The 266943-nt window shown below is 43.1% G+C and overlaps 4 protein-coding genes across 10 annotated transcripts; all 4 read right to left on the reverse strand.

Annotated features, from left to right (window-relative positions):
* Positions 1 to 1115: 1115 nt before the first annotated feature.
* Positions 1116 to 137523, reverse strand: LOC106610613 (serine/threonine-protein kinase WNK4). Its single transcript, XM_082970807.1, has 19 exons — positions 136293 to 137523; positions 135364 to 136043; positions 85355 to 85527; positions 84831 to 85051; positions 84039 to 84196; positions 54799 to 54887; positions 53071 to 53290; positions 47366 to 47780; positions 46697 to 46898; positions 38146 to 38281; positions 37572 to 37688; positions 33421 to 33594; positions 21268 to 21322; positions 20929 to 21072; positions 17053 to 18104; positions 16602 to 16698; positions 9474 to 10158; positions 8986 to 9289; positions 1116 to 8450 (listed from the first exon to the last, which is right to left on the reverse strand). Exons 1-19 carry the CDS (start codon positions 136492 to 136494, stop codon positions 8448 to 8450), a joined length of 5127 nt encoding a protein of 1708 aa, XP_082826933.1. The 5' UTR covers positions 136495 to 137523; the 3' UTR covers positions 1116 to 8447.
* Positions 137524 to 142005: 4482 nt separating this feature from the next.
* LOC106610650 (vacuolar protein-sorting-associated protein 25) lies at positions 142006 to 147907 on the reverse strand. The gene is made up of 6 exons (XM_014210092.3): positions 147774 to 147907; positions 147099 to 147244; positions 146808 to 146861; positions 146637 to 146725; positions 146315 to 146390; positions 142006 to 142537 (listed from the first exon to the last, which is right to left on the reverse strand). The coding sequence occupies exons 1-6, from the start codon at positions 147818 to 147820 to the stop codon at positions 142425 to 142427; spliced, it is 525 nt and encodes a 174-aa protein (XP_014065567.1). The 5' UTR covers positions 147821 to 147907; the 3' UTR covers positions 142006 to 142424.
* Positions 147908 to 150622: 2715 nt separating this feature from the next.
* LOC106610657 (rho GTPase-activating protein 27) lies at positions 150623 to 183938 on the reverse strand. Of its 6 annotated transcripts, none has more exons than XM_014210125.3 (19): positions 183652 to 183938; positions 181679 to 181824; positions 180660 to 181473; positions 159599 to 160057; positions 158547 to 158792; positions 158185 to 158265; positions 157177 to 157254; positions 155525 to 155592; positions 155256 to 155343; positions 154704 to 154805; positions 154413 to 154511; positions 154144 to 154243; positions 153876 to 154004; positions 153476 to 153574; positions 153234 to 153311; positions 152899 to 153030; positions 152148 to 152253; positions 151656 to 151840; positions 150623 to 151435 (listed from the first exon to the last, which is right to left on the reverse strand). In XM_014210125.3, the coding sequence occupies exons 2-18, from the start codon at positions 181774 to 181776 to the stop codon at positions 151663 to 151665; spliced, it is 2955 nt and encodes a 984-aa protein (XP_014065600.2). In that variant the 5' UTR covers positions 181777 to 181824; positions 183652 to 183938; the 3' UTR covers positions 150623 to 151435; positions 151656 to 151662. The 6 variants fall into 6 exon arrangements, with proteins under 6 accessions (XP_014065600.2, XP_014065592.2, XP_014065576.2 ...); XM_014210117.3 differs by having other exon boundaries at positions 150623 to 151538; XM_014210101.3 differs by having other exon boundaries at positions 150623 to 151840.
* Positions 183939 to 190983: 7045 nt separating this feature from the next.
* Positions 190984 to 196824, reverse strand: LOC106610676 (protein phosphatase 1G). 2 transcript variants are annotated; one of them, XM_014210139.3, is made up of 11 exons: positions 196741 to 196824; positions 196202 to 196344; positions 194890 to 194959; positions 194668 to 194753; positions 193549 to 193678; positions 192938 to 193371; positions 192513 to 192620; positions 192045 to 192279; positions 191763 to 191892; positions 191540 to 191639; positions 190984 to 191443 (listed from the first exon to the last, which is right to left on the reverse strand). In XM_014210139.3, the coding sequence occupies exons 2-11, from the start codon at positions 196310 to 196312 to the stop codon at positions 191255 to 191257; spliced, it is 1593 nt and encodes a 530-aa protein (XP_014065614.1). In that variant the 5' UTR covers positions 196313 to 196344; positions 196741 to 196824; the 3' UTR covers positions 190984 to 191254. The 2 variants fall into 2 exon arrangements, with proteins under 2 accessions (XP_014065614.1, XP_014065622.1); XM_014210147.3 differs by lacking the exon at positions 196741 to 196824 and adding an exon at positions 196556 to 196736.
* Positions 196825 to 266943: the final 70119 nt, after the last annotated feature.

The raw sequence follows: 266943 nt of genomic DNA on the forward strand, positions 1-266943 counted from the left end.
TAGGTCCTTGAAGCTGCAAGTCATTGTAGAAATGAAATGACATGCACGTTGAAACGGTGAAGCGCACCATGAAGTGTTTGCATTGTACTGTAGCAAGTGAGTTAGTTAATTGGCCTTAAAACCAGAATTTGGGTTTACAGGAGTCGTTGAATATAGCGATTTTCCTTTCAAATCGAATCGCCATATTAAGCTTCTCCTGAATGCCCAGTTTCTGGTTTACTAATTGGCTAACTAGATACCTAAATAGGTCTCTCAGCTTGTCACTTTATTGTAGGCTGCTACAGTGAAAGCTGGTGATGAGTGTAAAACGTGTCTGCCATAAATGTATGTTGATGTTAAAAACATTCATCTTTGTGTGTATGTACAGTAACTAAGGTCGACTGTAGATCGCTTTTCAGTCAGCACATCCCTTGCCTCAATCTGCACATTTGCCTTAACTTTGCTTCTCCTAGATGCCTACACGTTTTACTCAGTGAAACAGGAGAAGATCATGGATGAGCTGGATGAGGAGGCCAAGATGAGAGGGGCAAAGACAGGCACCAACTGACATGGCAATCAGAACTTAGCTCAGATGGACTGTGTGGTGTGCCACGTATCCTATCTACTGCACTGGAAGGGACGAAAATACTAATGCTGACGCTACACCTTATTCCACTGCTAGCCATTGTCAACTTTCAAAGAGGCAGCATCGGACATGTTTTGCCCAGGATCTGTAGGTTATGTAAAATTGCTGCTGAGTTAAGCGTTTTCATTGTGATTAAACATGCTTGTCAATAGGAGGAAAGATCTACTGCTCCCGATTGCCCTACCAATTCAGGATACCTGGGTGGTGTTTACTAAATGGAAGAAAATGGACTACTTGTAGTTGTTGTAGACTTTTGTAAGAAACGGTCACTTAAAAAAAAAACATGAACAGGACCCTATTCTTCCTTTTCTCCCAATAAGTAGTCAGTCACTTGTATAGAATTATTGGTACTGCCCCATTCAGCGCCATATGTCTCCCAAAACTGTCTATAGAACTAATTCAACCTCCAATCAATAATGTTAATTCTACAGTGGCCTTGAAATGTGTGGGATTTGAATTGGAACTACTGAACTGAGACAAAGAAACACAATCAGATTGAAATATATTTATGTTGATAAAGGACGGAGTTGTAAAAATTGTATTATGTCGTTTTTTTACAACACAAATTACATCTTCATGTAAGGTCAGTGGAATGTTTCATAGGCTAAATGTCAGACATACAGTTGAAGTCGGAGGTTTACATACACCTTAGCCAAATACATTTAAACTCAGTTTGTCACAATTCCTGACATTTAATCCTAGACAAAATGTCCTATCTTAGGTCAGTTAGGATCACCACTTTATTTTAAGAATGTGAAATGTCAGAATAATAGTAGAAAGAATGATTTATTTCAGCTTTTATATCTTTCATCACATTCCCAGTGGGTCAGAAGTTTACATACACTCAATTAGTATTTGGTAGCATTGCCTTTAAATTGTTTAACTTGGGTCAAACGTTTCGGGTAGCCTTCCACAAGCTTCCCAGAATAAGTTGGGTGAATTTTGGCCCATTCCTCCTGACAGAGCTGGTGTAACAGTCAGGTTTATAGGCCTCCTTGCTAGCACACTTTCAGTTCTGCCCACAAATGTTCTATAGGATTGAGGTCAGGGCTTTGTGATGGCCACTCCAATACCTTGACTGTGTTGTCCTTAAGCCATTTTGCCACAACTTTGGCAGTATGTTTGGGGTCATTGTCCATTTGGAAGACCCATTTGCGACCACGCTTTAACTTCCTGACTGACGTATTGAGATGTTGCTTCAATATATCCACATAATGTTCCTTCCTCATGAAGCCATCTATTTTGTGAAGTGCACCAGTCCCTCCTGCAGCAAAGCACCCCCACAACATGATGCTGCCACCCCTGTGCTTCACGGTTGGGCTGGTGTTCTTCGGCTTGCAAGCCTCCCCCTTTTTCTTCCAAACATAACAATGTTCATTATGGCCAAACGGTTCTATTTTTGTTTCATCAGACCAGAGGACATTTCTACAAAAAGTACAATCTTTGTCCCCATGTACAGTTACAAACCGTAGTCTGGCTTTTTTATGCCGGTTTTTGAGCAGTGGCTTCTTCCTTGCTGAGCGGCCTTTCAGGTTATGTCGATATAGGACTCGCTTTACTGTGGATATAGATATTTTTGTACCTGTTTCCTCCAGCATCTTCACAAGGTCATTTGCTGTTCTGTGATTGATTTGCACTTTTCGCACCAAAGTACGTTCATCTCTAGGAGACAGAACGCGTCTCCTTCCTGGGCGGTATGACGGCTGTGTGGTCCCATGGTGTTTATACTTGCATACTATTGTTTGTACAGATGAACGTGGTACCTTCAGGCGCTTGGAAATTGCTCCCAAGGATGAACCAGACTTGTGGAGGTCTACAATTTTTTTTCTGAGGTCTTGGCTGATTTCTTTTGATTTTTCCCATGATGTCAAGCAAAGAGGCACTGAGTTTGAAGGTAGGCCTTGAAATACATCCACAGGTACACCTCCAATTGACTCAAATTATGTCAATTAGCCTGTCAGAACCTTCTAATGCCATGACATCATCTTCTGGAATTTTCCAAGCTGTTTAAAGGCACAGTCAACTTAGTGTATTTTATCTTCTGACCCACTGGAATTGTGATATAGTGAATTATAAGTGAAATAATCTGTCTGTAAACAATTGTTGGAAAAATTACTTGTGTCATACACAAAGTAGATGTCCTAACCCACTTGCCAAAACTAGTTTGCTAACAAGAAATGTGTAGAGTGGTTGAAAAACGAGTTTTAATGACTCCAACCTAAGTGTATGTAAACTTCCGACTTTAATTGTACACTAATATTGGCACAATAGTACTGAAGCAGAGAGGAACGCTATCATAATTCCAACTATTATGTCAAAATATGATTTACAGAGTATGCTGTAGCCACCAAACCTACAGAGTAAAAATATTAAATAAGACATTGCAAGGGGAAGGCACAGATTTGAGCATGGCAGGACAGCAGCTTTGCATATCAAAGCAATACAATCATACACATTTATTAAAATATTAGCATTGTAATCACATTTTCTTTAAATATATACATTTGTGGAAATCTTAGGTGAGTATCATCCTGAGTGGCGCAGCGGTCTAAGGCAGTGCATCTGGGCTAGAGGTGTCACTACAGACCCTGGTTCAATTCCAGACTGTATCACAACCGGCCGTGATTGGGAGTCCCATGGGGTGGCACACAATTGGCCCAGTGTCATCCGGGTTAGGGTTTGGCCGGGGTTGGTCGTCATTGTAAATAAGAATTTGTTCTTAACTGACTTGCCTAGTTAAATAAAATAAAAATAGAATTCAGTGTGCGTATTTAAGGCAATGGCTAAGGGCTCACAGTTCGATCCATTTGTTATGCAGTCATTTTCTCCCCTCCCTACCTGTGCATATAAATAAGCTACTTCATTTACAAAAAGTATGAAATTAGTGACTACTAAAGTAGAAGTTACTAAAGTGCAGAGTTGTTTTATTGTTTATTACACATTGCAGCAATGTTTTATCATTGTTCAATGTTGTGTACAAAACATTAGGAACACCTTTAGGACTGAGCCCATTTAGTCTACTGGTCGATTGTTTGGTCCATAGGCTGTTGGTTGGCCAAGATGATTATTTCTTGTCTGATTTGCGCATGTCTCAGTGGACTAATTCATTGAGGAGGCTGTGGTCCAAGAAGGAGCGTGTGGCTAAGATGCAGAAGGCACGTCTCTCATTGTTTCATAACTTCATTGTGTCAACTGTTTGCCCTTTGATTGTTAGTGTCTATGATCAGTTCCCTGTTACATACACTACCGGTCAAAAGTTTTAGAACACCTACTCATTCAAGGGTTTTTCTTTATTTTTACTATTTCCTACATTGTAGAATAATAGTGAAGACATCAAAACTATGAAATAACACATGGAATCATGTAGTAACCAAAACAAGTGTTAAACAAATGAAAATATATTTTATATTTGAGATTCTTCAAATAGCCACCCTTTGCCTTGATGACAACTTTGCACACTCTTAGCATTCTCTCAAACAGATTCATGAGGTAATCACCTGGGTAATCACCTAATCATCATGTTTAAATGAACAGGTGTGCCTTGATAAAAGTTCATTTGTGGAATGTCTTTCCTTCTTAATGCGTTTGAGCCAATCAGTTGTGTTGTGACAAGGTAGGGGTGGTATACAGAAGATAGCCCTATTTGGTAAAATACAATGTCCATATTATGGCAAGATAAGCAAAGAGAAACAACAGTCAAATAAGCAAAGAGAAACAACAGTCCATCATTACTTGAAGACATGAAGGTCAGTCAATACAGAACATTTCAAGAACTTTGAAAGTTTCCTCATGTGCAATCGCAAAAACCATCAAGCGCTATGATGAAAATGGCTCTCATGAGGACCGCCACAGGAATGGAAGACCCAGAGTTACCTCTGCTGAAGAGGATTAGTTCATTAGAGTTACCAGCTTTAGAAATTGCAGCCCAAATTCAATGCTTCACAGAGTTCAAGTAAGACACATCTTAACATCAACTGTTCAGAGGAGACTGAATCAGGCCTTCATGGTCGAATTGCTGCAAAATAAACACTACTAAAGGACACCAATAATAAGAAAAGACTTGCATGGGCCAAGAAACACAAGCATGGGACATTAGACCGGTGGAAATTAGTCCTTTGGTCTGGAGTCCAAATTGGAGATTTTTGGTTCCAACCGCCGTGTCTTTGTGAGATGCAATGTGGGTGAACGGATGATCTCAGCATATGTATTTCCCACCGTAAAGCATAGAGGAGGAGGTGGTGTTATGTTGTGGGGGTGCTTTGCTGGTGACACTGTCTGTGATTTATTTAGAATTCAAGGCACGCTTAACCAGCATGGCTACCACAGCATTCTGCAGCGATTATGCCATCCCATCTGGTTTGAGCTTAGTGGGACTATCATTTTGTTTTTCAACAGGACAATGACCCAACACACCTCCAGGCTGTGTAAGGGCTGTTTGACCAAGAAGGAGAGGGCTGGAGTACTGCATTAGATGACCTGGCCTCCACAATCCCCCGACCTCAACCAAATTGAGATGGTTTGAGATGAGTCGGACCGCAGAGTGAAGGAAAAGCAGCCAACAAGTGCTCAGCATATGTGGGAACTCCTTCAAGACTGTTGGGAAAGCATTCCAGGTGAAGCTGGTTGAGAGAATGCCGAGAGTGTGCAAATCTGTCATCAAGGCAAAGGGTGGCTATTTTGATGTTTCACACTTTTTTTGGTTAATACATGATTCCATATGTGTTATTTCATAGTTTTGCTGTCTTCACTATTATTCAACAATGTAGAACATAGTACAAATAAATAAAAACCCTTGAATGAGTAGGTGTTCTAAAACTTTTGACCGGTAGTGTATATCACCAGTAATAGGCTATATTTACCATTAATCCCCATCATTTCTAATCTACAATGTTTGTTTGGTTAGGGTCATTTCTGTTAATGCAGTCATTATATTATTATACCAGTATTTTGCTGTTCTCATTGTCGGAGTGGACATGTTGTGTGCAGAGCTCACAACCTATGCTACACTTGTGAGGAACAAGTTTTGGTTTATTTCAATCAATTTACGAGTTTTGTCATTGTATTAATTGTCTTTTCTTTGGAGCGCTCCTGTCAATGTTGAGTAAGGACGTGCACCTAATTACGCATATAGGCCTAGAAGTATATAGGCCTAGGCTACCTGGCCTGCGTGCAAATGCAGGCCAATAAATGTGCCCATTTGGGGGATGTCTGATAGTATTTCTAATTGTCTTAAGTAATGAGCTCTGGAGCTGAGCAAGTCTCTTTTCAGAACGTCAATGTATTTGAAAAATATCTCCAGTGCTTTCCTTTTCGATATCCACTTGGCATGAAAGGGAAACATGTCATGCTCTGATCCAGTGGAAACGTCACAAAATAGATGATTACACTGGTGTGGGGAACTCTGAGGCCCCAGAATGTTTTATACCATGTTGCAAGTTTGCTAGCTCAAGCTTCAGGCTGTACCCAAGTTAATAGTTGATACAATGTTTCAAGTTCCTTGCAGACAGGCCATGGGTAGCCAATGTGATTTAAAGGATGTTTTTTTTATCAGGATAGATTCTACCTGCAGGCTGCAATGTTTTTATTTGTTGGTTTATGAAGGCTATTTTTACATAGTTGCCAATGGCAATAGAAGTTACTTTTAGATGTGTATCATTTTCATTCATATGTAGATATAATTTAGATTAACCACATGACAATTATTTTGAGATACAAAGACTATTATAAATTAAATTAAACTGTTCCACTAAAATGTGCATATGAAAATCATAACTGACACCCAGATCGGTAGAAATGGTAAGATAAATTGACACTGCAAATATAAAAGGTTGCCGGCCCATGGTGTAGCCTATTACCGGCAACTTTAGGAGGATAACGGAAGAATCAGCGAAGGCCAGCATCAGCGGGAGAAAGAGGGTCGGGAACAGGTATTTTTCTTCTGGTTAGGATATATTGATCTCTGGCTCATTCTTGAGTCATTTGTGTATATTCATTGTTTAATTAAACTAAGTACTTACTGCATCAGATAAGCTCAGTCTGTATGGAAAAATACACGTTTTAACATTTTGTCTAATTGGTCAAAAGAAAAAAGGACCCAGTCGACCAAGATTTAGTTTTTTTTGTCGGAGACAGCCCTAAACCTTCCTATTATTGAGTTTCACCACCTTTGCCCTCAGAACAGCTTCAATTAGTTGGGGCATGGACTTTACAAGGTGTCGAAATCGTTCCACAGGGATGCTGGCCCAAGTTGACTCCAATGCTTCCCACAGTTGTGTCAAGTTGGCTGGATGTCCTTTGGGTGGTGGATAATTCTTGATACACACAGGAAACTGTTGAGTGTGAAAATCCCAGCAGAGTTGCAGTTCTTGACACACTCAAACCGGTGTGCCTAGAACCGGTGTGCCTAGAATACATTTTTATATATAAGAAAGTAAAAAATATATTACATTATTTGGAAATAAATTGTGAATTCACCTGGTCAGTCTAATGGAAAGAGCAGGTGTTCATAATGTTTTATACACTCCGTGTATGTGCAAGAAATGTAGGTTGCCAAAATGTCTTTGGTTCATTTGCAAACGTAATTTATAAATGCATTATTTCATATTTACAATCATGGTGAGACCCATTAGTCTACACCTATATCTGTATATTGGATTCTTTTTGTAGAAAATATAATCTCAGTGAAAAAGTCAAGAGAGATTCGTAACAATCATCAACCATAACTAGTTTACATTTTTTATCAACGTGGCTGATTTGGCAATACTTTCACTGGACTTTTTTTTTTTTTTAAAGGAGTAAGTAGTTAGTTTGTCTTGGGTATTCCTCATGTATAGAGCTGTGTTGTCTAGCTTCCTACGGAAAGACTGACACCGCAATCTCAGTGTTATAGTGCTACCACTAGGTTGTATTCAGCAATAGAAAACTACTGGTCTATAGTGTTGAATTGTATTGATAAATGCTCACTATCATGTATATAAGATACTGCCTAACGTTAGAAAACAATGTTCACATCCTTCTACATGTCGACAACAGTTGTCCTTCATAATGCTGTTGCACATTAGAAAACCAGCAGAAGTACAACAACATATCTGGATTTCCATAGTCACTCTAGAGGGCAGTAGTGCGCTTACAGTCAGCATCAACATCAACAGATTGCAAACAGACAGTCAAATGTGCAAATAAAAATGTGAATAATCTGAAACAGTCCCAATAAAAACTGTCTGCGACAGTCAGATAAGCAGGAAAATATTGATCCACTGCCCCGGACTTGATCCCATGATCCCAATATTGTTGCTCGAACAACCCTTACTGCTTTGTGTCTACAAGGCAGGATTATAGCTGATCACTAAGGCTCTACTGTATGTACAACTATCACACATGTTCAGCATAGCATAGTATGAGGAAGGATATAGCACTACTTGGGCTGGTACTGTTGTGAGCCGTTTACACTCATTTTATACTCACACTGTTCTGGTGGCATCCTACTGAACCATTGTACTGGCAGGGCTTCTCTCTGGGGTGACTGACAGCAGATGACAGAGGTTCCGTTGTCCCTTCATAGCAGAGGGCTCAGTGACCTATGATGAACCCTGTGATCTCTGATGAACCCGTGACCTTTGATTAACCCTGTGACCATTGGCTCAGCAGAGAAGCTTCCTGGTTTCTGGGGGGCCTAGGTTACTCTCTCCTCCAGTGGGGGGCCAGATAAAGGGTTTAGACGTGATGTCACTTCCTTCCTCCAGCAAGATGGATATGATCACTGCAGTCACTCTTCAGATGAGGTAGTCCGGACTTATTCTACAGCAAGCATGGCTTGAGATTCTTACTGGTGAGAGAGGAGACAAGGAGATGCAATGATTAGATGTGTAGAGTATTCAGATATAGTGGAGAATTGTTCACCTCCTGTCTTCTAGATAAACTCAGATTTTGGACAGCAGGATGAATACAACACATACTCAATACAGTAGCCGTGTCTGAAATCTGGCTTGCCTACTACTTACTAAAACTGCATACTGTGTACTAATCACATATACTATTTAGAATGTAGTATTTAATAAAAACATATGCAGTAAGCAACAAATGTCAACATACCGAGAGTGTGTCAGCTAATGCGCAATTGCGTTGTTTCCCGCCATTTGTTCATTTTGGTATAGCTTCTCCCCTTATCTGATTATCAGCTGTTGTCAAACACACGCTGGTCTGAAAAGATGATTCTATTCCTCAGTAGCTGGCAGCGATTCTTTTTTTTCTTCCCACACACTATAAAACGTTTTATTTTCGCATTCCCAATCATCCTACTATTTAGAACGCAAGTAGAAGTATTCAGACCCGGCCCCTGTAAGGACAATGTGTAAACCCACCATTCTACTGACGTCAGATGCAAAAGTCACCCCTTTAGAGGGCTTCTCCAGAGAGCTGCTACTGCTGCTGCCACCCAGAGAGTTCCTCCTAATGATACCTTGGAGGGGGAGCATGTCCAGGCGCTGCAGACTGTTTCTGCGGGAGGAGAGGTAACTCCTTTCCTTAGAGAGGCGGCGCTGGCGACTTGACAGCATGGCGGCAGGAGAGACAATCCCCGCAGGGGGAACCTTCCCCATCCTCTCATACAGCTCTTCAATCTCCCTCTTCTGGGTGGCCTGGAGACTCTGCACCTCTGCCAAGTGTCTGACAGGAGGGAGAGAGAGAGAATGAGAGAGCGGGATAAAGATAAACAGTTTAGGACTCTGAGGAGGATATGTGTAAGTGCTTTGGAATAGTTGAGAGTCAAGTTGAGTTCAAAGTAATCAAACTTCGATTAAAACCCAAAATGGGTGAATGACTGAAGAGATGCTGAAGGTGAAACACTCACTTCTCCCTCATCTCCTGCAGCTCCTCCCACATGTCCTCACTCTCTGAGTCGTCACTGCTCAGGTATCTGAAGTTACGGCTGTAGCTCAGCCACATGTGGTTTAGGGCGGAGTTGTAGGTGGGGCTCCCTGCCCCTCCCTCCCACAGGCCACGACCCTCTGAGTCCACCGCTATAACGGAAAGGCCGCTGTCTGCAGACATACCCATCAGACTGAGGCTGCACATTCTCCTCCTCCTCCTCCTCCTCACTGTCTGCTGCTCTTCCTTTTCCTCCTGCTCCTCATCTTCTTCCTTCTCCCCCTCCTGCTCCTCATCTTCTTCCCCAACTTCTTCCTCATCTTCTTCCCCCTCTTCTTCCTTCTTCTGCTCCTCCTCATCTTCCCCCTGTTCTTCCTCCTCCTCTTCCTGCTGCTGCTCCTTGGTCCCGGCCCACTCTACTTGGACCTCCCGGTCCTCCCCCATAGTGAGGTGTTGGTGTGAGGGGGAAAGAGTGAGGGAGGTGTTCAGGCTGGTCTCTGACTCCCACTGCTCCTGCTCCTCTGTGCTGCTCTTGGAGGTGGTAGTGCTGCCCACTGACATGGGCCTGACGGGGTTAGAGCCCTGTCCACCTGGTTCAGCAGTCACAGGGATCTCCATGCTAGGGGAGACCTGGAAACGGCCCACTGTGACAGCAGGAGGCGGGGGATCTGTGGGGAGAAGGGTGTTTATGAACAATATCAATACAGTGATAATAATTCATTTTCACAATCTGCTGTTTGTGTTTACATTCTGTTCCAGTAGTTGATATTATATTCCACTGATATTGACTCATGTACACTCAAATTGATTACAATGCTTTAGGCCGGGATTCAATCCGATTGCCCCTTTTCGGGCTATGCGCCGTTTAAAGGCAATGTTTCTGCATTCGCGGAGCATTCATGGTACACGCTGCATATGTCAACTCAATTTGAAATTTCCTTTAAATATCAAGCATGCAGTTACGTGGCTCTACCGTTGATCGGATAGAACCCTGGCCTTAGTTTCATAACTTTCTGTCAGAAAACCAATCCAACTGCCATATCTACTGCCAACATCTGGCAGTGGTGTAAGAAGTGGGAAGGAATCAAAGTTAGCTGAGGTGTGGAACTAGGTGTCACTCTACTGGCTTGGAAACAGCTTTTCTCTGCTGAATGCGGCCCTGGGACTTCTCAAACAGAGCCTGTTCTGTCTGTCTATTGAGCGGGGTGGGCCTTGATGGGTTGGGTCGCTCGGGGACCGGAGCAGGGCGGAGTGGCGGTGTAGGAAATGGGAGGAGAGACCTGTAACGAGTGTGGAAGCCATCTAATTGGTCAGTTCTGCTGGACAAATCTTCTAATAGGTCAATACTGGTAGGCAGGGCTATAATCACACCTACGTATTGGTCCCTTATTCAATGATCCCGAGGCTCTGCTAGTGCTAATAGGTGATGTTGTCACCAAACACCGATGTGGGCAGGATTAAACAGAACAGGAAACAACGGGAAGGGCAAATTGGCCCAAACACAGTCATTACCCAGCTAGCACATTTGGTTCCTTGGAAGTTGCGGGTACGTATGTTTTTGGTTTCACATTGGTTGTAGTAACGAAGTCATACGTTTCCTGACCGGTAAAACTGTTTTCTAAACGTTCCTATAACAGAAGTGAAAATTTTGCCTGTTCTGGGAAGGCTTATTTTTAGATTGCAGGGCAATTCTGAGAATGGTTTACTCTCTGGTTCCTTGAAAGTTTTCCTGGAGGTTTTATTAATGCTCTGAGAATGGAAAATATAGGTTATTTAGAGTTTTAAAAAAAAATAACCTCCTTCAAACTTTAACTGAATGTTTCAATAACACTTAATAATATTGCTAGCTTATTTTGGGTTAACTTTTTTGAACTTCAAGCACATTTCTTTTTTATTGTGACACAGCATCAGTAGCTAGGATTCCATCCAATTCGCATCAGATTTTCATGTGAATATTCTAAAATCTGCATAAATAAAATATGTGCATTTTCCCACCAGAGATGTTTTCCATCAAATTGACTGCAGATTAAAGTATGTGCGTGATAACATAGTCCACATAATAACTTTTGCGGTTAAATTCCCATGTACCGAATAAAAAATTCCAGTTAAATGGGATTCCATCGCATTTTCAACTCTACTGATTGTTTTGACACAAAAAATGTGGCGATATATAATATTGTCACATGCGCTCTAGCCTACAGCTTGCAGATACAGTGCGGATATAGCCTACATGAGATTATTATGGCCAAAAGAGCGATAATATTTTATTTTGTCAAACGGCAGCCAAGCATCGATCATCATGTAACCAGAATAAGACCTTCGATTTATATTGGAAAGAAGCATCAAACTCATCACATTGCACTTTCACCACTTTGTGATGTTAATCACAATTGATTTAATCTGTAGCCTAATAAACATCATGGTTTTCCGAGTCATTGTGGGTGGACCACACACACACACCATATCATCACGTAGTTAACTTCGATATGATGGTTAATATCTAAATATTTGCGCATAAAGGTGTTTCCACAGTCAATTCGCGCATAATAGATTTTACCGACACAAAAAGATCCCACCATATCGAACAAACTAATGATCTGTCTTCATTTATAAATGGTATGACTTTACTCAAATAATGATTCAAATGATTCAAACATATAATCTTCTGTCCTCTATCAACCAGGATGGAGCTAGCCATGCCATGTTTTTTTACGCAAACAAAGCTATTAATTTTAGTCTATTCAAACAGACCCCATTTCAAAGGAAACAAGCACTCATTAAGATCAGGTGTGGCCAATTAGTGGGTGTGGCCAACACACCTGAACACACTTAACAAGATAGAGGATAGAGAGAGTTTTGTTGCTGCTGAGAATGGAATGTATATGTTTTTAAATAACATTCTTAGAATGTTCTCTGAACCAAGGTTATTATAGTTTTGTGTTTTTATATATATATTTTTATTTCTATTCGTTTTTTCCATTTTTATTTTAAATGTAGTTTAGTTTCAGTTAGTTTTCGTTTTTATTCCATTTTAGTTTGATAAAAACATTTCTATTTCATTTTTATGTTATTTAGTTTCTGTTTTAGTGTCAAGGACAAAGTAGCCTATGCCTGGGGGGCTAGCAGCCATGTATGTGTTATTTATTCTGTTACCTAGTGATAGACCAGTGTTAGCTAGTGATAGACCAGTGTTAGCTAGTTATAGGCTGGTGTTAGCTAGTGATAGGCTGGTGTTAGCTAGTGATAGGCTGATGTTAGCTAGTGATAGGCTGGTGTTAGCTAGTGATAGGCTGGTGTTAGCTAGTGATATGCTAGTGTTAGCTAGTAATAGGCTAGTGTTAGCTAGTGTTAGCTTGTAATAGGCTAGTGTTAGATAGTGTTAGCTTGAAATAGGCTCGTGTTAGCTAGTGATAGGCTAGTGTTAGCTTGTAATTAGCTAGTAATAGGCTAGTGATAGCTAGTAATAGGCTAGTGTCAGCTAGTGATAGCTAGTGTTAGCAAGTGTTAGGCTAGCTAGTAGTCTCTGAAATCACAGACCTAAAGGATTCTCTTGGACATTTAGAAAGAAAACAAATCCGGGAAGGGTATTCTTCAGACAGAAAACTCTCCCAAGTTTGGGTAGGTAGGCCAAGCCTGAAAAATCATCATTGGTTACCGCCTTGGTTACCGCCTAATGTGTTGCATTATGGGGATATAAATTGGCCGCCTGCGCCTACATGACAATGGCATTAACTTTACAAAAAAATATGTGATCAAAGACTGCAAGTTTCTTCAGTTGCTCTTCACCATCTTCAGCCTACAGCCACTGCCTGCATTGTGGGAGGCTCTTTTGTCAACCAATCATTAAGATGTTTTTGTTTGCCTCACACGAACATGACCAAAGATGTGACTGAAACAGGAACCAAATTTGCGATTTTCATGTATACAGTGGACAAATGAATGTGAGGCTCTCAATAACCAATTGATAGTACAGTGTACAATATAAAAAAATAGGACAATGTATTTACAGTTTGAATGTGCGATAAATGTTTATTTCGACATTACAAAAAAAACCGGGTATAAACGACAGCAACACTGCCATGTTGCACTGAGCTGTGCCTTTGGAAAACCACAACTTTTGGCTGTTGCAGATGCACCTCCCCGACTTCACTCCTCGACTTTCATCTGCAGTCTATTGCTTCAGCCTTAACACTCAAGAGTCCATTCTTTATCTGAAGCACGTAAGCAGACATCTCAGAGCATCAGGCAAATCCCTTGCAGTGGTTTTAGTGAATGTACTGTAAATGATGCAAACTAGCCACTTGTGAAATGCACTAATTAAAAATAACCTCTGCATTCTCCATCTCGCTAGCTAGATAGCTACCACTTTACAGTGCCTTCAGAAAGTATTCATATTCGTATTCCCTTTGGCTTATTCCATTTTTATGTGTTACAGCCTGAATTCAAAATGGATTCTACACACAATACCATTTTCAGACCTTGCTTTTGATTTATGTAAAAACTATAACTTGGCCCCTCAGGAACATTCACTGTCTTCTTGGTAAGCAACTCCAGTGTAGATTTGGCCTTGTGTTTTAGGTTATTGTCCTGCTTAAGGGTGAATTAATCTCCCAGTGTCTGGTGGAAAGTAGACTGAGCCAGATTTTCCTCTAGGATTTTGCCTGTGCTTAGCTCCATTCCATTGATTTTGTTTTACCCTGAAATACTCCCCAGTCCCTTAACAATTACAAGCATACCCATAACATGATGCAGCCACCACTATGCTTGAAAATATGGAGAGTGGTACTCAGTAATGTGTTGTATTGTACTTGCCCCAAATATAACACTTTATGTTCAGGACTAAAGTTGCTTTGAATTGCTTTGCCACGTCTTTTGCTGTATTCATTTAGTGCCTTGTTGTAAACAGGATGCATGTTATTTTTTCTTTTTTTTGTACAGGCTTCCTTCTTTTCACTCCGTCATTTAGGTTAGTATTGTGGAGTAACGACTATTTTGTTGATCTATCCTCAGTTTTCTCCTATCACAACTGTTAAACTCTGTAACTGTTTTAAAGTCACCATGGTGAAATCTCTGAGTGGTTTTCTTCCTCTCCGGCAACTAAATTAGGAAGGACGCCTGTATCTTTGTAGTGACTGGGTGTATTGATACAGCATCCAAAGTGTAATTAATAACCACACCATGCTCAAAGATATATTCAATGTCTGCTTTTTTTTATTTTTACCCATCCACCAATAGGTGGTGCTCTTTGCGAGGCATTTGAAAACCTCCCTGGTCTTTGTGGTTGAAATTCACTGCCCGACTGAGGGAGCTTACAGATAATTGTATGTGTGGGGTACAGAGATGAGGTAGTCATTCAAAAAACATGTTAAACACTATTATTGTCCATGCAACTTATTATGTGACTTGCTAAGCACATTTTTACTCTTGAACTTATTTAGGCTTGCCATAACAAAAGCGTTGAATACTTATTGACTCAAGACATTTCAGACTTCATTTTGAGGTTATCTGTAAAAATGTATGGGATGGGGATGTTGACGCTAGGGAAACAAACAGACAGGGCCGTGGTGTCACTGGATAAGGTAGCGACGTGCTTCCCTGTTCCAAAGAAATGAATAGAGATCATTAGAGATCATTTAAAATGGCTTCCACCATTTTAAAGTAGTCAACTGGGTGGGGATTCCGGAGTAATCAGCCAAGGATCAGAGCATTGTCTTCTTCTTCAAATTGGATTGCCTATAGTTAGTAAATGGCTTTGAGCTATATTACCGACATCTAGTGACCACACTAAATGAATGGCACACACGATTTGGTTTAAGACTCCAGCACTGCAGGTGGAGGTAAATCACCAATGTTAGCCTCAATGGCACTGCCCATGCTGTCACAGGCAAGGTACTTGTACGGATGAGATGTGAATGCTGGGACAATGAGGAAGTTTGACTAAGTGCACTGGGCCGGGCTATGGATCGCAGTGCTAGAGGCGTCACTACAGACCCGGGTTCGATCCCGGGCTGTATCACAACCTGCTGTGATCGGGAGTCCAATAGGGGTGGCGCAAAATTGGCCCAGCGTTGTCCGGGTTAGGCCTTCATTGTAAATAAGAATATGTTCTTAACGGACTTGCCGAGTTAAATAAAGCTTATTTTTAAAATATTTTCTTTTGTGCAGCATGATGCATCTTTTTTTCCCAAAGTTTAGAAGAGAAAAAACTAACACTGAAAATAATTTACCATAGTTAATAGTTTTAGTATAGTTTTAGTTTCTCAAACGTGTTTCTTAATTATTTTATTGCAGTTTACTAAATCGTTTTTTTGATTAGTTTTTGTTTTTGTTTTAGTTTCAGTTTTAATTTACTATAATAACCTCTGAACTTTACTGGAAAGTTTTTGAACGTTCTGAGAACATGCCTTTAAATAGAACCATGAGGAAACGTTATGCTAAAGTACTGAAATTCCCACAGAAGAACGTTGTTTCTCAACGTTTTCTGAACTATTTGAGAACATTCCCAATATCAAACCAGTTGGAGAACATTCCTACATTACCAACATTTTTATTAAATGTAACCATGTTTGAACTTTTAGGAAATGTTCTGTTAAAGTAATGAAATACCAAGAAAATAATGTTTTTTTGTCAAGTTCCTTAAATGTGCTGAAAATGTTCCAAAGCCAAGCAACTATCCTGCACCATTCCCAGAAAGTTGTGGGAAGTTTGTAACCATGCTCTCACCAAGCTCTAAGAAACATATGGTTCTCAGAACGTTATGTGCTAGCTGGGTAGGCCTTATTTAGACAGAATACAACATAAAACACACGTGCTTAATAGAGAAAGGGCCTTGTTGTGTGTGTGTGTGTGTGTGTGTGTGTGTGTGTGTGTGTGTGTGTGTGTGTGTGTGTGTGTGTGTGTGTGTGTGTGTGTGTGTGTGTGTGTGTGTGTGTGTGTGTGTGTGTGTGTGTGTGTGTCTGGAATGTTTACTCTGCATTTGTTTAGTGTGCTAACAAGGTCTGCCAGCGTCCTCCCCGACCCGTCTCCTACCATCAACAGATCAACAGTAAGCTTAGGTAAGGGCCAGTACAGTAGAATACAGCTAGAGTAGAGGTAGCGAGGGGAATTCTACCTGTGTAACTGGGAGAAACTCTGGGCTTGGGAGCACTGGCATTCATCTCAGGCACCATTGGTCTGGACATTGGTGTGGTTGAGGTGAACAATGATAACTTGGGAAAAGAGGAAGGAAACATGTAATCAACATACAACATACATATCCCCCCATACATTAGGTATTTCTCTTTATCATTTTCTTAATCAAATCAAATTTTATTTGTCACATGCGCCGAATACAGCAGGTCAACCTTACAGTGAAGTGCTTACTTACAAGCCCTTAACCAACAATGCAATTTTACCTAAAAAAATAATAATAATAAAAGCAACAAATAACAATGTTGATTCCTTTTTTCCAGTAGGCTTTTGCAAAATAATTTCAGCTATGTTTCAGTGACCAAAAATATTCAGCAAGAATGACATTACTTGTCACGGTCAGACAGTCATGTAAGGTCTAGTTGGTAACTTACTGTGCTCTCTGGGCTGTCTGGGGCCGAGGGGGACAGGTCAGACCCCGACGCAGAGCTGGACACATCAGACTGGTCCTGAGGAACCATGTAGAATCCCTGGGAACTATTCTGTAAATGGCTTAGGCGTTTGGAAGACACAGTTTGCGGTGACATCCCCTGTGGGTTCCTTGGAGGGGTGTTGTAGCCCATCATAGAGGGAGATATGTGGTTATGCTGCCAGCTGGGGTGTCTGTTTTGAGAGTACACAGACCCAGACCCATCCCTCTGCATCTGTGTTGGAGTGTCTGCGCCCTGGTAGACACTGTGCTGTTTTCCTTCACCTTGAGGGTAGGGGACCTCCACTGGAGCTGTCTGATAGTGGGGGGAGTAGATGGACGGGTAGCCCGACTGGGGGTGGGTTAGCTGGGGGTGGAAGCCTGCTATGGAGGGCATCCCTTGGTTGGCCAGGGTATTGGCAGGGATGAAGGAGTGGGCCATGCTCATCGCCATAGAGATCACATTGGCCAGGGAGAAGAGGGGCTGTGTGTGGGAAGGCCACATGTCGGAGTGCTGGGGTTGAGCAGAGGGAGACAGAGGGTTCCCCTCCCCGCTGTACTCTGAGGGGCTCGGGGCATCAGAGTGGGGGCCCCCGGAGAAGGCTGGGGAGTAAACGGAGGGGAACATGGGGTTGCTGGCAACCCGTGTGAGGGGAGAATGGGCTGGTTTTGGGGAGCCGGGGTTCACTGGGTAAGGGAAAGGGAAGTGTGTGTGGCTCATGAAGGGGGGCATGTGGTAGTGCTGCTTGGGATGGGGGTGCTGCTGCTTGGGATGGGGATGCTCTGGGGAGAACATGGAGGCTGGGTGGTGCTGCTGGGGGTGGGGGTGCTCTGGGGAGAACATGGAGGCTGGGTGGTGCTGCTGGGGGTGTGGGTGCTGCTGCTGGGGTTGGGGGTGCTCTGGGGAGAACATGGAGGCTGGGTGGTGCTGCTGGGGGTGGGGGTGCTGCTGCTGGGGATGAGGGTGCTCTGGGGAGAACATGGAGGCTAGGTGGTGCTGCTGGTAGTGAGGAGAACCTGGAAGATAGAAACAAAACAGAACAGTTTATGTTACCGTAATTTCCAGACTATAAACCGCTACTTTTTTCCCACGCTTTGAACCTCGCGGCTTAAACAATGACGCAGCTAATATATGGATTTTTCCCGCTTTAAAAAAAAAAAGAAAAAAAAAACACATTCTGTGACGTGCTCAGTTTTTTGGCGGCATGAAGCTTTCATTAGACCAATGAAATTGCCGATCGGGTTAAGGTCAAACAACTTTTTTGTTTACTGTTTAAATCGAGCGCGCTCAAACTTCCCATCATTATGATTACGGTAGTCATTTTGTCACCCTCATCTCGGCAAAGACACGGAGAAATGCATATGATGCAGCTTTCAAGTTGAAGGCGATTGATCTGGCTGTTGGAAAAGGAAATAGAGCTGCTGCACGCGACCTTGGTCTGGAGCAATGACTTTCTTGGTAGGCTACTGTTTACTGCCGTGTTTCGTTAAAGCCTATTTATTTTTGTTACAAGCCGTGTTTCGTTAAAGCCTATTTATTTTTGTTACAAGCCGTGTTTCGTTAAAGCCTGTAAAGTTCATTTGTTTCAATGTACCGGTAGGCACATGCGGCTTATAGACATGTGCGGCTTATTTATGTTCAAAATATATATATTTTTTTAATTCAGTGGGTATATTCAGGTGCGCTCAATAGTCCGGATATTACGGTAGTTATTATCAAATTGAAGTAACTTTTCTTTACTGAGAGGGAACTTCATGTGTGGTGACAGATTGGTAGACACAAAACAACACAACATTACCTAACTCAGAAATACCACTTATGTAAAAAGAACTCCTTACAAAACCTCAATGTGTTCTTTACAGTGTCCTCATACAAACTGTTATGCCAACGTCTAGAGAACCCCTTAGGTTGTAAAAGAGTGGGAAACGGACTTATCAAACAGAGACTAGTGAATTATATTATTCTTGCTCCATCTCACTCTCCTCAGATTTTGGATTGTTCCTTCTACCCCACTGCCAAGTGACATCAGGCATTTAGAACATAAATCCCTCATGTGCGATGGTTTCCATGGCGAATGGCAGGGTTTTGTCTTAACAAAATCACAGTTTAAGAGAGAGCTTTGATGAGATTGTCATTGCATAACAGGCGCTGATAGCCAGAGTGGTTGGGACATGTGCAGTTATGTATGCATCCCAAATGGCACCCAAAAGTAGTGCCTTGGTCAAAAGTAGTGTATAATGTAGGGAATAGGATCCCATTTGGGACGCAGGCAGGGATTTATTTTGGATTAGACATTTAATGGAGCAAAGAAAGACTAGTTTTGACATTTTATGAAAGTCTGAAATTGAAAACATCCCACTGGGCACAGGGATTAGTGTGGATGCCATTACACTACCCCATCCATTGATTTTAAATTGTATTCAACAATGGCTCTACAGTTATGAACCAACAGGCCTCCTGTCACTGAGGTAAACCAGCCACTAACATATCAGTCACTGAGGTAATCCAGCCATTAACACGCCAGTCATTTAGGTAATCCACCCACTAACACACCAGTCATTGAGATAATCCAGCCACTAACACGCCAGTCACTGAGGTAATCCAGCCACTAACACGCCAGTCACTGAGGTAATCCAGCCACTAACACGCCAGTCACTGAGGTAATCCAGCCATTAACACGCCAGTCACTGAGGTTATCCAGCCACTCACACACCAGTTACTGAGGTAATCCAGCCACTAACACGTCAGTCACTGAGGTAATCCAGCCACTAACATGTCAGTCACTGAGGTAATCCAGCCACTAACACGCAAGTCACTGAGGTAATCCACCCACTAACATACCAGTCACTGAGGTAATCCAGCCACTAACATGCCAGTCACTGAGGTAATCCACCCACTAACATGCCAGTCACTGAGGTAATCCAGCCACTAACACGCCAGTCACTGAGGTAATCCACCCACTAACATACCAGTCACTGAGGTAATCCAGCCACTAACATGTCAGTCACTGAGGTAATCCAGCCACTAACATGTCAGTCACTGAGGTAATCCAGCCACTAACATGTAAATTCAGATAGAAATATAGTTTGGGCAACACTCAGTTCCAGCAGGCATTGTGAAGCCAGACTGTGCTGTGGCTGTGTCCAGCAGAGAACAGAGAGACAACAGGGGAAGGAGGAAGGGGGGATATACTTCAGATGGCCTCCAAGTCTTGTGGGGTGGAAGGGGACATTGTGTGTTCTTTAATTGACTTTAAATGCTTCCATCTCCTCCAGTGGAGGGGGGGAGCTTTCTTGGAAAGAGGGGGAGTGGGATTGTTTGTGTGCGTGTGTCTGTATGTGTATGCGTACGTTTCTGTGTGCGTGTGCTAGAAAACAGAAAACAGGCTGGGAAAGCTTATGCTTCACAGTGACTGCATTCACCTCTCGAAAAGAGGCAACAAGCTTCCTTCAGATGAGGTAATTACCAAAGAGGCCCTGGGGCAAGGCTGGCACGGCACCACTGAGGCACAAAACCGGGCTTTGAGGTGTAGGGAAAGTTAGTCGGGACCATTCAAATGTCCTGACAATACTAAGAACGTGGTCTGAGGAGGGAGGGGTTTTACGACAGTGTCGGGACCGGTTTGTGTTCCACTGCCAAGATGAGGATGCATCCCAAATGGCACGCTATTCCTTTAATAGTGCACTACTTTAGACCAGGCTTTGGTCGTGCCCTATAGGTCATAGGGTGTCATTTAGTCTGCAACAGTCCTCTCTCTGTGGTGAACAGTAAACAATGCTAAGTCTCTTCACATGGGCCTGTGGGGAGGAGGAGGAGAGGTAGGCTGTTACAGTACAGTACCTGGGGCGTTGTGGAAAGACTGGGAGCGTAATAGAGGTCTCCATGCAGGTAAAGTCACGTCTGCTGGGCTGAAGAAGTCTCCTCCATCAGTGGGACCCAAGGGAGAACCATGCACGCCTACACTGGGGTCAGCCATGCTGAAGTCTGGGAGAACAGACAGATACAGACAGTCAAGTCAGTCTCAGTCATTGAGATGGACATGCACAGTGGCAAGAAAATGCATGTATATTTACCATACAAACCCTAGTGAACATACAGTAGGTGTAGGGAGGTTGAATATGAATAGAGACCAAGCAGCACAAGATGATACTGAGAAGAACTGAGGTTTCGTTTTCTTACCTGGTAGAGAGAAGGCAGAGTGTGTCCACTCCACAATGTGACTGTGAAGATTAGGCTGGGAGAGAGGACACAGATATACACAGTGAGTTAGAGATTGTCTGGTAATTTTTTAATACTTTTTAGCCAGTAGTTCTGAAATTAGCGCTCACGTGCCAAAAGTGGTCCCTGAAAGTTGCGTACTACATCACATATGAGCAGATATGTGCACCACATCATTTCTCTCTCTCTCACTCTCCTGTGTGTGCATCTTGCTAGGTGTCACTCAAATGGACAGGGGCTGAAGCTCATTGGCTAGAACTTACATTGCTAGGGGGCTGGCCCAAGTAGGGGAAAATGTAACAAAAATGGCGCAGCACAGCTTTCAATCTAATTGAGGTAAAACAGTAATTCTGCTCATAGATTATGCATGTATGAACTACACATTGACACATCCAGCCCAAAGCGAGAGGTTTAAAAAATACTTAGTAGTCGCCAAAGTTCCAGAACATTTCATTAATAAACATAAACATAGGACATAAACCCAATGGGTTTGTTGTGAGAAGTCAGTTGCATTAAGGCAGGGTCATTATAATGATGAGGACCATTTGAATAACGACCCATTAAGACAATCATTAACAACTATGTGGTGTTCCCATTACTTCGCTTTGGTCTAAATCTTTTAACCACCATAATATGTACTAATAACTAACTTTAACCCGTCCTAATTAGGAAACAAACTAACAGTTCCACTAACGGTCCGTATGTAGCCAAACGTAGCTGCTGCTCATGTTGGTATCTGTACTGATGGCGCAAAAGCCATGACAGGGAGACATAGTGGAGTGGTAACGCGCGTGCAAGCAGTTGCTTGCCATTTGGGTACAGTGCAGCATCCACCGAGAGGCTCTTGCTGCCAAGGGAATGCCTGACAGCTTGAAAGACATTTTGGACACTACAGTGAAAATGGTTAACTTTGTTAAAGCAAGGCCCCTGAACTCTCGTGTATTTTCTGCACTATGCAATGATATGGGCAGCGACCATGTAACGCTTTTACAACATACAGAAGTGCGCTGGTTATCAAGGGGCAAAGTATTGGCAGATTTTTTTTAATTTGAGAGACAAGCTTAAAGTTTTCTTTACTGACCATAATTTTCACTTGTCTGACCGCTTGCATGATGACGAGTTTCTCACACAACTGGCCTATCTGGGTGATGTTTTTTCTCGCCTGAATGATCTGAATCTAGCATTAAAGGGACTCTCCGCAACTATATTCAAAGTGAGGGACAAAATTGAGGCTATGATTAAGAAGTTGGAGCTCTTCTCTGTCTGCATTAACAAGGAAAAGACACAGGTCTTTCCATCATTGTATGATTTTTTTGTGTCTAAATGAACTCAAGCTTACGGACAATGTCAAATGTGATATAGCGAAGCACCTGAGTGAGTTGGGTGTGCAATTACACAGGTACTTTCCCAAAATTGATGACACAAACAACTGGATTCGTTATCCCTTTCATGCCCTGCCTCCAGTCCACTTACCAATATCTGAACAAGAGAGCCTCATCGAAATTGCAACAAGCGGTTCTGTGAAAATTCAATTTAATCAGAAGCCACTGACAGATTTCTGGATTGGGCTGCCCTCAGAGTATCCTGCCTTGGCAAATCGCACTGTGAAGACACTGATGCCCTTTGCAACCACATACCTATGTGAGAGTGGATTCTCGGCCCTCACTAGCATGAAAACTAAATACAGGCACAGACTGTGTGGAAAATGATTTAAGACTGAGACTCTCTCCAATACAATCCAACATTGCAGAGTTATGTGCATCCTTTCAAGCACACCCTTCCCATTAAAATAGCCTCCAACACTCTACTCAGCAAACTGGATGTAGTCTATCACAGTGCCATCCGTTTTGTCACCAAAACCCCATATACTACCCACCACTGCGACCTGTATGCTCTCGTTGGCTGGCCCTCGCTACATATTCGTCGCCAAACCCAATGGCTCCAGGTCATCTATAAGTCTTTGCTAGGTAAAGCCCCGCCTTATCTCAGCTCACTGGTCACCATAGCGACACCCACCCGTAGCACGCGCTCCAGCAGGTATATTTCACTGGTCATCCCTAAAGCCAACACCCCCTTTGGCTACCTTTCCTTCCAGTTCTCTGCTGCCAATGACTGGAACGAATTGCAAAAATCACTGAAGCTGGAGACTTATATCTCCCTCTCTAACTTTAAGCATCAGCTGTCAGATCAGCTTACCGATCACTGTACCTGTACATAGCCCATCTGTAAATAGCCCACCCAACTACCTCATCCCCATATTGTTATTTATCTTCTTGCTCTTTTGCACCCTAGTATCTCTACTTGCACATCATCATCTCTATCACCCCAGTGTTAATGCTAAATTGTAATTCGCCTCCATGGCCTATTTATTTCCTTACCTCCCTAATCTTCTACATTTGCACACACTGTACATATATTTTTCTATTGTGTTGACTGTACGTTTGTTTAAGTGTAACTCTGTGTTGTTGTTTTTGTCGCACTGCTTTGCTTTATCTTGGCCAGGTCGCAGTTGCAAATGAGAACTTGATCTCAACTGGCCCACCTGGTTAAACAAAGGTAAAATCATTTTTTTTATTTTTTATTAACCTGTGGTGAGTTATTTACAATTTTCGATGAACAAATAAGGTTTTATATGTAAGATTGTTAAATAAAGAACAAAATGATTGATTATTATTATATAATTATTTGTGCCCTGGTCCTATAAGAGCTCTTTGTCATTTCCCACGAGCCGGGTTGTGACAAACTCACACTCATTCTTATGTTTAATAAATGTATCTTATAGTGTGTGTGTGTGGCAGGCTAACAATATTTGAGAGTTTGCTGATTCTGGTGCTAGAGGGGGTACGCAGCTGGAGGTTGAATGTTTGAAGGGGTACGGGACTCTAAAAAGTTTGGGAACCACTGGTCTAGTCACAGATTTGTCTTATTTCCTTGAATTATTAGACTGTAATGAGAACAGACATACATGTCCAGGGGTCCACTCCTATCCCGTCTTCCATGAGGAGTTTTATATCAACAAATAACTTCAGAACCAATCTGAGATGCTTTTAAGAATAGAAGCGGATATGCCCCTAACCGTAATCCACAACCAGGACAGAGATCATTTGCATCCCAAATGGCACCTTATTCCTTTTATAGTGCATTACTTTTGACCATGCCCCTACTTTTGACCAAGCCCCTATGTTCTGGTCAAAAGTAGTGGACTGTGTGGGGAAAAGGGTGCAATTTGGGATGCACAAATATTGTTGTGGTTACACTCTCTCAGACAGAACTCATTTTCTAGTGTCACGCCCTGGACATAGAGAGGTTTTTTATTCTCTGTTTTGGGTAGGCCAGGGTGTAACTAGGGTGGGCATTCTATGTTCCTTTTTCTATGTCCTTTATTTTCTATGTTTTGGCCGGGTATGGTTCTCAATCAGGGACAGCTGTCTATCGTTGTCTCTGATTGCGAACCATACTTAGGTAGCCCTTTTCCCTCCTTGTGTTGTGGGAAGTTGACTTTGTTTATGGCACATAGCCTTTAGCTTCACGGTTTGTTGGGTAGTGTTTATTGTTTTGTTCGGCGTCTTTTCTAATAAAAATAATATGTACGCTCACCACGCTGCACCTTGGTCCTCTCCTTTCAACCGAAGTGACATCTAGGGTTTTTAAGGGGAAGAGTTGGGGGGGTTTGTATTTATTATGGAAGAGCAGCAGCTACTCTTCCTGGGGTCCAGAATAATTAAAGCAGTTATACAATGAATACATTTTTTATAACTAGCCCCTACTCTACTACCACATATCTACAACACAAAATATATGTGTATGTGTGTGTATAGTGTGTATGTTGTAGTGTGTGTGTGTGTATGCATTTGTCGGTTCCTATGTTTGTGTTGCTTGACAGTCCACACAGTTCCATAATGTGCATTTGTATCTGTTTTTTAAATCTAATTTTACTGCTTGCATGAGTTACTTGATGTGGAATAGAGTTCCATGTAGTCGTGGTTCTATGTAGTACTGTGTGCCTCCCATAGTCTGTTCTGGACTTGGGGATTGTGAAGAGACCTCTGTTGGCATGTCTTATGGGATATGAGTGGGTGTTCGAACTGTGTGCCAGTTGTTCAAACAGACAGATCAGTGCATTCAACATGTCAATACCTCTCAAAAATACAAGTAGTGATGAAGTCGATCTCTCCTCCATTTTGAGCCAGGAGAGATTGACATGCATATTAAAAATGTTAGCTCTCTGTGTACATCCAAGTGCCAGCCGTGCTGCCCTGTTCTGAGCCAAATGCAATTTTCCTAAATCCCTCTTGGTGGCACTTGACCACACGACTGAACAGTATTCCAGGTGGGACAAAACTAGGGCCTGTAGGACCTGCCTTGTTGATAGTGCTGTTAAGAAGGTAGAGCATCGCTTTATTATGGACAGATGTCTCCCCATTTTAGCTACTGTTGTATCAATATGTTTTGACCATGAAAGTTTACAATCCAGGGTTACTCCAAGCACATTAGTCATCTCAACATGCTCAATTTCCACATTGTTCATTACAATATTTAGTTGAGGTTTTAGTGAATGATTTCTCCCAAATACAGTGCTTTTAGTTTTTTCAATATTTAGGACTAACTTATTCCTTGCCACCAATTCTGAAACTAACTGCAGCTCTTTGTTAAGTGTTGCAGTCATTTCAGTCGCTGTAGTAGCTGACGTGTATAGTGTTGAGTCATCCACATACATAGACACACTGGCTTTACTCAAAGCCAGTGGCATGTCATTAGTAAAAAATAATAGAAGTAAGGGGCCTAGAACAGTGCCCTGGCGAATTCCTGATTCTACCCGGATTTTGTTGGAGAGGCTTCCGTTAAAGAACACCCTCTGTGTTCTGTTAGACAGGTAACTCATTATCCACAATATAGCAGGCGGTGTCAAGCCATAACACATACATTTTTCCAGCAGCATACTGATCGATAATGTCAAAAGCCACACTGAAGTCTAACAAAACAGCCCCCACAATCTTTTTATCATCAATTTCTCTCAGCCAATCATCAGTAATTTGTGTAAGTGCTGTGCTTCTTGAATGTCCTTCCCTATAAGCGTGCTGAAAGTCTGTTGTCAATTTGTTTACTGTAAAGCATTGTACAATCTTTTCAAAAAGTTTACTACGGGTTAGTAACAGACTGATTGGTCGGCTAGTTGAGCCAGTAAAGGGGGCTTTACTATTTTTAGATAGCGGAATTACTTTTGCTTCCCTCCAGGCCTGTAACGGTCGTCGTGAACACAGGACCAAAACGCAGCAGGAATATGAATGCTCATCTTTTTAATATTAAGAAAAGTGAACACTTACAAAATAAACAAAACAACGACTACACAGTTCCATAAGGCAAAGTAGCTATACAGAAAACATCTACCCACAAAACCCAAAGGAAAAACAGGCTGCCTAAGTATGACTCCCAATCAGCAACAACGATATACAGCTGTTCCTGATTGAGAGCCATACCCGGCCGAAACAAAGAAATCCCAAACATAGAAACATGGACATAGAATGCCCACCCAAATCACACCCTGACCAAACCTAAATAGAGACATAAAAAGGCTCTCTCAGGTCAGGGCGTGACAAGGCCTGAGGGCACACACTTTCTAGTAAGCTTAAATTGAAGATATGGCAAATAGGAGTGGCAATATCGTCCGCTATTATCCTCAGTAATTTTCCATCCAAGTTGTCAGACCCCGGTGGCTTGTCATCGTTGGTAGACAACAATACTTTTTTCACCTTTTCCACACTCTACGTAATTCAAAATGAACGCTTGTCTTTCATAATTTGATCAGATACACTTGGATGTGTAGTGTTAGTGTTTGTTGCTGGCATGTCATGCCTAAGTTTGCTAATCTTGCCAATGAAAAAAATCATTCAAGTAGTTGGTAATATTAGTGGATTATGTGATGAATGAGCCATCTGATTCAATGAATGATGGAGCTGAGTTTGCCTTTTTGCCGAACATTTCATTTAAGGGGCTCCAAAGCATTTTACTATCATTCTTTATGTCCTTTATCTTTGTTTCATAGTGTAGTTTCTTCTTTTTAATTCAGTTTAGTCATTTGATTTCTCAATTTGCAGTACGTTTGCCAATCGGTTGTGCAGCCAGATTTATATGCCATTCCTTTTGCCTTATCCCTCTCAAACATAATACTGTTTTTACAGTCGTTTTCTTAATGGATGCCTGCTTATTATTAACTGGGATAAGCAATTTCATGAATGTGTCAAGTGCAGCGTCTGGTTGCTCCTCATTACACACCACGGACCAACAAATATGTTTTACATCAACAACATAGGAATCACTATAAAACGCACACACAACATTAGGCCTAAAGCTTGGAACTTTGGTTTTCCTAGATATGGCTACTATATTGTGATCACTACATCCAATGGATTTGGATACTGCTTTAAAGCAAGTTTCTGCAGCATTAGTAAAGATGTGATCAATATATGTTGTTGATTTCATTCCTGTGCTGTTTGGAACTACCCTGGCTGATAACCTGAACCAGGTTTGAAGCTTTCTCTTGACTGGGCAGCCTGATGAAAGCCAGTCAATATTTAAATCACCCAGAAAATATACCTCTGTTGATATCACATACATTATCAAGAATTTCACACGTTATCCAGATACTGGCTGTTAGCACTTGGTCTACAGCTGCTTCCCACCATAATGGGCTTTAAGTGAAGCAGATAAATCTGTAACCATATTACTTCAACAGTTTTTAACATGAGATCCTCTCTAAGCTTTACAGGAATGTCGTTCTGAATATAAATGGCAACACCTCCAACGTTGGCATTTCTGTCTTTTCGGTAGATGTTATAACCATGTATTGCTAGCACTGTATCATTAAAGGTATTATCTAAGTGAGTTTCAAAAATTGTCAGAATATGAATGTCATCTGTTATTGACTTCATGGACCTTGTTTCTTAAGCTACATATGTTAACCTGGGCTATTTTTAGAACTTTTCTGGGATGCTTGATTGTTTTCATTGCTTTACTGGGAAGCTTAGCAGAGGTAGACATGCCATGTAATTGATGTTAGTGCAGGGTGAACTGCACACAGTGGACTTCCTACTAGGGCACACCGCCTCAATGCTAACAGTACAACTCTGGTTCATAGGCACATGATTACTGCATAAAATAGCTGTGGGATCAGCAGAGGCATTCGGGGCAGTAAGAGGGACATAAATGAGGTTACTTACATTGTGTCTTCCAACGCCCCTGAGATAATGTACATTTTCTGAAGCATATGACAACTCAGCAACACAATGGTAGGGATTAACACCCACAGAGCTGTAATAGTCTTGTAGCCAGTTATAGAGGGCTAAAAGTCTGCTGAATCATTCAATGCCACGATTTAGGGAGGGCAGGGGGACAGATATATTGTGGGGCATTTGTTAGGGGTCAAGTAGTGACACAATCAGTTCTTTAAAATCCATCTTCAGCTGTTCTGAGCTGCCCTTCATAATGTCATTGAATCCCACATGAACTATAATAGACTCAATTTCCTGATGCTGGTTAAAGTGTTTGGGAGCAGCTTATTGATGTCCTGTACCCATGCTGAGACATTTGTCACCATTGAACTGCCCAATACAACAGCCAGAGAAGGGAATGGAGAAATCCGGCCATTCTTACCCCTAACACAATTCGTTGAATCTTTCACGGGCCCAGGAGATGCAGGATAGCACACGCCCACTGTTCACATTGATAGGTCCAGACATCCCACTGCAAGCAGTGCCCCGTCAGATCCATCGAGGGAAAAGGAGCCGAACTCGACAACGAAGCTGCTGCTGGAGTCAACATAATGGAGTCAGCACCATCGTCGCAGACACAGGCAATCCCAGTGATGAGGGCGCAGGTAGATCAGGCACCAATGCAGCGAAGCTATTCCATGTCAATCTGCTATGAACCTCTCGCAGTTACTCCCATCCATTAAGCATCATGCCGCTGCCTTCGGTTTCCAACGAATTGTGACATGGAACCAGCTCTTTTTGGAACATTCTTCTTGGTGTTCTCCGTCTACTTCATTACAGGATGGAGGAGAAGAAGCAGAAAGAGATGACTTCCTTCGCAGGCATGTTCCAGGAAGCACCTGCCATTCAGATAGGGACAGACGACAAGGCGGGGAAACATCCATCAGACCCAAGCGGTGTCCAGCCATAGGAGTTGAGAACAAGAAAGTTACAGTTTGTGTTTTCCCTATAAGTTTGCGCAGAATTTAGATTTGTTTGCTAAGCATAGCCAAGTCATTCCTGTAATCCTCCGCTAGCAAACAATTGCTGCATTGGAACTCCGGATTGTCAATATTGTCGCGGACAAGAGCGCAAATAAACACAGCTCTACAGAGCTGGAAACATTCATTAGCTACTTCAGGCGAAGCGGGTTCCATTGCAAGCTAGCTAGCTAGCTGGCTAGTTGATTGCAGGTGTTGACACAGGTGTCTGAGTTTGTGAGCTGAGTTGGTGTCCCCTGACAGCAGCATGCCTGTAACTCCACCACGGTGTTATAAATTCCTCAATATGTAACGTTAACCTTGATTTTTATCCGACTGAGCGTCCAGCTACGAATGTCATCTCTCGCCACAGACAGGTTTAGTAACACCACAGCAAAAGCAGGCAGTGACGTCTGACGCCTCCCGGGGGGACACAAATAGTCCAAATAGCCTAGAAATGTATAAGGCTATATGGGATCTCAGTTAGAGATGTGGTCGGGTCAGCAGCCTGTTTTCAATCAGGTCCTGATCCGGAGCCAGGAAGAAGAGATTTCCAGGACTGCGTGAGGTAATTATGTACCCAGGGGGTAATATGTGTAGGAGAAGGAGTTACCGGTCCTCCCGACCCACATGAAACAACACATTGTTCTCCACTATGGACATCCTAGATCTGTTTACTGGAAGGCACAGCACAGCAGACATGTTGTTCTCTGGAGATAGGAACATGTCCTGGAATTACAGAGTATTCTCTCCTGGCTGCCATTATCTAGGTACATGTACATCTGAAATGGCTACCTATTCCCTATATAGTGCACTACTTTTGACCAGAGCCCTAAACCCAAAGGCAGTGCACTATAAAGGGAATAGGGTGCCATGTGGGATGGAGACCCTTTCTCAGTGAACCACTCTGAACATAAATAATGGTCTAGTTATATTATTAGAGCTGGAATGTAATGTACACAGGAGGGTGGAGAGGAAAGAGGGAGGCCTGTTGGTGCTTCCACTAATGACATCATAGGATTTATATGAAGGTTCAAGAGATTTTTAGTACCACCATGTCCTGATTACAGTGTTACTCATATTGCTTTCTCCATAACTCCTAAACCCAGGAATCATTTTAACTATTAACTAATGCGTTTGAGCCAATCACTTGTGTTGTGACAAGGTAGGGTGGTATACAGGAGATAGCTCTATTTGGTAAAAGACCAAGTCCATATTATGGCAAGAACAGCTCAAATAAGCAAAGCGAAACGACAGTCCATCATTACTTGAAGACATGAAGGTCAGTCAATCTGGAACATTTCAAGAACGTTGAACATTCCTTCAAGTTCAGTTGCAAAAACCATCAAGCGCTATGATGAAACTGTCTCTCATGAGGACCGCCACAGGAATGGAAGACCAAGCGTTACCTCTGCTGCAGAGGATAAGTTCATTAGAGTCACCAGCCTCAGAAATTACGGTCGAAATAAATGCTTCACAGAGTTCAAGTAACAGACACATCAACATCAACTGTTCAGAGGAGACTGTGTGAATTAGGCCTTCATGGTCAAATTGCTGCAAAGAAACCACTACTAAAGGACACCAATAATAACAAGAGACTTGCTTGGGCCAAGAAACACGAGCAATGGACATTAGACCAGTGGAAATTTGTCCTTTGGTCTGAAGTCCAAATTGGAGATATTTGGTTCCAACAGCTGTGTCTTTGTGAGATGTGGTGTGGGTGAAGGAATGATCTCAGCATGTGTATTTCCCACCGTAAAACATGGAGGAGGAGGAGGTTTTATGGTGTGGGGGTGCTTTGCTGGTGACACTGTCTGTGATTTATTTAGAATTCAAGGCATACTTAACCAGCATGGCTACCACAGCATTCTGCAGCGATACACCATCCTATCTGATCTGGGCTTAGTGGGACTATCAATTGTTTTTCAACAGGACAATGACCCAACACACCTCCAGGATGTGTAAAGGCTATTTGACCAAGAAGGAGAGTAATGGAGTGCTACATCAGATGACCCGGCCTCCACAATCCCCCTACCTCAACCAAATTGAGATGGTTTGGGATGAGTCGGACCACAGAGTAAAGGAAAAGCAGCCAACAAGTGCTCAGCATATGTGGGAACTCCTTCAAGACTGTTGGAAAAGCATTCCAGGTCAAGCAGGTTGAGAGAATGCCAAGAGTGTGCAAAGCTGTCATCAAGGCAAAGGGTGGCTATTTGAAGAATCTCAAATATAAAATATATTTTGATTTGTTTAACACATTGTTGTCTTTGGTTTAGGTGATTTTTGTATTTATTTAACTTTTATTTAACTAGGCAATTCAATGACGGCCTACCAAAAGGCAAAAGGCCTCCTGCGGGGACGGGAGCGGGGAATAAAAATTAAATAAAAATAAAAGGACAAAACACACTCCGGCTCTGACGCTCGTCGGATGTGGCAGGGCTTGAAAACTATTACGGAGGGAAACCCAGATGAGAGCTGCCCAGTGACGCGAGCCTACCAGACAAGCTTTTACGCTCGCTTCGGGGCAAGCAACACTGAAGCATGCACGAGAGCACCAGCTGTTCTGGATGACTGTGTGATAACGCTCTCGGTAGCCGATGTGAACAAAACCTTTAAACAGGTCAACATTCACAAAGCCGCTGGGCCAGACGGACTACCAGGATGTGTACTCAAAGCATACACGGACCAACTGTCAAGTGTCTTCACTGACATTTTCAACCTCTCCCTAATCGAGTCTGTAATACCAACATGTTTCAAGCAGACCACCATAGTCCCTGGTCCCAAGGAAGCGAAGGTAACCTGCCTAAATGATTACCGCCCCGTGGCACTCAGATCGGTAGCCATGAAGTGCTTTGAAAGGCTGGTCATGGCTCACATCAACAGCATCCTCCTGGACACTCTAGACCCACTCCAATTCGCATACTGCCCCAACAGATCCATAGATGAAGCAATCTCAATCGCACTCCACACTGCCCTTTCTCACCTGGACAAAAGGAACACCTATCTGAGAATGCTGCTCATTGACAACAGCTCAGCGTTCAACACCATAGTGCCCACGAAGCTCATCACTATGCAAAGAACTCTGGGACTAAACACCTCCCTCTGCAACTGGCTTCCGACTTCCTGACGGGCTGCCCCCAGGTGGTAAGAGTAGGCAACAACACGTCTGCCACGCTGATCCTTAACACTGGGGCCCCTCAGGGGTGTGTACTTAGTCCCCTCCTGTACTCCCTGTTCACCCACGACTGCGTGTCCAAGCACGACTCCAACACTATAATTACGTTTGCTGATGACACAACAGTGGTAGGCCTGATCCCCGACGATGATGAGATGGCTTATAGGGAGGAGGTCAGAAAACTGGCAGTGGTGCCAGGACAACAACCTCTCCCTCAATGTGAGTGAGCAAGACGAAGGAGCTGATCGTGGACTACAGGAAAAGGCGGGCCGAACAGACCCCCATTCACATCGACGGGGCTGTAGTGGAGTGGGTCAAGAGTTTCAAGTTCCTTGGTGTCCATATCACCAACTAACTATCATGGTCCAAGCATACCAAGACAGTCGTGAAGAGGGCACGACAAAACCTTTTCCCCCTCAGGAGACTGAAAAGATTTGGCATGGGTCCCCAGAACCTCAAAAGGTTCTACAGCTGCACCACCGAGAGCATCCTGACCAGTTTCATCACCGCCTGGTATGGCAACTGCTCGGCATCTGACCGTAAGGCGCTACAGAGGGTAGTGCGAACGGCCCAGTACATCACTGGGGCCAAGCTCCCTGCCATCTAGGACCTATACAATAGGCGTTGTCAGAGGAAAGCCCATAAAATTGTCAGAGACTCCAGTCACCCAGATTATAGACTGTTTTCTGCTGCTACCTGAGCTAGTACTGACCTGTGACGCAGTCAATGAGTTGACCCCGTTGTGGTATTGTGGGCATGGCGCTCCATGGCTGCCGCCCATGTGGACCATGTGCTCCTTCATCAGAGTCTTCGCCCTCTTGATGATGTCACCCATACGGTGGATGAAACCCTCCTTCTCCGATGGCAAGATGAACTCATTGTGTACCTGGAAAATACACACGCCATGAATAAATCAATAACACGTCTGCAGGTTTTTCTGCCTGAATGCCTGTCTGTGTATGTGCACTACTGTTCAAAAGTTTTGGGTCACTTAGAAATGTCCTTGTTTTTGAAAGAAAAGCAAGACAAATAGTCCATTAAAATAACATCAAATTGATCAGAAATACAGTGTAGACATTGTTAATGTTGTAAATGACTGTTGTAGCTGGAAACTGACAATTTTTTTATGGAATATCTACATAGGTGTACAGAGGACCATTAGCAGCAACCATCACTCCTGTGTTCCAATGGCATGTTGTGTTAGCTAATCCAAGTATATCATTTTAAAAGGCTAATTTATCATTAGAAAACTATTTTGCAATTATGTTAGCACAGCTGAATATTCTTGTCCTGATTAAAGAAGCAATAAAACTGGCCTTCTATAGACTAGTTGAGTATCTGGAGCATTCACATTTGTGGGTTCGATTACAGGCTCAAAATGGCCAGAAACAAATAACTTTCTTCTGAAACTCATCAGTCTATTCTTTTTCTGAGAAATGAAGGCTATTCCATGCGAGAAATTGCCAAGAAACTGAAGATCTCGTACAACGCTGTGTACTACTCCCTTCACAGAACAGCGCAAACTGGCGCTAACCAGAATAGATTGAGGAGTGAGAGGCCCCGGTGCACAACTGAGCAAGTGGACAAGTACATTACAGTGTCTAGGTTGAGAAACGGACAACTCACAAGTCCTCAACTGGCAGCTTCATTAAATAGTACCCGCAAAACACCAGTCTCAACGTCAACAGTGGCGACTCCGGGATGTTGGCCTTCTAGGCAGAGTTCCTCTGTCCAGTGTCTGTGTTATTTTGCCCATCTTTTCTTTTTATTGGCCAGTCTGAGATATGGCTTTTTCTTTGCAACTCTGCCTAGAAGGCCAGCATACCGGACTGTTGATGTTGAGTTTTGCGGGTACTATTTAATAAAGCTGCCAGTTGAGGACTCGTGAGGCGTCTGTTTCTCAAACTAGACACTAATGTACTTGTCCTCTTGCTCACTTGTGCACCGGGGCCTCTCACTCCTCTTTCTATTCTGGTTAGAGCCAGTTTGCGATGTTCTGTGAAGGGAGTAGTACACAGCGTTGTACGCGATCTTCAGTTTCTTGGCAATTTCTCGCATGGAATAGCCTTAATTTCTCAGAACAAGAATAGACTGACGAGTTTCAGAAGAAAGCTCTTTGTTTCTAGCCATTTTGAGCCTGTAATCGAACTCACAAATGCTGATGCTCCAGATACTCAACTAGTCTGAAGAAGGCCAGTATTTTTGCTTCTTCAATCAGGACAACAGTTTTCAGCTGTGCTAACATAATTGCAAAATGGTTTTCTAATAATCAATTAGCCTTTTAAAATTATAAACTTGGATTACTTAACACAATGTGCCATTGGAACACAGGAGTGATGGTTGCTGATAACGGGCCTCTGTACGCCTATGTAACAAATCAATTATTATTATTATTATATTAAAACAATTTGCATTGTGAACATTTATGTAAAATTGCAAACAATAACATTAATACTCCCAACAGTTCTAATCTTTTCAACAACAAAAAAATATAACAAAAAAATACAATTAAAATAAATAATTACAATCAAAAATGTGACTGCCAGCAGTACCCCCGTGGACCACCAGTGGTCCGAGGACCACAGGTTGAAAACCACTGGTCTAGAGCAGGATTAAGGCGGTTTGCATTATTCTGTGAATTGTGGTTTGATTGGATGGTTGGTTGTGGTGAATGGGCTGGCTCTCCTGTCAGCATGTCTTAATTCAGCTCTTGTAGTGCTGGTGTACTGCACTAATAACCACAGGGGCTTTTATAAGACCTGACTAACTATGTGCCAAGACTCGACTAAACAAAAGCGCACTGTGTTTCATTCAGAGTTGGAATAAACAGAATAATCAGTCAACACAAAGTTCTAGAATTTACCACCAACAGAAGTAGAAAATACCACTACCTCATCTTGGCTACGTGCTTTGTGTATCCCTACGCCAGAACCGCCCCCCAAGTTCGTAATCATACCTAAATGAGACGTGTGTAAACTAAAATGGCACGGGTGTATACTGCTTATCTGCATGCCTCACATCCCCCTAACTGAGATACATCTATATGACATAGAAACACAGAGAAAAGTGTTTAAACTGGAAGTGGGACGTAGAACTTGTGCTGCTGTTTGAGATAGGGGAAGATAGTAGAATCTGCTATTAAGATAAGCTGGTAGTGCTTCATTTCTCTGGAGGTTATACTACCCTATTGTCACGCCCTGACCTGAGAGAGACGGTTTATTTCTCTATTTTGTTAGGTCAGGGTGTGGGGTGGGCATTCTATGTTTTGTATTTCTTTGTTTTGGGTCGAGTATGGTTCCTAATCAGAGGCAGCTGTCTATCGTTGTCTCTGATTAGGAATCATACTTAGGCAGCCTTTTCTCACCAGTGTTTGTGGGTAGTTGTTTTCTGTTTTGTATTCGTTACCTGACGGAACTGTTGACTTTTCGTTTTGTTTCTAGTGTTTCATTGTTTAATAAATAATCATGAACACGTACCACGCTGCGCTTTGGTCCCCTCTCTACGACAGCCGTTACAGAACTACCCACCACAGCTGGATCAAGCAGCGTGCCCGGGAGGAGATGGATTCCTGGTCTCTGGAGGAGTTGCGAGAGAGGATAGACTGGACTTGGGGGCAAGTATTGGAGAGATACAGAAGCCTGCTGGGGAAGTAGGAGAGGCAGCCCCAAAATGTTTTTTTTTTGGGGGGGGGGCACACGGGTAGATTGGCGGAGTCAGGTTGAGACCTGAGCCAACTCCCCGTGCTTATCGTGGTGAGCATGTGCCTGCTCCTCGCACTCTCCCTCCAGTGCGCCTCCACAGCCCAGTACGTCCTGTGCCTGCTCCTCGCACTCTCCCTCCAGTGCGCCTCCACAGCCCAGTACGTCCTGTGCCTGCTCCACATACCAGGCTGTCAGTACGTCTCCTCAGTCCGGTGAGACCCGTTCCGGCTCCACGTACAAAGCCTCCAGTGATGATCCATGGTCCGAAGCCTCCAGTGATGATCCATGTTCCGAAGCCTCCAGTGATGATCCATGGCACGAAGCCTCCAGTGATGATCCATGGCCCGGAGCCTGTAGGGATGATCCATGGCACGAAGCCTCCAGTGATAATCCATGGCCCGGAGCCTCAAGTGTTAATCCATGGCAAGAAGCCTGTAGCGATGATCCATGGCCCGGAGCCTGTAGCGATGATCCATGGCCCGGAGCCTGTAGGGATGATCCATGGCACGGAGCCTCCAGTGATAATCCATGGCCCGGAGCCTGTAGGGATAATCCATGGTGAGAAGCCTGTAGGGATAATCCATGCCCTGGAGCCTGTAGGGATAATCCATGCCCCGGAGCCTGTAATCCATGCCCCGGAACCTTTGGGGGAGGGGGGTTACTGTCACGCCCTGACCTGAGAGAGACGGTTTATTTCTCTATTTTGTTAGGTCAGGGTGTGGGGTGGGCATTCTATGTTTTGTATTTCTTTGTTTTGGGCCGAGTATGGTTCCTAATCAGAGGCAGCTGTCTATCGTTGTCTCTGATTAGGAATCATACTTAGGCAGCCTTTTCTCACCAGTGTTTGTGGGTAGTTGTTTTCTGTTTCGTATTCGTTACCTGACGGAACTGTTGGCTTTTCGTTTTGTTTCTTTTGTTCTAGTGTTTCATTGTTTAATAAATAATCATGAACACGTACCACGCTGCGCTTTGGTTCCCTCTCTACGACAGCCGTTACACCTATAGTATGTAGGTCTATTATTTGGAGATCAGTGAAGGGCCAATGGTCGACTGAGTAGACTAGGTCTGCGTCCCAAATGGTGTACCCTATTTCCTATTTAGGGCCCTGGTCAAAAGTAGTGAACTACATAGGGAATAGGGAACCCTAGAGGTGACCACTAACCATGACAGCTGCGATGTCCTCTGGGTTGTCTCCGTCCAGGTCGAACTTGAAAGTAACCATCTTGTCATTGTGAGTCTGCAGCTGACATTCCACCACCCGGTCGTCTTTGTCAGAGAGCTGCACATAGAGACACCATCTATCAGGGTAACTCTGTTTATGTTCTGTAGACTAAAGAAACACTGGGGAAGCAGCAGAACGTCTGTATGTAGAACGTGTGTATGCAGGATGTGTGTATGCAGGACGTGTGTATGCAGGATGTAGTCATAGTCATAGTTTTGATGTCTTAACTATTATTCTACAATGTAGAAAATAGTAAAAATAAAGAAAAACCCTTGAATGAGTCAGTGTGTCCGAAATTTTGACTGGTACTGTATATATCTAAAAAAAAAGTGCTGCTGCTAAATGAATATATGGGAAACTGCAAAGTAGGCATCCCAAATGGTACCCCATTAGCATTATATTCCCCCACTATATAGGGAATATGGTGCTCTTGGGACAGGCCCTAATTGTGGGCTTGACAATCAGTTGAACAGAATAGTCTTGCTTGATTGATTGATTCATTGATTTGTTTTACCCCAGTGATGCGCAGTCTTGAACGGGCTCTCCTCCGGAACAGCTTGCCAGCCGTGCGCCTGGCAGCAGTCTTGCCACTCCTCTCTGATAGGCCCTCGTAGCCATCACTCAAACCCAAGGTCACGTCGGAGGCGTAGCTGTGAAGATGATTGGCGTGTTAGTAAATTTGTCATTACCGCTGTAAAACCACTGGTGCATTTTATGTTGCAGTCATTTATGAGTTAATAACCATGCAATGAGGATGAAATAGAAATAACCACACGTCAAAATAGGAAACAGAGCTAGACCTGTTTATTAGGTACACTCCCCGTTCACGAAAATGAATCAATCAATCAAATGTATTTATAAAGCCCTTTTTACATCAGCCGATGTCACAAATCGCTTCTACAAACATTGAGTCACGTGGCTGTGGCTTGCTATATAAAGCAGGCAGACAGGCATCGAGGCATTTAGTTACTGTTCCATTGAACGTTAGAATGGGCAAAACGAGTTACCTAAGCAACTTTGAGTTTGCTATGATTGTCAGTCCCAGGCACGCCAGATCCAGTATCTCAGAAACGGCCGCACTCCTGGGCTTTTCACGCACTACAGTGTCTAGGGTTTACCAAGAATGGTGCTATCTACTCCCGCTCTTCCCCTCCGACGTTCGACGTTGCCGGTATACTAAGCACCGGTCCTAGATCCATCGTTACACACCTGGCATCCATCATTACGCGCACCTGCAGATCATTATGATACTCACCTGGACTCCATTACCTTCCTGATTATCTCCCCTTTATCTGTCACTCCCTTGGGTTCCTTCCTCAGTCGGTATTGTTCCTGTGTTCATGCATTGTCGCCACTGTTATGGTGTCTCGTTTTATGTTTGTTGTTTTATTAAACGTTTCACCTGCACCTGCTTCTCGACTCACAGCGTCTCCGTTACAGGCGCGACAAACAAAAAACATCCAGTCAGTGGCAGTCCTGTGGGTGAAAACAGCTCATTGATGAGAGAGGTGGAAGGAGAATGGCAAGAATTGTGGAAGCAGGCGGATCACAAACAGGCGGGTCACAAACAGACAAATAACGGCACAGTACGATAGTATCGTGCAGAATGGCATCTTGGAGCGCACAACAGGTTAATTCTTGTCATAGAATAGCTATTGCAGCAGACGGCCACACATGTTCCAGGAAAAACATTTGCTGGAACATGACAGCGAGTTCAGTGTACTTAAGTGGCCTGCGCAGGCCCCAGACCTCAACCCAATAGAACATATTTGGGATGAGATGGAACGGACTGTTCACAGCATGAATGTAACGTTGTCCAAACTGCAGCAAATGTGCGATGCCATCGCGTCAGCATGGACCAACATCCCTGTGGAACATTGTAGAATGCCCTGAAGAATTCAGGCTGTTCTGGAGGCAAATGGGGGACCGACCCAGTGTTAGATGGGTGTACCTAATAAACTGGCCAGTGAGTGTATATGCCAAATAAAGCCTAATGTGAGGATATAGTAAACGTTAGTGTGCTGTAATATGGGACACATCTCTGAAAGAAAACAATACAGTCATAAGAAAGGAACAACAAATCCATGTGTTCAATTCAGCAGTGGAGCATTTATGTAATGAAAACGTGTTACACAGCCTGGGAGAACATGCAGTAAAAAGCTTCATGGTTAGCTAATTGAGTCCCCTGGGTCTCTTAGAGCCGTGGTCCCTGATTTATCCCTCCAGCCATCCACTACTCCTCTGAGGCCATCAAACATTTACAGACAGACGCTCTACTGGTTAGAAGATTCCACTGTGCTTTCTAACCATTTTCTAAAATTGGAATAACTTTTGGGTAACTTCAGTTCACAGCGGATAAAACTTGAACAAGGTATTCCCTAGACAGAATGGGCACCAGATGACAACACACACGTAAAGGACCTCACGCTACTTGCTTAGCGAGTACCACTTCCTCCTGATTTGGATCCCACCAAGGCTCGAACCCAGGACCTCTGCCTTGCTACCAGTCGTACCACGCGAAAAGCTTGCTATTCAGAGGCGCAAGTGGGGACACTTCAAGCTGAGGACACTTCAAGCTGAGGAGTAAGTTTCACACATCCCCATGTGCTACACATGCCGGAGCATACACAGCCGCACAGACGCACAAAAACCAGCCCCACCCCATTCTAGGCTCCCCTACAGAGAAGAAAGCTGTTCTCCTCACATACCGCTTCATGAAAACACAGTTACCAGAAACATCTGATACGAAAGTAAAACAGAAACATCAGAGTCCATTGTGCTTCAATAAATAAACTAGAGAGAGGCTGTTGTTTCCCTCAGCTGGAGAGAGAGAGAGGCTGTTGTTTCCCTCAGCTGGAGAGAGAGAGAGGATGTTGTTTCCCTCAGCTGGAGAGAGAGAGAGGCTGTTGTTTCCCTCAGCTGGAGAGAGAGCGAGAGAGAGGTTGTTGTTTCCCTCAGCCGGAGAGAGAGACTGGCTGCTGTTTCCCTCAGCTGGAGAGAGACGAGCTGCTGTTTCCCTCAGCTGGAGAGAGGGGCTGTTTTGTCCAATGGCTGGAAATAGGGGCTGTTGTGTCCATCAGCTGGAGCGAGACAGGCTGTTGTTTCCCTCAGCTGGAGAGAGACAGGCTGTGTTTCTATCAGCTGGAGAGAGAAAGAGAGAGAGGGTGTTGTGTCCCTCAGCTGGAGAGAGGGGCTGTTGTGTCCATCAGCTGGAGAGAGGGGCTGTTGTGTCCATCAGCTGGAGAGAAGAGATGTTTCAATCAGCTGGAAAAAGGGTCTCTTGTGTCCATCAGCTGGAGAGAGACAGGCTGTTGTGTCCCTCAGCTGGAGAGAGACGGGCTGCTGTTTCCCTCAGCTGGAGAGAGACGGGCTGCTGTTTCCCTCAGCTGGAGAGAGGGGCTGTTGTATCCATCAGCTGGAGCGAGACAGGCTGTTGTTTCCCTCAGCTGGAGAGAGACAGGCTGTGTTTCTATCAGCTGGAGAGAGAAAGAGAGAGAGGGTGTTGTGTCCCTCAGCTGGAGAGAGGGGCTGTTGTGTCCATCAGCTGGAGAGAGGGGCTGTTGTGTCCATCAGCTGGAGAGAAGAGATGTTTCAATCAGCTGGAAAAAGGGTCTCTTGTGTCCATCAGCTGGAGAGAGACAGGCTGTTGTGTCCCTCAGCTGGAGAGAGACGGGCTGCTGTTTCCCTCAGCTGGAGAGAGACGGGCTGCTGTTTCCCTCAGCTGGAGAGAGGGGCTGTTGTATCCATCAGCTGGAGCGAGACAGGCAGTTGTTTCCCTCAGCTGGAGAGAGACAGGCTGCTGTTTCCCTCAGCTGGAGAGAGACAGGCTGCTGTTTCCCTCAGCTGGAGAGAGACGGGCTGCTGTTTCCTTCAGCTGGAGAGAGATGGGCTGCTGTTTCCCTCAGCTGAAGAGAAGGGATGCCTCCATCAGCTGGAAAGAGGGGCGCTTGTGTCCATCAGCTGGAGAGAGACGGGCTGCTGTTTCCCTCAGCTGGAGAGAGACGGGCTGCTGTTTCCATCAGCTGGAGAGAGACGGGCTGCTGTTTCCCTCAGCTGGAGAGAGATGGGCTGCTGTTTCCCTCAGCTGAAGAGAAGAGATGATTCCATCAGCTGGAAAGAGGGGCTCTTGTGTCCCTCAGCTGGAGAGAGACGGGCCGCTGTTTCCCTCAGTAGGAGAGAGAAGGGCTGTTGTTTCCCTCAGCTGGAGAGAGGGGCCGTTGTTTCCCTCAGCTGGAGAGAGGAGCTGTAGTGTCCATCAGCTGGAGAGAGACAGAATGTCGTTTCCCTCAGCTGGAGAGAGACGGGCTGTCGTTTCCCTCACCTGGAGAGAGAGGAGCGGTCATTTCCCTCAGCTGGAGAGAGACAGGCAGTTGTTTCCCTCAGCTAGAGAGAGGGGCTGTTGTTCCCTCAGCTGTAGAGATGGAGGGGATGTTGTTTCCCTCAGCTGGAGAGAGTGGCTGTTGTGTCCATCATCTGGAGAGAGGGGCTGTTGTGTCCATCAGCTGGAGAGATGGGCTGTCATTTCCCTCAGCTGGAGAGAGAGACGGGCTGCTGTTTCCCTCAGCTGGAGAGAGAGACAGGCTGTTGTTTCCCTCAGCTGAGAGAGGGCCGTTGTTTCCTTCAGCTTGAGAGAGGAGCTGTAGTGTCCATCAGCTGGAGAGAGACAGATTGTCATTTCCCTCAGCTGGAGAGAGACAGAATGTCGTTTCCCTCTGCTGAAGAGAGACAGGCTGTTGTTTCCCTCAGCTGGAGAGAGAGGGGCAGTCGTTTCCCTCAGCTGGAAAGAGAGGGGCGGTTGTGTCCCTCTGCTGGAGAGAGGGGCTGTTGTTTCCCTCTGCTGGAGAGAGGGGCTGTTGTTTCCCTCAGCTGGAGAGAGAGGCTGTTATTTCCATCAGCTGAAGAGAGAGGCTGTTGTTTCCATCAGCTGAAGAGATGTGTCCATCAACTGGAAAGAGGGGATCATGTGTCCATCAGTTGGAGAGAGACAGGCTGTTGTTTTCCTCAGCTGGAGAGAGGGCTGATGTTTCTATCAGCTGAAGAGAAGAGATGTTTCCATCACCTGGAAAGAGAGGTTGTCCTGTCCCTCAGCTGGAGAGAGACAGATTGTCATTTCCCTCAGCTGGAGAGAGACAGAATGTCGTTTCCCTCTGCTGAAGAGAGACAGGCTGTTGTTTCCCTCAGCTGGAGAGAGAGGGGCAGTCGTTTCCCTCAGCTGGAAAGAGAGGGGCGGTTGTGTCCCTCTGCTGGAGAGAGGGGCTGTTGTTTCCCTCTGCTGGAGAGAGACAGGCTGTTGTTTTCCTCAGCTGGAGAGAGGGCTGATGTTTCTATCAGCTGAAGAGAAGAGATGTTTCCATCACCTGGAAAGAGGGGTTGTCATGTCCCTCAGCTGGAGAGAGAGATGGGCTGTCGTTTCCCTCAGGTGGGGAGAGAGGGGCGGTCGTTTCCCTCAGGTGGGGAGAGAGGGGCGGTCATTTCCCTCAGCTGGAGAGAGAGGGGCGGTCGTTTCCCTCAGCTGGAAAGAGAGGGGCGGTTGTGTCCCTCTGCTGGAGAGAGGGGCTGTTGTTTCCCTCAGCTGGAAAGAGAGGGGCTTCATTTCCCTCAGCTGGAGAAAGAGACAGGCTGTTGTTTCCCTCAGCTGAGAGAGGGCCGTTGTTTCCTTCAGCTTGAGAGAGGAGCTGTAGTGTCGATCAGCTGGAGAGAGACTGGCTGTCGTTTCCCTCAGCTGGAGAGAGAGAGGGGCTGATGTTTCCCTCAGCTGGAGAGAGATATGGGCTGTTGTTTCCCTCAGCTGGAGAGAGGGGCTGTTGTGTCACTCAGATGGAGAGATGGGCTTTTGTGTCCCTCAGCTGGAGAGATGGGCTTTTGTGTCCCTCAGCTGGAGAGAGTGGCTGTTGTGTCCATCATCTGGAGAGAGGGGCTGTTGTGTCCATCAGCTGGAGAGATGGGCTGTCATTTCCCTCAGCTGGAGAGAGAGACGGGCTGCTGTTTCCCTCAGCTGGAGTGAGAGACAGGCTGTTGTTTCCCTCAGCTGAGAGAGGGCCGTTGTTTCCTTCAGCTTGAGAGAGGAGCTGTAGTGTCGATCAGCTGAAGAGAGACTGGCTGTCGTTTCCCTCAGCTGGAGAGAGAGACGGGTTGTTGTTTCCCTCAGCTGGAGAGAGAGACGGGTTGTTGTTTCCCTCAGCTGGAGAGAGAGACCGGCTGTTGTTTCCCTCAGCTGGAGAGAGAGAGGGGCTGATGTTTCCCTCAGCTGGAGAGCGAGAGGGGCTGTTGTTTCCCTCAGCTGGAGAGAGGGGCTGTTGTTTCCCTCAGCTGGAGAGAGGGGCTGTTGTGTCACTCAGATGGAGAGAGGGGCTGTTGTGTCCCTCAGCTGGAGAGATGGGCTTTTGTGTCCCTCAGCTGGAGAGAGTGGCTGTTGTGTCCATCATCTGGAGAGAGGGGCTGTTGTGTCCATCAGCTGGAGCGAGACAGGCTGTTGTTTCCCTCAGCTGAGAGAGGGCCGTTGTTTCCTTCAGCTGGAGAGAGGAGCTGTAGTGTCGATCTGCTGGAGAGAGACAGGCTGTCGTTTCCCTCAGTTGGAGAGAGACAGGCTGTCGTTTCCCTCAGCTGGAAATAGGGGCTGTCATTTCCCTCAGCTGGAGAGAGAGGGGGGGTCGTTTCCCTCGGCTGAAGAGAGAGAGAGGCTGTTGTTTCCATCAGCTGGAGAGAGGAGCCGTTGTTTCCCTCAGCTGGAGAGAGGAGCTGTAGTGTCCATCAGCTGGAGAGAGACAGATTGTCATTTCCCTCAGCTGGAGAGAGACAGGCTGTTGTTTCCCTCAGCTGGAGAGAGAGGGACGGTCGTTTCCCTCAGCTGGAAAGAGAGGGGCGGTTGTGTCCCTCTGCTGGAGAGAGGGGCTGTTGTTCCCTCAGCTGGAGAGAGAGGCTGTTATTTCCATCAGCTGAAGAGAGAGGCTGTTGTTTCCATCAGCTGAAGAGATGTGTCCATCAACTGGAAAGAGGGGATCATGTGTCCATCAGTTGGAGAGAGACAGGCTGTTGTTTTCCTCAGCTGGAGAGAGGGCTGATGTTTCTATCAGCTGAAGAGAAGAGATGTTTCCATCACCTGGAAAGAGGGGTTGTCATGTCCCTCAGCTGGAGAGAGAGATGGGCTGTCGTTTCCCTCAGGTGGGGAGAGAGGGGCGGTCGTTTCCCTCAGCTGGAGAGAGAGGGGCGGTCATTTCCCTCAGCTGGAGAGAGAGGGGCGGTCGTTTCCCTCAGCTGGAAAGAGAGGGGCGGTTGTGTCCCTCTGCTGGAGAGAGGGGCTGTTGTTTCCCTCAGCTGGAAAGAGAGGGGCTTCATTTCCCTCAGCTGGAGAAAGAGGGGCTGTCGTTTCCCTCAGCTGGAGCTAGACAGGATGTTGTTTCCCTCAGCTGGAGAGAGACAGAATGTTGTTTCCCTCAGCTGGAGAGAGACAGAATGTCGTTTCCCTCAGCTGGAAAGAGGGATGGTCGTTTCCCTCAGATGGAGAGAGAGGAGCGGTCATTTCCCTCAGCTGGAGAGAGAGAGGCGGTCGTTTCCCTCAACTGGAGAGAGTGGGGTGGTCGTTTCCCTCGGCTGGAGAGAGAGGGGCTGTCGTTTCCCTCGGCTGGGAGAGAGGGGCTGTCGTTTCCCTCGGCTGGAGAGAGAGGGAAGGACGTTTCCCTCAGCTGGAGAGAGGGGGGCAGTCGTTTCCCTCAGTTAGAAAGAGACAGGCTGTTGTTTCTATCAGCTGGTGAGAGAGAGAGAGAGAGAGAGAGAGAGAGAGAGAGAGAGAGAGAGAGAGGAGAGAGAGAGAGAGAGAGAGAGAGAGAGAGAGAGAGAGAGAGAGAGAGAGAGAGAGAGAGAGAGAGAGGGTGTTGTGTCCCTCAGCGGGAGAGAGGGGCTGTCGTTTCCCTCGGCTGGAGAGAGAGGGGCTGTTGTTTCCCTCAGCTGGAGAGAGAGGGAAGGACGTTTCCCTCAGCTGGAGAGAGGGGGGCAGTCGTTTCCCTCAGTTAGAAAGAGACAGGCTGTTGTTTCTATCAGCTGGTGAGAGAGAGAGAGAGAGAGAGAGAGAGAGAGAGAGAGAGAGAGAGAGAGAGAGAGAGAGAGAGAGAGAGAGAGAGAGAGAGAGAGAGAGAGAGAGAGAGGGTGTTGTGTCCCTCAGCGGGAGAGAGGGGTTGTTGTTTCCCTCAGCTGGATAGAGGGGCTGTTGTTTCCCTCAGCTAGAGAGAGAGGGGCTTAATTTCCCTCAGCTGGAGAAAGAGGGGCTGTCGTTTCCCTCAGCTGGAGTGAGACAGGCTGTTGCTTCCCTCAGGTGGAGATAGGGGGCGGTCGTTTCCCTCAGCTGGAGAGAGGGGCTGTCGTTTCCCTCGGCTGGGAGAGAGAGGGGCTGTCGTTTCCCTCGGCTGGGAGAGAGAGGGGCTGTCGTTTCCCTCGGCTGGGAGAGAGAGGGGCTGTCGTTTCCCTTAGCTAGAGAGAGGGGCTGTTAAGAACCTCAGGTCAATCTGCTGTTTGGACACAGATGTGTACGGAGGCGTATGAAGCGTAGAGGTTAGATGGTCCAGTAGGAACTTGGCAACTGGCGGTCTGTTTATCTCAGATTCCACTGCTGTTGGAAGTAGATCAGCATTGACTGACCCTGTGCCTCTCAACGTGTGTGTGTGTGTGTGTGTGTGTGTGTGTGTGTGTGTGTGTGTGTGTGTGTGTGTGTGTGTCTGTGCATGCATTTGTGTGTTTGTGTGTGTGTGTGGGTATTTGTGTGTCTGGAGGTGATGGGAAAGGCAAGAGATGTATTTCTTTTTCTAGCAAAAATGGACAATAAAGTATCTATTCTAGGGAAGAGGCTGAGGAATGTACCTGTCCACAGGTGAGTTGAAGCCGCTGGTAGAGTGTTCTCCAGAGTGGCCATGCTCCATATTACCCAATACTGCAATACTCTACGAACAGGACAAGGGAGAGGGAACAGTCAGGAAGAGGGAACAGACACATAGTGTATTATGGTAATTCAAAAATACAATTTTATTAATGTACAGTTCAGGTAGAGTTACTAGTCATCATCATAGCTAGCTAGCTATTTGTCCCATGAACACACCGAGGGGAAGCGGAGGGCTGGGATGGAGTGGTGCTGAGGGTGTCTGTTGAGGGCGGTAGTCCCAGTCCCAGTGTTTTGGGTCAGGGTGGGAGGGGTCAGGGTTGACCAGTTGAGGCTGACCGCTATCTCCAGGGGATCCTGGAGGCCAGAGGAGCTGAGATAGCCGTCTGTCTCGCAGTCAGCTGTTACAACAAACACATCTGACATCAGCCATGAGCATGTGACTGACCAGGCATGAGATATCAGCCATGAGCATGTGACTGACCAGGCATGAGACATCAGCCATGAGCATGTGACTCACTGACTGACTGACACAGACGCACTCACACAAAGGATTGCATGCACGCACGCATGCACTCACACACCCACACAGTCACGCACACACTCACTCACACACACACATGCATACACACAACTGGTGAGGTACACTGTTAGACCAGGGACTGAATAATTAAGTTATCCTCCTTTCTTTCAGGGCCTCCCACATGTACATCTAGTCAGGGCCATTCAGCACTACAACAGTTATGAAACCAACAGTTATGAAAGCAATGAGCCCTGGTCAAAAGTAGTGCACTATATAGGGACTAGGGTTCCATTCGGGACAGAGCCACAGCCCAAATTAGCTAAAGGTTAAGTTAAGTGTTCTCACAGTTGGCCGAGGAGCAGCTGGTGTGGTGGACCTGGAAGTGCTGGTGCTGGTCTGCCTCTGGTTCCTCAGGTTCATGGATGAAGCTGGCATTGATGCCCGAGTCCAGAGAGCTGTTGACGGGGGACAGGGCGGGGGTCAGCGGGTTCAGGGGGGGGTGATCCTGGCTCTGGGCCGGGGTGGGGGCGTGGACGCCTATGGTGCTCTGATGGGGCTTTGATGGAGACATGTTGATTTTCAGGGAGGGCGGCTGCAGTGCAGGCTTGGGCTCCTTCTCAATGGCCTCCTCCTCTTCCTGCTTCTTCTTCTCTGCGAGGCGGCGTAGTTTGTCACGCTGCCGCTTGATGATGTTGACGCGGTCCCGAATGGCCTTGGCCACAAGCTTGAAGTCGGCCTCGCACACAAAGCCCAGCACTACCTGAGAGAAGGGACGTAGCAGAGTCAGGACTTAATACTGATACAAACAGGGAACACATCACGGTCCATGAACTACCACTGTCTGTGTAAATAATAATGCATAGAGGTCTGATGTACTTCCTGACCGTGCTGTTCTGTACTGTACAGATGTAGGATCTTAATTTCAGCCAGTTTGCTACAGCAGGAAAATAATCCTACAGCAACAGGAAATGTGAATTGATAAATTGATTTGCATTTTAATGAGGGAAATAAGTATTTGACCCCTCTGCAAAACATGACTTAGTACTTGGTGGCAAAACCCTTGTTGGCAATCACAGAGTTCAGACGTTTCTTGTAGTTGGCCACCAGGTTTCCACACATCTCAGGAGGGATTTTGTCCCACTCCTCTTTGCAGATCTTCTGCAAGTCATTAAGGTTTTGAGGTTGACGTTTGGCAACTCGAACCTTCAGCTCCCTCCACAGATTTTCTATGGGATTAAGATCTGGAGACTGGCTAGGCCACTCCAGGACCTTAATGTGCTTCTTCTTGAGCCACTCCTTTGTTGCCTTGGCCGTGTGTTTTAGGTCATTGTCATGCTGGAATACCCATCCACGACCCATTTTCAATGGCTGAGGGAAGGAGGTTCTCACCCAAGATTTGACGGTACATGGCCCCGTCCATCGTCCCTTTGATGCAGGGAAGTTGTCCTGTCCCCTTAGCAGAAAAACACCCCCAAAGCATAATGTTTCCACCTCCATGTTTGACGGTGGGGATGGTGTTCTTGCGGTCATAGGCAGCATTCCTCCTCCTCCAAACATGGAGAGTTGAGTTGATGCCAAAGAGCTCCATTTTGGTCTCATCTGACCACAACACTTTCACCCAGTTGTCCTCTGAATCATTCAGATGTTCATTGGCAAACTTCAGACTGGCATGTATATGTGCTTTCTTGAGCAGGGGGACCTTGCGGGCGCTGCAGGATTTCAGTCCTTCACGGTGTAGTGTGTTACCAATTGTTTTCTTGGTGACTATGGTCCCAGCTGCCTTGAGATCATTGATAAGATCCTCCCGTGTAGTTCTGGGCTGATTCCTCACCGTTCTCATGATCATTGCAACTCCACGAGGTGAGATCTTGCATAGAGCCCCAGGCCGAGGGAGATTGACAGTTCTTTTGTGTTTCTTCCATTTGCGAATAATCGCACCAACTGTTGTCACCTTCTCACCAAGCTGCTTGGCAATGGTCTTGTAGCCCATTCCAGCCTTGTGTAGGTCTACAATCTGGTCCCTGGCATCCTTGGAGAGCTCTTTGGTCTTGGCCATGGTGGAGAGTTTGGAATCTGATTGATTGATTGCTTCTGTGGACAGGTGTCTTTTATACAGGTAACAAACTGAGATTAGGAGCACTCCCTTTAAGAGTGTGCTCCTAATCTCAGCTCGTTACCTGTATAAAAGACACCTGGGAGCCAGAAATCTTTCTGATTGAGGGGGGGTCAAATACTTATTTCCCTCATTAAAATGCAAATCAATTTATAACATTTTTGACATGCGCTTTTCTGGATTTTTTTGTTGTTATTCTGTCTCTCACTGTTCAAATAAACCTACCATTAAAATTATAGACTGATCATTTCTTTGTCAGTGGGCAAACGTATAAAATCAGCAGGGGATCAAATACTTTTTTCCCTCACTGCATAATGAATAGGGTGTAACTTGGGATGTACACAAAGTTGGTGATTTGCCTCCCTCCTCTCTCTAACCCTTTTCTCAACATGTCATCAGATTACACTGTTAGATTCCCATAACCCAGACTAAATGTCCTGGATGATAATACATGGGAACTTGATGAAAAGGCAGCAGGCAGGAGGAAGAGGTATGGAATTGTGGCTGGTGGCCAGGCCGGGTCCTTCTCATTAAAAGTGACCTCTGCTAAGAGGGCTGGAGGACACAAAGTCCTACCTCCCAAATGGCAGACTAGTGTGTTGGCCCTGGTAAAAAATAATGCACTATAAAGTGAAAAGGGTACCATTTGGGACGACATTTGGGACTCACCCTAGGAAAGGCTGTTTCATATGGCCTCTTGTTCGTGAGAGCGAGAGACATTATATTATTAAAACCCTGACCTCTGCTTTCTTCTTTTCGCTCTCCTCTCACATTTCTACCACTGATGATTAAACGCTGAGCTGTGCCCTTGACACACTATCTCCAGGCACGTCCACTTCACTTTATGGGCTAAGCATATGGCAGTGTGTGTCCACGATTGTAATCAAATCGTAAACTATGTGATCTTGGGGTATTAGATTCTATGTGTTTCCTGGTCTGTTGCAAAGGGGATATCTAGATATCCTCAGATCCTCAAAATGTTCTACAGCTGCACCATCGAGAGCATCCTGACTGGTTGCATCACTGTCTGGTATGGCAACTGCTCTGCCTTCGAACTCAAGGCACTACAGTAGTGCGTACGGCCCAGTACACCACTGGGGCCAAGCTTCCTGCCATCCAGGACATTTATATCAGGCAGGGTCCTAAAATGTTCAAAGACTCTAGCCACCCTAGTCATAGACTGTTCTCTCTGCTAACGCACTGTAAGCGGTACCGGAGCGCCAAGTCGAGGTCCAAAAGGCTTCTTAACAGCTTCTACCCCCAAGCCATAAGACTTCTGAACAGCTAATCAAAGGGCTACCCATATCCTTCTTTTACGCTGCTGCTACTCTCTGTTTATAATCTATGCATATTCACTTTAACTCTACTTACATGTACATATTACCTCAATTACCTCGACTAACTGGTGCCCCTGCACATTGACTCTGTACAGGTACCCCCTGTATAAAGCCTCACTTGTTATTTTACTGCTGCTGTTTAATTATTTGTTAATTTTATTTTCTATTATCTACTTATCTATTTTTTACTTAACACTTATTTTTATATGTTTTCTTAACATCTTAAAGCATTGTTGGTTAAGGGCTTATAACTAAGCATTTCACTGTAAGCTCTACACCTGTTGTATTCGGCGCATGTGACAAATACAATTTTATTTGATTAGACGGGCTACTAAATGAGGTGAATGTAGCTTTATCATCTGAATCTAGATAGAATATTCATTCTTCAACTTATCCTGTACTCATTACTACCACTGTATGGTGTTATATATATAAACCGTCCCTTTTTCAGGACCCTGTCTTACAAAGATAATTTGTAAAAATCCAAACTTCCCAGATCTTCATTGTAAAGGGTTTAAACACTGTTTCCCATGCTTGTTCAATAAACCATAAACAATTAATGGACATGCACCTGTGGAACAGTCGTTAAGACACTAACAGCTTACAGACGGTATGCACAGTTATGAAAACTTAGGACACTAAAGAGGCCTTCCTACTGACTCTGAAAAACACCAAAAGAAAGATGCCCAGGGTCCCTGCTCATCTATATGAACGTGCCTTAGGCATGCTGCAAGGAGGCTTGAGGACTGCAGATGTGGCCAGGGCATTAAATTGCAATGTCCGTACTGTGAGACGCCTAAGACAGAGCTACAGGGAGACAGGGCGGAAAGCTGATCGTCCTCGCAGTGGCAGACCACGTGTAACAACACCTGCACAGGATCGGTACATCCGAACATCACACCTGCGGGACAGATACAGGATGGCAACAACAACTGCCTGAGTTACACCAGGAACGCACAATCACTCCATCAGTGCTCAGATTGTCCGCAATAGGCTGAGAGAGGCTGGACTGAGGGCTTGTAGGCCTGTTGTAAGGCAGGTCCTCACCAGACATCACCGGTAACAACGTCGCCTATGGGCTCAAACCCACCATTGCTGGACTAGACAGGACTGGCAAAAAGTGCTCTTCACTGACGAGTCGCGGTGTGGGGTAACATCTCACAGCAAGAACTGACAAATCTGGTGCAGTCCATGAGGAGGAGATGCACTGCAGTACTTAATGCAGCTGGTGGCCACACCAGATACTGACTGTTACTTTTGATTTTGACCCCCCCTTTGTTCAGGGACACATTATTCCATTTCTGTTAGTCACACGTCTGTGGAACTTGTTCAGTTTAAGTCTCAGTTGTTGAATCTCGTTACGTTCATACAAATATTTACACATGTTAAGTTTGCTGAAAATAAACGCAGTTGACAGTGAGAGGGCGTTTATTTTTTTGCTGAGTTTATATATCTATATACTACCGTTCAAAAGTTTGGGGTCACTTAGAAATGTCCTTGTTTTAGAGCCAGTTTGTGCTGTTCTGTGAAGGGAGTAGTACATAGCTTGTACGAGATCTTCAGTTTCTTGGCAATTTCTCGCATGGAATAGCCTTCATTTCTCAGAATAAGAATAGACTGACGAGTTTCAGAAGAAAGTGCTTTGTTTCTGGCCATTTTGAGCCTATAATCGAACCCACAAATGCTGATGCTCCAGATACCCAACTAGTCTAAAGAAGGACAGTTGTATTGCTTCTTTAATCAGGACAACAGTTTTCAGCTGTGCTAACATAATTGCAAAAGGTGTTTTCTAATGATCAATTAGCCTTTTAAAATGATCAACTTGGATTAGCTAACACCAAGGGCCATTGGAACACATGAGTGATGGCTGCTGATAATGGGCCTCTGTACACCTATGTAGATATTCCATAAAATATCTGCCGTTTCCAGCTACAATAGTCATTTATAACATTAACAATGTCTACACTGTATTTCGGATAAATTTGATGTTATTTTAATGGACAACATTTTTTGCTTTTCTTTCAAAAACAAGGACATTTCTAAGTGACCCCAAACTTTTGAATGGTAGTGTATGTCTGTCTGCCCTCTGTGTATAACTTATTTTGTTTGGCTCTAAAAATAAGAATGGCTGTGTTTTCACCTGATGCTACAGTGACACTCCAACAATGTGTAAGCTGAGTCTACTACCTACCTGCATAATAGCTATAGTATTACACCTAGCTGTCTCCACTGGTCCTTAGCTTGAGAGCCACAACAGGAAACCCTTCTTATCATTAATGCTACAACTAGAGGACATAAACATTAAAGAGGACATGATGCTAGGCAAGTGCAAAGGTCAAGACAAGTGTTGTGGAAAGATACCCAGCCTCAGGGGTAGGCCATATTGCTCTCTCACACAGCCTATTACAGTAACAGTTGTTACCATATGAGTAGTACCAAAGGGAGTGGATACAGTATACCAATCTAAACTTATACAAATCTCAACTTGACCATTTCATGGCTTTCTTACTGTTTTCAGCTCTGCTGAGAGCTCTGCTCTGAGTAAGATTTTACATACAGTATTGAAAATAAACCTGCAACTTGAAATGTGTGCTGCTCACCATCTCCTGCGCCACCTCCTCTGGCACATCCTTGTAGAGTTCAAACAGGAACTCAATGGCGTTGTTGTCCTTGTACTTCCCATGGAGTTTCTTGGTGTCGTCCATGCGGAGCCACAGCTTCAGGCCTGACTTCACCGTGTTGTCCTCCTCAGCCAACTCAACATGGACGCCGTTGTTCTCCTGGAAGAACGTGTGCTCCAGCAGGTCCTGGATGGTGTACCTGAGGTAAAGGAATAATATACAGTTGAAGTCGGAAGTTTACATACACTTAGGCTGGAGTCATTAAAACTCGTTTTTCAACCACTCCACAAATTCCTTGTTCACAAACTATAGTTTTGGCAAGTTGGTTAGGACATCTACTTTGTGCATGACACAAGTAATTTTTTTTACAATTTTCAAACGCCTGAAGGTACCATGTTCATCTGTACAAACAATAGTACACAAGTATAAACACCATGGGACCACACAGCCGTCATGCCGCTCAGGAAGGAACACGTTCTGTCTCCTAGAGATGAACGTACTTTGGTGTGAAAAGTGCAAATCAATCCCAGAACAACAGCAAAGGACCTTGTGAAGACACTGGAGGAAACAGGTACAAAAGTATCTATATCCACAGTAAAACGAGTCATATATCGACACAACCTGAAAGGCTGCTCAGCAAGGAAGAAGCCACTGCTCCAAAACCGCCATAAAAAAGCCAGACTATGGTTTGTAACTGCACATGGGGACAAAGGTCATACTTTTTGGAGAAATGTCTTCTGGTTTGATGAAACAAAAATAGAACTGTTTGGCCATAATGACCATCGTTATGTTTGGAGGAAAAAGGGGGACGCTTGCAAGCCGAAGAACACCATCCCAATTGTGAAGCCCGAGGGTGGCAGCATCATGTTGTGGGGGGTGCTTTGCTGCAGGAAGGACTGGTGCACTTCACCAAATAAATGGCATGATGAGGAAGGAAAATTATGTGGATATATTGAAGCAACATTTCAAGACATTAGTCAGGAAGTTAAAAGCTTGGTCGCAAATGGATCTTCCAAATGGACGTTGACACCAAGCATACTTCCAAAGTTGTGGCAAAATGGCTTAACGACAACGAAGTCAAGGCATTGGAGTGGCCATCACAAAACCCTGATCTCAATCCTATGGAAAATTTGTGGACAGAACTAAAGAAGTGTGTGCGAGCAAGGAGGCCAACAAACCTGACTCAGTTACACCAGCTCTGTCAGGATGAATGAGCCAAAATTCACCCAATTTAGAGGTGGGAAGCTTGTGGAAGGCTACCCGAACCGTTTGACCCAAGTTAAACAATTTAAAGGCAATGCTACCAAATACTAATTGAGTGTATGTAAACTTCTGACCCACTGGGAATGTGATGAAAGAAATTAAAGCTGAAATAAATCATTCTCTCTACTACTATTCTGACATTTCACATTCTTAAAATAAAGTGGTAATCCTAACTGACCTAAAACAGGGAATTTGTACTAGGATTAAATGTTAGGAATTGTGAAAAACTGAGTTTAAATGTATTTGGCTAAGGTGTATGTAAACTTCCAACATCAACTGTAGCTATTCAATTCAATCAACTCCTTTTAATTGGACACCTTAATTAAACGCCAAAGGATTTGATATATAATTTACTTAGCATAATGTCTGGAATGTTCATTTTATCCTATGTGTAATATCTCATATGTTTTCTGTAATGTAAGAATATTATGAGAAGCCCAATACCTTTCATCTTTGTCCATCCGGATACATCCTTCGATGATCTCTTTGAGCTCTGGGACCTTGACTTTGTAGAAACTGTCTGGCTTCATCCCCTGTAAGGAAAAGTATTCTGGTTAGCATTGCTTATTTACATGCTTGGTTCAAAATGGAAGGCAATGGTAACCTAAGGGAACATAGTACTATCACAGGGGAATGTACGAATACAAAGAAAAATGTCCGCAACTCTGGTACCATGACCTAACAAAGATCAGATGGAAACGTTGTCTTATTTGATGTGTCTGATTAAATCACCATGGAAACAGAGTTGTGGACAATACCTTTTTCTTTGATATGTTTTTCTGAAGTTGGGTGTGCATATCTTTCTATTTTTCTGCAGATACAGTCAAAGTATGTGCTTCCTCAGATGTTGCCTGAGAAACATTTTTGCCTCAGACTTTCCTCCCTCATGATGAGTGTACCTACAGTACTGAACCCACAACAGTCCCTTTCCAGTAGATGAACCCACAACAGTCCTTTCCAGTAGCTGAACCCACAACTGTCATTTCCAGTAGCTGAACCCACAACAGTCCTTTCCAGTAGCTGAACCCACAACAGTCCTTTCCAGTAACTGAACCCACAACAGTCCTTTCCAGTAGCTGAACCCACAACAGTCCCTTTCCAGTAGCTGAACCCACAACAGTCCTTTCCAGGAGCTGAACCCACAACAGTCCCTTTCCAGTAGCTGAACCCACAACAGTCTCTTTCCAGTAGCTGAAGCCACAACAGTCCTTTCCAGTAGCTGAACCCACAACAGTCCTTTCCAGTAGCTGAACCCACAACAGTCCTTTCCAGTAGCTGAACCCACAACAGTCCCTTTCCAGTAGCTGAACCCACAACAGTCTCTTTCCAGTAGCTGAAGCCACAACAGTCCTTTCCAGTAGCTGAACCCACAACAGTCCTTTCCAGTAGCTGAACCCACAACAGTCCTTTCCAGTAGCTGAACCCACACCAGTCCCTTTCCAGTAGCTGAACCCACAACAGTCCTTTCCAGGAGCTGAACCCACAACAGTCCCTTTCCAGTAGCTGAACCCACAACAGTCTCTTTCCAGTAGCTGAAGCCACAACAGTCCTTTCCAGTAGCTGAACCCACAACAGTCCTTTCCAGTAGCTGAAGCCACAACAGTCCTTTCCAGTAGCTGAACCCACAACAGTCATTTCCAGTAGCTGAACCCACAACAGTCTTTTCCAGTAGCTGAACCCACAACAGTCCTTTCCAGGAGCTGGACCCACAACAGTCCTTTCCAGTAGCTGGATAACCCCCTGAGGCTGTGATGTCTGCCACCATGTAGCCTGCCTGCCAGTCTGCCTGCATGGCACTGTGCTCTGCCTTCAGGTAAACACAGAGGGAGGGAGGGAGGGAGGGAGGGAGGGAGGGAGGGAGGGAGGGAGGGAGGGAGGGAGGGAACACTTGGAAACAGAAAAGACCAAAGAGACTGTCTATCTGTTTGTGTTAGTGTTGTCATTTAAAGGGCAGACCAAAGAGACTGTATATCTGTTTGTGTTAGTGTTGTCATTTAAAAGGGCAGACCAAAGAGACTGTATATCTGTTTGTGTTAGTGTTGTCATTTAAAAGGGCAGACCAAAGAGACTGTATATCTGTTTGTGTTAGTGTTGTCATTTAAAAGGGCAGACCAAAGAGACTGTATATCTGTTTGTGTTAGTGGTGTTTAAAAGAGCAGACCAAAGAGACTGTATATCTGTTCGTGTTAGTGTTGTTTAAAAGAGCAGACCAAAGAGACTGTCTATCTGTTAGTGTTGTTGTTTAAAAGAGCAGACCAAAGAGACTGTCTATCTGTTCGTGTTGTTGTTTAAAAGAGCAGACCAAAGAGACTGTCTATCTGTTCGTGTTGTTGTTTAAAAGGGCAGACCAAAGAGACTGTCTATCTGTTCGTGTTGTTGTTTAAAAGAGCAGACCAAAGAGACTGTCTATCTGTTCGTGTTGTTGTTTAAAAGAGCAGACCAAAGAGACTGTCTATCTGTTCGTGTTGTTGTTTAAAAGGGCAGACCAAAGAGACTGTCTATCTGTTCGTGTTGTTGTTTAAAAGAGCAGACCAAAGAGACTGTCTATCTGTTCGTGTTGTTGTTTAAAAGAGCAGACCAAAGAGACTGTCTATCTGTTCGTGTTGTTGTTTAAAAGGGCAGACCAAAGAGACTGTCTATCTGTTCGTGTTGTTGTTTAAAAGGGCAGACCAAAGAGACTGTATATCTGTTCGTGTTGTTGTTTAAAAGAGCAGACCAAAGAGACTGTCTATCTGTTCGTGTTGTTGTTTAAAAGAGCAGACCAAAGAGACTGTCTATCTGTTCGTGTTGTTGTTTAAAAGAGCAGACCAAAGAGACTGTCTATCTGTTCGTGTTGTTGTTTAAAAGGGCAGACCAAAGAGACTGTCTATCTGTTCGTGTTGTTGTTTAAAAGAGCAGACCAAATAGACTGTCTATCTGTCCGTGTTAGTGTTGTCATTTAAAAGAGCAGACCAAAGAGACTGTATATCTGTTCGTGTTAGTGTTGTTTAAAAGGGCAGACCAAAGAGACTGTATATCTGTTCGTGTTAGTGTTGTTTAAAAGGGCAGACCAAAGAGACTGTATATCTGTTCGTGTTAGTGTTGTCATTTAAAGGGCAGACCAAAGAGACTGTATATCTGTTCGTGTTAGTGTTGTCATTTAAAGGGCAGACCAAAGAGACTGTCTATCTGTTTGTGTTAGTGTTGTTTAAAAGAGCAGACCAAAGAGACTGTCTATCTGTCCGTGTTAGTGTTGTCATTTAAAGGGCAGACCAAAGAGACTGTCTATCTGTTCGTGTTAGTGTTGTCATTTAAAGGGCAGACCAAAGAGACTGTATATCTGTTTGTGTTAGTGGTGTTTAAAAGAGCAGACCAAAGAGACTGTATATCTGTTCGTGTTGTTGTTTAAAAGAGCAGACCAAAGAGACTGTCTATCTGTTCGTGTTGTTGTTTAAAAGAGCAGACCAAAGAGACTGTCTATCTGTTCGTGTTGTTGTTTAAAAGAGCAGACCAAAGAGACTGTCTATCTGTTCGTGTTGTTGTTTAAAAGGGCAGACCAAAGAGACTGTCTATCTGTTCGTGTTGTTGTTTAAAAGAGCAGACCAAATAGACTGTCTATCTGTCCGTGTTAGTGTTGTCATTTAAAAGAGCAGACCAAAGAGACTGTATATCTGTTCGTGTTAGTGTTGTTTAAAAGGGCAGACCAAAGAGACTGTATATCTGTTCGTGTTAGTGTTGTTTAAAAGGGCAGACCAAAGAGACTGTATATCTGTTCGTGTTAGTGTTGTCATTTAAAGGGCAGACCAAAGAGACTGTATATCTGTTCGTGTTAGTGTTGTCATTTAAAGGGCAGACCAAAGAGACTGTCTATCTGTTTGTGTTAGTGTTGTTTAAAAGAGCAGACCAAAGAGACTGTCTATCTGTCCGTGTTAGTGTTGTCATTTAAAGGGCAGACCAAAGAGACTGTATATCTGTTCGTGTTAGTGTTGTTTAAAAGAGCAGACCAAAGAGACTGTATATCTGTTTGTGTTAGTGTTGTCATTTAAAGGGCAGACCAAAGAGACTGTATATCTGTTTGTGTTAGTGTTGTCATTTAAAAGGGCAGACCAAAGAGACTGTCTATCTGTTTGTGTTAGTGTTGTCATTTAAAAGGGCAGACCAAAGAGACTGTCTATCTGTCTGTGTTAGTGTTGTCATTTAAAGGGCAGACCAAAGAGACTGTCTATCTGTTCGTGTTAGTGTTGTTGTCTAAAAGGGCAGACCAAAGAGACTGTCTATCTGTTTGTGTTAGTGTTGTTTAAAAGAGCAGACCAAAGAGACTGTCTATCTGTTCGTGTTAGTGTTGTTTAAAAGAGCAGACCAAAGAGACTGTCTATCTGTTCGTGTTAGTGTTGTTTAAAAGGGCAGACCAAAGAGACTGTCTATCTGTTTGTGTTAGTGTTGTTTAAAAGAGCAGACCAAAGAGACTGTCTATCTGTTTGTGTTAGTGTTGTCATTTAAAAGGGCAGACCAAAGAGACTGTCTATCTGTCCGTGTTAGTGTTGTCATTTAAAAGGGCAGACCAAAGAGACTGTCTATCTGTTTGTGTTAGTGTTGTTTAAAAGAGCAGACCAAAGAGACTGTCTATCTGTTCGTGTTGTTGTTTAAAAGAGCAGACCAAAGAGACTGTATATCTGTTCGTGTTGTTGTTTAAAAGAGCAGACCAAAGAGACTGTCTATCTGTTCGTGTTGTTGTTTAAAAGAGCAGACCAAAGAGACTGTATATCTGTTCGTGTTGTTGTTTAAAAGAGCAGACCAAAGAGACTGTCTATCTGTTAGTGTTGTTGTTTAAAAGGGCAGACCAAAGAGACTGTCTATCTGTTCGTGTTGTTGTTTAAAAGAGCAGACCAAAGAGACTGTCTATCTGTTCGTGTTAGTGTTGTCATTTAAAAGGGCAGACCAAAGAGACTGTATATCTGTCCGTGTTAGTGTTGTCATTTAAAAGGGCAGACCAAAGAGACTGTCTATCTGTTCGTGTTGTTGTTTAAAAGGGCAGACCAAAGAGACTGTCTATCTGTTCGTGTTAGTGTTGTCATTTAAAAGGGCAGACCAAAGAGACAGTATATCTGTTCGTGTTAGTGTTGTTTAAAAGGGCAGACCAAAGAGACTGTCTATCTGTTCGTGTTGTTGTTTAAAAGGGCAGACCAAAGAGACTGTATATCTGTTCGTGTTGTTGTTTAAAAGAGCAGACCAAAGAGACTGTCTATCTGTTCGTGTTGTTGTTTAAAAGAGCAGACCAAAGAGACTGTCTATCTGTTCGTGTTGTTGTTTAAAAGGGCAGACCAAAGAGACTGTCTATCTGTTCGTGTTGTTGTTTAAAAGGGCAGACCAAAGAGACTGTATATCTGTTCGTGTTGTTGTTTAAAAGAGCAGACCAAAGAGACTGTCTATCTGTTCGTGTTGTTGTTTAAAAGAGCAGACCAAAGAGACTGTCTATCTGTTCGTGTTGTTGTTTAAAAGAGCAGACCAAAGAGACTGTCTATCTGTTCGTGTTGTTGTTTAAAAGGGCAGACCAAAGAGACTGTCTATCTGTTCGTGTTGTTGTTTAAAAGAGCAGACCAAATAGACTGTCTATCTGTCCGTGTTAGTGTTGTCATTTAAAAGAGCAGACCAAAGAGACTGTATATCTGTTCGTGTTAGTGTTGTTTAAAAGGGCAGACCAAAGAGACTGTATATCTGTTCGTGTTAGTGTTGTTTAAAAGGGCAGACCAAAGAGACTGTATATCTGTTCGTGTTAGTGTTGTCATTTAAAGGGCAGACCAAAGAGACTGTATATCTGTTCGTGTTAGTGTTGTCATTTAAAGGGCAGACCAAAGAGACTGTCTATCTGTTTGTGTTAGTGTTGTTTAAAAGAGCAGACCAAAGAGACTGTCTATCTGTCCGTGTTAGTGTTGTCATTTAAAGGGCAGACCAAAGAGACTGTCTATCTGTTCGTGTTAGTGTTGTCATTTAAAGGGCAGACCAAAGAGACTGTATATCTGTTTGTGTTAGTGTTGTCATTTAAAAGAGCAGACCAAAGAGACTGTATATCTGTTTGTGTTAGTGGTGTTTAAAAGAGCAGACCAAAGAGACTGTCTATCTGTTTGTGTTAGTGTTGTCATTTAAAGAGCAGACCAAAGAGACTGTATATCTGTTTGTGTTAGTGGTGTTTAAAAGAGCAGACCAAAGAGACTGTATATCTGTTTGTGTTAGTGTTGTCATTTAAAAGGGCAGACCAAAGAGACTGTATATCTGTTCGTGTTAGTGTTGTCATTTAAAGGGCAGACCAAAGAGACTGTATATCTGTTCGTGTTAGTGTTGTTTAAAAGAGCAGACCAAAGAGACTGTATATCTGTTTGTGTTAGTGTTGTCATTTAAAGGGCAGACCAAAGAGACTGTATATCTGTTTGTGTTAGTGTTGTCATTTAAAAGGGCAGACCAAAGAGACTGTCTATCTGTTTGTGTTAGTGTTGTCATTTAAAAGGGCAGACCAAAGAGACTGTCTATCTGTCCGTGTTAGTGTTGTCATTTAAAGGGCAGACCAAAGAGACTGTCTATCTGTTCGTGTTAGTGTTGTTGTCTAAAAGGGCAGACCAAAGAGACTGTCTATCTGTTTGTGTTAGTGTTGTTTAAAAGAGCAGACCAAAGAGACTGTCTATCTGTTCGTGTTAGTGTTGTTTAAAAGAGCAGACCAAAGAGACTGTCTATCTGTTCGTGTTAGTGTTGTTTAAAAGGGCAGACCAAAGAGACTGTCTATCTGTTTGTGTTAGTGTTGTTTAAAAGAGCAGACCAAAGAGACTGTCTATCTGTTTGTGTTAGTGTTGTCATTTAAAAGGGCAGACCAAAGAGACTGTCTATCTGTCCGTGTTAGTGTTGTCATTTAAAAGGGCAGACCAAAGAGACTGTCTATCTGTTTGTGTTAGTGTTGTTTAAAAGAGCAGGTCAAAGAGACTGTCTATCTGTTCGTGTTGTTGTTTAAAAGAGCAGACCAAAGAGACTGTCTATCTGTTCGTGTTGTTGTTTAAAAGAGCAGACCAAAGAGACTGTCTATCTGTTCGTGTTGTTGTTTAAAAGAGCAGACCAAAGAGACTGTCTATCTGTTCGTGTTAGTGTTGTCATTTAAAAGGGCAGACCAAAGAGACTGTATATCTGTTCGTGTTAGTGTTGTTTAAAAGGGCAGACCAAAGAGACTGTCTATCTGTTCGTGTTGTTGTTTAAAAGAGCAGACCAAAGAGACTGTCTATCTGTTCGTGTTGTTGTTTAAAAGGGCAGACCAAAGAGACTGTCTATCTGTTCGTGTTGTTGTTTAAAAGGGCAGACCAAAGAGACTGTCTATCTGTTCGTGTTAGTGTTGTTTAAAAGGGCAGACCAAAGAGACTGTATATCTGTTCGTGTTGTTGTTTAAAAGAGCAGACCAAAGAGACTGTCTATCTGTTCGTGTTGTTGTTTAAAAGAGCAGACCAAAGAGACTGTCTATCTGTTCGTGTTGTTGTTTAAAAGAGCAGACCAAAGAGACTGTCTATCTGTTCGTGTTGTTGTTTAAAAGGGCAGACCAAAGAGACTGTCTATCTGTTCGTGTTGTTGTTTAAAAGAGCAGACCAAATAGACTGTCTATCTGTCCGTGTTAGTGTTGTCATTTAAAAGAGCAGACCAAAGAGACTGTATATCTGTTCGTGTTAGTGTTGTTTAAAAGGGCAGACCAAAGAGACTGTATATCTGTTCGTGTTAGTGTTGTTTAAAAGGGCAGACCAAAGAGACTGTATATCTGTTCGTGTTAGTGTTGTCATTTAAAGGGCAGACCAAAGAGACTGTATATCTGTTCGTGTTAGTGTTGTCATTTAAAGGGCAGACCAAAGAGACTGTCTATCTGTTTGTGTTAGTGTTGTTTAAAAGAGCAGACCAAAGAGACTGTCTATCTGTCCGTGTTAGTGTTGTCATTTAAAGGGCAGACCAAAGAGACTGTCTATCTGTTCGTGTTAGTGTTGTCATTTAAAGGGCAGACCAAAGAGACTGTATATCTGTTTGTGTTAGTGGTGTTTAAAAGAGCAGACCAAAGAGACTGTATATCTGTTCGTGTTGTTGTTTAAAAGAGCAGACCAAAGAGACTGTCTATCTGTTCGTGTTGTTGTTTAAAAGAGCAGACCAAAGAGACTGTCTATCTGTTCGTGTTGTTGTTTAAAAGAGCAGACCAAAGAGACTGTCTATCTGTTCGTGTTGTTGTTTAAAAGGGCAGACCAAAGAGACTGTCTATCTGTTCGTGTTGTTGTTTAAAAGAGCAGACCAAATAGACTGTATATCTGTTTGTGTTAGTGGTGTTTAAAAGAGCAGACCAAAGAGACTGTATATCTGTTTGTGTTAGTGTTGTCATTTAAAAGGGCAGACCAAAGAGACTGTATATCTGTTCGTGTTAGTGTTGTCATTTAAAGGGCAGACCAAAGAGACTGTATATCTGTTCGTGTTAGTGTTGTTTAAAAGAGCAGACCAAAGAGACTGTATATCTGTTTGTGTTAGTGTTGTCATTTAAAGGGCAGACCAAAGAGACTGTATATCTGTTTGTGTTAGTGTTGTCATTTAAAAGGGCAGACCAAAGAGACTGTCTATCTGTTTGTGTTAGTGTTGTCATTTAAAAGGGCAGACCAAAGAGACTGTCTATCTGTTCGTGTTAGTGTTGTTGTCTAAAAGGGCAGACCAAAGAGACTGTCTATCTGTTTGTGTTAGTGTTGTTTAAAAGAGCAGACCAAAGAGACTGTCTATCTGTTCGTGTTAGTGTTGTTTAAAAGAGCAGACCAAAGAGACTGTCTATCTGTTCGTGTTAGTGTTGTTTAAAAGGGCAGACCAAAGAGACTGTCTATCTGTTTGTGTTAGTGTTGTTTAAAAGAGCAGACCAAAGAGACTGTCTATCTGTTTGTGTTAGTGTTGTCATTTAAAAGGGCAGACCAAAGAGACTGTCTATCTGTCCGTGTTAGTGTTGTCATTTAAAAGGGCAGACCAAAGAGACTGTCTATCTGTTTGTGTTAGTGTTGTTTAAAAGAGCAGACCAAAGAGACTGTCTATCTGTTCGTGTTGTTGTTTAAAAGGGCAGACCAAAGAGACTGTCTATCTGTTCGTGTTAGTGTTGTCATTTAAAAGGGCAGACCAAAGAGACTGTATATCTGTTCGTGTTAGTGTTGTTTAAAAGGGCAGACCAAAGAGACTGTCTATCTGTTCGTGTTGTTGTTTAAAAGGGCAGACCAAAGAGACTGTATATCTGTTCGTGTTGTTGTTTAAAAGAGCAGACCAAAGAGACTGTCTATCTGTTCGTGTTGTTGTTTAAAAGAGCAGACCAAAGAGACTGTCTATCTGTTCGTGTTGTTGTTTAAAAGGGCAGACCAAAGAGACTGTCTATCTGTTCGTGTTGTTGTTTAAAAGGGCAGACCAAAGAGACTGTATATCTGTTCGTGTTGTTGTTTAAAAGAGCAGACCAAAGAGACTGTCTATCTGTTCGTGTTGTTGTTTAAAAGAGCAGACCAAAGAGACTGTCTATCTGTTCGTGTTGTTGTTTAAAAGAGCAGACCAAAGAGACTGTCTATCTGTTCGTGTTGTTGTTTAAAAGGGCAGACCAAAGAGACTGTCTATCTGTTCGTGTTGTTGTTTAAAAGAGCAGACCAAATAGACTGTCTATCTGTCCGTGTTAGTGTTGTCATTTAAAAGAGCAGACCAAAGAGACTGTATATCTGTTCGTGTTAGTGTTGTTTAAAAGGGCAGACCAAAGAGACTGTATATCTGTTCGTGTTAGTGTTGTTTAAAAGGGCAGACCAAAGAGACTGTATATCTGTTCGTGTTAGTGTTGTCATTTAAAGGGCAGACCAAAGAGACTGTATATCTGTTCGTGTTAGTGTTGTCATTTAAAGGGCAGACCAAAGAGACTGTCTATCTGTTTGTGTTAGTGTTGTTTAAAAGAGCAGACCAAAGAGACTGTCTATCTGTCCGTGTTAGTGTTGTCATTTAAAGGGCAGACCAAAGAGACTGTCTATCTGTTCGTGTTAGTGTTGTCATTTAAAGGGCAGACCAAAGAGACTGTATATCTGTTTGTGTTAGTGTTGTCATTTAAAAGAGCAGACCAAAGAGACTGTATATCTGTTTGTGTTAGTGGTGTTTAAAAGAGCAGACCAAAGAGACTGTCTATCTGTTTGTGTTAGTGTTGTCATTTAAAGAGCAGACCAAAGAGACTGTATATCTGTTTGTGTTAGTGGTGTTTAAAAGAGCAGACCAAAGAGACTGTATATCTGTTTGTGTTAGTGTTGTCATTTAAAAGGGCAGACCAAAGAGACTGTATATCTGTTCGTGTTAGTGTTGTCATTTAAAGGGCAGACCAAAGAGACTGTATATCTGTTCGTGTTAGTGTTGTTTAAAAGAGCAGACCAAAGAGACTGTATATCTGTTTGTGTTAGTGTTGTCATTTAAAGGGCAGACCAAAGAGACTGTATATCTGTTTGTGTTAGTGTTGTCATTTAAAAGGGCAGACCAAAGAGACTGTCTATCTGTTTGTGTTAGTGTTGTCATTTAAAAGGGCAGACCAAAGAGACTGTCTATCTGTCCGTGTTAGTGTTGTCATTTAAAGGGCAGACCAAAGAGACTGTCTATCTGTTCGTGTTAGTGTTGTTGTCTAAAAGGGCAGACCAAAGAGACTGTCTATCTGTTTGTGTTAGTGTTGTTTAAAAGAGCAGACCAAAGAGACTGTCTATCTGTTCGTGTTAGTGTTGTTTAAAAGAGCAGACCAAAGAGACTGTCTATCTGTTCGTGTTAGTGTTGTTTAAAAGGGCAGACCAAAGAGACTGTCTATCTGTTTGTGTTAGTGTTGTTTAAAAGAGCAGACCAAAGAGACTGTCTATCTGTTTGTGTTAGTGTTGTCATTTAAAAGGGCAGACCAAAGAGACTGTCTATCTGTCCGTGTTAGTGTTGTCATTTAAAAGGGCAGACCAAAGAGACTGTCTATCTGTTTGTGTTAGTGTTGTTTAAAAGAGCAGACCAAAGAGACTGTCTATCTGTTCGTGTTGTTGTTTAAAAGAGCAGACCAAAGAGACTGTCTATCTGTTCGTGTTGTTGTTTAAAAGAGCAGACCAAAGAGACTGTCTATCTGTTCGTGTTGTTGTTTAAAAGAGCAGACCAAAGAGACTGTCTATCTGTTCGTGTTGTTGTTTAAAAGAGCAGACCAAAGAGACTGTCTATCTGTTCGTGTTAGTGTTGTCATTTAAAAGGGCAGACCAAAGAGACTGTATATCTGTTCGTGTTAGTGTTGTTTAAAAGGGCAGACCAAAGAGACTGTCTATCTGTTCGTGTTGTTGTTTAAAAGGGCAGACCAAAGAGACTGTCTATCTGTTCGTGTTGTTGTTTAAAAGGGCAGACCAAAGAGACTGTCTATCTGTTCGTGTTAGTGTTGTTTAAAAGGGCAGACCAAAGAGACTGTCTATCTGTTCGTGTTGTTGTTTAAAAGGGCAGACCAAAGAGACTGTATATCTGTTCGTGTTGTTGTTTAAAAGAGCAGACCAAAGAGACTGTCTATCTGTTCGTGTTGTTGTTTAAAAGAGCAGACCAAAGAGACTGTCTATCTGTTCGTGTTGTTGTTTAAAAGGGCAGACCAAAGAGACTGTCTATCTGTTCGTGTTGTTGTTTAAAAGGGCAGACCAAAGAGACTGTCTATCTGTTCGTGTTGTTGTTTAAAAGAGCAGACCAAAGAGACTGTCTATCTGTTCGTGTTGTTGTTTAAAAGAGCAGACCAAAGAGACTGTCTATCTGTTCGTGTTGTTGTTTAAAAGGGCAGACCAAAGAGACTGTCTATCTGTTCGTGTTGTTGTTTAAAAGAGCAGACCAAAGAGACTGTCTATCTGTCCGTGTTAGTGTTGTCATTTAAAAGAGCAGACCAAAGAGACTGTATATCTGTTCGTGTTAGTGTTGTCTTAAAAGGGCAGACCAAAGAGACTGTATATCTGTTCGTGTTAGTGTTGTTTAAAAGGGCAGACCAAAGAGACTGTCTATCTGTTCGTGTTGTTGTTTAAAAGAGCAGACCAAATAGACTGTCTATCTGTCCGTGTTAGTGTTGTCATTTAAAAGAGCAGACCAAAGAGACTGTATATCTGTTCGTGTTAGTGTTGTTTAAAAGGGCAGACCAAAGAGACTGTATATCTGTTCGTGTTAGTGTTGTTTAAAAGGGCAGACCAAAGAGACTGTATATCTGTTCGTGTTAGTGTTGTCATTTAAAGGGCAGACCAAAGAGACTGTATATCTGTTCGTGTTAGTGTTGTCATTTAAAGGGCAGACCAAAGAGACTGTCTATCTGTTTGTGTTAGTGTTGTTTAAAAGAGCAGACCAAAGAGACTGTCTATCTGTCCGTGTTAGTGTTGTCATTTAAAGGGCAGACCAAAGAGACTGTCTATCTGTTCGTGTTAGTGTTGTCATTTAAAGGGCAGACCAAAGAGACTGTATATCTGTTTGTGTTAGTGTTGTCATTTAAAAGAGCAGACCAAAGAGACTGTATATCTGTTTGTGTTAGTGGTGTTTAAAAGAGCAGACCAAAGAGACTGTATATCTGTTTGTGTTAGTGTTGTCATTTAAAAGGGCAGACCAAAGAGACTGTATATCTGTTCGTGTTAGTGTTGTCATTTAAAGGGCAGACCAAAGAGACTGTATATCTGTTCGTGTTAGTGTTGTTTAAAAGAGCAGACCAAAGAGACTGTATATCTGTTTGTGTTAGTGTTGTCATTTAAAGGGCAGACCAAAGAGACTGTATATCTGTTTGTGTTAGTGTTGTCATTTAAAAGGGCAGACCAAAGAGACTGTCTATCTGTTTGTGTTAGTGTTGTCATTTAAAAGGGCAGACCAAAGAGACTGTCTATCTGTCCGTGTTAGTGTTGTCATTTAAAGGGCAGACCAAAGAGACTGTCTATCTGTTCGTGTTAGTGTTGTTGTCTAAAAGGGCAGACCAAAGAGACTGTCTATCTGTTTGTGTTAGTGTTGTTTAAAAGAGCAGACCAAAGAGACTGTCTATCTGTTCGTGTTAGTGTTGTTTAAAAGAGCAGACCAAAGAGACTGTCTATCTGTTCGTGTTAGTGTTGTTTAAAAGGGCAGACCAAAGAGACTGTCTATCTGTTTGTGTTAGTGTTGTTTAAAAGAGCAGACCAAAGAGACTGTCTATCTGTTTGTGTTAGTGTTGTCATTTAAAAGGGCAGACCAAAGAGACTGTCTATCTGTCCGTGTTAGTGTTGTCATTTAAAAGGGCAGACCAAAGAGACTGTCTATCTGTTTGTGTTAGTGTTGTTTAAAAGAGCAGACCAAAGAGACTGTCTATCTGTTCGTGTTGTTGTTTAAAAGAGCAGACCAAAGAGACTGTATATCTGTTCGTGTTGTTGTTTAAAAGAGCAGACCAAAGAGACTGTCTATCTGTTAGTGTTGTTGTTTAAAAGGGCAGACCAAAGAGACTGTCTATCTGTTCGTGTTGTTGTTTAAAAGAGCAGACCAAAGAGACTGTCTATCTGTTCGTGTTAGTGTTGTCATTTAAAAGGGCAGACCAAAGAGACTGTATATCTGTCCGTGTTAGTGTTGTCATTTAAAAGGGCAGACCAAAGAGACTGTCTATCTGTTCGTGTTGTTGTTTAAAAGGGCAGACCAAAGAGACTGTCTATCTGTTCGTGTTAGTGTTGTCATTTAAAAGGGCAGACCAAAGAGACAGTATATCTGTTCGTGTTAGTGTTGTTTAAAAGGGCAGACCAAAGAGACTGTCTATCTGTTCGTGTTGTTGTTTAAAAGGGCAGACCAAAGAGACTGTATATCTGTTCGTGTTGTTGTTTAAAAGAGCAGACCAAAGAGACTGTCTATCTGTTCGTGTTGTTGTTTAAAAGAGCAGACCAAAGAGACTGTCTATCTGTTCGTGTTGTTGTTTAAAAGGGCAGACCAAAGAGACTGTCTATCTGTTCGTGTTGTTGTTTAAAAGGGCAGACCAAAGAGACTGTATATCTGTTCGTGTTGTTGTTTAAAAGAGCAGACCAAAGAGACTGTCTATCTGTTCGTGTTGTTGTTTAAAAGAGCAGACCAAAGAGACTGTCTATCTGTTCGTGTTGTTGTTTAAAAGGGCAGACCAAAGAGACTGTCTATCTGTTCGTGTTGTTGTTTAAAAGAGCAGACCAAATAGACTGTCTATCTGTCCGTGTTAGTGTTGTCATTTAAAAGAGCAGACCAAAGAGACTGTATATCTGTTCGTGTTAGTGTTGTTTAAAAGGGCAGACCAAAGAGACTGTATATCTGTTCGTGTTAGTGTTGTTTAAAAGGGCAGACCAAAGAGACTGTATATCTGTTCGTGTTAGTGTTGTCATTTAAAGGGCAGACCAAAGAGACTGTATATCTGTTCGTGTTAGTGTTGTCATTTAAAGGGCAGACCAAAGAGACTGTCTATCTGTTTGTGTTAGTGTTGTTTAAAAGAGCAGACCAAAGAGACTGTCTATCTGTCCGTGTTAGTGTTGTCATTTAAAGGGCAGACCAAAGAGACTGTCTATCTGTTCGTGTTAGTGTTGTCATTTAAAGGGCAGACCAAAGAGACTGTATATCTGTTTGTGTTAGTGTTGTCATTTAAAAGAGCAGACCAAAGAGACTGTATATCTGTTTGTGTTAGTGGTGTTTAAAAGAGCAGACCAAAGAGACTGTCTATCTGTTTGTGTTAGTGTTGTCATTTAAAGAGCAGACCAAAGAGACTGTATATCTGTTTGTGTTAGTGGTGTTTAAAAGAGCAGACCAAAGAGACTGTATATCTGTTTGTGTTAGTGTTGTCATTTAAAAGGGCAGACCAAAGAGACTGTATATCTGTTCGTGTTAGTGTTGTCATTTAAAGGGCAGACCAAAGAGACTGTATATCTGTTCGTGTTAGTGTTGTTTAAAAGAGCAGACCAAAGAGACTGTATATCTGTTTGTGTTAGTGTTGTCATTTAAAGGGCAGACCAAAGAGACTGTATATCTGTTTGTGTTAGTGTTGTCATTTAAAAGGGCAGACCAAAGAGACTGTCTATCTGTTTGTGTTAGTGTTGTCATTTAAAAGGGCAGACCAAAGAGACTGTCTATCTGTCCGTGTTAGTGTTGTCATTTAAAGGGCAGACCAAAGAGACTGTCTATCTGTTCGTGTTAGTGTTGTTGTCTAAAAGGGCAGACCAAAGAGACTGTCTATCTGTTTGTGTTAGTGTTGTTTAAAAGAGCAGACCAAAGAGACTGTCTATCTGTTCGTGTTAGTGTTGTTTAAAAGAGCAGACCAAAGAGACTGTCTATCTGTTCGTGTTAGTGTTGTTTAAAAGGGCAGACCAAAGAGACTGTCTATCTGTTTGTGTTAGTGTTGTTTAAAAGAGCAGACCAAAGAGACTGTCTATCTGTTTGTGTTAGTGTTGTCATTTAAAAGGGCAGACCAAAGAGACTGTCTATCTGTCCGTGTTAGTGTTGTCATTTAAAAGGGCAGACCAAAGAGACTGTCTATCTGTTTGTGTTAGTGTTGTTTAAAAGAGCAGGTCAAAGAGACTGTCTATCTGTTCGTGTTGTTGTTTAAAAGAGCAGACCAAAGAGACTGTCTATCTGTTCGTGTTGTTGTTTAAAAGAGCAGACCAAAGAGACTGTCTATCTGTTCGTGTTGTTGTTTAAAAGAGCAGACCAAAGAGACTGTCTATCTGTTCGTGTTAGTGTTGTCATTTAAAAGGGCAGACCAAAGAGACTGTATATCTGTTCGTGTTAGTGTTGTTTAAAAGGGCAGACCAAAGAGACTGTCTATCTGTTCGTGTTGTTGTTTAAAAGAGCAGACCAAAGAGACTGTCTATCTGTTCGTGTTGTTGTTTAAAAGGGCAGACCAAAGAGACTGTCTATCTGTTCGTGTTGTTGTTTAAAAGGGCAGACCAAAGAGACTGTCTATCTGTTCGTGTTAGTGTTGTTTAAAAGGGCAGACCAAAGAGACTGTCTATCTGTTCGTGTTAGTGTTGTCATTTAAAAGGGCAGACCAAAGAGACTGTATATCTGTTCGTGTTAGTGTTGTTTAAAAGGGCAGACCAAAGAGACTGTCTATCTGTTAGTGTTGTTGTTTAAAAGAGCAGACCAAAGAGACTGTATATCTGTTCGTGTTGTTGTTTAAAAGGGCAGACCAAAGAGACTGTCTATCTGTTCGTGTTGTTGTTTAAAAGGGCAGACCAAAGAGACTGTCTATCTGTTCGTGTTGTTGTTTAAAAGGGCAGACCAAAGAGACTGTCTATCTGTTCGTGTTAGTGTTGTCATTTAAAAGGGCAGACCAAAGAGACTGTCTATCTGTTCGTGTTGTTGTTTAAAAGGGCAGACCAAAGAGACTGTCTATCTGTTCGTGTTAGTGTTGTCATTTAAAAGGGCAGACCAAAGAGACTGTATATCTGTTCGTGTTAGTGTTGTCGTTTAAAAGGGCAGACCAAAGAGACTGTATATCTGTTCGTGTTAGTGTTGTCGTTTAAAGGACAGCATGGCTACAGAAAGAATGCAGACCTCTCTCATCACCCACGCCGGTGCAACTCGGTGAGCAGTGCATTATGGGTTTGCAACTGTTTCAATCTCTGATAATAGAACAGAACAAGTCCCCATATGTGTTAAACAGCTAACGTGAACATCACAGCTGTCCTAAACTTACCCCATGTTTATTCAGACATTAAAATAAAACCGTTTGGTAAATCACGGTTGTTTGGTTGGTTGGTTGGTTGGTTGGTTGGTTGACTGGTTTACATTGTTGTAATTGTGCAACAATGTTGACTCGTCATGTTTGGCTTCTGAGTTTAATATTTGCCAAGGGCCAGACACCGGCCTATGTTTTCCTTAATAACCTATTTATTCTGAGACAGAGAATCGAACTGTGAGACTATGGATGGCAGGAATGGAGTGTAACTAAAGGTGTGATATTCTCATTTCACACCTTGAAGTAGGAACAACATGTCAATGGATTCTCTGTGTAAATGCATCAGCTACTGTAATACAGTTATTACCTTGGAACAGCGTGACAGTGTGTTACATAACACCAATGCTCTGAATTTCACTATAATCTGGAGATCATTGTGATTGTAAAGGACTCTTTTTCCACATCCCTTCAACTCTTCCAAATACTTGATAACAAGTAAAGAACACAAAGGACAATGCTCTTCAATTGGCCCCCACTATCATTATAATAACGCTATGGCTTATCTATTTAACAGCGGAACAGCCAGTATACAAGCAAGCAAACCAATTGAGTATTCTCTTTCGATCTGACTCTGTTATAATGCACAGTGGAGATAATATCTCTGCTTGTGAATTTAACAGTTTATTATGTTAAAACGTGACATTATATTAAAAACGTGTTCAGACTAGCAGTGGTAATCTGCCAAGTAATTGCCCCAGACTCCCCTGAATAGGTCCTTTTGTCATAATTGTTGAAGCCGTGTTGAATGGACCAAACTGCAGGCGGAATGTGGATACTCATCTTTTAATGCAAAGAATAATAAATTAAAGCAAAGTATACACAGGAAAACAATAAACACGAAACTCACGACAGGCTAACAGGCTTACTACAAACAAAAATACTAGCAGTGTTAGCACAACCACCCACAAACCCAAGTGACAAACATACTCCTAAATATATGACTCCCAATCAGGAACAACGATCACCAGCTGTCCCTGATCGGGAGCCACACAGACCCACATAAAAATACAACACCCAGAACACACATACACAGACATACTCTGCCACGTCCTGACCAAAACTACACAACAACACCCTCTGCTGGTCAGGACGTGACACCTTTTTAGTTGTTTATGGAACATTGACTTTATGGATGGTGAGTGGCGGCCGATCAGCGACCCCTACAGTAACCTGCACTTAGAGAGAGAGACGACGTTTGTGCAGAAGGCAGACGTCATTTTCAAAACACATCATTCTACCATCACCTGCCCAAACCCACTGTGGCGTCACCACCCTGTATGCTCAAGCCCAAAGCCCAAGAACACATCTCTCAATGTGGACGGTCCCTTCATTACTGACTACCTCTCTGTGTCACGCCTGCTCCCACTCTTCCCCTCTGGCACTCGAGGGAGCCAGGCTCCCAAGCATTGCGCACACCTGCCATCATTATTACGCACACCTGCCTTCCCCCCGTCACACGCATCAGTGATTATTGGACTCAATCACCTCTGTCATTACCTTCCCTATATCTGTCTAGTTCCCCGCTCTGTATCCTGCTTCATACGAAGCATCGGGGAGTGCTGACGTTCTGGTTGGTGGTGACGTTGGTTCCGGGGCCTGACACCGATGGAACTGGGTGTGCCTAAGCCAGCTCGTCGGACTGTCACACCCTAGCTTGCTCAAGAGGTTTTTTCCCCGGTTGGCTCGGAAGGTGCCCATCCCACGTCAGGCCTCAGTCGGATCGTCAGGTTTATACGCCCAGCCAGCTCGTCAGGCTGCTTCGCCTCCGCCAGATCATCCGGCTCCCATGTCTCAGTGGGATCGACAGGCCGTCATACCTCAGCCGGAACGTCAGGCTCCTATGCCTCAGCCAGCTCGCCAGGCTCTCATGCCTCTGTCGGTTCCTCAGGGTTTCACGCCCAGCCGGCTTGTCCAGCGCCCGTGCCTCGGGCCGGCCCTTCAGGCTCGCCCAGGTGGGACGCCAGGTGGCACCTCTAGAGGTGTGGGGGGGGGTACTGTCATGCTTGCTCCTGCTCTTTCCCCCTGGCGCTTGAGGGCGCGATTATTGGACTCCGTAAGAAGCATCTCAAGGTCCAGGAGTGGCCTAGCCAGTCTCCAGACCTAAACCCAATAGAAAATCTTTGGAGGGAGCTGAAAGTCCGTATTGCCCAGCGACAGCCCCGAAACCTTTAGGATCTGGAGAAGGTCTGTATGGAGGAGTGGGCCAAAATCCCTGCTGCAGTGTGTGGAAACCTGGTCAAGAACTACAGGAAACGTATGATCTCTGTAATTGCAAACAAAGGTTTCTGTACCAAATATTAAGTTCTGTTTTTCTGATGTATCAAATATTTATGTCATGCAATAAAATGCAAATTAATTACTTACAAATCATACAATGTGATTTTCTGGATTTACAGACCTCTACATGCTTTGTAAGTAGGAAAACCTGCAAAATCGGCAGTGTATCAAATACTTGTTCTCCCCACTGTAGGTGTGTGCCTTTACAAATCATGTCCAATCATTTTCCACAGGTGGACTCCAATCAATTTCTAGAAACATCTCAAGGATGATCAATGGAAACAGGATGCACTGGAGCTCAATTTTGAGTCTCATAGCAAACGTTCTGATTACTTATGTAAATTACTTATTTCAAGATGGCGTAGCAGTCAGACGTCTTTGTCCTCATCTTGTCGTGTCCCGGGTATATATCTTTTATACCTTTTTTCTTCGCATATATTTAAACCTCAACCTCAACTTCAACATACTCTACAGCAATCCGCCTCACCCAATGTGGTATGGATCTGCTATTTTCTTTCTTTTGAACCGGAACCCCCAACAGAAGCTAGCCAGCTAACTAGCTACTAGCTAGTAGTCAGCTAGCCATTGCTAGCGGTCATCAGCTAACCTTTAGCTCAGACAACTCTTGCCAGTCTGCACGGCGCAACTCTAACCAGAGCAAATCGGACTTATTTTTCTCCATATCTCCGGTTTCCTACCGCAAGCTCTGAACCTTTTCACCTGGATAATCACAGCTAGCTAGCTGCTATCCAAGTGGCCACTCCTGGCTAACGTCTCTGTCCCGAAGCAAGAACCAATTAGCCTGGAGCTAGCCTTTGCTAGGCCCATCTCCTGGCTAGCCGAAGAGGTCCATCAGTCACTCCTTGGGCTACAATACCTATTTTGCCAATTGGCCTGGACCCCTTTTACTGCCAACGCGGGGCCCCGCCGATCCATCATGACTGGACTAAAAACGTAATCTGCCCGAGGGTTTTTTTCAACTGGCTCCTCCGTGGCGGCGTCCCCTGAAAGCCCATCTGCTAGCCTGCTAGCCACGGCCCGCTAGCTGTCTACAGCATATCGGACTGTTAGCTGAAGAGGCTCATCGGACAAATTCTTTGGCCACTATACCTATTTTGACAATTGGCCTGGACCCTTTCAACGCACGGAGCCCTGCTGATCCATCACGACTGGACTGCCAACGTAACAGCATGAGGGGGCTACAACAGACTTCCTCCATCGCGACGTCCCTCCAAGGCCCTTCTGCTAGCTTGCTAGCCCCGGCCCGCTAGCTGTCTGAATCGCCAAGTCTCCAGCCCGCCGAGCAACTCACTGGACCCCTATGATCACTCGGCTACACATGCCTCTCCCTAATGTCAAAATGCCTTGTCCATTGCTGTTTTGGTTAGTGATTATTGCCTTATTTCACCGTAGAGCCTCTAGCCCTGATCAACACGCCTTAGCTAACCCTTTAGTTCCACCTCCCACACGTGCGGTGACCTCACCTGGTTTAAATTATGTTTCTAGAGACAATATCGCTCTCATCGTCACTCAATGCATAGGTTTACCTCCACTGTATTCACATCCTACCATACCTTTGTCTGTACTGTACATTATTCCTTGAATCTATTCTACCGTGCCAAGGAACCTGCTCCTTTTACTCTCTGTTCCGAACGTACTAGACGACTAGTTTTGCATGTTAACAATAGAAGTTTGTTTTATTCACTGCTTTAGCACACTCTGCCAACCCGGATGTCCTAGCTGTGTCTGGATCCTGGCTTAGGAAGACCACGAAAAACCCAGAAATGTCCATCCCTAACTATAACATTTTCCAACAAGATAGAACTGCCAAAGGGGGCGGTTTGCAATCTACTGCAGAGATAGCCTGCAGAGTTCTGTTTTACTATCCAGGTCTGTGCCCAAACAATTTGAGCTTCTACTTTTATAAATCCACCTTTCCAGAAACAAGTCTCTCACCGTTGCCGCTTGCTATAGAGCACCTCTGCCCCCAGCTGGACACCATATGTGAATTGATTGCCCCCCATCTATCCTCAGAGCTCGTGCTGTTAGGTGACCTAAACTGGGACATGCTGAACACCCCGGCCATCCTACAATCTAAGCTTGATGCCCTCAATCTCACACAAATGATCAATGAACCTACCAGGTACAACCCCAAATCCGTAAACATGGGCACCCTCGTAGATATCATCCTAACCAACCAGCCCTCCAAATACACCTCTGCTGTCTTCAACCAGGATATCAGTGATCACTGCCTCATTGCCTGTGTCCGTAATGGGTCTGCGGTCAAACAACAACCCCTTATCACTGTCAAATGCTCCCTAAAACACTTCAGCAAGCAGGCCTTTCTAATCGACCTGGCCCGGGTATCCTGGAAGGATATTGACCTCATTCCGTCAGTTGAGGATGCCTGGTTATTCTTTAAAAGTGCTTTCCTCACCATCTTAAATAAGCATGCCCCGTTCAAAAAATGTAGAACCAGCAACAGATATAGCCCTTGGTTCACTCCAGACTTGACTGCACTTGACCAACACAAAAACATCCTGTGGAGTACTGCATTAGCATCGAATAGCCCCCGCGATATGCAACTTTTCAGGGAAGTTAGGAACCAATATACACAGGCAGTCAGGAAAGCAAAGGCTAGCTTTTTCAAACAGAAATTTGCATCCTGTAGCACAAACTCCAAAAGGTTCTGGGACACTGTCAAGTCCATGGAGAATAAGAGCACCTCCTCCCAGCTGTCCACTGCACTGAGGCTAGGAAACACTGTCACCACCGATAAATCCACGATAATTGAGAATTTCGATAAGCATTTTTCTACGGCTGGCCATGCTTTCCACCTGGCTACCCCTACTCTGGTCAACAGCCCTGCACCCCCCACAGCAACTTGCCCAAGCCTCCCCCATTTCTCCTTCACCCAAATCCAGATAGCTGATGTTCTGAAAGAGCGGCAAAATCTGGACCCCTACAAATCAGCCGGGCTAGACAATCTGGGCCCTCTCTTTCTAATGTTATCCGCCGAAATTGTTGCAACCCCTATTACTAGCCTGTTCAACCCTTCTTTCGTATCGTCTGAGATCCCCAAAGATTGGAAAGCTGCCGCGGTCATCCCCCTCTTCAAAGGGGGATACACTCTAGACCCAAACTGCTACAGACCTATATCTATCCTACCCTGCCTTTCTAAGGTCTTCGAAAGTCAAGTTAACAAACAGATCACCGACCATTTCGAATACCACCGTACCTTCTCCGCTATGCAATCTGGTTTCCGAGCTGGTCATGGGTGCACCTCAGCCAAACTCAAGGTCCTAAACGATATCGTAACCGCCATCGATAAGAGACAAAATTGTGCAAATGTATTAATTGACCTGGCCAAGGCTTTCGACTCGGGTCAATCACCATATTCTTATCGGCAGACTCAACAGCCTTGGTTTCTCAAATGACTGCCTCGCCTGGTTCACCAACTACTTCTCAGACAGAGTTCAGTGTGTCAAATCAGAGAGCCTGTTGTCAGTCTCTGGGGGTGCCACAGGGTTCAATCCTCGGGCCGACTCTTTTCTCTGTATACATCAATGATGTCGCTCTTGCTGCTGGTGATTCTCTGATCCACCTCTACGCAGACGACACCATTCTGTATACTTCTTTGGACACTGTGTTAACAACCCTCCAGCCGAGCTTCAATGCCATACAACTCTCCTTCCGTGGCCTCCAACTGCTTTTAAATGCAAGTAAAACTAAATGCATGCTCTTCAACCGATCACTGCCAACACCTGCCCGCCCGTCTAGCATCACTACTCTGGATGGTTCTGACTTAGAATATGTGGACAACTACAAATACCTAGGTGTCTGGTTAGACTGTAAACTCTCCTTCCAGACTCACATTAAGCATCTCCAATCCAAAATTAAATCTAGAATCGGCTTCCTATTTTGCAACAAAGCATCCTTCACTCATGCTGCCAAATATACCCTCGTAAAACTGACTATTGTACTGTAATTTACAAAATAGCCTCCAACACTCTACTCAAGAAACTGGATGCAGTCTATCACAGTGCCATCCATTTTGTCACCAAAGCCCCATATACTACCCACCACTGCGACCTGTATGCTCTCGTTGGCTGGCCCTCGCTTCATATTTGTCGCCAAACCCACTGGCTCCAGGTCATCTATAAGTCTTTGCTAGGTAAAGCCCCGCCTTATCTCAGCTCACTGGTCACCATAGCAGCACCCACCCGTAGCACGCGCTCCAGCAGGTATATTTTACCCCCAAAGCCAATTCATCCTTTGGCCGCCTTTCCTTCCAGTTCTCTGCTGCCAATGACTGGAACGAACTGCAAAAATCACTGAAGCTGGAGACTCATATCTCCCACACTAACTTTAAGCACCAGCTGTCAGAGCAGCTCACAGATCACTGCACCTGTACATAGCCCATCTGTAAATAGCCCATCCAACTACCTCATCCCCATACTGTTATTTATTTTATGTATTTTTCTCCTTTGCACCCCAGTATCTCTACTTGCACACTCATCTTCTGCACATCTATCACTCCAGTGTTTAATTGCTATATTGTAATTATTTCGCCACTATGGCCTATTTATTGCCTTATCTCCCTTATCCTACCTCATTTGCACACACTGTTAATAGACTTTTTGTATTGTATTATTGCCTGTATGTTTGTTTATTTTATGTGTAACTCTGTGTTGTTGTTTGTGTCACACTGCTTTGCTTTATCTTGGCCAGGTCGTAGTTGTAAATGAGAATTTGTTCTCATCTAGCCTACCTTGTTAAATAAAGGTGAAATATATATATTTTTTTAAATAAGGTACCTGTTTTTTATTTTTAATACAAAAAAACTGTTTTGGCTTTTTCATTATGGGGTATTGTGTGTAGATTGATGACAATTTCTATTTATTTTATACATTTTAGAATAAGGCTGTAACTTGAAAAAATCAAGGGTTCAGAATACTTTCCAAATGCACAAAGTCCATGGACATAGCCATGGACTTTGATCCAGCAATCAGGTGTAAATGTAATCATGGACTTGGCTTTAAACTGAACTCTTTCCCGAAGACCTACATACAGTGCCTTAAGAAAGTATTGACACCCCTTGACATTTTCCAAATTTTATTGTGTTTCAAAGTGGGATTTAAATGTATTTGTCTTTTTTTAACGATCTACACAAAATAGTTTGTAATGTGAAAGTGGAAGACAAATTCTAACATTTATTCAAAAATTATGAAAAACAAAACAATAATGTATCTTGAGTCAATACATGTTAGAAACACCTTTAGCAGCGTTTACAGCTGTGACTCTTGTTGGGTAAGTCTCTTGTACCACATTCGCCCATTATTCTTTTTTAAATTATTCAAGTTCTGTCAAGTTGGTTGTTGATCATTGCAAGAAAGCCATTTTCAAGTCTTGCCGTAGATTTTCAAGTAGATTTAAGTCAAAACTGTAAGTAGACCACTCAGGGACATTCAATGTCGTCTTGGTAAGCAACTCCTGTGTAGATTTGGCCTTGTGTTTTAAGTTATTGTACTTCTGAAAGGTTAATTTGTCTCCCAGTACTTCATTCTATAGCTAGAGGACTCCTGATATCTCCAGCAGTGATAAGTATAACTTTTGTCTTCTGTTGTTGTCTAATACTGTCTTGTTGCTAACTAGTGCTGCCTTCTTCCCAGTAGTCTACTTGGTGTGTGAACTGCTGACTGCTATTAACTTGCAGACGATTGTTGACACATCAACTAAGATTAAGGGGCAAGGCAATTTGTGACTGTTGTTGTTTTCGTAAACAGTGGCTGTATTGGAGGGGGAGTGGTTTCTCCTTTCCTAGGCAATCAGCAATTAGTACCAGGAGGTTTGCTCTTCAACTTTGCAAGGCAATTAGCAATTAGTGTTAGTACTTTAGTCTCCCCTGTTTTCTCAGCGGTGGCAATTGTGTTCCAAATCTAAGACCGTCGCCGAAACAAAGACGGTTCTGCCGAGTTGTTCCGTCGAGTTGTTCGAGAAAGGAAAGAGAGTAAAGCTCCACACCACTCGTTCACTTGAGTATTTTACATAGTTATTTTCACATCTCAGTTTGCTCTTTTGTCAACTATATGTGTGTTTTCTATACCTGTTGGCTTCTCTCTCTGTAGGCTTTACGGACACTTGGTCGGGGGTGGGGAGCGTATACCCTGCGCGCACAACCCATGTGGAATTCCTGCTCCGTGGCAGCGTTTGGAACTGCCGATATGCATTCAAGAACGCCAAATTCATCTCTGCTCTAGCTGCCCTTCAGTCCCTTGACTTTTTGGCCCTGACAGAGACATGGATCACCCCAGAGAACACTGCTGCTCTCTCCATCTGAATACATTTTCCTCATAGTCCGAGAACATTTGGTCATCGCGGTGATGGCACAGGGCTACTCATTTCTCCTAAGTGAATTTCATGCTGTCACTTGTCCACTCAAGCTTAACATTGTCATATATTGCCCACTAGGTTCCCTTAGAGTTCCTCAATGAGCTTGAACCTTGATAAGCTAATTTCCTTATAATGGCTCACCAATATACGTACTTGACGACTTCACCCTCCTGACGCTTGCCTTCAATTAATTTCTTTCCAACACTCTCTTTCCCCTCCTTGGCTCTCTTGACCTTACCCTTTCCCAGTCCCCTCCCACTCACAAGGCAGGCAATATGCGTGACCTCATCTTTACTAGAGGCTGTTTGCCTACTAATCTCACTGCAACCCCCTTCAGGTCTCTGATCACTACTTTGTTTGCTTTTCTGTCTCCCTTTCCTCCATCCCTAACCACTCAGATGGGCATGCGCCATCACAATCTTGTCTCGCTCTCTCCCACTACTCTTTCCCTTCTGTTAAATCCTTCTCCCTCCTGTCTCCTGATTCTGCCTCTTCAACCTTACTCTCCTCTTCCAACATCCTATGACTCGCACTGTCCCCTTTCTTCCTGCCCAGCTCGGCCCTCTCCTCCTGATCCTTGGCTGAGTGACTCATCTCCCATTCCTCACTTCCCTCATCAACACATCCCTGACCATCCTCAGTTTTTTCATATCACAACCATTGAACTCTAACTGTTTTAAAGCTTAATATATAACTTCACCATGCTCACATCTACCAATCGGTGCCCTTCTTTACAAGGCATTGAAAAACATCCCTGGTCTTTGTGGTTGAATCTGTGCTTGAAATTCACTACTCGATTGAGAGACCTTATAATTATCTGTATGTGTGGGGTACAGAGATGGGGTAGTCATCTCTGAAGAAATGATGTTAAACACTATTATTGAACATAGAATGCAACTTGTTATGTTATTATTTGTTAAGCACGTTTACTCCTGAACGTATTTAGGCATCCCTTAACAAAGGGGTTGAATACTTATTGACTCAAGACATTACAGCTTTTCATGTCCTATTTATTTGTAATATTTTATTATGTATTGATCAGTGACACAACATCTGAATTTAATCCATTGTAAATTCAGGCTGTAACAGAACAACATGTAGAAAAAGTGAAGGGGTGTGACTGCTTTCTGAAGGCACCTTTAGCTGCATCTCTCTGGTGGAAGGGAGAGGTCTTTAAGTACTATGATATGTTTCATCTGCTATTAAATGTCTGATAATATGTTGGAATCAGAGTCAGTTAGAAATGTCTTTATTATGAGCTGCTCTGAAAAGGTAATCTCTCTCTCACCATGGTAACCAGCACCACGTAATCTGTCTCCCTGGGAACCAGCACCATGTCATCTGTCTCCCTGGTAACCAGCACCATGTCATCTGTCTCCCTGGTAACCAGCACCATGCCATCTGTCTCCCTGGTAACCAGCACCATGTCATCTGTCTCCTTGGTAACCAGCACCATGTCATCTGTCTCCCTGGTAACCAGCACCATGCCATCTGTCTCGCTGATAACCAGCACCATGCCATCTGTCTCGCTGGTAACCAGCACCATGTCATCTGTCTCCCTGGTAACCAGCACCATGCCATCTGTCTCGCTGATAACCAGCACCATGTCATCTGTCTCGCTGATAACCAGCACCATGTCATCTGTCTCCCTGATAACCAGCACCATGTCATCTGTCTCGCTGGTAACCAGCACCATGTCATCTGTCTCGCTGATAACCAGCACCATGTCATCTGTCTCCCTGATAACCAGCACCATGTCATCTGTCTCCCTGATAACCAGCACCATGTCATCTGTCTCCCTGATAACCAGCACCATGTCATCTGTCTCCCTGATAACCAGCACCATGTCATCTGTCTCTCTGGTAACCAGCACCATGTCATCTGTCTCCCTGGTAACTAGCACCATGTCATCTGTCTCCCTGGTAACCAGCACCATGTCATCTGTCTCCCTGGTAACTAGCACCATGTCATCATGGTCTGTAGGAAATGGAATCTTCTAATAGAGCTCATGTTGAGTGTGAGCATCCAGTCAGATCTGTGGAAAGGTAGAAGCGTAGAACGAGCGCAGAATCTCTGAGTTAAATATCAGATATTATGAGTCAAAATTGCAGATGAGAATAGAGATGGTGGTAAGGCTACAACATGGTAATGAACACAGCTTTAAATGAATTTAAAAAAAATGGTGCTTTCATAAATTGGTGTATGAGGAGAAGTATGATGCAGCTGTGGCCTTAGGGACGTGTATCCTGGAGATGGCCACCTCAGTTCCATCTGGAGAGTGGAGTCTAACATCAAGACTTCTTCCAGGGTTAGTGCAATCCAGAATCCTTGGGACGTCCTTACCTTAAAACCTGTTAGGGCTAGGGGGCAGTATTGACACGGCTGGATAAAAAACATACCCGATTTAATCTGGTTACCACTCCTACCCAGTAACTAGAATATGCATATACTTATTACATATGGATAGAAAACACCCTACATTTTCTAAAACTGTTTGAATGGTGTCTGTGAGTATAACAGAACTCAAATGGCAGGTCAAAACCTGAGAGATTCCTTTACAGGAAGTGGCCTGTCTGACCATTTCTTGAACTTCTTTTCCATCTCTATCATTTACTAAGGATCTCTGCTCTAACGTGACACTTCCCACGTCGTCCATAGGCGTTCAGAGCCCGGGAAAAAACAGAATGTCGTCATTCCAGCCCCAGGCTGAAACACATTATCGCCTTTCTCAAGTGGCCGATCAAGGGACACTGGGCTTATGCGCGTGACCCGACCGCCCCCGCCTTTGGGATTTTTTCCTCTGTTTGCCGAAAAGGAGATTCCCTGTCGGAATATTATCGCTTTTCTACGAGAAAAATGTCGTAAAAATTGATTTTAAACAGCGGTTGACATGCTTCGAAGTACGGTAATGGAATATTTAGAATTTTATTGTCACGAATTGCGCCATGCGCGCGACACTTCTTTACTATTTCGGATAGTGTCTGGAACGCACGAACAAAACGCCGCTATTCGGATATAACGATGGATTATTTTGGACCAAACCAACATTTGTTATTGAAGTAGCAGTCCTGGGTGTGCATTCTGACGAAGACAACAAAAGGTAATCAAACTTTTATAATAGTAAATATGATTATGGTGAGTGCTAAACTTGCCGGGTGTCTAAATAGCGAGCCCGTGATGCCTGGGCTATGTACTTAGAATATTGCAAAATGTGCTTTCACCAAAAAGCTATTTTAAAATCGGACATATCGAGTGCATAGAGGAGGTCTGTATCTATAATTCTTAAAATAATTGTTATGCTTTTTGTGAACGTTTATCGTGAGTAATTTAGTAAAATGTTAGCGAATTCCCCGGAAGTTTGCGGGGGGTATGCTAGTTCTGAACGTCACATGCTAATGTAAAAAGCTGGTTTTTGATATAAATATGAACTTGATTGAACAAAACATGCATGTATTGTATAACATAATGTCCTAGGGTTGTCATCTGATGAAGATCATCAAAGGTGAGTGCTGCATTTAGCTGTCTTCTGGGTTTTGGTGACATTATATGCTGGCTTGAAAAATGGGTGTCTGATTATTTCTGGCTTGGTACTCTGCTGACATAATCTAATGTTTTGCTTTCGTTGTAAAGCCTTTTTGAAATCGGACAGTGTGGTTAGATTAATGAGAGTCTTGTCTTTAAATAGCTGTAAAATAGTCATATGTTTGAGAAATTGAAGTAATAGGATTTTTAACGTTTTGAAAATCGCGCCACAGGCTGCCAGTGGCTGTTACGTAGGTGGGACGCAAGCGTCCCACCTAGCCCATAGAGGTTAACATTAAACCCAACCCTTACCTAACCCTTACCTTAACTTTTAAATATCAACTTCAATGGGGTGACATCAAAGTTCGGACATCCCAAGGAAACCCGTGTAGACTTTTCCCTTCCTCCAGACATCTAGGACATTCATAGGGTTATTTTCTCTCTTCCATGGTGCAAGAGGAAGAGAGTGAACAGGTGTGCACAATTACGTTATTGACTAACCCTGCATGGAGAGAGGAGAGTCCCAGTCTATGTAGGACCATGGTCCTGTGTTGCAGGATTGTAGAGCATGGCAGAGCATTGCAACAACAGGGTTTTGAGTTTGAGTCCCCCTGGGGCCACCCATACCAAAATGTACACTCTTAGGGAAAAAAAGGATTGGTTCTACCTGGAACCAAAAAAGGTTCTCCTATGGGGACACCTGAAGAACCCTTTTGGAATCCTTTTTTGAAAAGTTTATGCATGCACTCCTGTAAGTCACTTTGGATAAAAGGGTCTGCCTAATGGCATATATATTTCCACTCACGCTGGTGACTTTGCGGTAGATCTGGGCTGCGTTCTGACACTCGGAGTAGGGGTACTCTGAGGTGGCCATCTCCAGGATACACATCCCAAAGGCATAGACGTCCACAGCTTCATCATACTTCTCCTCGTACATCTCTGGAGCCATGAACTCTGGGGTACCTGGAGGAGAGGAGAGAGACAAGTCAATACCAGTCACAAGAAGACACACACACACACACACACACACACACTGTAACGATCTGGGTGTAGCTGGTGCAGAGGAGTCAGGCGCAGGACAGCAGAGATGAGTAATAAAAGTAACTTTACTCAATAATATACATTCCATGTAGTAAATACCAAGCCCACACAAAAGGACCGAAATACATAAAACAAACACGCACAAAAACCATGGGGAAAACAGAGGGTTAAATAATGAACATGTAATTGGGGAATTTAAATCAGGTGTGTAAAGCAAAGAGAAAACAAATGGAAAATGAAAAGTGGATCAGCGATGGCTAGAAGGCCGGTGACGTCGACTGCCTAACGCCGCCCGAACAAGGAGAGGGACCGACTTCGGCGGAAGTCGTGACACACACACAGATGTACACACGCACACACACACACATCTTCTCTAGGAAAGAGACATTTGATTACACAGGACATGCATCATAGGGTTGTAATCTGTGGCACAGTGATCTAATAATGATTATATAGTTAGAGCACTCAAAGGCCCTAAACTAGAAAAACCCAAAACATGAAATTAATCCATAAAAATAGATGACTGCAATTAGTTAATAAACTCATATACACTCACCAATGACACTTTTAGCAAAGGAGGCACTTTTGAGTGTGGCCAGGCCCAAGTCTCCTATCTTGACGGAGCCAGTGGGGCCGGTGATGAAGATGTTGTCACACTTGAGGTCCCTGTGGATAATGGGAGGGGTGCGGGTATGGAGGAAGTGGAGCCCCTTCAGGATCTGCCGACTCCAACGCTGCAGCAGCTTCAGCTTCATCTCCTTGAACCTCTTCAGGTACCTGCAGTAAACACACGTTATCAGGATGCATTACCTAAACAGTACAGGCCAGACCAGTACATTCCAAACCAGAGAGGACTGTCAGAAGTTCAGATAGAAAACTATTTTTATCCACCCTTGTTTTCTATCAAGATTCCATAATCACGATAAAATATAGAAAATAATATAGAAAATATTGAAATGATATGAATTTGCTAGGAGGAATTTGTAGAGGAAATAAAACAAATGGGACAAAACAGGCACAACAGTCTCCTCTACTACAACGATGATTGAGGCCAGGTTGGGGCAGGAAGGACAAACTCACGTTTTGAGGGTGCCTGAGGTCATGAGCTCGGTGACCAGCAGGATGCACTTGAGGACCTTGGAGTTGTCCTTCCAGGAGTCGTAGAAGCGGACGATGTTAGGGTGCTGCAAGCCCTTCAGCATCTCCACCTCCTCACTGAACCTCTGCCGCTCTAACTTGGTCAGCTTACGCGTCTGCACGGAGCACAACATAGATATATTCTAGAACTTTTACATACGACACAGTCAGAACCATTCTAGAATTCCATTTCTATGGGCAGAGCATATTGCCAGGGAACACCCCCCAGCCCTCAGGCCTGACTTTATGACTATTGTTTATTACCACACAATACAGAATGAATAAGCTTATCAAGATGTGTGAAAAATATGAAAATGTGTGTGTCCTACAGGGAGAGAACAGACAGAGCCACTGACGGAGATATTTTACTGTACTAATTTGTTTTTTTTGTGAAAAATCCCAGGTTGGTCGTCCATCTTGAGAAGCACATTCCAGTGTTACATAATCATATTTTTCTTAAAACTTGAACTGTGACTTCAAGACATTTTGAGAGGAGGTTTCCGATAGCTGTGAGAAATTTTACCAAACACAGTATAATCACAGTGGGGAGGTGGGTCACAGTATAATCACAGTGGGGAGGTCACAGTGGGGAGGTGGGTCACAGTATAATCACAGTGGGTAGATGGGTCACAGTATAATCACAGTTGGGAGGTGGGTCACAGTATAATCACAGTGGGGAGGTGGGTCACAGTATAATCACAGTGGGTAGGTGGGTCACAGTATAATCACAGTGGGTAGGTGGGTCACAGTATAATCACAGTGGGTAGATGGGTCACAGTATAATCACAGTGGGTAGGTGGGTCACAGTATAATCACAGTGGGTAGATGGGTCACAGTATAATCACAGTGGGTAGGTGGGTCACAGTATAATCACAGTGGGTAGATGGGTCACAGTATAATCACAGTGGGTAGGTGGGTCACAGTATAATCACAGTGGGTAGGTGGGTCACAGTATAATCACAGTGGGTAGGTGGGTCACAGTATAATCACAGTGGGTAGGTGGGTCACAGTAGGTGGGTGAACAAATCAATTTTTGTGCAGAGGGAGGTATGAATGGCTTGATTCAGTCTCTGGTCTCTGAGTAAAGCTGCCAGGAGGCTGCAGTGGGTGCCTAGCTGGCGGAAAACTCTGGAGAGACCTCTAAACTTCTACAACCATGAATCCTGCATTCAGGCAGTTGGAGGGTATGTTTATGTTTACAATTACCTGACCACGATACCTTCCTCCCCTTTAGAGAAGGGGGCTGACGCTCACGTTACCAGGCCCTGTCTGCATCCCAAATGGCACCATATTCCCTTTATAGTGCACTAGTTTTGGTAATTCCCTGGTCAAATGTAGTGCACTAGGGAATAGGGTACCATTTGGGACTTCAAGCCCTATCAAGCATGGGAGGGCTTGTTTTAGGATCTGGACTATCTCAGAGAGCAAGGTACATGAGGGGAGCCCCAACGTCCATCAACTGCCAAACACTAATTAAATAAGAATAAAATAACTTTTGACCAAGGAGTTTGTATGTATACTGTATGTGGAGAATTAGTGTAACAGAGACAGGAGTATGATGCAACTACAGGCGATACATTCTAGGACTCGTATGTTAGGATTACAGTATTGATGGGAGACTGAGCTTCAGTGTCCTTGAAGGTAAACTCTGAGTAAACATCTAACAATCTAACAATGATCCCTCTCTGATCTGATTGGGTGCTTCCACTGCCTCTGTTTTCATACAGATGACATCCACTGCATGGTAAAGACTATGTCATTGAGTTGCAGCTGCAGAAAATCTGGGTACATGCGTATTCGTTTGTGTGTATGTGTGTTTGTGTGTTAGGACACGTGTGTTTAATCATAACCCTAGTGCAGAGCAGAGGGCCATGTCTCCTGTTGATTGACAACCTGACTGACAACCTGACTGACAACCTGACTGACGACCTGACTGACGGTCTAACTGACCTGACTGACAACCTGACTGACAACCTGACTGACAACCTGACTGACCTGACTGACGACCTGACTGACGACCTGACTGACGACCTGACTGACGGACTGACGACCTGATTGACGGACTGACGACCTGACTGACAGTCTGACTGACGACCTGACTGACGACCTGACTGACGGTCTGACTGACGACCTGATTGACAGTCTGACTGACCTGACTGATGACCAGACTGACGACCTGACTGACGACCTGACTGACTGTCTGACTGACCTGACTGACAACCTGACTGACGACCTGACTGACAACCTGACTGACGACCTGACTGACAGTCTGACTGACGACCTGACTGACGGACTGACGACCTGATTGACGGACTGACGACCTGACTGACAACCTGACTGACGACCTGACTGACAGTCTGACTGACGACCTGACTGACGACCTGACTGACGGTCTGACTGACGACCTGATTGACAGTCTGACTGACCTGACTGATGACCAGACTGACGACCTGACTGACAACCTGCCTGACCCGACGACCTGACTGACGACCTGACTGATGGTCTGATAGACGGTCTGACAGACGATCTGACTGACCTGACTGACGACCTGACTGATGGTCTGACTGACGGACTGACGACCTGACTGACGGTCTGACTGACGACCTGATTGACAGTCTGACTGACCTGACTGATGACCAGACTGACGACCTGACTGACGACCTGACTGACTGTCTGACTGACCTGACTGACAACCTGACTGACGACCTGACTGACAGTCTGACTGACGACCTGACTGACGGACTGACGACCTGATTGACGGACTGACGACCTGACTGACAACCTGACTGACTGTCTGACTGACGACCTGACTGACGGTCTGACTGACCTGACTGACGACCTGACTGACGACCTGACTGACCTGACGACCTGACTGACGGTCTGACTGACGACCTGACTGACGGTCTGACTGACCTGATTGACGACCTGACTTATGGTCTGATTGACCTGACTGACAACCTGACTGACCTGTTTAACTTGAAGGTCCTCTACAGTATAGCTCACTGTGGTGTGTACGTGCATTTAGCCTCATGGTCAACCAGCCTGCCCTGGAAACCTTGACAGCTCCCTACTGTGAATTTAGAACAAAAGTAAAAGTGAAAACATCAATTGTGTTGACTTTATGCTATCACGGGATCAATTTGTTGTGTGACATGGACTAATTGCACAGTGATGTAATGATGCCGTTTAAGCATAAACACATATACACAAGCTGCAGATAATTCTGTACGATGATTTGATGTGCCTTATTTGAAAATAGGATAATTTATGTTGACAACCATGTCAAATCTACTTAAACATGATGTGTCATCACATGCTTTCCAGATTACATAAATATCACTATATGGTTGAATTTAACACTGATACAACACAAATGACAGACTTAACTTGGTCTGAACATAAAGAGAAACCAACAATAAGTGCTCACACATGAAAGCTGCCAGAGCGTATTGTATTACATCCGCTATGACAGGCTCATTGTCCACCCTTCCTCCCAAAAGCCTGGAAGGGATGAGAGAGAGCAAAGCCTATGGGTTCATAGTGCCAACCCCGCAGCACACACACTTACACACACCAACTGATTAATGGACTGCTGAATTTTTTTGTTTTAAATGATCTTCTTTTGTTTGCTCTTTTCCATATTACATCTATCTCTGATAATCTACCCGGGAAAGGGCTGAAAATAGCCCATTTTAATATTCTGTATGCAGCCTTAGAAATTAGTTTCATGACATCAAAAACTTGCTAACATCAGATAACATTAATATATTAGCTATTTCTGAGACTCACTAAGATAATTAATTTGATGATACAGCAGTAGCAATACAAGGATATACCATCTATAAAAGAAACAGGAATGGTTATGGGGGGGCTATTCAGAGCCACATCCCTGTAATGCTTAAAGAAGATATAATTTCAAGTGTTATTGAGGTGTTGTGGTTGCAGGTTCACCTGGCACATATAAGGGCTTTTCTTTTTGGATCTTGCTATAGGCCAACAAGTGCTAACTGTCAGTATCTAAAAAATATCTGTGAAATGCTTGATAGTGTATGTGATGTAAACAGAGAGGTCTACTTTCGTGGGGACCTGAATATTGACTGGTTTTCATCAAGCTGTCCGCTCAAGAGGAAGCTTCTCACTGTAACCAGTGCCTGTAATCTGGTTCAGGTTACTAATCAACCTATCAGGGTGTTTACAAACACTACAGGAACAAGATCATCCACATGTATTGATCACATTTTTACTAACTGTAACATGTACTCTGGGAGTCGGGAAGCAAGTTCAGGGAGTGCCTTTTAATAAATAAATAACACAAGGACAAAACAAGAAACACGAGTAGCGTACAGACATGAAACAACGGAACATAAACAATTACGCCTAGGGAAAGAACCAAAGGGAGTGACATATATAGGGAAGGTAATCAGGATGGTGATGGCATCCAGGTGAGTCTGATGATGCGCGTAACGATGGTGACAGGTGTGCGTAAAAATTAGCAGCCTGACTACCTCGAGCGCCGAAGGGGGAGTATACGTGACAGTACCCCTTCCCTGGCGAGCGGCTCCACCCGCAGGACGTCGACCAGAGAGACGATCCCGGCGACCAGGAGCAGGCAGATCGCTTCTGCTGAGGAGCGAGAACCTGATGAACTGGCTGACGCGCGGGGGCCTGATGAGCCGGCTGAGGCACGGGGACCTGACGAGCCGGCTGAGGCGCGGGGGCCTGACGAGCCAGCTGAGGCACAGGGACCTGACGAGCCAGCTGAGGCACAGGGACCTGACGAGCCGGCTGAGGTGCAGAGAGCTGATGAACCAGCTGAGGCATTGGGAGCCTGACGAACCGGCTGAGGCATGGGAGCCTGATGAGCTAGCTGAGGTGTCCTCGGTAGACACGGCAACGGACACTTTACGGGGCAACCGGGTCTTGTAAACCTGACGACCTGGTTGAGGCATTGTGTTACATCTGCTCCTGCCATGCCCTCTACTTCTCATCCTGTGTCTCCCTAACCTGCTGCCACTCCCCCAGTGCTCTCTCCCTCTTCCTCTCTGTGTGGGTGTGTGTGATTGTGTGGAAGGAGACAGGTGTGCTGGAGGCAGAGCAGATCCCCACCAGCTGCAACCTGTTCCATAATCAAGACCTCTACAAATACTCAGCCCTGCCACTTCCACGTTTCTAGATCCCTGCTCAATCAGTCTGCGTTTTTTAGCCGTTTGTTCCTGCTTAGATCCTGTTTTCGTGTTATGCCTGTTTTCCCTTGCCTGACGCTGTTTTCCTCTCCACTACAGTTCTGCCCGCTCTGACTTTGGCCCCTGTCTCCAGTCCCACGTCCAGTCAGTCCTGCTACTCTGTCCTGGACACCCACTCCACTGCGTCCTTGGATTCCTCTCCGGACCTGCTTACCCAGTCCCAACTGCCCTCGCTCCAGCCTCAGCCTCCGCACCTGGCTTCCTGCATTCTGCCCGAGCTTCCCTTGGCCTGCACCCCATTTTCCCCCTGTTTTTCAATTAATACCTTGGTTACCTCATCCCAGTCTCCTTGTCTGAGTCTGCTCTTATGTTCACCTGTTCCACTCCGCGTGACACGTGGAAGCCTGACGAGCCAGCTGAGGCATCCCGGTTGCTCCGGTAGTGACACCCGGATGCTACAGTAACAAGCAAACACTCCCTGATGCTCCCATTTGGTGAGGCATTATTCTGTAACGTGTACGCTGGGAGTCGGGAAGCAAGTTCAGGGAGTGACTTTTAATAATAAATAACACAAGGACAAAACAAGAGTAGCGTACAGACATGAAACAATGGAACAGAAACAATAACGCCTAGGGAAAGAACCAAAGGGAGTGACATATATAGGGAAAGTAATCAGGAAGGTGAAGGTGTCCAGGTGAGTCTGATGAGGCGCTGATGCGCATAACGATGGTGACAGGTGTGCGTAATAATGATCAGCCTGATGACCTCGAGCGCGGGAGGGGGAGTATACGTGACTAATACTGTAGAACTTTGTTCTAAAGCTGTATCCGCACCCATTGGATGCAGTGATCACAATGTAGTGGCTATATCCAGGAAAGCCAAAGATGGGCCTACAATAGTGCATAAGGCATCATACAAAAGATTTTGCTGTGACTGTGGATGATGTTAAAAATATTTGTTGGTCTGATGTAATTAATAAGGAGCATCCAGACGCTGCACTTGATGAATTTATGAAATTGATTCTTCCAATTATTGATGAACATGCACTTGTTAAGAAACCGACTGTTAGAATTGTTAAGGCTTCATGGATTGATGAGGAATTATCAATAATGACAAACCTGGCATTGACAACTTAAATGGAACGCTACTGAGGATGGTAGCTGACTTTATAGCCCCTCCTATCTGTCATATCTTTAATCTGAGCCGAGAGAAAAGTCTTTGTCCTCAGGCCTGGAGTGAACCCAAAGTCATTCCGCTACCCAAGAGCGGTAAAGCAGCCTTTACTGGTTCTAACATCAGACCTATCAGCTTGCTGCCAGCTCTTAGCAAACTGTTGGAAAAAATGTGTTTGACCAAATACAATGCTATTTCTCAGTAAACAAATTGACAACAAACTTTCAGCATGCTTATAGAAAACAGCACTCAACATGTACTGCACTGACAGAAATGACTGATGATTGGTTAAAATACATTGATATAAGAAGATTGTGGGAGCTGTACTGTTAGATTTCAATGCAGCCTCGATATTATTGATCATAACCTGTTGTTGAGAAAACGTATGTTTTATGCTTTTCAACATCTGCCATATTGTGGATTCAGAGCTATCTATCTAACAGAATTCAAAGGGTTTACTTTAATGGAAGCCTCTCTAATGTCAAACATGTAGGGTGTGGTGTACCGCAGGGCAGCTCTTTAGGCCCTCTAGTCTTTTCTATTTTAACCAATGACCTGCCACTGGCATTAAACAAAGCCTGTGTGTCCATGTATGCTGATGATTTAACCATATATGTGTTAGCAACCACAGCTAATGAAGTCACTGAAACCCTTAACATGGAGTTGCAGACTATTTTGGAATGGATGGTCAGTAATAAACTGGTCCTGAACATCTCTAAAACTAAGAGCATTGTATTTGGTACAAATCATTCCCTAAGTTCTAGACCTCAGCTGAATCTGGTAATGAATGGTGTGGCTGTTGAACAAGTTGAGGAGACTAAATTAATTGGTGTTACCTTAGATTGCAAACTGTCATGGTCAAAACATATAGATTCAATGGTTGTAAAGATGGGGAGAGGTCTGTCCATTATAAAGAGATGCTCTGCTCTCACTCCAAAAAGCAAGTCCTGCAGGCTCTAGTTTTCTCTTATCTTGATTATTGTCCAGTCATATGGTCAAGTGCAGCAAAGCAAGCTCAAGTTCTTCCACACCGATCTTGACAAACCATTTCTGTATGGACCTCGCTTTGTGCACGGGGGCATTGTCATGCTGAAACAGGAAAGAGCCTTCCCCAAACTGTTTCCACAAAGTTGGAAGCACAGAGCTGTCTAGAATGTCATTATATGCTGTAGCTGTTAGGAGTGTGTATCGGAGGCGAAGTCAGGTGCAGGAGAGCAGAGTGTAGTGAACATGCACACTTTTTATTCCGGTCAAAATGACAGCACAAAATAACAATAAATGTGCCCAAAACACGGAACATAGACAAATAGTAATGCGTGTAACAATATCCACAATATCAAAATACACGTAACACAAACAATCCTACACAAAGACACGATGGGGAACAGAGGAATAAATACATATGAATTGATTGGTGAATGAAAACCAGGTGTGCAGGGAACATGACAAAACAAATGGATACATGAAAAATGGAGCGGCGATGGCTAGAAAGCCGGTGACGTCGACTGCCGAACACCGCCCGAACAAGGAGAGGAGCCGACTTCGGCGGAAGTCGTGACAGTAGCGTTAAGATTTCCCTTCACTGGAATTATTCCTCCTCAACCAAACTTCACAGTTGGTAGTATGCATTGGGGCAGGCAGCGTGTTCCTGGCATCCGCCAAACCCAGATGGTGAAGCGTGATTCATCACTCCAGAGAAAGTGTTTCACTGCTCTAGAGTCCAATGGCGGCGAATTTTATTAAGCATGGTGATCTTAGGATTGTGTGCGGCTGCTTGGCCATAGAAACCCATTCATGAAGCTCCCGACAAACAGTTTTTGTGCTGACGTTGCTTCCAGAGGCAGTTTGGAACTCGGTAGTGAGTGTTGCACCGAGGACAGAAGATTTTTACACACTACGCGCTTCGCAGCTGAGCCGTTGTTGCTTCTAGACGTTTCAAATGTACAATAACAGCACTGGATCTGCATGGAAAGGCTGCAGGAACTATTATGACCCTGTGCCAACTCCCTCCACAGTTACATAAGCAGTGTTGATGGTTGGACTATTGGTATTAAGAACTTCCTGCTTATCAGCAGCACCCCTATATGACAACTGGGAAACGGATGGACAACAGCCAACCCAGCACTAAAGGAGGCGTAGAATTTACTTTACAGGTCAGGAACATAACACTGTCCTCATATAACATTCAGAATGCAAGCAGTGATGTGTGTGTGAGTGCAGCATATGGAAGACTAGGTTAGGAGAAAGAGAAAGACAGAGAGAGAGAGATGTAAAAATAGAGAGACAGAGAGAGAGATGGAAAAAGACAGAGAGACAGCAAGAGAGAGAGAGATTATCAAAATTCCCAAACTTTCCAAAACAAAGCCCTCCCCTACAGAGAAATTAACCTGGAGAAGAGTCCCTTAAGCAAGCTGGTCCTGGGGCTCTGTTCACCAACACAAACAGATACCACAGAGCCCCAGGACAGCAACATAATTAGACCCAATCAAATCATGACAAAACAAAAAGATAATTACTTGACACATTGGAAAGAAATAATTAAAAAAACTGAGCAATCTAGAATGCTATTTGGCCTTAAAAAGAGAGTACACAGTGGCAGAATACCTGACCACTGTGACTGACCCAAAATTAAGAAAAGCTTTGACTATGTACACACTCAGTAAGCATAGCCTTGCTACAAAATTAGGTAGAAACTGAGCTGCACTTCCTAACCTCCTGCCAGCTGTATGACCATATTAGAGACACATATTTCCCTCAGATTACATAGACCCACAAAGAATGTGAAAACAAATTCAATTTTGATAAAACTCCCATATCTATTGGGTGAAATACCACAGTGTGCCATCACAGCAGCAATATTTGTGACATGTTGCCACAAGAAAAGGGCAACCAGTGAAGAACAAACACCATTGTAAATACAACCTATATTTATTTATTTTCCCTTTTGTACTTGAGCTATTTGCACATCGTTACAACACTGTATATAGACATAATATAACACCTGAAATGTCTCTATTCCTTTGTAACTTTTGTGAGTGTAATGGTTACTGTTCACTTGTACTGTTTATTTCACTTTTGTTTATTATCTATTTCACTTGCTTTGACAATGTAAACATATGTTTTCCATGCCAATAAAGCTCCTTGAATTGAATTGAGAGGGGTGGGGGAGACATCATGGCATGTTTGGTCTAGAATGAATACAGTACCAGTGCTGTGGCTAACTTAAGCAGTTAAAGCGGTTATCTTGTTTCTCTCCTTCTTTATGTGTCTTTAACCCATCACTACAATATGTGGAGGTCCCACATGCTCTCCAGAGGCTCCTTCAGATAGAGATCTGTGGCACACACATACACTGAGAGACAGACAGACATTGCAGTGTGAGGAACTGAGGTACCAGTGTATACTTTCCAAGGAAAACCTGAGCTGTTCTATGAATGTAGCGGGGTATAGGGGAGATTCAGCCCGCCCTCTCTCTCTCTCACCGGGGTTAGCACTCTGAAAACCTGGCTCCCGCTTTAGTGGCGCCTAAAGCAATTAAATAAACAAGCAAAAGACTACGCCGGACACCGATTCTAGATTTCTGTCTTCATGTGCATCCCAAATGGCACCCTATTCCCTATATAGTGCACTAATTTTGACCAGGGTCCAGTGCATCCCAAATGGCACCCCATTCCCTATATATAGTGTCAAAGGTAGTGCACTAATCAGGGAAAATGGTGCCATTTGGGACGCAGCCTTTGCAGACCTATTTAGGCTGCCGTTGACCTGGAAGTTTGGCCTGGTTGGAGGTTTTGCTAGATAGTAGACGTGTGTGAAAGGAAGAACTGCATGTGTGCCTGACTGACTGGCCTTGGAACTGAAATAATTGTGTCATAAAACATTGTATCATCTTTTAAAGTCATTCATTTCTCAAAACAATGTTAGCAACTCTTCCCAATCTTCATTTGTGGGGCAAGAGTTGATAAGATGTTTGTCTCATGTAAGGCATGCTTCCAAAAAATAGTAAGCACGATTTATTGTAACTCCTTAGTCATGTCCATCCTGGAACAAGTCAGGATTCTCAGAGATGTGAAAATCATGTACAGGTATCAAGTGTGCGAAGGATCTCTCAAGTCTTCTGTCTCTATATCCTCCTGGGTTAGTTTATAGTAGGGCTAATGTGTCTATATCCTCCTGGGTTAGTTTATAGTAGGGCTAATGTGTCTATATCCTCCTGGGTTAGTTTAGAGTGGGGTTAATGTGTCTATATCCTCCTGGATTAGTTTAGAGTGGGGTTAATGTGTCTATATCCTCCTGGGTTAGTTTATAGTAGGGCTAATGTGTCTATATCCTCCTGGGTTAGTTTATAGTAGGGTTAATGTGTCTATATCCTCCTGGATTAGTTTAGAGTGGGGTTAATGTGTCTATATCCTCCTGGATTAGTTTAGAGTGGGGTTAATGTGTCTATATCCTCCGGGGTTAGTTTAGAGTGGGGCTGATGCTGCCCTGATGACCACTCTGACCTGTGAGGTAACTGGGTCTGCGTTACAAATCAAATCAAAAATCTAGACAAATCAAATTGTATTGGTCACACACATATTTAGCAGATGTTATTGCGGGTGTGCGAATTGCTTGTGTTCCTAGCTCCAACAGTGCAGTAATAGCTAACAATTCACAACAATACACAAATCTAAAAGTAAAATAATGGAATTAAGAAATATATAAATATTAGGACAAGCAATGTCAGAGTGGCATTGACTAAATACAGTAGAATAGAATACAGTATATACATATGAGATGAGTACAGCAGTATGTAAACATAATCTTCTTGCCCCAGCCCGGTAGTTTCTAAGTGCCGTGTTTCCCACTCGCCTAGCGCAGTACTGACTACTGACTCACCTATTGCTGTTCTTTGGACCCTATGATCACTCGGCTACACAGCTGATGCCCCGTGGACTGTTTCAATAACATGGTACCTCATTTTGTTTATATGTCGGCCCCAGCCTCGAACTCAGGTCCTGCATGTCCCTAACTGACCCGCTCTGCCCATTCAACGCCATTTACCCGTTGTTGTCTTAGCTCTCCCGATCAACACCTGTGATTGCTTTATGCCTCTCTCTAATGTTAATATGCCTTGTCTACTGCTGTCTCGGCTAGTCCTTATAGTTTTATTTCACTGTAGAGCCCTCAGTCCCGCTCACCTTGCATTAGATAGTTCTTTTGTCCCACCCCCCACACATGCGGAGACCTCATCTGGCTTAACTGGTCCCACCAGAGACGAAACCTCTCTCATCATCACTCAAGGCCTAGGTTTACCTCCACTGTACTCACATCCTACCATGCCCTTGTCTGTACGTTACGCCCTGAATCTATTCTACCACGCCCAGAAATCTGCTCCTTTTATTCTCTTTTCCCAACGTACTAGACATCCAGTTCTTATAGCCTTTAGCCATACCCTTATCTACTCCTCAACTGATCCTTCTGGTGATGTAGAGGTTAACCCAGGCCCTGTAGACGCCAGTACCACACCTATTCCCCAGGAGCTATCATTTGTTGACTTCTGTAACTGTAAAAGCCTTGGTTTCATGCATGTTAACATCAGAAACCTCCTCACTAAGCTTGTTTCATTCACTGCTTTAGCACACTCCCCCAACCTTGATGTCCTAGCCGTGTCTGAATCCTGGCTTAGGAAGGCCACCAAAAATTCTGAAATTTCCATCCCAAACTACAACATTTTCCGCCAAGATAGAACTGCCAAAGAGGGCAGGTCGCAATCTACTGCAGAGATAGTCTACAGAGATCTGTCATGCTATCCAGGTCTGTGCCCAAACAGTTCGAGCTTCTACTTTTAAAAATCCACCTTTCCAGAAATAAGTCTTACTGTTTCCACTTGCTATAGACCCCCCTCAGCCCCCAGTTGTGCCCTGGACTCCATATGCGAATTGATTGCCCCCCCCCCACTTATCTTCAGAGTTTGTGCTGTTAGGTGACCTAAACTGGGATATGCTTACCAACCCAGCCACCCTACAATCTAAGCTAGATGCCCTCAATCTCAAACAAATTAGCAAGGAACCTACCAGGTACAACCCCAAATTCGTAAACACGGTCACCCTCATTTATTTCACCCTTATTTAACCAGGTAGGCTAGTTGAGAACAAGTTCTCATTTACAACTGCGACCAGGCCAAGATAAAGCAAAGCAGTGTGACACAAACAACAACACAGAGTTACACATGGGATAAACAAACGTACAGTCAATAACACAATAGAATAAAAAAAATAAAGTCTAAATACAGTGTGTGCAAATGGTGTGAGGAGGTAAGGCAATAAATAGGCCATAGTAGCGAAATAATTACAATTTAGCAAATTAACACTAGAATGATAGATGTGAAGAAATACTGGTGTGCAAAAGAGCAGAAAGTAAATAAAAACAATATGGGGATGAGGTAGGTAGATTGGATGGGCTATTTACAGATGGGCTATGTACAGCTGCAGCGATCGGTTACCTGCTCAGATAGCTGATGTTTAAAGTTAGTGAGTGAAATATAAGTCTCCAGCTTCAGCGATTTTTGCAATTCATTCCAGTCATTGGAGGCAGAGAACTGGAAGGAAAGGTGGCCAAAGTAGGTGTTGGCTTTGGGGATGACCAGTGAGATATACCTGCTGGAGCGCGTGCTACGGGTGGGTGTTGCTATCGTGACAAGTGAGCTGAGATAAGGCGGAGCTTTACTTAGCAAAGACTTACAGATGACCTGGAGCCAGTGGGTCTGGCGACGAATATGTAGCGAGGGTCAGCAAACGAGAGCATACAGGTCGCAGTGGTGGGTGGTATATGGGGCTTTGGTGACAAAACGGATGGCACTGTGATAGACTGCATCCAGTTTGCTATGTAGAGTGTTGGAGGCTATTTTGTAAATGACAGCGCCGAAGTCGAGGATCGGAACGATAGTCAGTTTTATGAGGGTATGTTTGGCAGCATGAGTGAAGAAGGCTTTGTTGTGAAATAGAAAGCCGATTCTAGATTTCATTTTGGATTGGAGATGTTTAATATGAGTCTGGAAGGAGAGTTTACAGTCTAGCCAGACCCCTAGGTATTTGTAGTTGTCCACATATTATAAGTCAGAACCGTCCAGAGTAGTGATGCTAGACGGGCGGGTGGGTGCGGGCAGCGAATGGTTGAAAAGCATGCATTTAGTTTTACTAGCATTTAAGAGCAGTTGGAGGCCACGGAAGGAGTGTTGTATGGCATTGAAGCTCGTTTGGAGGTTTGTTAACACAGTGTCCAAAGAAGGGCCAGATGTATACAGAATGGTGTCGTCTGCATAGAGGTGGATCAGGGAGCGACATCGTTGATATATACAGAGAAAAGAGTCGGCCTGAGAATTGAACCCTGTGGTACCCCCATAGAGACTGCCAGAGGTCCGGACAACAGGCCCTCTAATTTGACACATTTAACTCTGTCTGAGAAGTAGTTGGTGAACCAGGCATGGCAGTCATTTGAGAAACCAAGGCTGTTGAGTCTGCCGATAAGAATACAGTGATTGACAGAGTCAAAAGCCTTGGCCAGGTCGATGAAGACGGCTGCACGGTACAATCTTTGATCGATGGCGGTTATGATATCGTTTAGTACCTTGAGCGTGGCTGAGGTGCACCCATGACTAGCTCGGAAACCAGATTGCACAGCGGAGAAGGTACGGTGGGATTCGAAATGGTCAGGGATCTGTTTATTAACTTGGCTTTCGAAGACTTTAGAAGGGCAGGATGGATATAGGTCTATAACAGTTTGGGTCTACAGTGTCACCCCCTTTGAACAGCGGGATGACAGAGGCAGCTTTCCAATCTTTAGGGATCTCGGACGATACGAAAGAGAGGTCAAACAGACTGGTAATAGGGGTTGCAACAATGGGGGCGGATAATTTTAGAGAGTGTCCAGATTGTCTAGCCCAGCTGATTTGTATGGGTCCAGGTTTTGCAGCTCTTTCAGAACATCTTCTATCTGGATTTGGGTGAAAGAGAAGCTGGGGAGGCTTGGGCAAGTAGCTGCGGGGGGTGCGGAGCTGTTGGCCGGGGTTGGGGTAGCCATTAGGAAAGCATGGCCAGCCGTAGAGAAATGCTTATTGAAATTCTCGATTATCGTGGATTTATCGGTGGTGACAGTATTTACATAGCCTCAGTGCAGTGGGTAGCTAGGAAGAGGTGCTCTTGTTCTCCATGGACTTTACAGTGTCCCAAAACCTTTTGGAGTTAGAGCTACATGATGCAAATTTCTGTTTGAAAAAGCTAGCCTTTGCTTTCCTGACCGACTGTGTGTATTGTTCCTGACTTCCCTGAAAAGTTGCATATCGCGGGGACAATTCGATGCTATTGCAGTCCGCCACAGGATGTTTTTGTGCTGGTCGAGGGCATTCAGGTCTGGAGTGAACCAAGGGCTATATCTGTTCTTAGTTCTACATTTTTTGAAAGGGGCACGCTTATTTAAGATGGTGAGGAAATTACTTTTAAAGAACGACCAGGCATCATTGACTGACGGGATGAGGTCAATATCCTGATTAGAAAGGCCTGCTCGCAGAAGTGTTTTAGGGAGCGTTTGACAGTGATGAGGGGTGGTCGCTTGACCGCGGACCCATAGCGGATGCAGGTAATGAGGCAGTGATCGGTGAGATCCTGATTGAAAACAGCAGAGGTGTATTTGGAGGGCAAGTTGGTCATGATAATATCTATGAGGGTGCCCATATTTACGGATTTAGGGTTGTACCTGGTGGGTTCCTTGATAATTTGTGTGAGATTGTGGGCATCTAGTTTAGATTGTAGAACTGCCGCGGGGTTAAGCATATCCCAGTTTAGGTCACCTAACAGAACGAACTCTGAAGATATATGGGGGGCAATCAATTCACATATGGTGTCCAGGGCACAGCTGGGAGCTGAGGAGGGTCTATAACAGGCGGCAACAGTGAGAGACTTATTTCTAGAGATTCATTTTTAAAATTAGAAGCTTGAACTGTTTGGGCACAGACCTGGAAAGTATGACAGAACTTTGCAAGCTATCTCTGCAGTAGATTGCAACTCCTTCCCGTTTGGCAGTTCTATCTTGACAGAAAATGTTGTAGTTGGGGATGGAAATCTCAGAATATTTGGTGGCTTTCCTAAGCCAGGATTCAGACACGGCGAGGACATCAGGGTTGGCGGAGTGTGCTAAAGCAGAGAGTAAAACAAACTTAGGGAGGAGGCTTCTGATGTTAACATGCATGAAACCAAGGCTTTTATCGGTTACAGAAGTCAACAAATGAGAGTGCCTGGGGACACCCAGGGCCTGGGTTAGCCTCCACATCACCTGAGGAACATCTGGGTTTTCTATTTCTATGTTGGGGTTTTGGAACGACCTACAATTAGAGGAAGCTGGTTGTCGTTGCCTCTAATTGGAGGCCATATTTAAATGGGTTTATTTTCTCTTGTGTTTGTGGGTGGTTGTTTTTCGTCGTTTGTTTCGTGTAAGTGTTTTGTTTTGTTTTTTCCTTCAATAAAAGAAGATGATTCATATAGCCGCTGTGTTTTGGTCTACTACCTACAACGACGCTTATGACAGGTTCAGAGCTTACGGCAAGAATCCGGTGGAGTAGTGGATTCTAGCTGTGTTGGTGAAGAGTGATCACTGAGTAAGCCGGGAGGTGGGCCTGGCTCATATCAAGCTTCGGGGCTGGGCCACTCGGTGGCAGCTAGCTAGCTGTGATGATCTTTGCTTTATCTTGGCCAGGTCGTAGTTGTAAATGAGAACTTGTTCTCAACTAGCCTACCTGGTTAAATAAAGGTGAAATAAAATAAACAATAACGACCACAGCTTTGTCTCCAGCCATATCCTTCCCTCCACAGTACGCCACACAAACTTATGAAATCTAAAATGAGCCTATACTTGGCAAACACAGGAGGAAAATGTTAGCAAAATGTTTTATTTTACCATTCTTCAAAACACTGTATGTGTGCCACTTATTGTTAGTAACCTATTTCCACTGGCTTGAGAGACCAAATTTCATGAGGCTACTGTGTCAGAATTCAATAAACAAGTTATGTGTTATGTGAGGTTTCTTACACCTCCGGAGCTACTGCAGGTAAAAAACACAGGTTTATATGTTTTTTCAACCCAAGTGTTTTGGTACATAAATAATAATATTCTGTGTTTAGTGTACTGGAGCAGAAAACTTAACAGGCTGTGATGTTCCTTCACGGTTACATCTTACACCAGTCATTAAGGACCTGAGAGGAACACAGAGTTCTTAAACTGGAATTTAAGGAGTCTCCTGCATGGTACTGGCCAGGTAACAGTGGGCCTGTCCCAAATGGCACCCTATTCCCTATACAGGGCACTACTATTGACCACAGCCCCATAGGCTCTAAAAGTACTGCACCATGTAGGGAATAGGGTGCCATTTGTGACGCAGCCTCAGTCTCCTGCATGACACTGTCCAGGTAACTGTTTGCCAACACTACTGAGCCATTACTTCCCTAAGTAGTGAGTCCATGTTGTTTTGTCTGGTATAATGAATCCATGCTCTGTTCATATATAATGTGAGCAAGGTACAGTGCATTTGGAAAGTGTTCAAACCACTTGACTTTTTCCACGTTTTGTTACATGACAGCCTTATTCTAAAATTGATTAAATCATTTTTTCCCCTCATCAATCTACACGCAATACCCGATAATGACAAAGCAAAAATTGTTTTATAGAATTTTTTGCAAATGTATTAAATAGGAAAAACTGAAATATCACATTTACATAAGTATTCAGACCAATTACTCAGTACTTTTTTGAATCACCTTTGGCAGCGATTACAGCCTTGAGTCTTCTTGGGTATACACACTTGGCACACCAGTATTTGGGGAGTTTCTCTCATTCTTCTCTGCAGATCCTCTCAAGCTCTGTCAAGTTCGATGGGGAGCGTCAATGCATAGCTATCTCCACAAAATGTGGAAAAAACCAAGAGGTCAGAATACTTCCCGAATGCACTGTATATCCCAGTGATTACAGAGGGCTGAATAACAGACGCATGAATCCATGCTTTGTTCATATATAATGTGAGCTAGGTATACCCCAGTGATTACAGTGGGCTGAATAATTGACACATGATACAGCATAGCCCACAAATCAGGCCACTCAGTTGCTTTTCCACGAAACAGTGTGTTGTCTAATGCCCATTACTAGTGCCCATTAGATTAGCAAGAGGCAATGACATTTCTGTTATAGCAAAACATGAAAGCACACAGTGTGTACACACAGGTGCCCTACTAAGCATGAATGCAATCAGGTTTACATCAAGTAGTACCCTGTAATCAAATCAGAGGAAGCTGGAGGGGCGAGCTATAGGAGGACAGGCTCATTGTAATGGCTGGAATGGAACAGAGCAAAGTCAATCGTGGTTTCCATATGATAGATCTGTTTGGTACCGTTCCATTTATTCCATTCCAGCCATTACAATGAGCCTCCTATAGCTCCACCCGCCAACCTCCTCTGAATCAAATATTAGATCAAGCTTTTTCCTGGAATGATCTACTAGGCACTTTCAAAGAACAAGGACGTACAGTGCATTCGGAAAGTATTCAGACCCCTTGACTTTTTCAAAATGTTCTTACGTTACAGCCTTATTCTAACATGTATTAAATCGTTTTTCCCCATATGAATCTACACACAATACCCCATAATGAAAAGCAAAAACGGGGTTTTCGATTTTTTTATCAAATGTATTTAAAACGGAAATAATGAATTTACATTCAGTTGAAGTCGGAAGTTTACATACACCTTAGCCAAATACATTTAAACTTTTCACAATTCCTGACATTTAATCCTAGTTAAAATTCCCTGTCTTAGGTCAGTTAAGATCACCACTTTATTTTAAGAATGTAAAATGTCAGAATAATAGTTGAGAGAATGATTTATTTCAGCTTTTATTTCTTTCATCACATTCCCAGTGGGTCAGAAGTTTACATACACTCAATTAGTATTTGGTAGCATTGCCTTTAAATTGTTTAACTTGGGTCAAACATTTCGGGTAGACTTCCACAAGCTTCCTACAATAAGTTGGGTGAATTTTGGCCCATTCCTCCTGACAGAGCTGGTGTAACTGAGTCAGGTTTGTAGGCCTCCATTCTCGCACACGCTTTTTCAGTTCTGCCAACAAATGTTCTATAGGGTTGAGGTCAAGGCTTTGTGATGGCCACTCCAATACCTTGACTTTGTTGTCCTTGAGCCATTTTGCCACAACTTTGGAAGTATGCTTGGGTTCAATGTCCATTTGGAAGACCCATTTACGACCAAGCTTCAACTTCCTGACTGATGTCTTGAGATGTTGCTTCAATATATCCACATAATTTCCCTTCCTCATGTAGCCATCTATTTGGTGAAGTGCACCAGTCCCTCCTGCAGCAAAGCACCCCCACAACATGATGCTGTCACCCCCGTGCTTCATGGGTGGGATGGTGTTCTTCAGCTTGCAAGCCTCCCCCTTTTCCCTCCAAACATAACAATGGTCATTATGGCCAAACAGTTCTATTTTTGTTTCATCAGACCAAAGGACATTTCTCCAAATAGTATGATCTTTTTCCCCATGTGCAGTTGCAAACCGTAGTCTGGCTTTTTATGGCGGTTTTGGAGCAGTGGCTTCTTCCTTGCTGAGCGGCCTTTCAGGTTATGTCGATATAGGACTCGTTTTACTGGTGATATAGATATTTTGGACCTATTTCCTCCAGCATCTTCACAAGGTCCTTTGCTATTGTTCTGTGATTGATTTGCACTTTTTGCACCAAAGTACGTTCATCTCTAGGAGACAGAACGCGTCTCCTTCCTGAGCGGTATGACATCTGCGTGGTCCCATGGTGTTTCTACTTGCGTACTATTTTTTGTACAGGTGAACATGGTACCTTCAGGCATTTGGAAATTGCTCCCAAGGATGAACCAGACTTGTGGAGTTCTACACATTTTTTTCGGAGGTCTTGGCTGATTTCTTTTGATTTTCCCATGATGTCAAGCAAAGAGGCACTGAGTTTGAAGGTAGGCCTTGAAATACATCCACAGGTACACCTCTAACTGACTCAGATGATGTCAATTAGCCTATCAGAAGCTTCTAAAGCCATGACATAATTTTCTGGAATTTTCCAAGCTGTTTAAAGGCACAGTCAACTAGTGTATGTGTAGCGTGGTTCGTTCTGCGTTGTGTACTTTTATTTAGGACACTGCCACAACTGGAATTCTGATGGTTGAATCATTTTTATTCGACCTGCACACGAAGAGACAACACACAATATGTTAGCCCTCGGTGCAGTCACAGCTCTCGGGCACCTTGCTAGTTGAAGTTCAGGCAAAAGAGCGGGAACTGCATGCACACATTCAGTGCCCAACAGCACACTATAAGTAAACACACAATATGTTAGCCCTCGGTGCAGTCACAGCTCTCGGGCATCTGCGTGAGCACATAGCAACTCACTCAAACACGGTCCCAAATACTCCCGAGTTACAATAGGTACCCTAATTAGCGAGCTCAGTGAAAGTTGTTAACATAAATCTTTATAATTGTCCACATTGTAACAAAACCTATAGTTGCGTAACAGCACTTTATGTAACTTTACCACAGTTTTATATTGACAAATTACGGCGCCAAGGACAACATACCTTGCTAGTTGAAGGTCAGGCAAAAGAGAACAATAAGAGGGTACGGTACGTAAGTACGGATAACCCGCGATGGACCAAACCAAAATATACAAACTTTTACAATTAGGTGTATTTACAATATAGATATCAAAAAAAAAATTGTACACTGATAAATTACCTTAACTATGCAGCTGTAATTAAATAAAAAAAACACATTGAATTATTATTATTGTTATTAACTTATTAACATCCCCTCTTGACCTGGCCTACTTGAACTGTCCTTGTGTGCAACTTGGTGCATAATCTAGGGGAACAACATCACTCTACAACATATGTAAACTTCTGACCCACTGGAATTGTGATACAGTGAATTATACGTGAAATAATCTGTCTTTAAACAATTGTTGGAAAAATTACTTGTGTCATGCACAAAGTAGATGTCCTAACCGACTTGCCAGAACTATAGTTTGTTAACAATACATTTGTGGAGTGGTTGAAAAACAAGTTTTAATGACTCCAACCTAAGTGTATGTAAACTTCTGACTTCAACTGTAAGTATTAGGACCCTTTACTCAGTACTTTGTTGAAACAACTTTGGCAGCGATTACAGCCTCGAGTCTTCTTGGGTATGACAAGCTTGGCACACTTGTATTCGGGGAGTTTATCCCGTTCTTCACTGCAGATTCTCTCAAGCTCTGTCAGGTTGGATGGGAAGAGTTGCTGCACAGCTATTTTCAGGTCTCTCCAGAGATGTTCGATCGGGTTCAAGTCTGGGCTCTGGCTGGGCCACTCAAGGACATTCAGAGACTTGTCCCGAAGCGACTCCTGCATTGTCTTCCCTGTGTGCTTATGGTCATTGTCCTGTTGGAAGGTGAACCTTCGCCCCAGTCTAAGGTCCTGAGAGCTCAGTCCCTGTCACTGATAAACATCCCCACAGCATTATTCTGCCACCACCATGCTTCAGGTGCCAGGTTTCCTCCAGACTTGACGCTTGGCATTCAAGCCATAGAGTTCAATCTTGGTTTCATCAGACAAGAGAATCTTGTTTGTCATGGTCTGAGAGTCTTTTGGCAAAGAGAGTCTTTTGGTGCCTTTTGGCAAACTCCAAGTGGGCTGTCATGTGCCTTTTGCTGAGAAGTGGCTTCCATCTGGCCAATCTACCATAAAGGCCTGATTGTGGAGTGCTGTAGAGATGGTTGTACTTCTGGGAGGTTCTCCCATCTCCACAGAAGAACTCTAGAGCTCTGTCAGAGTGGCCATCAGGTTCTTTGTCACCTCCCTGACCAAGGCCCTTCTCCCCTGATTGCTCAGTTTGGCCGGGTGGACAGCTCTAGGAAGAGTCTTGGTGGTTCCAAGCCTCTTTCATTTAAGAGTGTGTCCCCAACTGTGTTCTTGGGGACCTTCAATGACGCAGCAATTTTTTATGTAAATATGGTTTTCCTGTTTTACATTTCTTATAAATGTGCAAAAAACACTAAAAACCTGTTTTCGCTTCGTCATTATGGGGTATTGTGTGTAGATTGCCAAGGATTTTTTTTATTTAATCCATTTTAGAATAAGTCTGTAACGTAACAATATATGGAAAAAGTAAAGGGGTCTGAATACTTTCCGAAGGCACTGTATGTATGTACAATATTTGTGAGGGACTGAGAAATAGTCAGATTAAGAACCATGGTGTCTGGCATTCTTTAGTGCAGGCAATTCACCTTACCACATGTGGAAATGTCCATATTCCACTGTCAATGAGATGTGTGTTTAATTTGTAGAAGTAGAAATTACAAACTTCAGAAGCCTTTTAAACCTCAAAATACACTACAAGTTTAAAATTTCCTTGATTGAAGGAAAGTTCTCCTGCAAGAAGGTGATCAAAAAAAGATCCTACATCTGTGTGTGCATCCCAAATGGCACCCTATTCCCGACATAGTGCACTACTTTTGACCAAGTCCCTTAAAAGTGGTGCCATTTGGAATACGACCTATGTGTTCTGTTTACAGAGAGAGGACAACACTGTATTGTACGGTGCCAACCAGGACTACCAGATATACAATAGTTAACGACGTGATAGTATGCAAGAGGCGAGGAGAGCTCTTTATAGTGCCCTTCAGAGTCCTTCAGAGCCAAAGGGGATTCAACTCTATCCAATGATGTGTCCAACCAATGAGATAGTGGAAATAACTACTAGCATTGTGTCAGTATCATAATCTCATACTCAGCTAAAGTAAAATCTGACCCTATCCCTTACAAGGTAAAGAAGAAAATAAAACTTCGGAACTTAAGCAGGAAAAATATATTTCACTTCTGAAGAGAACCAACAACTACAGGTTAAACTCAAATAAAGCATACTACTTAATGGCAAATAAACCTGGTAAATATCTCTCAGCTCTCACAAAATGAATGCATGCTAAACCAGTGATCATTTTTAAAGATAAAGATACAAAAGTGGTAATTAGGAACAACAATGAGATTTTTTACAATTTTAAAAGCTTCTATGAAAATATATATGAATGAGAATTAAACAACAGTGGGACTGATCCCACAGCCTTCTAAGACTCAACAACTCTGAAGCAAATAACAGAAGACAAAAAAGATCCACTAAAAACAGATATCACCTAAGACTAAATATTAGATTGCGTCCCACCCTAGTCAACAGCCAGTGGAATCACGTGGCGTGAAATACAAATACCTAAAAAATGATATAACTTCAATTTCTCAAACATATGACTATTTTACACCATTTTAAAGACAACACTCTCGTTAATCTAACCATATTGTCCGATTTCAAAAAGGCTTTACAGCAAAAGCAAAACAGATTATGTCAGGAGAGTACCCTGCCAAAAATAATCACACAGCCATTTTCAAAGCAAGCATATATGTCACAAAAACCAAAACCACAGCTAAATGCAGCACTAACCTTTGATGATCTTCATCAGATGACACACCTAGGACATTAGGTTATACAATACATGCATGTTTTGTTCAATCAAGTTCATATTTATATCAAAAAACAGCTTTTTACATTAGCATGTGATGTTCAGAACTAGCATACCCACCAAAAACTTCCGGTGAATTTACTAAATTACTCATGATAAACGTTCACAAAATACATAACAATTATTTTAAGAATTATAGATACAGAACTCCTTTATGCAATCGCGGTGTCAGATTCTAAAATAGCTTTTCGGCGAAAGCACATTTTGCAATATTCTGAGTACATAGCTCGGCAATCACGGCTAGCTATTTTGACACCCAAGTTTGGGACACACTAAACTCAGAATTACTATTAGAAAAATTGGATTACCTTTGCTGTTCTTCGTCAGAATGCACTCCCAGGACTTCTACTTCAACAACAAATGTTGTTTTGGTTCCAAATAATCCATAGTTATATTCAAATAGCTCCGTTTTGTTCGTGCGTTCAGGTCACTATCCGAAGGGTGACGCGCGAGCACATTTTGTGACATAAATTTCAAAATATTCCATTACCGTACTTAGAAGCATGTCAAACGCTGTTTAAAATCCATTTTTATGCTATTTTTCTTGTAAAATAGCGATAATATTCCAACCGGGCAACGTTGTATTCATTCAAAGGCTGAAAGAAAGAAATGGAGAATTCTCGTGAATGCGCATCTCAGTCTCACTGTCCCCAGGCTAAGACACTGCATCGCAATGCTAGCTGTGCCACTAGACATCCTGGTTTGAGTACAGGCTCTGTTGCAGACGGCCACGACCGGAATACACAGGTGCGGCGCACAATTGGTCCAGTTTCGTCCAGGTTAGGGGAGAGTTTATCTGGCAGTGATGTTCTTGTCCCATCGCGCTCTAGCGACTCCTGTGGCAGGCCGGGCACAATGCATGCTGACATGGTCGCCACTTTAGAATGGAATGGCTCCCAAGGATTTTGTATTTATTTATTTATTTATTTATTTTCGGTAATACCAATTACCCCATCAAAGATATTCTTTAAAAAAGTATACTCGGTCATAAAATCAAATCAAATCAAACTATATTTGCCACATGCACCGAATAAACCAAGTGTAGACTTTACCGTGAAATGCTTACTTACAAGCCCTTAACCAACAGTGCAGTTCAAGAAGAAGAAAATATTTACCAAGTAGGCTAAAATAAAAAGTAATAATAAAAAGTAACACGATAAGAATAACGAGGCTATATACAGGGGGCACCGGTACCGAGTCAGTGTGCAGGGGTACAGGCTAGTTGAGGTAATCTGTACATGAAGGTGGGGGTGAAGTGGTAAAAAACAAACAGCGAGTTGCAGCAGTGTACAAGAGGGGGGGGCAATGTAAATTCTCCGGTGGCGATTGTTATGAATTGTTCAGCAGTCTAATGGCTTGGGGGTAGAAGCTGTTGAGGAGCCTTTTGGTCGTGGACTTGCCGCTCTGGTACCGCTTGCCGCGCGGTAGCAGGGAAAACAGTCTATGACCTGGGTGGCTGGAGTCTCTGACAATTTTATGGGTTTCCACTGACACCGCCTATTATATAGGTCCTGGATTGCAGGAAGCTTGGCCCCAGTGATGTACTGGGCCGTTCGCATTACCCTCTGTAGCGCCTTATGGTCAGATGCCGAGCAGTTGCCATACCAGGCGGTGATGCAACCGGTCAGGATGCTCTCGATGGTGCAGCTGTAGAACCTTTTGAGGATCTGGGGACCCATGCCAAATCTTTTCAGTCTCCTGAGGGAGAAAAGGTTTTGTCATGCCCTCTTCACGACTGTCTTGGTGTGTTTGGACCATGATAGTTTGTTGGTGATGTGGACACCAAGGAACTTGAAACTCTCGACCCACTCCACTACAGCCCCATCGATGTTAATGGGGGCCTGTTCGGCCCGCCTTTTGCTGTAGTCCACGATCAGCTCCTTTGTCTTGCTCACATTGAGGGAGAGGTTGTTGTCCTGGCACCACACTGCCAGTTCTCTGACCTCCTCCCTATAGGCCGTCTCATTGTTGTCGGTGATCAGGTCTACCATTGTTGTGTCGTCAGCAAACTTAATGATGGTGTTGAAGTCGTGTTTGGCCACGCAGTTGTGGGTGACCAGGGAATACAGGAGGGGACTAAGTGTCTCCTGACCCCTCCTGTCTCAGCCTCCAGTATTTAAGCTGCAATAGTTTGTGTCGGGGGGCTAGGGTCAGTCTGTTATATCTGGAGTATTTCTCCAGTGTCCTGTGTGAATTTAAGTATGCTCTCTCTCTCTCTCTCTCTCTCTCTCGGGGGACCTGAGCCCTAGGACCATGCCTCAGGACTACGTGGCATGATCACTCCTTGCTCTCCCCAGTCCACCTAGCCGTGCTGCTGCTCCAGTTTCAACTGTTCTGCCTGCGGCTATGGAACGCTGACCTGTTCACCGGACGTGCTACCTGTCCCAGACCTGCTGTTTTCAACTCTCTAGCAACAGCAGGAGCGGTAGAGATACTCTCAATGATCGGCTATGAAAAGCCAACTGACATTTACTCCTGAGGTGCTGACCTGTTGCACCCTCGACAACCACTGTGATAATTATTATTTGACCATGCTGGTCATTTATGAACATTTGAACATCTTGGCCATGTTCCGTTATAATCTCCACCCGGCACAGCCAGAAGAGGACTGGCCACCCCTCATAGCCTGGTTCCTCTCTAGGTTTCTTCCTAGGTTTTGGCCTTTCTAGGGAGTTTTTCCTAGCCACCGTGCTTCTACACCTGCATTGCTTGCTGTTTGGGGTTTTAGGCTGGGTTTCTGTACAGCACTTTGCGATATCAGCTTATGTAAGAAGGGCTATATAAATACATTTGATTTGATTCGATTTAAGTACACACCCCTGTGGGGCCCCAGTGTTAGGGATCAGCGTTGTTGCCTACTCTTACCACCTGGGGCGGCCCGTCAGGAAGTCCAGAATCCAGTTGCAGAGGGAGGTGTTTAGTCCCAGAGTCCTTAGCATAGTGATGAGCTTCGTGAGCACTATGGTGTTGAACGCTGAGCTGTAGTCAATGGTGTTCCTAACCCGATTTTATATGGGCTCATAAAATTCCTATAGTAAAAAGGAAAGTTTTACATCTTCCTAAATGTGAGGGTGGTTTTAACTTTCCAGACTTGGAATTGTATCAACTCAATACCCAAGGCTTTTAACCTCGCTACCCCATACAGTTAAATGCACTAAAGAGGAACAATGGGTACATATTGAAGATGCACATGCTCATCCCCAGAATCTTCCTACAGTAGTTAAGAACACTATAACAATATGGTAGAAAATGCAACATACTCCACAATAACCAATATCACTCCCTAAAAAGACAACCTTATGGAAAAATACTTGGATAGCTTTTCAGAATTCACTGATAAATTGCTCAACATGGAACACTAAAGGCATAGAAATATACTGAACAATAATATAAACGCAACATGTAAAGTGTTGGTCTCATGTTTCATGAGCTGAAATAAAAGATTCCAAAAATGTTCCATATGCACAAAAAAAAAAATTCTCTCAAATTTTGTGCACAAATTTATTTACATCCCTATTGGTGAGCATTTCTCCTTTGCCAAGATAATCCACCTGACAGGTGTGGCATATCAAGAAGCTGATTAAACAGCATGATCATTACATAGGTGTACCATGTGCTAGGGACAATAAAAGGTCACTCTATGTGCAGTTTTGCTACACAACACAATGCCACAGATGTCTCAAGTTTTGAGGGAGCGTGCAATTGGCATGCTGACTGCAGGAATGTCTACCAGAGCTGTTGCCAGAGAATTGAATGTTAATTTCTCTACCATAAGCCACGTCCAATGTAGTTTTAGAGAACTTGGCAGTACGTCCAACCTGCCTAACAACCGCAGACCACGTGTAACCATGCCAGCCCAGGAACTCCACATCTGGCTTCTTCACCTGCAGGATCGTCTGAGACCAGCCACCTGGACAGCTGATGAAACTGAGGAGTATTTCTGTCTGTAATAAAGCCCTTTGTAGGGAAAAAATCCTTCTGACTGGCTGGGCCTGGCTACCCAGTGGGTAAACACGGCTTCCAAGTGGTTGGGCCTATGCCCTCCCAGGCCCACCAATGGCTGCGCCCCTGCTAAGTCATGTGACATCCATAGATTAAGGGCCTAATTAATTCATTTTAACTGTAACTCAGTAAAATGGTTGAAATTGTGGCATGTTGCATTCATATTTTTGTACAGTATACATTTATTTCCATGACAGAATTGAAAAGTAATATTGGACTCACCAATGTAGATAGTTTCAAATACAAGCAGCCTAAAAGTTACATATCATGAAATTTCTATTTGAAATCCTTTGGACATTAGAGCAACTTTGAGGGAATCTTATTTGAGTCAGAAAAGGATTGGAAATCAATTAATCCGACCATCATTAACACAATGGATAACTCAAATGATTTCTTACTGAAATATTGAAATAGCATTGGTGACTGAGAAAAACAAATTGGTACAAAATGCAAGCAATTGTCACAACTTCTACTGAAGTTGATGCCCCTCCTTGTTCGGGTGGTGTTCGGCGGTCGACGTCACCGGTCTTCTAGCCACCATTGATCAGTTTTTCATTTTCCATTGGTTTTGTCTGGTCTCTTTACACACCTGTTTCATATCCCAGTAATTATATGTTGTGCATTTAACCCTCTGCTTCCCCTCATTTCTCTGTCGGTGATTGTTTGTTTGTTATGTACGTGTTGTTTCTGTTCAGTTGTGTTTCAGCTGTCAGTGCTGTTGAGCTGTCGGTGTTTTGTAGTGTTCCAGTGTTCTTTTTTGAATTAAATCATGAACACTAACTCCGCTGCACCTTGGTCTTCTTCTCTCCATGACGACAGCCCTTACAGAATTACCCACCACAAAAGGACCAAGCAGCGGAGGGGAAGCAGAAGGCCGGTGACGTCGACCGCCGAACACCACCCGAACAAGGAGGGGCATCAACTTCAGTAGAAGTCGTGACAGCAATAAGGATGTGAGAGTGAGCGTGTGGGTATTGGCAGAGGAGATGTAGTCATTGTTTTTGTTTGTATTTGGTGTAAAAAAAAAAAAAGAGAGAAGGAAATGACAAACAATTAAGATTAAAAAAATAAAGTATGGGCATGATATACTTGACTTTGTTTAGATGTCCAGTTGGCCACCCTTCCACACTCTAAAAAAGGCTGGGTTGTTTGGATGACCCAGCTGCTGGGTTGCAGGCATTTGTTTCCTTTAAAAAGAGCACGGTTGGGTTGTTGATGCTGGGTTATTGAGATATGACCCTGCGGGTCAGATCAGAAGACTGCAGACGTGGCTTAGTAGGGGCGTGGCTTTCAGATAGTTATTTTTGTCCAGTCGTGTGAGTAAATGTAATTCTGTTTAATCCGTTCTGTTGTATTGTTATCACGTGTTAAGGTTGAACACTGACACTTTTGTAGCTTTTATTAGTGTATGAGTGTGTGAGTTCCTCAAGAGTCTATGCATATCCCAACGTTTGGATAGTCACCACTTTGTTATAATGTTATTAATTTGATATAAAAATATTTAATGTGCAAAAAAATACAAGGACAATTAACATTTGTGGTGTACAAACTTAACATGATGAACAGAAATGACTCTCAATGGTGGCCACTAAAGCCACGCCCCTAAAAAACCACGCCTCCTAAAAATAAGATGAGGATTGCATTAATAAAGGCCCAGCTGCTGGGCCAACCCAGCATGAAAGTGAATAAAAACCCAACGGCTTGTTAAATTAAACCATGTTTGGTCATCCAAACAACTCAATTTATGGGTCAAAATAACCCAGCGTGTGATTTGTCCAATATTTACCCAGCACTGTGTTACCAAATAACCCATCTTTTTTTAGAGTGCAGTATGAGCAGGGGGGGCTTTAGTAACCCTAAAGGGGTGTCTTGCTCTGTTAAAGTACATACTATAAGCTGTTGACTGAGAAAACACGTTTGAATGTTTGTTGTTCTGTTTGACCATGTGGTGTGAGGTGCTGGTCCCAAACAGGTTATAGCCATTAGTGTGTCCAATACTCGTTACGCCATTAACCCATTCATCACTGTAGTCGTAACATTGACAGAGGATTAAATGTGTGGTGGGGTGGTGGGGCACCCTTTCCCCCTCATCTGTGATTGAGGCACTGGACTTGTTTTGAGAAGGGTGACCTAGGCCCCTCTATTATTTATTTTATTTAACGAGGCAAGTCAGTTAAGAACAAATTATTATTTACAATGACGGCCTACTCTGGCCAAACCCCGACGACGCTGGGCCAATTGTGCGTCGCCCTATGGGACTCCCGAACATGGTCGGATGTGATACAGCCTGGATTCGAACCAGGTACTATAGTGATGCCTCTTGCACTGAGATGCAGTGCCTTAGACCGCTGCGCCAATCTAGACCTCCAAGCCCACACTCCTCCTGAGTGACCACACATGACCACATGTTTTCCCCCAAAACAGACCATGGTACACTGTCAATACCATGCAGCTGTGGTATGATATTGTTTTTCACTAGAGTTTAAACCAGTTTCTCTACTGATGTGGATCTACAGCACCATGCTAACATGTTACAGCACCATGCTACCATTCTACAGCGCCATGTTACAGCACCATGCTACAGCACCATTCTACAGCACCATGCTAACATGTTACAGCACCATGCTACAGCGCCATGTTACAGCACCATGCTACCATTCTACAGCACCATTCTACAGCACCATTTTACCATGCTACAGCACCATGCTACCATTCTACAGCACCATGCTACAGCACCATGCTACCATTCTACAGCACCATGCTACCATGATACAGCACCATTCTACCAGTCTACAGCACCATTCTACAGCACCATGCTACCATGCTGCAGCACCATGCTACCATTCTATAGCACCATGCTACAGCACCATGCTACCATTCTATAGCACCATCCTACAGCACCATGCTACAGCACCATGCTACCATTCTACAGCACCATGCTACAGCACCATGCTACAGCACAATTCTACAGCACCATGCTACAGCAACATTCTACAGCACCATGCTACAGCACCATTGCAGATGGAAAGAAAACGAAAGACAGATCAAAATAATGAGCACCATAAGTGGTGGGAGCAGGAAGAGGGGCAGCCAATCAAAAACCAGGATTATGCCTACTGTATCTCTCAGAGATTGGGTAATAGGCAAGGAACAAACCATCCAATCAGATTCATTTTAAACAAAGAAAGCTAATCATCCAATGAAACGTGGGTCACCAAACCATTTTTATTCACATATTTTTATAGGCTGGAAAAGTTAATGATATGGATTCTGGCCCATTGTTGAGTCCAAAAAGAATATGAGTCCCACTGAAGTATTAATACACAGAGAGTGTCTCCTGTAATGATAATGTCATGTGTCATGTGCATAAAAGTAGTAAGAACAATAGCTCAATCATTACTACTGGCAGAGGGAGATATGATTTTGGTCTGTTATGTTCCACTGAGTGTTCTATCAGCGGGTATCTCTGGTCTCCCATTGGTCAGAGCCAGGTTCTACCTCCAGGAGAGAGGCTAGGCAGTAACACAGGGTAGAACATTTAGCTAACACTCAACACAGTCATCAACAGGTTCTCTCCATTCGCTCATTCTCATCAACTGAAGCGGAACAATGGCATATTATGATGACTGAGGGAAACTTTTTGTTATGATTTTAGAAAAAATATTATTTTCAATGGAATAGAAATGAATTAGGATAGGGATGTAAATGAGCTGGAGAGGAGGGGCATCGACCATAGAAATCAATTAGGATAGGGATGTAAATGAACTGAAGAGGAAGTGCATCGACCATAGAAATCAATTAGGATAGGGATGTAAATGAACTGAAGAGGAAGTGCATCGACCATAGAAATCAATTAGGATAGGGATGTAAATGAACTGAAGAGGAAGTGCATCGACCATAGAAATCAATTAGGATAGGGATGTAAATGAACTGAAGAGGAAGTGCATCGACCATAGAAATCAATTAGGATAGGGATGTAAATGAACTGAAGAGGAAGTGCATCGACCATAGAAATCAATTAGGATAGGGATGTAAATGAACTGAAGAGGCAGGGCATCGACCATAGAAATAAATTAGGATAGGGATGTAAATGAGCTGGAGAGGAGGGGCATCGACCACAGAAATGTTGATTACTTGATATCAGACAAACTTGATGATGATATCCTAACACTTACTGAAATATTAGCCACTATTGCACACTATTATCAGTGCCAATTGCAGATATGGCTAGAATACCTCTACAAACCAAATTGAGCACATCTGAATAACGACAAGGTTTTCCACCCCTCCTCGTCTGCAAAGTGCACACACGCGCATCTTGTAGGAGGAGACGTCTGGTAGGAGGAGACGTCTGGTAGGAGGTGAGGTCTGGTAGGAAGAGACGTCTGGTAGGAAGAGACGTCTGGTAGGAGGAGACGTCTGGTAGGCGGAGACGTCTGGTAGGAAGAGACGTCTGGTAGGAAGAGACGTCTGGTAGGAGGAGACGTCTGGTAGGAGGAGACGTCTGGTAGGAGGAGACGTCTGGTAGGCGGAGACGTCTGGTAGGCGGAGACGTCTGGTAGGAGGAGACGTCTGGTAGGAGAGGACGTCTGGTAGGAGGGGACGTCTGGTAGGAGAGGACGTCTGGTAGGAGAGGACGTCTGGTAGGCGGAGACGTCTGGTAGGAGAGGACGTCTGGTAGGAGAGGACGTCTGGTAGGAGGGGACGTCTGGTAGGAGGTGAGGTCTGGTAGGAAGAGACGTCTGGTAGGAGGAGACGTTTGGTAGGAGGAGACGTCTGGTAGGAGGAGACGTCTGGTAGGAGGAGACGTCTGGTAGGAGGAGACGTCTGGTAGGAGGAGACGTCTGGTAGGAGGAGACATCTTGTGCATCCTTTCCTCTGGACCGTGTAAAGTTAACACAAAGAAACAAATAGAGCTCCTGACTCACAGTGGGCCCCTCCTCCACATCACCACGACGTGTTGGCCCCTCCTCCACATCACCACGACGTGTTGGCCCCTCCTCCACATCACCACTACGTGTTGGCCCCTCCTCCACATCACCACGACGTGTTGGCCCCTCCTCCACATCACCACGACGTGTTGGCCCCTCCTCCACATCACCACGACGTGTTGGCCCCTCCTCCACATCACCACGACGTGTTTCCCCCTCCACATCACCACGACGTGTTGCCTCCACATCACCACGACGTGTTTCCCCCTCCACATCACCACGACGTGTTGCCTCCACATCACCACGACGTGTTTCCCCCTCCACATCACCACGACGTGTTGCCTCCTCGACATCACCACGACGTGTTGCTTCATCTATATCACCACAATGTGTTGGACCCCCTCCACATCACCATGACTTATCAATGACCCAAGACCAGCTCAGTTAATCCCTACCATTGTGACAATAAATAATCATAATACTGCATCAAATGTACATTATCCTAGGGGCATTGGCAGACACACTGAGGCGGTGTGCCCTAGTAGGAAGACCACTTTGCGCAGCTCCAATATAAATTACATGAGCAAGTCTACTTCTGATAATCTTCCCAGTAAAGCATTAAAAACAATCAAGCAACCCAGAAATGTGCTAAAAATAGCACATATTAACATATGCAGCCTGAAAAACATGGTCCATGAAGTCAATAACTTGCTTGTAACAGATGACATTCATATTCTGACTATCTCTGAAACTCACTTAGATAATACCTTTGATGATACAGTGGTAGCAATACATGGTTATAACATCTACCGAAAAGACAAAAATGCTAATGGGGGCGCTGTTGCGGTCTATATTCAGAACCACATTCCTGTAAAGCTTAGAGACAATCTAATGTTAAATACTGTTGAAGTAATATGGCTACAGGTTCATCTGCCTCACCTAAAGCGCCCATTCTTGTGGGAAGCTGCTATAGACCACCAAGTGCTAAGAGTCAGTATCTGGATAATATGTGTGAAATGCTTGATAATGTATGTGATATCAACAGACAAGTATATTTTCTGGGTGATTTAAATATTGACTGGCTCTCATCAAGCTGCCCACTCAACACACAACTTCAAACTGTAACCAGTGCCTGCAACCTGGTTCAGGTTGTCAGTCAACCTACTGTACCAGGGTATTTACAAACAGCACAGGAATCAACATGTATTGATCACATCCTTACTTATGTGGCAGAAATGTGCTTTAAAGCTGTATCCAAATCCATAGGATGTAATGATCACAATATAATAGCCATATCTAGGAAAACCAAAGTTCCAAAGGCTGGGCCTAATATAGTGTATAAGAGGTCATACAATACGTTTTGTAGTGATTCATATGTTGATGATGTAAAGAATATTTGCTGGTCTGTGGTGTGTAATGAGGAGCAATCAGATGCTGCACTTGACACATTTATGAAATTGCTTATTTTAGTTACTATTAAGCACGCACCCATTAATAAAATGACTGTAAAAACGGTTACATCTCCTTGGAGTGATGAGGAATTGAAAAATTGTATGGTTGAGAGGGATGAGGCAAAAGGTATGGCAAATAAGTCAGGCAGCCCAGCTGATTGCCAAACGTACTGCAAATTAAGAAATCATGTGACTAAACTAAATAAAATTACAAATAAACTATACCTTGAAACAAAGATAAATGATATAAAGAATGATAGTAAAAAGCTTTGGAGCACCTTAAATGAAATTTGGGGGGGAAAAGCCAACTCGGCTCCATCATTCATTGAATCAGATGGCTCATTCATCTAAAACCCTCTGATATTGCCAACTACTTGAATGACTTTTTCATTGGCAAGATAAACAAACTTAGGGATGACATGCCAACAACAAACGCTGACACTACACATCCAGGTATATCTGACAAAATTATGAAAGACAAGAATTATATTTTTGAATTCCGTAAAGTCAGTGTGGAAGAGGTGAAAGAATTATTGTTGTCTATTAACAATGACAAGCAAACGGGGTCTGACAATCTGGATGGAAAATTACTGAGGATAATAGCAGACGATACTGCCACTCCGATTTGCCACATCTTCAATTTAAGCCTACTAGAAAGTGTGTGCCCTCAGGCCTGGAGGGGAGCAAAAGTAATTATTCTACCCAAGAATAGTAAAGCCCATTTTACTGGCTCAAATAGCCGACCAATCACCCTGTTACCAACCCTTAGTATACTTCTGGGGGAAAAAAATGTTTTTGACCAGATACAATGCTATTTCACAGTAAACAAATTGACAACCTGACTTTCAGCACGCTTATAGGGAAGGACACTCAACAAGCACTGCACTTACACAAATAACAGATGATTGGCTGAGAGAAATTGATGATAAAATGAGTGAGGGGGCTGTCTTGTTAGACTTCAGTGCAGCTTTTGACATTATCGATCATAGTCTGCTGCTGGAAAAACGTATGTGCTATGACTTTACACCCCCTGCTGTAATGTGAATAAAGAGTTACTTGTCTAACAGAACACAGAGGGTGTTCTTTAATGGAAGCCTCTCAAACATAATCCAGGTAGAATCAGGGATTCCCCAGGGTAGCTGTTTAGGCCCCTTGCTTTTTCTAATCTTTACTAACAACATGCCACTTGGCTTTGAGTGAAGCCAGGTTGTCTATGTATGTGGATGACTCAACACTATACACGTCAGCTACTAAAGCAACTGAAATGACTGCAACACTTAACAAAGAGCTGCAGTTAGTTTTGGAATGGGTAGCAAGGAATGAGCAAATCGTAAATATTTCCAAAACTAAAAGCATTGTATTTGGGACAAATCATTCACTAAACCCTAAACCTCAACTATGTCTCGTAATGAATAATGTGGAAATTGAGCATCATCACAACATGTTGGCAACTCCACATCACCACGATGTGTTGGCCCCTCCACATCATCACAACGTGTTGCCCCCTCCACATCAACATGACGTGTTGGCATCCACACTGGCCCCCTCCACATCAACATGACGTGTTGGCATCTACACTGGTCCCCTCCACATCAACATGACGTGTTGTCATCTACACTGGTCCCCTCCACATCAACATGACGTGTTGGCATCTACACTGGTCCCCTCCACATCATCATGACGTGTTGGCATCTACACTGGCCCCCTCCACATCAACATGACGTGTTGGCATCTACACTGGCCCCCTCCACATCAACATGACGTGTTGGCATCTACACTGGTCCCCTCCACATCAACATGACGTGTTGGCATCTACACTGGTCCCCCCCACATCATCGTGACGTGTTGGCATCTACACTGCCCCCCCCCCCCCCCACATCAACATGACGTGTTGGCATCTACACTGGCCCCCTCCACATCATCATGACGTGTTGGCATCTACACTGGCCCCCTCCACATCATCATGACGTGTTGTCATCTACACTGGCCCCCTCCACATCAACATGACGTGTTGGCATCTACACTGGTCCCCTCCACATCATCATGACGTGTTGGCATCTACACTGGTCCCCCCCACATCAACATGACGTGTTGGCATCTACACTGGTCCCCTCCACATCAACATGACATGTTGGCATCTACACTGGCCCCCTCCACATCAACATGACGTGTTGGCATCTACACTGGTCCCCTCCACATCATCATGACGTGTTGGCATCTACACTGGCCCCCTCCACATCAACATGACGTGTTGGCATCTACACTGGCCCCCTCCACATCAACATGACGTGTTGGCATCTACACTGGTCCCCTCCACATCAACATGACGTGTTGGCATCTACACTGGTCCCCCCCACATCATCGTGACGTGTTGGCATCTACACTGCCCCCCCCCCCCCCCCCCCCCACATCAACATGACGTGTTGGCATCTACACTGGCCCCCTCCACATCATCATGACGTGTTGGCATCTACACTGGCCCCCTCCACATCATCATGACGTGTTGTCATCTACACTGGCCCCCTCCACATCAACATGACGTGTTGGCATCTACACTGGTCCCCTCCACATCATCATGACGTGTTGGCATCTACACTGGTCCCCTCCACATCAACATGACGTGTTGGCATCTACACTGGTCCCCTCCACATCAACATGACATGTTGGCATCTACACTGGTCCCCTCCACATCAACATGACGTGTTGGCATCTACACTGGTCCCCTCCACATCAACATGACGTGTTGTCATCTACACTGGCCCCCTCCACATCAACATGACGTGTTGGCATCTACACTGGCCCCCTCCACATCAACATGACGTGTTGGCATCTACACTGGCCCCCCCCACATCAACATGACGTGTTGGCATCTACACTGGCCCCCTCCACATCAACATGACGTGTTGTCATCTACACTGGCCCCCTCCACATCAACATGACGTGTTGGCATCTACACTGGCCCCCTCCACATCAACATGACGTGTTGGCATCTACACTGGCCCCCTTCACATCAAAATGACGTGTTGGCATCTACACTGCCCCCCCCCCCCCCACATCATCGTGACGTGTTGTCATCTACACTGGCCCCCTCCACATCAACATGACGTGTTGGCATCTACACTGGCCCCCTCCACATCATCATGACGTGTTGGCATCTACACTGGCCCCCTCCACATCATCATGACATGTTGGCATCTACACTGGCCCCCTCCACATCATCATGACGTGTTGGCATCTACACTGCCCCCCCCCCCCCCCCCACATCAACATGACGTGTTGGCATCTACACTGGTCCCCTCCACATCATCATGACGTGTTGGCATCTACACTGCCCCCCCCCACATCAACATGACGTGTTGTCATCTACACTGGTCCCCTCCACATCAACATGACGTGTTGGCATCTACACTGGCCCCCTCCACATCAACATGACGTGTTGGCATCTACACTGGTCCCCCTCCACATCAACATGACGTGTTGTCATCTACACTGGCCCCCTCCACATCAACATGACGTGTTGGCATCTACACTGGCCCCCTCCACATCATCATGACGTGTTGGCATCTACACTGGCCCCCTCCACATCAACATGATGTGTTGGCATCTACACTGGTCCCCTCCACATCAACATGACGTGTTGTCATCTACACTGGCCCCCTCCACATCAACATGACGTGTTGGCATCTACACTGGTCCCCTCCACATCAACATGACGTGTTGTCATCTACACTGGCCCCCTCCACATCATCATGACGTGTTGGCATCTACACTGCCCCCCCCCCCCCCCCCCCCCCCCCACATCATCGTGACATGTTGGCATCCACACTGCACCATTGTGGGCCCCCTCCACATCAACATGATGTGTTGACATCTACACTGCACCATTGTGGGCCCCCTCCACATCAACATGATGTGTTGACATCTACACTGCACCATTGTGGGCCCCCTCCACTTTCCTCAGTAAGTCAATAGAATATGGGGCTGGTGCAGATAAGATAGACCCAGTCATATTGAGGGCTCTGAGAGGATAGACAGTGTTGTTGTTTCCAGCAGCTAAATTAATAGGAGACCCTCCGAAAACCTGCGTCTGTTTTGACACTGAACATTAACCCCTCTGTCAGAGATAACGGACACACACACACACACACACACATGCACACTCGCAGGCTAGTTCATGGTTTACTGTAGCATGATATAAAACAATAGTAGAAATGAATGATTTGTATTTTGAACCATGATGCAACTCATCATGAAAAGCGTATAATTGTATAAATGAGGGTTTAACTACTTTAGTTTAATCTGGCACTGATAAAGTGAGCATGTACCTAAAAGCAGATCTTACATGTAAACAGCAAAGCTTCCAGATCCTACTCCCTCCAGAGGCCATTTCACTGCTCCACTACTGGTTCCAGTTGGCCACCGCAGCCTGGGTGGTGAGTGTACCCCCTCACTCTCCCTTCTCTTCTGCTTCACTGTTACAAACACACATGTGCCTGCCCACATAGGCTACATGAGGATAACTCTCGAATCTGATAGTAAATGCTTGATAATGTTAAAATCTACTCTATTTGTTGGGGAAGATTAGAGGAAGAAGGGTAGAGATGAATGATTTCAACATTTATTTTTCTTCACAAATGTTTTACTTTACACACATACATAACTGTATTGTGGTTGTCACGCCCTGACCTGAGAGAGCCTTTTTTATGTCTCTATTTAGGTTTGGTCAGCGTGTGATTTGGGTGGGCATTCTATGTCCTTTTTTCTATGCTTTGTATTTCTTTGTTTTGGCCTGGTATGGCTCTCAATCAGGGACAGCTGTACATCGTTGTCGCTGATTGGGAGTCATACTTAGGCAGCCTGTTTTCCTTTGGGGTTTGTGGGTAGTTACTTTCTGTTTAGTGTTTTGCACCTGACAGAACTGTTTGGCTGTCGGTTTTTTGTTTAGCTGAATTCCTTCTAATTCCAATAGATTCATTGTATTGTGAGCATGGATTATAGGAGAGGATAAGGTATTCATTGTTTAATTATTTTATATAGGTCTAATTACAGTATTTTAAATAAATTCATGATGAGCACTAACCTTAATCTACTCTCTTCAACGACGGCCGTTACAGTGGTGTAGAGGTCTTCAAGTATCCACCTGTACCCAAATACCCGAGAAACAATCTGGGACCCAAGCACGCCCAGATCCAGAATTCTAAACAATGTCACAGGTCTTGGGTATGTGTAATTTGAACTGACTTGTCCGGAAGGGCCCGTACAGATCCTAACAGACTGCTGCAGTAGAGAGAGAGATGTTATAATTGATGCTGCTGCTCTTGCTTTTCATGACAGTGGAGCATGGCGCGTGTCGCTTGTTGTTGTTGGCCAATCAGAAGACATCAAAGAGGCAATAGGCTACAGTTATAGAGCCTCCATGTGACAAAAGTTAGGAGATATCTAATCAATGGAATATGTAATTAAAATGCTGGAAATAAAAGTTAAAGGAGAAGGATAGGCTATAACGACCAGGTAGGCTGCTACTTAATATTCTGAATGGAGTTGTTGTTATTTGTAACTGTAGGATGAGAAAGCGCATGCTACACTGCAGCCTCAATTAGCCTAGCTAGCTAACATTAGCTAGCTCAACTAGCTTTTCCTGGTTTGATGCAGTCAAGACAGGCACTACGTAATCATATTGGATGATAAATAAACTAGCTATGGCAGCAATTAGTCTAGTATAGCGCGAGTCGGCTCGGTTAGTTGCTGTCTCTCGTCTCTCCCTCCGTCCTCCCTGCTCCCCTTGTCACTCCCTCACAGTATGGCCCCCCTCCTGTCACATGTTATCAGCTCTGGTTCATAAAGTAGCTTAAAAAATGACTTTTCTTCTGCTTCCCTCACTACGATTGGATCGGACCAGGTCTGGATCTGACCAAGTCTATAAGGAGCGGGTCTCGTTGTCCTCGGTCTGTTCGGAACGGGTATCTATATTAAAACTATTTATTTATGCATATTGGGTCCGGGTGGGAAAGCCCCAGGTCTATTTCGGAACGGGTTCAACTTTTTGGACCCGTGAAGACCTCTAGAATGGTGCCTTCAGTTCAGCACTTGTCAGTCCGATTTATACTCCCAAGCTCAAGGCTTGAAATAGATTACCAGTAGAGCATGGTACTATCATCATATGATACTATCACCACATGCTATACTATTACCATACTATACTATTACCATACTATACTATTACCATACTATACTATCACCATACTATACTATTACCATACAATACCATCACCATACAATACTATCAACATACAATACTATCACCATATGACACTATCACCATACGATACTATCACCATATGACACTAACACCATACTATTACCATACTATACTATTACCATACAATACCATCACCATACAATACTATCACCATACGATACTATCACCATATGACACTAACACCATACTATTACCATACTATACTATTACCATACAATACCATCACCATACAATACTAACACCAAGCTATACTATCACCATACGATACTATCACCATATGACACTAACACCATACTATTACCATACTATACTATTACCATACAATACCATCACCATACAATACTAACACCAAGCTATACTATCACCATACGATACTATCACCATACGATACTATCACCATACGATACTATCACCATATGACACTATCACCATACAATACTATCACCATATGACACTAACACCATACTATTACCATACTATACTATTACCATACAATACCATCACCATACAATACTATCACCATACGATACTATCACCATATGACACTAACACCATACTATTACCATACTATACTATTACCATACAATACCATCACCATACAATACTAACACCAAGTTATACTATCACCATATGACACTATCGCCATACTATACTATTACCATACAATACCATCACCATACAATACTAACACCAAGCTATACTATCACCATACGATACTATCACCATACGATACTATCACCATATGACACTATTACCATACAATACCATCACCATACAATACTAACACCAAGCTATACTATCACCATACAATACTATCACCAAGCTATACTATCACCATACGATACTATCATCATATGATACTATCACCACATGCTATACTATCACCATACTATGCTATTCTATACTATCACCATATGACACTATCACCATACGATACTATCCCCATACGATACTAACACCATACTATCACCATACAGTATTATCACCATACAGTATTACCACCATACTTAGGTACGGATACAATGTCTTGCGATTCTCACGATTCTATATGTATTGCGATTCGATACTGTGATTTTATTGTAATACTTCACTATACAACAAAAGCAGAAACATCACAGGCCTACTCATTGAAGGAATAAAGGTGCTCTGTTTCATTTACATTTTAGTCATTTAGCAGACACTCTTATCCAGAGCGACTGACAGACGCAATTAGGGTTAAGTGCCATGCTCAAGGGCACATCGACAGATGTGTTCATCTAGCCTGGCTCGGGGATTCGAACCAGCAACCTGGCCCAACACTCTTAACCGCTAGGGTACCTGTTGTCCTACTTCCAATTCAAATCCATTATTGCAAGAACAGTTTCGCCGCAGCTATTTGTTGAAATCAAAGAATTTGTAGAGTTCAGGACCCCATTAACGACTGTACAGAGAGCAGCTGGAACCAGGGACACCAACACATCAACGACTGTACAGGGAGCAGCTGGAACCAGGGACACCAACACATTAACGACTGTACAGGGAGCAGCTGGAACCAGGGGCACCAACACATTAACGACTGTACAGGGAGCAGCTGGAACCAGGGACACCAACACATTAACGACTGTACAGGGAGCAGCTGGAACCAGGGACACCAACACATTAACGACTGTACAGGGAGCAGCTGGAACCAGGGACACCAACACATTAACGACTGTACAGGGAGCAGCTGGAACCAGGGACACCAACACATTAACGACTGTACAGGGAGCAGCTGGAACCAGGGACACCAACACATCAACGACTGTACAGGGAGCAGCTGGAACCAGGGACACCAACACATCAACGACTGTACAGGGAGCAGCTGGAACCAGGGACACCAACACATCAACGACTGTACAGGGAGCAGCTGGAACCAGGGACACCAACACATCAACGACTGTACAGGGAGCAGCTGGAACCAGGGACACCAACACATCAACGACTGTACAGGGAGCAGCTGGAACCAGGGACACCAACACATCAACGACTGTACAGGGAGCAGCTGGAACCAGGGACACCAACACATTAACGACTGTACAGGGAGCAGCTGGAACCAGGGACACCAACACATCAACGACTGTACAGGGAGCAGCTGGAACCAGGGACACCAACACATCAACGACTGTACAGGGAGCAGCTGGAACCGAACACATTAAGGCACTTACATTACACATAAAACAAAATATAAAACAGTACACCGTATAACATTATTACACCACTATAAAATGTATAATACCACCATACAACAATATTACACCACTACATATCTACAATACACAATGTATAATACCACCATACAACAATATTACACCACTACATATCTACAATACAAAATGTATAATGCCACTATACAACAATATTACAATGTACGTGTGTGTAGAGTGCGTGTGCTTGTGTGTGTATGCTTGTGTCTGTACCTTTACGTGTCTCTTGACAGTCCCGGCTGTTCCATAAGTTGTATTTTTACATGTTTTTTAAAATCTAATAATACTGCTTGCATCAGTTACCTGATGTGGAATAGAGTTCCATGTAGTCATGGCTCTATGTAGTACTGTGAGCCTCCCATAGTCAGTTCTGGACTTGGGGACAGTGAAGAGGCCTCTGGTGGCAGGTCTTGTGGGGTATGCATCGGTGTCTGAGCTGTGCTAGTCGTTTAAACAGACAGCTTGGTGCATTCAACATGTCAATACCTCTCACAAATACAAGTAGTGATGAAGTCAGTCTCTCCTCCACTTTGAGCCAGGAGAGATTGACATGCATATTAAAAATGTTAGCTCTCTGTGTACATTTAAGGGCCAGCTGTGCTGCCCTGTTCTGAGCCAATTGTAATTTTCCGAAGTCTTTCTTTGTGGTACCTGACCACACGATTGAACAGTAGTCCAGGTGCAGGTCCTTCTTTGTGGTACCTGACCACACGACTGAACAGTAGTCCAGGTGCAGGTCCTTCTTTGTGGTACCTGACCACACGACTGAACAGTAGTCCAGGTGTGAGGTCCTTCTTTGTGGTACCTGACCACATGACTGAACAGTAGTGCAGGTGCAGGTCCTTCTTTGTGGTACCTGACCACATGACTGAACAGTAGTGCAGGTGCAGGTCCTTCTTTGTGGTACCTGACCACATGACTGAACAGTAGTGCAGGTGCAGGTCCTTCTTTGTGGTACCTGACCACATGACTGAACAGTAGTGCAGGTGCAGGTCCTTCTTTGTGGTACCTGACCACATGACTGAACAGTAGTGCAGGTGCAGGTCCTTCTTTGTGGTACCTGACCACATGACTGAACAGCAGTCCAGGAACGAGGTCCTTCTTTGTGGTACCTGACCACACGACTGAACAGTAGTACAGGTGCGACAAAGATACTGATAAAACCAAAGCAGTACTAAGAGGCGGAGCAATTAAAGCAGCTTCCCCCTGAGGTCAGAATAATCAAATCAAAATCAAACTTTTTTGTCACATGCGCCGAATACAACAAGTGTAGACTTTACCGTAAAACAGTGCAGTTGAAGAGTAAAGAAAATATTTACCAAATAAACTAAAGTAAAAAAGTATCAAAAGTAACACAATAAAATAACAATAACGAGGCCATATACAGGGGGTACCGAGTCAGTGTGCGGGGGTACAGGTTAGAGGTAATTTGTACATGTAGGTAGGGGTGAAGTGACTATGCATAGATAATAAACAGCGAGTAGCAGCAACCTGTCAGGATGCTCTTGATGTTGCAGCTGTAGAACTTTTTGAGGATCTGGGGACCCATACCAAATCCTTTCAGTCTCCTGAGGGGGAAAAGGTTTTGTTGTGCCCTCTTCGCGACTGCTTGGTGTGTTTGGACCATGACAGATCGTTGGTGATGTGGACACCAAGGAACTTGAAACTCTCGACCCACTCCACTACTGCCCCGTCGATGTTAATGTGGGCCTGTTCGGCCCGCCTTTTCCTGTAGAACACGATCAGCTCCTTTGTCTTGCTCACATTGAGGGGGAGGTTGTTGTCCAGGCACCACACTGCCAGTTCTCTGACCTCCTCCCTATAGGCTGTCTCATCGTTGTTGGTGATCAGGCCTACCACTGTTGTGTCATCAGCAAACTTGATGATGGTGTTGGAGTCGAGTTTGGCCACACAGTCGTGGGTGAACAGGGAGTACCGGAGGGGACTAAGTACACATCCCTGAGGGGCCCCAGTGTTGAGGATCAGCATGGCAGACGTGTTGTTGCCTACCCTTACCACATTGGGGCGGCCCAACAGGAAGTCTAGGATCCAGTTGCAGAGGGAGGTGTTTAGTCCCAGGGTCCGTAGCTTAGTGATGAGCTTTGTGGGCCCTATGGTGTTGAAAGCTGAGCTGCAGTCTGTCATGACTGTCCTGATCAGGTCAGGTTACAGGAGACCACAAACCTACAGATTATCTCTCAATCCCCAACAGAGGAGGAGAGATCTAGGGGTATGAGGATGTGGGGGTTTTATGACCCCTCACGCCCATGATAAATCGTAGGACATAGAGAAATTCCTTTGTCCTCACTATGAAGAACTGGCCGCAGAACATTAAAACATGCAATAAAGGGACTTTGGAACAATGGTTTCCGTCAGCCACAATGGTGGTCATGACGAGAGATGGAATATGAAAATGTATGTAATCTTTGTATTGTTATTAACCTGTTAGGGCTAGGGGGCAGTATTGACACGGCTGGATAAAAAACATACCCGATTTAATCTGGTTACCACTCCTACCCAGTAACTAGAATATGCATATACTTATTACATATGGATAGAAAACACCCTAAATTTTCTAAAACTGTTTGAATGGTGTCTGTGAGTATAACAGAACTCAAATGGCAGGTCAAAACCTGAGAGATTCCTTTACAGGAAGTGGCCTGTCTGACCATTTCTTGAACTTCTTTTCCATCTCTATCATTTACTAAGGATCTCTGCTCTAACGTGACACTTCCCACGTCGTCCATAGGCGCTCAGAGCCCGGGAAAAAACAGAATGTCGTCATTCCAGCCCCAGGCTGAAACACATTATCGCCTTTCTCAAGTGGCCGATCAAGGGACACTGGGCTTATGCTCGTGACCCCGACCGCCCCCGCCTTTGGGATTTTTTCCTCTGTTTGCCGAAAAGGAGATTCCCTGTCGGAATATTATCGCTTTTCTACGAGAAAAATGTCGTAAAAATTGATTTTAAACAGCGGTTGACATGCTTCGAAGTACGGTAATGGAATATTTAGAATTTTATTGTCACGAATTGCGCCATGCGCGCGACACTTCTTTACTATTTCGGATAGTGTCTGGAACGCACGAACAAAACGCCGCTATTCGGATATAACGATGGATTATTTTGGACCAAACCAACATTTGTTATTGAAGTAGCAGTCCTGGGTGTGCATTCTGACGAAGACAACAAAAGGTAATGAAACTTTTATAATAGTAAATATGATTATGGTGAGTGCTAAACTTGCCGGGTGTCTAAATAGCGAGCCCGTGATGCCTGGGCTATGTACTTAGAATATTGCAAAATGTGCTTTCACCAAAAAGCTATTTTAAAATCGGACATATCGAGTGCATAGAGGAGGTCTGTATCTATAATTCTTAAAATAATTGTTATGCTTTTTGTGAACGTTTATCGTGAGTAATTTAGTAAAATGTTAGCGAATTCCCCGGAAGTTTGCGGGGGGTATGCTAGTTCTGAACGTCACATGCTAATGTAAAAAGCTGGTTTTTGATATAAATATGAACTTGATTGAACAAAACATGCATGTATTGTATAACATAATGTCCTAGGGTTGTCATCTGATGAAGATCATCAAAGGTGAGTGCTGCATTTAGCGGTCTTCTGGGTTTTGGTGACATTATATGCTGGCAAGCGTCCCACCTAGCCCATAGAGGTTAAAGGTTAAGAGATGACGTTATTACGAAAACATTGTACCTTTAACCTGTATGGGACAGACGTTCCGCTAGCGGAACGCCTCACCAATATCCAATAGTATAGCGTGGCGCGAAATACAAACACCTAAAAAATGCTTCAATTTCTCAAACATATGACTCTTCTACACCATTTTAAAGATAAGACTCTCGTTAATCTAACCACACTGTCCGATTTCAAAAAGGCTTCACAGCGAAAGCAAAACATTAGATTATGTCAGGAGAGTACCCACCCAAAAATAATCACACAGCCATTTTCATAGCAAGCATATATGTCACAAAAATCAAAACCACAGCTTCGGATAGTTACCTGAACGCACGAACAAAAAAGGAGCTATTTCAATATAACTATGGATTACTTCGAACCAAAACAACATTTGTTGTTGAAGTAGAAGTCCTGGGAGTGCATTCTGACGAAGAACAGCAAAGGTAATCCAATTTTTCTTATAGTAAATCTGAGTTTGGTGAGTACCAAACTTGGTGGGTGTCAATATAGCTAGCCTGTGATGGCCGGGCTATGTACTCAGAATATTGCAAAATGTGCTTTCACCGAAAAGCTATTTTAAAATCGGACACCGCGATTGCATAAAGGAGTTCTGTATCTATAATTCTTAAAATAATTGTTATGATTTTTGTGAATGTTTATCGTGAGTAATTTAGTAAATTCACCGGAAGTGTTCGGTGGGAATGCTAGTTCTGAACTTCACATGCTAATGTAAAAAGCTGGTTTTTGATATAAATATGAACTTGATTGAACAAAACATGCATGTATAGTATAACATAATGTCCTAGGAGTGTCATCTGAAGAAGATCATCAAAGGTTAGTGCTGCATTTAGCTGTGGTTTTGGTTTTTGTGACATTATATGCTAGCTTGAAAAATGGGTGTTTGATTATTTCTGGCTGGATACTCTCCTGACATAATCTAATGTTTTGCTTTCGTTGTAAAGCCTTTTTGAAATCGGACAGTGTTGTTAGATAAAGGAGAGTCTTGTCTTTAAAATGGTGTAAAATAGTCATATGTTTGAAAAATTGAAGTTTTCAGATTTTCGAGGAATTTGTAATTCGCGCCACGCCCTATCATTGGATATTGGAGCGGTGTTCCGCTAGCGGAACATCTAGATAAAGGTCTTGCTCACATCGGCTACCGAGAGCATTATCACACAGTCATCCAGAACAGAACAGAATAATGTAGTGGTAACTACACCAACAACGGCCACCTTAAAGCTCATTAGAGGTGATTAGGGGCCTTAACCCAGCTAAAGCCTCCTTGTCCCATAGAGAGAGAGAGAGAGAGAGAGGAGAAACCAAACCACCATGAACAACTGAACATGGCAGCTAGCCAGAGTAAGGCAGGTAACCAACTGGCCTCTAAACCAAACTAAACTATATTCAGAGAGATGTAGGTGAAGAAAGGGGAATAAGAATCTGGTAAAATTCCCTTGTCTACATCCCAAATGCCACCCTTTTCCCTTTATAGTGGACTAAATAGGGAATAGGGTGCCATTTGGAATACACACCTTGTCTCTCAGCTCCTTGAAGGAGATCCAATTGTGTCCTGGCTGCTGCTCTCCAGGCCTGGGCCTCTGTTGCTCAGTAGCCACCACCCTCCTCAGTGGCAGATCTATTTTTATCGGATGTGTTTCAAACAGAAACAACACTTGGCATTTCTATACAAACAATGTTTTCAAAGATTTGATTTACCGCAATACACAGGAGTGGTCCCAAGATGACGCGGCAGCCCTTCTCTATCTCTCAATGTAAAATAAAGGAACATTCATCACAACTTCTCCCTATAAGAAGTCTTCCCTGACCCACCTCCGCTCAACATACGGCACGGTAAGGGTTAGGGGAGGAGCCACACTTGGATTGGTAAAACATTTTTACATAAATAAAGATATAGTATATATATATATATATATATATATATATATATATATATATATATATATATATATAGGATGTGTTATATATATATTATATATAATTCACAGATTATATTTTAAATGCTCGTAAAAGTGTACTGTGTACATTTTCCTGTTTCAAAAATATATTGTTCAAAACAAGCTGTTCAGTTACTTACTACTCTGCCCCTCAGTGATTCTGCCAGCAGCTGCTCCGCGGGCACATAGGCGTGCTAACATTGCTTGGATTGTTTTCAACCTAGTCTCAGAGCATTTCGTATTATACTGTATGTAAATCTAAGACACTCCATTTAGTATGATATGTTACGTTTCAAATGGTATGTATTAATCTGTGGATGTCTATCACCCATTTCGTATGATATGTTACGAATTACAATTTGTATTATAAGTTTAAATTGCAAAACGTACAATATGTTACAAATTTGCAAAATGTCCAATATGATACAAATTCGCTAAACGTATGAAATGTTACGAATTCTAGCTAGTTGGCTAACGTTAGTTAGCTGGCTATAGTTTTCTAGGCTAGGGATTAGGGTGAGAGGTAGGGGAAGTGTTAGCTAAAAGGATTAAGGTTAGGGTTGGGGGAAGGGTTAGCTAGAATGCTAAGTAGTTGCAAAGTAGCTAAAAAGTTGAAAAGTTGCTAATTAGCTAAAATGCTGTCCGTGATGAGATTCGAACTCGCAACCTTTGAGTTGCTAGACATTCACGTTGTACACCCACCCATCCACCACGACTAACCAACCAACCAACCACCCTACTTTTTTTTGATTAAGTAACCATCTGTCTTACGTAACCATACCAAACGTAACATATCATACTCATTTAAGTGTCCCAGACTTACAATTACTTTGTTATGTCTAGTCTATGAGACCAGGCTGTTGTTTTCCCAGCTATTTGCTATGAGGAGGGACTGCCCCAATGAAATCGCAGGATTTCATAGCATAAATTATAACAGCACAAAGTAAATGGACCATCCTGGGCCACTTAAATGTGCGTTCAGTCAGAACTTCTGTATCTGCTCTAGTCTCCCTCCCAGTCTCTCGTGCCAGACGACTTACGTCTGGCGCGAGACTAGATCTGCTCTATCAGGTGGTGCTAAAGCTAATTGTAATTAACTTGTAAATAACAGTCATGGGACCTGATAAACCGGACATCTACATCCAACAAGAGTTGAAGGAAAGAGGGATACACTAGCTAGAACCTTCTCATCGGGGATCTGGTAGGACAAAAAAGCATAACTGTGGCTGGCCAATTTTATTGCTTCCCCCCATGTTCATCAGGTTCTACTGTGGTGATAGGGCGACATGTTGTGTGGACTAAAACAGCATGCTCTCCATGCCAATTTCAAGATGATCTAAACTAATGTCTGACTAACTCGGAAATATGAAGTTATTTCAGAATGAAAGTTAACTGGCTAGTGCGTCATACTTTGTGACATTGTGTTAGCTATCCCTAGTTAGAAAATGTATTTTCAAAGGTAGATAACTGGTTCATTTGACCAATGAATCAACCAAATGTATCTCAACATTTCTAAAGCTAGCCATTCAATGAGCGTGTGGGGAGGGGTTCAGACAGACACCATAAAAGAACCCTCAATACAAATGATTCATACATAACAGTGAGTGAATAATCTAATAGCACAGTCAGTCAGTCAATAGGTGTCTCTTGTGGGATTGAGGATTTGTAGTTGAGTGAGGGAAGAATTAAAATCATCTGCGACTTTGGCAGTTCGTAGTTTACATGTGAGCAAGGCTGAGAGCGAGAGAGGCAGGGAGCTGGTGTTACTGGTTGGTACTGAAAACACAGCTTAGAGGCAGGCTGGCCGGCCAGGCAGACTGGCTCAGTTGGAGCAGCAGACCGTTGACAGGTTGACCTCCTGGCATGCAAGAGCAACAGGAGCCAGCTCAATGTCACAGAGAACATTTAACATTTTACATTTAAGTCATTTAGCAGACGCTCTTATCCAGAGCGACTTACAAATTGGTGCATTCACCTTATAATATCCAGTGGAACAACCACTTTACAATAGTGCAATAGTGCATCTAAATCTTTTAAGGTGAATATGGATTACCAACCAATGTCACAGATTGCTCTGGAACTTTCACCACAGGGAGACCCATGAAGTTGTTGGGGTTTTGTACTGAGAGTGTAGGCCTATGAAGTATGAATTAGGCCTATTCTAAGGTGAAGGAGAAAGGTATAGGCCTAGGACTCTGAGGTGTCTATGTCCCACCTGGTCCACTGTCACTACAGAGCCTACTGCTGGCACTAGGACAGGACCAGTTGGTAGTGTCATAGCAGTGTCACCAAGCATCAGGCTAATTATCCCCATAAGTTACATCACATGCACACAAATAAATAAGGATAACTTCAATGGTGCCAATAGATTCAAAGAAACGATGTTTATCATATTAGCAATTCAGCATGAGAAAAAAGGTCTGATGACATCATGATCACCATTGTTTCATGACAATAATGTAAAATGATGTCTGTCACTCACCTGCAGCTCGCACCATGCCACTTCCACAGTAGTCTCTGTGTCCAGTCCTTTATAAACGGTCTTAAACGAACCCCTCCCAATCTCAATGTTGAATTTCAGGTATCTTCCATCAGGTGAGGTGGCCACAGCTTTGGTCTCAATGTCCTCCCTCTCCTCCTGTTCCCATTTGCTTTCATACGGACTGCGTGACAGCACGTTGTGTGGTTTATTTTGAACAAGCTCATTGTCTGAGTCCGAGCTGGCATCTTGTCTGTTGGGGCTCGGGATCGAGCTCCAGTTGTTCACCAGAGGGGTGACCGGGTCCTTGATTTGGGTACAGGGGGACTTGCTGCCGGTGGTGCTCGCGCCCGGGATGGAGACCGGAGATGGAGACGCCGGCGGAGTCTCCGTTTTGTCGTCCTCCTCAACTCTGGCCTCCGTTAAAGTTAAAATATTCTCCGCGGACCCGGAAAGAGCCTTTGAAAGCGCCCCACCATAGAGTTGTGGGTCGATGTCCATGTTAATTTTGTGAAGTCCATAAGAATTTCTCCTGGCAGCCAAGTTGTTCCTCCGCGGCATCGACGGGACACGGCCAGATAAGCAGTCATCTTTCAGTTCGTCGGAAAGGCTTGGGAAGCCGCGTCCAGCTACCTCAAACTCCGTGTGTGACATTGTAACGGTTCGTATTCTTATTTCCGAGACTTAAAAAAAAGAAATAATACAATTAAACCCGGCCGTTACCTTAATAAAACAGCATGCTATTTTACACATATCTTTCAGCAATTGAAGCTACTTTCCATTGTAGCCTAGTTATACATTTTTACACATTAGGTTAGTTGTGGAACATAGGGTAAACTGTGTGGCACGTAGCCTAGTACAAGACAATTAGGTCAATATAGACTGACAAAAACAAGTATTCTCAATTTTGCACTTGAATTGAAATAGCTTACCTGAAAAGGTGTACAAATTCAGAAAATTCACATAATGCGTCTCAGAGAATCCGAGTCGACCGGACGGTTCATTGCTCCTGTATGTGTGAGTCGTCAACTCCACTGTCACCTCTAGTGAAGAAAGTAAAGTCTCTGTGTATATCGACCGAACTCCGCCCCATAAACAGCCTGCGTGGTTTACCTGGGCAATGTGACGCAGCATACAGCGCCTGATTCACAAACCACAGCCTCTTCTCAAATGACTGACTTCATGAGGTATATGTCCATTCGTGTGTATATTCCTTATTTCCTTTGGAATCGTTGATAACAGGATTTTCCTGTTCTGAGTTAGGTTATGTGGGTAAAAAGCATTTAAATTACAATACTGTTATCTCTGTCTGTGTGCATGTAAGGTGTTAAACAACAACCCCAAACACAGAGCTTCTATGAATCAGTTATGTAATTAATGAATCAGTTATGTAATTATATTACCAAATACCATAGAACCAAGTAAACATGGGGAGGTGAATCAGAGCAGCATGGGATTAACCTCATAGCCTAGTGGAGGTCAGTAATGTCACGGGCATGTCTCCCTTCCTTGCATCCCAAATTGCACCCTATTCCAAATAAAGGGCTCTCTCTAGCTGCTACTATTACACTGAACAAAAATATAAACACAACATGCAACAATTTTAAAGCTTTTCCTGAGTTACAGTTCAGATAAGGAAATTAGTCAATTGAAATAAATAAATTAGGCCCTAATCTATGGATTTCACAACTGGGAATACAGATATGCATCTGTTGGTCACAGTTGCCTTTAAAAAAGGTCAGGGCGTGAATCAGAAAACCAGTCAGTATCTGGTGTGACCACCAATTGCCTCATGCAGCACGACACATCTCCTTCCCATAGAGTTGATCAGGCTGTTGATTGTGGCCTGTGGAATGTTGTCCCACAGGAGACTTATATCTCCCTCAGTAGCTTTAAGCGTCAGCTGTCAGAGCAGCTTACCGATCGCTGCAGCTGTACACAACCCATCTGTAAATAGCCCATCCAACCAACCAACTACCTACCGCATCCCCATATTTGTTTTTCTGCTCTTTTGCACACCAGTATTTCTACTTGCACATCCTCATCTGCACATATATTACTCCAGTGTAAATTGCTAAATTGTAATTACTTCGCCACTATTGGCCTATTTATTGCCTTACCTCCTTACTTCATTTGCACTCACTGTATACAGATTTTCTATTGTGTTATTGACTGTACGTTTGTTTATTCCATGTGTAACTCTGTGTTGTTGTTTTTGTCGCACTGCTTTGCTTTATCTTGGCCAGGTTGCAGTTGTAAATGAGAACTTGCTCTCAACTAGCCTACCTGGTTAAATAAAGGTGAAATATATATATATATATATATATTTAAAACTCCTCTTCAATGGCTGTGCGAAGTTGCTCGATATTGGCGGGGACTGGAACACGCTGTTTTACTTGTCGATCCAGAGCATCCCAAACACGGTCAATGGATGACATGTCTGGTGAGTATGCAGGCCATGAAAGAACTGGGACATTTTCACATTCCAGGAATTGTGTACAGATCCTTGCGACATGGGGCCGTCCATTAATTATCATGCTGAAACATGAGGTGATGGCGTTGGATGAATGGCACAACAATGGGCCTCAGGATCTCGTCACGGTATCTCTGTGCATTCAAATTTCCATCGATAAAAATGCAATTGCGTTCATTGTCCATAGCTTATGCCTGCCCATACCATAACCCCACCATGGGGCACTCTGTTGACAACAGCAAACCGCTCGCCCACACACCGGTACAGTTGAAACCGGGATTCATCCCTGAAGAGCACACCTCTCCAGCGTGCCAACGGTCAGGTAAAGACCCTGGTGAGGACAACAAGCACGCAGATGAGCTTCCCTGAGACGGGTTTTGACCATTTGTGCAGAAATTCTTTGGTGCAACCCCAGTTTCATCAGCTGTCCGTGTAGATGGTATCAGACGATCCCGCCGGTGAAGATCCCGGATGTGAAGGTCCTGGGCTGGCAGGGTTACACTTTGTCTGCAGTTTTGAGGCCGGTTGGACGTACTGCCAAATTCTCTAAAATGGCATTGGTAGAGAAATTAACATGAAATTCTCTGGCAACAGCTCTGGTGGACATTCCAGCAGTCAGCAGGCCAATTGCACACTCCCTCAAAACTTGAGACATCTGTGGCATTGTGTTGTGGAACAAAACTGCACATTTTAGAGTGGCCTTTTATTGTCCCCAGCACAAGGTCCACCTGTGTAATGATCATGCTTTTTAATCAGCTTCTTGGCATGCCACACCTCTCAGGTGGATGGATTATCTTGGCAAAGGAGAAATGCTCAGTAACAGGGATGTAAACAAATTTGTGGACAAAATCTAAGAGAAATAAGCTTTTTGTGCATACGGACAATTTCTGGGATCATTAATTTCAGCTCATGAAACATCACTTTACATGTTGTGTTTATATTTCTGTTTAGTGTATTTACTGTAGCTCTGTACAGGAAACATGGATTGTCTGGATTCTTCCCATGCCCTCACAGACTTCCACAGTCCACCACATAGGCACAGACAGGGTGTACTGGGCAAGTTCCAAGATGCAGTGTTCTGTTGATAAGGTTGTTTTGGATCAAACTGATAGCTCATATGACCAATTATGTGTTCATAAAATCTGCTTCAACTCTCTTCTAATAACGAATGCTTGACTATGAGAGGGCACAACATGGTTCTGGCAATTAATTCTTCCCTCATGCAGTTGTCCTTCTTGGTCTCATCATAAACAGTGAAAGAAAGGCAGAGTGAAAGCCATGGGGTGTGTCCCAAACAGCAGTCCCTATAGTGCACTACGTTTGACCAGAATCCCACTATATAGAGAATACGGAGCCAATATAGACGCAGATGAAACACTGAGCCATGATGATAGTAGAGTGGGAGACAGAGAGCTTCTCTCCCATAGGCTGAAACAAGACACTTATCACCAAGGCCACAGTCAGCCACACCTGTCACACTACAGTGAGTTATCAGCAAACACGCACAAGAGTCAGCTCAGCTGGACCAAGGACCAAGCCTATGGAGACATTCCACATGGTCAGCTAATTTGCAAGGTCCTCCCCCAGCCCAGCCGGTAATTGTAATAAGTGCATTCAGAAAGTATTCAGACCCCTTGACTTTTTCCACATGTTGTTACTTTACAGCCTTAATCTAAAATGGATTCAAATCTACACAAGGTACCCCACAATGACGAGGCAAAAACAGGTTTTTAGAAATTTTTGCTAAAATATTACAAATAAACAAAAACATCATATTTAAAATCAGTATTCAGACCCTTTACTCAGTACTTTGTTGAAGCACCTTTGGCAGCAATTACAGCCTCGAGTCTTCTTTAGTATGACGCTACAAGTTTGGCACACTTGTATTTGTTGAGTTTCTCCCATTCTTCTCTGCAGATCCTCTCAAGCTCTGTCAGGTTGGATGTGGAGCGTCGCTACAAAGCTATTTTCAGGTCTCTCCAGAGAGGTTAGATCGGGTTCAATTCCAGGCTCTGGCTGGGCCACTCAAGGACATTCAGAGACTTGTCCCGAAGCCACTCCTGCATTGTCTTGGCTGTGTGCTTAGGGTCATTGTCCTGTTAGAAGGTGAACCTTCAGCCCAGTCTGAGGTCCTGAGAGCTCTGGAGTAGGTTTTCATCAAGGATCTCTCCGTTCATCTTTCCCTTGATCCTGACTAGTCTCCCAGTCCCTGCCACTGAAAAACATCCCCACAGCATGTTGCTGCCACCACCATGCTTCACCATAGTGATGGTGCCAGGTTTCCTCCAGATGTGACGCTTGACATTCAGGACAAAGAGTTCAATCTTGGTTTCATCAGACCAGATAATCTTGTTTCTCATATTCTGAGTCTTTAGGTGCCTTTTGGCAAACTACAGGTGGCCTTTCATGTGCCTTTTACTGAGGAGTGGCTTCCATCTGACCACTCTACCACAAAGGCCTGATTGGTGGAGTGCTGCAGAGATGGTTGTCATTCTGGAAGGTTCTCCCATCTCAACAGAGGAACTCTGGAGCTCTGTCAGTGACCATCGGGTTCTTGGCCACCTCCCTGACCAAGGACCTTCTCCGCCGATTGCTCAGTTTGACCGGGCAGCCAGCTCTAGGAAGAGTCTTGGTGGTTCCAAACTTCTTCCATTTAAGAATGATGGAGGCCACTGTGTTCTAGGGGACTGCTTCCCCTGATCTGTGCCTCGACACAATCTTGTCTCGGAGCGCTACGGTCAATTCCTTCGACCTCATGGCTTGGTTTTTGCTCTGACCTGCACTATCAAGTGAGGGACCTTACATAGACAGGTGTGTGCCTTTCGAAATCATGTCCAATTCATTAAATTTACCACAGGTGGACTCCAATCAAGTTGTAGAAACATCTCAAGGATGATCAGTGGAAACAGGATGCACCTGAGCTCAATTTCTTGTCTCATTGCAAAGGGTCTGAATACTTATGTAAATAAGTTGTTTTTTATTTGTAATACATTGGCAAAAGATTCTAGTGATCTGTTTTCGCTTTGTCATTATGGGGTATTGTGTGTAGGATGATGAGGAAAAAGTTGTATTTAATCATTTTAGAATAAGGCTGTAACATAACAAAATGTGAAAAAGGTAAAGGGGTCTGAATACTTTACGAATGAACTGTAGGTAAACACAGTAACATCCCAGTCAGTCTGTCTAGTGATTCCTGGGAAGTTACTACCAACATGGTTGTGTAAGGCAGGCTATATCTTTCTTGGTTATGTAGAGTCTCTGGGCTTGATCAACATTGCAGACGACTGCCAACTAACTGATCTACAAATCACTGCATAACCACACATTATCATTAGTAGATCAGTCAGTCAGAATTGTCCCACAAAACATCACTGATTTGATGCTCTCAAACAACCTTTAGTACTACTTTAACTAAATAATGTTCTTCCCTATATAAGCCTGGTGCCCATTCATAAAGTTCTATTAAAACTGTAATACAGTTTCTGTATCTTTTGACACTAGGGGGCACTATAATACAACAAATTCATCCACGCTCCCCTGAGCAGAGATATGTTATGTTGCCACCATAGACATTCATATATACAAAATTGATTGGCGCTCAAATCAGACCATGACGTACAACATTGTCCTCAATCATAACTGCAAGTAGGACTCAATATCTATTCCATTTATTTTCTTACAGTATTCCACTAGTTTAAAAAAAAAAAAAAAAAAAGAGGTTCAATAGAACACAGAGATAGGTTCTGTACTAAGGGTTTACAGCAATCAGTCTGTACAAGAGACATCCAGCACCATTATAACAGCTGAACTAAACCAAGATTTTGTTTCCTCTTCTGGGGGTTTTCAAACTCCCCAAATGTATCTAGGGCGTCTTGACTGGGATTTCTGGTAAAGAGGAAGAGCAATAAAACAGGCGGGCAGAAGTCCCCAGCGCTGCCGCACCACCACATCGCTGCAAGTATATTCGTTATTATCCAGGAAGGTGAGGATAAAAATGAGTTCTAAATACAAAACAGAAGACAGTAAGGGGAAGATAGATTGTGGGGAAAGTCTCTCTCCAAGAATACCTAAACATGCATAGGACTGGCTCCCCTGAATTATTTGACACATGTCTGTCAGAACACCTGCCCACATCAAAAGTTCCAGGTGACTACCACAGTAGTCAAACTAAAGTCATCTCCTAAACTGCTCCTGCAAATGGATAATAGCATCTGCTAAATTACTAAAATGTAAATTTACTATCTAGATTGGTTCTCTTCCAATAAGAAAATGCTTTAAACTTATGAGGAACCAAAAAAGGCAACTTCCTAAACCAAATAATTACTATTATTCTCATCAAGCACGTGGATTGGGTGCTGAGGTGCAAATAATAGCCTTTTAAACAGCAGTAACCCTATTAACATGGTCTCAGATCTGTTTGCACTGTCTTGCCACAGCCTGTGCACATCCTGTGTCACACCAATGACCACAAGAGTTAGCAGGACAACACAAAGAGATTTGGGAACAGGCTAGCAGAACCCTCACAGTCTAAGGATTAAACGTTCCCAATCTGAGTTGAGCCCTTGATTCAATCCCACAATGCAATGCTACTTCAGAAGAACTTGACCCCCTTCCCGTCATCCATGGTGATGACCTCTGCCTTGCCGTCCGTCTGCAGGGCCTGCAGCGAGCGAATCAGCATCCACTCCTCCAGCCCATGGAATTCTGGGGGAAATGTGTTACAGCTATTTACTTATGCTGTACAGCTCAGATGGTATAAAACAGTACAAATGTTTTTTGGTAGGGATGACTAGCAGGAAATACAGTACATTCGGAAAGTATTCACACCCCTTGACTTTTTCCACATTGTTACATTGCCTTATTCTAAAATGGATTAAATTGCTTTTTTTCATCAATCTACATACAATACCCCATAATGACAAAGCAAAAACTGTTGATCACATGACAAAGTAAAACACAAAATATCACATTTACATAAGTATTCAGACCAGTTCACCGGACGTGCTACCTTGTACCAGACCTGCTGTTTTCGACTCTCTCTCTACCGCACCTGCTGTCTCTAACTCTATAGTCAGGATCTGAATGCTCGACTATGAAAAGCCATTTATTATTATTGTTATTATTATTATTATACCCTGCTGGTCATCTATGAACGTTTGAACATCTTGGACGTGTACGGTTATAATCTCAAACTGGCACAGCCAGAAGAGGACTGGCCACCCCTCAGAGCGCAGTTCCTCTCTAGGTTTCTACTTTTCTAGAGAGTTTTTCCAAGCCACCGTGCTTGCTGTTTGGAGTTTTAGGCTGGGTTTCTGTATAGCAATTTGTGACATCAGCTGATGTAAAAACAGCTTAATAAATACATTTGATTACTCAGTTGAAGCGCCTTTGGCAGCGGTTACAGCCTCAGGTCTTCTTGGGTATGACGCTAAAACATTAGCACACCTATATTTGGGGAGTTTCTCCCATTCGTCTTTACAAATCCTCTCAAGCTCTGTCAGGTTGGATGGGTAGTATCACTGCACAGCTATTTTCAGGTCTCTCCAGAGATGTTTGATCGGGTTCAAGTCCAGGCTCTGGCTGGGCCACTCAAGGACGTTCAAATCAAACTTTATTTGTCACATGCGCCGAATACAACAAGTGTTGACCTTACAGTGAAATGCTTACTTACAAGCCCTTAACCAACAGTGCAGTTCAAGAAGAGTAAAGAAAATATTTACCAAATAAACTAAAGTAAAAAATAATAAAAAGTAACACAATAACGAGGCCATATACAGGGGGTACCGGTACCGAGTCAGTGTGCGGGGGTACAGGTTAGAGGTAATTTGTACATGTAGGTAGGGGTGAAGTGACTATGCATAGATAATAAACAGCGAGTAGCAGCAGTGTGCAAAACAAATGGAGGGGGGGGGTTCAATGTAATAGTCTGGTAGCCATTTGATTAATTGTTCAGCAGTCTTATGGCTTGGGGGTAGAAGCTGTTAAGGAGCCTTTTGGTCCTAGACTTGGCGCTCCGGTACCGCTTGTCGTGCGGTAGCAGAGAAAACAGTCCATGACCTGTGTGACTGGAGCCTCAGAATTTTATGGGCTTTCCTCTGCCACTGCCGATTATATAGGTCCTGGATTGCAGGAAGCTTGGCCCCAGTGATGTACTGCGCCGTACACACTACCCTCTTTAGCGCCTTACAGTCAGATGCCGAGCAGTTGCCATACCAGGCGGTGATGCAACTGGTAAGGATGCTCTCGATGGTGCCGCTGTAGAACTTTGAGGATCTGGGGACCCATGCCAAATCTTTTCAGTCTCCTGAGGGGGAAAAGGTTTTGTTGTGCCCTCCTCATGACTGTCTTGGTGTGTTTGGACCATGACAGATCGTTAGTGATGTGGACACCAAGGAACTTAAAACTATCGACCCACTCCACTACAGCCCCGTCGATGTTAATGGGGGCAAGTTTGGCCCTCAAGTTCCTGTAGTCCACGATCAGCTCCTTTGTCTTGCACACATTGAGGGAGAGGTTGTTGTCTCTGACCTCCTTCCATATAGGCTGTCTCATCGTTGATCAGGCCTACCACTGTTGTCATCAGCAAACTTGGTGTTGGAGTCGTGTTTGCCCACGCAGTCGTGGGTGAACAGGGAGTACAGGAGGGGCCCCAGTGTTGAGGATCAGTGTGGCAGATGTGTTGTTGCCTACCCTTACCACCTGGGGGCGGCCCGTCAGGAAGTCCAGGATCCAGTTGCAGAGGGAGGTGTTTAGTCCCAGGGTCCTTAGCTTAGTGATGAGCTTCGTAGGCATTATGGTGTTGAACGCTGAGCTGTAGTCAATGAACAGCATTCTCACATAGGTGTTCCTTTTGTCCAGGTGGGAAATGGCAGTGTGGAGTGCGATTGAGATTGCGTCATCTGTGGATCTGTTAGGGTGGTATGCGAATTGGAGTGGGTCTAGGGTTCCCGGGAGGATGCTGTTGATGTGAGCCATTCCCAGCCTTTCAAAGCACTTCATGGCTACCGACGTGAGTGCTATGGGGCGGTAATCATTTAGGCGGGTTACCTTCACTTCCTTGGGCACAGGGACCATGGTGGTCTGCTTGAAACATGTAGGTATTACAGACTCGGTCAAGGACAGGTTGAAAATGTCAGTGAAGACACATGCCAGTTGGTCCGTGCATGCTTTGAGTAGGCATCCTGGTAATCCGTCTGGCCCCGCGACTTTGTGAATGTTGACCTGTTTAAAGGTTTTGCTCACATCGGCTACTGAGAGCATTATCACACAGTCATCCAGAACAGCTGGTGCTCTCGTGCATGCGTCAGTGTTGCTTGCCTCTAAGTGAGCATAAAAAGGTATTTAGCTCGTCTGGTAGGCTCGCGTCACTGGGCAGCTCGCCTCTGGGTTTCCCTTTGTAGTCCGTAATAGTTTTCAAGCCCTGCCACATCTGACGAGTGTCAGAGCTGGTGTAGTAGGATTCAATCTTAATCCTGTATTGACAGTTTGCTTGTTTGATGGTTCGTCTGAGGTTATAGCGGGATTTCTTATAAGCGTCCGGATTAGTGTCCCGCTCCTTGAAAGCGGCAGCTCTAGCCTTTAGTTCGATGCGCATGTTGCCTGTTATCCATGGCTTCTGGTTGGGATATGTACGTACGGTCACTGTGGGGACGACGTCGTCGACGCACTTATTGATGAAGCCAATGACTGAGGTGGTATACTCAACGACATCGGATGAAACCCGGAACATATACCAGTCTGTGCTAGCAAAACAGTCCTGTAGCGTAGCATCCGCTTCATCTGACCACTTCCGTATTGAGCGAGACTTGTCCCGAAGCCACTCCTGAGTTGGCTCTGTGCTTAGGGTTGTGTTCCTGTTGGAAGATGAACATTTGCCCCAGTCTGAGGTCCTGAGCACTCTGGAGCAGGTTTTCATCGAGGATCTCTCCATTTATCTTTCCCTTGATCCTGACTAGTCTCCCAGTCCCTGCCGCTGAAAAAGATCCCCACAGCATGATGCTGCCTCCACCATGCTTCACCGTAGGGATGGTGCCAGGTTTCCAAAGAGTTCAATCTTGGTTTTGTCAGACCAGAGAATTTTGTTTCTCATGGTCAGAGTCCTTTTAGGTGCCTTTTGGCAAACTCCAAGCGGGCTATGTGCATTTTACTGAGGAGTGGCTTCTGTCTGGCCACTCTACCAGAAAGGCCTGATTGGTGGAGTGCTGCAGAGATGGTTGTCCTTCTGGAAAGGGTCTGAATACCTATGTAAATAAGGTATTTCAGTTTTTATTTTTAATAGAATTAGAATTATGTTTAATAGAATAGAAATTTCTAAAAACCTGTTTTCGCTTTGTCATTATGGGGTATTATGTGTAGATTGAAGAGGGAAAAAAACTATTTAATAATTAGGCAGTAAGGTAAAAAAAAAAGTGGAAAAAGTCAAGGTGTCGAATACTTTCCGAATGCACTGTATGTCAGAAATGCACATTTCTGTTGTTGTACCTTCGCTTTCTGTGTCGTCACCATTGGCGAGCTCGTAGAGTGTAAACACTGTATTGACCATACCGTTTTTAGAGACCTGAAATGATAGGGAGAGGAAACACAAACTTCATAAAGAAGTATCAATAACAGCATACTGAGGTCACCAGGATTTAGACTATTTTGACTAGGAAATCTACTAGACCACAGCACATCTTCTATAATGATACTACATTACAGTATTCTTCCAACAATGTCAAAGGAGATCTAGGCTACGTCCAGAGAAGCACCCTACTCCCTATATAATATATTCCTTTAGACCAGGACCCATAGCAGACCTACTCACCCACTGGTAAATCAGTTTGCCCCATTCCTCTGGCCTCCTCCACATGACTAGACACTGTGTCTTGTTCTTGTCTAACCATTCCAGGTTTCCTGTAAGCAATATCCAGTTAAATTATTGTTAGTGTCATAATAAGTATCCAAATACATCTTTCAATGAAAGCAGTTCTGTTACCTTTTTTCCTCAATTCCTCAAAAACAATTAGTATGGCCTCCGTTGATAGTTTTCCTGCAAGATCAGTTAAGGTTTCTAGCAGATATGAGGGGAAATATTCAGGGGGTATAATTTCAAAGAACATCCTTATAAATGTTCTATGTTATTACCTTCCCATAGCCTCAAAGTCACTATCCAACAACAAATAAGAGGACAGTAGATCCAGAGATGGCCTCGTGTTTTTTTCGGGTTGGTTAGATCTATGATTTATGTCAGTAAGTGAAACTTAGAATACGGTGAATAAAAGGATACTATCAATATTCTTGTGGTTGAACACAGGGCACTCTTGGACTTCCATGATGTCCAAAGTGTAGAGCTTGTGATGGCGGCAGTAGGACAGAGCAAGGAAGCACCATGCTGCAAGCTGTTTCTGTCTGGTGTCAACATTGGGTTGTAACCTGTCAACAATCAAAAGCAACCATTGCATCAACTTATATTGGCATGTAGCTAAGTTAAGAGACAGAAGTACCCAGATAATCACTCACTAACAGCTAAGTAAGTTTGATTAAGTTGAAGAGGTGAATAATAATCATAAACGTTAGCTGGGAACAACCACATCGTACATTATTTGTTGCAAATTAGAAAATTAAATGTAATGCATCTGGACAATTTACCATCTTAGCTAACAAGCTTTACTAGCCAGCTAGCTAATATATCATAGGTAGATAACGTTAACTATAATTATAAACGAGAAACATGGCTATCTAGCTAACTACATATCGAGCAAAGCACTGAAATCATTCATTGCATCGAAACCTTGACTCGAACCTAAAATATGTTCGCCTTGGATGGCTAAAGCTAACTTCCCTAGCTAGCTTCAGCTAGCATTATTTTAAAGCAGGTAAACTATTTTATTCGCAAACACAATCCACACAATACTTCTTTATACCTGGAATCACAGTTTAGTTGTGGAAAGTGTTAACTTACGTAAAAAACGGAGGGAAATTATACTGCCAAGGCCACTCAAAACTCATTGCAAAAAGATGTACGCACAGCTGACACCCGGAAATAAGTGCAACCTATAAATCTTCTTCTTTTTCTTCTTCTTCTTCTTCAATGCGATAACGGCGGTTGGCATCCAATAAATGTTGCATTACCGCCACCTACTAGATTGGAGTACAACTTCTTTATACTTTGCTTGAAAAATCTATAAATAAATAAACAAATACACTACCATCTAACACTACATTTACCAAAATAAAAATAAAAAATATTAATAAAATATAACACCACCCTACTCCACTATTTAAATATATTTGGTCCTACCTCAGGCCAACAACATGAAAGGATGGGACACCAACACTTAACACACCCTGTAACTCTTCTGATGTCAAGTCTCGCAAACCTAAATACCTTAACTGCAGCTTCCACCACAACCTCAATTTTCTGCGACTTACGTTCCATCCCTACAGTACAGTTGATAACCATTGCTATAAATGCTAATAAACCCAATCTCACTGAAACATATCACTTGTTGGCCTATCCCTCTGTACGGGTACAGATCTACTTACACCACTCCTCTCAGGATCCCTCCCCCTTCACCCATCTTCCTCTACTTTATTCACTGCCTTAGCATATGACAACTTCTGCACTACTCTAACCCTGGAAACCTCAAACTGCCTCTCTCGCATGGGGCATTTCTGATGCCCAGCCCCATGGGCACCCCTACAATTAACACATACCACAACTTTCCCCGATGCTACACATTCCTTTGTCTCATGCCCTTCTGCACACTTCTCACACCTAGGAACTTCCTTCCTACACACTGCTGCCACGTGCCCATAAGCTTGACACCTGTAACAACGTAATGTATTTGGCACAAAAGCTCATACAGGATATATTATATATCCTAACAACACTTTGTCGAGCAAAGACTCAACATCAAACAGCAGCACGCACCCACCCGTAGCATGCGCTCCAGCAGGTAAATTTCACTGGTCATCCCCAAAGCCAACTCTTCCTTTGGCCGCCTTTCCTTCCAGTTCTCTGCAGCCAATGACTGGAACGAATTGCAAAAATCACTGAAGCTGGAGACTCATATCTCCCTCACTAACTTTAAGCATCAGCTGTCAGAGCAGCTTACAGATCATTGCACCTGTACATAGCCCATCTGTAAATACCCCACCCAACTACCTCATCCCCATATTGTTATTTTTTTGCTCCTTTGCACCCCAGTTTCTCTACTTGCACATTCATCTTCTGCACATCTATCACTCCAGTGTTTAATTGCTAAATTGTCATTATTTCGCCACTATGGCCTATTTATTGCCTTACCTCCCTAATCTTACTTCATTTGCACACACTGTATATAGACTTTTTCTATTGTGTAATTGACTGTACGTTTGTTTATTCCATGTGTAACTCTGTGTTGTTTGTGTCGCACTGCTTTGCTTTATCTTAGCCAAGTTGCAGTTGTAAATGACAAGTTGTTCTCAACTGGCCTACCTGGTTAAATAAAGGCAAAATAAATTTAAAAAATTAATAAATACCTCAAAAGAACAGACAATGACTCTTCTGTTTCACCACTCATGCCACCCTGTCTGTGTCGCACCACAACAGCACACCAACACTGGGAATCTTCCCCTTCAGTTGGTCAACTTTTACATTTACTGCTACCCCAGAAATCACTCCTTTCAATGGTGCCTTTTTCTTGAGAGCAAAACAATTCACATTTCTTGCCCCCATTCGTTTAACGCGGAGCGCCTTCTCCCTCTGACCAGCAGAAACACAAACAATTATCACAAGACCACTTCTGGTTACCCTCACCGATTCCACAGCACCCAACTCTGTTTTCACCCACCCTGAAACCACAAATGGATCTGCCAAAAGGCAAGGGTCCACTTTTTCCCAAAACTTCACCCCTACTGTCACAGATTCATCTTTATTCTGACCCTTGGTGCAAGCATCAGGCTCCGAGAACTGTACCACACCTACAACCTCCAATACTTCAACCTCATTCACTTCCATTTCTCCTCCTATCTTCAGCTCATTCTGCTTACACTTTCTACCATTATTCTTTAACAAACAATCTCCCTTTTTTTCCGGCATTTTTAACCGACTCAAGCTCACCCTATTCCTCCCCCTCTCTCTCTCTTAGACCTCTTCTGCCTCTCTTTTTCCTGCCATTCCTCCTCCGTATTCCAAGTATATGTCTCCTTATAATACTGCACTTCTCCTGACGTACATCTTGTTCTTTCATTCTCAAGGGATGCATTTAACAGGCTGTCACAATCTCCGTACAATGTAACGCTCAACAGTGCAACCCACTTACAAAGCAGTCGCTTTGTCTTGATGTTCTTCTTTATCAAAAGCTACCGCAATGCTTTTCCATTTCAAACAAGCGTGCTCTTCCCGTCGTTTGTCATCGGATGATATTATTCCTTAAGACTCATCCAATGACAAATGACGTAAAAGGAATATTATAAACTGGGTGGTTCGAGCCCTGAATGATGATTGGCTGACAACCGTGATATATCAGACCGTATACCATGGGTATGACAAAACATACATTTTTACTGCTCTAATTACGTTGGTAATCAGTTTATAATAGCAATAAGGCACCTCAGGGGTTTGTGGTATATGGTCAATACACCATAGCTAAGGGCTGTATCTAGGCACTCCGCATTGTGTCATATCCCACATGCTTAAATAGCGCAATCTGGCGGCCAGTTGGGCTATATATCACACACATCTATCACACAACAGTGGATAAGTTACATTATGTCATGAAAAACTGGTTTATATTAGAAGACATATTGAGAAAGGAGTGAGTCGTGTTACTTGACATGTTTTTACAGTTATTTTATTAAATATACACATTGTGCAACTTCAGTAATTTACAGCATAAATATGATATTTATTTCTATGTACAGAACAAAAACCTAATGTCATGCTTATCACACCTGTCTTTTCATTTTGGTCTTTCTCGACTCTATTAAGGCTAACAAACATCCTTAAATAGTACAGCCATACGTTATTATCATTCTGTGTTCAAACTAAAATTATATAAAAAAAGATGTCATCTGATTATCCAGTACAAAATCTAGAGAGGTTGTACAATGGAAGTCAGTGTCACAGCATGTCTTTTATAAATGTCTAAATTAGTTATATACATTGACTGAATAAGAAACATTCATAAACACAGGACTTCTGAGCTATACAGCAACATCAGATCCACCTTTAAACATTTCAATGTAACCTTTAAAAATCCATCTGAAATGGTTTGTCTGATCTGTGATAAAAAACAAAGTATCAATGTGTCTTTCCAGGTTGCCTTGGGGATTGGAGTGTTAAGATAAAATCATGTTATTGTGATGTTACATTTCTACATGGAAGGAAGATTTCAAAGTAGGCCTATAGCAACCCACATTTCTTTTTAGATTGCACATAAGTGATGCCTTGAGCAGATGTGCTATTTCACAATGAGGAATGCAATGAGTTGCAGAAATTCAGAGAACAATCTGAATTGGTTAATGATTATCCAATGAAGATATTACAATAAATGCAGTGCAGATATTTGACATCCCCTTCAACTAGATTCTCCGTCGTTGAATCCCAATCTCTCCTTTCGTGTGCGCTTGTTCCCTTCCCTTCATGGATTTGAAAGGAAAAGATCAGGTAGACCTATATTTAAACTCCCTCTAGTCCATGCTACACCAATCCAATTTGTGAGGAGTAGTGAACAAGTGCACACTTTAGAAAGAAGGAAAGATTAGTTGGATGCACCCTCTGTGCGGTAGTGATTGTGTTTTTTCCCCTCCTGCAATATTGCTTAATTTGACCCCTCTCCTCTGACTGACAGATGCTTACCATTGGTTCAACTGGAATGGAAGATGTATTCATATTGCTTGAGGATTAGCTCCACTATCTGGTTCTGGAAAACCATGTGCATGGTGATATTGGCTGACTCCATCTCTGGCCGGAGCAGCGTGGGACCAAAGACGATAGCCACGTTCTGCACAGTCATACGGTTCTCCTCTCCATACTCTATCACTCTAAGAGGGGCAAGGGGAGAGAGAGAGAGGGTGGGAAGAGAGCGAAAGCGAGACAGAGCGAGTGAGAGATCGAGCAAGAAAGAGAGCGAGAAGGAGGGGCGATGGGGGGAGAAAGAGAGAGAGAGAGAGAGAAAGGGAGGGGAGAGAGAGAGCAGGAAGACAAGAGAGAGAAGCAGAATACAACCAGTTATCATTAGTTATCATAATATCATCAATACAATAGGGCTCTGGTAAAAAATAGTGCTGTTTATAGCAAATAGGGTGCCATTTGAGACACAGGCTAAATGTGAGTGTGTGAAAGACATACTTGCGTAAATGGCTGAAGAGGAGTTCCATGGTATCATGGTTTGGCCGAGGGAGAGACTCAACAAGCTCTCGCATGTAAGACACTTTGAGGTGGTACTCAACAGTTCCTGTAAACAAGACAGGATAGAACAATACACATTTTACTAATGTATAGATTCAAGGGCACAAGTGTGTTACAATCTCCAATGCTTATTAAAAAGGGAAGTGAGGTGGTAAACATGATTAGTCCTTCCTTGATAGTGAAGTAATAGCTTAACAGTTTCAGATTTAACTGAGGTGGCATTGTGGGTCTAATGCATAACACAGTTTCAGACTATTCTACACTGTGAGGAAACTGAGTTGGCATTGTGGGGCTAATAATTAACAGTTTCAGACTATTCTACACTGTGAGGAAACTGAGTTGGCATTGTGGGGCTAATAATTAACAGTTTCAGACTATTATACACTGTGAGGAAACTGAGTTGGCATTGTGGGGGTAGTGCTTAATACAGTTTCAGTCTGAAAGTAAACAGGTGGCATTGTGGGGCTAATGCTTAACACAGTTTCAGTCTATTCAGGCAGTCTGTGAGGAAACTGAGGTGGCATTGTGGGGATAATGCTTAACACAGTTTCAGACTATTCTACACTGTGTGAGGAAACTGAGGTGGCATTGTGGGTCTAATGCTTAACAGAGTTTCAGACTACACAACATTGAATGAGGAAACTGAGGTTCCATTAGGGGGCCACAGCACAGCGTCCGGCCTGCTGCTTACTGATGGCCTGGATGAAGCGGCTGAAGTGACTGAAGGGGAAAAGGGGTTCAGGAAGCTCCCTGAAGAACAGCTTCAGAGCCCCTGTGATAACGTGGATGTCCTCCCACTGGCCATCCTCCAGGTCTAGCTCCTCTGTGGAACAGAATTACTTTTTTGATATGTTTTATTTGTCCATTTAAAACAATATTCAGCCACACCAGTGGAACCCATAAAACAATATTCAGACACACCTGTGGAGTCCATAAAACAATATGGAGGCTAACGTAAAACGTATAACGACCCTGTGGACGTCACAGAACACAGTCTCTCACACACACACAAATGTAAAGCATTACCATGATCTGCCTTGAAGCGTAGTTTCTGAATGACAGCTAGGTTCCCACTGACTCTGTAGAGTCCATCCATGTCCAGACCTGTGAAGCCACACACACACACACACACATCAGCATCTGGGTCAATCAACGACTGTGGTAACTTTTTTTCTATTACCATTTACACTGTGCTGAATAATACACTGCTATTACAATGTTATTGCTGGCATATAACAATCATCATCAGTGTGATTACTAATCATTACCTCTCTTTTCCACTGCTCGAATACATTTCTCCACAAAGCTGGGGATTGTAGTTTTCTCCTGGGCACACAGTGCAGCCAGATGACAGCAAAACACATTGTCTGAGGAAAAGGATGATGGAGGTTAGTGTGTACAGTGTATATGATGCTGACCCGTATCAGGGTTGGGGTCAATTCCAGTCAATTCAGGAAGTACATTGACATTCCAATTCCTTCAATGCTTCAATTCTCTTGACCCCAACCCTGACCCATATCACAACCACAACAGAAGATATGAACATATGATCTCTCCCTGGATTAGTAACATCGTCGGGACAAATCCTGACAGTAAATGTTATGTAGCCTGATTTGGAGCCAGTTATGCATGTGCTGCTTTGTAGGAATGAAGACCCTATGAGCCCACCTCGGATGTAACCCTTCTCCTTGACGAACTGCAGTGTGGGTCGTTTCAGGAGGAACTTCATCAGCTTGGTACGAACCTTCTTCTGTTCGGTCTCTCCCCCAGAGGAGGTGTCCGTTCTCGGTCTGGAAACTGGGGAGGAGGAGAAGGAAGACAAGGAGGAGGAAGGGGGGGGGGGGTACATAGTCACGAAACATGAGCAAGTTGACCTGGCGGAGGCTATTGCAGCTGAAACGTCTGTTACAGTGTATTTGGAGCAAGGAGAACTTACTCCTGTCCATGGTACCTGGTGACCTCTGATCTCTGTCTGTACTGTAGGACTTCTCACTGACGTCCCCATCCTCCTCCTCAGATTGGTGGTGTTCCTGGTCCTGCAATGTCATTGACTAACATGCATGATGTTTGAACCAGCAGCCATTAAGTTAACCGACCTAAATTGACCTTCATCAGGGAGTTTTTCTTTTTATCCAGTACATATTTGTCTCCATGCACCTGGCAGCACGTTAAAGTGTGCGAGTTAATTTACTTAAAGAAACATACCAGCTGTCGTATGGTGTCCATTAGAACTTTGTGCCAGTCGTTGATGATACTCTCAGTGTCGTACTGTAGCAGAAACTCAACGCCATTTCTGTCTTTCAACTGAAGACAACATACATTATTATGACGTTAAATATTTGCTTTACAGATTTATACAGAGGGTAACAGTCTTGGATTAATGGCAAATGTATTCTCACATGATGTTGCTTCCGAGAATCACTCCTGTCAGGATTGTCTTTGCTGTATCTAGTACAACTCCTATTATGATTCCATAGCAACCAACTGTCAACTCACTTCTACAACATTCTTTTTGCTGGATTTATCCCTGGGAGCCCAGCCAATCTTTGCCCCTCGTAGATCTACCGTGACCTCTGGGACAATCTGATTGGTCTTGATCTGTGAAGAGAGAAAGACATCATGGAGGACCAGTTGATGAAAACAGACAGCACTGCATTCCATGAAATCAGACAGCTGGACAAAGCTTTGACTGTCATGCCTCATTGAGCCTTCAGGGCTTGTCTGTGCTGAGCCGTCACTCTGTCATGGCTTCAACACAACATCCTGTATGTTACATTCTAAGATGTTCACAGCATTTTCTTTCATTCCTTCTAATAAGACACAGTCAAACATTTTACTATAGATGTTTCTGAGACCATGTCTAGGTGTTCAGCTCGGGGCTAACGTCTCAAAGCTGTTAGTTCCCTCACTCCCTCAGAAACAGAAATGTACTGAATGTCCCAGAACAGGAATGTAGAGTTCCCACACAGTCAGGTGAGGGAATGTGTAACCAAGCAGATGTTAGAGATATTTTTCTGTGCAGGTAACACATGTACACCTTTCACTCACAGATGCTCCTGTGGCTGCAGACTTGGGCTCTTTATGGAAGGTCAGAACCCCTCCGTGAAGGACCGTCCATGACTGGGCCCAGTTTTTCCTACAGGAAGGTCACTGAGTGTGAGCTGTACTGTACTTCAGGGAATGTTGCAGTGTAGAAAGTCATTTGGTAATGTAATGGATGACTATACATTCAAGTTCATGGCTGATTATTCCATCACTTGTTTCCATGTCATTCATGTCAGCAATTATGCTCAGACTTTGGATGAGGTCAGAATTACCTTACTCTTTTCCCGTTCTCTGACACTTTAGTTTTGTTGAGTATTCCAACTTTTTCTAAACTCTGCACCTGAAAAAGGATCCAAACATAACATGCTTTTAAGGATGTGAAGCCAAGTGTTCAAGTGAGACATCATTATTGGTGCCTTGATACTAACCTTAAGCTCTACTAATAGAAATGCACAAAAAAGCAACAGGCGGATATGACAACTGTGGCTAAACTCTCACAGCAAGCTACTTTGTCTTAGCTCGTGAACAGACACCTCTACCTCTATGTTTTATAACGAACAGCATGGAGGGGATGAAAGCACAGACATTTTCGACTAGTGCATGCTTTCTTTCAGGGTGTAGTGAGGTGTGATGAGGGGGTGTGGCAGTTCGTGGTTTTGGCTGACAGTTTGCCAATGGTGATGTGACATCAGCTGTCCTCGAAAGGGGAATCTATTAATATACCAGGAAATATTACATTTCCCAAGTGACATCTGTTTTCCACTCTCCCAGGGGTAGCTATGCCATATCAGAATAGTCCCAAGCAACTACTACTCTACAAGTACAACACACCATTAGTACGTCACACCATTAGTACGACACACCATTAGTACGTCACACCATTAGCCCTTAGATAGATAGCATGCATGTATTACAGTACAGTCACAAGTTTGGACATACCTACTCATTCTAGGGTTTTTCTTTACATTGTAGAATAATAGTGAAGACATCAAAACCATGAAATAACATATGGAATCATGTAGTAACCTAGAGTGTTAAACAAAAACATTTTTTTTTATATCTGAGATTCTTCAAAGTAGCCACCCTTTGCCTTGCTGACAGCTTTGCACACTCTTGGCATTCTCTCAACCAACTTAACCCGGAATGCTTTTCCAACAGTCTTGAAGGAGTTCCCACATATGCTGAGCACTTATTGGCTGCTTTTCCTTCACTCGGAGGTCCAACTTATCCCAAACCATCTCAATTGGGTTGAGGTTGGGTGATTGTGGAGGCCAGGTCATCTGATGCAGCACTCCATCACTCTCCTTATTGGTCAAATAGCCCCTACACAGCCTGGAGGTGTGTTGGGTCATTGTCTTGCAGAAAAGCAGATTCTGGTCCCACTAAGCCCAAACCAGATGGGATGGCATATCGCTGCAGAGTGCTGTGGTAGCCATGCTGGTTAAGTGTGTCTTAAATTCTAAATAAATCACTGACAGTGTCACCAGCAAAGCACCCCCACACCATCAAACCTCCTCCTCCATGCTTCACGGTGGGAACCACTCATGCAGAGATAATCCGTTCACCTACTCTGCATCTCACAAAGACACGGTGGTTGGCACCAAAAATCTCAAATTTGGACTCATCAGACCAAAGGACAGATTTCCACCAGTCTAATGTCCATTGCTTGTATTTCTTAGCGCAAGCAAGTCTCTTCTTCTTATCGGTGTCCTTTAGTGGTGGTTTCTTTGCAGCAATTTGACCATGAAGGCCTGATTCATGCAGTCTCCTCTGACCAGTTGATGTTGAGATGTGTCTGTTACTTGACCTCTGTGAAGCATTTATATTGGCTGCAATTTCTGAAGCTGGTAACTCTAATGAACTGATGAGGAGGACAGGTGAGGAGGACAGGAGAGGACGACAGGTGAGGAGGAGGAGAACTCACGTGGTGCTGCCCCACCTCTGGAGAGTTGTCCGCACTGGAGCCGTAGTCTGAGGCATTTCTTCTGTGAGTCGGGAAGAACTTTTGCCCAACAGGAGAAGAATAATGGATGCTTTACTATTACTTAATTCCTAACTTCCTAGCGTCTGCAATCACTTAATCTTACCCCAGAGTACACAATCTACTCTGTCGTGGTGCACCGTCTACTCTGTCGTGGTGCACCGTCTACTCTGTCGTGGTGCACCGTCTACTCTGTCGTGGTGCACCGTCTACTCTGTCGTGGTGCACCGTCTACTCTGTCGTGGTGCACTGAACACACAGATGACTGAAATGTCCCAGGTGCTGGGCACTCTCTCGTTTAGGAAGCGGTGTCAGGGTGGCTCAGTATGAGAGCTGAGGGTCAGGGGTTTCATAAGGCGCTCAGTCACTTCACTCTGCCTTACTGAACACTGTGGTCAGAGCCAGCTGACACACCTACTCTACCTCATAGCTCTACTGTGGTGGGCTCTGGTTAGGGGGACGTGAGGTATGTTAATGCTCCAGTATGTGTTTATTAGTCCTCCCCCCCTCCTGCAGGGCTGAGCTGACATAAGTTGCACCCATGGTGTGTCTCCAGTTCTTCATGACCGTTAAAAAGACCCCGTCCAGCTCAACACCGTTCCCCACCTTGGACTGGCCTGACACTACAGGGGCCTTGGTTGGTCAAATGATAATGGAGAAATGCATGTTCACAGTGGAGAAACCTTTCACATCTACATGAGGAAAATACTGATCTAAACCGTGTGGGTGAGCTGTCCAAGATGAAACTCTCTTTAAGCGATGCACAACATGTTGCTGAGGACATGAAGAAGGGGAGGAGCTCACTGTGGCCTTGTGTTCCAATGGGAATGAAGAGGAGTAATCATAATAGAATGTTCTCTTTGCTATAGGCAAATTTAGAACAATCTGTTCACATGAATGAGATCTTCCATTTCATACTTGCTATGGGTGATCTCTAATCTTGATCTCTACCTCAGGCAGGTTCCACTGGGATCTGGAGCCATCTCTAAGGTAGTAGTACGTCAGTCCTCTGTCATCCAACGATTTGATCCACTGTTACCACACACACAATGACAAAGACTTCCGGTTAAATATTGACTTTCCTGAACCTTTCTGGAAAAAAATGTAGTGCATATTACATAGTGCATACACTTACGACATCTTCTAGTCTAATAGCATAACGGTGCATTTAGCCGTGATATTCCTTCAAGCTGAGTGGCACGGTTTACCCCGAGACTGCATTCCTGGACAGCTCTCGCTTGAAAAGTACATTTTTATCTCAAATGAGACTAACCAGAATAAATAAAGTCTAAATAAAGAAAGAGTCTGTGTACCTGATCAGGTGAGTGTCTGTTGGAGAACACCCAGGTCCCATCAGGGTCTATGTTGAGGTTCCAGCCCGTCGGGGCGCTCCTGTCCAGGCTGGCCCTGGGGATGACTGCCCGGGTCACATGGCTGGGGGTGTAGTCCTTAGGGAAGGAGTGAGGGGTCACAGGGGACACAGCCAACAACTCCTCTTCTGGTAGGTCAACCTCGGTTGGGTAGTCATCTGCTGGGTAGTCCTCCTCAGGCAGGGGAGGCTGGACACACACACACACACACACATTATGCATTGCACAAACATCCTGTCACACACACACACACACACACACACACACACACACACACACGAGGTGTGTAAACAGACACATGCACACACCCATACGCATGTACACAGACAGACACACGTTGTGAGAATGTTACATTCAGTGTTCTACTTCAAAACAGATGGAGACCAGGACAATGGATGACTTTCCTTCTAGCTTCCTTTTACCTTTTCAAAGATCCTCATTTCAACTGAACAGTTTAAACAGCTTTCAGATTTTTCTTTCACAAGCCTCTTTAGAATGGTGAAAACTCAACAATGCAGTTTGCAAAAAGTTCACAATGAGGTCAATGTGGGAATGTACAGAATGCCTACTAGTTTGAGGATAATTACATAATCATGAAAACCAACTGTCTGCTATGTACTGTAGGTGTAGGACTTAGCAGGAGGATAATTACATAATCATGAAAACCAACTTTCTGCTATGTACTGTAGGTGTAGGACTTAGCAGGAGGATAATTACATAATCATGAAAACCAACTTTCTGCTATGTACTGTAGGTGTAGGACTTAGCAGGAGGATAATTACATAATCATGAAAACCAACTTTCTGCTATGTACTGTAGGTGTAGGACTTAGCAGGAGGATAATTACATAATCATGAAAACCAACTTTCTGCTATGTACTGTAGGTGTAGGACTTAGCAGGAGCTTAAACTTCATTAAAAAGATGAGCGTATTATTTGTAGATGTCCCATGAGGAAACTAAAATAGACTGGGTGTCGAAGTGGAGCAGGCCTTACCGGCCCTTCCTCCAGAGACCGGAGCCCACTCAGAGGCTCCATCAGAGGGGGGTAGGGGCACTGTGGCTCTGGGGGCTCCCAAGACGTCTCCCCCGAAACTGGGTTGTAGAAGTACTGGTGGCCGCTGGTCACATCCAAACACTGCTTCCAGTCAGAGGTCCATGCAGGGGGGGAGGTGGAGGTGGGGGACAGGGAGGGGAACTGAGAGGAGGGCGAACACACAGACACCTCGGCTGGAGCCTCAGGGTCTATGTGGGGGTTGTCCCAGGTGGTCTGCCCGGATTCGGGGTGGTAGTAGTACTCCCGTCTACTCTCCTGGTCAGTGTGCACCTCCCATCCCTTAGAGTCCAGGTATGGAGGAGTGCAGGGAGGGGAGAAGGCTGAGGGAAGGGACTCAGAGATGTTTCTGCCGAGCTCCGCTACATTGACGTACACAGCGTTCTGGGCACTCTCCTTGACCTATGGGAAGAGCAGATAATATGGGGCCAGAGGTCAGCTGGAAATGTTTCGAACTACAGTGTGACACCAAGTAGTTAGAACACTGTCTGATGCCAGATCTGTTTGCGCTGTCTTGACAATAAACTTACAGCAGGAACACAAACTGATCTGGGACCAGGTTGAGGCTAAGTGACACTGAGTCACTCTAGACGGTCAAAATGCTTCATGCAACAGAGAGCCAAGCCTGTGAACAACATAACCAACATTAACTTTAGTCTATCACCTCTACAGACAGTCAGTTGGTTCTGTGTAGATAAAAGTAGTTGTTTTGTTCTGGAGGAACAAGAGGCTTATAGCACTCAGTAAGAGGGTGACAGAGCAGATCAGAGACGGTCTTCCGGAGCAGTCAGCTCAGGAAGTAAATTCTAAAGCTGAAGAGAGAGCATCAAGCTCCAGACCACAAACCAACGCCTCATTTGTGTCTAAATTTACAGACGCCCACTATTACTACACATATTACCCCTCAGGAGACTGAAAAAATTTGACATGGGTAGTCAGATCCTCAAAAAGTTATACAGCTGCACCATCGAGAGCATCCTGACTGGTTGCATCACCGCTTGGTATGGCAACTGCTCGGCATCCGACAGCTTCTAATCCCAAGCCATTAGACTGCTAAATAGTTAATCAAATGACTACCCAGAATATTTGCATTGTTCCCATTTTTTTACATTGCTGCTACTGATTGTTTATTATTTATGAGAAGTCGCTTTACCTCTACCTACATGTACATATTACCCCGACTAACCTGTACCCCCGCACATTGACTCGGTACCGGTACCCCCTGTATATAGCCTCATTCTTGTTATTTTATTGTGTTGCTTTTTTTTCTTATTTTAGTTTATTTATTTTTTAGCAAATATTTTCTTAATTTAAAAAAATCCTTCATTGTTGGTTAAGGGTTTGTAAGCATTTCACGGTAAGTTCTACACCTGTTGTATTCGGCACATATGACAAATAAAATGTGATTTGATTGATTACCCAGTTACCTAGCTTTTTCCTGCAGAAATGTGCTTCCTGTAACACAAACTCAAAAAAGTTCTGGAACACTAAAGTCCATGGAGAATAAGAGCACCTCCTCCCAGCTGCCCACTGCACAGAGGATAGAAAACTGTCACCACCGAGAAATCCACTATAGTTGAGAATTTCAATAAGCATTTTTCTACGGCTGGCCATGCTTTCCACCTGGCTACCCCTATTCCGGTCAACAGCACTGCACCCCCCACAGCAACTCGCCCAAGCCTTCCCCATTTCTCCTTCTCCCAAATCCAGTCAGCTGATGTTCTGAAAGAGCTGCAAAATCTGGACCCCTACAAATCAGCCGGGCTAGACAATCTGGACCATTTCTTTCTAAAATTATCTGCCGAAATTGTTGCAACCCCTATTACTAGCCTGTTCAACCTCTCTTTTGTGTCGTCTGAGATTCCCAAAGATTGGAAAGCAGCTGCGGTCATCCCCCTCTTCAAAGGGGGGGACACTCTAGACCCAAACTGCTACAGACCTATATCTATCCTACCCTGCCTTTCTAAGGTCTTCGAAAGCCAAGTCAACAAACAGATTATCGATCACTTCGAATCCCACCACACCTTCTCCGCTATGCAATCTGGTTGCAGAGCTGGTCATGGGTGCACCTCAGCCACGCTCAAGGTCCTAAACGATATCTTAACAGCCATCAATAAGAAACAATACTGTGCAGCCGTATTCATTGACCTGGCCAAGGCTTTCAACTCTGTCAATCATCACATTCTTATCGGCAGACTCAATAGCCTTGGTTTCTCAAATGACTGCCTCGCCTGGTTCACCAACTACTTCTCTGATAGAGTTCAGTGTGTCAAATCGGATGGCCTGTTGTCCAGACCTCTGGCAGTCTCTATGGGGGTGCCACAGGGTTCAATTCTTGGGCCGACTCTCTTCTCTGTATACATCAATGATGTCGCTCTTGCTGCTGGTGAGTCTCTGATCCACCTCTACGCAGATGACACCATTCTGTATATTTCTGGCCCTTCTCTGGACACTTAACAACCCTCCAGATGAGCTTCAATGCCATATAACTCTCCTTCCGTGGCCTCCAACTGCTCTTAAATACAAGTAAAACTAAATGCATGCTCTTCAACCGATCGCTGCCTGCACCTGCCCGCCCGTCCAGCATCACTACTCTGGACGGTTCTGACTTAGAATATGTGGACAACTACAAATACCTAGGTGTCTTGTTAGACTGTAAACTCTCCTTCCAGGCTCACATCAAACATCTCCAATCCAAAGTTAAATCTAGAATTGGCATCCTATTTCACAACAAAGCATCCTTCACTCATGCTGCCAAACATACCCTTGTAAAACTGACCATCCTACCGATCTTTGACTTCGGCGATGTCATTTACAAAATAGCCTCCAATACCCTACTCAATAAATTGGATGCAGTCTATCACAGTGCCATCCGTTTTGTTACCAAAGCCCCATATACTACCCACCACTGCAACCTGTACGCTCTCGTTGGCTGGCCCTCGCTTCATACTCGTCGCCAAACCCACTGGCTCCAGGTCATCTACAAGACCCTGCTAGGTAAAGTCCCCCCTTATCTCAGCTCGCTGGTCACCATAGCAGAACCCACCTGTAGCACGCGCTCCAGCAGGTATATTTCACTGGTCACCCCCAAAGCCAATTACTCCTTCGCCCGCCTCTCCTTCCAGTTCTCTGCTGCTAATGACTGGAACGAACTACAAAAATCTCTGAAACTGGAAACTTTTATCTCCCTCACTAGCTTTAAGCACCAGCTGTCAGAGCAGCTCACAGATCACTGCACATAGCCCATCTATAATTTAACCCAAACAACTACCTCTTCCCCTACTGTATTTATTTATTTTGCTCCTTTGCACCCCATTATTTATATTTCTACTTTGCACTTTCTTCAACTGCAAATGTACCATTCCAGTGTTTTACTTGGTATATTGTATTTACTTCGCCACCATGGCCTTTTTTTGCCTTTACCTCGCTTATTTCACCTCATTTGCTCACATTGTATATAGACTTATTTTTCTACTGTATTATTGACTGTATGTTTGTTTTACTCCATGTGTAACTCTGTTGTTGTATGTGTCGAACTGCTTTGCTTTATCTTGGCTAGGTCGGAGTTGTAAATGAGAACTTGTTCTCAACTTGCCTACCTGGTTAAATAAAGGTGACAAAAAAATAATAACTACAGACACTGACTCTGCATTGCCAAAACTGGAGGTGCAACAGGGATGTACAAAGTTCACCACTCAACAAACTGAAACTGTACTGCTTCACAATACTGCCGAGGCATTCATGTGACATTGTCTTCCATTTAGGTGGGGTGTTCCAGTGAAAAGAAAGATTAATGACAGCTGTCCACATGAAATATGCAAGCAAGGTTGGGTAGGTTATTTTCCAAAGTAATCCGTTACAGTTAACGGTTACTTTTCCAAAATTGTAAATCAGTATATGTAACTTTTGGATTACCCAAACTAAATAACGTAATCTTATTACTTTTCCCTTAAATGGCATTAGAAGAAGAAGACAAAAAATATCCATCAAACGCATTTTGTGTGCCATCATAGAGATCTCTGACTTCTGGTCGACTCTCTCAAGTGGAATACATTTTAACTTGCGCCTTTGTTTGATGCTGATTTGAATGTCATTGAGAAAACAGAAAGGTGTCAATGTATTTCTCAAACATCCTTTCTGAATTTAACTGTAATCCAATAAATATTCATGTAGTTTTTCAAAAGTATCTGATTACAGTAGTTTACATGACATGTAATCAGTTACTCCCCAACCCTGTATGCAAGGCCAATATTCAGGTTTCATGCAACAGTTTCACAATGATTACTGACACAATGGTTACTAACTGAAGCCAGTCAAAAAACTATGTCAAGAATGCTTACATGACTCAAACAGCTGACTGAATATAACTTCAAATACATTTTATTCTTCCTCTCATCTGGAACCCACAGTTATAGAAAGTTCCAGTATTTTACCGTATGAAGCACAAAACGCAATTCTGAGTATGTAAGTATAGACCTAGTCAAGGCCAATACACATGGTAAGGATTGTCGAGTTAACCTTGATAGCCTAAATGTTAGTCTTGTTGTCATTGTTGCAGCTGCCTTAAGTAATTGCTCCTCTGGGATAAATAAAGTTGTTTTAATTTAATTAATGACAGAAGTAAATGAGTGTCCATCCTTCCAGTAAACATTGGCACACTCACTCACTGATACTACATTGCCAGAGGCCAGAGCCTCACCTGGAATCTCATCTGTTCCAGAGTCTCACCTGGAGTCTCATCTGTTCCAGAGTCTCACCGGGAGTCTCACCTGTTCAAGAGGCCAGAGTCTCACCTGGAATCTCATCTGTTCCAGAGTCTCACCGGGACTCTCATCTGTTCCAGAGTCTCACCTGGAATCTCATCTGTTCCAGAGTCTCACCGGGACTCTCATCTGTTCCAGAGGCCAGAGTCTCACCTGGAGACTCATCTGAGTCTCACCTGGAGGCTCATCTGTTCCGGAGGCCAGAGCCTCACCTGGAGGCTCATCTGTTCCAGAGGCCAGAGTCTCACCTGGAGGCTCATCTGTTCCAGAGGCCAGAGTCTCACCTGGAGTCTCATCTGTTCCAGAGGCCAGAGTCTCACCTGGAGTCTCATCTGTTCCAGAGGACAGAGTCTCACCTGGAGTCTCATCTGTTCCAGAGGCCAGAGTCTCACCTGGAGTCTCATCTGTTCCAGAGGCCAGAGTCTCACCTGGAGTCTCATCTGTTCCAGAGGCCAGAGTCTCACCTGGAGTCTCATCTGTTCCAGAGGACAGAGTCTCACCTGGAGTCTCATCTGTTCCAGAGGACAGAGTCTCACCTGGAGTCTCATCTGTTCCAGAGGACAGAGTCTCACCTGGAGGCTCATCTGTTCCAGAGGACAGAGTCTCACCTGAAGTCTCATCTGTTCCAGAGGTCAGAGCCTCAACTGGGCCAGAGACTCACCTGGAGGCTCATCTATTCCAGAGGCCAGAGTCTCACCTCCTGTATCCCATGAGAGGTCTCTGCCTGACTTTATGACTCCTGGGAGGTCCCCCTGGGAACACTGCTGCCTATGATGTCCTCATCATGGCATTGTGAAAGTGCTCTCCCTCTCCATCTCCCCCTCCCTCCCTCAAATTCAAAGGGATTTATTGGCATGGGAAACGTGTTTACATTGCCAAATCAAATGGAATAGGCAAGAAACAAGGGAAATAAACAAGTGAAATAAAACAAAATGAACAGTAAATATTACACACTAAAAGAATGGAGACATTTCAAATGTTATATTATTGGCAATGTACAATGTTGTAACAATGTGCAAATAGTTGAAGTATGAAAGGGAAGATAAAACCTATATGTATCTGTTAATTTATTTACAATGTTGTTTGTGCTCCACTGGTTGCCCTTGTTGCAACAGATCACAAATCTTGCTGCTCTGGTGGCACACTGTGGTATTTCACCTAATAGATATGGGAGTTTATCAAAATGGGGTTTGTTTTCAAATCCTTTGTGGATCTGTGTAATCTGAGAGAAATACAGTGCATACATTTGGAAAGTATTCAGAGCCCTTGACTTTTTCTACATTTTGATACAGCCTTATTCTAAAATGGATTAAATTCATTTTGTTCCACGTCCATCTACACACAATACCCCATAATGACAAAGCAAAAACAAGTTAATTTTCGCAAATGTATTAAAAATTAAAAACAGAAATACCTTATTTACATAAGTATTCAGACCCTTTGCTATGACCCTCAAAATTCGAGCTCAGGTGCATCCTGTTTCCGTTGATCAGCCTTGAGATGTTTCTACAACTTGATTGGAGTCCACCTGTGGTAAATTCAATTGATTGGACATCATTTGGAAAGGCACACACCTGTGAAGATGGGGGAACCTTCCAGAAGGACAACCATCTCTGCAGCACTCCACCAATCAGGCCTTTATGGTAGAGTGGTCAGACAGAAGCCACTCCTCAGTTAAAGGCACACGACAGCCCGTTTGGAGTTTGCCAAAAGGCACCTAAAGGACTCTCAGACCATGAGAAACAAGATTCTCTGGTCTGATGAAACCAAGATTGAACTCTTTGGCCTGAATGCCAAGTGTCACGTCTGGAGGAAACCTGGAACCATCCCTACGGTGAAGCATGGTGGTGGCAGCATTATGCTGTGGGGATGTTTTTCAGCAGCAGGAACTGGGAGACAGGATCGAGGGAAAGATGAACGGAGCAAAGTACAGAGAGATCCTTGATGAAAACCTGTCCAGAGCACTCAGGACCTCAGACTGGGGTGAAGGTTCACCTTCCAACAGGACAACGGCCCTAAGCACACAGCCAAGATAACGCAAGAGTGGCTTCGGGACAAGTCTCTGAATGTCCGAGTGGCCCAGCCAGAATCCGGACTTGAACCCGATCGAACATCTCTGGAGAGACCTGAAAATAGCTGTGCAGCAACGCTCCCCATCCAACCTGACAGAGCTTGAGAGGATCTGCAGAGAAGAATGGGAGAAACTCCTGAAATACAGGTGTGCCGAGCTTGTAGCTTCATACGCAAGAAGACTCAGGGCTGTAATAGCTGCCAAAAGTGCTTCAACAAAGTACTGAGTAAAGTGTCTGAAAGCGTATGTAAATGTGATATTTTTTTTTAAACCTGTTTTTGCTTTGTCATTATGGGGTATTGCGTGTAGATTGATGAGGGAAAAAACGATTGAATCCATTTTAGAATAAGGCTGTAATGTAACAAAATGTGGAAAAAGTCAAGGGGTCTGAATACTTTCCGAATGCACTGTATGCGTCTCTAATATGGTCATACAGCTGGCAGGAGGTTAGGATGTGCAGCTCAGTTTCACCTCATTTTGTGAGCAGTGTGCACATAGCCTGTCTTCTCTTGAGAGCCAGGTCTGCCTACGGCAGCCATTCTCAATAGCAAAGCCATGCTCACCGAGTCTGTACATAGTCAAAGCGATCAGGTATTCTGCCACTGTGTACTCTCTGTTTAGGGCCAAATAGCATTCAAGTTTGCACTGTTTTTTTGATAAATATTCTCCCTGCTCAACCAACCACTGGATTGAGAAATGGTGACAGGTCTGAAACCTATTTAGGTCAATGGTCGGAAGGCAGATATGTATAGTAATGGGTAAATTTTACCATTTCATGTTTTGATCAGACATGGACTCGGTGCACCATCTAGTTTTTTAAATGTTTTTATATTGTTTTTATTTAACGAGGCAAGTCAGTTAAGAACAAATTCTTATTTACAATGACGGCCAACCCCGGCCAAACGCTGGGCCAATTGTGCGCCGCCCTATGGGACTCTCAATCACGGACGGATGTGCTACAGCCTGGATTCGAACCAGGGACTGTAGTGACACCTCTTGCACTGAGATGCAGTGCCTTAGACCGCTGCACCACTCGGGAGCTCAATAACATCATTATTGATCTCATTATCACCACAAGGTAATCAATACACATGACTAGACAGACAAGAGAAAGGAAATGAGAGAGCTGCATCATTGATCTCTCTGATTGTGGAATGCCCCTCCCCTGCCCACTGGAAAGAGATATCTACCCACAATAAGCACACACTAACCAGATGTTTGTGGGATAAAATGTCAGTGTCACCAATAAAAATAAACTACAGGCTTAACCCTCAATCTACCCATTACACCAATACCCACAGTAAGCAGCACACAGTGAATTCAATACCTATATGTGAGAAACTATGGTTTTGTGTTGGCAAATGTGTCAACTAACAACTAGCAAACCTCTAACCTCAAGTCTACATCAAGAGTGCTTAACGGAGCTATGTGCTAAACATGCTGAAGCAGGCATTGCTTGTGTTATTGAGCTTACTCTCTGGGGTTGACTTACACTGCAGCACAGGTAAATAAAGTTGAGCTGAAGCAATATATCCTCAGTAGGGTGAGACTAAGTAGACTAAACAGGAAGTAGGAAGGTGATAACAAGGTAGACGTAAATACTGTCAATGTTGTATATACTGAACAAACCCAACACACTGATCTCTATTCTGGACAGCATAGTTTTACTGAGGCTGTACTGTTGCATCTAGATATACAGTATAGTGTACAGTAAGTTCTGGACCTACCTGGGCTGGTATTGGGAGAGCCAAGCTCCCCCGGGCCCGGTACCCATGCCGGGGCTTTGCATAAAGATCCACCATGTTTATGTAATCCCAATGAGTAGAGCCATATAATCCTACAGCTGACTAGAGCACAGCTACACTAGCTATCACAGGACTGAACTGACAGGAGCTGAGGCAGGCGGGCGGGCACACACACCCTAACACACACATCCTCTCAGACCAGCTGTGTCTGCTGGTGACCAATGACAGTTAGAGATTCCTTGAAAAAAATAACTGCCTTTTCTGTTACAATGACAGGGGGAGGGGGTTCAGAGAGAGAGAGAAAGCTAAGATAGTGAAAAAACCTTGGTTTATCTTCTTTCCGAAAAAAGAAGGAACTTGATCTAGTCCACTGTCCTCACTGCTACAACTCTGGTTTGGGTTACATCTTTGAACATCACGTCTGTAATCACCCTGAAAGTAACTATAACAATACTACTAAAGTATGGTTTTAAAATCAATGACAACAAATCTGAAATGTACACAGCAAAACACAATTATGCACTGGAGAGAGGTGAAATGTACCCATTTCAGGGGAAAACATCTCTGTAAAAGTACATAAGGATAAACCCAGATTATCTGAAGTTCTGCAGAGTTGGTGAGTGCTTGACTTGACACAGGAAACGTTAGTGAAGGGATCAGACTGTTGTATCTGCTGCCTGTCTGATGCCTTTGGCCAAAATGAACCACCCCAACCAAGAGTGTCGTCATCATAATAACACCCCAACCAAGAGTGTCATCATCATAATAACACCCCAACCAATAGTGTCATCATAATAACACCCCAACCAATAGTGTCATCATAATAACACCCCAACCAATAGTGTCATCATAATAACACCCCAACCAATAGTGTCATCATAATAACACCCCAACCAATAGTGTCATAATAACACCCCTGACCCTGTATCTAGTATGCTTACCCCTATATATTTCTACCTCTATCACTCCAGTATCCCTGCACATTGTAAATATGGTATTGGAACTGACCCTGTATGCTGACTTACTTTCACATCGTTGTGATGTTGAACTAGCTCCTGAAGAAGGAGATGGTTGAAGAGGAAACATTGTTGTGATGTTGAACTAGCTCCTGAAGAAGGAGATGGTTGAAGAGGAAACATTGTTGTGATGTTGAACTAGCTCCTGAAGAAGGAGATGGTTGAAGAGGAAACATTGTTGTGATGTTGAACTAGCTCCTGAAGAAGGAGATGGTTGAAGAGGAAACATTGTTGTGATGTTGAACTAGCTCCTGAAGAAGGAGATGGTTGAAGAGGAAACATTGTTGTGATGTTGAACTAGCTCCTGAAGAAGGAGATGGTTGAAGAGGAAACATTGTTGTGATGTTGAACTAGCTCCTGAAGAAGGAGATGGTTGAAGAGGAAACATTGTTGTGATGTTGAACTAGCTCCTGAAGAAGGAGATGGTTGAAGAGGAAACATTGTTGTGATGTTGAACTAGCTCCTGAAGAAGGAGATGGTTGAAGAGGAAACATTGTTGTGATGTTGAACTAGCTCCTGAAGGAGGAGATGGTTGAAGAGGAAACATTGTTGTGATGTTGAACTAGCTCCTGAAGAAGGAGATGGTTGAAGAGGAAACGTTGTGATGTTGAACTAGCTCCTGAAGAAGGAGATGGTTGAAGAGGAAACATTGTTGTGATGTTGAACTAGCTCCTGAAGGAGGAGATGGTTGAAGAGGAAACATTGTTGTGATGTTGAACTAGCTCCTGAAGAAGGAGATGGTTGAAGAGGAAACGTGATGTTAAACTAGCTCCTGAAGGAGACGATAGCCATATTTTGTATAGCCTCTAATTGCCCTAAAGGAGAATAATCAGAACCTTCTCTTATAGCCTTGAGCAATGCTACAAAGCAGCCAACTGCCTGATGACTTCACTGCTTTAGCAATCATCCAATAAAACAATGGAGGAGCAAATTGGGGCCCAAAATCAGGCCACAAAAACACAGTCGGCCTATTAATGGAGTCTGATTCCTACCCGTTACATCACTCCTCATGGCCCAGAATCCTGGATTACCCCAGAGACGGCAGTTATGGCTCCATTTACAATCTACATACAGCACAGCAGCCTTATCACTTCCCTACCCATCTCCTCACTTCACCTCAGGCCAAGCTGATTCACGCTTTATTGACATGTCTCTTCTGAATGCCCCGAGGCAGAGAACCTGCTCGCATATGAAGCAGGAGAACATAGAGTTTCGAGAACATTGAAATTCTAGAACATAGATGGAACACAGAGATGTATACATTCTACAGTATACATGTATGGATAGAGGAAAAAGAGAAGATATGGTAATCTCTGAACATACTGCAGTGTCTGAAACATAAGATACTGAAAGTGACTTAGGTGTTGGGTAACAACTGCTGTCCAAGAATGCCTACGGTACTGTACACACCCTTACGGAAAAAAACATACATTACATACATGAAGTGTTCCAAAAATCCATGTTTTCATGTGAACTTACGTGAAGTTAATGTGATAACATTAAAGCAACACGTGATAAAATGAAACTACCATGTGAAAACGTGATCACATGTGAAGTATTCCGAAAACACATTTCACATGTGAACCACATTAGTTTTCTGTAAGGGCAGTAAAGCCACTTAGTTAAAATGCATATTTACAGATATGTAGATCTCAAGAGCTTTGATAGCGAAGTCCCAAGCAGTTAACCCTATCATTACAAACATAGAGTACATAAAAAAGAACCATGCATCAAGATGAAATTAAAGACATTCCTGATCTAATATGATTCTATGACTAAGGAGACAAGATAGTTTAGACCAGTGGTTCCCAAACTTTTTATAGTCCCGTACCCCTTCAAACATTCAACCGCCAGCTGCGTACCCCCTCTAGCACGTGGGTCAGCACACTTTCAAATGTTTTTTTTTGCCATCATTGTAAGACTGCCACACGCACACTATACATTTATTAAACATAAGAATGAGTGTGAGTTTGTGTCACAACCCGACATGTGGGAAGTGACAAAGAGCTCTTATAGGACCAGGGCACAAATAATAATATAATAATAATCAATAATTTTTCTCTTTATTTAACCATCTTACATATAAAACCTTATTTAAATAACTCACCACAAGTTAATGAGAAGGGTGTGCTTGAAGGATGCACGTAACTCTGCAATGTTGGGTTGTATTGGAGAGAGTCTCCGTCTTAAATCATTTTCCACACACGGTCTGTGCCTGTATTTAGTTTTCATGCTAGTGAGGGCCGAGAATCCACTCTCACATACTGTAGGTACGTGGTTGCAAAGGGCATCAGTGTCTTAACAGCGCGATTTGCCAAGGCAGGATACTCTGAAAATGTGAAGAAAAAAAAAAAATTGACATTTTTTTTCCCCTAATATTAAGTTATGTGAATCACATTTTTATTTGGGGTACCCCCGAAGGCATTACACGTACCGTACCCCAGTTTGGGAATAGCTGCTTTAGACAATGGTTGCATTCCCCTGCTCAGATGTTGCATGCATCAACCAATGGTTGCGTGCCATGTCATCGACTGACAGGTTGCTATAACATATGTGGTTAGCTGATAAATAAAATACCTATCCAGACATTGTAAGATCTGGCAAGCATCAGCAGCACCTAGGCAGAGGAACGGGGCCAAAGGCTGCGTTTAGACAGGCAGGCCAAATCTGATATTTTTTCCCCATTAATTGGACTTTTGACCAATCACATCAGATATTTTTCAGAGCTGATGTGAATTAGTGAAAAAAGATCAGAATTGGGCTGCCTGTGTAAACACAGCCATGAAATAGTCTCATTACAGCTGAGGAGCGGTCATTGGGAGCCTCTAGAGGAGATTTGCACAACAAGTACAGAGAAAAATGCTGAATTTCCATTTCTCTCTCAAAATGGTGTGTACGTTTACTAAATCAAATCAAACTTTATTTGTCACATGGGCAGAATACAACAAGTGTAGACCTTACCGTGAAATGCTTACTTACAAGTCCTTAACTAACAATGCAGTTCCAGAAAGAGTCAAAAAAATATTTACCAAATTAACTAAAGTAAATAATTATAAAAAGTAACACAATAAAATAACGAGGCTATATACAGGGGGTACCGGCACGGAGACAATGTGCGGGGGCACAGGCCAGCTGAGGCAATCCGTACATGTAGGTAGGGGTGAAGTGACTATGCATCGATAATAAACAGCGAGCAGCAGCAGTGTGCAAAACAAAAGGAGGGGGGATGGGGGGGGGGTCAATGCAAATAGTCCGGTGGCCATTTGATGAACTGTTCAGCAGTCTTATGGCTTGGGGGTAGAAGCTGCTAAGGAGCCTTTCGGTCCTTGGCAGTAACAATTTACCAGTACTAATGCAAATAACCTAGTGATCTGGTGAAGTATGCATGAACATGATGATATCAACAAGATCACAACTGTTTTTTACATTCATATTTTGTTTATAACAATAGTTAAGGAATTTATGGTTAATTTGATCATGTAAGAAAACCATTCCTACATTAATTTTCATGTCAATTGAGTTCATTTAACTAGGGTAGTCCCCTCCACTCGATAGTCTAACCATGACTATTTTCCACAGAGTCTTGGGATCATGACATCCGGTGTTACGCTAAAATGTTGGATTCATCTAAATGTATTCACCCATCCTTACTCTCAAATAACCTCCCAATGTTTTCAGTAAGAACCCACTGGGCACACACTGGTTGAATCAATGTTGGTTGAATCAAAGAGGAATAGACATTGAATTGACGTCTGTGCTCAGTGAGAAGCCAAGCCTAGTATGTGTCACAATTTACTCTCTACGCACTATATAGTGCACTGCTTTTGAACAAGGCCCATAGGGAATGGCCCATAGGGCTCTGGTCAAAAGTATTAAGTGCACCATATAGGGAGTAGGGAGCCATTTGGACCAGACTAATAAGATGCACCATATAGGGAGTAGGGAGCCATTTGAACCAGACTAATAAGATGCACCATATAGGGAGTAGGGAGCCATTTGGACCAGACTAATAAGATGGACCATATAGGGAGTAGGGAGCCATTTGGACCAGACTAATAAGATGGACCATATAGGGAGTCATTTGAGCCAATGTTGCTGTTTAGGAGGAGAACAAAACAGACAGTGTTCAGTGTTCTTTTCTGTCAGAGAGCAGAATCAGATAGATAGGTCTCTCTCACACACAATCTGTTGGAGCAGTTTCCTGGCATTTTATTTTGGAAGGCAGAGGTCAATATTCAATCAAAACTTTGAACTCTGATCAAATACATGCATTCTTTTTGCCAGTCAATTTAATTAGAAACAGAAAAAGCTCATTTTTAACCTGGTTCATTCCAAAGCTGACATATTTTGCATACCGTACCCTAATTAATGTTAAAGGTTATACAATGACACAAAGTACCAGTCAAATGTTAGGACACACCCACTCATTCCAGGGATTTTATTTTTGGTATTTTCTACATTGTAGAAAAATAGTGAAGACATCTAAACTATGAAAAAACACCTAAGGAATCATGTAGTAACCAAAAAAACTGTTAAGCAAATTCTTGAAAGTAGCCACCCTTTACCTTGATGACAGCGTTGCACACTCATGGCATTGTCTCAACCAGCTTCATGAGTCACCTGGAATGCATTTCAATTAACAGGTGTGCCTTGTTAAAAGTTAATTCATGCATTTGAGCCAATCAGTTGTGTTGTGACAAGGTAGGGGTGGTATACAGAATACAGCCCTATTTGGTAAAAGACCAAGTCCATATTATGGCAAGAACAGCTCAAATAAGCAAAGAGAAAACGACAGTCCATCATTATTATAAGACATGAAGGTCAGTCAATCCGAAACATTTGAAGAACTTAGATGGTTTTTTCGACTGCACTTGAAGAAACTATCAAGCACTATGATGAAACTGGCTCTCATAAGGACCGCCACAGGAAAGGAAGAACCAGAGTTACCTCTGCTGCAGAGGATAAGTTCATTAGAGTTACCAGCTTCAATATTTGCAGCCAAAATAAATTCGTCACAGAGTTCAAGTAACAGACACATCTCAACATCAACTGGTCAGAGGAGACTGCATGAATCAGGCCTTCATGGTCAAATTGCTGCAAAGAAAGCACTACTAAAGAACACCAATAAGAAGAACAGACTTACTTGAGCCAAAAATCACAAGCAATGGACATTCGACTGGTGGAAATCTGTCCTTTGGTCAGATGAGTCCAAATTTGAGATTTTTGGTTCCAACTGCCATGTCTTTGTGAGATACAGATTAGGTGAATGGATGATCTCTGCATGTGTGGTTCCCACCGTGAAGCATGGAGGAGGTGTGATGGTGCTTTTCTGGTTACAGTACCAGTGATTTATTTAGAATTCAAGAGATACTTAACCAGCATGGCTACCACAGCATTCTGCAGCAATACGCCATCCTATCTGGTTTGCGCTTAGTGGGACTACCATTTGTTTTTAAAACCCAACACACTCCTGCAAGACTGTTGGAAAAGCATTCCAGGTGAAGCTGGTTGAGAGAATTCCAAGAGTGTGCAAAGCTGTCATCAAGGCAAAGGGTGACTACTTTGAAGAATCTCATTTGTTTAACACTGTTTTGGTTACTACATGATTCCATATGTGTTATTTCATAGTTTTTGATGTCTCTACTATTATTTTATAATGTAGAAAATAGTTTTAAAAAAATAAAGAAAAACCCTTGAGTGAGTAAGTGTCCAGACTTTTGACTGGTACTGTAGATGTTTATTTATTTTATACTTTTTTTCAAGAAATCAGAGAGTAGTTTAACAAAACTTTTTGTAAGCTTTCAAATGATATCAAACCTAACCGTTGATATTTTCCAGTGATGAAGATATGGATGTTTCATGATAGGCTGGGGTATGCAAAATGGGTCAACTTTGAGCACCTCTATCTCCTGAATGTTTTGGCATTCAGGTCTAAAAAGTAACTTTCTGACTACTTCTACCATGGGCAAACATGTATGGAAGGTTTTGTTAAAATCAAAAAGGCGTGCTGTCAGAAAGGGATTGAAATCAAGGTCCAAATGGCACCCTAGTCCCTACATAATGCACTACTTTTGACGAGAGCCCTATGATAAAGTGTGAGACCAGAGCCCTTATTGCACAGCGTAAGTGAAGGCTACAGTTACAAGACATGTAAAGGTGATGGGCATTTCCATCGAATAGGAGCATATCAAATTGGTGTCAAATGAAAGCTAAGAGTCTATCTTTTTGGGAAATGAAGGCATAGAAGGCACCATTTCCCAATAAAAAAATAGCCTCAAAGCATTGTCAGCACAGTGACTAGAGCACAGCAGTGTACCGTGAGTAGAGCACAGTGAGTAGAGCAGTAGTGTACAGTACAGTGAGTAGAGCACAATGAGTAGAGCACAGTACAGTGAGTAGAGCACAGTAGAGTACAATACAGTGAGTAGAACACAGTACTGCACAGTCTAATAGTACAGTAAAGAAAGGTAGAGTATATTGTACTGTACTCTACTCTGCTGTGATGTCATTCTCCTCATGTTTCACAAGTTTGGACATTCATATCGATAATTATGCATTTCTGTGTAGTACAGATTAGGGACCCATGATGCAATTCTGTTACCGTATTTCCATTATCGGATGTACAGTTAAAGTCGGAAGTTTACATACACCTTAGCCAAATACATTTAAACTCGGTTTTTCACAATTCCTGACATTTAATCCGAGTAAAAATTCCCTGTCTTAGGATCACCACTTTATTTTAAGAACGTGAAATGTCAGAATAATAGTAGAGAGAACGATTTATTTCAGCTTTTATTTCTTTAATCACATTTGGTAGCATTGCATTTAAATTGTTTAACTTGGGTCAAACGTTTTGGGTAGCCTTCCACAAGCTTCCCACAATAAGTTGGGAGAATTTTGGCCCATTCCACCTGACAGAGCTGGTGTAACTGAGTCAGGTTTGTAGGCCTCTTTGTTCGCATACGCTTTTTCAGTTCTGCCCACAAATTTTCTATGGGATTGAGGTCAGGGATTTGTGATGGCCACTCCAATACCTTGACATTATTGTCCTAAAGCCATTTTGCCACAACTTTCGAAGTATGCTTGGGGTCATTGTCCATTTGGAAGACCCATTTGCAACCAAGCTTAAACTTCCTGACTGATGTCTTGAGATGTTGCTTCAATATATCCACATGATTTATTTCCTCATGATGCCATCAATTTTGTGAAGTGCACCAGTCCCTCCTGCAGCAAAGCACTCCCACAACATGATGCTGCCACCCCTGTGCTTCACGGTTGGGATGGTGTTCTTCGGCTTGCAAGCTTCCCCCTTTTTCCTCCAAACATAACGATGGTCATTATGGCCAAACAGTTCTATTTTTGTTTCATCAACCCAGAGGGCATTTCTCCAAAAAGTACGATCTTTGTCCCCATGTGTAGTTGCAAAGCGTAGTCTGGCTTTTTTATGGAGGTTTTGGAGCAGTGGCTTCTTCCTTGCTGAGCGGCCTTTCAGGTTATGTTGATATAGGACTCGTTTTACTGTGGATATAGATACTTTTTGTACCTGTTTCCTTCAGCAGCTTCACAAGGTCCTTTGCTGTTGTTCTGGGATTGATTTGCACTTTTCGCACCAAAGTAGGTTCATCTCTAGGAGACAGAACGTGTCCCCTTCCTGAGCTGTATGACAGCTGCGTGGTCCCATGGTGTTTATACTTGCGTACTATTGTTTGTACAGATGAACGTGGTACCTTCAGGCATTTGGAAATTGCTCACAAGGATGAACCAGACTTGTGGAGGTCTACAAAAAAAAATTTTTTTGAGGTCTTGGCTGATTTCTGTTGATTTTCCCATGATGTCAAGCAAAGAGGCACTGAGTTTGAAGGTAGGCCTTGAAATACATCCACAGGCACACCTTCAATTGACTCGAATTATGTAAATTAGCCTATCGGAAGCTTCTAAATCCATGACATCATTTTCTGGAATTTTCCAATCTGTTTAAAGGCAGAGTCAACTTAGTGTATGTAAACTTCTGACCCACTGAAATTGTGATACAGTGAGTTATAAGTGAAATAATCTTTCTGTAAACAATTGTTGGAAAAATGACTTGTGTCATGCACAATGTAGATGTCCTAATCGACTTGCCAAAACTATAGTTTGTTAACAAGAAATTTGTGGAGTGGTTGAAAAACAAGTTAATGACTCCAACCTAAGTGTATGTAAACTTAAACTGTAAATCCACTTCACTTACTGTAGTTCAATAACCAAAAGAGACTTTTTTGAACTCATGTTGCCATGATGTTTAACAGTTCTTTGGAAAACGTGATTGCATGATTTTACTGTAATTTCATTACCAAAGTTGGAATCTGCACAGTTCTTCCACTAAATTTAATTTTGTACATTTTTCAGTGGAAATTGTTAAAAGTAGTCCTTGTGCATAGAGTTGTATGGTTCGTTAAACTTTGAAATCAATGGTTTTGTTAGCATACAATTTTAAAGTGAAAAACCGGAGTCAAAGTGTAAAACCCCTTGTCATTCACTCCTGAAAAAACCTTCAGGGCTGATATCTAGCTGCACCAAAAATTCTACTCATTTCATGAATCTGTAGCACATGGTACATCATTACAGCTCTAGAACACAGTGAATACAGGTTGAAGGCTCTCTGTACATTCTGTTGGATTAAAGCCTCTTCATCAGAATTTAGAATGCAGCCACTGTACTGGACACAACTTAAATGTTACAAACAGCTGGCACCAACACATGAACTGTGGATGGATCCCATGCCAGAAAGGACAGAACTACATAGTGCACTACTTTTGACCATAGGGAACAAATCCCTATGGGGCACTAAATAGGGTGCCATTTGGAATGCTACCCTTGTTGCTGCATAGCAGGGGTACCACAAGGTCATTCAATTATCATCCAGAAAAGCCTAGCCAATCAACCATCCCAGATGTTTTTATTTCACCTTTATTTAACCAGGTAGGCCAGTTGAGAACAAGTTCTCATTTACAACTGCAACCTGGCCAAGACAAAGCAAAGCAGTGCGACAAAAACAACAGTTACACATGGAATAAACAACCGTACAGTCAATAACACAATAGAACATGAAGTATTTACCTAGAAGGCTTAAATTCAGGAAGCAATGGAACTAGCCTATGGTACATGTACTGAGTAGAGATGAGAAATTACCAATTATATTAGCTTGATTGCCAGTGTGCACAGTCTATACACACACACACACACACACACTACATGGCATGGATGGCACTGCCACCTAACCTAAGCCCTGGCTAGCTTCTTCTCCTAAATTCAACTCTATACCCCACACATCATCATGGAAACGGAACCTCTATTGTGGGACAGTGTGGCTCCACTTGAGGGGACCTGGCACGTCCACATGAGTAACAGCTTTGTTTATGTCCTAAATGCACTACATAGGGAATTGGGTGCCACTTGGGATGCAAATAAGTGTCCCAACAGACAGGGGAAAGTGAGGGGGTCATTCATTCCACTGAGGAGGATTGTGGAGAGCCACAAACCAGCTCTCTGGAAGTTTCAAGTTAGCAAACTAGTTCAAGTTCTGTTATAGCAAATGTAACAACAATGTAGGCCTACTTTACAGACTACTTTCAAACTTTGCACACTAGTTTAGTCAGAAATGTAAATGTTTTCACATTGCCACCCGCAAGCGCAACAATATAACAAATGAATTCTCAGCATTGAGAAGGATATAAAATGTTCGTTCCATGCTTGACTACATCCTGATACTAGGAGCGGCCTACGTCACTTTACCTCGGAGCAGGTGAACCAACGATGAAAAGCAGACTCGCGGAATGTTTCAGGTTTCTCCAAAAAACGATGTTGCTTCACTGTGACGCCTGTCAAACCAACCAACTGTAGTCAATGTAATTTGCAAAATGTTAATATTTTTTACGGCGGTATAATTCTCGTCAACAGGTAGCAGCTGGAAGCTACAACCAGCCGTTTGGGAGTGGTTTGTTGGTAGCCTAAATTTCTGATTAACTCTTTCCTTTCTGGTTACAGTAGGTATGCATTCGAATCAACCAAACTAACCGGTTTCTAAACTGTTCTGTGGTTGCCCCACCAACTCCCACCCACATTCAATAAAGTAAAAAGAAGAGGAAAGAAAAGGTAGAAAGAGGATTCCACTTTTGGGAAATCTCAGAAACTCAAATGTTCCAATCAAATTGCATAGGTCCATACACCTAACAGTGATTGTGTCCTGCGTATCGTATTCCAGACAGTTGTACCGAACGGACCAGATCGAGCACTTGAATCTGCTGGACCGGACCCTACAGTTGCATTCTAGGGGCAGTGGACTGGCACACAAAAGCAAAAGGGCTTGTGTATATGAGCTGCCACAGAATAACACATGGAGTCTACTATAGCTAGTATCTGCTATGCTATGTTAGGAATCTTTCAATACATTAGCAGGGATTTTACCCTTTCATGGATAACTTGTACATGTCTGTACAAGACCACAGCACAACCTTCAATCAAACTCCCTGCATTCTGTTATCCATAAACTCACCATGTATCTTTAATGCAGATCACAAGGCTCACTTACTGAAAGCATCTTTAGAGTCATGTTTTTGGATCCCTGGTCCTGTTGACCAGATTAACTTTTGGAAAATCTGACAGAATAAGTCATATGCCTAGTTCTCATCTGTGTTTGTGATTCAACGTGCATCCCAAATGGCACCCTATTCCTTATAAAGGGCACTACTTTTGACTAGAGGCCCTGGTTAAAAGTAGTGCACTGTATAAGGCCCTCAAACTCAACTCTGGACCTCGAAGCCAGTTCCACTACGTTTTTTTTCATTGTTCCCCTCTAATCAGTGACTGATTTAGACCTGGGACAAAAGGTGCATGCAATTAGTTATCAGGTAGAACAGAACACCAGCAGGCTCTGGACCTCTGGTAAGAGTTAAGTACCCCTGATATATAAGGAATAGGGTGCCATTGGGGATGCAAACATTGAGTATTTCCCAGAGTATAATAATAATTCCTCTGTGAATCTTGGATAAAATCTCTCCTTTTCTTAAGATAAACACAACAGGGTAACGACAATGAACAAACCAAATAGTGAACATAGTGATTCCCAACCTCAGTAATCATTACTTCAAAAAGCTGAGAAAAAAAGCATTGACAGAGCATTGCAAGGCTTGATTACTTCTGTGCTTATCCAGCAGACCTTGAAAGCTTGTCTGGATGCCAGTTCTACCATGACTGAACAGCACCCTCTGATGTCAGAAGTTAGTAATACCAATTATTTTCTCTGACGTTCCCATCCAACTCACATCCTTTACAAATGGCTTCATGTCAATCATTATAAAGTCAAATAAAATACTTGCATATTATAAATGTATGTAGGATGTTATGAATGTCTACAGTGAACCCTAATCTTACCTGAGCTGTAGGGGAAGGGGCTGTAACGTCAATTGGACCAGAAGTTCGATCCAGGCTCTGCTGTTGTTCTGCTGATGTTTCAGTTGAACCCAAAGATTCAGCCAGTTCTGTTCCCACAAAGTCTGTCAACTCTGAGTGCTGGGTATCTGATATAGTCTCATAGATATCTGAGTCCTGAGATAAATGAGATAGCCCACTAGGATCCCCTGGCAGTGTTTTCGTTATCCGGCCATCTGAGATCTGCTGTTTATCTTGATCCTTGATAAGTGTAGGAGGGCTTGACTGCAGCTGGGGAAGTCCGCTTGTGGGCTCAGGTGAGACATGGAGCTTTAGGGAACAGTGCTGCAGCATATCACCAAGACCTTGAGCGTCTGAGGCTGAGGTGAATGAGAAACCTGGAGCTAAACTTTGCCTCTTCAGATCATGTTGCGGGATATCTCTAGTCTCATTATTGGAGGTCTGCAGTCCCACCATGGTCTTCATGTGCTCATAATGCTTGATATCATCAATGTCTTGTGAGACCCCGAACGTGGACATCCTGTGAGTGGTGGCTCTCGCAGAGTGATCCGTGGAGATGCGGACCTGCGTCACAGCGCCTGACCTTTGACTTTTGTTAGACATGTTCAGTGGCTCTCTGTCAGTCGTTGACTGTAAGAATGTGCGACTCTGAGTCCCAGAATTTGTGAGGTCCAGTGGGCCCTGGGTCTTCACAGAGAGCTCCCTCACATACTTGGCAGGGATATAGAAGGGTTTGGTCCTCTGGTCCTTCCGGACGTGCCACCAGTAGTCGTTGGTCCTGGAGACCAGGATGTACCTGTGAACATTAGAGGCCCAGAGAGGCAACATGAAGAATGTGTTTGGGCTGTGCAATGACACGTGTACTGTGCATGTATTGTTAAGATCTATCATCCATATCATGTTGTCTGATCTGTTCCTTTGTAATTTTACTTTTTTAACTAAAGACTAATTTCCATTTTGTGAAATATTTTCTGGACAATAAAGATTTTCAATTCAATTACCTCTCGTTGGGCTTGATGGAGACCAGAGCCCCGTCCTTGGCTGTGTACTCATACTCAAACTCCACCTGCACCATCGCCATGTTACTGTAGTTAGGCATACAGTTACGGTTGTTAGGCCTAGTTAGCCGCTATGCTGGCTGGAGCCTCTGTGTTGAAATGCAGATAGTCACATCAAAACAGTACATTTAAAATGGGCATATCTGACTTTGTGCGTCTCAAACGGCACCCTATTCCCTTTATAGTGCACTACTTTTTAACCAGGGCACATAGAGAATAGGGTGGGCATTTGGGACATACACGCATTAAAAACAAGATGAAAACAAATTCCGATCCAGTAAACTTAGACAGGACTCCGGCCATACAGTAATAGACATTTGGAAACCTCAACATTATCGGAGTCATTGAATTACATACATGTATTTTAATAGGATCTCTGAGGTGGGAGTACTCAGTTACTAACGTCATAGTTGTCCTCAATCAACATGATCCACTTCTGCCTTACAGATTATCGTCATAAAGAATGCAGAGTGACCAGTATTGCTGTTTCTGTTTCATGATTTTAACCTGAACAATGGGCAGGCAGACATCAGTAAAGGTTGTCTCCCATCGCTGTCCATAGAAATAGTGCTACAGGAAGTTGCTGCCAGCAGTCACTGCAGTTCAGAATGTCCTAACCCAAAACATAAAGAGCTCTATAGACTCACAACACAGAGCTCACAGAACAGGAAGCCTGTAGCCCAGCACCAACCTGGGTTGACGATGCACAGCTCACGCCATTGTCAAGCTGCAATTTCAGTTTGCCATATAAGGCCTCCAGAAACACGGGGAGAACTTCCAAAAACAAAGGACTCAATTCCTTCTTCTAATTTCAGCAGTGACATCATTGACAACCAGGACCAATAACCAGGACCAATAACCCTGCTAAGTCTATTCCCTCTCCATACTAACCCATTTAGAGTGGACCGTCTGATCTATGTCAACATGACAGTTGTTTTTTTGTTGTCAACTGACATAATACTTAGTTCAATTGTTCTAGTAAGAGTGCATTTAAAATATTTTCTTTGAGGAAGGGTAACTTTTTGAAAGTTTTGAACTTGATATAGCCTACAGTAACAATCCAACCCTACATTATAAAGAGTCAGATAGGGGTGGCAGGTAGCCTAGTGGTTAGAGCGTTGGACTAGTAACCGAAAGGTTGCAAGATTGAATCCCCGAGCTGACAAGGTTAAAATCTGTCGTTCTGCCCCTGAACAAGGCAGTTAACCCACTGTTCCTAAGCCGTCATTGAAAATAAGAATTTGTTCTTAACTGACTTGCCTAGTTAAATAAAGGTAAAATAAAAAACAGTGCATGTAAAACAGAAGTTAAACATGATTTAATCCCCACTAAGGGGGCCTAGCAGAAGATAAACATGATTTAATCCACACTAAAGGGGGACTAGCAGAAATTAAACATGATTTCATCCCCACTAAGGGGGACTAGAATAAATTAAACATGATTTAATCCACACTAAGGGGGACTAGCAGAAATTAAACATGATTTAATCCACACTAAAGGGGGACTTGCAGAAATTAAACATGATTTAATCCACACTAAAGGGGGACTAGCAGAAATTAAACATGATTTCATCCCCACTAAGGGGGCCTAGCAGAAGTTAAACATGATTGAATCCCCACTAAGGGGGCCTAGCAGAAGATAAACATGATTTAATCCACACTAAAGGGGGACTAGCAGAAATTAAACATGATTTCATCCCCACTAAGGGGGACTAAAATACATTAAACATGATTTAATCCACACCAAGGGGGTCTAGCAGAAGTTAAGCATGATGTAATCCACACTAAGGGGGTCTAGCAGAAGTGTTGTTCAAAGGGAATCTCATGTTACAATAATAATGCACACTAACAGTACATCAAACTTTTACAATAAAACCAATGTAATTCAAGGCTTGACAATACAGTACGTATTCATACCTGGAGGTGGGCATACAGCCAGAAGACTTGTACCAACTCTGTCCTCTACTCTCTGAATGTTCAGTGGATCCCAGACGTTAGAGTGAGTTTAATAAATCTACCATTTGCATTAATTCCCATCATATTACACCTGGTAAATCTTTCTCTTTCAGCATCTATTTTCCATCACATTACCGTTCACTTGTCCAAGTATGTTTTGAGCTCCTGTAGTGTCGGTTATAAACGCCTAGTTGTCTACCACGGGGCTGTGTGTGTGTGTGCGTGCACAGGTTTCAACTTGCCTGACTGCCTCTGTATCATTTCCTGTTCTACTGACTGGGTATAGGAACAACACTGAGAGAATGGAGACTGGGGGACAGGAACACACACTCAGAGCTATGAAAAATGGGAGTGACTCAATATATAGTTCTATTCAGTCCCTCATGAAACATCATCTGGTTTCCTAGGAGTCTGTGACCAAACTGACCGTTACTTCCCTTTAGAACTACAGTGGGGAATTTTCTCTGGTTATAGGCTAACAGCCATGTGAAATTGATAAATTACAAACAAATATGTGTGCGTCTCCTATGGGCCCTGGTCAAAAGTAATGCACTATATAGGGAATAAGGTACTGTTTGGGATGCAGTAATTGTCAATAAGTGTTGTCAATAAATACCCTCTAGCCTAAATGCCAGTGTGAATTTCTGCTGGTTTAGCATTTCATGGCAGTTGGCCAAAAAGGGGAAGCAAACACTGGTATCAAGATTATTTCAGATCTTGGTTTTGTTAGGAATCACATTCGTTTAGCCTCATAAGATTTTCCTCTGGTCTCTAAAATAAAGCAAGTCAGTAAATTGTACAGTAAAACCATGCCTCGCCCATTCTCTATAGGAGTGTTTCCCAACAGCACACGTTGTTGGTTTTGTAGTCCCGGACAGGCACACCTGATTCAACTTGTCAAATAATCATCAAGCCCTTGAGTTTTTTTATTTTACCTTTATTTAACTAGGCAAGTCAGTTAAGAACAAATTCTTATTTTCAATGACGGCCTAGGAACAATGGGTTAACTGCCTTGTTCAGGGGCAGAGCGACAGTTTTTTACCATGTCAGCTCAGGGATTCAATCTTGCAACCTTTTGGTTACTAGTCCAACACTCTAACCACTAGGTTACCTGCCACCCCAGTTGAATCAGGTGAGTTTGTCAGGGGCAACAACCAAAATGTGTGCTGTTGGGAAGACTGAAGACACAGGCCTAGAGTAGGATGTGACAGAGGTTTGATCCCTGAATTTCCCTCTGTGGTGAATTTAAGATATCATATTTAAAGAAACAAGACCAATGTATATCTGGTTTGTCACAGAAACTTTATTCCTGCGTTCCTGCCGTTCTGTCCTTCAGTATAGACTACACACCAAAACTATGTACTTTAGTGACTACATTACCCACAACCCCCAGCCCTGTAACCTCTGACCTTAGTGATGACAACGTCTTTCTTCTGGCAGTGGCAGGGGTCCACACACTGGTCCTCTGCTGCTGGGTTCCAAACCTGGTACACACACGCGCACACACACACACACATCTCAGAGTGTCTGTTACTGCATGGTACACACATCTCAGAGTGTGTATGTCTGTTACTGCATGGTACACACATCTCAGAGTGTGTATGTCTGTTACTGCATGGTACACACATCTCAGAGTGTCTGTTACTGCATGGTACACACATCTCAGAGTGTGTATGTCTGTTACTGCATGGTACACACATCTCAGAGTGTGTATGTCTGTTACTGCATGGTACACACATCTCAGAGTGTGTATGTCTGTTACTGCATGGTACACACATCTCAGAGTGTCTGTTACTGCATGGTACACACATCTCAGAGTGTCTGTTACTGCATGGTACACACATCTCAGAGTGTGTATGTCTGTTACTGCATGGTACACACATCTCAGAGTGTGTATGTCTGTTACTGCATGGTACACACATCTCAGAGTGTGTATGTCTGTTACTGCATGGTACACACATCTCAGAGTGTCTGTTACTGCATGGTACACACATCTCAGAGTGTGTATGTCTGTTACTGCATGGTACACACATCTCAGAGTGTGGATGTCTGTTACTGCATGGTACACACATCTCAGAGTGTGTATGTCTGTTACTGCATGGTACACACATCTCAGAGTGTGTATGTCTGTTACTGCATGGTACACACACTCACTGGGTCCATGAGAAAGACGCGTGAGGTGGCAGTGAGGTTTACCCCCACCCCTCCGACTTTGAGTGACAACAGCATGATCAATGGGCTCCCGGGTGCGTCGCTCTGTATCTCCTAGATGACCTGAGCCCGCCTCTTCTGGCTCATTGTGCCATCCAGACACAAACGGGAGAGCGAGTTAAAAAGGCCAGCTCTAATTGAGCAGTTTCAGCACCCCTCAACCATTAGTTTGTTGTAATTGCCCAACACCCCTTATATCTTATTAGTGTACCTGCAAGTCACACCACTTGTATTGGCCATAGTTGGCCATTCCCCGCGCACCTCACTCAACCCAGCTCCTGCCGTCAGAGTGAGATCGAGGTCAAATAAGAACGGACTCACTGGACTATTCCTCATGTTTCTTTTATTTGACCTGTGTTTAGTGTGTGCATATAATTGTATGTACTCTCCAACATGTCATGGGGTTTAAGTTGGGTGTTCTTAAGGCATATTCATAAGGTTTATAAAGTTATTCCTTTTCCATGTGAGTCATGCTGCTTCTAGCCTGCTAGCCAAGATATTAGCCAGTCATGCTAGCTCGTAATGTTGTGTACCACATGCCTCGTTAAGGATAGCACACACACACACACACACACACACACACACACACACACACACACACACACACACACACACACACACACACACACACACACACACACACACACACACACACACACACACACACACACACACAGTGCATTCGGAAAGTATTCAGACCCCTTCACTTTGTTTTCCATTTAGTTACAGCCTTATTCTAAAATTGATTAAATAAATGAAAAAAATCTGCCTTCCAAGTGGCACAGCGGACTAAGGCACTACAGCCTGGAGTTCGAGCTGTCACTACAGGCCAGGCAGTGTCATTACCGGCCGTGACCAGGAGTCCCATAGGGTGGCACACAATTGGCCCAGCATCATCCGGGTTAGGGCAGGGTTTGGCCAGGAGGGCTTTACTTGGCTCATCGTGCTCTAGCGACTACATGTGGCGGGACGAGCGCCTGCAGGCTGACTTCGGTCGTCAGTTGAACTGTGTTTTCTCTGACACATTGGTGCAGCTGGCTTCCGGGTTAAGCGAGCGGGTGTTAAGAAGTGCAGTTTGGCGGGTCATGTTTCGGAGGACGCATGATTCAACCTTCACATCTCTCCTCATCAATCAACACACAACACCCCATAATGACAAAGTGAAAACAGATTTTTTGACATTTTTGAAAATGTATTACAAATAAAAAACAGAAATACCTTATTTAGATAAGTATTCAGAACCTTTGCTATGAGACTGGATATTGAGCTCAGGTGCATCCTGGTCCCATTGATCAACTTGATTGGAGTCCACCTGTGGTAAATTCAACTGATTGGACATGATTTGGAAAGGCACACACATGTCTATATAAGGTCCCACAGTTGACAGTGCATGTCAGAGCAAAAACCAAGCCATGAGGTCGAAGGAATTGTCTGTGGAGCTCTGAGACATGATTGTGTCGAGGCTCAGATCTGGGGAAGGGTACCAAAACATTTCTGCAGCATTGAAGGTCCCCAAGAACACAGTGGTGTCCATCATTCTTAAATGAAACAAGTTTGGAACCACCAAGACTCTTCCTAGAGCTGGCCCCCCAGCCAAACTGAGCAATCGGGAGAGAAGGGCCTTGGTCAGGGAGGTAACCAAGAACCTGATGGTCACTCTGACAGAAATCTAGAGTTCATCTGTGGAGATGGGAGAACCTTCCAGAGGGACAACCTTCTCTGCAGCACTCCACCAATCAGGCCTTTATAGTTGAGTGGTCAGACGGATGACACTCCTCAGTAAAAGGCACGACAAACAGCTTGAGGTTTGCCAAAAGGACTCTCAGTCCATGAAAAACAAGATTCTCTGGTCTGAAGAAACCCAGATTGAACTCTTTGGCCTGAATGCTAAGCATCACATCTGGATGAAACCAGGCACTGCTCATCACCTGGCCAATACCATATCTACGGTGAAGCATGGTGGTGGTAGCATCATGCTGAGGGGATGTTTTTCAGCAGCAGGAACTGGGAGATTAGTCAGAATCGAGGGAAAGATCTTTGGAGCAAAGTACAGAGATCCTTGATGAAAACCTGCTCCAGAGCACTCAGGACCTCAGACTGGGGCGAAGGTTCACCTTCCAACAGGACAACGACCCTAAGCACACAGCCAAGACAATGAGGGAGGGGCGTCTGTACAAGTCTCTGAATGTACTTGAGTGGCCCAGCCAGAGCCCAGACTTGAACCCGATCAAACATCTCTGGAGAGACCTGAAAATAGCTGTGCAGCGATGCTCCCCATCCAACCTGACAGAGCTTGAGAAGATCTACAGAGAAGAATGGGAGAAACTCCCCAAATACAGGTGCCCCAAGCTTGTAGCGTCATACCCAAGACTCAAGGCTGTAAACACTGCCTAAGGTGCTTCAACAAAATACTGACTAAAGGGTCTGAATACTTATGTAAATGTGATATTTGAGTTTTTAATGTTTAATACATTTACAAAAATGTCTAAAAGTATGTTTTTGCTTTGTCATTATGTGTTGATTGTTGAGGGGGAATTTTTTTTTTAATCCATTTTAGAATAAGGCTGTAACGTAACAAAATGTGGAAAAAGTCAGGGAGTCTGAATACTTTCCGAATGCACTGTATATAATATATATATTGTTTCCATTATTGTTAGAATGTGTGATTAATGTTGGGTGGTGTATATGCTTATTCTCAGTCATTCCAAAACCACGGACTATTGCCATGACACTGATCAATTAAATCAAATCAAATCAAATCAAATTTATTTATATAGCCCTTCGTACATCAGCTGATATTCTCAAAGTGCTGTACAGAAACCCAGCCTAAAACCCCAAACAGCAAGCAAAGCATGTGAAAGAAGCACGGTGGCTAGGAAAAACTCCCTAGGAAAAACTCCCTAGAAAGGCCAAAAACCTAGGAAGAAACCTAGAGAGGAACCAGGCTATGAGGGGTGGCCAGTCCTCTTCTGGCTGTGCAGGGTGGATATTATAACAGAACATGGTCAAAATGTTAAAATGTTAAAATGTTCATAAATGACCAGCATGGTCAAATAATAATAATCATAGTAGTTGTCGAGGGTGCAACAAGCACGTCCGGTGAACAGGTCAGGGTTCCATAGCCGCAGGCAGAACAGTTGAAACTGGAGCAGCAGCACGGCCAGGTGGACTGGGGACAGCAAGGAGTCATCATACCAGGTAGTCCTGAGGCATGGTCCTAGGGCTCAGGTCCTCCGAGAGAAAGACAGAAAGAGAGAAAGAGAGAATTAGAGAGAGCATATTTAAATACACACAGGACACCGGATAAGACAAGAGAAATACTCCAGATGTAACAGACTGACCCTAGCCCCCCGACACATAAACTACTGCAGCATAAATACTGGAGGCTGAGACAGGAGGGATCAGAAGTATGTGAGTATGTGAACAAGAATGTGTATGTATAGATATATGTGTGTATTTCAGATAGTAAGACTTGAAGAACTGTTTCCTCAGATTAAATTAAGATGCCATGGGAAAATTGATCAGGTACATCATAAGAATCCATTATAATTGAATTACAGTACTATCATACATGTAAATCCATGTCGGCTCAATTATTCTTTCTTTTTTGATGGGAAATAGTTAATGAACCAACAGTTGAGATGTATTCATAAAAGAATGCAGGTAATCATTGCTGATGACAAATATGGGCAGTGTGATTTTCAGATTTAAAAGAAATGATTTTCTGTTACTGCATACAGGATAAGGGTTTACTTGAATCGAGCACTAAGAGGTGTACCACAGTCTACTGGCTATGTTACATTCGGATTGTGTTTTATATAGATGTTTCAGATGGCTGATTCTCACAACAGCTGGTTGGGGATGTTCATCAGAACACCTATGTGGTAGAAGAAAACACCTAGGCCCAACATGTTTAAGGAACATTCCATTTGCTTATACTATTAACTTTACCATAGCCAGATTTTTACATTTACGTCATTTAGCAAACGCTCTTATCCAGAGCAACTTACAAATTGGTGCATTCACCTTATGATATCCAGTGGAACAACCACTTTACAATAGTACACAGATGAGAAGATTTAGGAGTAGATCATGGTAAAGGGTATCTGGTTAATGCATACCTATGATGACATCTTTGTATCGGATTTGATCTGTTGCATATCTTGAAAATCTAAGATGAAGAAAGTTTGAATGGTATGGAAATTCCATTTGCTTTTGGATACCAACATCAGAACTTTGTTCACCAAGTAAAATAAACTAATCTCACTAGTATTTTGGGAACAGTAGTTCCAACTAGCCTGTGTACCAGTCAGTTTGTGCTTTCATTCCACTCCTTGACGGTGTAGAATGATCACATAAACAGGCTAGTTCCAAACCATTTATTTTTTAGTTCTGAAACTATTGGCATGATGCTTTAGTGCTTTGCTACATGATTGTGCAACCTTGCCATATCCATTACTGATTACATAGAAACAAAATTACAGGTTTGTCAACTTTATTGATTTAGGGAGAAGAAAAAAATATTCATGTGATTTTTCATGTGCAACTCACAATGTTCTCTGAAGGTAATAAATGTACTAAAATATATTTTAGTATCCCTTTAACTGAGTGGTCCTTTTAGTCCAGCATACAAACAGATTAAGTGAGGAGCTTCTGTTCCTTGAATAGTTTATTCACTAATAAAAGCATTTGCTAAACCTGGAACGTAAATCGAGTAATGCAAAATTCAAGGCATAGTTAGAGAAACCAAGGTAGGATGTGCAAACCAAGGTATGAGAGACATTTAAATAGCAAGTGGCCTTAACTCAGCAGGTTGGTTAAGTTCTGGGAATCAGTGAGTGCAAGGAATGTAAAATGTATTCATTAAAAATACAGCTAGTATAAAATGTTACATGAATTGAATCATTTTATGTTTAAATCTATTTAACTGTTGAGTAGTTTCTCAAGTGTTCTGTCAGGGGACATGTGCCCAATGCAAACAGGGATTGTCCTGGTAAAGTAGACAAGATGTCACTCATCACATTTAAAATGTATTTGTAATTACAATGGTGTCAGAAGTATGCACCAAATGTCACATTGATCCATAATTAAAGAAAATGCATTTATTCAATTAACAAGTATATACATAAAGGGCGTGGTGACAAACAGTACACTAGGAGTCACGTTTCCAATGGGGCAGATAAGCAAAATCAATTACACACCAAGAAAATGTTTTTCTGTTTTCCATTTATTCTTGTATCTTGTATCATTAACTAAAACTCATCCTATTCCAGAGACCACTGTCTTTAAAAGTTTCCAGAGAAAAAGTCCTGGCTTGTGAAAAGGACTGGAGCTATTCTACTTATTGGCAGTTCTATTGGCTTTTTGACTTCTTGCTGTCATTCCCGTTCTTCTCTGGGATAATCTCTTCAGGCTTCCTCTTATTGGTGATGTCGGCCATGCTGTTGCCAGGGTGAGCGCCAAACGTGATGATGATGCAGGTCATGTTGTCACAGCCTGTACCATCTCCAGACGTATCAGGTGCAAGGCAATGGTCAAGTAGCTACGGAGACCAAATAAAAAGTTCATAGTTCAATGTTAAAATTTTTTATGCATACAGGGGATTGAGTCAAAAAAAAAAAGAAGCTATATCGCTTACCTCTTCAACTATGGAGGACAGAGGCCTGGCAACGCCACTGGCATCAGGCTTTATTTTCTGACTGACAAAGTCCACAACATCCTGACTGCTCATGACGTTCCTGTGGATGACACTCATTAAGGAGGAATTCTGAGGTGGTTCCATTTCACAAATTGATTATTGAAGTACGGCCTAATTTAAGAGAAAACAGTACTATAAAATGCTACTATCAAACAAGCTGTACCAGATTCCGTCGCAAGCAATGACCATGAAGTCATGCTCCGGGTTGAGGGTGAGCACTTTGACGTCAGGCATTGAGGAGATCATCTGCTCCTCTGGGCCAAGGGCCTTGTTTCGTTTGTAAAAGTGATCGCCTGAAAACACAACAAAGGCCATTCAGTTATGTCCTTTCAGTCTGATGCCCGTTCTTCAACAGCAAGGCCATTCTTTACTGGAAACTATGCCTGATACTTCAATCGAAACACCAATGCCAGGGCTAGGATATGCAGGAGGAGGATCCATTTACCGATGGCCCTGGAGAGGTTGAGTCCTCCGTTGACGCGGCCGTCCATGGTGACCTTTCCCCCAGCATTTTTTATCCTGGCCAGCTCCAGCTCATCCTCTGGCTTGTGGTCGTAGGACATGTCTATGGCCTTGCCCTTCTCAGACACCACACAGCGGGAGTCCCCGGCGTTTGCCACAATCAGCTGTTTCCCTCTGATCAGAGCCACCACCGCTGTAGTGCCACTGTCTGAGCCAGGCTAGGAGGGGTAGAGACACAAAGCTCTTATCGGAGAATAGCCGCCTTCAGTTTAATCCAGGTCAAAACACAAAGGCAGGATAAAATGTTGCATTTAGTGAGACAAAAAGTGACCACTACTCCAGATAGACATGAATAGCCCCATTACAACAACCAGGGCTACTCAGGCTCTCCATTCAGGTTTAGGTTTCCTTTAGGGTTATGGCAGGATCTAAATTAAGCTGTGTATTCTACCTCTTCTTTCCCATCCATTCCAGGGTAGCACATCTCTTCCTCCTCATCCTCTCCCTCTTCAGTGTCTTCCTCTTCATCATCACTGCTTTCACCTTCCTCACTGCCATCCTGTAGAAGCATAATTACATCATTAACCCATATACGATTCTTTCAAAAAAGTATAAAAAGCTTAGACTGTTTAATTGTTCAAATCCAGTGGGGGTAATGTGATCCAGCAGAGGCGGCCAACCCTCCCCCTGGAGAGCAGTCCTTCTGCAGACATTTTCTCCAACCAGAATCTCAGACAATAGCTGCTCACCAGGACCATGATTATCTTAACCAGGTGAGTAAGAACTGTTGGCAAAAGCCTACACACCCAGTAGCTCTTCAGGTAGAGGGTTGGCCAGAGTTACAGTAATTCCTGAAGGCTTGATCTTCCACCTCACCTCCTCTTCACTTCCCTCATCTTCCTCTTCCCCCGACTCATCACTGTCCTCAAAGAACTTGGAGCTGGTGTCTCCCGGAGCCGGAGCCGCTGAGGAAGAGCAGGAAGGCCCGGTGTCCTTCTCTCCTTCACAGGACCCTGCTGCTCCTGTCGCTGAAGAGCTGTCCCCTCCTGCTCTCCTGCAGGCCCGCAGCTTGGAGAATCCTGCACCACCACCAGCCTTGGCCTTCCCATTGCTGTCCATCTCACCCTCCACTTCTCCATTGATGCCCTTCTCCCCATAGGAATGTGGTTCACCTTCCCCAGACTCTTTGTTGCCCTCCGGACAGAGCTTCTTGTGTTTGAGTGCATTGCGGTTCTGTCCGTAGCGAACGAGCAGCTCTTCAATGGTCAAGGTGGCCTCCTCATGCAAAAGCTCTGCCTCCTCATTGTCCACTAACAGAGGGAAAGGAACACATGGGTTTGAATTACAAATGATTTGTTTTGAATAATGGTTTATGATTCCAGCCACAGCAATGTCTAACTACATATGAAGCATTTTGCTACACCCGCTAAAGACGTATGTGACCAATCATTTTACTAGATCTTGGGCAGTTGCTGGAGTCTACTCACAATCATCTTCTTCAGCAACTTTTTCATTTGGTGCTTCCTCTTGTGGGCGGCCAGCTATCTGAACAAGCTCTTTGATCACTTCCTCTGTGGTCACCCTGCTATCAATTGCCAGAAATGCATCCTCCAAAGCCTGAAACACATCGACATGCATCCACCCAGTAAGACAATGTATGCTCCTATGGAGGAGTTTGACAAAGAGCACAAGATCTACAACCAAAGTTGGTAGGTACTCACTTCTAATATCGTTTAAAGATGCAATATTGTAGGAATCACTCCACCATTTCCTAGTTGCTTAAATTGTAATAGTTTGTGGCAACACAAGCAGCCATTGTGTAGAAAATCATTGTACCATCTAAACCGCTGTGAAATATTTTCCATAACCAAAAATCTAGATTATTTACAGCTGATGGACAAAATACGCAATAACAAAACTTTACGGGAAGCATAGAAATAGAGCATATAGAACATACACCTCGTCGACTTGCTTTCAATGACTGACATATAAGGTGAATGCACCAATTTGTAAGTCGCTCTGGATAAGAGCGTCTGCTAAACGACGTAAATGTAAATGATATCTATAAAACACATTTCTACGCATATTTCAAATAAAATTGTATTTGTTACACGCCGAATACAACAGGTATAATAGACCTTACCATGAAATGCTTACTTACAAGCCCTTAACCAACAATGCAGTTCAAGAAATAGAGTTAAGAAAATATTTACTAAACAAACTAAAGTAAAATTATTTTGGTCATGACGCCCAAAAAGTTACATTGTAGCTTTAAGGGTGCCCAAAATACATGATTTATTGGTAGGCCTACTTAATTCTTACATATCCAACAGAAGGTAGCCTAGTGGTTAGATCTTTGGGCCAGTAACTGAAACGTTGCTGGATCAAATCCCGAGCTGACAAAGTAAAAATCTGTCCTTCTGCCCCTGAACAAGGCAGTTAACCCACTGTTCCCCAATAGGCCATCATTGTAAATAAGAATTTGTTCTTAACTGACTTGCCTAGTTAAATGAAGGCTAAATTGTAAAAAAAAAAAAAAAAAAAGTAGTTAACTGCCCATGTCAGAAGGATTCCTTTCCCTAGTCCAAATGCATTCTTCCACTCACCTTTTGCAGTTTGCCATCTTTGTAAGCCTTTTGTTCTTTAATGATATCAGGTAGGTACTTGGAACAGTACAATGCAACTTCCTCACCTGTGAAGGCAAAAGCATTTTAAGTCTTGATTACTTAAATTAAAGTAACTAGCTTAACAGTCTCCGGTATTAACAAAAACAAGTCCAAGGTATGCTCAAAAAGGTTTATCTTAGGGATAGTAAGAATACACAGTACCTCCATGTCCATCATACACAGAAAACATGGCCGTTTCATCATCCAGTTCTAAAATGCAGTTGTGAGCATCCTGTTGCAAGAAACAAAAACATTTTACTCTCATGGAATGCCAAATTCCCAATCCAATCCTCATCATACCGAATCAGAGGTGTAAAGTACCTAAGTAAAAAAATACTTTAAAGTAGTACTGAATTAGTTTTTTTGGGTTACTTTTACTTTATTCCTAAAGAAAAGTAACTTTTTACTTCATAAATTATCTGACACCCAAAAGTACTAGTTACATTTTGAATGCTTAGCAGGACTGGAAAACAGTCAAATTCACACACTTATCAACCGAACATCCCTGGTCATCCCTACTGCCTCTGATCTGGCGGACTCACTAAACACAAATGCTTTGGTTGTAAATGATGTCGGAGTGTGCCCCTGGCTTTCAGCCCCTTCCTGTAAATAAAAAATGGTGCCATCTGGTTTGCTTAATATAAGCAATTATTTACACTTTTACTTTTGATACTTAAGTATATTTTAAACTAAATACTTTTACTCAAGTAGAATTTTACTGGGTGACTTAGATTAATAGAAAATAACAAAAGTATCTTTACTTTTACTGAAGTTTGACAGTTGGGTACTTTTCCCACAACTGTACATAATCATCATCACCAGCTTCCAATTGACTCAATCATCCCCCTACCTCTCTCTGGAAAACTATTCCCCAAGTAGATGCTGTAAATGATAATGTGTCAGTGAATTTACCTGGTAAAATAAATAAACAAATGATGAGCCTTCCACCAGATCGTATAAATCACTAATCAGACTAGTGCCATTTGAATGTGAAAATGTAATGGGATGCATTTGCTGGCACAGTCTTAATGGTATGCACATCTTACTGGCGTGGCTTTAAAGGGGAACATACAAAATCAAATTTTGCGTGGAATCTCCATATCAGTACATGCAGGAAAGTTAACTACATAGCTAGCTAGTTAGTTTTGTAGCTAGCTAACAATTTAGCTACCCTGCTAACGTTAGCTACAAACAGTCTTCCTGCACAACAACGTTGACTTTAATATTTAAGCCTCAACTAAGTTAACACTATGACACATTAATGGTTGGAATCATATAGCTAGTTACCTAAGATGCCAAACGTTATAAAGTTATATAAGGACTACCTATCCCTTACAGCCAGTTAGATAAAGATTTTTTATTGTCGTCTAAACCAAATCATGTAATTCGCATTCTAGCTAGGTGATAACTAGACAGCATTGGCAAAGAATTACTGCTGAATCCAATCCAACAAGCAATGTTTAGATAATCTTACCTCCATAGAGACACGCCAGCCTTGCATGGCTGCAAAGCCGAAGCTCATCTTTTGGTTTCCACCATTGGAAGAGGACTTCACTGTGTTGGGTTGCGACAAGTAAGCTCCCATGATGTAGCTACCAACAAACAGTGGGTTTCAATCTAGTTGGTGTTGGAAAATCCGATTTAACGTTAGCAGGACAAAAACAAGGTAATCAGTTAAATTACACAGATGCTCCAACGTCATCTTACAATTCCTTATATCATGCAGTGGAGTATAAACATTGCAATTGTCGCAAAGGGCTTCCTTAATATTATTGATAGCTAACGTTGGCTAGGCTAACAAACGAGCATAGCTAGCTACAGTTCTTACTCGCAAACGAGCCATTTCCTTTAAAGAGAAGCCAAATGGTAAACTTCAAACACCATCAAGCGGAAGATTATAGTTGCTATCAAAACAGTTCTGGCCTAAAAGTAAGTCACAATTGGAACATTGTACGGGAAAATACCAGCACGTGTAACTGCAAACGTTAACAACATAGCTAGCTATAAACATACCTCTCAAAAAGAACAGGAGGCATAAAGGAAGCGGAAACGCCGTGATGAACGAGAAATACGCATGCCTATTTGTGAGCAGGGGCGTTCAGAAAGAGTCCGTTCAGAAAGTGCGCCAAAACTTTAACTGCAATGAACAAAGACGTCCATGTGGTGTCGCCATAGCCACCGATTCTAGTGTGGCCAACAAACGTTGGAGTAGATCCCTATTTCCCAGTGGTGTAAAGTACTTACGTAAAAATATTTTAAAGTAGGTTTTTGGGGTATCTGCACTTTACTTTGTCATTTATATTTTTGACAACTTTTACTTTTACTTCACTAAATTCCTAAACAAAATGATGGTCATTTTACTCCATACATTTTCCCTGACATCCAAAACTACTCGTTGCATTTTAAATGATTAACAGGACAGGAAAATTGTCTAATTCACACTTATCAAGAGAACATCCCAGGTCATTCCTACTGCCTCTGTTCGGGTGGACTCACTAAACACATACTTAATTTGTAAATTATGTCTGAGTGTTGGAGTGTGTCCCTGGCTATCAGTAAATAAATAAAAACTAGAAAATGTGGCCATCTGCTTTGCTTAATATAAAGAATTTGAAATGATTTATACTTGTACTTTTGATACTTAAGTATATTTTAGCAATTACATTTAGTATATTTAAAACCAAATACTTTTAGACTTCCACTTTTACATGAGTCATTTTCTATGAAGGTATCTTTACTTTTACTCAAGTATGACAATTGGGTACTTTTTCCACCACTGCTATTTCCTTTCCTCGTATATTTTCCTTTTAACATAAAGTTATTTAATCAGTAGACATGAAAGAGAGGCTAAATACGCAATCAGTGGGGTAGTGGAGGGTTTACGCAGGTATATGTTGTATACCCACGTATTTTTCAATGGGCATTGTGTATAGGCCTGCTAACTTCTTTATCTCCACGATGCATATCAAAGTAGTGTAGCGGAAGTAGACTATACGCCATATGAATTAATAAAGCTGATGGAACAGATCAGGGACCGGTTTCTCGATGGCATGGAACTTAGGCTTACGAGTGTTAACGATGTATCTTTCCTACAACCGCTGAAGATGTAGGCCTAACATGCATTTCCCAAAACACCACACAAAAAGAATGTTCGCTAAGTGCTAGTTGGAGCATGTGTCGATAGGGCTACTGATAGGATCGAAATAAAGGCTCTCTGATCAGCTTTCTCCATTCAAATCTTACCTTAACATTATAATTATTTCACAATACTGACGAGACCTAGAGAGATATTACCACCTATGGCTGCAAATACTGAGGCTGCTTATTATGAAGCTTATCCAATGAAAATGCACAAAATCACAAATTTGGCACATCATTGCGCACGTTAGGCTACATGTCATGAAATATATTGAGACAAGTTTCAGATAGAGCCTACATTTAGCAAAATATAAGTCAATTGATTGATCATGACATGTATTTCAATATGATTGAAATAGGCTATATAGCCTAGGGTACTGTTTATATTTGAATGCAGTCTTCTCGATTTTCATTTTAAACTTTTTTTGATATGTGGCTTGTTTGTATCAATTGTAAAGACATTGGCAATGTTGTATCTGTAGTCAACTTTGTTCTGAAGTTATCAGTGGTCAAATAGAGAGGGATAAACCATGCGTTTCTATGTTTAGTGGAGATCTTCTGTGTATTTAAGTGACACGGGAGGGGAAAAAAGCATCTAACAAAGCACTTTGCTGTTCTACCAGTGGTCTGAAGCGGGTGTTAGATTTGATCAATTTCAAGCGCAACTTTAATAAGGATGGTTTTGGGAAACAGCTCGGAGATTAACGATGCTCCTATAAACGTTTTAATGATGAACTTAGCCTTAAGATGCTTTTGAATGTTTAGCTTAAAATGTTGATGAACTATTATTTATTCACTTTTTAGGCGCAGCAATGTGCTCATGGCGGTAATGCAACTTGCGGGAAACATGTGCACCATACATGCGAGAGGTTTCATGGACAGATTTGGAAATATCCATTAGAAATGTAGAAAGAGGGGAGATCTAAAGATGCAATAACTATCATGGGTTGCAAATATGACTTGGATAATGGCTTTGGCTGCTAGACAATGAAAGAAAGTTGAAAGAAAACCAATAGAACAGAATGCATATAAGGAAGTCAATATAATATAATTGCCTCCAAGTTTCTATGGTGGAATTTTGACTATAGGCTACTTTGAAGCAAGGTAAGACATGCCTCAAGTAATAGGTTTAGGTTTCAAACAATTGAGGAACAAGAAAAATCTAGCAATGCTAATGGCCTTACCATTATAGGCCTTACCATCTTATGGTAGATAGAAAGGCTTTCCCAATAAACTTCTCAAATAAATGTTAACTTGCTACAAAGTAGCCTATTCCTATCTAGCATAATGATATTATGATTATTTGCTTCAATCCAGTGGCCATTTTTTTACTCAGTTGAAAGCCTCATTTATCTGTTTCAATAGTAGGCCTACTGTTAGCCTACTTGCACAGTACAGTTTGGGTTGGCCTGACTGTGAAAGACCAATATGGGATTTATAATTTTCGGTCATTCAGTGTTTGTCACTGTTCTCATATAATTTTTCACACAGGGTGCCTTTCCTTCGCCGGGCGGGCCATTTGGAAAATGTTTTACAAAATTAGAGTATACCCACTTCTTCACTGTATCCAAGCATACATAACAGTAGGTGGGAAAAAACAAATGAGATTTTTAGTGCCGATATCTTGTCCTGTCCTGTTGGTATTGCTCCTATTGTTTTGTCTAATTATTCTAACTCCCGTTTGCTTGTAATTCTGTAATACCATTACAACATTTGAGAATCCCCTTCTCTCGGGGTAGATTGTTCTGTCCTGGGAACGGGAACAGAGTTAGTGGAGCCTGAAAGGGTTGCCTAGTTCATCATTAAACACAAGGGGGGAGATACACACCAGTGCTCAGGTTGGTTTTGCCAGAATGCCAAACGCCTGGTGGTGGCCAATAACACCTCAAAGCCTTTCATCATGTTGGAGTGAGATATGTCTAAATAACACATACTAATATTCTGATTCTGACAGGCTACATGCTCTTCAAATTATATATACATTTGTCAGAGTCAAGCCAATCTGACTATACTGAACAGGTTGAATCTTATGGTAAAATAAAGTTACCTTATCATTGATCGATATACTGAAGCAGGTGGCACATGTAACTCACAGATTTACACAGAAAAGGCTGAGTTGATCTGGACCCAGTGTGCTTTATCATGGGTCAAAGTTTAGCATAGGTGTTTAAAGACCATTGTTTTATCTCTAGGCAAGAACAACACAAAGTTTTAAACATGAAATGCATGTGTGGTTAGTTTTATAAAAGTACGTATATAGTCTTATAAATGGTCCTGTAGCGTATACTAATTGTCTAAAGTTTTGACACAGTGTAACTTGATGTGGAAATTGTTGTTGACGATTGAAAACAGTTGATGATTGACATCCTAGAAAGTGAATCTAGAAAGTGAGGACCTAAAAACAACAACCCCCCCCCCCCCAAAAAAAAACAGCAGTTGTTTATCCCCAAAGTGTTCTAAAGAGAGTTGTCCCTGATGTAGGTTGAAAAATGGGGGTCCCTGCTGTGATTAACATTTGGAAAGGGGCCTGTCCAGATGGAGAGGTGTGATTCTGTGAGAAGCTCTCTTTCTCTCTCAATTTCAATTTAACAGGCTTTATTGGCATGGGAAACATATGTTTTCATTGCCGAAGCAAGTGAAATAGTTAAACAAAAGTGAAATAAACAATAAAACATTTCACTCACAAAAGTTCTAAAAGAATAGACATTTCAAATGTAATATTATGTCTATATACAGTGTTGTAATGATATGCAGTTAAAGTACAAAAGGGAAAGTAAATAAACATTTGATTTACAGGTAAATACAGGTTGTATTTACAATGGTGTTTGTTCTTCACTGGTTGCGTTTTTCTTGGGGCAACAGCTCACAAATCTTGCTGCTGTGATTGCACACTGATATTTCACCCAATAGATATGGGAGTTTATCAAATTTGATTTGTTTTCTAAATCTTTGTGGGTCTGTGTAATCTGATAGAAATATGTGTCTCTAATATGGTCATACATTTGACAGGAGGTTAGGAAGTGCAGCTCAGTTTCCACCTCATTTTGTGGGCAGTGTGCACATAGCCTGTCTTCTCTTGAGAGCCAGGTCTCATTTGACTTCAGATTCTAGTAGGTTGATGCCGGGTGCTGGAGACTTTTCTAGTGCCAACTGATGATCTGGCCAATTCGTTGAAATATATGTTGAAGAGGGTGGGGCTTAAGCTGCATCCCTGTCTCACCCACCGGCCCTGTGGAAAGAAATGTGTGTGTTTTTTGCCAATTTTTACTGCACACTTGTTTGTACACATGGATTTTATTATGACATATGTTTTTCCCCCAACACCACTTTCCATCAATTTGAATAGCAGACCCTCATGCCAAATTGAGTCGAAAGCTTTTTTGAAATCAACAAAGCATGAGAAGTCTTTGCCTTTTTTTGGTTTGTTTGTTTGTCAATTAGGTTGTGCAGGGTGAATACGTGTTCTGTCGTACAGTAATTTGGTAAAAAGCCAATTTGAGATTTGCTCAGTACATTGTTTTCACTGAGGAAATGTACGAGTCTGCTGTTAATGATAATGCCGAGGATTTCCCAATGTTGCTGTTGATGCATATCCCCCGGTAGTTACTGGGGTCAAATTTGTCTCCACTTTTGTGGATTGGGATGATCAGTCCTTGGTTCCAAATATTGGGGAAGATGCCAGAACTGAGAATGATATTAAAGAGTTTAAGTATAGCCAATTGGAATTTGTGGTCTCTCTCTTTCTATCTCTCTCTATTTTAATTTAAGGGTTTTATTGGCATGGGAAATATATGTTGACATTGCCAAAGCAAGTGAAGTAGATAATAACCAAAAGTGAAATAAACAATAAAAATGTACGTTAAACATTACACTTACAAAAGTTCCAAAAGAATAAAGACATTTAATTAAATGTCATATTATGTGCAAATAGTTAAAATACAAAAGGGAAAATAAATAAACATAAGTATGGGTTGTATTTACAATGGCGTTTGTTCTTCACTGGTTGCCAGTTTCTTGTGGCAAAAGGTCACACATCTTGCTGCTGTGATGGTACACTGTGATATTTCACCCAGTAGATATGGGACTTTATTTAAATTGGGTTTGTTTTCTAATTCTTTGTGGGTCTTTGTAATCTGAGGGAAATATGTGTCTCTAATACGGTCATACATTTGGCAAGAGGTTAGGAAGTGCAGCTCAGTTTCCACCTCATTTTATGGGCATAGCCTGTCTTCTCTTGAGAGCCAGGTCTGCCTACGGCGGACTTCCTCAATAGCAAGGCTATGCTCACTGAGTCTGTACATAGTCAAAGCTTTCCTTAAGTTTGGGTCAGTCACAGTGGTCAGGTATTCTGCACTGTTCTTTTGTTGATTCACCTCTCTCTCTCTCTCTCTCTCTCTCTCAGAGATGGGGGATGGACAAATTCCTCCTTCAACTGCTGAGTCACAGAGATCTCTGGTTTTAGTTGAGATTGCAGCTGATGTGTCTCAACACACACACACACACACGGCTCATGCCAGTAATGTAGTGGTCAAGGAATAGCTGGATAAACTCTGATCGCCGTTCACAGTGAATTAAGTAATGCTCCCTGTACATTGAAAGCATTTTCCCTCAAAAGGTGGGTAAACTGTCTTGCAAAAAAAAGTTTGGGTACTTGCGTTTACTTGCATTTACCCTCCACTACACCACTGGCTCCTACATGTTATGAGTTATGAGTGTCAGACAACAGTGTGCCTCCTCCATGGGAAAAGAAGCCATAACTGGAGTGTTGCAATCGGTTTAAAACTATGATATTGATATTGATTAAGCTGTCTTATTTATTTGGGATAGGTTAGACTTAGCTGTCTAGTTTATTTGGGATAGGTTAGACTTAAATGTCTAGTTTATTTGGGATAGGTTAGACTTAGCTGTCTAGTTTATTTGGGATATGTTAGACTTAGCTGTCTAGTTTATTTGGGATAGGTTAGACTTAGCTGTCTAGTTTATTTGGGATAGGTTAGACTTAGCTGTCTAGTTTATTTGGGATATGTTAGACTTAGCTGTCTAGTTTATTTGGGATAGGATAGACTTAACTGTCTAGTTTATTTGGGATAGGTTAGACTTAGCTGTCTAGTTTATTTGGGATAGGTTAGACTTAGCTGTCTAGTTTATTTGGGTTTGACTTGCCTGGCCAAATTGAAATAGAAAATACTGCTGGCAGCTGTCAAAAAGACAAGCGGGTAAAATAAGTCTACATGGCTGTCTGTAATTATTCATGGGCATCCCTATCCCTGATAAGATAGAGGCCTAATCAGGGTTGGAGAGAGTCTTAAACCCCCCTGTTTGCATATGCAGAACTCTAAAATGTATTCGCTCAATTTGGGGGATTAAGGGAGAACAAGAGTCACCTCTATCTCATTCTTCCACCCTCCCCTCCCTTTATCTCTCACTCTCTCCCTCTTCCTTGGTGTGACCAACTGATGACCCAGGGATGCATGATCCCCCTTGGGGGTTAGTGCTCTAAGTCTATGGGTTATGGAACGCTGCCATCTGCCACCGGGCACATTCATATACTCAGAAGAGGTCGCGATCATTTGTTGATTTAAATGGATAACTTAAATTTCCCAGGACAGTATGACCTCAGCAGTCACCTAGAAAAAACGACTGTCTGCACGTGAGGTACTGAACCAGAAGAATCAGGCAGAATTTTAAGTGCTATACTAAAATAAAAGGCACCTTTCCACACAATGATGGATGTCCCTCTGGCAATATGGCGTTCTTGTTGTAGACTCAAAGATCCTGTCGATGAGGGAAATAACATGGATTGAATAAGATAATGATACATACAGAATTTCACAGCACCAGTGACAATCATTCATTGTTGTAGCAGGCCTACAATTCATCAGTGATTGATGTTGGTCATGTGCTTTTGAATGCTCCCTCAAACTGATACAAGAGTCCTAGTGTCCCATCACCTCCTTATTGAAGCCTAAATAAGCGTTGCCTGGGCTGAAATAGCTATAAAACAAAGATTAAAAGCTAGAGCACCCTTGATTCACCCTCAGTTTGTCCACTAGCCAGCTGCCTGTGGCCAGAGTGTGAGAAAGAGGGCAGATAGACTCATTTGAATGCATAAGCTCTTAGACACCATAAAGCCGTATTTGGAAAAAATAAATGAACCATAAAAAGCTGTCCATGTCCTTGACCATGCCACAAGGTATTCTTGTCTGGTTTGAAGTGTGGGAGTAAATCCATACATATTGTTATGGTTGGGTGGCCCAGCGGGTTGTCAAAGAGCATGGCAATGGAGAAGTGCTTTTATTACAGGCTTATTCAGTTTAGGACAATCAAACCTTTATGAATTTGCTTTAAACATGATTGTTTTCAAGAGATTAAAGTCATAACATTTTCATTATCTGTTTAAAAAAAAAGATTTGATCAACATTCAATACATTGTCAAGAGGCAGCACACACACACACACACACACACACACACACACACACACACACACACACACACACACACACACACACACACACACACACACACACACACACACACACACACACGCTGAGCTGCTAATGTTGTTTAGCCTTTAATCTAACAACTTCCCCAACTTCCCTCATTAGCTAAATTACAAGACAATAGCACATATAGCACTGCTAGCTGGCTAACAATCAAATAACGTTAGCTGATTAAAAAGGAACAATTACTACCCCTCATATTTAAAAGTACAGTAATGTTACCATACCGTGCCATTTATAAAGAACTAAGAAGCAAACTAAACAAAATTATTTCTGCATCGTCATAGATCATTAGCTACTAGTTAGCTGAATGCTAACATCAGCTACTACTGTAGCTGAACCATATGCAGATAACTTTTACAGTACAACTTTAGCATATTTCAGTTAACTTAGAACATCTCTAGTGGTGCTGTTATATCAAAGGGGAGTTGACCCGGCTTGATGTTGCATTGAAATGAAGTGGTCTGAGAATCTCTTTTTTCTTTCTTTATCATAGCTACAGTGACAAATTCAGAATGTAACAGGCCATTACTGCGATTTCACATAAAAACTCAATAAAAACAGTCTCAAATAGAAGCCTGAGAATAAAGTCTATCAAAGTCCTAAAAATAAGGGCGTGTGGGGAGGGGCAGGAAAACAATCAAATGTTGGAGAGGAAAGGGACCGATTTATGGGCCAGTGTGAACAGTCCTTTTGCTCTCTTCCACCCGGGTTTTGTAGTTGTTTTTGTTTTTCTCTCCCCTCTTGTTCGTGGAGAGGGTCAGTCTGCTCAATGGGGTCTGCTGTTGGAGAACAAACAGACGCAGGCTGTGGGAACCCCACTGTTGATCCATCTAAATCAATTACATCCCCTGGGAACACCAGTCTCCAGAGGGAAATATAATAACTGCCATCCACCTTTCCCTGCTCCATTCACAGTCTCTTTTCACACTGTCACTAGGCTCATTTATTCAATCAGTACTTGAAACGCCCGCCCAAGTTTTTGTCTTTGAATGGACAAGGAACTGTTTGCTCGGTTTGCTCTCTTTCCCCCTCTCTCTTGTTCTCTCTTTCTCTCTCTTTCTCTCTCTCTCTCTCACACACACACACACACACACACACACACACACACACACACACACACACACACCCACACACACACACACACACACACACACACACACACACACACACACACACACACACACACACACACACACACACACACACTGAGCTACTAATGTTGTTTAGCCTTTAATCTAACAACTTCCCCAGCACATCAGGGGTCTCCTTCTTATGAGTTATTAATACTTTTTATTGTTATTTGTGGCAGGCGCAGGACACGGGCCAAACCCTCTCTCCAGGATATCCTTTACCTTACTTGTCATACGTAGAGGCTCTCCAGTGTTCCCTCAATACCTCTCTAGTCTACACCAACACATATCTAGATTAGAACTGTCATATCAAGTTGAGAACTGTTTAAAATGTTTTGAATGTCATCAATCAAGTTTTCAAGATGTACTTTAGAGACTGACAATTTCTGTACCTTGAAAACTTGATTGCTGACGTTGAAATGATTTTGGGACTTTATCAACAGCGGACTACTGAAACAAATACCTAGTTTTTGAGTGGAATTTTCCTTTAAGGACTGAGTCCCTGGGAATGTTAAATTCACATGAAAAAGTGGGGACAATCTGATTAATTTTCTCTTTTCATGAATTTTGGGGTAGGGGAGAGTGGGGTAAGTTTATGCATTCAGCATCACTCCATCAAGCCAAATATAGTATTCTTTCAAACAAAGATATCTACTGAACAAATATATAAACAATTTCAAAGATTTTACTCAGTTATAGTTCATATAAGGAAATCAGTCAATAGAAATAAATGCATTAAACACCTCAATTTGCTTAACTTGCCATTGGCTCAACCATTGGCTCAAACCCATGGCCATTGATGCTCAACTTACCCCAACAGAAACATTTTGACTATATTAGCCTCCACAGCTACACGGGTGCACGTTCAAGCGAGGTTTAGGACCTCATATTGAAGCCTATCAAGACCTCAACTGATGCTTAGAAACAATCTTAAAATTATCTACGTAAAACCTCAAACACAATACATTCATTTGACTGGATGAAAATCAATTTTTTAGACCTAACTTGCTTACCACTTTTTCCATGTGGTTTCTTCCTTAATAACAGACTCCATGAAATGATGACCTCTTCCTAAATATTTGGTCAAATTATTAATTTTGTGTATGGCTTCCTAGAAACAACGGTGGCTCAACTTACTCCTTTCGCTCAACTTATCCAACTTGCCCCGTGAGAATGAAAAACAGCTTCTATCTCAAGTCCATCAGGCTAGTGGTGTAAACTACTTAAGTAAAAATACTTTAAAGTACTACTTAAGTAGTTTTTGGGGTATCTGTACTTTATTTACTATTTATATATTTTTTTACTTCACTACTGTCAAGTGTCAATGTGCAGCGGGTAGGACGGAGTCAGGCGCAGTACACAGAACTGAGTAAAAAATGTACTTTACTCGAATAAACCACAAAAATAATTCCACGCAGGGAAAATACTCCAGCTCACAGAAATAGCGAACACTTAACAACGAACAAACACGCACAAAACCATGTGGGAACCAGAGGGTTAAATAGGGAATACATCATAATGTAATGTAAACCAGGTGTGTCCAATAAAGACAAAACAAATGGACAATGAAACGTAGATCGGTGGCGGCTAGAAAACCGGTGACGTCGACTGCCGAACGCCGCCCGAACAAGGAGAGGCACCAACTTCGGCGGAAGTCGTGACAACTACATTCCAAAAGAAAATAATGTACTTTTTACTCCATACATTTTCCATGACAACCAAAAGTACTCGTTACATTTTGAGAGGAAAATGGTCCACTTCACACACTTATCAAGAGAACATTCCTGGTCATCCCTACTCTCTCTGATCTGGTGGACTCACTAAACACAAATGCTTTGTTTGTAAATGATGTCTGAGTGTTGGAGCGTGCCCCTGGCTATCTGTCAATAAAAATATAAGGAATTTGAAACGGTTTATACTTTTACTTTTACGTTTGATACTTCAGTACATTTTAGCAATTCCATTTACTTTTGATACTTAAGTATATTTAAAACCAAATACTTTTAGACTTTTACACAAGTAGTATTTTACTGGGTGACTTTTACTTTTACTTGAATCATTTTCTATAAGGTATCTTTACTTTTACTCAAGCATGACAATTGAGTGGAATTGGTCAAAGATGAACGGAGCAAACTTTGGCTTGAATGCCAAGTGTCACGTCTGGAGGAAACCTGGCACCGTCCCGACGGTGAAGCATGGTGGTGGCAGAATTATGCTGTAGGGATGTTTTTCAGGGGCAGGGACTGGGAGATTAGACAGGATCGAGGCAAAGATGAACGAAGCAAAGTACAGAGAGATCCTTGATAAAAAACCTGCTCCAGAGCACTCAGGAACTCAGACTGGGGCGAAGGTTCACCTTCCAACAGGACGGCGGCCCTAAGCACACAGCCAAGACAACGCAGGAGTGGCTTCGGGACAAGTCTCTGAATGTCCTTTAGTGGCCCAGCCAGAGCCCAGACTTGAACCCGATCGAACATCTCTGGAGAGACCTGAAAATAGCTGTGCAGCGACACTCCCCATCCAACCTGACAGAGCTTGAGAGGATCTGCAGAGAAGAATGGGAGAAACTGTCCAAATACAGGTGTGCCAAGCTTGTAGTGTCATACCCAAGAAGACTCGAGGCTGTAATCGCTGCCAAAGGTGCTTCAATAAAGTACCGAGTAAAGGGTCTGAATACTGATTTTAAATGTCATGTTTCAGTTTTTTATTTTTAATACATTTGGAAACATTTCTAAAAACCTGTTTTTGCTTTGTCATTATGAGGTTTTGTGTGTAGATTGATGAGGAAAAAAACTATTTAATAAATTTTAGAATAAGGCTGTACGGTAACAAAAGGTGGAAAAAGTCAAGGGGTCTGACTACTTTCCAAATGCACTGTATGTATATACTATATTCTACTGTATTTTAGTCAATGCCACTCCGACATTGCTCGTCCTAATATTTATATGTTTCTTAATTGCATTCTTTTATTTTTTGATTTGTGTGTTTTGTTGTGAATTGTTAGGTATTACTGCACTGTTGGAGCTAGGAACACAAGCATTTCACTACACCTGCAATATCACCTGCTAAATATCTTTACGTGACCAATAACATTTGATTTTAAATATTTTACTAAGCTTTTTTAACAAACCACACTTATCTGTTACTTCCCAGACACCATTCTAGGCACCACTCCCTCAACATGATTGTTTAGAAGCATAGACTTTGGTTACAATGGTTCAGGTTGACCTGTATGCTCACATACATGCCACGCCGAGGCAGACTGGCTGATTGGAGACGGTTATTTGTGGTATTCTTCCACAGCTTCAGGAAGCCCATTGTTGTTGTGGGATAATAGTAAAGGACGTTGTGGTCCATACTACAGGTCCACAGCAGAACCTCTTTTGATCTGCATACCGTCTCAGTCCTCCACACACACAAACACACACTTACAAGCACTTGCACACACATACACCATTGCTCCCCCCACTTCTCACACTGTATCTGTACAAGGCCACTTTATATTGATCATCCCTGTTTTTGACACTCATTACAGAGGCACAGGAGATGGCAGTGGGGGCAGAGGGGGAGAGGATGGGGGGGCTAACACCCTGGTGGCGTGAGGCTGGAGCTCAGGCCTGTCTGCTCTAACGGCACCTCTCACCAACCTGCTGGCTGTTATCAGGGCTCTTCTACACTCAGGGACAAGAGAGAGTAACTGTTGACAAGGCCCAGCTATCTTCTCTCAGCTACTGCATTATTAGAGCCCTGCTGCAACATGGTCCAGCTACCTTCTCTCAGCTACTGCAGTAGTAGAGCCCTGCTGCAACATGGTCCAGCTACCTTCTCTCAGCTACTGCAGTAGTAGAGCTTGGATGCAACATGGTCCAGCTACCTTCTCTCAGCTACTGCATTAGTAGAGCCCAAATGCAACATGGTCCAGCTATCTTCTCCAGCTACTGCAGTAGTAGAGCCCTGCTGCAACATGGTCCAGCTACCTCCTCTCAGCTACTGCAGTAGTAGAGTCCGAATGCAACATGGTCCAGCTACCTTCTCTCAGCTACTGCAGTAGTAGAGCCCGAATGCAACATGGTCCAGCTACCTTCTCTCAGCTACTGCAGTAGTAGAGCCCTGCTGCAACATGGTCCAGCTACCTTCTCTCAGCTACTGCAGTAGTAGAGCCCTGCTGCAACATGGTCCAGCTACCTTCTCTCAGCTACTGCAGTAGTAGAGCCCTGCTGCAACATGGTCCAGCTACCTTCTCTCAGCTACTGCAGTAGTAGAGCCCGAATGCAACATGGTCCAGCTACCTTCTCTCAGCTACTGCAGTAGTAGAGCCCTGCTGCAACATGGTCCAGCTACCTTATCTCAGCTACTGCAGTAGTAGAGCGCTGCTGCAACATGGTCCAGCTACCTTCTCTCAGCTACTGCAGTAGTAGAGCCCTGGTCCAACATGGTCCAGCTACCTTCTCTCAGCTACTGCAGTAGTAGAGCCCTGCTGCAACATGGTCCAGCTACCTTCTCTCAGCTACTGCAGTAGTAGAGCGCTGCTGCAACATGGTCCAGCTACCTCTCAGCTACTGCAGTAGTAGAGCCCTGCTGCAACATGGTCCAGCTACCTTCTCTCAGCTACTGCAGTAGTAGAGCCCTGCTGCAACATGGTCCAGCTACCTTCTCTCAGCTACTGCAGTAGTAGAGCCCTGCTGCAACATGGTCCAGCTACCTTATCTCAGCTACTGCAGTAGTAGAGCCCGAATGCAACATGGCCCCCCTCCATTCTCTGTGCTGCTGACTTATTCATTCCTGTTCGCTAAAATCAAACATCTTTGTGAGTTTTATAGTGAAGTGTCATTTATTGATTGTTTGGGCATTAGATCCCATCATTCTTCAGACTACTGCAGTCAACAAGGGGTGATAATATACCAGTTTTGCATATCCATATTGAGATGTACCAGGGGTGCTCCAACTGAATCTTACTGCTTGTTGTTAACTGGTTTGGATGTTCACTGAGTGATAACAGTGATAACACTAAATGACTGCATTCATGTAGGCATGTTATTTCTACAATGTGTCAAAGTGCTTTACATTGTGTTAGTGTCACTCACTTCATCCAATCAAATTATGTAAAAACCTCTCTATACCAAGCAGTGGCAAATGTATCATACAAACATGAAAAAATAAATGTGTTACACAACATCCCCAATAGGTGGCGCATTGGATCAACTCCGTGATTTAAGTGATCCACCAGTTATTTTATTCATTCAAAATGCAGTAGCCAGACAAGATACTCTCTCTGTCTTTCTCTCACCCTCTTCCCAGTCACCCTCCCTCCCTCCCTGTCTCCCTATCTCTCTCCTCATTGCAATACACTGAAATTGAATTACCCATTTCAATGCTTTCTCTATCCTGCTATCTGGATGGCTTTTCCCACAGACAGCTCCAAAGGGAAGGGGAGGGGTTCAAAACATAGACGGAGACAACAGCTTGTGGGAAAGAGATATATTTAAATCAGAATTTCTTTTCATGGAACAAATCTAAAGAATTGTAAATAGTTAATGCATTACAGAAAAACTAAAGAAACAGATGTACACTTTATTAAGTTAGAATGTTGTATTTTGTGGCAGAATGCTGGGTCACTAACAACCAAATTATGCACTCAAGAAATAAAGACAATGCTCAGAGAGGACAGGCAAAATCTGCTGATTGCAGCAAAATGACTTGATACATTTAGTAGATAATGGCAGCACATTAATATCCCAGCATGTGTATCACTTGACTGATGAGAATTATCATCACAATTTCAGATGAGACACAATACATTTTCTTTTTGGTATTTTGAGAAACACACTACACCAAGACCTTGTAGCTCAACAAATTAAATCAAATCAAACAGTATTTGTCACATGCGCCGAATACAACACCTTACCGTGAAACGCTTACTTACAAGCCTTTAACCAACAATGCAGTTCAAGAAAGAGTTAAGAAAATATTTACAAAATAAACTAAAGTAAAAAAATTATAAAAAGTAATACAATAAAATAACAATAACGAGGCTATATACAGGGGGTACCGGTACCGAGTCAATGTGTGGGGGGGTACAGGTTAGTCAAGGTAATTTGTACATGTAGGTAGGGGTAAAATGACTGTGCATAGATAATAAACAGCGAGTAGCAGCAGTGTAAAAATAAATGGGGGGGCAATGTAAATAGTCCGGGTGGCCTTTGATGAATTGTTCAGCAGTCTTATGGCTTGGGGGTAGAAGCTGTTAAGGAGCCTTTTGGTCCTAGACTTGCTGCTCCGGTATCGCTTGCCATGCGGTAGCAGAAAGAACAGCTGATTACTTCGGTGACTTGAGTCTTTGACCATTTTTTGGGCTTTCCTCTGACACCGCCTAGTGTTTAGGTCCTGGAGGGCAGGAAGGTTGGCCCCAGTGATGTACTGGGCCATACGCACTACCCTCTGTAGAGCTTTATGGTCAGATGCCGAGCAGCTGCCATACCAGGCGGTGATGCAACCGGTCAGGATGCTCTTGATGGTGAGCTGAAGAACGTTTTGAGGATCTGAGGACCCATGCCAAATCTTTTCAGTCTCCGGAGGGGGAAAAGGTGTAGTCTTGCCCTCTTCACGACTGTCTTGGTGTGTTTGGACCATGATAGTTCGTTAGTGATGTGGACACCAAGGAACTTGAAACTCTCAACCCACTCCACTACAGCCCCATCGATGTTAATGGGGGCCTGTTTGGGCCTCCTTTTCCTGTAGTCCACGATCAGCTCCTTTGTCTTGCTCACATTGAGGGAGAGGTTGTTGTCCTGGCACCACACTGCCAGGTCTCTGACCTCCTCCCTATAGGCTGTCTCAATCTTGTCGGTGATCAGGCCTACCAATGTTGTATCGTCAGCAAACTTAATGATGGTGTTGGAGTCGGGTTTGCCCACGCAGTCGTGGGTGAACAGGGAGTACAGGAGGGGAATAAGTACACACCCCTGAGGGGCCCCAGTGTTGAGGCTCAGCGTGGCAGACGTGTTGTTGCCTACTCTTACCACCTGGGGGCAGCCCATCAGGAAGTCCAGGATCCAGTTGCAGAGGGAGGTGTTTGGTCCCAGGGTCCTTAGCTTAGTGATACATTTAGTTGAACACTGAGCTGTAGACAATGAACAGCATCTTCACATTGGTGATCCTTTTGTCCAGATCGGAAAGGGCAGTGTGGAGTGCGATTGAGATTGTGTCATCTGTGGATCTGTTGGGGCGGCATGTGAATTGGAGTGGGTCTAGGGTATCCAGGATGATACTGTTGATCTGAGCCATGACCAGCCTTTCAAAGCACTTCATGGCTACCAACGTGAGTGCTAAGGAGCGGTGTTCATTTAGGCAGGTTACCTTCACTTCCTTGGGCACTTGCACTTTGGTAATCTGCTTGAAACGTAAGTATTACAGACTCGGTCAGGGAAAGGTTGAAAATGTTGGTGAAGACACTTGCCAGTTGGTCCGCGCATGCTTTGAGTACACGTCCTGGTAATCCGTCTGGCCCTGTGAATGTTTGACTGTTTAAAGATGTGACACAACTGATTGGCTCAAACACATTAAGAAGGAAAGAATTTCCACAAATGTAATTTTAACAAGGCACACCTGTTAATTGAAATGTATGCAAGGTGAATACCTCATGAAGCTGGTTGAGAGAATGCCAAGAGTGTGCAAAGTTGTCATCAAGGCAAATGGTGGCTAGTTGGAAGAATCGAAAATCGAAAATCTATTTTGATTTGTTTAACACTTTTTTGGTTACTGCATGATTCCATATGTGTTATTTCATAGTTTTGATGTCTTCACTATTATTCTACACTGTAGAAAATAGTAAAATAAAGAAAAACCCTTGAATAAGTAGGTTTGTCTAAACTTTTGGTACTGTATATGTCCTATAATCCATATATACCCTAATATACCCTATATATCATATATACTCTGTATACATATATGCCCTGTATATCCTATATACCCTATAAACCACTAGAGCCATTTCTAGAGGTCTGTATTTGTGACCCGTTTCAGGAAACTAGGCATATGTCGCAAGTCACGACTTCAACAGGAGAGCCATTTTAACATTTTTTTTATTTTTATCAAAATGCGTTTTTTGGGCAGAAATGCCTTCTGGAACATGTGAACTTTCATGTGCCTTAATAACAAACTTGTATGCCATCTGTAAATACGAATAAAATTGTTAAATTACGAGCCTTGTTGGTTAAGCCACAGAAAAAGTCAGCAACCTTCTCACTAGCCATGATTGGCTGAGATAATGAGTGGGCTGGACATGACGAGAGAGGAGTTTGGATTGGTCTGCCATATAGAAAGCTTCTGTCTATTTGAGCTGGTCTGTAATGGTTTTCTTAGAGAAGTAGAGGAGTCAGGCGCAGGACACAGGGATGAATGTAAACAAACGTGTTTAGTTGAAAAATCAATAAATCTTCTCATAGGAAAAACACATATTGCGGAGAAACACCTCCAACCACACAAAACAGGAAACAATCACCGACAAGACATACAGGAAATGCAGAGATTTAAATAATGAACATAATTAGGGAAAATCAAAAACAGGTGTACACAATAAAGACAAAACCAAACAAACAGTGAAACATCGATCGGTGGCAACTAGTAAGCCGGTGACGTCGACCACCGAACGCCGCCCAAACAAGGAGAGGGGCCGACTTCGGCGGGAGTCGTGACATGGTCAGTCTGTGTTGGTAATCCTGTTGAACGTGGCTTTTTTTTAAAAATGTATCGTGTAGTGGGGCTGCATAAATAATAAGCATTTTGAAATACAAGCATTTTGCTACACCCTCAATAACATCTGCTAAACACAGGTATGTGACCAATACATTTGATTTGATTTGATAAGTGTTTTGAAATCAGTGGAATTAGAGTATGATAGCTAAAGAGATGGAGAAAACACTTGTCTCCAGATTACATCTTCAAACAAAGGGCAACCTTGGCATGGCATCTGTGACAGGGAGGCACGATGATGTATACAGGTACGATAGTCTAGCATTAGCTAGCTACATTTTCAGATATTACACGTTTCCAATTTTAACAGAAAGTGGTTTCATTTCAAGCTAAAGTGTACTGTTAGCTATCTAGCTAAAGTTAGCTGGCTGGCTCCATAGCTGACATTATTATTCGTATCCCAGAGCCGTTTGCTTTGCTAGATAGAGCCTAATGTTAGCTAGTTAATATTGAACCTGGTTGGTTAGCTCCCAGCATATTCATGCAGGGTAGTAACGACATGATTTGGCACCATGTTCATCGTTGTTTACCTAGCTAGGTTCATTGTTTACCTAGCTAGCCACATGTCTTAAGCTAAAGTGTACAACACCCGTTGAATATGGCCTGTGTCAGTAAACGTTGCCAAAAAAGCCTAATGAAATTCTTGCCTGCCGAGCTGGTTAGGCTGTTTTCATGTTATCCAGAGGTAAACAGATCATTGGCCATAGCATCAAGTGTGCGCTCTGAATGCTCCAAGACCGAAACGAGATGGGTGGGGCTAAAGGTTAAGAGGGTGTGTACGATGCTGAATGGGTGTAGACCAAGAAGAGCTCTTCACTAGATACCAAAATCTTCAAATGCCATTTTCTCAAAAGTGAGTTTACAAGTTTATCAACTTTCAAAGCAGAAATACTTTCCCATTGTTCCTCTCTACTTTTATCCAATGTAAAAAACACAATTTCAAATATTGCTACAAAAGACCGAATTCAGGTGGTGAGTCACATATGCTGTGATATACACTACGCAGTAGTCATCTAAATAAATAAAAGATTCCTTGTAAACCGACAGACGTGTGCTTCCGACAGCCCTGTTCTTGGAGAGCCCTCTACTTAACCACTTCATCAATAATCTGGGTCAAAATCATGGTCTTCCCTACTTAGCAAAGCACAGGTTATAAGATAAAAACCAATGCCTTAAAAAACTATGGAGGTCAAAGTCATTGTATGCATAACCTTGTGTCGCTACTTCCAGGTGTCCCTTTGGTGTCGCTACTTCCTGGTGTCCCTCTGGTGTCGCTACCTCCTGGTGTCCCTCTGGTGTCACTTCTTCCAGGTGTCCCTCTGGTGTAGCTACTTCCAGGTGTCCCTCTGGTTGGGGTCTCTCTGTCTGTGTTGTTTCTGCCTGGATCTTTCCCAGCAGGCCTATGTGAAGTGGCAGCCCAGCAGGAATCTGTGAAGTGGTAGCCCAGCAGGCCTTTGGCACTTGGGAATGGTCCAAGGTGAGAATGGGGGTAATTCACACCCGCCTGGCAGCAGGGGATGCTCCTCCACCGGGGTTAACGATGCAGCAGCTAGCTCCAGAGTTCCTCCCCATTGACCCCCAGTTCACTCACTCACTCACTCACGCACGCACAGACAGACAGACAGACAGACAGACAGACAGACAGACAGACAGACAGACAGACAGACAGACAGACAGACAGAACCCCACCCACATCACACACACACACACACCTAGACAGACAGACCCCCCCCCCCCCCACACACACACACACACACACACTGCCTTGTGTGTCTACCAGTCTGCTGCATTAGAACATGTTTACTGTCCCCTAAAGAACCAGCGGTCGGCCTTGGGCTCAGCCCTCTAAAAGGGTGGCAGGTAGCCTAGTGGTTAAGAACATTGGATCAGTAACTGAAAGGTTGCTTGTTTGAATCCCATTCCCTTCAACAAGGTTCTTTACCGTAATTGCTCCTGTAAGTCTCTCTGGATAAGAGTGTCTACAAAATGACTAAACATTTTTTTTTAAAGTAGGCTCCTCCCTTTAAAAGTAGGCCTTGGGCTCCTCCCTCTAGAAGGTACAGTATATTAGCAAGTTCCTTCATACAAGTCAGTATTCGACGTCCATCCATGTCAGGAGATTACATGGAAACCGGCCACTAGGGGCAACAGTGAGCGCTGTTACTTTCAAGTAGGTTTTGGTTTTGCTATGGTGTTGTGGACAGGGATGGTGGATGGGCGTAAGCCTCCTATAGGACGACGCACAATTGGCCCAGCATCATCCGGGTTAGGATTTGGCCGGGGTAGGCCGTCATTGTAAATAAGAACTTGTTCTTAACTGACTTGCCTAGTTAAATAAAGGTTAAATAAAAACATTAAAAAATGGGCTTTTGCCTCTGCCTCTGGTTCAAAAGGTTTTTGATATTTTTGTTTTAAGCCTATCACAAACCTTGACCCTTACTTTAACCATTCGGAGTTAATGCTTACACGTAACCTTAAACACTTATATTATAAATTTGACGTTTGGAACAACGTATAAATTTGACGTTTGAGAAACATGTATGAACGTCTAATTCTGAAGTGAGACTGTGAGAGCTTGTTGAATTCCTTGGCAGGATGGTGTTTGACAAGACCCTGCCAAGGGGAAGCACGTCTTCTTATCAAAGAGACATGGCATGTACCTGACTATTAGGAACGATTCCTGTTTACTGCTCAATTACCCAGCTCATCTACAGGATGTCCTCTGTCCTCAGGATGCTGTGGTAGTTTAGGATGGAATGAGAAACTGACAAAAATGAGAAACTGACTAAATGAGAAACTGACTAAATGAGAAACTGCGTTTGACGTGGTAATATTAGCAGCATACCATGGTTACTGTGTAGCGTACTATATAGGTAGACCTATGTTGCTTGGTTTCCTGTGGAAAGATACATCTGGATCAGAATTGGAGGTTCTCATTAGCACAACTATAGGAGGACAGGATGACACCATGGCCGACTCCAAGCACTTCCACTGACTCTCACCTAAAAGTAACCAAGGAGGCCACATCCTGACTCTCACCTAACAGTAGCCAAGGAGGCCACATCCTGACTCTCACCTAACAGTAACCAAGGAGGCCACATCCTGATTCTCACCTAAAAGTAACCAAGGAGGCCACATCCTGACTCTCACCTAACAGTAGCCAAGGAGGCCACATCCTGATTCTCACCTAACAGTAGCCAAGGAGGCCACATCCTGACTCTCACCTAACAGTAACCAAGGAGGCCACATCCTGACTCTCACCTAACAGTAGCCAAGGAGGCCACATCCTGACTCTCACCTAACAGTAGCCAAGGAGGCCACATCCCTTTAAGATTTAAGATCAAGGCAACAACACCTCCATTCAGGAAAGCAATCTCAGCTTGGAGTCTATTGTGAATAATGGACAGTGCTAAAGCAGCTTCAAAGCTCTTTATTCCCATGGAGACAGGATCAAAGGGTCTGCTCTATGGAATAGCGGCCGCCACTTCCCCATGATTTATCATAAGGAACCCATGGGAGGGAGAAAACACCTGAGTGACTCACCTTATGCTGATCTTCCACAGCTCAGGTCATGGAAGAGAGGACCCTGGCCCGTGGTGACCCCTGCACCCCCTGCCGCTCCCTCTTAACACCGGGCTTCAAGCATGTGATTGACACCAGATCAGAGGAAGTGCATGGCATCTCCATTCCAGGTGCCATCTGGGTGGAATTAGCTAGTCCGTTCACAACCCGATGTTCCTGAGTGTGGGGCCGGCTGGCCAGGGCAGAAGTTTCCATGGAAATAACCCCGGAGGAGGAAGACGTAGGGGCATCCTGAGGTTGAGGGTGGGAAACCTAGCAGTGATTGTTGGATCTGTTCAGTTCACTGGCTTTTAAATGTACATGTAATTGGCTGTTTGTGGCGTGACAGCTGTTCGGCCCAGGAGGGGGTGACTCCTTGCCTAACTACAAAGCCATATGCTACTGGGAGTCAGTCTCGCAGCTCCTCAGTCACCGGCCCTGCTAAAGACGTGCTAAATGATCACTGGGCTCATTGGACCCGCAACGCCCCTCCGCCTGTTCCAGATGTCATCTACGAGCACAAAGTACACAACAACATGGCAGTGTCCCTCACGTTACCCAGAAAACATCTTTAGGGCTAATGATGGCCAAGGGAAAGATTCCAATAGCATAAATCTTTGATAGATTTATCGAACCGCAACTTTTACCATTCTGCCAGTATCATTAAGAGTAATTGGGGAATCACAATGGGAAAGAGGACACAGTCCAAATCTTTCTAAAGGGGAGACAATGGCTCCAGTGTTCTATTGACTACATAGCCTACTATCGTCCTCACCATCTTTCTTGTGGCCAAATTCTCCAGAATACACTAACTCTAAAGAGAAGGGACGGTTAAGTGCAAGAATTTAGGGCACGCTGGCCCTCTGTGACCGGGAGAATGCAGCCGGCTGCAAGCCTGCTGTCCACCCCTGGCTGGCTGTCTGCTGTCCACCCCTGGCTGGCTGTCTGCTGTCCACCCCCGGCTGGCTGTCTGCTGTCCACCCCTGGCTGGCTGACTGCTCTCCACCATGGCTGGCTGACTACTGCCACAGCAACATCTGACTGCCTGGATGAGACCAGAGAGAAAGGGCTGCTAGGCCTTCTGCCTGCCTGCCTCCGATAAAGCCGAGCTTGAGTCAACACATTTGTGAAGGGATGCAATTTATAAACACTGACATCTAAATATAGCGGATCTGAACGAGACTTTGCCAAAGCCTTCCTGTTAGGAATAAAGTTATTTAAATGTCGCTGTGTTGGAACTGGGAGCGAAACGTCCAAAGGGAGATGAGGGAACTTCATAATGACAGGCTTGGTACTGGACTAAGCACCATTATGACCTCCTTGTTACTTTTTATTGTCTTTCCTTGTCCTCTTGGTTGACTCTGTGTGTTGCGTCAAAATATACTTGAGTCTAATGTACAGAAGTCCTTCAAATGTGTTGGGAAATAAGACTGGTTTGGATCAGTTTGCCACCTGAACCCTGATGATTTAGTGGGTAAGCCACCGCATGGAATCTGTGGGTTTCTTTCTTCAGTTTTTCTAGGGGAGGATCTATGGCTGTGACTGTCTCCAGTAAATCACAACTCTGCTATACTTAATGCTTAGCTTGTCTGAGGACATGCGCAGGCAATTTGGCAGAATATGAAAGGCCAATGGGGTTGGGGGTGTTTTTTCCCCCAAGTAACAAAATGAACCCCCCAACAAGCAAAATGATACACATGCGTTTACAGCTACGAAACATTAGGTGTCCTTGTGCCTGTTGCATCAACACAGTTTATTTGTGAGTGATCTGGTTGATTACAATAAAAATGGTATGCATTGCTAATGTCAACCCCTAAATATTGTATATGATATGGCAATTACTACTGTGTCTGCTAAGATTCTGTGTGCTTTAGTTAGCACTGTTGTTGATCCAATCCAGAGGGGCGATATGGGGATGACATTGGTAGAGACCTCCTCAAGCCATTGTTGTCACTATTTGATCATGCTGGTTCAAAAATAAACAAATCCAGAGAGAACATAAAACACTGTTGAGGTTTTACTTGACTTCACATTCAGTCAAATCCGGTGAACCTGGACTCCAAACCAGGAGTTGGTGGCTCAATCAAATGTTAGCAGGATGGGTGGATTGGCATGGAGATGAGTGTTTATATAACTGGGTCCTCTATGGGCACCAACCCCCTTACTCCTCATTGATATGCAACCTAGGCACCTCCCTCTGTTTACCTTCAATATAAATCTAGACAAAAGAATGCCAACGAGGGCAATGGTTGGTGGCAGTCCGTGGCACATAAACCCAGATCTAACACAATGCTGTGGGAATGAGTTGCAGACAAATGCTTCTAATATATGAGAGCACATCATCCCACTGGTCACAGATGTCAGTTCAAAATCTAGTTTTTATTTACATTTGGATGAGTTGTCAACTAACGTGAATTCAATGTGAAATCAACAACAAATGTCACCATTTCATTGGATTTAGGTTAAAAGTCGGGTGAAAAAAATATGAAATACCCTTACGTTGATGACTTTTTCAATCCAATCAGTTTTCCACATTGATTCAACATCATCATATAGATTTTTTTGGTTGAAATTATGTGTAAACAACATTGATACAACCAGTTTTTGCCCAGTGGGATGGGAATTGTAGTCATTTGCAGTAGCACTATTATAATAAATAAAGGCCACAGTGGAGGGCGGGGTTTAATATACATGGAGAAAAAAGACCTCTACACCGGCCACATGAATACGGACATTCTAATTTCTAATAGAATGTGCCTCAGCACTTGCCCTTGGAGACAAGTGACAGTTACAAAAGTGTGTGGTTGGGTATTACTGACAGTGGTGGCTAATATTTAACATGATACATATTGTTTTAAAAAACGGAGAAAAGTCTGGCCTGAAATTAAAACATTCTAGAGCCGACTGTCACTCTGCACAGATTTGGCTTGTCATTTCATTTGGCTTGCGTCTCCAACATTCATCCCTGCAAGTTAGAATTTAAATTCTGTATAACGGCACAGCATTTCATATACTTCACTGTGGGGGAGGCACAGATAGCCTGCCTGTCATGTTGATATGCTTCACTGTGGGGAAGGCACAGATAGCCTACCTGTCATGTTGATATGCTTCACTGTGGGGAAGGCACAGATAGCCTACCTGTCATGTTGATATGCTTCACTGTGGGGAAGGCACAGATAGCCTACCTGTCATGTTGATATGCTTCACTGTGGGGAAGGCACAGATAGCCTACCTGTCATGTTGATATGCTTCACTGTGGGGAAGGCACAGATAGCCTACCTGTCATGTTGATATGCTTCACTGTGGGGAAGGCACAGATAGCCTACCTGTCATGTTGATATGCTTCACTGTGGGGAAGGCACAGATAGCCTACCTGTCATGTTGATATGCTTCACTGTGGGGAAGGCACAGATAGCCTACCTGTCATGTTGATATGCTTCACTGTGGGGAAGGCACAGATAGCCTACCTGTCATGTTGATATGATTCACTGTGGGGAAGGCACAGATAGCCTACCTGTCATGTTGATATGATTCACTGTGGGGAAGGCACAGATAGCCTACCTGTCATGTTGATATGATTCACTGTGGGGAAGGCACAGATAGCCTACCTGTCATGTTGATATGCTTCACTGTGGGGAAGGCACAGATAGCCTACCTGTCATGTTGATATGCTTCACTGTGGGGAAGGCACAGATAGCCTACCTGTCATGTTGATATGATTCAGTTTGCAGCCATATGACTGGTTTCAGATTTGTCTCCAGCGATCATAAGGTAAAATAGATCTAAAACAATAGTCATTTGTATTTACAATCCACTTATGCAAACGGATTACTCATTTACCTGGCTCTTATCAATTTCTCAATTACAATGCATGGGGAATGGTGTTATTTCTGTCGGGAAGTGACAGGTTGCTAGACCTTATTTAGAGTTCCCTCACACGAAAAGGTGGTGGAATTATCTGGGAATGAAGTCAAGGTCCATATTTGTGACCTGGCTGGCACATGCATTTACCCATGCTTAAGTTCAAGGTCAGAGAGAAAAGTGCATAAAAAGGGAATTAAAGGCATACCATTTTTATGTCTCTGCGACCAGTTTGAAGGAAGTTGCTAACTAGCCCTAGTGCAATGACTGCTAGCATGCTAGCAGATACCATAGACTTCCAGTCATTCCACAAATGCTAGTATTATTGGTTCACAAAACTGCCTCTAACTTCCTTCCATTTACATGCGCTTAACTCAGGTCTGAATTCCCCCATACTGATTATTTGACAAAAATTTGGGAATGCGATCATGCCTACAGACAGTTGATTTAAACATGATGCCTTTGACATCAGTAATGCAGTATGTAATATCAAGCTCTTTATGAATGATACCTTCTGGTAGGAATTATAATGCAACATTCACATAAAGCATCACCAACATTTGACTCTAGATAAGACCAAGCTAGAGCTGGGGGTCAATGTAAAAATACCAGTTTTTGTTTTTTAGGAAAGTGCTGTTTGTTTTTTACATCCTACAAGCAGCGGGGATGGTTTGCCAGTCCCTTGAAGACCTGATAGAGATCTCCAGCAGCACGTGAGACTGTAAAAGTCAGTCATGACCGTGTGAGCTAGAGGAAGCCCACGCCCTCCCCTCTGTGCTCGGTCTCACATCTCGGACCTCCATGGCAGCAGCTCGCTCCATGTGGTACTTCCATCTCCCCTGCTTTGCCTTCTGGGGGGCTGTTCTCATGTGGTCCTCATCCTTGTCATTAAAACGTATTCACACGTGAAGCCCCCTACCACTTCACCGTCCGACATACAGTAATTGCTCACCGTGGCATACACCCATTCACAATTCAACTACATGGAATGTTTTTTTGTGTGATCCTTAGTTGGTATGGGTACATTATGTTAGTGTGGGGGTACAGAGAGGCCATTTTGAGGCCCTCAAAAAGAAACAATTATCTCAGGTGTATTTTTGTTCAGGCTCTCATGATCCTATAAAAAAATCTCCCAACTTAGAAGAATGTGAAAGTAGGGTTTAAAACCTGAAGATGTAGTAGCCTCATGTTTGGCTGACCTGTTGTTCCGGGTATTTCACACAACCCTGTGGTGGTGCTGAGCGGCTGTAGTCACTTATGTGACAAAAAGAGCTTATGCTGCAACAATGCAAGTTCTGTCCTTACACTGGTCACACTACAGACCACAGTCGAAGGCAACTTTCCTTGACTTTCTGTTTTGTACGTTGAATGACATCATCCCCACCAGCCTGTCATTTTATCTTTCACTGTTTCATTCAGTTAGTTCACAGCGTTTCAGCAAGCCACAGCTGCAACTCATAGCCATGTCCTTGTATTCATTCAGACAAGGTTACCCAAAGAGTTTGGTGCACTTTTGAGAACTTTTCCCTGGAGATGCTCTGTGACTTTGATACAGTAGTAAGTCACGTGTGGGGCTGACATATGGTCACCAGGCCTGTGGAATGGAGGGTGGAGTAGGGAGTATAGAGAATCCTTCAGTCTTTTGACTGAAGTGAATATAGCATCAGTTAGATACAGTTGAGAGCAAAGTAGACGGCCAAAACGGCAGCATATGTCTTGAGGATTGGGTTTCAAATGCTTTTACTTTCTCCCTGGTCCTTTGTGTTGGGGCGCTCTTCTCCCCTTTGTGTCTCAGGTTGGCTGGAGTGACGGCAGTTGAATGAACAGAAATCAGACACGGCTGGGCTCAACGACACACCACACTAGAGTGTGCACAGCACAACTCTCTCTCTCTCTCTCTCTCTCTCTGGGCATGGCCTTCCTTGGGGAAATCTACCTGTCTATACCCCTGAGAGCCATACCTACATGAACATAACGGAAAACAACAGTAGATAGGCTTTGAATTATACTTTCCGTTGGGAGAGACTTAACATGTCTTAAAGTAACTGCCCAGTGAAAATCATACATTTAAAGTTCATATTCTGTTAACTCATACCCAAATAACATTGTTGACTCATCCTATACATGTATTTGTGGCCAAATCATACATTTGAGAAAAACACTCAAACCCCACCTCAAACTTGTATCTCAAGCCAACCTATTAAAAAATGCTTGCTTTTTCCTCATAGAACATGATGTCAACTCCCTGAGGAAGATGAGCTGGCCAATCAGTGGCCTAGAGGAAGATGAGCTGGCCAATCAGGGGTCTACTTGCATGAATATTTTTAAATACCATTATAGGCCTACACCATTCCAACACAGAAAAGCTGTGTTGGAATGGTGTAAAAATTTTTTTTTTTTAACATACCTAATTACATTCTTTTTTTAAGGAAATCTACTTCACTCATATTGTAAGTAATTATAAATCATAATTTGTAGAAATCTGGAAACACTGGGCAGTTACTTTCATATCACTAAATATTAGATCATATTGAAAGCAGAATTATTTTGATGATTGAAATGTAGATATTGACATCTCCTAAAAGTAGTTTGGGATTAAGACACATTTTGTTCTGCACTAAATTGTTAGGTTGTTACTTTACAAAAATGTTTATTGTCGTCAAAACCGTTTTCACTGACAAAAGTTGCTCTAGGTAACATGCAGTAGCAAAGACATTCCTATGTACTAGAAACAGGAAATGTTTGTACACAGGGTTATTTCACTGAATGGCCCCATCACCCTGGCAACAGGATCACTCCATCAGTTCAGCCAACAGATGGTTGGTGTGCAACAAGCAGCATATGTTCCAATACGCACCGGCTATTGCTACAGATGGAGAGTGAGGAGGAGGCTGGCACTGAAACATAACCTGACATTTCCTCCTCATTTCGTGCTGCATTGTTATACTCCCCAATGTGAGATTAGCCATAAGAGGTAAATAGCACTGGATGCAAATTACTGACAGTCCATCGCATTTTCCTCCTTTAAGACAGAACCAAACTGTGTTTGACGACTGGCTGTATATCACTAGGATATACAGGATGGGAAAAAATGATAAATGGTTTGCTCATGCTATATGTGTATAGTTCTCTACTGGCAGGGTTTTATAGCTCTGTAACAAGGGGAGGGAGGGTTTCATGGTACAAATGTAGGATCTTCATTTGATCACCCTATTGCAGAACCTTCCTGCAATGCAGGACATTTAAAACTTGTAGTGTATTTGAGGCTTGAAAAGGCTTCTGAAGCTTGTAATTTCCACTGTGAAATTTCACACTTGATTATCCCTTGGGAAAAATGTATCAACCTCTACAAATATGTCCATTAATTATGATCCATATAATAATTCACATTTCCTTTTGCTGCAGGATTATTTTCCAGCTGTAGCAAACTGGCTCAAATTAAGATCCTACATCTGTAGGGTGACTTTGGTCAAACCAACAGGTGAGTTAGTTAACCAATTCCCATGGTTTGTTAAGAATGTCATTTTTTGTTTGTTCCTCGGTCACAATTTATGCACCACTGACATAAATGTAATTCAATAGCAGTAGGGTATCCTGTAAAATGATTGTTGTCACATTAACATCAACTAAACCATGCTTTGTGCTGTCAGTCTGACAGTACAGAACTGTTAAAAGAGCTGGTTTCAAGGTCCTCACTGTTATTACTCAAGCTCTTTCTTACTACACTTCATACTTATCTCATCATATGAACTACTGGAGCTACCGGTAATCCTTTGTTTTCAATAATGTCTCTAAATGGCCCTAGATTCCAAAAACAAAAAAGATAATACTGAAAGCTATGCACTATAGCGTTGGCGAGGGCATGGTACTGTTTACTTGACATGCACAAAGGCAGACTTACACTCACACTCACCTCAACCCACTAAACACATGCCAACATCCAGACAGCACAAACAGCACTCTGTTTGGTTAAGTTCTTTTTTTCTTCCTCTTTGGTTTTTAACTTAGTGGAAGTCCATGCACAAATACAGCATGAACACATTTTTGGAGCGGTTCCACACTTTTTATAGAAAAGTGTCTATAGTTTCAGTTGTAAATATCCTGGCTATAGTTGCTCACGTTGGCATGTATGTAACTATTGTAGGATTGTACAGCAGTCCTATCCCAGAAGATACGGTGTTTCAACTCAAGTTATAGGCAGTCCTGAAGGGGCTTATTATAGAAAACAGACTGGACATTCTATAATTATGATCATCACCACTATAAGTAAACATTTATTTGTAGATGGTGATTGTTTATATTTACTAAACATAAACCCACAAAATGTTAAATTCAATCCACAACTAACGGCTACTTGTAATCAACACCGTGATACTGACGAGAGTAGCCAACCAACTGCAGTCAAGGCCCTTTCACAGTTTTTGGCACATGCTACAATCTTCACTATCCCCACCCCCCTCTCTTCCCACACCCAACCGCCAAAACACAAAGCCAAACTGAAAATAGCAGTGTGCAGGCTTTCATTTCTTTGGGTACGGCACAGTCTCGGGGCTCAGGGATGGTTGGCTATGCCGCCGCGCCTGCAGGCCCCACCCATCCCTCTGTTCCACAGAGGAAACAGAGATGATAGTGTGCCAAGTCATCTGGTTCCTGTGGCAGAGACCCGCCGCTCTTCCCCTCCCCCTGCCTCTCCCCCGGCCTGCCACACAACAGACGACTTGCTCCCTGTTATGGTCATGAGGATGGGTGCGACCCGCCCCTGTCGCACAGTCAGCCACCGTAGCCCCCTCGCAGCACCTCCAGTTCTTGCCCACTTGGCCTTGACAACAACCACAACGACTCTGAGGCAGAGAGACTATATTTACCATTAGGGCACACGAAGCCATGCCACAATTAAATGGCTAATTGGGGACTGTGAAACTCAAAAGAGAGGTGTTGCTGCTGCAGCTCCCTTGCTTCTATCTAGGCTGCTTTTCAACTTACATACCACATATATGCTTCATTTAGCATTGTGTATGCAGGCCAGATTTAAAGACCTTGGTACCAAAGTTAATCTTAGTTTGTTGATTTCATGTTGAATTCACATTAGTTGACAACTCAACCAAATGTAAATCAAAACTAAACGTTGAACTGATGTCTGTGCCCAGTGGGAGGCTAGTGCAGTAGTGCTCTAACCAGCATAGTTTCCCTTCATGATGACTTCACAGGACTTTCATTGTATATTGTCTAAAAGCCCATCTATCTCAGTATCATACACAAACCCATGACATCATCATCACTGTATCAACAACCTTGGCCCTTTTCTCATCTCTTCTTTCTGTAGAAATCAACGGGATCTCTTTCCTGCTCAATCTATATGTTGCTCTGCCGCCAAGGTCAAGTCATCTGTTTATGTATCTTTGTTTTTCATTCCAGCATGTGTTCCATTTTCTGCAGATAAACGGAAAGAGCTGTGGTTTGACCACTTGAGCAATGGAACTTTCTCCATATCCTATTTCCGCTTTGGTCCATTTTTTACGACGTCCCGTTGGAAGAATGCTATACTGTACAACTTCACTGACAAAGTACAAGCATCAGTCCTCCTCTTTAGATGGATACAGATGACAAGAGGAACCACATACACCTGATGCAATAGGAACAAGATGAGGTGTTACCACACATTGATGAAGACCTTGCATGTGCTAGATAATCAGACCTAGCCCCTATTCTAAAAAGGTGACAATTTACTTTCACAGAATACTTAACCTTTTAAACTGGGCTACAGCGAGGGAAAAAAGTATTTGATCACCTGCTGATTTTGTACGTTTGCCCACTGACAAAGAAATGATCAGTCTATAATTTTAATGGTAGGTTTATTTGAACAGTGAGAGACAGAATAACAACAAAAATCCAGAAAACCCATGTCAAAAAGGTTATAAATTGATTTGCATTTTAATGAGGGAAATAAGTATTTCACCCCCTAACAGTCAAAAAGATTTCTGGCTCCCAGGTGTCTTTTATACAGGTAATGAGCTGAGATTAGGAGCACACTCTTAAAGGGAGTGCTCCTAATCTCAGCTTGTTACCTGTATAAAAGACATCTGTCCACAGAAGCAATCAATCAGATTCCAAACTCTCCACCATGGCCAAGAGCAAAGAGCTCTCCAAGGATGTCAGGGACAAGATGTAGACCTACATAAGGCTGGAATGGGCTAAAAGACCATCGCCAAGCAGCTTGGTGAGAAGGTGACAACAGTTGGTGCAATTATTCGCAAATGGAAGAAACAAAAAATAACTGTCCATCTCCCTCGGCCTGGGGCTCCATGCAAGATCTCACCTCGTGGAGTTGCAATGATCATGAGAACAGTGAGGAATCAGCCCAGAACTACACGGGAGGATCTTATCAATGATCTCAAGGCAGCTGGGACCATAGTCACCAAGAAAACAATTGGTAACACACTATGCCGTGAAGGACTGAAATCCTGCAGCGCCCGCAAGGTCCCCCTGCTCAAGAAAGCACATATACATGCCCGTCTGAAGTTTGCCAATGAACATCTGAATGATTCAGAGGACAACTGGGTGAAAGTGTTGTGGTCAGATGAGACCAAAATGGAGCTCTTTGGCATCAACTCAACTCGCCGTGTTTGGAGGAGGAGGAATGCTGCCTATGACCCCAAGAACACCATCCCCACCATCAAACATGGAGGTGGAAACATTATGCTTTGGGGGTGTTTTTCTGCTAAGGGGACAGGACAACTTCACCGCATCAAAGGGACGATGGACGGGGCTATGTACCGTCAAATCTTGGGTGAGAACCTCCTTCCCTCAGCCAGGGCATTGAAAAATGGGTCGTGGATGGGTATTCCAGCATGACAATGACCCAAAACACACGGCCAAGGCAACAAAGGAGTGGCTCAAGAAGAAGCACATTAAGGTCCTGGAGTGGCCTAGCCAGTCTCCAGATCTTAATCCAATAGAAAATCTGTGGAGGGAGCTGAAGGTTCGAGTTGCCAAACGTCAGCCTCGAAACCTTAATGACTTGGAGAAGATCTGCAAAGAGGAGTGGGACAAAATCCCTCCTGAGATGTGTGTAAACCTGGTTGCCAACTACAAGAAACGTCTGACCTCTGTGATTGCCAACAAGGGTTTTGCCACTAAGTACTAAGTCATGTTTTGCAGAGGGGTCAAATACTTATTTCCCTCATTAAAATGCAAATCATTTGATAACATTTTTGACATGCGTTTTTCTGGATTTTTTTGTTGTTATTCTGTCTCTCACTGTTCAAATAAACCTACCATTAAAATTATAGACTGATCAGTTCTTTGTCAGTTGGCAAACGTACAAAATCAGCAGGGGATCAAATACTTTTTTCCCTCACTGTATATGGATAGGGCTAAATTGAAATGTTTCTTACCGAACAAATATGGAAAGCATATTCATAAAGATAATAGCAATTAAAAGTGAACTGTTTGGAGATTATGGGAAAATGATTATACTAAAGGTGAGGACACATCCGTTCACCTGACACAAGACTGAATCTAAACATTACACTGTTGATTTGATGTGCATTTTACATTTACTGTATTATTCGCCGCATTTGTTGATAACGAAATACATTCAGTAACATAAGAATATTCCTGGAAAATGTGGGGTAGGTGCAACATAAGACCGAAAAATTACAAGGGTTTGAATGATTTTACCTTTAACTAGGCAAGTCAGTTAAGAACAAATTCTTATTTACAATGACGGCCTACCCCGTCCAAACCCAGACGACGCTGGGCAAATTGTGCGCTTCCCTATGGGATTCCCAATCACGGCCAGTTGTGATACAGCCTGGAATCAAACCAGGGTCTGTAGTGATGCCTCTAGCACTGAGATGAAGTGCCTTAGACCGCTGCGCCACTCGGGATGAGAGAACTAACTGGTGTCTCCAACTGGCCACACCTCCAATGTGCACAATTCTGAAATAATTTCAATGCACTTTCATGACTCAGAGTCTTAAACTATAAGGTGCTTTTTTTTTTAGCTCTCCTGGCTGTGCCGTTGAGGAACTAGAGCAAGCACCCTTGTGGTTGTTTTGTTTGGAACACAACCCTGCATCCCAGCCATCACGCCAATTACTGTTGTTGTTTACGCAATCCAAAAGTGGTCCATTATAAATTGCAATCTGGGTCAGATGGGCATCATTTGAAAGTCTGTTCTATTGTCAACATGACTAGATAAATTATAATATACGACACAACAGTGTTATGGTTTCACAATACAATTCAGGGAAACAGTTTATAATTTCGGTGCGCATAGATAGCGGTCATGAGTGCATTCAGGTGCTTCTGCTGCAGTAAATTCCCTTCACAACAAACAAACATAGGCTAATTCTGTTCAAAACAACCCAGGGTATGACACCAGGTAATCTTGTAACTGTATATCAAACATGGTGATCATAAACGTTGACACTCTAGGTTATATGACATGAGTTTTATGATATGGAAATTACTGCTGCTATTGTATTACTGCACTGTTGCAGCTACAACGGCTGGCCATGTTTTCCACCTAACTACCCCTTTTCTATTCATATACTGTCCATACTGTCTATACACACCATCCTATATAACTACTGCTGTACATACCTTTTCTATTCATATACTGTCCATACTGTCTATTATATCTATATACATTTATATTCCGTCTCGTTCTGATATTTCCTAATATCTTTCTTTCTTTCTGGATTAAGTGTGTATTGTATTTTTTTGTATTGCTAGGTATTACTGCACTGTTGCAGCTAGAAACACAAGCATTAGGTATTACTGCACTGTTGCAGCTAGAAACACGAGCAATAGGTATTACTGCACTGTTGCAGCTAGAAACACAAGCATTAGGTATTACTGCATTGTTGCAGTTACAACAGAAAGCATTAGGTATTACTGCACTGTTGCAGTTACAACAGAAAGCATTAGGTATTACTGCATTGTTGCAGCTAGAAACACAAGCGTTAGGTATTACTGCACTGTTGCAGTTACAACAGAAAGCGTTAGGTATTACTGCATTGTTGCAGCTAGAAACACAAGCATTAGGTATTACTGCACTGTTGCAGCTAGAAACACAAGCATTAGGTATTACTGCACTGTTGCAGCTAGAAACACGACCAATAGGTATTACTGCACTGTTGCAGCTAGAAACACAAGCATTAGGTATTACTGCACTGTTGCAGCTGCAAACACAAGCATTAGGTATTACTGCACTGTTGTAGCTAGAAACACAAGCGTTAGGTATTACTGCACTGTTGCAGCTACAACGGCTGGCCATGTTTTCCACCTAACTACCCCTACTGCATTCAACAGCACTGCACCCCCCACAGCTACTTGCCCAAGCCTCCCCCATTTCTCCTTCTCCCAAATCCATTCAGCTGATGTTCTGAAAGAGCTGCAAAATCTGGACCCCTACAAATCAGCTGGGCTTGACAATCTGGACCCTTTCTTTATAAAATGATCTGCCGAAATTATTGCAACCCCTATTACTAGCCTGTTCAACCTCTCTTTCGTGTCGTCTGAGATTCCCATAGATTGGAAAGCAGCTGCTGTCATCCCCCTCTTCAAAGGAGGTGACACTCTTGACCCAAATTGCTACAGACCTATATCCATCCTACCCTGCCTTTCTAAGGTCTTCGAAAGCCAAGTCAACAAACAGATTACCGACCATTTCGAATCCCACCGCACCCTCTCCGCTATGCAATCTGGTTTCAGAGCTGGTCATGGGTGCACCTCAGCCACGCTCAAGGTCCTAAACGACATGTAACCGCCAGCGATAAGAAACAATACTGTGCTGCCGTATTCATTGACCTGGCCAAAGCTTTTGACTCTGTTAATCACCACATCCTCATCGGCAGACTCAGTAGCCTTGGTCTCTCAAACGATTGCGTCGCCTGGTTCACCAACTACTTCTCTGATAGAGTTCAGTGTGTCAAATCGGAGGGCCTGCTGTCCGGACCTCTAGCAGTCTCTATGGGGGTACCACAGGGTTCAATTCTTGGGCCAACTCTTTTCTCTGTATACATCAATGATGTTGCTCTTGCTGCTGGTGAATCTCTGATACACCTCTACGCAGACGACACCATTCTGTATACTTCTAGCCCTTCTTTGGACACTGTGTTAACAACCCTCCAGACGAGCTTCAATGCCATACAACTCTCCTTCCGTGGTCTCCAACTGCTCCTAAATACAAGTAAAACTAAATGCATGCTCTTCAACCGATCTCTGCCTGCACCTGCCCGCCTGTCCAGCATCACTTCTCTGGACGGTTCTGACTTAGAATTTGTGGATAACTACAAATACCTAGGTGTCTGGTTAGATTGTAAACTCTCCTTCCAGACTCACATCAATCATCTCCAATCCAAAGTTAAATCTAGAATTGGCTTCCTATTTCGCAACAAAGCATCCTTCACTCATGCTGCCAAACATACCCTCGTAAAACTGACCATCCTACCAATCCTCGACTTCGGCGATGTCATTTACAAAATAGCCTCCAATACCCTACTCAACAAGCTGGATGCAGTCTATCACAGTGCCATCCGTTTTGTCACCAAAGCCCCATATACTACCCACCACTGCGACCTGTACGCTCTCGTTGGCTGGCCTTCGCTTCTTAATCGTCGCCAAACACATTGGCTCCAGGTCATCTACAAGACCCTGCTAGGTAAAGTCCCCCATTATCTCCGCTCACTGGTCACCATAGCAGCACCCACCTGTAGCACGCGCTCCAGCAGGTATATGTCTCTGGTCACCCCTAAAGCCAACTCCTCCTTTGGTCATCTCTCCTTCCAGTTCTCTGCTGCCAATGACTGGAACGAACTACAAAAATCTCTGAAACTGGAAACACTTATCTCCCTCACTAGCTTTAAGCACCAGCTATCAGAGCAGCTTCCAGATCACTGCACCTGTACATAGCCCATCTATAATTTAGCCCAAACTACTACCTCTTCCCCTACTGTATTTATTTATTTTATTTATTATTTTGCTCCTTTGCACCATATTATTTATATTTTAACTTTGAACTTTCTTCAAATAACAAATCTACCATTCCAGTGTTTTACTTGCTATACTTTATTTACTTTGCCACCATGGCCTTTTTTTGCCTTTACCTCCCTTATCTCACATCATTTGCTCACATTGTATATAGTCTTATTTTTGTCTACTGTATCATTGATTTTATGTTGTTTTACGCCATGTGTAACTCTGTGTTTTTGTATGTTGTCGAACTGCTTTGCTTTATCTTGGCCAGGTCGCAATTGTAAATGAGAACTTGTTCTCAACTTGCCTACCTGGTTAAATAAAGGTGAAATAAATAAATTAATAAAAACAACAGAAAGCATTAGGTATTACTGCACTGTTGCAGCTACAAACACAAGCATTAGGTATTACTGCACTGTTGCAGCTACAAACACAAGCATTAGGTATTACTGCACTGTTGCAGCTAGAAACACAAGCATTAGGTATTACTGCACTGTTGTAGCTAGAAACACAAGCATTAGGTATTACTGCACTGTTGCAGCTACAAACACAAGCATTAGGTATTACTGCACTGTTGCAGCTACAAACACAAGCATTTCGCTGCACCTGCAATAACATCTGCAAATCTGTGTACGTGACCAATAAACTTTGATTTGATCTGAAATGTGAAGTGCACATTTGGACTCACGGCTGTTAGGCTTGCTTGTAAGACATCAACGCAGTATTTATTATAATCCTCAACGTCTCACCTTTCAAAATACATAGAGTCCTCTTAATTTACAGCATTTCCCTCACTCAGACAACAAATGTGCAAAAGTTGCCCAATAGCGGAAGGGATGGGGGAAACTTCTTGTTGCGCACGGTGCTCAAGCTCAGAACGGCTGTCAGTCAAAACCCATAAAGAGATGTGAAGAGGAGACCGTGACCTCTGACATCATTATAACATGTTACTGTACAGCCACTGAGCTCTGACATGATTATAGCATGTTACTGTACAGCCACTGAACTCTAACATCATTATAGCATGTTACTGTACAGCCACTGAGCTCTGACATCATTATAGCATGTTACTGAACATCCACTGAGTTCTGACATCATTATAGCATGTTACTGTTGTCGTGTCTTTGGCTATGCCGGATTAAGTGATATGACATGCTAACCTATAAAATTCTTTCTCTGTAATTAATATTACCTGATTAAGCTAATCATGTAAATGTAATTAACTAGGAAGTCGGGGCACCACGGAAGAACGTTTATAGAGCTGTTATCTTCCGAATAAACTCTTAAAATACTTAGTAATATTTTACATCGATAGCAGTCAATATTAACCCTTATCTTATTTTCAGTCTCATAATGAAAGTTGTAAATTCTTGGCTATCTTCACAAACCCTGGCTAACAAGTTGAATCAGCAATACAAAATTGGGTTTAATTATTTATTTACTAAATACCTAAACAATCACACAGAATTACAAATACACCGAATACATATGATGTCATACAGAAAACGTCCCGGTGGACGGAACCTGGTTACACAAAGGAAAGGGGGTTGGGCTTGAATGAAAGAGCGGGAAGACTTAGGAACGAAGAAACAGCAGCTATGCTATCATAAATACATTATCTTATGCATTCTAAATTACCGCCCATTTGGAAAAGGAAAATGCAATAAATATTTACTCTGAGCTGCGCTTCGGTAGATTGGTCGTAGATGCTGGCCGGGTTGGCCAACAGATCTTCCTGTTTTCGGAAGAATGTCAATTGTGGTCAATTGGATACGTGGTGGTATCTTCGTCTGTTTGTTAGACTGGATCCGTCGTCCGTCCTTTCCTAGCCCACGTCTACAGCGGCCGCTGCTAACTCAACGGCTAGGAAGTATCACTTCTGTAGTGAATAAGCTCAAAGTTCATACCATTCGCCACCAAAGCTCACGCCGAGGTTGGCTTAGTCCTGTACTTGACATGTGTGTCCTTCTAACATAGAGGCTGCAGACCTCCTGTACTGGAACCACACGGTTATCTTTTCGTCAAAGGCTTATATAGTGGAGAGGGGGGAAGGATGTGTTTCATCGTTTATAACCCCTCCTCTTCACAGGGGTGGGCCACTGATCAAGCAGGGCACTTTCCTTATGAAAACCCAAATCTCTCATTTGGAAGCTAAAATTACATTTAATCTCCTAACAAACAATTTCAATATCACACATTTCAATTGCATAACAATTCCATGTTACTCTGATATCTAGAGGGTGTATACTTTCTCAGGTACAGTTTATGTCGTCCTGTCATCAATCATAATGTTTCAGATAACAACGAACTGACATCCATACTCATTACGTTCCAAAGCATATTTCCAACTGGTTTTATTACCAAAATATGGTTCCTTTCCCCATTTGTTTGATGTTCCCAGACTCTCTATATTTAACACAGGCTATTCAAGTCCTTCAGTAGGGTCAGAGAAGGGAAGGGAGAAAGGTATTTATGGGGGGGGTCATAAACCTTACCCACAGGCCAACGTCATGACAGCCCCCCCCATGTTGGGTTCAATCTTGCGATTAAACTGCATGTTGTAAACCAATCATAAAAATGAACGTGGGTTGTCCTGGTTGTGGATCATCGTTGTGGTCCCCATCTGGCGGTTGACCCGGGTAGGGTGTCTGCAAATGAAGAAGTCCGCTCCAAGGCTGGGCAGCAGATGTCCAGTTGGTGGTTGCTTTGCAGTCCCCCCTCTGGTGGTCGACCCGGGTAGGGTCTCTGCAAATGAAGATGTCCGTTCCATGGCTCGGCAGCGGATGTCCGGATTGGGATCGCCGTTCCGGACCCGTCGTCTGGTCGTCCAGACTGGAATATCTGGGCAGTAACTTAGGCAGATGTTAACAACGCACGCACACACACTCATGAAATATATCATTACATTTCCTCCCAAATGAGCGGCGTTGTGGCACTAACTGATGGTTGTATGGGGGAGTTGTTTATGGCTTTATCACTTTCTATGTGCCGAAGAAAATGAAACAAAATGAATGAAAGCATAAACAAAACAAAATATAGTTATGCCACCTTAATCATCTAATTGGACTGTATTCTATCTACGTCCATGGTCTTTGCAAAATGACCCTATCATGGCATTGTCTAATGTCATATTTAGGGCTTTCCTAATTTGCGGGGTGGCGCTTAGGGTACTATCCTAAGTTGACAACTATATGATAAGTCTACAGCTGTAAGGCACTAGTTTTGGGCAGTCTACAGGATGACCTATGGACTTCTGGTTAGAAAACTGGTGAGTGCTGTAGAGTCAAAGGCCTAGAAGTAAATGTTCAACTTTACTAAGGCTGGTATTTTGCTTGGACCCTTAAGTGATCCTAGCATAAATCCTAATTGGATGTTCCGTTGTGCATGTGCGTTTATGCTTACACAATCACGCATGTCAATGGAAGAAAACCAAGTATTCTGGCAGATTACAACTTGTTCAGAATGAGTCTGACGTAGTCAGGTAATTTTCAGGTCAATGCCTGGAGGTCAGTCAGGATTGGTGTCAAGGGAGTCTGTAGTAGTTTTCTACAAGTCACGGTGTCTTCCACTATTGTAGTGGCGGTAAGTATGAAGTCTATTTCATAGCTATGTTATTCACGGAGGAGCTAACCTCACGACAGAAGTACTCTTTAAGTATTGGACCAGTCATACGTGGTGTGATCATGGTTCATGACTTCTAATAACTTTTCTCCTGAACGGAGGGTTCTATTTATTAGTGGCATGTGTTAACCATTGGAAGAGTGCAATGGAGATTCCCTTCCCCGTGTTGCACTCTGAGTGACTCCTATGTCGCTATTATCAATAGCAATTTAACTTGTGAGGTTACTAATCCTCTTACTGAGTGTTGCTGGACTGACTGTGGTATTGGTACTGGTATTCAAGGGGTCCAGTTGTCCTACCGATTTATTCTGAAATATTATCTACCGGAACACATGATTGGAGCATATTACTAGTTGTATTGTAGTTGAACCTACACATGGCAAGGAATGATTATTGTTGCCATTTGTTTTGGAGGTGGACAAGTCCACTGGACTTCCTTTACGACCAGTGTGGTACACCTCAGAACTATCTTAGATGTGTTCTAAGATAATCCCCATCTAGGGGCCTGTCTGCTCCTCACTGTTCTCATAGGGGAGTTTACAACTAGATTTGATTTATGCTCTGGCGGCCTCGTACAGTGTTGTCCGTAGTCTCGACCCCCCCACCGGCCTCGATGAGGCTCATCATGGGTCTGGGCTACTATTCCCCCCCTTTGTGTCTCGGGACCCCCCCACCAGCGGGTGGTGTTGGTGTCCGAGGCGCAAACGAAAAGGTCGGACCCTATGTACGAGTTGTCAGTGGCCGCGTTATTATGAGAATGGCTGTAACCTTTCAACCAAATCTCCTGGTGTTTGTGCTTCAACACCCTCAGTGGCTGTCGAGGTCTGTCAGTCACCACCGCGTCCGCGTGTGGCAACCTCTTCAGTACCTGCAAACTGAGACGAGGATATCGGTCTGTGATATCGCAAAGTGTTTCACCAGTGGGAGTCATCGGGTCAGTTGCTGGACTGACGCCATTAGTGTCATTGTAAGGGGTGACAGTCCCCAACAAAGCAGAAGGTGTATCATCGGAAGCAGAGTGTACTCTGCGCATCAATGTTTTTCTTGCTGAGACGGCCGCAGTGCTTGCGGAAGTGTCCGAAGGGCAAGAGAAGTTAATCTCAACTACCGTATTGCACGACTGCAAGGAGGAGGGAAGTTGCTCATTCACAGAGACAGCTGGCTCGAAATCATGAAAAGAATGGTCAATCAGATTGGCTGATGGAATGTGTCGAGATATCGTAATATCTCCTTGGATCGGATTCTGCACCAAGAGGTTTCTAAACGTCTTTTTCCCAAGGGGTGCTTTCGACAGATACCCCTCGTGAATGACTGCGTTGCAGCTAGCGTTAGGGGAAGACAGTGTGGTCAGTGGAGAAGGCACTGTGGCCTGTGACCATACCTGGTTGGTTTTCCAATCCATCAATGGGAGTAATCGATCCATCAAGTCTGCTCCAAGTAGCAGGGGTACAGTTTCGAGGCTGGTAACATACACAGGGTTAACGAGCGATACGTCCTTGAACTGTAGTTTCAGCATGACTCTCAATGTGAGAGGCGAGGTAGTCTGAGTGACCCCTCGAAGTGTAGTGTCGCATCGCTCCACTTTTAACCAACGTTTAGTTGGCTTCAAAGCCCTTTTGAGATCATCAAACAATGTTTGAGAGATGAGTGATATTGTCGCACCCGAATCAATTAGCGCATGACAAGTGAAGCAATCCTCCAGGACTGTTTCCAGGTATGGCCGTTTAGATTCGTGGTTAGTGGACATATTCCCCACAAAGTGGAGTGGTCGTTCGCAACGACGTGATGTGCCATGTCTGTTCAAGATGGAAGCAGATTAACTTTTCCGATTTTGAGTGGGCTTGGCTTTAACGAAGCGTTTTACCTTTTTCTTCGCAACTTTTGTATCAGAGTCTATAGACAAAGCCCGGGGGCTTGTTTCTTGATCAGGCGGGCCCTGGATAGGGTCTTGAATGAGAGCGGGAGAAATTTGAACTTTAACGTCCTTGCTATGGGTGTTAATTTCTGCGGACCTGGTGTCCGGTAATTCCCCGTCTAGTCCTTGTGACTTATCTTTTACCCTTTTCTCAAATTGTTCTCGCTTTAGTTCTTCACGTAGTGGAACTTCTGGAGAACATTGGTCTACATTTTGATCGTCCTTCAACCCTTTGTTACCCTTGTGTTCTGACACTTTGTGTGGGTTGGGTGCAGGAACGTAGCGAACAGGTAGATTGTAGCGGTAGTCGTTTTGAAGGCGACGTACTTTACAGTTATTTCGACCGCGGCGGTTATTGGAATCATGGTTTCGTGGTAGAAACAGTTGTTGTGCGTCAGCTCTCGACGCTCCAATACCTGATAATGCACCCTCTAACTGGAGTGAGTGCTCCTGGTCAAACTTCAAAACCGAGTGGTCAGGGCTCTTAGTGTTGCGAGCTTTTGATGCCTCAAAAGCTGTGCTTGCAAGCTCTCTGAGTTGTAAGATAGGCAAGCCAACGTGGGCTGCAGGGCCCAAGTAGGTAATGAAGGTGGGATACATGTTCGACAGAAACATTTGTTTGAATGGTAACAGCTCTTCCATTTCCGTTTCCGTGAGTAGGCCAAAATAAGCTGAACGAAGCCTATGATAGAAAGCTTGTGGGTGTTCGTTCCGAGCTTGTTTGACCATGTTAGCCAGTGAGCTATCGTGTTTGCGAGTCGCAGAACCACTGAATTCTAATTTCAAAGCTGTGGCAAGTTTAGCGTAGTCATTTAGCACGTGTTGCTGTTGTAGGCGAATGAACCTCGTCACGTGTCTATTCGACGTTCGCTTCAACAGCTAAACCCTGACAGAACCCGTAGCATTCGGGTAGCCACCCAACGCGTCCTCTATGTCAGCTAGGAACGTCTCAGTATCGTTTGGCTGACCTGGAACGGGGTCAAAGGTGGGGAAATTCTTGACGAGTTTGTCAAGGTATTCCGCGCCAAGCGGGCGGAGAGGGTTGGCTTCATCCTGTGGAGAAATTGGGGCCGACAGGCCAAGAGGAGAAGCCAAGCTTTGGCTTTGTTGGCCAAGAGGCTCCATATTACTCAGTGCCGAATGGCCAAGAGGAGAAGACTGAGGGACACATGATGGAGGCAATGTCTGAAACCTATCGTCTTCACTCCTTTGAGTACCGGACTCCGGTTGCTTGGATGGGTAGTCATGCTGTAGAGCGTGACCATTCTGGACTTCCTCCAGATGGTACCTAAGGGTGGTCTTCTGCTGCATTGCAGAGTCCACTTGAGCGCTTAGAGTACCGATTTTGGACACGTGAGTGTCACCTCTGCTCCTTTCGGTCTCAAACTTATCTGTCATGGTTTGCAGATAGAGGTCTCGAGTACAGAGCGAGAGATTCAGTGATGAGATTTCCTCTGCTTGCTTAGAAATCAATATTTCCATCCTCATCACCTGAGTTCTCTCATCATTCATTTGGTCAGCGACTTCAATAAGTTCTGCTGATTTGTCATCCAACTTTGTCATTGTGTTCATCAACTGATCGTCTTTGGTCTGCAGAATTTGGAGTAGAACATTGTTACCTTGAGTAACGTTCAACAAAACTGCTTGCATGTTATCAAATTGTGCGCTCCTGTTTATAGATAACTCGACAGATTTATCTAGTTTGGAGTGGACTACATCGTATTTAGTTTTGGCTAAAACGAGTAGTTCCTGCAGACGATGATTTTGTTGGAGAGTTTGTGCTCGTTCATCGTCATAAGTATTAGCAATTACTTTTAATTCTTCCGATTTCAAACGCAGTTCCTCGGCTAGCAGAATGTTTTCATTTCCTGCTTTTGTCAATAGTTGCTCAGTTCTCTCCACCTTTGCCCTCATGTTAGCCATGTCTTGCACGTGCTTCAGCTGTGCACTGTGGTATTGGATCGATGCCAACCTTTGATGGCGATACATAAGTGCTAAAGTGGAGAGAACCGTCACAAAGCCTGTGTTTGATGGTTGATTTTGGAGAGCGTTCGCAATTTCGGCTGTGTTTTCGCTAATGTCATAATTAGGGTTGGTATCCCTGCTGAGGTCAGAGATCGATCCTTTTATGGGTTGAGGTTCACTAATTAGCGGAGGAGTGGTGACCACCTCCTTTGGTAGCTTGCACATTATTAGAAAAATTTAGAGGAAAAATGTTCCTATTTTTTTTCAATGTTTGGGTTTGTAATTCATTGGAAGCTGCAAAGACAAGTTTAATCTATTCATAGATGTTGACGAACCATCAGTACTGTACCAGTAATGTGGAAGTTGGACGTGAATGAATTTGCAAAAGCAAATTGAATTAATTAATCAATGCCAATGATTAATCCTTCCTGGGTAGGCTATCTGGGTATTAAACTTGAATTAACCTGAGAGGTTGCTTCATCCAGGTTAATATGGGAAGTTTAAAAGTGTCTCATTTGATTGCAAGAACATTAAGGTATGTTCAACAATTTAACTTATTAAATTGAATGAGATGATAATCCATACAATCTCCATTGATTGCATATCATAAGTGTTAACAGTAGTTCAAATGTTGGGAACGCTCCCCACTATGGTACACTTCTTCCTTGGGCCGAAGCCACATGGGATTCCCGCGGGGGCGGGACTTCTGTCAGTACTGGATTACTGAATGGGTTTTGCAAAAACCAAATTTTACTGATTGATCAATTTTAATGATAAATCAAACCTGTATAGGCTATTTGGGATTTAAACTTTAATTAACCTGAGAGGTTTATTCATCTAGGTTAATGTGGGAAAAAGATTACAATGTCTCATTTAGAAAACTCATCAATTTGGATATTATTTAAAAGATCCGCTTGAGAATGTAAATCTGGCAATTTCACTTATTAGTTCAATTGAATAAGACATCGATATCCGTCTGGATATCATGAGTAACGACTTGAGTGTCACCTGACTAATTATTCTTGAAGGAAAGTACTGGTGACTCTTCAGAGGTCCCTGCTGGCACACGCTGAAATCCAACTCAAGTCGGATGAATTACAATGTGGCACCACGGAAGAACCTTTATAGAGCCGTTATCTTCTGAATAAACTCTTAAAATACTTAGTAATATTTTACATCGATAGCAGTCAATATTAACCCTTATCTTATTTTCAGTCTCATAATGAAAGTTGTAAATTCTTGGCTATCTTCACGAACCCTGGCTAACAAGTTGAATCAGCAATACAAAATTGGGTTTAATTATTTATTTACTAAATACCTAAACAATCACACAGAATTACAAATACACCGAATACATATGATGTCATACAGAAAACGTCCCGGTGGACGGAACCTGGTTACACAAAGGAAAGGGGGTTGGGCTTGAATGAAAGAGCGGGAAGACTTAGGAACGAAGAAACAGCAGCTATGCTATCGTAAATACATTATCTTATGCATTCTAAATTACCGCCCATTTGGAAAAGGAAAATGCAATAAATATTTACTCTGAGCTGCGCTTCGGTAGATTGGTCGTAGATGCTGGCCGGGTTGACCAACAGATCTTCCTGTTTTCGGAAGAATGTCAATGGTGGTCAATTGGATACGTGGTGGTATCTTCGTCTGTTTGTTAGACTGGATCCGTCGTCCGTCCTTTCCTAGCCCACGTCTACAGCGGCCGCTGCTAACTCAACGGCTAGGAAGTATCACTTCTGTAGTGAATAAGCTCAAAGTTCATACCATTCGCCACCAAAGCTCATGCCGAGGTTGGCTTAGTTCTGTACTTGACATGTGTGTCCTTCTAACGTAGAGGCTGCAGACCTCCCGTACTGGAACCACACGGTTATCTTTTCGTCAAAGGCTTATATAGTGGAGAGGGGGGAAGGATGTGTTTCATCGTTTATAACCCCTCCTCTTCACAGGGGTGGGCCACTGATCAAGCAGGGCACTTTCCTTATGAAAACCCAAATCTCTCATTTGGAAGCTAAAATTACATTTCATCTCCTAACAAACAATTTCAATATCAAACATTTCAATTGCATAACAATTCCATGTTACTCTGATAACTAGAGGGTGTATACTTTCTCAGGTACAGTTTATGTCGTCCTGTCATCAATCATAATGTTTCAGATAACAACGAACTGACATCCATACTCATTACGTTCCAAAGCATATTTCCAACTGGTTTTATTACCAAAATATGGTTCCTTTCCCCATTTGTTTGATGTTCCCAGACTCTCTATATTTAACACAGGCTATTCAAGTCCTTCAGTACGGTCAGAGAGGGGAAGGGAGAAAGGTATTTATGGGGGGGGGGTCATAAACCTTACCCACAGGCCAACGTCATGACACTGTACAGCCACTGAGCTTTGACGTCATTATAGCATGTTACTGAACAGCCACTGAGCTCTGAACTCATGAATAGCATGTTACTGTACAGCCACTGAGCTCTGAACTCATGAATAGCATGTTACTGTACAGCCACTGAGCTCTGATGTCATTATAGCATGTTACTGTACAGCCACTGAGCTCTGACGTCATTATAGCATGTTACTGTGCAGCCACTGAACTCTGAACTCATGAATAGCATGTTACTGTACAGCCACTGAGCTCTGATGTCATTATAGCATGTTACTGTACAGCCACTGAGCTCTGATGTCATTATAGAATGTTACTGTACAGCCACTGAGCTCTGATGTCATTATAGCATGTTACTGTACAGCCACTGAGCTCTGATGTCATGTATTGCATGGGCTCCCGAGTGGTGCAGCAGTCTAAGTTACTGCATCTCAGTGCTAGAGGTGTCACTACAGACCCTGGTTTTATCCCGGGCTGTATCACAACCAGCTGTGATTGGGAGTCCTATAGGGCGGTGCACAATTGGCCCAGCGTCGTCCGGGTAGGGTTTGGCCAGGGTAGGCCGTCATTGTAAAATAAGAATTTGCTCTTAACTGGCTTGCATAGTTAGATAAAGGTAAAGAATATCAACTTTTTTTTTACTATACAACTACTGCGTTCTGATGTAGGCATTTATCAGTGTCCAAATCTGCCATTTTCAACCCGTATCCGGTTACAAGTGTAAAGGGCTACAGAGTTAAATAAAGAACCTTATGGAGTCTATGACTCCAGTCAGGCAACATTTGACATTCCTCTAATCGCCATGATTTGTTTTATCATTCACATCATTATCATTAACAGATTTCTCTTATTCACAATTAGTCTAATTAAAACCAACAACTACCCATTCCCTTTTCTGTCTGGAAAGCTTTCCATGTTTCAATGGGCTGACAGACAATTGTATGACGTGTGTTTGGATTGGTTCCAAACCACAAGGGCTGAAAGACAAGAGATCATCAGGGACTAATACAGCCTGGGCTGAATATTCATCACTGGCCGTGTTGGCATGCACCTCAGACAGAAAGAGAAGAGCAGCCTGTATTGTCACTGAGCTGTACATGCGTACTTAGAGACAACTTTGGAACATAAACTCAAAAAAAGAAACATCCCTTTTCAGGACCCTGTCTTTCAAAGAATCTGTAAAAATCAAAATAACTTCACAGATCTTCATTGTAAAGGGTTTAAACACTGTTTCCCATGCTTGTTCAATGAACCATAAACAATTAATGAACATGTACCTGTGGAACGGTGGTTAAGACACTAACAGCTTACAGACGGCAGGCAATTAAGGTCACAGTTATGAAAACTTAGGACACTTAAGAGGCCTTTCTACTGACTCTGAAAAACACCAAAAGAAAGATGCCCAGGGTCCCTACTCATCTGCATGAACGTGCCTTAGGCATGCTGCAAGGAGGCATGAGGACTGCAAATGTGGCCAGGGCAATAAATTGCAATGTCCGTACTGTGAGACGCCTAAGACAGCGCTACAGGGAGACAGGACGGACAGCTGACCTTCCTCGCAGTGGCAGACCATGTGTAACAACACCTGGACATGATCGGAACATCCGAACATCACACCTGCGGGACAGGTACAGGAAGGCAACAACAACTGCCCGAGTTACACCAGGAACGCGCAATCCCTCCATCAGTGCTCAGATTGTCAGCAAATAGGCTGAGAGAGGCTGGACTGAGGGCTTGTAGGCCTGTTGTAAGGCAGGTCCTCACCAGACATCACCGGCAACAACGTCGCCTATGGGCACAAACCCACCGTCGCTGGATCAGACAGGACTGGAAAAAAATGCTCTTCACTGACGAGTCGCGGTTTTGTCTCACCAGGGGTGATAGTCGGATTTGCGTTTATCGTCAAAGGAATGAGCATTACACCAAGCCCTGTACTCTGGAGCGGGATCGATTTGGAGGTGGAGGGTCCGTCATGGTCTGGGGCGGTGTGTCAGCATCATCGAACTGAGCTTGTTGTCATGCAAGCAATCTCAACGCTGTGCGTTACAGGGAGGAGATCCTCCTCCCTCATGTGGTACCCTTCCTACAGGCTCATCCTGACATGACCCTCCAGCATGACAATACCACCAGCCATACTGTCCGTTCTGTGTGTGATTTCCTGCAAGACAGAAATGTCAGTGTTCTGCCATGGCCAGCGAAGAGCCCGGATCTCAATCCCATTGAGCACATCTGGGACCTGTTGGATCGGAGGGTGAGGGCTAGGGCCATTCCCCCCAGAAATGTCTGGGAAGTTGCAGGTGCCTTGGTGGAAGAGTGGGGTAACATCTCACAGCAAGAACTGACAAATCTGGTGCAGTCCATGAGGAGGAGATGCACTGCAGTACTTAATGCAGCTGGTGGCCACACCAGATACTGACTGTTACTTTTGATTTTAACCCCCCCCCCCCCCCCCCCCCCCTTTGTTCAGGGACACATTATTCAATTTCTGTTAGCCACATGTCTGTGGAACTTGTTCAGTTTATGTCTCAGTTGTTGAATCTTATGTTCAAACAAATACTTACACATGTTAAGATTGCTGAAAATAAACGCAGTTGACAGTGAGAGGATGTTTCTTTTTTTGCTGAGTTTATTACCCATATGCTCTAATTAAACCCATTAGGATTATCAAGGCAAAGGGAGAAAAGCTTAACTGTTAACTATTTCAATGATTAGTATGTCCCTAATTATGTTTTTATTCTTGTTTGACCTCTGTGAACTTTGTCAGCACATTATTGATACATCTGTGCGTTGGGGAGAGGGCCAGGAACTGTCGTGTATTGTTAAGAATAAGGGGCCCTGCTTGGCACCCCATGCATGTCATCCCCCACCTCAGATAGACCCAAACATTCTCTCCCCACGGGCAGCCCCGTAGATGCAAGCGATGCTCGCTGCTTAGCTGCCTTCTCTATGGGAATGTGGCAGCATTCTAAACACTGATAATGGAAGTGAAGCATGGTGGGTGGTTTCCATAACACTGATAATGTCAGTGGAGCATGGCAGTTGGTTTCCATAACATTGATAATGGAAGTGAAACATGGCAGTTGGTTTCCATAACACTGATAATGGCAGTGAAGCATGGTAGGTGGTTTCCATAACACTGATAATGGCAGTGGAGCATGGCAGGTGGTTTCCATAGCACTGATAATGTCAGTGGAGCATGGCAGGTGGTTTCCATAACACTGATAATGGCAGTGGAGCATGTCAGTGGAGTATGCCAAGTGGTTTCCATTTTATTTTTTATTTATTTCATATTATTTAACCAGGTAGGCCAGTTGAGAACAAGTTCTCATTTATAACTGCGACCTGGCCAAGATAAAGCAAAGCAGTGCGACATAAACAGCACAGAGTTACACATGGGATAAACAAACTTACAGTCAATAACACAATAGAAAAAGTCTATATACAGTGTGTGCAAATATATTAAGATTGGGGAGGCAAGGCAATAAATAGGCCATAGTGGCGAAATAATTACAATTTAGCAGTTAAACACTGGAGTGATAGATGTGCAGAGGATGAATGAGCAAGTAGAGATACTGGGGTGCAAAGGAGCAAAAAAATAAATAACAATATGGGATGAGGTAGTTGGGTGGGTTATTTACAGATGGGCTGTGTACAGGTACAATGATTTGTAAGCTGCTCTGACAGCTGATGCTTGAAGTTAGTGAGGGAGATATAAGACTCCAGCTTCAGTGATTTTTGCAATTCGATCCAGTCATTGGCAGCAGAGAACTGGAAGGAAAGGCGGCCAAAGAGGAGTTGGCTTTGGGGATGACCAGTGAAATATACCTGCTGGAGTGTGTGCAACGGGTGAGTGCTGCTATGGTGACCAGTGAGCTGAGATAAGGCGGGGCTTTACCTAGCAAAGACTTACAGATGACACTACCATAGCACTGATAATGGTAGTGGAGCATGGCAGGTGGTTTCCATAACACTGATAATGTCAGTGGAGCATGGCAGGTGGTTTCCATAGCACTGATAATGGCAGTGGAGCATGGCAGGTGGTTTCCATAACACTGATAATGGTAGTGGAGCATGGCAGGTGATTTCCATAACACTGATAATGGTAGTGGAGCATGGCAGGTGGTTTCCATAACACTGATAAAGATAGTGGAGCATGGCAGGTGATTTCCATAGCACTGATAAAGGTAGTGGAGCATGGCAGGTGATTTCCATGGCGTTCGACGTTCCCCTTGTTCAGAATTTATGACTTTTTTCAAAATGATGACATACTCAAATCACATCTGCATGAATAATAATTATGATAATGACATAGTAAATTACATCGGATCTTTTTTATATTTTAAAGTGACACTTTGAATAAATACGTCAACAAAGTCAAGCCAACTCTCACGTATATTTGGAGTTTGCTCCGATTCAGAGTAACTTTAGCCAAGGGAAATGTATCTGCTCCCTCAGGTCCTCTTTCACCTCTTACAATCCCTCACCTCCAACCTCCAAAAAGTGGACCTACTCAACAAGAGCCCTTCTTCCTATTCGTGTGACCAATATCCTCTCCTATTGCAATCCTATTGAAACCAATGTCTCATATTGTTACTTTACAGGAGCTATATTTCTCCAATCCAACTGATAGTGAAGTTATGGTAAAACAAGACAGTCTAGTCTTAGACGTATCCCCTGAGTGTGTTGGGCTGGGCTGGTCAACAACAACAGGACAATTCTGTAAGAGGGTTGAGACAAAGCATGATGGATGTAACATATTTCATCGGAGCTGAGGCCCTCCGCTGTCCCTTCAACACTGACAGTCAGGTGAAATCAGGATGTGGATTCTGCCACCTACAATAAAAACAGTGCGGGAAATAAATCATAATTGTTTTCAAGGCAATTCTGAATGAATGAATGCAGCTTGCTCATGTAACAGTATAAGAAATGTTGACACACACCTAGGGGCCAGGTGGTGTCTGACCTAGGAACCAGGTATTGTCTCACCTAGGGGCTCGGGGGTACCTCACCTTCGGGGCCAAGTGGTATCTCAAATGGTGGCCAGGTGAAATCTCACCTGGGGGCCAGGTGGTGTCTCACCTAGGGGCTCGGGGGTACCTCACCTGCGGGGCCAAGTAGTATCTCAAATGGTGGCCAGGTGGTATCTCACCTGGTGGCCAGGTGGTATCTCACCTAGGGGCCAGGTGGTATCTCACCTGGTGGCCAGGTGGTATCTCACCTAGGGGCCAGGTGGTATCTCACCTAGGGGCCAGGTGGTATCTCACCTAGGGGCCAGGTGGTGTCTCACCTAGGGGCCAGGTGGTGTCTCACCTAGGGGCCAGGTGGTGTCTCACCTAGGGGCCAGGTGGTGTCTCACGTAGGGGCCAGGTGGTGTCTCACGTAGGGGCCATGTGGTGTCTCACGTAGGGGCCATGTGGTGTCTCTGTCTGTTTGGATGTCTTAATCTTTGTCTGTTATGCTCTGTGAAAAATAGAATATATGATTAATTAAGAATGATAGGACTATCATGAAAATCATGCTTGCATGCAAGTTTTAAAAAACAGTTAAGGTTTTGGTCAGCTGGTTGAAAGTCATACCAACAACAGAATGGAATTATATGTTGCTACGGCTTTTTTGCTAGCTGGTTGGAATAAACCTCAATGGCACTCTGCCCTGGTCGAGACAGCATCCAGCAGGTAGTGGTCCAGACAGCAACCAGCAGCTAGTGGTCCAGACAGCAACCAGCAGCTAGTGGTCTGTCTGTAGCCTACCATGTACCTGTCCTCTGGGATCTCTGCTCTGGGGTCTGTAGTGTCTAGGAGGGGGATCATGCTGTCCTGACGGGGATCTGGTCTGGGGTCTGTAGTGTTGAGGAGGGGGACCATGCTGTCCTGACGGGGATCTGGTCTGGGGTCTGTAGTGTTGAGGAGGGGGACCATGTCCTGACGGGGATCTGGTCTTGGGTCTGTAGTGTTGAGGAGGGGGACCATGCTGTCCTGACGGGGATCTGGTCTGGGGTCTGTAGTATTGAGGAGGTAGACCATGCTGTCCTCATGGGGCGCCTCTTTCCTTCCCCGTGCATCCCTGAGGACAATACCACAAAATATTTTTATGCTCTTTTATAATTATGAGGTCCAGACTCTTGGAATAAATATTTCACTGTGGAGATGAAACATTAAGAATCACTCCAAACACAAACCATGCAATTCTGTGCTCCGCAAAGCGCCACCACCATCTCCCCACAACCCTAGGGTAACCATTACTGGTTGAGTCTAAGACGTAAATTAAAGACATACCTTTTTATGTCTACATTTTTTATTTGCAGCGTATTCGATCTATAAACTCATGACAACTCTTGTATAACAGACAGAGACTTAGAGTAAACAATGACAAGGAGACAAAAAAAGAAAAGTCAGTTGTCAACATCTGCCTCACACAGGCATGCAGGTAGACACACACACACACACACACACAGTCTGGTAGTTCTGTTTTTGTCTTGTTTTCACTAATGATTAGAGGGCTCTCAATATGTTATCAGGGGCCTCATTATGTTGTTAGGGCCTCGTTATGTCATTAGGGGCCTCATTATGTTATTAAGGGCTTCATTATGTTATTAAGGGGTTCATTATGTTATTAGGGGCCTCATTATGTTATTAGGGGCCTCATTATGTTATTATGGACCTCTTTATGGTATTATGGGCCTCATTAAATTATTAGGGGCCTCCTTATGTTATTAGGGGCCTCCTTGTGTTATTATGTCTTCCCTGTGGCTCAGTTGGTAGAGCATGGTGTTTGCAACGCCAGCGTGGTGTGTGCAACGCCGGGGTTGTGGGTTCGATTCCCATGGGGGGCCAGTACAAAAACAATGCATGAAATGAAATGTATGAAATGTATGCATTCACTACTGTAAGTCGCTCTGGATAAGAGCGTCTGCTAAATGACTAAAATGTAAAAAAAACAAAAAAAAAACAATGTTTATGTTATTATGGGCCTCATTATGTTATTATGGGCCTCATTATATTATTAGGGGCCTCATTATGTTTTTAGGGGCACCATTGTGTTATAATGGGCCTCATTATGTTATTAGGGGCCTTATTATGTTATTAGGGGCCTCATGTTATTTGGGTCAAAATGTTTGTTTCACCTCAGAGGAACTCAATATTTTAGCAGCATAATACAATTATACCACAGTTAGTAAATATACCATAGTAAACCTGTTCTACATAATTGCTGCTAAAATATTGAGTTCCTCTAAGGTGAAACAAACATTTTGACCATACTAACCATGATAAATTTATTAACTATGGTATATTTACTAACCGTGGTATATTTACTAACCGTGGTATATTTACTAACCATGATAAATTTATTAACTATGGTATATTTACTAACTGTGGTATATTTACTAACCGTGGTATATTTACTAAGCGTGGTATATTTACTAACCGTGGTATATTTACTAACCGTGGTATATTTACTAACTATGATATATTTACTAACTGTTGTATATTTACTAACTGTGGTATATTTACTAACTGTGGTATATTTACTAACTGTGGTATATTTACTAACCATGTCGGTTTTGGACAAGTTCCCATTCCCATCTATACTTCAACAGTTATTTTGAGTTATGATAGATTTTGTCTACAGAACTATTTGATACTTTCGAACTGTGGTCCACAGAAATAGGCTCATACACTAATTAAAATACTGTGTGTGGACGAAGAGCAGACATTACAAATCATATCATAGTAACAAAACCAGCAAAAACTCTACAAAATGTAGGTCATATTTGACGTGTTGTTCAACGTCAAGAGAACAAACAGATGGAGAAAATGTTGCCTTCCGTGTTCTTTTAATCTCTATAGAGAACCACAGGAAGCAGGATGCAAGTTGAAAGCAGTGGGGTTGAGGCCTTTGTAACAGACTAGTTCTGGGACGTTATAATTTGGTTGTCTTGTTATGTTACTTAATATAGATCACGTCCTATAAAAATAAACCCAGAATTATTCTTATGACAAAGTATCTTGAGGAGCCAAAAGTATCTACCACTGGACTTTTTCAATGGATTGGGGCCCAGATGGATCATATTATAGACTGTAGAGACTACTGGGTATTGTTCCCCCTCAAGGGGCACCAACAGTCCCGCATGGTACAGTACACATTCTCTCTCAATCATCATTATTTCCTTTATTCAGAACATATGGATAATAATAATAGGCTGTCTCTCTTTGAGTGTGGCAAAGAGCAGCGATGTCTTTGCCTCAGGAATCACATAACTTTGGGGAGGGTACTATGAAGACTCCTTTGTTAAGTATTTGTTGCCATGGCCTTTTTAACACTAGCCTAAACAAATAGTATAGGCAGATACAAATATATTTAGTAAATACATTGAACGTATGGACTCTGTTTCATCTCACTAATAGACTCTGTGTTTGTGTAAATACAGTATGTGTGCCATGTTCACCGACACTGGGACCTCAACATGCTTCATTAGTGAGATGAATGTGTCTCAATGGGCTGTGTTGTCCGTGGTCTGGCCTGGATGGTCTGGCCTGGATGGTCTGGACTAGATGGTCTGGACTAGATGGTCTGGACTAGATGGTCTGGACTAGATGGTCTGGACTAGATGGTCTGGACTAGATGGTTTGGATGGTCTGGACTAGATGGTTTGGATGGTCTGGACTAGATGGTCTGGACTGGACTAGATGGTCTGGACTGGACTAGATGGTCTGGACTGGACTAGATGGTCTGGTCTGGATGGTCTGTACTGGACTAGATGGTCTGGACTGAATGGTCTGGACTAGATGGTCTGGTCTGGCCTAGATGGTCTGGCCTAGATGGTATGTACAAGATGGGCTGGACAAGATGGACTGGATGGTCTGTACTGGCCTAGATGGTCTGGACTAGATAGTCTGGACTAGATAGTCTGGACTAGATAGTCTGGACTAGATTGTCTGGACTAGATTGTCTGGACTAGATAGTCTGGACTGAACTGGATGTTCTGGACTGAACTGGATTGTCTGGACTGAACTGGATTGTCTGGACTGGATGGTCTGGACTAGGTGGTCTGGACTAGATGGTCTGGCCTGGATGGTCTGTACTGGACTAGATGGTCAGGACGGGATGGTCTGGACTAGATGGTCTGGCCACGCCAGCTGCAGGTTCCCAAGACCAGCTCTCTGAGGGAATGGAACAGGAACACCCAGGGGGTCTAGACAAGAGGATGAGCCAAGTTACAGTAAAAGAGTGTACACCCAAGGTAGGGTTTCCCCTGCAATATATTAACTTATATTTGTTTCAGATAGACACTTTGGAGCCACAATGCCTGGATGTTGCTTTTAGGGACTCATCTTGAAAATCAAATTGGGGAAAGACTGACTCAAGTTAGAGGAGCCAGCCACCACAGCTACAGTAGCTAATAGCTATAATAAATCCTACTACCACTATTACAGTAGCTAATAGCTATAATCAATCTTACTACCACTGTTACAGTAGCTAATAGCTATAATAAATCCTACTACCACTATTACAGTAGCTAATAGCGATAATAAATCCTACTACCACTATTACAGTAGCTAATAGCTATAATAAATCATACTACCACAGCTACAGTAGCTAATAGCTATAATACATCCTACTACCACTATTACAGTAGCTAATAGCTATAATAAATCCTACTACCACTATTACAGTAGCTAATTGCTATAATAAATCCTACTACCACTATTACAGTAGCTAATTGCTATAATAAATCCTTCTACCACTATTACAGTAGCTAATAGCTATAATAAATCGCACTACCACTATTACAGTAGCTAATTGCTATAATAAATCCTACTACCACTATTACAGTAGCTAATAGCTATAATAAATTCTACTACCACTATTACAGTAGCTAATAGCTATAATAAATCCTACTACCACTATGACAGTAGCTAATAGCTATAATAAATCCTACTACCACTATTACAGTAGCTAATCGCTATAATCAAGCCTACTACCACTGTTACAGTAGCTAATAGTGATAATAAATCCTACTACCACAGCTACAGTAGCTAATAGCTATAATAAATCCTACTACCACAGCTACAGTAGCTAATAGCTATAATAAATCCTACTACCACAGCTACAGTAGCTAATAGCTATAATAAATCCTACTACCACTATTACAGTAGCTAATTGCTATAATAAATCCTACTACCACTATTACAGTAGCTAATTGCTATAATAATTCCTACTACCACTATTACAGTAGCTAATTGCTATAATAAATCCTTCTACCACTATTACAGTAGCTAATAGCTATAATAAATCGCACTACCACTATTACAGTAGCTAATTGCTATAATAAATCCTACTACCACTATTACAGTAGCTAATAGCTATAATAAATCCTACTACCACTATGACAGTAGCTAATAGCTATAATAAATCCTACTACCACTATTACAGTAGCTAATCGCTATAATCAAGCCTACTACCACTGTTACAGTAGCTAATAGTGATAATAAATCCTACTACCACAGCTACAGTAGCTAATAGCTATAATAAATCCTACTACCACAGCTACAGTAGCTAATAGCTATAATAAATCCTACTACCACAGCTACAGTAGCTAATAGCTATAATAAATCCTACTACCACTATTACAGTAGGTAATTGCTATAATAAATCCTTCTACCACTATTACAGTAGCTAATTGCTATAATAAATCCTACTACCACTATTACAGTAGATAATAGCTATAATAAATCCTACTACCACTATTACAGTAGCTAATAGCTATAATAAATCCTACTACCACTATTACAGTAGCTAATAGCTATAATAAATCCTACTACTACTATTACAGTAGCTAATAGCTATAATCAATCTTACTACCACTATTACAGTAGCTGATAGCTATAATAAATCCTACTACCACTATTACAGTAGCTAATAGCTATAATCAATCCTACTACCACTGTTACAGTAGCTAATAGCGATAATAAATCCTACTACCACTATTACAGTAGCTAATAGCTATAATAAATCCTACTACCACAGCTACAGTAGCTAATAGCTATAATAAATCCTACTACCACAGCTACAGTAGCTAATAGCTATAATAAATCCTACTACCACTATTACAGTAGCTATTTGCTATAATAAATCCTTCTACCACTATTACAGTAGCTAATTGCTATAATAAATCCTTCTACCACTATTACAGTAGATAATAGCTATAATAAATCCTACTACCACTATTACAGTAGCTAATAGCTATAATAAATCCTACTATCACTATTACAGTAGCTAATAGCTATAATAAATCCTACTACTACTATTACAGTAGGTAATAGCTATAATCAATCTTACCTCCACTGTTACAGTAGCTAATAGCTATAATAAATCCTACTACCACTATTACAGTAGCTAATAGCTATAATAAATCCTACTACCACTATTACAGTAGCTAATAGCTATAATCAATCCTACTACCACTGTTACAGTAGCTAATAGCTATAATAAATCCTACTACCACTGCTACAGTAGCTAATAGCTATAATAAATCCTACTACCACTGCTACAGTAGCTAATAGCTATAATAAATCCTACTACCACTGCTACAGTAGCTAATAGCTATAATAAATCCTACTACCACAGCTACAGTAGCTAATAGCTATAATAAATCCTACTACCACTATTACAGTAGCTAATTGCTATAATAAATCCTTCTACCACTATTACAGTAGCTAATTGCTATAATAAATCCTTCTACCACTATTACAGTAGATAATACATATAATAAATCCTACTACCACTATTACAGTAGCTAATAGCTATAATAAATCCTACTACCACTATTACAGTAGCTAATAGCTATAATAAATCCTACTACTACTATTACAGTAGCTAATAGCTATAATCAATCTTACCTCCACTGTTACAGTAGCTAATAGCTATAATAAATCCTACTACCACTATTACAGTAGCTAATAGCTATAATCAATCTTACTACCACTATTACAGTAGCTGATAGCTATAATAAATCCTACTACCACAATTACAGTAGCTAATAGCTATAATCAATCCTACTACCACTGTTGCAGTAGCTAATAGCGATAATAAATCCTACTACCACTATTACAGTAGCTAATAGCTATAATAAATCCTACTACCACTGCTACAGTAGCTAATAGCTATAATAAATCCTACTACCACTGCTACAGTAGCTAATAGCTATAATAAATCCTACTACCACAGCTACAGTAGCTAATAGCTATAATAAATCCTACTACCACTATTACAGTAGCTAATAGCTATAATAAATCCTACTACCACAATTACAGTAGCTAATAGCTATAATCAAACCTACTACCACAATTACAGTAGCTAATAGCTATAATCAAACCTACTACCACAGCTACAGTAGCTAATAGCTATAATAAATCCTACTACCACAGCTACAGTAGCTAATAGCTATAATCATCCTACTACCACAGCTACAGTAGCTAATAGCTATAATAAATCCTACTACCACAGCTACAGTAGCTAATAGCTATAATAAATCCTACTACCACTATTACAGTAGCTAATAGCTATAATAAATCCTACTACCACAATTACAGTAGCTAATAGCTATAATCAAACCTACTACCACAGCTACAGTAGCTAATAGCTATAATCAATCCTACTACCACAGCTACAGTAGCTAATAGCTATAATAAATCCTACTACCACTATTACAGTAGCTAATAGCTATAATCAATCTTACTACCACTGTTACATTAGTTAATCGCTATAATCAACCCTACTACCACAGTTTTTATTTTTTACAATTTTTATTTAACTAGGCAAGTTAGTTAAGAACAAATTCTACCCCGGCCAAACCCTAACCCAGACGAAGCCGGGCCAATTGTGCGTCGCCCAATGGGACTCCCAATTACGGCCGATTGTGATACAGCCTGGAATCAAACCAGGGTCTTTAGTGTCACCTCTAGCACTGAGATGCAGTGCCTTAGACCGCTGCGCCACTCGGGAGCCCGGTTACAGTAGCTAATAGCTATAATCAATCCTACCATCAGTTACAGTAGCTAATAGCTATAATCAATTCTACTACCAGTGTTTCCACTTACTCACATTGCCCTCCAGCAGCTCTTCCTGGGGCCTCCCTGAGTGAGCCAGCAGGTACTCTGAGTGGAAGAGCAGGTCGTCAAAGGTGTTTCAGGGCACCAGCTGCTACATGGGGAAGGGGCAGCCGCAAGCCTCTTGGCAGCCGCCAGGTGGGTCAGCCCTCGAACAAACAGAGAGCCCAGCTGAACCGCTCGGGGCTCCACTTAAGAGACCTGCAGAGAAGATAGAAATGGAATGAACAGAGCTGACATGATTCTCTATTCTACATGACATACAATTATATCTGTTCGACACATATGTTTCTATGGGAATGTTCTGTAATGTATGGGCCTAACTCCATGGCATGGTAACAATAGAAGAGTATGCTATAGCACATACAGCATAGAACTAGGCTAGTTACAGTAAATAAACTCTGTCCCAGAGAGTTGATCTGCAGCAGCACAGAGAGAGGAGAGCCAGGGGTCGCAGCAGGACAGGAGTGGTAGCTAGCTAGCCAACAGGCAGATGTCCCCTGTATTTACCCTCAGGTCTCACCTGGGCCCTCAGCCCATAGGAGATAAAATAGGGCTGATTAGGCCCTATCAAACACATGGGCCCAGAGACCTGCCTGCCACCTGCTCCACACTCAAACACAGCTTCAGCTAAAGCAAAGAGAGAAGAGAGAGCGAGCTAAAGAGGCTGCAGTCAGCAGCAGGCGCCTTCCAGGCACACCGCCCCTAAACAAAGCACTCATCCCACATTTAAACACACATACAGGCAAGCAAGGGAAGCAACTACTTTGGGGCTTCTTCAAAACGGAGTATCTCTGAGCATGCACAAGTAGTAATTTGACAATGTGTGGCTACACTTGTCCTGTTCATTGGTTGAAAGTGGCAGTTCAAAGTAGGAAACACATGCTTGTGTGTGGGATCCCTGGCCAATTAGCATACCAGTTACAATTTAAATTTTTCTAAACTTAGTCAGGCCTCCTTTCCATAATTTGGTGTATTTTTCTTGAAACCAGAATGCTAATCTCCAGCCATGGAGCCACCCTCAATGAAGAAGGTATACGTTAGGAAGGCCCACGTCTTTAAGTACAGGGGTGCAGCTGTCCCCACAGTAGCTTCACCAAAGCATAAACATTAAAATCTCCTCCAACCAGATGTCTGAGACAGTTGATACCCCTGGGGGCACCCCTCTGTGTTTTGGACAACCGTCTCCCCGTCCATTACACAACAGAGGATCTTACCAGTGAGAAACAGGTCTCTTTGAAACAGCACCACAATTCCCATTCTGCTGAACAAGCTTAGATGATCAGGGGCTCATGACTAGGGTTCCAAAATTCCGGTAACATTCAATAAAACCCCGGTTGGAGGGTTCCCAAAATCAGGAATGAATAAGCAGGAAATCCAGTACCCTCCAACCAGGATTTCTGGAAAACCAGGGAATTTATTGAAAGTTCCATGAATTTTGCAACCCTACTCACAACACTAGTAGGAACTAGGACTGGTCTAATCTGTAGTCCTTGCCATTGAATAAAAGGGTTTATTTGTGTGTGTGGATGGCTGTATGCTGGCTCCCAGCAGCTCCCTGATGCAGTGGCATCCCCTGATCCCCAGCCCTAGGCTTAATGGACATTCCCCCAGTATGAGAAAGCACCGCAGGGGGAGAGAGATTAGGGGGGGGGGGGGGGGGAGAAAAAAAGCATCAGGCTGCCCCTGGAGAGTCTCCTGCCATCTGTCTCCCCCTTCTCCTCTCTCTACCCCTCCCCTCCCCTGGCTTTCTGAGATTTCAGGCAGATGTGACAATATCCTTCCTGATGGGATGCAACAATGGCGTGGGGCAACAGGTGCGTGTGGAGCCCTGGAGTAGGAGGCAGACACAAGTCTACACACACTCTAATCTGTCCAGCAGCAGGCTGTCACCACCCCGTCCGCCTGCCCGGCCTCTCTCTCTCTCTCACACACACACACTTACACACACACTTGCACACACACACTTTCATAATAACCTCCTCCTGCCCACCCATTCAACACCTGCTGTTACTGTGCACTCACTAAACAGAAATCTCCCCAACACAAACAATTCTTATTAATCCAATTGACAATTCTGTCAATCCAAGATGGCGTAGCAGTCAGACGTCTTTGTATTGTCGTGTCCCTTGTATATATCTTTTTACATCTTTTTCTTTGTATATCTTTATAAAATATTTTCCTAAACCTCAACTTCTAAATACTCTCCTGCAACCCGCCTCACCCAATGTGGCGTGGATCTGTTTTTTTTCCTAAAGTATTTCTATTTACTTCGGATCTGGAATCCCTCAACTGAAGCTAGCCAGCTAACTACCTACCAACTATCAGTCAGCAAACCATTGCTAGCGGTCATCAGCTAACCTTTAGCTCGGAAAGCTCTCGCCAGTTCGAACAACGTGACTCAAACCAGAGCATAACGGACCTATTATTATAATTTTTTCCCCATATCCCCGGATTCCTACCGCAAACTCTGAACATTTTCATCTGGATCTTCGCAACTAGCTAACTGCAATCCCGGGTGACTATTCCTTGCTAGAGTTTCCATCCCGGAGCAAGCACCAATTAGCCTGAAGCTAGCCCGGCCAGGGTTCCTGTGCTACCACCGAAACCCACTTCTGGGCTACAATATCCGGACCCCTTCTACTGCCGGTACGGGGCACGGAACCCCGCCGATCCTCTACGACTGGAATACTGACATAATCTGCCCGAGGATTCCAACAGGCCCCTCAGGCGCGACGTCCGCTGAAGGCCCATTCTGCTAACCTCGGCCTACTAGCTACCTAGAGCTACTTGGAACCCTACTAATTCCACGACTGGTCTATCGACGTCACCACACGAAGAGGAAAAAACAGACTTACCCCCATCGCAACGTCCCCCAAAGGCTAACTTGCTAGCCCCGGTTTGTTAACTGCTAGCTTGCTTGCCCCGATCTGCTAACTGCTAGCTTGCCTGCCCCGGTCTGCTAACTGCTAGCCCCGGTCTGCCAACTGCTTGGTTGCTAACCCGGTCTGCTAACTGCTAGCTTGCCAGCCCCAGTCTGCTAACTGCTAGCTTGTTTAGCCCGGCCTACTAACTGTTAGCTTGTTAGCATCGGCCTGCTAACTGTCTGAATCGCCGTGTCCCCAGTCAGCCCAACCACTCCCTGGACCCATATGTTCACTTGGCTACGCATGCCTCTCTCTAATATCAATATTCCTCGTCCATTACTGTCCTGGTTAGTGATTACTGTCTTATTTCACTGTAGAGCCTCTAGCCCTGCTCAATATGCCTTAACCAACCATGTTGTTCCACCTCCTACATAGGCGATGACATTACCTGGTTTAAACGTCTCTTGAGACTATATCTCTCTCATCATTACTCAATGCCTAGGTTTACCTCCAATGTACTCACATCCTACCTTAACTTTGTCTGTACACTATGCCTTGAATCTATGCTATCGTGCCCAAAAACCTGCTCCTTTTACTCTCTGTCCCGAACGTGCTAGACGGCCAGTTTGTATAGCCTTTAGCCGTACCGTTATCCTACTTCTCCTCTGTTCCTCTGGTGATGTGGAGGTTAATCCAGGTCCTGCAGTGCCTAGCTCCACTCCCACTCCCCAGGTGCTCTCATTTGTTGACTTCTGTAACCGTAAAAGCCTTGGTTTCATGCACATTAACATTAGAAGCCTACTCCCTAAGTTTGTTTTACTCACTGCTTTAGCACTCTCTGCCAACCCAGATGTCTTAGCCGTGTCTGAATCCTGGCTTAGGAAAACCACCAAAAACCCTGAAATCTCCATCGCTAACTATAACATTTTCCACCAAGATAGAACTGCCAAAGGGGGCGGTGTTGCAATCTAATGCAAAGATAGCCTGCAGAGTTCTGTATTACTATCCAAGTCTGTACCCAAACAATTCGAGCTTCTACTTCTAAAAATTCACCTTTCCAGAAACAAGTCTCTCACTGTTGCCGCTTGCTATAGACCTCCCTCTGCCCCCAGCTGTGCCCTCGATACCATATGTGAATTGATTGCCCCCCATCTATCTTCTGAGCTCGTGCTACTAGGTGACCTAAACTGGGACATGCTTAAAACCTCTTATATCTAGATGTTCCGCTAGCGGAACGCCTCGCCAATATCCAATGATAGAGCGTGGCGCGAATTACAATCTCCTCAAAAATCCCAAAACTTTCATTTTTCAAACATATGACTATTTTACACCATTTTAAAGACAAGACTCTCCTTTATCTAACCACACTGTCCGATTTCAAAAAGGCTTTACAACGAAAGCAAAACATTAGATTATGTCAGGAGAGTACCCAGCCAGAAATAATCACACACCCATTTTTCAAGCTAGCATATAATGTCACAAACACCAAAACCACAGCTAAATGCAGCACTAACCTTTGATGATCTTCATCAGATGACACTTCTAGGATATTATGTTATACAATACATGCATATTTTGTTCAATCAAGTTCATATTTATATCAAAAAACAGCTTTTTACATTAGCATGTGATGTTCAGAACTAGCATACCCACCGAAAACTTCCGGTGAATTTATTAAATTACTCACGATAAACGTTCACAAAAAACATAATTATTTTAAGAATTATAGATACAGAACTCCTTTATGCAATCGCGGTGTCCGATTTTAAAATAGCTTTTCGGTGAACGCACATTTTGCAATATTCTGAGTAGATAGCCCGGCCATCATGGCTAGCTATTTTGACACCCACCAAGTTTGGCACTCACCAAACTCAGATTTACTATAAGAAAAATTGGATTACCTTTGCTGTTCTTCGTCAGAATGCACTCGCAGGACTTCTACTTCAACACCCAATGTTGTTTTGGTTCCAAATAATCCATAGTTATATCCAAATAGCCGCGTTTTGTTCTTGCGTTCAAGACACTATCCGAAGGGTGACGCGCCGGCGCGTATCGTGACAAAAGATTTCAAAATATTCCATTACCGTACTTCGAAGCATGTCAAACGCTGTTTAAAATCCATTTTTATGCGATTTTTCTTGTAAAATAGCGATAATATTCCGACCGGGAGACCTTGTTTTCGTTCAAACACTGAAAATAGAAAATGGAGTCTTCACATGCACGCGCACACCCGTGTCATTGTTCTCAGAACGACCACTTTCCAAAAGCCCTACTGTTTTTCACCCAGGGACTGCAGAGTCATCATTCCCCGTTCTGGCGCCTTCTGAGAGCCTATGGGAGCCTTAGAAAATGTCACGTTACAGCAGATATCCTCTATTTTCCATAAAGAGGCTATAAAAAGGTCAAGAAATGGTCAGACAGGGCACTTCCCATATAGAATCTTCTCAGGTTTTGGCCTGCCATATGAGTTCTGTTATACTCACAGACACCATTCAAACAGTTTTAGAAACTTTAGGGTGTTTCCTATCCATATCTACGAATTATATGCATATTCTAGTTTCTAGGCAGGAGTAATAACCAGATTAAATCGGGTACGTTTTTTTATCCGGGCCGTGAAAATACTGCCCCCTATCCTAAACAGGTTAACACCCATCCTACAATCTAAGCTTGATGCCCTCAATCTCACACAAATTATCAATGAACCTACCAGGTACAACCCCAAATCCGTAAACACAGGCACCCTCATAGATGCCATCCTGACTAACTCGCCCTCCAAATACACCTCTGCTGTTTTCAATCAAGATCTCAGCGATCACTGCCTCATTGCCTGCATCCATAATTGGTCTGCGACCAAACGACCACCCCTCATCACTGACAAACACTCCCTAAAACACTTCTGCGAGCAGGCCTTTCTAACTGACCTGGCCGGAGTATCCTGGAATGACATTGACCTCATCCCATCAGTAGATGATGCCTGGCTATTCTTTAAAAGTGCCTTCCTCACCATCTTAAATAAGCATGCCCCACTCCAAAAAAAATGAACTAGGAATAGATATAGTCCTTGGTTCACTCGACTTGTCTGCCCTTGACCAGCACAAAAACATTCTGTGGCGTTCTGCATTAGCATCGAATAGCCCCCGTGATATGCAACTTTTCAGGGAAGTTAGGAACAAATATACACAGGCAGTTAGAAAAGCTAAGGCTAGCTTTTTCAAACAGAAATTTGCATCCTGTAGTACTAACTCAAAAAAGTTCTGGGACACTGTAAAGTCCATGGAGAATAAGAGCACCTCCTCCCAGCTGCCCACTGCTCTGAGGCTAGGAAACACTGTTACCGCCGATAAATCCACTATAATTGAGAATTTCAATAAGCATTTCTCTACGGCTGGACATGCTTTCCACCTGGCTACCCTTACCCCGTTCAACTGCCCGGCACCCTCCACAGCAACCCGCCAAAGCCCCCACCATTTCTCCTTCACCCAAATCCAGATAGCTGATGTTCTGAAAGAGCTGCAAAATCTGGACCCGGGCTAGACAATCTGGACCCTCTCTTTCTAAAATTATCTGCCGAAATTGTTGCAACACCTATTACTAGCCTGTAATAGGGGTTGCAGGTGGAAAGCATGCTCTTTCTTATCGTCTGAGATTCCCAAAGATTGGAAAGCTGCCGCGGTCATCCCCCTCTTCAAAGGGGGTGACACTCTAGACCCAAACTGCTACAGACCTATATCTATCCTACCCTGTCTTTCTAAGGTCTTCGAAAGCCAAGTTAACAAACAGATTACCGACCATTTCGAATCCCACCGTACCTTCTCTGCTATGCAATCTGGTTTCAGAGCTGGTCATGGGTGCACCTCAGCCATGCTCAAGGTCCTAAATGACATCATAACCGCCATCGATAAGAGACATTACTGTGCAGCCGTATACATCGACCTGGCCAAGGCTTTCGACTCTGTCAATCACCACATTCTTATTGGCAGACTCGACAGCCTTGGTTTCTCAAATGATTGCCTCGCCTGGTTTACCAACTAAACCAGGCCTGGTATACATAGCTGACTTTGAAATATGTATAAATGCCTGGAATATTTACATTTTGGAGAATTTATACAATGGGATAAAATTATGTATAGTTACCCTAGGTATAAAATAATAAATAATGTCTACTTCTCAGAAAGTATCAAACTGTCAAGAGGAGTAAAACAAGGCTGTCCACTATCGGCATATCTATTTATTGTGGCCATCAAAATGTTAGCTATTAAAATCAGATCCAACAATAATATCAAGGGGCTAGAAATCCAGGGCTTAAAAATAAAGGTGACATTGTACGCTGATGATTCATGTTTTCTTTTAAATCCACAATTTGGATACCTCCACAGGGTCTAGATAACTTTTTCTAACCTCTCTGGATTACAACCAAATTATGATAAATGTACTACATTACGTATCAGTAAAAATATATTTTACATTACTGTGTAGTTTACCAATAAAATGGTCTGACGGTGAAGTGGAGATACTCGGTATTCATATTCCGAAAGAAAGAAATGATCTCATTACAATACATTTGAATAGAAAGTTAGCAAAATTAGATAAGATCTTGCTACCATGGAAAGGAAAATACCTCTCCATTTGTGGAAAAATCATCCTGATTAAAAATGTTGTCATATCCCAGTTTACATACAGTATTTGCTTATGGCCCTGCCTTCACATAATCACTTGTTTTTTAAATGATATGAGCAAGATTTTTTTTTATTTGGAACGGCAAGCCAGAATTTGTTTTACGGGCCTATTTATATAATGAATATGAATTCGGAGGGCAGAAATTATAATATATTAAAGCACTGGACCTCACATTAAATGCTTAAGTCATACAAAAGCTATACTTAAATCTGAACTGGTTCTCTAGCAGATTAGTAAGAATGGCTCACCTCTTGTTCAAGAATGGCCTTTTTTCCCTTTATTCAGATGATAACCTCTCACTTTCAGTTATTTTAAAATGAAATAATCTCCAAAATATTGCTATTTTTAAAACATGCCATAGAAATGTTGTTGCAATTGTTAGCTATTAATCCACCAGAAAAGACTGGACAAATATTACAACAAATATTATGGTTAAACTCAAATATACTAATTGGTAAAACAAATATGTATAAAAAACAACAACGGTATAATCTTTGGAAAATGTATTATAAATATGACTGGTGGCGTTATGTCACACATGCAGCCAACAAAAATATATGAAATTGTCTGCTCTATCCAAAATTACAACCAACTTATTGCAGCATTACCGCAAAAATGGAAGAGAAAAGTGGAAGGGGGAGAAAGTAAGGAACTTGTCTGTCAGCCCTGCATTAAAGACCATAACTGGTCTATTAAAGAAAATTGTGATAAATAAAATAGATTAATAAAATAAATTAATTTAAAGACCAACAAATTGACAGCTGTGCCATATATATTGCAAAATAGTTGGGAAGAGATTTTCAATGTACCAATTCCATGGCACATGGTTTATGAACTGATACGCAAAACAACGCCGGATTCAAAACTTAGAATTTTTCCATTTTAATTATACAAAATTCTTGCAACCAATAGAATGTTATATATAAGGAGGATACAACCTTCCCATCTCTGCAGATTTTGCTGCGAAGAGACAGAATCATTTGATTATTTGTTTTGGTACTGTCCATATGTAGCCTGTTTTTGGTCACAGGTTCAGGAATGGCTGAAGAATTGCAACATTTACCTGGAGCTAACTCTGAAAATAGCACTGCTGGGTGATTTGAAAAGTCATAGTCAATCGATCAGTAATATAATAATACTCTTAGCAAAAATGTTTATCTTTAATTTACAATCTGTATAAACTATGAGAATAGAAAGGTTCAGAACTTTTGTGAAACATCACAGCACAGTTGAAAAATATATGGCAAATAGAAATCAAAACTGGATGGTGTTCAGAGACAGATGGGAGGGGTTGAGGAGAGCTGAAGGGTTGAACTAAAAATAACACAAAAAAACAAGATAACTCATGTAAAATATAGATTGTCCGTAAACTATATATAGGTTCAGAACTTTGTGAAACATCACAGCACAGTTGAAAAATATATGGCAAAAATAAATAAAAACTGGATGGTCTTCAGAGATTGATGTAAGGGGTTGAGGGTAGCAGAAGGATGGGACAAAAAAAGATAACTAATGTCAAATATACTGTGTCCATAAAATGTATATAGTATGTATAAGTTGGAAGTGGAAGCCTAAGTGTTGTTGTACATTAGTTTACTCCAATTAGGGGAGGGGTGGTAGGGTTAGGGGAAAATAATAAAGGAAAATATATATATATTTACAAAAAATATATATGGGGGATTGGAAATGACGCAGACAATTACATTGTTAGAAGCCACAATCTGAAATATTAAAGCTGATCTACTCTAAAAACAAACAACACAACAAAAACATGCAGTGTTTTGGCAAGACCAGAGAAACTGACTGACGCGAGCTTTAGGGGGGACGCTGGGAGGATGCTATGGAAGCACCGTAAATCAGGATGTGGCTTTCTGGATGTCTCCCACCAGGCTCTAATTTGTCGCTGCTATCATCCATTATATCTACCGTAAGGAGCCGCTATCAACCCGGGCCCAGGAAAACCGCCGGCCACTCTGGGCGGCTGGGGCAGAAATAGCAGGCGTAGTAGGGTTTAAAGTAGGGTGGGGAGGTGCAAATAGCCACTGTGGTCAATGTCGGGGACAGCTTGGAGTCCGTCGCCAGAGCATCACTCTCAGGTTCAGACCACAGTTAGAGCAGTTTGAGCAGGAATGTTGCAATGCGCCCCAAAATTATCCCCTCTCAGCAGTTTCTGCTGCTGCATCTTCTTGCATATTGAGAAAGAGTCAAATGAGTTTCATCTGTGGGACTTACTATATTGTGGAAAAATGGCTTCTTGACTATTCTCCCAGCACCGTTCTCTTGTTGTTGTCCTGGGTGTGGTTGCATTTGGGGAGGTAGCATTCTCCTGTCATCCACCAAACCCAGATTTGTCTGTCGGACTTCCATATGGTGAAGTGTGATTCATCACTCCAGAAAATGTTAAACTTGGATGAGTAAGATGAAGATGCAGTGCCTATACCAGAAAGACTACTATGCGTTCCGAAAAGCTTTCCAAAAGCTTTCCAATTATCTTCAGTTTTTCCACAAAATGAAGGTCAATCAATCAAATGTATTTATAAAGCCCTTCTTACATCAGCTGATGTCACAAAGTGCTGTACAGAAACCCAGCCTAAAGCAATGCAGATGTAGAAGCACGGTGGTTTGGAAAAACTCCCTAGAAAGGCCAGAACCTAGGAAGAAACCTAGAGAGGAACCAGGCTATGAGGGGTGGCCAGTCCTCTTCTGGCTGTGCCGGATGGAGATTATAACAGAACATGGCCAAGATGTTCAAATGTTCATAGATGACCAGCAGGGTCAAATAATAATAATCACAGTGGTTGTGGGCACAACAGGTCAGCATTTGCTACACAAATAATTTATAAGAAAATGTACAACTACATAAGTAACAGGTCGTTATATCTGACACTTTCCCAAATATGATATAACCACTTTATGAAGCTTCTATAAACCCCATATAACGGGTTTATGTCAGATACACTAATGTATCTCACTCACCCTTGCATAGGATATGTACTGACGCAGATAGCTTGGCTGAGATATGCATCCATGTCTTCCAAGGAGAGGTGGCCCACATAAAAACAAGCATGAGAAGTGTTCCAGTCTAAGGGTAATGGAAACAAGGTCTCGTATAAAAAAACGAACATCCAACATTGAGAAATCCCTGAGAAAACATGAATTGTGCATTATGCATAGAGCACCCTAAGTGCAGCAGTAGACATAACTATTGTTCCTTCGCAGACACTGACAAACTACCTTACCAAAAGTATGTGGACACCTGCTTGAACATCTCATTCCAAAATCATGGGCATTAATATGGAGTTGGTCCCCCCTTTGCTGCTACACAAAATAGTCCAAATTGGTGAACTGAAATGAAAAAAATGACTTGTTTCAAAGAATTCTAAAAAATGGAAAATGGAAAAGTGGTGCATACATATGTATTCACCCCCTTTGCTATGAAGCCCCTAAATAAGATCTGGTGCAACCAATTACCTTCAAAGGTCACATAATTAGTTAAATAAAGTCCATCTGTGTGCAATCTAAGTGTCACATGATCTGTCACATGATCTCAGTATATATACACCTGTTCTGAAAGGCCCCAGAGTCTGCAACACCACAAAGCAAGGGGCATCACCAAGAAAGCGGCACCATGAAGACCAATTAGCTCTCCAAACAGGTCAGGGACAAAGTTGTGGAGACGTACAGATCAGGGTTGGGTTAAAAAAATATCTGAAACTTTGAACATCCCACAGAGCACCATT

Source organism: Salmo salar, chromosome 01, assembly GCF_965601325.2.
Source record: "Salmo salar chromosome 01, fSalSal1, whole genome shotgun sequence".
NCBI lineage: Eukaryota > Metazoa > Chordata > Actinopteri > Salmoniformes > Salmonidae > Salmo > Salmo salar.

Bases quoted from the DNA above. Each gene is read 5' to 3' on its own strand.
- LOC106610613 (XM_082970807.1), bottom strand. From the start codon at position 136,494: ATGCTGCGTCACATTGCCCAGGTAAACCACGCAGGCTGTTTATGGGGC. The intron at 53,291-54,798 runs GTATTGGGCTTC...CCTTTACCTCAG, and splicing joins CGGATGGACAAAGATGAAAG to GTACACCATCCAGGACCTGC. The intron at 10,159-16,601 runs GTAGAATTCCCC...TTCTCCCCACAG, and splicing joins AGTTTCTCCCAGTTACACAG to ATCCCCCGCCTCCTGCTGTC.
- LOC106610650 (XM_014210092.3), bottom strand. From the start codon at position 147,820: ATGAGTTTTGAGTGGCCTTGGCAGTATAATTTCCCTCCGTTTTTTAC. The intron at 146,726-146,807 runs GTAACAGAACTG...TATTGCTTACAG, and splicing joins TGAGGAATTGAGGAAAAAAG to GAAACCTGGAATGGTTAGAC. The intron at 146,391-146,636 runs GTGAGTAGGTCT...CTATCATTTCAG, and splicing joins GCAAACTGATTTACCAGTGG to GTCTCTAAAAACGGTATGGT.
- LOC106610676 (XM_014210139.3), bottom strand. From the start codon at position 196,312: ATGGGAGCTTACTTGTCGCAACCCAACACAGTGAAGTCCTCTTCCAAT. The intron at 194,754-194,889 runs GTACTGTGTATT...TTGCCTTCACAG, and splicing joins TGTGTATGATGGACATGGAG to GTGAGGAAGTTGCATTGTAC. The intron at 191,640-191,762 runs GTACAGCTTGTT...TGTCATCCACAG, and splicing joins ATTGCTTGCGACGGAATCTG to GAACGTCATGAGCAGTCAGG.
- LOC106610657 (XM_014210125.3), bottom strand. From the start codon at position 181,776: ATGCCTAACTACAGTAACATGGCGATGGTGCAGGTGGAGTTTGAGTAT. The intron at 154,005-154,143 runs GTAAGTTCTCCT...CCTCCTCCCCAG, and splicing joins ACCAGGTACCATGGACAGGA to TTTCCAGACCGAGAACGGAC. The intron at 151,841-152,147 runs GTATGTCTTTCA...TGCCCCTCTTAG, and splicing joins CTCTTCAGCCATTTACGCAA to AGTGATAGAGTATGGAGAGG.